The sequence below is a fragment of the Crotalus tigris genome, unplaced genomic scaffold, assembly GCF_016545835.1.
Source record: "Crotalus tigris isolate CLP2741 ecotype Arizona unplaced genomic scaffold, ASM1654583v1 scf7180000018413.2111637, whole genome shotgun sequence".
Classification (NCBI taxonomy): domain Eukaryota; kingdom Metazoa; phylum Chordata; class Lepidosauria; order Squamata; family Viperidae; genus Crotalus; species Crotalus tigris.
This window is the reverse complement of record NW_024096990.1, coordinates 666,474-930,000: the sequence shown is the minus strand read 5'-3', so window position 1 is coordinate 930,000 and position 263,527 is coordinate 666,474. Positions and strand designations below refer to the sequence as shown.

General features: G+C 45.3%; 6 protein-coding genes and 1 long non-coding RNA gene across 26 annotated transcripts in view; 2 read left to right on the top strand and 5 right to left on the bottom strand.

The window, feature by feature from the left end:
* Window positions 1-1,435, bottom strand: part of ATP1A3 (ATPase Na+/K+ transporting subunit alpha 3) — a 55,492-nt gene extending 54,057 nt beyond the window's left edge. The window contains exon 1 of the mRNA XM_039352173.1: window positions 1,415-1,435. Within this exon, the coding sequence (XP_039208107.1) occupies window positions 1,415-1,420 (6 nt within the window). The 5' untranslated portion in view covers window positions 1,421-1,435. The remainder of the gene's footprint in view (window positions 1-1,414) is intronic.
* Window positions 1,436-8,419: 6,984 nt separating this feature from the next.
* GRIK5 (glutamate ionotropic receptor kainate type subunit 5) lies at window positions 8,420-77,379 on the bottom strand. Of its 3 annotated transcripts, none has more exons than XM_039352169.1 (20): window positions 77,061-77,379; window positions 51,899-52,034; window positions 49,972-50,136; window positions 48,357-48,454; window positions 45,343-45,508; window positions 42,773-42,951; window positions 41,216-41,269; window positions 35,430-35,591; window positions 33,630-33,782; window positions 31,483-31,587; window positions 29,604-29,711; window positions 25,691-25,894; window positions 23,293-23,406; window positions 21,550-21,659; window positions 20,630-20,806; window positions 18,031-18,196; window positions 15,440-15,665; window positions 14,236-14,364; window positions 12,415-12,536; window positions 8,420-9,959 (listed from the first exon to the last, which is right to left on the bottom strand). In XM_039352169.1, exons 2-20 carry the CDS (start codon window positions 51,981-51,983, stop codon window positions 9,603-9,605), a joined length of 2,880 nt encoding a protein of 959 aa, XP_039208103.1. In that variant the 5' UTR covers window positions 51,984-52,034; window positions 77,061-77,379; the 3' UTR covers window positions 8,420-9,602. The 3 variants fall into 3 exon arrangements, with proteins under 3 accessions (XP_039208103.1, XP_039208105.1, XP_039208104.1); XM_039352171.1 differs by lacking the exon at window positions 77,061-77,379 and adding an exon at window positions 68,281-68,497; XM_039352170.1 differs by lacking the exon at window positions 77,061-77,379 and adding an exon at window positions 55,019-55,358.
* A 17,738-nt stretch (window positions 77,380-95,117) lies between these two features.
* LOC120311996 (zinc finger protein 574-like) lies at window positions 95,118-101,706 on the bottom strand. 4 transcript variants are annotated; one of them, XM_039352166.1, is made up of 3 exons: window positions 101,593-101,706; window positions 100,687-100,815; window positions 95,118-98,520 (listed from the first exon to the last, which is right to left on the bottom strand). In XM_039352166.1, exon 3 carries the CDS (start codon window positions 98,495-98,497, stop codon window positions 95,798-95,800), a length of 2,700 nt encoding a protein of 899 aa, XP_039208100.1. In that variant the 5' UTR covers window positions 98,498-98,520; window positions 100,687-100,815; window positions 101,593-101,706; the 3' UTR covers window positions 95,118-95,797. The 4 variants fall into 4 exon arrangements, with proteins under 4 accessions (XP_039208100.1, XP_039208098.1, XP_039208099.1 ...); XM_039352164.1 differs by having other exon boundaries at window positions 101,546-101,605; XM_039352165.1 differs by lacking the exon at window positions 101,593-101,706 and adding an exon at window positions 101,369-101,503.
* Window positions 101,707-109,228: 7,522 nt separating this feature from the next.
* Window positions 109,229-246,185, bottom strand: POU2F2 (POU class 2 homeobox 2). 11 transcript variants are annotated; one of them, XM_039352160.1, is made up of 18 exons: window positions 245,193-246,185; window positions 241,675-241,795; window positions 200,265-200,317; window positions 138,005-138,070; window positions 135,762-135,796; window positions 135,602-135,658; window positions 131,562-131,687; window positions 127,569-127,778; window positions 126,618-126,723; window positions 125,676-125,767; window positions 124,520-124,681; window positions 124,200-124,341; window positions 122,695-122,843; window positions 120,787-120,963; window positions 118,490-118,556; window positions 116,683-116,854; window positions 115,283-115,356; window positions 109,229-113,780 (listed from the first exon to the last, which is right to left on the bottom strand). In XM_039352160.1, exons 3-18 carry the CDS (start codon window positions 200,293-200,295, stop codon window positions 113,431-113,433), a joined length of 2,016 nt encoding a protein of 671 aa, XP_039208094.1. In that variant the 5' UTR covers window positions 200,296-200,317; window positions 241,675-241,795; window positions 245,193-246,185; the 3' UTR covers window positions 109,229-113,430. The 11 variants fall into 11 exon arrangements, with proteins under 11 accessions (XP_039208094.1, XP_039208091.1, XP_039208088.1 ...); XM_039352157.1 differs by lacking the exon at window positions 245,193-246,185 and adding an exon at window positions 188,330-188,438 and having other exon boundaries at window positions 241,675-241,714; XM_039352154.1 differs by lacking the exons at window positions 241,675-241,795; window positions 245,193-246,185 and adding exons at window positions 188,330-188,438; window positions 229,356-229,528.
* LOC120311995 lies at window positions 187,970-192,618 on the top strand. The gene is made up of 3 exons (XR_005557770.1): window positions 187,970-188,440; window positions 191,195-191,360; window positions 191,988-192,618. It is a non-coding gene; the product is annotated as an uncharacterized LOC120311995 (long non-coding RNA).
* Window positions 246,186-247,115: 930 nt separating the features above from the next.
* DEDD2 (death effector domain containing 2) lies at window positions 247,116-258,560 on the bottom strand. Of its 4 annotated transcripts, none has more exons than XM_039352151.1 (6): window positions 258,538-258,560; window positions 256,311-256,965; window positions 255,858-255,968; window positions 255,281-255,412; window positions 248,868-249,263; window positions 247,116-247,932 (listed from the first exon to the last, which is right to left on the bottom strand). In XM_039352151.1, the coding sequence occupies exons 2-5, from the start codon at window positions 256,783-256,785 to the stop codon at window positions 248,890-248,892; spliced, it is 1,092 nt and encodes a 363-aa protein (XP_039208085.1). In that variant the 5' UTR covers window positions 256,786-256,965; window positions 258,538-258,560; the 3' UTR covers window positions 247,116-247,932; window positions 248,868-248,889. The 4 variants fall into 4 exon arrangements, with proteins under 4 accessions (XP_039208085.1, XP_039208082.1, XP_039208083.1 ...); XM_039352148.1 differs by lacking the exon at window positions 258,538-258,560 and adding an exon at window positions 258,160-258,315; XM_039352149.1 differs by lacking the exon at window positions 258,538-258,560 and adding an exon at window positions 258,111-258,133.
* On the top strand, window positions 258,498-262,988 carry LOC120311990 (zinc finger protein 526-like). 2 transcript variants are annotated; one of them, XM_039352147.1, is made up of 2 exons: window positions 258,498-258,628; window positions 260,100-262,988. In XM_039352147.1, the coding sequence occupies exon 2, from the start codon at window positions 260,111-260,113 to the stop codon at window positions 262,688-262,690; it is 2,580 nt and encodes an 859-aa protein (XP_039208081.1). In that variant the 5' UTR covers window positions 258,498-258,628; window positions 260,100-260,110; the 3' UTR covers window positions 262,691-262,988. The 2 variants fall into 2 exon arrangements, with proteins under 2 accessions (XP_039208081.1, XP_039208080.1); XM_039352146.1 differs by lacking the exon at window positions 258,498-258,628 and adding an exon at window positions 258,710-259,028.
* The last annotated feature ends 539 nt before the right edge of the window (window positions 262,989-263,527 follow it).

The window sequence follows — 263,527 nt, the reverse complement described above, 5'->3', positions numbered from 1 at the left end:
ACCTCCAGAGGGAGGCAGTGACTTTCACCCCCTCACCCCCTTTCAGCTGCGTATCTCTGCACTGGCACATGCCCTGTTTACAACTGTCAATCATGCATCAAAGGTTGGTGGAGGGCCAGGGGCCCGGGAGCAGCTGTAACAAGTCTCCCCCTTTTGCTTCTCTTGCAGACATTCCACAGGCATGCAGGAAAGAACTTGCAGCAGCCTTTTCACCACCACCGACACCGCCATCCCCATCAGGTAAAAGAATGCTTTTCCCCCCCCCGTTCTCGTTTTATTAGAGATTTTTCCATCTCTTTCCTTTTCAGCTCTGCAGTGGGAAACAGCCGGTGATCCGGCTTATCCAAACGGTCCCTCCTTAAGCATGGAAGCCAGCTGGCTTTTCAGATGCCACTTAAGAGGAAAGGGGAGGAGAGGGGAGAAGAAGAAAGAAAGAAAGAAAGAAAGAAAGAAAGAAAGAAAGAAAGAAAGAAAGAAAGAAAGGAGAAAGAAGAGGAGAGAAGAGAAGAGAAGAGAAAGAGAGAAAAAGAATGAAGGAAGGAAGGAAGGAAGGAAGGAAGGAAAGAAAGAAAAAAAGAAAGGGAGAGGAGAGGAGAGAAGTGAAAGAGACAAAGAGAGAAGGAAGGAAGGAAGGAAGGAAAGAAAGAAAGAAAAGGAGGAGAGAAGAGAGAGAAGGAAAGAAAGAAAGAAGGAAAGAAAGAAAGAAAGAGAAAGAAAGGAAGGAAGGAAGGAAGGAGAAGAGAGGAGAGGAGAGAAAGAAGAGAAAGAGAGAAAGAAGGAAAGAAAGAAAGAAAAGAGGAGAGAAGAATAGAGAAAGAGGGAAAGAAAGAGAGGAGAGAAGAGAAGAAAAAGAAAGGAGAGAAAGAGAAAAGGAAAGGAGAGGATAAGGAAAGAGAGAAGGGAAAGGAGCAAAGAAGGACAGGAAGGAAGCAGAGGACAGGAGGCAAAAATAGGCAAGGCCCCTTCTCAGTCTCCCCTCTCCATCTGCCTGTCCCCCCCTCCCCAATATTCCCAATGGACTTCAACCACATTCTTTGATCTCCAACGGTTAGGATGCAAACACACGTGCGCACATACACCGCCCCCAAAGGGACCTTCCAGTGCACAGAACATCCTGGGAAAACATCTCTGTGGTCTCCATGTGTCCACACAAACTTGAGGACACACAACCTCTGCACTCTACTAAGTAACGTCCTTGGTTGATGGCCCGTTTCCCAAAACGTACCAAGGCAACGGATGGGTTCCCACCACATGTTGGAAGCGCAAACTCCCGTTGTGATCTAATCAAGCATCTTCAAAGAAATTGCCCAGGAGAGCAGAAACCCTCCTTGTGCAGCTACTCACTCTCCCGCCCTCATTAAATACAGGTAACACATTTAGGATAAGGACATGAAATATCGTAGGAGTACTTTACCTGCATTTTCGGCTAGGTTCTGCACCACAGCCTTGAGAGATAACTTAAGCCTACCGGAACAGCTTGAAAGAGCGAGGAATAGCATTTTATGTGAACTGGGTCACTACCACCTTAAGCGACAGTATGATTTATTGCTTCAGACATGGCATGTTCTGTAAGCATAACTGTTAACCCAGATTCAGGATGCTAAACCTAGCTGTTTATTGCAAGGAGATCTTCAAGTATTTAACTTGCTCTTAACTCTCTTTTTAATGTGTGCCTTTATTCATATGTGTGTTTGTTTTTAATGACGTCCTTGTAAACTGAAGTGAGATGAGCAGTGTGTCGAAATCTAGTAAATAAATACATAAAGGTGGGATATAAATGTAGAAAGTATAAGAAATAAACAAATTCTAATCACTTGTACCATCAGAAGCTGTTTTTGCGGCTCAGTAGTTAAAGGCATGGTACCATTTTGATCCTTTATAAAATTGTGTTGGAAGAAAAGTCTTCATCCTGGTTCATCCAAGCTGGGAATAAACACGGCCACTGCTTTGGGAAGAAGGTTGTAGTTTATTGGAGAGGAGAGCCAGACAGAAAGATGGTTCTGGCAGCAAGAGAAGTGAAAAAAAAAAAGGGGCTGAGCACATGTAGGAGGTGGGTTTTTATATTCTCTGGAGCATTTTGTTTGGAGTTACTTCCTGTTCCTGTTTTGAGGCTATTTCCTGTGTATGTATTCTGACCTGAGTTTGGGTGTGCCTTTTGGCCTTTGTGAGTTAATCCTATCCTGTCCTGTCCCAGGTGGGGTATGCAGAGTTTAGGTCTTTGTCTTCTTAATTTCCTAGCTCCCTGGATTTACATCTGCACCTCTATAGAGCTGGTTTCTCTTGGGGAAAGGAGACCTGGGGCTATTAAGAAAACTGGGCATACTTTCCTGCTTCTTTAAGATCCTTTGAGAAAATATATTTTTCTGCCCTTTTAATATTTCCTTCTCTGAGAGGCCGACTTCCCACAATTGAGTAGATCCATGTTTAGCAACACCAGCCGTAACACTGATAGGAACCTTTTTCCCAGGCAGTCAACAGGGCCACCATTTTAATTTCCCAGAATTCTTTTCGTGCAATGTTGCTCCGAGGCACTGCGAGAAATTCAAACAGCAGCGTCTCTTTTAGGAACGACTACTATACTTTTTTTTTTCCCCAAATGCCCTGGACCCCTTAAATATAGCTGATGGGGTGTGGGTGAAAAAGCTTCTGAATTTAGAAGCATCTATAAAACCTTAAACTGACCCTATTTTTTTTTTTCCTCTCCAGGTCCGATCAATTTATTTTGAGGAAATCAACGAATTGGTTTGACTTTCTTCTTCAAGTCACCTTGGCAACCCTCTTGGCGTTCCTTCAGTCTGTGGGCCACTTCTGCACAACGTATTTTGAGCTAAAGCCGGGCTCACAAAAGACCAAGGTTTCATTCGCATGACAATGTTTTGCCCAAATTAAATAACCAGGTTTTAGATGCAGACGGTGGCCTGGTTTATGCACTCTCCAATCCCCTATTAGCCTGATCTAGGTGTCCTTTGAACCCCAGATTAGTATAATTTGATTTGCAAAGGGCTGCTGGTACAGCGGATAATCTGTCCTCAGACTATCAGAGGTTTCTGTGATGCAAATTGAAGCCGAGCTCTTGCCAAAATGAGGTCAGGTTTTTGTTTTTGGTTTTTTTAAAAAAATGATAAAATGGAAAAAAGGATAGACTCGAACCAGAAAGATGAGAGAGGAGGAATATCCTGTATTGAAATCTGGAAAAATCTAAAGTTCAATGCAGTTGAACTAAATAGATGTGATTCAGGGTTTTTTAGGGGGGGGGGGGAATAATTGCTATTTTGCTTTAGTGAATCCATTTCATTTCAGGAAGACTCTGCCATCTGGTGTTACGACATGAGTACTGCAAGGCAGCTTTGGAAGTCTTGGCTGTATTTAAACTAGGTTAATTATTAATAATATTAATAATAATAATAATAATAGATAGGTAGACAAAATTCCAAATCCAGTCTGAACATCTGGCTGACTGTGCGATGATCCATAATAAAGTTGGAAGGGACCTTGGAGGTCAAATCTAGTCCAACCCCCTGCTCAGGCAGGAAATCCTATACCATTTCGGACAAATGGCTATCCAGTCTCTTCTTAAAAACTTCCAGTGTTGGAGCATTTACTGCTTCTGGAGGCAGGTTGTTCCACTGATTAATTGTTCTGACAGTCAGGAAGTTTCTCCTTAGTTCTAGGTTGCTTCTCTCCTTGATGAGTTTCCACCCATTGCTTCTTGTCCTGCCTTCAGGCGCTTTGGAGAATAGCTTGACTCCCTCTTCTTTGGGGCAGCCCCTGAGATATTGGAACACTGCTATCATGTCATCCCTCGTCCTTTAGACTAGTCACTAGACATACCCAATTCCAGCAACCGTTCCTTATATGTTTTAGCCTCCAGTCCTCACAGAAATGTTGAGCTCAATTGTGGCCATAAGTTGAGGACTTCTTCTATATGCCAATAAATGAAGCTGAATTGAGATTTGAACCAATGAACCTAAACTCAATGCAGCACGGCGAATCCATAAGGCTTTATTTGAAAATAAATATTTTAAAAGTGTGATTCAAGGCCTCCCTTTTTTCTTCAAAAGAAATGGAAGGCCGAAAAAAAAAAATGAAATGAAAAAGCAATTTTAAAAAACCCTGCTGGATTCATTTCTTTATACAGGACCAAATAATATATTTAGCTACGTCATGCCCTCCAAAGACAGCAGGGATGGGAAAATGTGCTCTTATCTTTTACAGAAGGATTCTTTAATTGCAGATCAACCTGCTTTAATAGCTGTGCCAATCAATAAGTGTCAATCCATAAAAATGTCCCTGTCGGTAGCGAAGAACATAAATGAGAACCAGCGAGCTGACTAAAATCAATGGCTTAAATGAAGGTTTTTCTCTTGACGGGTATCTTAGACAGAACGTCCTGTCTGAAAACGGCCATTTCCCCCCCTCCCTCATAACCATAATTTTGGACATCCTGCTAGGAGCATTACAGCGGTGTTCGTCAACCTGAGGAACTTGAAGATTCCCAGAATTCCCCAGCCAGCCATTGCAATTCCACTCTGAGAATTGAAGTCCACACAGCTTCAAGTTCCTGAGGTTGAGAAACACCGTGTTACAAGCTTGCGAAACCAACTGCAAATCTCATCAGCAGCCAGCTTTTCACATGCGCTTTTAACCTGGTTTATTCTGGGAGAGCGAGGTTAGCAATTTGCAGACAACTCACCAAACCCTGCCCAAATGCCACACTTCTCTTTGCCATCTGAAATTTCAGACTCATTCAAAGTTCTAGTCCAGTGGTTCTCAACCTTTTTAATGCCGCGACCCCCAACCGGTCGCAAGTCAAGGACTAAACCGGTCATAAGTCGAGGACTAAATCGGTTGTAAGTCGAGGACTAAACCGGTCGTAAGTCAGGACTTTCCCTGCCCGGGAGCGCCACGCATGCGTGGTGCCGCCCCCTGCGCCGGCCGAGGCATAGCTGGCAAGGGCAGAGACAGAGCAGGCCGACCACCGGCTGGGCCACCAGCTGGCCCAGCCCAAGGGAGGTAAGGCACCCGCCGGAAAAGGGGAAAAAAATGGCCGCCTTGCTTGGCAACCCCCGTGAAATAGTCGATCGACCCCAAATGGGGTCGCGACCCATAGGTTGAGAACCGCTGTTCTAGTCCATCTCTTCATAAAATGCATTTCTTGGGCAAGGGGGATGTTGAAATAACACCGCGTCAACTTATCCCTTTGAAGGGTGATGCCAGCAGTCTGTAACCGTCAAGTGACCTGAAGGGCTTTCTCCCTTTGGAAGCGCTGAGGATCATAAGGATGAAAATCAACAGCTAAGAATACAAGATCTGTCCTGTTGGATCAAGATTTGTCCTGTCCAGTTCCTTGTTGTCCATCGTTCTGTTTCTCCCAGGGGTCAAGATGCCTCTGAGTGTTGTGATTCCGTGCCAGCCTGTGCTCCCAACAGCTGAGTCTGAGGAATCTGAGGAGGCATTTGAAGGGTCATCAGGGGCAGAGGGAGGCTCTGATGAATTACAGGACTCACGGTTTGATGCAGAGCCTGGGCCCTCCAGTCGTGTTCCTGATGAAGCTCAGCTGTGTGAGGAGAATGAGTCAGACTCGGAGAACTCACACCTGATGGACATGCTAATTGATGCTCGCACACATTGTCAATTAGCGAGAGTAATCAGCAGCAGTCAATACGGCAACTCCAGGGTAAAAGGAGAAGGAACTGAAAGGCAACGCCTTGGGACTGCTGTATAAAAAGAGGAGGTGTGGGCGGTGCTGGTTGCTGAAGGCAACCATTTGCAAAGTACTTCTTGGGATCCTGGTCTGTTCGTCTTGCTTGTGACTACTCTTCTGTTTGCATCGTGTTTCCTGTGGACTATTTCCTTCATTTGGATTGAGTTTTGCTGTTTGTGTTTTGGACTATTTGGCAGGTTTGTCACCCATATTAAAAGAGGTTTGTTTTGTTTTAAAGTCTCCAGCCTATTTTATCAACAGGGATTTGGTCCTTGTGCCTTTAACAAGGACAGTTGTAGGCTGGGATAGAACACCGAGGTGCTCAGAAACAGAAGATACAGATACCACAAAAAGGGTCTCCGTGTTTGCCTCAGATCAGCTAAACATCATAGACCAGCTTTGCACAGCAAGCACCACTCGGCACAAAAGCACAGCGCAAGGGTCCCCGATCCCCAGGCTGCAGTCACTACCGGGCCGTGGCCTATGTGGAACTGGGCTGCGTAAGAGAAGGGCTGGTGCACATAGCTCAACTCGCATGAGCGCCAGTCATGCACATGCGCACACTCAACTTACAGCCGGGCTGCGTGGGCATGCACAAGCGCACCGGCCTGCTGCTCATGTGAGTTGTGTGTCGGCCAGTTGCTCAAGCAGCCCAGTTTCCCTCTCTCCTCCCCAGCCAGGCCACCAAGTGCTCAACTTGCAACCATTCAGAGTTACAGCATTGAAAAAAGGGAATTTACAACCTGTCCTCGCACTTATGACATTTGCTGCCTTCGCCATGCTCATGATCAAAATTGGGGCGCTTGGCATGTATTTAGGATGGCTGCAGCATCCCAAGTTCCATGTGACCACCATTTGTAGCCTTCCAGCTGGCTTCCAACAAGCATAATCAGTGGGGGAAGCCCGATTTGCTTAACAACCACATGATTCACAATTGCACTTAGCAATCACGGCAAAAAAGGTCATAAAATCGAGCGCCGCCCCCTGAACAGCTGCTTTGCTTAGCACCAGAAATTCTGGTGCCAATTGTGGATGTTAAGTCAAGGACAATCTGCATTGTGTCAACTTTGTGACGGCAATGAAACCTTCTCGCTTTCTTACCACCATTGGTATCTTTTGACAACTATCAGACACCAGAGTACACTTTTATATGTAGACCAGAGGTCCCCAACCTTTTGGGCACCAGGGACCGGTTCCGTGGAGAGAGGTTTTTCCATGGACCAGAGGGTGTGTGGTTTTGTGTGCTGCCTGCATCCCACAGGGGGGCTTTGTTTGTTTGTGCAGACCGGTTGCTGGAATGCTGCGGCCTGCTACCAGTCCACGGACCAGGGGTTGGATACCCCTGATCTAGGCTTCCAACATCCTTTGTGGCAAATTTACCACAAAAATCACTCTTGGTTTTCATACCATGACTGATACAGCTTCTGTGGAACTCCTCAGCTGGCTTGTTTGCTCAGGCTATCTCAGCCACTTCAGTCTGAGAAAGGACAAGGTGCATTCAAGGTTTTAATTAACAACCTTTAATTATAAACCTGACCTATGCTAGCTACTCATTCCAAGCTGGACAGGACCATCCTAAGGGATGATCATCAAGAGAGAAGAAATTATCTGGACAGTCTTGGACACGGGTAGACAACCTTGGCTCTTTTATGACTGGTGGACTTCAACTCCCAGAATTCCTGAGCCAGCCATGCTGAGGGGAAAGGGAGAGGTTTCCAAGCTGAGCCATGCTGACTCAGGAATTCTGGGAGTCGAAGTCCACGAGTCATAAAAGAGCCAAGGTTGCCTACCCCTGGCCTAACCTCATCCCTCAGGACAGGGGTGGGAACTATGGCAACTTTACTGAAGTCCACTGGCTGTGGACTTCAACTCCCAGAATTCCTGAGCCAGCCATGCTGAAGGGAAAGAGATAGGTTTCCAAACTGAGCCATGCTGGCTCAGGAATTCTGGGAGTTGAAGTCCACCAGTCATAAAAGAGCCAAGGTTGCCTACCCCTGGCCTTGGAGAAGGTCAACATAACATGGTCATCTCACCACTAATACTCACTTCCAGAGCAAATCGTTTTAGAAGATAGCCATCTAACATCAGGCACTCTGGGGGGAAAATATCTGGATAGATTTCGCTCCAAGTTCAGGTTGAGACTGGCAGTAAAGAGCTCAGAAGGGACAGCAGAGGAGCAGCATTTGGAAGTTCTCAGTATCTCAGCAACATCAATTTGGATTTGTGGAACAGCTGCTTCAGTGAAAGAAGACTAGTGGACCTGCTCACCACAAGGAAAGGTGGATGGTAGCAATCATGGTGTGGTGGTCCTCTCCTTGATCAGTTGCCATCCATTGCTTCTTGTCCTGCCTTCAGGTGCTTTGGAGAACAGGTTGATTGCCTCTTCTTTGAGGCAGCACCTGAGATGGGATATTTGGGACAATGTCCCAAGGTTGGATATAAAACTATCCCAACACATTGGGATACTTTTTAAAAAATCAGATCTACGCACCCACATAAAGCTTTCTCAACTTCTATTTGTTCTTGACGCCCTTCTTTTCAGGAATTCCTGTGTACTTAAGTAAAAAAAAAGAAAAAGCAACCTATGCAGTGATCTCTCTTTTTCTCCGTGTGTGCTTTGTGTGTGCGCATACACACCCGTGACTGCGCCATAAGCATAGGAAACTCTCACCAACACCACAAAAAAAAAAAAAAAACTCCTCGCCCATCACTCACTTAAAAGAACCAAGTATTTTCACATTTATTTGTCTTTTGGGGTTGTCACTAAAGTCTCCAGAATTTTTTTTGTTTGTTTTGTTTTGTTTTGTTTTGGCTTCTATAGAAATTTATCCCAAAGGGAAAAAAAAATTAAAAGAATGAAACAAAAATTAAAAAAAAAAAGACAGACAAGATATTGTGAGCACGCAGCTCCACAGACCCGCTCCCACACCCCACTTATCTTCCCTTTGGGGGAGGGAACATCCTTGTGTTGTTAATTTCTCCCTTTCCAAAGTTGATTTGTCGGTCACCTCTGCTCTTTAATTTCCACTGCTCCTTCAACCTCTTGGTTGTGGGATCTCCAGGTGGAACCCACTGGGTTTGCTGACTTCTCCCAAGGCAACTTCAGTGGATTCTGAGCGCAACCTTGGTGTCCAATGCTCTTTTTCTCCACACAACCACAAACCCTACTCATCTTAACTGAGGTTGGGAGTGACTTGGAGCTACCTGTGCTTTCTGGTGGGGTGGATGGGTGGGTGATTTCAGGAGTGGGAACCCTACCCCCCCCCTACCGTAGCTGGAGAGCATTACCGCCCAGCGTTCCTGATCCACAGGTTTCTTTGACCTCCAGTACAGCTGCTGAGCACATCCTCCAGAGGTTGATGGAACGGGGGTCCAGCACAAAGCTATCTTGAGAGCTTCTGGAGGGAGGCCAGAGGTCCAGAAAACATGGAGGACAACCTGGAGGAGAAAGCTCTTCTTGAAAAGTAGACAGTTTCGCGATCTCTTCTCCCCAAAGCATGACACTGCTCTTTTTCTTGTAGTGCCACCGTGGATCCATCCATCCAGAGGGTGAAATTTGGGTGACGGAGAGCAAGGGGGAGAAGGAGGAATGGACCAGGCATGATGAGTACCTCGTTCTCATGTAAGGAGGGCGGCACAAAAAAGGGACCCCTCCCTCCCCTGTATTTTGGAACGAGTAGGTGGGTTTCTTTCTCCGGGACGCTTGGAAGGAGAGCTGCAAACTTCCGCAGCCCCCAAGGGCGAGGGTCCCTGTGTGGGGCTCTGTGTGGGTCCTCCCAGTTTCGGGTCCCTCGTCCAGGGCATACGCATAGCGTACATCTCTAACTGGAGGCACCTCCGCCGATGAGCGAAGGCAAGGTCAACCAGGAGGGGGCCAAAAAGCAAGGGCAGGGAGCAGTCACTCCTGCTCGTTGAGTTCGCGGGCAACTCCCCTCCGTGGAGTGCCTTCTTCAGGCGGCGGGGGCCCCCGGGGTGGCGGGGGAGCTCCCCGAAGAGTCTGGATGCGCCGGCACTCGTGGCAAATGCGGACGTGGGTACAAGGCCTGGGGGGCTCTTCCAGCAGGCGCTGAGGGCCTGGTTCTGTCACTAAAGTCCCCGAATAGAGTTTGCCGTTGCTGAGGCGCATCTCCCGGACAGATCGCAGCGAAAGGCCCCCGCGGATGGGGTAGTGGCGCCGGCGCCGGCGGGAGCGAGTCGGCTTGCGGCAAGAAACCGCGTGACGTAGCTCCCTCAGCATCTCTTGACAAACGGAGATCTGCAGGAGGGGGAAAGGAGAACAGTCAGAATAACAGAGGATAACAGAGTCGGAAGGGACCTTGGAGGTCATATAGTCCAAACTCCTGTTCCAGCAGGAGATCCTATACCAGGGGTAGGCAACCTTGGCTCTTTTATGACTCGTGGACTTCAACTCCCAGAATTCCTGAGCCAGCCACGCTGAGGGGAAAGGGAGAGGTTTCCAAGCTGAGCCACGCTGGCTCAGGAATTCTGGGAGTTGAAGTCCACGAGTCATAAAAGAGCCAAGGTTGCCTATCCCTGCCCTATGCCATTCAGTCAGATGGAAAGTTCATGGGCTGGGAATTCTGGGCTACCATTCAAATTCTGCAAGAGTGCTGAGAAAGTGGTAGTTACAATCAGTCCGTGGAGTATTGGCTGTTGCAGCATCCCCACAGTCATGTGATTGTGATGTGGGCCCTCTGTGCCCGGTTCATGATTATGTTGCAGCAAACCGTGGTCACATAATCACAATTTCCTTGCCAGCTTCCCACAAGCAAAGTCATTGGGGAAGCCGTCGGGAAATCGGAAGCCCTGGAGACAGTTGCTCGATGACCTGTAAAGTTCTTGTTTAACAAGAGCAATTTGACACTGAGTGGTATAGTTATGTAGTGTCACATAATGATGGCAATTCCGGTCCCAATTGCCATTGTAAACTGAGCATCAGCTGTACAACAAAATACAGGCGCTCCTCACTTAACATCCACTCATTCAGTGACTGTTCAAACTTAACACCAGTGCTGAGCAAGTGATACTTACGTACAGCTGGGTCCTCATACCTATATTGTTTGCAGCATCCCCATGGTCACATAATCATCATTTGTGACCTTCTTGGTCAGCTTCCTTCAAGCAAAGCCAATAGGGAAGCTGGCAGGTCACAAACGGAGACTATGTGACATCCTCCCTTCACAACCGTTCAGGATTTGCTTAATGATAGCAATGGGAAGTGCCAGAACTTCTATCACTAACAATAAAAATTCCAGTCCCTATTCTTCTTCTTAAGATTGCCTGTACTCAAACTCGTGGCATTCGGGAAGGATCAGCAATGCTGCACCCATGGCAGAGATTGTGATCCCATTTTTCACAAATTGTTGGAACAACCCCCCCCCCCAAAAAACGGGTTCAACAAAATCACAGGTCTATATTGTGCAGGGCTGTCCCAAAGTTGCTTTTTCAACAGGCAACTGGACTTTCTTGATTTTTTTTTCTTTGAGGACGTTTTGCTTTTCATCCAAGAAACTTCTTCAAGTTCTGACTGAATGACTCTCAGGAGGAGCGCTAACAACCAGACGACTGCAAGGAATATAAATCTTTCCATTCTCTACCTTCAGTCAGAACTGAAGAAGCTTCCTGGATGAGAAGCGAAACGTCTTCAAGTCCAGTTGCCTTTTGAAAAAGCGCTTTGGGGGTTATGCCAGGTTATTAAATCCAGCCTTTCGTTTGCAACTGTTTCCTTCTTTGTCGGGGATACGCACCAACTCCTTTTACGCTTCTGCTTGTGGCTTGGCAAGATCTTAATTTTTTTTTATTTTTCCAAACTCTTCCCCATACATATACCATGATATTTATCAGATGTTAACATACATTCTTTTTATATTCATCTATAAGATACTTTTAATAAAATGAATACATACACATGACTTTTGGTGTTGCTCGCCCATTTCCCCTTTCACTGTATTCACACTCCTTCTTCTCTACCTTCTTTCTCCCTTTCTTCTCTTCCCTACTTCCCTCTTCTTCCTCTCCTCTTCTCTTTCCTTTACCACTCTCCTCCCCTTTCTCCCCACTTCTCCTCTTCTCCTCCAACCTTCCTACTTCCTTCTCCCCTCCTTCACTCTTTTCTCTCTCCTCTCCTTTCTTCCCTCTCATCTCTCTTCAGATACAATTCAGGGGTAATGTCCGAGCAACTCCTCTCTCCAAATTTCCCTATCTGTATTATATACAATAAGGTTAATTTACTCTTACATTAATACTTCTATTTATCTAACCATCTCGATATATATTTCTATAAACATTTATACAACCTCCAGTTATTCAATACTGTGTCGCGTGGGTCTCCCTCCTTATCTGCTCCTTCTTCTTCCATCTAAATTGATGTTAACTATCTTTAAACCGTATTCTCTTTCCAGCCAATCATAAAAAGTTCCCCAGATTTCATAGTAGTCTGACTCTGTCTTATCTTTAATTGTCATTGTTAGTCTATTCATTTCTGCACATTCCAGTATTTTCCCAATCACCTCTCCCTCTGGGGGGGCTTTCAGTGCTTTCCAATTTTGTGCAAACACAATCCTGGCTGGGCTTGGCAAGATCTTGTGGCTTAGCTCCTTCTCTGCTTCAGGCTGATTGTAAAGAAGCACGCAAGGCTTCCTTCATTTTCCTAGCCTCAGTTTTTGTCCCTTCCCTTCCCTCTCCCTGTGTCCCTCCCCAGCCTCACTCACCTCTTCGTGCTCCGCTGAGCGCCGTGTGGCCCACACAAATTCCATGACGGCCACAAAGACGGCAATGATGAGTCCACAGATCAGCACCACAAATATTCCTCCAATGTTCTCCATACCCAACCCTGGAGTAAAGAATGAGGTGTGAAGGATACGAGTTGTTAGGAGACACGTGGCAACGGATGCTTATGTCCCTCCGGTAGGAAGGAGGAGGAGTCCTTGACTTACAACCATTTGTTTAGTGATCATTCAAAGTTGCAATGGCACCGAGCAAAGGGACTTATGAGCAGTTCTCATTCTTTTTTTTTAGTTTTTGTTTACTAGTTTATAATATAAAATACAGAAATATACCAAAGTCAATAGTAGGAAAATAAGGGAGGAAAAAGGGAAGGGAAAAATGTGGAGCAAAGGGAAAAAAGAAAGAAAGGGCATTGATGTCCTTTCATCAAACATCAACTTTTTTACTTTTACATAATAATATAAACTAGCCATTTCTGTAACAACAAACCTATTAATCTGGGTAAACCCCAAAATCAACGTGTCGGTTTTTTGCCACCTCAAGCACAAAGTCCAGAAGGGGTTTCCAAGTAGAAGCAAAAGAAATTGCATTTTTTTTTTCTTTGATCCAAGTGGTCACTTTGGCTATGTCTAGTAAGTCCTAACACTTGCAACTATGGCAGCTTCCTCGCGGTCATGTGATTAAAATTTGGGTGCTTGGCAAGTGTTCTCGACAGTTCCTTGAGCAGTCTCTTGGGAAAATGCCAACTCAGCCAAACCATCAAACAGTAAATAACAAGTCTATTCAAGGAACTGTCAAGACCGCTCCCGCCAACATTAACAGGGCAAGACACCTGTACAAAAACAGAATGAAACCCCACTCCCTTCTAGCACTGATGGTGTTACCTAGTTGGGTAATGAAACGTCTGCAAGAAAACAACCAAGCTCTAGAGAGCACCAAGGACACCCAGTTTTGGATCAGTTTGATGAATAGATCTTCCTCCAAAAGATGCTGCTGTTTACATTCTGGGAAAACAAACCCTTTCCTTCACAGAACTACATTTCCCAGGGTTCTCTGCGGAGAAGGAGCAACTACCGTATTAAACTTCACCTTAGGTCTTTGATATCTCTTGGCAGTTCAAGCTTTTCCTGCCTGCACTCTACTGTATGGACACAAGAGGGCACTTTTCCCCAAACTTAACTTTTCGGGCACCAGGGACCGGTTCCATGGAGAGGTTTTTCCCAGGACTGGAGAGGCTGTGATTTCACATGCTCCCTGCATTCCGCGGATGACGCTTAGCTTGTTTGTGTGGGACCGGTTTGTGGCATGTTGCAGACCGGTGCCGGTCCATGGCCCAGGGGTTGGGGACCCCTGCCCTAGAAATCTACCACATTAAGTACAAGCAGTCCTTGGATCAAGAATGGCCAAATTATAGACAAGTGTTTTCACGAACTGCTGAAAACTGGCTGTGTATTAAAAAGGTCCACAAGAATCTTGCAGGGCTTCCGCAATTTTGTTCAGCTCAAGGAAGAACACGGTCCGCCATTTTGAGTAATAAGTGGCTCATTCACATGCTACAGATAAATTCACGTTCAAGACACATTTAGGGACAGGGCTTGTTCTTAATTCAGGGACCGCTTGTAACCCTCAGAGGGGTTCTGCTTAGCTTACAAGCCTAGATCGGGTGGACTAAATATGGCCACCCCCTGAGATTCTGACATGAAGGTCATCCGTTTGAAAAGATGAATCATCTATGGAGCGGTCGTTTGGTACTTAAGGGACCCCACCTCATAACATCCCACCCTTCCGATTTTCTACTTGTTAACCTTTGGCCCGATGGTCTTCCTCTTTTGGGCATTTGCTTCCTTCCCACCATTTGCGTTTCAGGATTTCCAACCGGTTGTTTTCCTGAAGCTGCAGAATAGCCAGGGTGAGCTCATCCCGGAATGGAGAACCTGCAGGAGGATAAGGAGGCAACTCTGAGACACCAATCAGTTTTTTTCTATCATCTCCTCCTCTTCCTCCTCCTTTCTCCTCCACTTCCCTCTTTCTCCTTCTCCTCCCCCTCTTCCCTCTTCCCACTCTTCCTTCTCCTCTACTTCTCTTTCTACTCCTCTTCCTCTTCTTCCTTCTCCTCATCCACTTCCCCTTCTCTTTGTTCTCCTCTTCCCTTTCTCTTCCTCCTCCTCTACTTCTTTCTACTCCTCTTCCTCTTCCTTCTCCTTATCCACTTCCCTTTCTTGGTCCTCCTCCTCTACTCCTCTTCCTTCTCCTTGTCCACTTCCCTTTCTCTTCCTCCTCCTCCTCTTCCCTTTCTACTTCTTCCTCTACTCCTCTTCCTCTTCCTTCTCCTCATCCACTTCCCTCTTTCTTTGTCCTTCTCTTCCCTTTCTCTTCCTCTTCTCCCTTTCTACTTCCTCCTCCTTTACTTCTTTCTACTTCTCTTCCTCTTCCTTCTCCTCATCCTTCCCTCTTTCTTTGTTCTCCTCCTCTTCCCCCTTTCTACTCTTCCTCCTCATCCATTTCCCTTTCTTTGTTCTCCTCTTCCCTTTCTCTTCTTCCTCCTCTACTTCTTTCTACTCTTCCTTCTCGTCCACTTTCCTTCCTTTTTCCTCCTCTTCTCTTTCTCTTCCTCTACTCTTCTTCCTTCTCTTTATCCACTTCCCTTTCTCTTCCTCCTCTTCCCCCTTTCTACTTCCTCCTCCATTCCTCTTCCTTCTCGTCCACTTCCCTCTTTCTCTTTGTCCTCCTACCTTTCTCTTCCTCTTCTCTCTTTCTACTTCTCTTTCTACTTCTCTTCCTTCTCCTCGTCCACTTCCCTCTTTCTCTTTGTCTTCCTCCTCTTCCCTTTCTCTTCTTGTCTTCCTCTTCCTTCTTCACTTTCTCCTCTTCCCTCTTTCTCCTCCTCTTCCCTCTCTTTCTCCTCTTCCTCCTCTTCTTCAATTCCTCCTCCTCCTTGTCCTCCCCTCCCCCTCCTCTTCTTCCTCCTCCTTCCTCCTCCTCCAAGCCAAGCCAGCTACTGTTGCTCACCCAGGGGCATCCCGATGCCGTAGCCCTTGGTATCTAGTAGCCCCCCAATCTGGGTAAGGTTACAGTTGAGCCTCCGGTGATATTCGTTCATCGTGCTCTCCAAAAGAAAGGCATATTTCGAATTCAGCACCCGAGCAATCCCCTCTTCTGTGCTCTTGACGAAGACACTCGGTTGCTTTGAGTGCATGTAGTTCCACATGCGCTGGTAAGTTTGATATCGGGAATTCTGATTGGGAAGAGGGAGGAGCAGAGCAAAAGGAGCTTTAATATGACAGATGGACCGTTTTCAGGCACCGGGTAGTAGAAAGATTTGCCCCTTTGTTACTTGTTCACGATCTGCGATTGCAAACTTTTTCCAAGGAACTTATAATAGAGGCATATATTTCTTCTCCTGCCTCTGGTTTATCTCCCCAGCAAATAGGCGTCCCTCAAAACGACGGGCAAATTGGTCTGTTTTTGCTTTGGCCTATCATTAGAATTATGAACCCTTATGTTGTAGCAGAGCCAGGAAAATAAGGCAGCTCTTAAGAAACTCTTTTTTAAAAAAAAAAAAACCAAAACACCCAAATTATACAAGCCAAGCTTTTCAAACATGGCAAGGCCAAGCCGGTCTCCTTTTTAAAAATAATGGTGGCCTTGCAGACTGCAGCAAGCTGGGCTTTTTGGATCAGGATAAAAAAGCAATTCTCAGAGATCTGTGCAAAGCAGATGTAGGTTTTCCCTTTTCTGTCATCAAGGCCTGCTACCTTGTCTGATGATTGATTTCCCTTCGCTAATGTCTCTCGGAGTAGAGACGGCTGCTGTTACTATGGATACAGGCTGCCAGAGGAAGGAAGGAAGGAAGGAAGGAAGGAAGGAAGGAAGGAAGGAAGGAAGGAAGGAAGGAAGGAAGGAAGGAAGGAAGGAAGGAAGGAAGGAGATCAAGGGGTGGGGAGGGGAGGAGAGGAGGGGAGGGCAGACAGGAGAGGAGAGGAAAGAAGAGAGAAGGGAAGGGAAGGGAAGGGATGGGAAGAGAAGAGATCCTAGTAGACTGACCAATAGACAGACTCAATCATTATTTCAACTGGGGAAGTGTGAGCTTCCTAGACCAAGCAAAATCCCAAAGCCACTAGGGAATTCCTGGAAACTCATCATTCAGACAAATCAGCCATTAACAGACACACAGAGATACACCACATTTGCACACCATTCGAAAGAGACAATAAAAAAAGCAAAAGATTAAAAGATTAGATGGGCAAATTTTTTTGGATATAATATAGAATTGGAGAAATCAGTGGAACAACCTGCCTCCAGAAGCAGTAAATGCTCCAACACTGGAAGTTTTTAAGAAGAGACTGGACAGCCATTTATCTGAAATGGTGTAGGGTTTCCTGCCTGAGCAGAGGGTTGGACTAGATGACCTCCAAGGTCCCTTCCAACTTTACTATTATTATTATTAAATGGGAAAAAATATGGGAAATAAACATAAAATTGACTATGTCAGCGGCATTCAAGGAAAACCAGTTGAAGATGTTTTACAGATGGCATCTTCCACCAGCAAAGCTTGCCAAGATGTTCCAGAACAATTCGCCAGCATGCTGGAAATGTAAAAAAGTACATGGAACATATTATCATTTATGGTGGACATGCCCAGTTGCGAAAAAATACTGGACTACAATAAGAAGATGGATCGAAGAAATAATAGACCAACCCATAGACTGGAAACCAGAAATCTTTTTGCTGTGTATTTTAAACAGAAAATATAGTAAAGAAATACAGTACTTAATTTTACATATAACAACGGCAGCAAGATTAGCATATGCACAGTTCTGAAAAAATGAGAATATACCATCAGAGGAAGAAGTGATAAGAAAAATCCTGGACTGTGCTGAGATGGACAAATTAACAAAAGAGATAAAAGAAAAGGAAGACACAGAGTATTATATAACATGGAACAAGTGGTATGACTGGTTGGAGACTAGAAATAATAGAGGAGAATAAATGTGGAAAGGTCAAAAGTGAAAATGTGTGTATAATAATGTATAATAATAATAATATGTATTACTCTTAGTATGAAGTACGGTATGAAGGAAGAAAAATGCAAATAAGAAACAACGTGGCAACAAGGACAAATATTCTAAAGAAGAATAAGGGGGGGAAATGTAAATAATAGAAGATTACCGTTATGAAATTGCCGTTAAAAAAAGGGGGAGGAGTATATACTGTGTGTGTATGTGTGTTTTGTTTTGTTTTGTTGGTTTAAAAATAAAAAAATTTAAAAAATCAAAGAAAGAAACAAAAAAGAACAGAACGCACCCACTCTAGAAGCCCACACCCAGCTAAGAAGGAGTTAACACCAGACAAACAATCAAGCAGAAAACAATGCCCTCATCAAAACACTACAGGGGTGTACAATGGTGGCCTTCAGAACTAATACGTGCGGACAATGGAGAACTATGAATCAACACCAGTTTTTCATTTCTTCAGGGAAACTATAAAAACTCCACTGTGCTCAACCACCTGGCAGCCTCCATCACCTAAGATCGCAGGGGTTTGGAGAAGAGAGCCTTCAGCAGCCCAGCTGTGCAAGGAAAAGAGAAAATGACACTCACCTGGAAAAAGGTCATGGTGGAACCAGCATGGATGGTGCCGTATTCGATGTTGGTTTGGTCAGCCAAGTCATCCGCCGATTCTATAGGCACCTCCATGCGCTGCACGGTGAGAAAGGCAGCAAGGTTGGCCGTGTAGGAAGAGATGATGATCAGAGTGAAGGCCCACCTTCGCAACAGCAACAAGGAAGCCCAGTTTGGTATTTTTTTTAGAGAGACAAGGACAAATCTCTACATTTCAACGTTCAACTTTTACTTACGGGCGCAAGTCTTGGCAAGACAACTCTTTCGATGTGTCTCCTAAGACGGCAGTTCTGAAAGCTTTCCAGCTTTGCAGACCAGTGGTGGTGGTGGAGGGGGAGGAGAAGAGATGGTTCTACCCAAGTAGCGGGTGAGTGTGCTCACATGCGCAGCTCCATTTGTGCCAACGGTGGGCGTGCGTGCCTACTGCTTGCACAAGTGGAGCTGTACATGCTGGCGTGCTCGTCCATCACTTGTGTGGACCAGTTTCAAATGGGCCACAGCTCAGGGGTTGGGGACTGATCCTAAGGCTTCCTGAGACAGTGAAAAAGGCACTCCTATACAGCTGCGTTTCTCAACCTTAGCAACTTGAAGCTATGTGGACTTCAACTCCCAGAATTCCCCAGCCAGCATGGGACCAAGTGATTCGCTCAATGACTACATGGTTTGCTTAACAACCAGTGGCTAGCTTTATGACCCTTGTAAAAACAGCAATTAAATCAGGTCGGGTCACATGTGACCTGATTAATGACTGCAATGACGTACAGTGGAAATTCTGGTGTCAACTGTGGTCATTAAGGAAGGGCTACCTGCATTGAAAAGAGCTAGAGATATAAAACAATAATAACTTCGTGGTGAAGCTGACACTTTCTTAAGCAGTACAGATAATCCTCGACGACACTGAAAAAAATGACTCATGACCGTTTTTCACACTTACGACCATTGCAGCCTCCCCATGATCAAAATTCAGACGCTTGGCAACTGACTCACATTTATGACGGTCACAGTGTCCCAGGATCATGTGACCCCCTTTTGCCAACTTCTGACAATCAAAGTCAATGGGGCAAGGCAGACTCCCTTAACAATTGTGTTCCTAACTTAACTGCAACGACTCATTTAACAACTGTGGCAAGAAAGGTCCTAAAATAGGGCAAAACTCACATAGCAAAATGTCTCGTTTAGCGACGGAAAGCTCGGGTTCAATTGTGGTCATAAGTCGAGGACTATCTGCAATCTGCTCTTAACTGACAAATCAAAGTTGGATGCCGTTAAAAACTTAATTATAAGTCAATAAATGTTACTAAGGTTTTTGAAGGAAAGACACGGCAACCTGGCACTCCAATAAAGAGGATTCATTATTTTTTTTTTTAAAAAAATATTGCCTATTGCATCAACATGTCAAAACCAATATGCCCTTAATGTACAATCCCACAGATGAAGTGTTGTTCTCAGCAATTAAAAATGTTCCCCACTGATTAATCAACTAAAGTTTTAGTGCCAATTAAGCCACCAATTAAGGATTGCAAAGCTCATTAGTATTCCTTTAAAAATGCTGAAATCTGTAGTGCTGGCATGACGTGTTTAAGAGGAGACTGTGTTCCAGAGTGGGGGGGGGGAAACAGCCACCACCATCCCCTAGACCTGGGGTGGGGAACCCTGGCTCTTTTAGGACTTGTGGACTTCAACTCCCAGAATTCCTGAGCCAGCCATGCTGAGGGGAAAGGGAGATGTTTCCATGCTGAGCCATGCTGGCTCAGGAATTCTGGGAGTTGAAGTCCACGAGTCATAAAAGAGCCAAGGTTGCCCACCCCTGTCCTAACCTCATCCCTCAGGACAGGGTGGGAACTATGGCAACTTTATGACTCGTGGACTTCAACTCCCAGAATTCCTGAGCCAGCCATGCTGAGGAAAAAGGGAGAGGTTTCCATGCTGAGCCATGCTGGCTCAGGAATTCTGAGAGTTGAAGTCCACAAGTCATAAAAGAGCCAAGGTTGCCTACCCCTGCACTACACATTAAATATTTCAAGGAAGGTGGCAGATAAAATGGTGATTTTTCCAAACCTGTTGCAAATTTGACACAGCTGGTCCTCCCCTTACAACAGTTTGTTTAGTGACTGCTCAGTTACAACGGTGCTGAAAAATGCGACTTATGACTGTTTTTTCACACTTACGACCGTTACAGTGTCCCCTAGGGTCACATGATCAAAATTCAGACGCTTGGCAACTGACTCTTATTGATGACAGTCACAGCGTCCCGGGGTCATGTGATCCCCTTTGGCGATTGTCTGACACGTAAAGTCAGCGTGGGAAGCCAGCTTCACTTCACAATTGTGTGACTGACTTAAACAACTTAAACAATGATTCGCTTAGCCAATGTGGCAAAAAAAAAAGAAAAGAAATGTCGTAAAATGGGGCCAAACTCCCTCAACAAATGTCTCACTTAGCAACAGAAAAGTTGGGCTCAACCATTGTCATGAGTCAAGGGCTATTTGTACCCCTTGCTGTCTTTTTTTGGCAGGTTGTGTTCTGCACAATTTCTCTCCTTCAGCCAGCTTGGTTGTTAAGTCGCACAACCGCTTACCAGACCCCGCTGACGCAACGGGTGGAAAGTGCTCGTGGCATGATTTCGGATCCTTGTTGCATGAAGCCCCCAACTGGGAACCAGAGGCTGTTGCCCAGCGTGTACTGGTTTTCCAGGATGTTGTTGTGACGCTCCCGGAGACAAGGATGAGGGTTGTACCATTCGTAAGGGCTCAGCCTGCGTAAGGAAGAAACACAGCAGACTTTTTTCCTTATTCATTTATTACATTTATACACCTTCCTTCTGCAAAATGGGTCTTCTAGCCTTGTTACTTTCAGCAGCCAGGTATGAAAGATCAGGTCCTCCCAAGGACAACTGACACTGATTTACAGGGTAGTCCTCGTCTTAGGTGCTGGCATGATGTGTTTATAAGAGGAGACTGTGTTCCAGAGAAGGGAAAAACAACTATCACATCCCCTAGACCAAGGGTGGGGAACCTTGGTTCTTTTATGACTCGTGGACTTCAACTCCCAGAATTCCTGAGCCAGCCATGCTGAGGGAAAAGGGAGAGGTTTCCACGCTGAGCTATGCTGGCTCAGGAATTCTGGGAGTTGAAGTCCACGAGTCATAAAAGAGCCAAGGTTGCCCACCCCTGTCCTAACCTCATCCCTCAGGACAGGGTGGGACCTATGACAACTGTATGACTCGTGGACTTCAACTCCCAGAATTCCTGAGCCAGCCATGCTGAGGAAAAAGAGAGAGGTTTCCATGCTGAGCCATGCTGGCTCAGGAATTCTGGGACTTGAAGTCCACGAGTCATAAAAGAGCCAAGGTTGCCTACCCCTGCCCTACACATTAAATATTTCAAGGAAGGTGGCAGATAAAACAATGGTGATTTTTCCAAACCTGTTGCAAATTCGATACAGCTGGTCCTCCACTTACAACAGTTTGTTTAGTGACCGTTCATAGGGAGTACTTACCGAGCAGCTAGAAAGAGGACACAACTGACTGCCAGATAGGCAAGAAGCATGAAAAGCCAAACAGCTGGGGAGAACGGGTCAAGGAAGGAGAAATACCCCGGTTTGCGTCCCTATTAAAAAAAAAAAAGGATTAGAAGTACACTAAAGTATTTCTGAATTTCCTAATAACAAGCATAGTTCCAAAGAGTGAATTGCATTAAATTAGTTTTTCCACAAACTTATCAACTTCTAGATGCGTGGATATGTCTCGCTCTCTGTGTCTGTGTCTGTATACCTCCAAATCATTCTTGACCCCTGTCAACTAAATAAGACAAGTCCTGTTTTGAGATTTGTTTTGGAAATGACTTGCAATTGCTTTCTTCCGCTGGCCCAAACTCACCCGGTTAACTTGGTGTCCAAGGCAGGACTAGAACTCCCCGCTGCAATGATTTTCTACTCCAGCGTCCTTAGTCCCTGCACCAAATTGGTTCTCTATGGGTGGACTTAAGTTTCAGAATTCCAGGCCTGACTGGGGAATTCTAGGAGTTGAGGTCCATACAGTTGGAAGACTCCAAGTTGAGGGACTTCCCACCTTAAATATAGCATTATGTTTAATACAGTGGTTCTCAACCTGTGGGTCGGGACCCCATTTGGGGTCAAACGACCATTTCACGGGGGTCGCCAAACAACGCAGTCCGCCATTTTTTCCCCTTTTCCTTAGCTGTGCTACTCCCTTTTATTCTATTGGCTTTTGAAAGCCAATAGAATAGACTCTCTTGAATAGAGTCTAATTCTATTGGATTTCAAAAGCCAATAGGAATTGTCCAGGCTGTCTCTGCCCTGCTGAGCCCGCCAAAAGTCCCATTCTGCAAACGGTGCTGCACCAGTTGAGTAGTCCTCGACTTACGACCAGTTGAGTAATCCTCGACTTACGACCGGGTGGGGGTCGCGGCGTTAAAAAGGTTGAGAACCACTGGTTTAATAGGTGCCATTTTGTCGCCACGTTTTGACTCAATGGAACTGACGTTAAGGCAGGGGTGTCAAACTCAATTTCATTGAGGGCCGCATCAGCATTGCGGTTGCCCTCAGGGGCTGGGTAGGTGTGGCCAGAATGGGTGCGGCCTACTGGGTGGGTGTGGATGGAGTGGGTGTGGCCTACTGGGTGGACATGGTCAGCTCTACATCGTTCGTGTCAAGGGTGCCTGTGGGGGCCTGGGCAGGAGTGGGACAGATCTGAGGGTTTCTGGCAGAAGGGGGTGGGACCGGGGCAAGTGCCAAAGCATGGTCCATTGGAGGAGCCTCACTGCCTGCTGAAACCTCTCCCCTGGAGCCAATCAAGCCAGATATGTGAAGTAGGCGAGGGCCATTTGCTGGCCACTTCCAGGCGATGGTGCATTTCTTCATTCCTCACAAAGGGTGACACCTCTCCATCATGCACCAGGGGGCTAGTTCCTCGCTGTTTCCAGATGGCCTTGTGGAGCTAAGACTGAATGTGTTTCAGCATAGATGGCCACCACAAAATTGTACATTGGCTCCTGGCTGGCCTGGGCCAGGGCCAAGGCAGTGGGGGCCATTCCCTCACTGTTTCCAGGATGGCTTCGCGGGCCACATGAAGCCACTTTGCGGGCCGCATCAGGCCCCCAGGCCTTGTGTTTGACATGTCTGCATTAAGGCGTGGAGTGAGTGATCCCCACAGCGCTCTTCCCGGTCGTCAGATAATCCCCCACTCTTCTTCCCCCCACTTGAAGGCGGAGTTGTACTTACCAGGTGTACACGGTACAAGATGCTGATTCCCAAGGTCATGAATGGCTTGGAGAAGTCAATGACCTTCTCCCGTTCGGCTGTGATGGTGAAGGCAGCCACCGCCAGATCGGCTTTCTGAAGGACAAAGCACAGGAAATGTTAATTGCCTCACAAGACACAGAGACGGTCTACATTAGTGGTTCTCAACCTTTTTAATGCCGCGACCCCCAACCGGTCGTAAGTTGAAGACTACTCAACCGGTCGTAAGTCGAGGACTACTCAACTGGTGCAGCACCGTTTGCAGAATGGGACTTTTGGCGGGCTCAGCAGGGCAGAGACAGCCTGGACAATTCCTATTTGCTTTTGAAAGCCAATAGAATTAGGCTCTATTCAAGAGAGTCTATTCTATTGGCTTTCAAAAGCCAATAGAATAAAAGGGAGTAGCACAGCTAAGGAAAAGGGGGGGAAAAATGGCGGACTGCGTTGTTTGGCGACCCCCGTGAAATGGTCGTTCGACCCCAAATGGGGTCCCGACCCACAGGTTGAGAACCACTGGTCTACATTTTCATTGGCTGGCTGGAACCCAAGCAAAGATGATAGGTAGTCCTCGATTTACGACAGTTCATTTAGTGACCATCCAAAGTTGCAACAGCCCTGAAAAAAACTGACTTACGACTTAGTTTTTCAGACTGACAACCGTTGCATCGTCCTCAGGGTCACGTGATCAAAATTCAGAGGCTTGGCAACTGACTCGTAGTTATGACGGCTGCAGTGTCTCGGGGGGGTCATGTGATCCCCTTTTGTGACCTCCCGGACTAACAAAATCAATGGGGAAGCTGGACTTACTTAACAACTCGCGTTACTAACTTAACAATGGCAGGGATTCACTTAACAATGGTGGCAAGAAAGGTCGAGAAATGGGACAAAGTCACTTAACAACTGCTTCACTTAGCAGCAGAAATGTTGGGCTCAACTGTGGTCGTAAATCGAGGACTGCCTGTATTCTTCAAAGGGATCGGGGGTCAATCGTGATGGACGACGTTTTTGCTGGAATCCACCATTTTGTGCTGTAAATGGACGTTTATGTCAAAAAAAAGGCCCCATAGTGAACAGTGGGCGCTTAACGACTGAGGCACTCACTTTACGATGCCATGTTTGCTTAATGACCATTTCAAAAAAAAAAAGGTCCTAAAATCAGGCATGTGATGACCTGCTTTAACAACCATGACTTAGAACTGGAATTGCAGTCGTAAGTCAAGAACTATCCATATCAATTAATACAGGTAGTCCTCAAATTATGACGACAATTAAGTCCAAAGTTTCTGTTGCTAAGCGAGACATTGGTTAAGCAAGTTTTCCCCCATTTTTATGACCTTTCTACCACAGTTCTTAAGTGAACCACTGCTATTGTTAAGTTAGTAACACGGTTATAAAGTGGTTTCCCCATTGACTTTTCTTGTCAGAAGGTTGTAAAAGAGGATCCTTGACCCCAGGACAACCGTCATAAATATGAATCAGTTGCCAAGCCTCTTGAATTTCGATCACGTGACCCTTGGGATTGCTGCAACAGTTGTAAGTGTGATAAACAGTCCTAAGTCGCTTTTTACAGTTGAGGTTTATCTGTAATTTGATTATTTTAACTGCACTGATCTGAAGCACCAGATCTTGCCTGCAGAAATCTCAAAAACCACTAGAAAAGTGACAGAGAGATGCAGTATATATATATATGTGTGTGTGTGTGTGTGTGTGTGTGTGTGTGTGTGTGTGTGTGTGTGTATGTATATATATCTTTGCTGCTTTCTTGTAGTTATCCAAATGAGTCCAGATCTGGTTCGCCTACTACTGAGTAATAGTGAGTCATTTTACAGACAGCCTTTCGGTGCAGGCTAAATGCACCCACAAACAAATGTTCAACCCATTCAGATCCTCGAAGCAGAGATGCCGTTTTTGTTACTCTCTTTTGTGGTAAGAGAAAAAGCAAAAAGCAAGCCGGCATCAGCTCTGCCAGAAGAAGCATCACGGAGAAAATATCCTAGCCAAGGTTGCTAGCAAATAGCTTTCTACCTACAGGGAGCTGTTATCAGATCTGTTTGCTTATTTATCGTTTTTCTGCTGCTGCACGAAGCTGACGTTTGTGAGGGATAGGGGGGGAAAGCACCATTAAGCCCACATTTTTCTGAAAAGACCAGAATTGAATAGCCATGCAGAACGGATAGATCCACTTAACTGCTGATGCACCAAAGTGGCATGCATTGATCTCCCCCATCCTTCATCCTTAGGAACCAGTAAGATTCTGGTTTCTAAAAGCAACCTGCTTTCCACATACAATGTTACAGTTAAGGACTATCTGGTTAGTGGAAATTTTTGTAGGGGAAAAAAACGAGGCTGGGGGTGAGTGGGCTTTTCCTAACAGCCCTACCCTGTTGATGAGTTCTCCCACCATGCCAGTCCAAGATCCATTAGGTTCAGGCGCCCCATAAAGTCCATCTTCCACCAGTTTGATCTGGAAACGGAACTTAAGGATGTCGGCAAGCTCGTGAAGCATGTCCACGCAGAAACCTTCGTACTGGGCGGCACCAGACAGTTCCTGGAAGTTTGCCCGACGCATCACGTATGGGTTTTCCTGTTAAGAATGAAACCCAGGATATATTATGAGGTAGCATGCACTGGCTGGGGAATTCTGGGAGTTGAAGTCCACAAGTCTTAAAGAGACCTTTGAGCTAGTAGATAACAGGCAACTGTCCTCAAGATCTTACATATTTTTGACAGGAGAACCTCAAACCCAAATCAACTTCCAGCTCAATATCCCAATAAAAGTCCAGGATTATTTTTTGTTTCTGAAAAGCTGTTTATTGAATAGATGACCTGGTTAAGGCGAGGTAAAACTAACTCTAAAGTCCCAAGGCATCAGACCATAGCATATAACAGTGGTGGCGAACCTATGGCACACGTGCCAGAGGCGGCACTTGGAGCCCTCTCTGTGGGCACACATGCCATTGCCCCAGCCTCGTCTCCCCCCATGCCCCCCTCCTTATCAGCAGCCCCCCTGGAGAAGAGTCGCCCCCGAGCGTGGCCCACGCGGAGCAGCACAGCCAAGGACATGGCAGCCAGGCAGCGTAGACAAGACTCTGCCCTCACGCCCCATCGCGTACAGTTGATGCTGCGGGATGCGGGCAGAGGGTGTGGCCGTCATGGCACTTCTGGGCTGCCTGGACGATCTGCGGCAGGTCCTGGAGGCGGTGAGTGGCCCTGCGGGCAGGTGTGGGGGGGGGCAAGGTAGGAGGTGGAGCAAGGGCAGGGCTAGTTTTTGGGCACTCGGTCTCTAAAAGGCTCGCCATCACTGGCATATAACAATGACTTTCTCAGCCAACCCGCCCCAGATGTCTATATAGCTCATGTAAACATCTTCTCTTTGTTATAGGAATCGTCTGTTATCTCCTTCACACCTGCTAGAACAGTGGTTCTCAACCTTTCTAATGCCGTGACCCCATAATACAGTTCCCCATGTTGTGGTGACCCCCAAGTGGGTGTGGCCACCAATAAGAGGGAGTAGGATAGCTAGGGAAAAGGGAAAAAATGGTGGACAGCGTGGTTTGGCGACCCCCGTGAAATGGTCGTTCGACCCCAAATGGGGTCCCGACCCACAGGTTGAGAACCACTGTGCTAGAATGTCCTTGAAAGGTTTCCATACTGCAGACTCTCTGCAAGCTTCCGTAGAACTGGAGAGGTTTCGTTTAACTAACCCATTCAAAAGCAACACCTCCCCCCTCCCTCACTCTAAATGGCAAAATGAACACAGAGAGGCACCCAGCTTCCCAATTTTCCCTCTTGACACATACATACAGTAATATTCCTCCTTCTTCCTATTTTTCCCCACAAAAACAACCCGTTGAGGTGGTTGGGTTGAGAGTAGGTGACTGGCCCAAAGTCACCCAGTTGGCTTTCATGGATAAGGCGACACTAGAACTCAGAGCCTGCTGCTGATTGGCCCAAAGTCCCCCAGCCACCTTTCATGTCTAAGGCAGGACTAGAGTTCACTATCTCCTGGTTTATAGCCCAGCACCTTAATCATTAGGCCAGGGGTAGGCAACCTTGGCTCTTTTATGACTCGTGGACTTCAACTCCCAGAATTCCTGAGCCAGCCATGCTGAGGGGAAAGGGAGAGGTTTCCATGCTGAGCCATGCTGGCTCAAGAATTCTGGGAGTTGAAGTCCACAAGTCATAAAAGAGCCAAGTTTGAAGACCCCTGGTTTAAATATTTAAATATTTTTCCTCACAGTCACGTGATCAAAATTCAGGCATTTGGGCAGGGGCAGGCAACCTCAGCTCTTTTATGATTCGTGGACTACAACTCCCAGAATTCCTGAGCCAGCCATGCTGAGGGGAAAGGGAGAGGTTTCTAATCTGAGCCATGCTGACTCAGGAATTCTAGGAGTTGAAGTCCACCAGTTATAAAAGAGCCAAGGTTGCCTACCCCTGGTCTAGACTTAGTGTTTCTCATCCTTGGCCACTTGACGATGGGAGGACTTCAACTCCCAGAATTCCTGAGCCAGCCATGCTGAGGGGAAAGGGAGAGGTTTCCAAGCTGAGCCATGCTGGCTCAGGAATTCTGGGAGTTGAAGTCCACCAGTTATAAAAGAGCCAAGGTTGCCTACCCTTGCACTAGGCCAAACTGATTCTCTGAAGCTATCTAATGAGAAGAGTTGCAGCAGACAGTGGATAGGGTTGCTATTCCTTTTTCCCAGGCCTACCCTCTTTCTCTTTCTCTATTTCTCTCTTTCCCTTCCCATTCATCAGCCTACTAGAGGAAGGAGCCATGTTCCCCCCCCCATAAATCTCTCCTGACCATTTACACAGCACTTCTGAATTAGTTCAAGAGCGCCTGATTCTCTGTCTCTATTCTGTCCTCAATATTCTGATGAATGTTTTAGAGGAATCGGCCGCACCCCTCCACATCATAACAACCCAACAATCTGCGCCTTTTGTTTCCCTGTGCCCATTCCTATGCAGAAGGACCCGCGCCTCTTTTGTGCATGAAAATCACAGTCACAATCACAGCTCTTCACTAATTTGCTTGATTCTTTTTTTTCCCCTCCTCAACTGAAGCATGTTTGTCATCAGTCCATTGTTGGGAAGCGCACGCCAGACATTAATTATTGTTTGCCCATCACAACCACCATCCCATTTTTAACCTAAGATGAGCCGGAAGAGTTTGACCGTTTCAAGCAGCAGTTTCAACTATTTCTTTGGAAGTGAAGAACTACTGCAAACTATTTGGAGGAATGAAGTATGTCACGATGTAAAAAAGATGTTGAGACTCTAGAGCAGTGGTTCTCAACCTGTGAGTCAGGACCCCATTTGGGGTCGAATGACCATTTCACGGTGGTCACCAAACAACACAGTCCGCCATTTTTTTCCCCCTTTTCCTTAGCTGTGCTACTCCCTTTTATTCTATTGGCTTTTGAAAGCCAATACAATAGATTCTCTTGAATAGAGTCTAATTCTATTGGCTTTCAAAAGCCAATAGGAATTGTCCAGGCTGTCTCTGCCCTGCTGAGCCCGCCAAAAGTCCCATTCTGCAAACGGTTCTGCACCAGTTGAGTAGTCCTTGACTTACGACCGGTTGAGTAGTCCTCGACTTACAACCGGTTGGGGGATCGCGGCATTAAAAAGGTTGAGAACCACTGCTCTAGGAAGAGTGCCGAGAAGAGCAACAAAGATGTTTAGGGGGCTGGAGGCGAAAACATAAACGAAGAACGGTTGCATGAATTGGGTATATCTAGTTTAATGAAAAGAAGGACCAGGGGTGACAGGATAGCAGCGTTCCAATATCTCAGGGGTTGCCATAAAGAAGAGGGGATCAATCTATTTTCCAAAGCAGGAGAGGAAGCAACAGATGGAAATTAATCAAGGAGAGAACTAAAAGAGAACAGACCATTTTTTTGCTGTGGGAGCCTCACTTTTCCACATGAAGAGTTAAACAAGCTAAAACTCTCTTGTGTTTACATCTCCAGGGGCTCAGTTATCTTTCGCATCCATGGCTGACTTTCACCGAGTCATCTACACCAGGGGTCCCCAACCCCCAGTCTGTGGACCAGTACTGGGCCGCAGCATGCCAGCAACCGGTCCACACAAACAAGCAAAGTCCCATCCGTGGGATGCAGGCAGCACACAAAAACACGCATCTTCCGGTCCGCAGAAAAACCTCTCTCCAAGGAACTGGTCCCTGGTGCCCAAAAGGTTGGGGAGCTTTGATCTACACAGCTATTTAAACCCTGCTTTTAAAAAGATGGAGAAATGTCACTAAAGAGTAAAGCAAGGAAGGCACTTACCAAGATGGTGGTGACCACCAGGGTCTTGTTGGCAAGGCTCTCTGAGGCATTGATATCCAACGTTGTGGCATTCATTGCAAGCGTTTTGTTCGAGTACCACACCCCAATCTGTCGAGACAGAAGCCAGGGTTATAGGTTCTTGCTAGATTTATCCTGCATACAGATAGTCTTGGACTTATGACCACAATCAAACCCAACATTGACTCTGACCCCGTTTTACAACCTTTCTTGCCATAGCTGTGGTCAGAAAGTGAATCACAGCAGTTAAGTATGTAACCCAGTTGCTAAATGAATCTAGCTTCTCCATTGACTTGGCTTGTCAGACGGTCACAAAAGGGGATCACGTGATCCCCAGGGACGCTGCAACCGTCATAAATCTGAGTCAGTTGCCAAGCCTCCGAATTTTGATCACCTGACCCTGGGGATGCTGCAACAGTCGTTAAGTATGAAAAATGATCACTGTCAGATCCCTAAATCCTTATTGTCTCCCTTTCATATATATATTCTTGTGCTTTGCTTTGGGGCCTGCCATTTAACTGGGGGGGGGAGGATATGTGCTTTCACTTGGGGTGACTTTCGCTTTCTGCTTTCTTCTTCCACCTCTATCCACTTGAGAAAGGAATGTGTCTCCCTTATCGGGGAGACGGTTACAGAGAAACGAAAGCTGGAGAAGACCTTGAGATGTTGAGACTCTAGAAAGAGTACAGAGAAGAGCAACAAAGATAATCAGGAGACTGGAGGCTAAAACATATAAGGAACAGTTGCTGGAATTGGGTATGTCTAGTTTAACAAAGAGAAGGATGAGGGGGGACATGATAGCAGTGTTCCAATATCTCAGGGGCTGCCCCAAAGAAGAGGGAGCCAAGCTATTCTCCAAGGCGCCTGAAGGCAGGATGAGAAGCAACGGATGGAAACTGATCAAGGAGAGAAGCAACCTAGAACTAAGGAGAAACTTCCTGACAGTTAGAACCATTGGAGCATTCACCGCTTCTGGAGGCAGGTTGTTAACCAATGGAACAACCTGCCTCCAGAAGCGGTGAATGCTCCAACACTGGAAGTTTTTAAGAAGAGACTGGACAGCCAATGGTATAGAGCAGTGATTCTCAACCTTTCTAATGCCGTGACCCCATAATACAGTTTCCCATGTTGTGGTGACCCCTAAGTGGGTGTGGCCACCAATAAGAGGGAGTAGGAAAAAGGAAAAAATGGTGGACAGCATGGTTTGGCGACCCCCGTGAAATGGTCATTCGACCCCAAATGGGGTCCCGACCCATAGGTTGAGAACCACTGGTATAGAGTCTCCTGCCTGAGCAGGGGATTGGACTAGATGACTTCCAAGGTCCCTTCCAACAACTACTACTACTACTACTACTACTACCAAGGTCCCTTCCAACAACTACTACTACTACTTATTATTATTATTATTGATCATCGCACAGTCAGCCAGATGTTTTTATTATTATTATTATTATTATTATTATTATTATTATTATTATTATTATTATGCGCGCCAACTGTGCCAGTTACCTGCTCATTGTGCCACCTGTGGATCGGCTGGATTACAAATGGACATTATGACTTTGGTGGGAGGAGGACTACTGCTAGCTTAACTACACTGTTTGCACGGGTTTTTCCCCAGATCTCGCCTTGACTTCCTTACTGTCACCGACCCCTAATAAAAGCTTCCTTTTGAGACAATGCCTGTTTCAAGAGTTTTGCTTTCTTGGGTAGTTAGCTGAGATGGTCCCTTACAATCACTTTGGTTAGTGCCGTTGTGACTTTAAACAGTCACAAAACAAATGGTTCTTAAGTCGAGGGCCACCTGTGATCTCCTTTGCAAAAACAAGAGCGCCCTAAGCTCAAGCTCTAATCGTCTTACCTCCCGGTGTCCGTGTCGACTTTTTTCCAGAATTCTCAGGGTATAATTAGTTCTTTGACCCTTGCTGTTGAATTCCACGTGTCCCGTCAGCCCGTCATACTCTACCTAGCCAGGGATGGAGAGACAGAGGAATGGGGTGCAAATCGAAGAAGACAGAGAGAAGAACACAGGAGAATGGGAGTGAGGCAGGGCCCAAACTGGTTCACAAGTTATAATTAGCTTGAGAAGGAAGAACTCCGGATCCTTTCATCTCCCAAATAAGGAAAGGGACTATCCCGTGTCCTAGGTAGGCAACCTTAGCTCTTTATGACTTGTGGACTTCAACTCCCAGGATTCCTGAGCCAGCCATGCTGAGGGGAAAGGGAGAGGTTTCCATGTTGAGCCATGCTGGCTCAGGAATTCTGGGAGTTGAAGTCCACGAGTCATAAAAGAGCCAAGGTTGCCTACCCCTGTCCTACCTCAGTGTTCTCCAGACATGGGCACTTTCAGACTTGTGGACTTCAACTCCCAGAATTCCTGAGCCAGCCATGCTGAAGGGAAAGGGAGAGGTTTCCATGTTGAGCCATGCTGGCTCAGGAATTCTGGGAGTTGAAGTCCACGAGTCATGAGGGGGCCATAGTTCCCCCATGCTGGCTCAGGAATTCTGGGAGTTGAAGTCCACGAGTCATGAAGGGGCCATAGTTCCCCCATGCTGGCTCAGGAATTCTGGGAGTTGAAGTCCACCCATCTCCAGTGGCCAAGGTTGAGAAATACAGGCCTAGCCCTAGGGGTAGGCATCCTTGGCTCTTTTGTGACTCATGGACTTCAACTCCCAGAATTCCTGAGCCAGCCATGCTGAGGGGAAAGGGAGAGGTTTCCAAGCTGAGCCATGCTGGCTCAGGAATTCTGGGAGTTGAAGTCCACGAGTCATAAAAGAGCCAAGGTTGCCTACCCCTGTCCTACCTCAGTGTTCTCCAGACATGGGCACTTTCAGACTTGTGGACTTCAACTCCCAGAATTCCTGAGCCAGCCATGCTGAAGGGAAAGGGAGAGGTTTCCATGTTGAGCCATGCTGGCTCAGGAATTCTGGGAGTTGAAGTCCACGAGTCATGAGGGGGCCATAGTTCCCCCATGCTGGCTCAGGAATTCTGGGAGTTGAAGTCCACGAGTCATGAGGGGGCCATAGTTCCCCCATGCTGGCTCAGGAATTCTGGGAGTTGAAGTCCACCCATCTCCAGTGGCCAAGGTTGAGAAATACAGGCCTAGCCCTAGGGGTAGGCATCCTTGGCTCTTTTGTGACTCATGGACTTCAATTCCCAGAATTCATGAGCCAGCCATGCTGAGGGGAAAGGGAGAGGTTTCCAAGCTGAGCCATGCTGGCTCAGGAATTCTGGGAGTTGAAGTCCACGAGTCATAAAAGAGCCAAGGTTGCCTACCCCTGTCCTACCTCAGTGTTCTCCAGACATGGGCACTTTCAGACTTGTGGACTTCAACTCCCAGAATTCCTCAGCCAGTCTACAAGTCTTCAAATGCCCACGTTCGGAGACCACTGACCTAGGACATGGGATAATCTGGCTGGCTGAGGAATTCTGGGAGTCGAAGTCCACAAGTCTTAAAGTGGCCATTTCCTAGCCAGTGATCTAGGAAATGTGACCTAGGAAATTCTCTGAGGAATGGGTGGTTGAAGATTTCTGGGAGATGAAGTCCACAAGTCTTAAAGTGGTCAAGTTTGGAGACCCCTGTCCTAAATTGTGCCACAGAAATGTGGTAATAAAATAGCCTTAGAGGGTTTTTTTTTCCCCCTTGCCAATACAACTGTATGGTCGCGTTTGGACAATATAGTTAACACAATCGGCAGCTAGATTCACCCAAAATGCTAAATTTGGATAGTTTTATCTCTGGTGATCGAATTGTGCACATCCACTCCGTTGAATAAATTTGCCATTCATTGTTGCAAGGGCAGAAAAGTCAGTGGCCAGATGTCTCTTAAGGGGACCTCCGAGCAATTGGCGTATTTGCTCCAGCTGAGAACATCTGACCTTTGTTTGGGCAAATCGAACAAGACAGCCATCAACGCTTACACAATCATGTCACATATTTCCATGGTTTGTTTTGCTTTTTCAAAAAGGGAGGAGGGAACTGTCGTTCTAGGAGCAGCAGGGTCTCACCATGCGCAGATAGTTCATCAAACTGGTTCCATGTTGCCAGATGTTAGCTGATGTGCAAGCCAGGGGCTTAACCCCAATCTCCTGGCTACGGTTCAATTCCCGCACGGCACTCACAACCACATGTACTGCGTCAAACATGAGGGCTGCTGATAACTGGAGGGGAACAAAAATAATTTGGCTGTTGCTAATTATGGCATTCGGCAGAGGGAGGGGCACAGACAGGGGCACTTCCTTGCTACCCTGTTCTTCCAAAGCTATTCTTGCTTTGACTACCACACTAAAACATCTGTGCAGCTGCAGAGGTGGGTTGGGTGAGTCAGATAGTAAGCGTGGATGTGCTCCACCAGGATGAAGTCAACCTGATCTTGAACAATTTCTCGAAGGCAACAGTGGAGGAGTGTTTATCCTGAAGCTCAGCTGAACAGAAATAATTTTAGTTGGAAGTAGTTAGGAATCTAGGCAGTTAAGCATCTATGCCTTCCTGGTTGACTTCAGCTGTGTTCTTCAACCCAACATCCTTTATTCCTCAACCCAATACTCCATCCTTCCTCAAGCCAACATCATTGTTCCTCAACTCAATAATCTATCTTTTCTCAACCCAACAATCCATTCTTCCTCAACCCAACATCCTTCCTTCAGATGTGCTGAGGAGAACTGAAGACCGTTGAAAAGACATAGATTCCTAACTACATAGATTCCTAACTTCACCTTTCTTCAACCCAACATTCTTCAGATGTTAAAACGGCCAGACATATTTCCAACTCAGAATTTCAGCCAATGTCAAAAATGAACACCCATCAAAGATATCTGAAAAGCATAAGGTGGGGAAGTCTCTTTCAATGAACAGCCGTGCAAATAAACCTTGCTTATTTACAATGTCATATTAATTTCCATCTTCAAGACAGCAGTCATTGTTTTAGCAGTTAAGAAGACTTTGCTTGTCTTTCTCTTCCCCTTAACGAGCTACAAATTATGACATATGATGGGCTGAGCAAAGCTAACTCTAACTTCGGATCAAGGCAAGTCAGAGACAACTTTTTTACAGGCTTTTTAATTGCTTGCCAAGTTTATTTAATAATATCAGAGGCTCGGTTGATTTCCATATAGGAAGAAATTGAAAACAGAGTTAGGGAAGGTTGAGGCTAAAGATCCTATTGTCCTTTCTGTAGAATTGAGGTTAGGCTCCCAAACAGACATTCCGAAAAGTGGGTTCTTGTTACCAGCAAATGACAATCGTTGACAAACCCATCACAGATCTGCAGACATTCCTTTCTAAAGCTTCTGAAGGTCATAATTCTCCAAAGAGAAGGATGATGGATATTCATTTACCCTCTCCAATCATGCCAAATATGTAGGAGTTTCCAAACTTGGCAACTTTTAAGACTTGTGGACTTCAACTCACAGAATTCCTCAACTGGTTGTTGAAGATAAGGAAGCTGAAGTCCACAAGTCTTAAAGTTGCCAAGTTGGAGACCCTCGATGTAGAGCAGGGATCCTCAAACTTGGCCACTTTAAGACTTGTGGACTTCAACTCCCAGGATTCCCCAGCCAGCCCTGCTGGCTGGGGAATTCTGGGAGCTGAAGTCCACAAATCTTAAAGTGGCCAAGTCTGAGGACCCCTGATGTAGAGGAACCCCAAAAGGTTATGATGACTGTCTGGTTGCTATTCTGTCGCGCCCTTTGTAAGAAGAGGTGCACCGTCTTTTCAAATCCCGCGGTCCTTATTTAGCTAGAAAATCTTTCCCACTCATGCACACGTATTGTCCTCTCTCCTTCCCCATGCTGGATTGTCACACTTACTGCCGGTCCTGGGTAAAGATTGAGTTCACAGTTCTCCCGCCATGACATGTTGAGGCTGCGGACAAATTCCAGGTAGAAAGGGTGGCTGGTGTTGAACATGGAGAAGCCCAGGACGTTGGAATGTTCATCCACGATTCCATCCAAGTGCAAGATTGGAAAGTCCTGGAAGGATTGTGAAAGTGTTAGTGGGTCCTTTCTCTTTAACATACATTCGAAAAGTCAACGGAGATCAGCCTGGAAAAATGCTATAAAAGAGGGAGACTTCAAAGGAATAGGAAAGAGAAACATGGAAGATGATGATAATAATAATAATAGTAGTAGTAGTAGTAGTAGTAGTAGTAAAGTTGGAAGGGACTTTGGAGGTCATCTAGTCCATCCCCCTGCTCAGGCAGGAAACCCTATACCATTTCGGACAAATGGCTGTCCAGTCTCTTCTTAAAAACTTCCAGTGTTGGAGCATTCACCGTTTCTGGAGGCAGGTTGTTCCACTGGTTAATTGTTCTAACTGTCAGAAAGATTCTCCTTAGTTCTAGGTTGCTTCTCTCCTCGGTTAGTTTCCACCCGTTGCTTCTTGTCCTGCCTTCAGGCACTTTGGAAAATAGCTTGACTCCCTCTTCTTTGGGGCAGCCCCTGAGATACTGGAACACTGCTATCATGTTCTCCCCTCGTCCTTCTCTTCATTGAACTAGACATACCCAATTCCAGCAGCCGTTCCTTATATGCTTTAGCCTCCAGTCCCTAATCATCTTTGTTGCTCTTCTCTGTACTCTTTCTAGAGTCTCAACATCTTTTTTACAGCGCGGTGACCAAAACTGGATGCAATATTTCAAATGTGGTCTTACCAAGGCATTGTAAAGTGGTATTAACACTTCATGTGATCTTGATTCTATCCCTCTGTTAATGCAGCCTAGCACTGAGTTGGCCTTTTTGGCAGCTGCAGCACACTGCTGGCTCATATTTAGGTGATTGTCCACTAGGACTCCGAGGTCCCTCTCACAGTTACTACTATTGAGCAAGGTACCCCCTATACTATATCTGTGCATTTGGTTTTTCTTGCCTAAATGTAGAAACTTGCTTTTTTCACCACTGAATTTCATTTTGTTAGACAGTGCCCAGTGTTCAAGTCTGTCCAGATCTTTCTGTATCTTAAGACTATCTTCTGGAGTGTTGGCTATTCCTGCCAGCTTGATGTTGTCTGCAAATTTGATGAGTTCCCCATCTATCCCCTCGTCCAAATCGTTGATAAAGATGTTGAAGAGCACTGGGCCTAGAACAGAGCCCTGGGGCACCCCACTACCCACTTCCCTCCATGTAGTTGCAGTTCCATTGAGGTCCAATTGCTGAGTACGGCTGGTCAGCCAGCTACGGATCCATCTGGTGGTGATGCTGTCTATCTCTAGATGACCTAGAGATCGGCGCTAAGATGCCATTACATGTAATCCTCGACTTAAACTCTTTGTTTAGAGACTGTTAAAAAAAAGTGAACACTGAAAAACATGGATTACGACTAGTCCTCACACATATGAGGACCACCGTTCCATGATCAAAATTCAGCTGCTTGGCAACTGCTATGTATGCACAACGGTTGCAGGATCCCAGGGTCATGTGATTGCCATTTGTGATCATCCCAGCTGACCTCTGAAAAGCAAAGTCAACGTGGGAAGCCAGATTCGCTTAATGCCTGCATGATTCACTTAACAACTATGGCAAAGAAGATTGTATGAACAGAACAGAACAGAAATTCTGATCCCAACGTAGCGGTATGTTTATTTCACAATCCCTGATTCGTTGGGATCGCTCCAGGAAGGAAGGAAGGAAGGAAGGATCACAAAGGCAAAATGATTGTAAAACAATCAAGCCAATAAAGCATCTGGCATCCCTCCAGGGTGAGAAGGCGATAAATTGCCTAAAATAAAGATAAATCAGTGTCCCCCCCTTACCTGAAAAACACATCCATCAGTGGCTAAGAAATTTGGTGAAGATGTAATCAGAACAAATGGAAGACTCTGATTTTATATTACCTCAATGGCATCCCGTCTTGATATCAAATTAAACTCATCTATGATTTATCACCTGGCAAGTGGAAGTGTCTCAGACCGACACATCCTGACCACATAGGCATTCGGGGGAATATAGGAACATTACTATAGGAACCATTCTACAAAACAGATGTTGAGAGTTTGGGAAAAAAATCAAAGAAGAGCAACTAAGATGACCAAAGGCCTGGAGACTAAAACATACAAAGAATGGCTGCGGGACTTGGGTTTGGCTAGTCCAGGGGTAGGCAACCTTGGCTCTTTTATGACTCGTGGACTTCAACTCCCAGAATTCCTGAGCCAGCATGGCTCAGCTTGGAAACCTCTCCCTTTCCCCTCAGCATGGCTGGCTCAGGAATTCTCGAAGTTGAAGTCCTTGAGTCATAAAAGAGCCAAGGTTGCCTACCCCTGGTCTAGGCCTGTATTTCTCAACCTTGGCTCTTTTATGACTCGTGGACTTCAACTCCCAGAATTCCTGAGCCAGCCGTGCTGAGGGGAAAGGGAGAGGTTTCCAAGCTGAGCCATGCTGGCTCAGGAATTCTGGGAGTTGAAGTCCACGAGTCATAAAAGAGCCAAGTTTGAAGACGCCTGGTTTAAATATTTAAATATTTTTCCTCACAGCCACGTGATCAAAATTCAGGCATTTGGGCAGGGGCAGGTAACCTTGGCCCCTTCATGACTTGTGGACTTCAACTCCCAGAATTCCTGAGCCAGCCATGTTGAGGGGAAAGGGAGAGGATGCTGGCTCAGGAATTCTGAGAGTTGAAGTCCACGAGTCATAAAAGAGCCCAGGTTGCCTACCCCTGGCCTAGTCTAAAGAAAAGAAGAAACAAGGGAGACACGATAGTAGTGTTCCGGTATTTGAGGGGCTGCCCAAAGGAGAGAGGGTCATGTTATATATATAAATGACATGCTTTCTCCAGACTTAAGGAGATATAAAACCCAAGATCCATTCCTTAAGTATGGGAGTAATTAAATTAGATATATATTTTATTTAACTGCAATTGGATTTAAATATAAGCCTAAGTTAAATCAGGCATAGCTTCTGTCACCCTCCCACACGTTTCTTCAACCTGCCCACCCATCTTTCTGGAGGGTGGGTGCCCCATCAGCGTAATAATCATTGTTGAACTGCCACGATGGGTCATATTTGCTGCCTGTTAATTTAATCCACACGAGGATGATGTCATCATAAAGCATTTGGAGGGATTAAAGCCTGACATCTCGGCGGCATCATTTTTAGCTTTGGCCCTCAAAGAGAAGCAGAGGGTCCAATCTGCTATAAAGACACTGCAAGGAAGGGACAGCGTGGTTTATTAATCTGTAACACTCATCCACTCATCAAAAAGCATTAACTGTCTTTCCGAACATAATATTAATCCAGTGTTTCTCAATCGTGACAACTTGATGATGTGTGGACTTCAACTCCCAGAATCCACACATCTTCAAGTTGTCAAGATTGAGAAACACATGGTAGACACATACATAAAGAGAGAGAGAGAGAGACATAAATTAATGCAACTGTATATAGTCATAAATGTAATTGAATTCTATTAACAGGCTATTGCTATCTTTTGATACAGATTTAAAAAGCCAAATCTCTACCCCTGAAATGTAACACATATGAGATAAATCTAAAAGATTACTTGGTCGTATTTTGGTTTTCAGGGGTTTTTTTTTAAGCTGACTTTGGAAAAGGCGCACAAATCTGAGATATCCAGGGGAGAAAAAGAATAAATACAGACTAGATAGATAGATAGATAGGTAGGTAGGTAGGTAGGTAGGTAGGTAGGTAGGTAGGTAGGTAGGTATAGAGAGAGATATATAATAGATATATAAATATAGATATAGATATAAATATAGATATAGATATATAAAAGGAATTTACATTTCTCTGTTTTGCTGATTAGATTGGAAATTAGGTTTTATTTAAATAAATTAGAGTTATTTAAGCAGTACAGCATCCCTCCTACACTGCATCTGTGTTTTGACCACACATTATAATTCAGGCTGGTTGTTCCAGTCTGCTTAACAGCCTTAGCTGCAAGCCGCCCGGAGCGTATACATTCTCCTCTGACACACTGCCCTGAAGCAATGAGTCTTGGAAACCTTTTAGAGTTGTCGTTTTGCAATGCTAAGTAGAGTCGCACAGCCCTTCAGATGCAATTCCCAAAGATGCTTAGGAACACACTGGGCACAAACAGAGCATCAGTCTGCAACTCCTTAAAGCAGCTGTGTCTTTTCCTGGGAAGAGTCTAGAAAAAGAGGCAGCTGCTTTAAGGAGTTGCTCGAAGGTACAACCTATATACTCTTGAAATTTAATATGGGCAACGCACTCTCTTAATATTGAGGAAGCAGTGAAAAATAAGCATCAATCAAGAATTTTTTTTTAAGAGACCCTACCCCATAGGAAGCAATCTGATATTGAAGTTTGAAGAGGGAAGACGTACTGCTATAGCTACCTAGCTTTTTTTTTTTTTTTTTACATTAAGCCAGTGTTAGCGTAAATCTTGGTAGCTTTAAGACGTGCAGACTACAGCTCCAGAATTCCCCAGCCAGCATACAGAATTTTGATATCTTAAAGTTGCCGTGATTGAGAAATTCTGCTCCAGATGGATTGGGGTAACAATTCCCAGCATTCTGGTTTGTTCATTGGACTGGCCAGGAATTGTGGGAGCTGTCACCTAAGTCAGTGTTTCTCAACCTTTAGCATCTTAAAGTTGCAGGCTGGCTGGGGAATTCTGGGAGTTGAAGTCCACATGTCTTAAAGCTGCCACGGTTGAGAAGCTTTGAACTAAGCAATGGAAGCTTTGCTAAACTATGGCAATTCTTAGCCACAGAATGAAAAAGGGCTGTTGTTGAACCTGGAATCAGGGCTAGTCTTAGCCAAATGTAAGAATCAGGGCTTTTTTCTCATAGAACGCCCAGAACGGAGTTCCAGCACCTTTTTTGGATGGATCCTTGTAGGGTAGGCAAAGTGGGCTTTATGATGTGTGTGAGTTCCGGCACCTTTTTTTTTTTTTTTTTGTTAGAAAAAAAGCAATGGTAAGAATAGTGTACTTAATAATGAGACCAAACCAGCCAGGACTCTTCTGCATAGAAACCATGAATCCTAGCTCTTTTGAGGAGTCAAAAATGTGATCATTATAGGATTGTATACCTATATACAATATAGATTTGCTATGGCAAATCTAGACAGCATGCTAAAAAGCAGAGACATCACCCTGCCAACAAAAGTGCGTATAGTCCAGGCCATGGTTTTCCCAGTTGCAATGTATGGCTGTGAAAGTTGGACCATAAGAAAGGCTGAGCGCCAAAGAATGGAGGCCTTTGAACTGTGGTGCTGGAGAAGACTCCTGCGAGTCCCTTGGACTGCAAGACAATCCAACTGGTCAGTCCTAGAAGAGATCAACCCCGACTGCTCTTTAGAAGGCCAGATCCTGAAGTGGAAACTCAAATACTTTGGCCACCTAATGAGAAGGAAGGACTCCCTGGAGAAGGGCCTGATGCTGGGAAAGATGGAGGGCAATAGAAGAAGGGGACGACAGAGAATGAGATGGCTGGATGGAGTCACTGAAGCAGGAGGCGTGAGCTTCAATGGACTCCAGAAGATGGTAGAGGACAGGAAGACCTGGAGGAACGTTGTCCATGGGGTCGCGATGGGTCGGACACGACTTCGCAGTTAACAACAACAACAAATACCCACAATAGAGATTCTGTTCACAAGCTCCGCTTGGTCAAGATACTAACCATGGTTGTCAGGATGTATTTGTAGAAGGCAGATGTCATCCCCAACTCTGAAGCCTGGAGAAAAAGGCAATGCGCCAGAATTAACAACGAGAACATCTCCATTGCTTGACAACATGCTAGGCTTTCTGAGGACACCAGAAAATGTGCTGAGAAATTTGATATGAATGATTAGTGGGTTCTAAAACCAGCCAGATCACAAACTGCTGGACTGGTGTGTCCTGACTTACACTCCGTTCCAGCTGTTTTAAACATAGCCAGGTGAATAAGAGTTTTATGCCCTTCAGGTGAATCTCAAATAGGTATAAAAATATTGAAACTTTGGTCCTACTAAGGTTTATACCAGGTGTGTCCAACCTGCGGCCCATGGGCCACATGCAATCCTGAAGAACTAATAATATAATAAAAATATTTAAAAATTTAGGAAGTGTGTTATCTATATGAGCCGAGGTGGCGCAGCAGTTAGAGTGCAGTACTGCAGACCACTTTAGCTGACTGTGTTCAGCAGATCAGCGGTTCAAATCTCACCGGCTCAAGGTTGACTCAGCCTTCCATCCTTCCGGGGTAGGTAAAATGAGGACCCAGATTGTTGGGGGCCATGTAAATATATATATACATTGCTTACTGGTGTACACCGCTTAGAGAGTGCTTGCACTTAAAGCGGTATATAAGTCTCATAAATAAATAAATAAATAAATAAATAAATAAATATACATTAACTATATTATATATTTTATATGCAGCCCAAGACAATTCCTCTTCACTCAGTGCAACCCAGGCAAGGCTGTAGACTTCAACTCCCAGAATTCCTGAGCCAGGGATTCTGGGAATTGAAGACCACCGGTCATAAAGGGGCCATAATTGCCCACCCCTGGTCTAGGGGTTAAGACAGTCGGCTAGAAACCAGGAGACTGTGAATTCTAGTCCTGCCTTAAGCATGAAAACTGGCTGGGTGACTTTGGCTCTATCACCTGGAAACTGTGAGTTCTAGTCCCGCCTTAGGAATGAGAGCCGCCTGGATGACTTTGGGCCAATTACCAGGAGACTGTGAATTCTAGTGCTGCCTTAAGCATGAAAAAAAAAACCCAGCTGGGTGATTTAGGGCCAGTCCCTCTATCTCTCTCAGTCCAACCCACCTCGTAGGATTGTTGTGGGGAAAATAGGTGGAGAAAAGAGAATTAGGTAAGTTTGACACCTTGAGTTAGTTATGAGGTAATGACCGTAAGATCGAAATCAACTAAATAAATATTCCAAGGGGGCTTCACAATCGCCCAATAACTTGGGGAGAAACAAGGAGAGATCTTCACCCATTCTTAATCAAGGTACGCAATTAGCCTTTGGGTTCATTATGACTTCCCAAAGGTACACAAAGCATGGTCAGGAGCCATGTCACCTTCCCAGGAGAGAGTCCTCGTAACACCAGGCACGTAATGCTGAGAGACTCAAGATCCATCGAATAGAACATTCCAGTGTAAATTAAGTTGCTTACTCCGCCCTTGATGGCCAAACTCCAAAACTTTTGTGTTCCTGCCCCAGTTCGGCCCTGGCATCCTCTCTCACCTTCTTCAGGATGAGGTAAGAGATGGAAGCATTGGCGTCGATAATAATGGTGGAGATTTTGTCGTCTCGGATCTCCTTCAGCAGCGGCGTGGGATCGTTGGTGTCATCCAACATCCGGATCGAAAGAGTTTCCTTGGAGATCAGGAACTGTCGCACTAATTCCTCCAGTCTCAATAGGCCTGATTGGCAAAAAAAAAAAGGAGGTTACGCCAACCTTGCCTACAAGCTAGACTTCAGCCTTGTGGTCTGGCTTCAAGGCTTGCCCACTTGACCCTGAGCACGTTCAGTCAGAACGTGAAAGCTTCTGCCACCAAAATAAACATTATTAGTAATAGTAATAGTAATAAAGTTGGAAGGGACCTTGGAGGTCATCTAGTCCAACCCCCTGCTCAGGCAGGAAACCCTACACCATTTCGGACAAATGGCTGTCCAGTCTCTTCTTAAAAACTTCCAGTGTTGGAGCATTTACTGCTTCTGGAGGCAGGCTGTTCCACTGATTAATTGTTCTCACTGTCAGGAAGTTTCTCCTTAGTTCTAGGTTGCTTCTCTCCTTGATTAGTTTCCACCCGTTGCTTCTTGTCCTGCCTTCAGGTGCTTCGGAAAATAGCTTAATTCCCTTTTCTTTATGGCAGCCCCTGAGATATTGGAACACTGCTATCCTGTCCCCCCTTGTCCTTCTCTTCGTTAAACTAGACATACCCAATTCTAGCAACCGTTCCTTATATGTTTTAGCCTCCAGTCCCCTAATCATCTTTGTTGCTCTTCTCTGTACTCTTTCTAGCGTCTCAACAATATCTCTTGAGTTTGTTCACTGAATCAAAGCTCTTTGACTTCTGCTTTTCGGAAGACTGTGAAGATCAAAACACGATGATGGCTTGATCTTCACAAGAGGGTTTCCTGGTGGCCCGTCTGCCCAACATCAACACTGAGGCAAGCAACATTGCTCTTTGAATCTACTCACCCCAGACGACCAGACGCAATACTAAATTGATTTTTGCATTTAACATGTCTGCTTTTTTTTTTCCTTCCCCCAAATCCAAAATTACAGCTACAGGGAGGTGTTGATAATTATCAGCAACCCAGCAGGCTGATTGGAGGGGTGCAATTTTCACTACTGCAGCCCTGAATAAAATTGCTCCAATTTTATCTGAAGGACTGGTATTATTAACACTATTCTCTCACTCTCCTGCCTGCTATAATTTTAATAGACATAATCTCTGCTCACCCCTACATCAGCAGCCATTGCTATTTGCACATTCTTAAAAAGTGGCTTGTTAATTTAGTTGCTTTGATTCTGAATGCAGATTTAACTACCTGTATCTCAAGCAGGTACTCTTCAGATTACAATTCCCATCAATCACAGAGGCCAAATTGGCTGGGGGTGCTAGCAACCATGACTGACTGACAGCTTTCCCTGTCTTATGCTAAGCCAAAACACAAAGGAAAAAGAGGATCTCATACAGTTAGCTTTCTGGGAACATACAAGCACTCCCATACTTAAAATCACTCCACATGAAAAGTCCCAAATCTGCATGCTTGTCTCAAATGAAGCTGAGGTGGTGCAGCAGTTAGAGTGCAGTACTGCAGGCCACTTTAGCTGACTGTGTTCAGCAGGTTCAAATCTCACCGGCTCAAGGTTGACTCAGCCTTCCATCCTTCCGAGGTAGGTAAAATGAGGACCCAGATTGTTAGGGGCAATGTAAATATATACATACATTGCTTACTGGTGTACACCGCTTAGAGAGTGCTTGCACTTAAAGCGGTATATAAGTCTCATAAATAAATAAATAAATGTACTCTCTGCTTTCTTCCTCTACCCTCCCTGCAATTTTTCCTCTACTGCCAGTACTGACTATATCCCAGTGATGGCGAACCTTTTAGAGTCCAAGTGTCCAAACTGCAACCCAAAACCCACTTATGCATCGTCGGGTGCCGGGTGGGTGTGGCCCATTGGGTGGGCGTGGCTGCAGTGATAATGGCAGACTGGGTGGGACTAAAAAGTTCAATCAATCAATTCCAACTTTGCGAGATCTTTTTTTTTCCCCGTGAGAAGTTAAAATTGACTGATTGATTGATTGAATCTTTTTTTTTTGCACATGGTGGCGGAGGCCTAAAGCGAAAAGGTTTTATAAAACCCAGCTGAAGGCCTAGGATCGGGGCAATAGCGCGCGTGCCCACAGAGAGGGCTCTGAGTGCTGCCTCTGGCAGCCATGCCATAGGTTCGCCACCACTGCTAGATCCAGTAGGCAGCAGAATCAGATTTTGTGCTAGCTTTGGGAAATAGACTATCCTTGTACTTGATCAGATGTTTTGTTTTCAGACCTCACGGGCTAGCCGAGATTATTCTGTCCACACCATGTGAAAGTAGGAGCTTCCTCCACCCACTGTGCAATACAGCCACTCATTGGAGTTTTTGGCAAGATTCTGTCAAAAGGACATGATGTTCAGGCAGATGTAAATCCTGGCTCCCTGGCTCCCATAAACCAAAGGTACATGGAGAACACTTCCCACCCCGTGCCAAGCACCCCCAAATCCTGTTCCTTGCCAAACAGCACAATTGTCTTCCTTACATTCAGCCTTGGCACAAATGAGGCTCGCTGAGGGATAGTTGAAGGACTTCAGAATGCAAGACACCGCCAGGCTGACATCCTCGTTGCTGGGGTAGAGGCTGACCGAAGCAAAGCGCAGGTATTGCAATTTGGGCGTTTCCTCAGGACCCACCTTAACATGGGGTATCTAGAGGGCAGAAGGAAGGACAGTAAGGCTTGACAATAAGGCTGCTCTCCTTGGGTGACTACAAAACCAGGGCAGGCAAGAACGCTTCAGCAGGTCAAAATTCTACAGAACTAAACCTGCCTAACGGTAACGATATGCAGTCCTCAACTGATCATGATTCTCTTTAGCGACCATTCAAAGTTGCAACAGGACTGGAAAAAGTGACGGGCGACAGGTCACGTGATCCAAATTCGAGCCCTTGGCAATTAGCACATATATATATTGACCACGGATGCAGCTTTCCCAGAGTTATTTGATTGCCATTTTGTGACCTTCCAAGCCGGATTCCGACATGCGAAGTCCACAGGAGAAGGCAGATTCACTTAATAGCCGCACGAGTCACTCAACAACTGTAATGTTTCGCTTAGCGACCGTGGCAAAAAAAAAGTGGCAAAATTGAGCGTGAATCGTTTGAACAACCATTTTGTTTAGCAACAGAAATTCGGTCCCAATTGTGGCCCAAAGTCCAGATTACCTGTACTGTATTTAAAAAATTCTTTCTAGTCCTGCAGCGGTTTTTAAAGCTGTGAGCAAAATTACGCAGTCATGAGGTCTAGAAACATCCATGCCATTTTCCAAAGAAAGGGAGGGAGGAAACTAGCATACTGGAGTTCTAAAAGCAGGAATTGGACGATCCAAGCCATTCCACTGCCTAAATCAGGGGTAGGCAACCTTGGCTCTTTTATGACTGGTGGACTTCAACTCCCAGAATTCCTGAGCCAGCCACGCTGAGGGGAAAGGGACAGGTTTCCAAGCTGAGCCATGCTGGCTTAGGAATTCTGGGAGTTGAAGTCCACGAGTCATGAGGGGGCCACAGTTCCCCCATGCTGGCTCAGGATTCTGGGAGTTGAAGTCCACGAGTCATGAGGGGTCCATAGTTCCCCCATGCTGACTCAGGAATTCTGGGAGTTGAAGTGCACGAGTCATGAGGGGTCCATAGTTCCCCCATGCTGACTCAGGAATTCTGGGAGTTGAAGTCCACGAGCCATGAGGGGGCCATAGTTCCCCCATGCTGACTCAGGAATTCTGGGAGTTGAAGTGCACGAGTCATGAGGGGGCCATAGTTCCCCCATGCTGGCTCAGGAATTCTGGGAGTTGAAGTCCACGAGTCATGAGGGGTCCATAGTTCCCTCATGCTGGCTCAGGAATTCTGGGAGTTGAAATCCACGAGTCATAAAAATACCAAGGTTGCCTACCCCTGGCCTAACTCTTTGCCTCTGGAGAGAAGCCAAACTTCACCTTTTAAGCAAATGCAAGTCTGGCCCTTTTGAGACTCCAGCGGATGTCCTGTACTATTACATACAGAAAGTCCTCAACTTATAACCATTCGTTTAGTGACTGTTCAAAGTTACAATGCAACTGAGTTACGACTGTTAGGACCTTTTATTGCACTTATGACCTTTGCAGCATCCCCATGGACATGGGATCAAAATTCATATCCTTGGCCTCTGATTCATATTTCTGACGGTTGCAGCGTCCCGGGGTCACATGATATATCTCCCTTTTGCGACCTTCCAACATGCAACATCAACAGGGAAGCCAGATTCACTTACCAACTGCAGTAGATTCACTTAACAAGGGTGGGAAGAAAGATCGTAAAACGGGGTAAAACTCACTTAACAACAGTCTAGATTAGCAAGAGAAATTTTCGGCTCAAAAATTTGGTCGTAACATCATCATCATCATCACCTTGGAGGTCATCTAGTCCAGGGCTTTTCAACCTTTTCACCCATTGTACCACTTTTAGGATATGGCAGCATCCGAGTACCACCAGTCGCCTAGCAAGGTGTCAAAAACTTGACCCCCCCCAAAAAAAGGAAAAAAAAGTGATAAAGTACAGGTAGTCCTCGATTTACAACCGTTCGCTTAGTGACTGTTCGAAGTTACAATGGCACTGAAAAAAGTGCCCCCCAAGACACAGCCGAGCAAGACACCTGCCTGCCTGCCCAGTGGCGCTCTTCCTCCAGTACGAGGTTTTCATTGTTGTGAGCATTTCTGTTGAGGATTGGCAGCGGGGGTGGGATGGGGGGTGTTTGGTTTTTATTCCCCCCGTCTGCTGGGTGGTTGCAGCAGGTTTTGGTCACTTCACATGACCCTGGGACACTGTGACTGTCATAAATATGAATCAGTTGCCAAACATCTGAATGTAAATCACAAGACCCTGGAGATGCTGCAATATTCCAGCTGATCGGCGCTTCTTCTGGGCTCAGCAGAAGCACCAGGATCAGTGCCGAGCTCCAGCTGGAGCCTGGCGCTGATCTTGGCGCTTCCACTGAGCCTTGACAGCCCCGAAGAAGCGCTGATCCTGGCACTTCCACTGAGCCCTGACAGCCCTGCAGCTCCAGCCGTCTCTCGCTCAGGCTTGTGCGGTGCTGTCACCGGTTCAGCTCATTCCCCTCCCCTGCTACTTTTCTAGGATGTTCGCGTACCACCTGCCAGGTGCCAATGTACCACAGGTGGTACCCGTACCACTGGTTGAAAAGCCCTGATCTAGTCCAACCCCCTGCTCAGGCAGGAAACCCTACACCATTTCAGACAAATGGTTGTCCAGTCTCTTCTTAAAAACTTCCAGTGTTGGAGCATCCACCACTTCTGGAGGCAGGTAGTTCCACTGGTTAATTGTTCCAACTGTCAAGAAGTTTCTCCTTAGTTCTAGGTTGCTTCTCGGTTGAGGACTACCTGTTACATGCTTTTCTGAAAGAAAGGTTAGAATCCAGTCCCATTTGGGGGGGGGGATAGAAAAGGGCGGTGCTATCATCAAAAGCTGCCAAAAATGTAAGGAATGGTGATGAGTTCTGGGTCCGCTCACCTCTTTTTCTCCACATATGTGGCTGACGATGGATGCAGAGGCCGGGCTGGACGCTGGTCCCAAAACGGAGACTACCCCTTTAGGCAGAATTTGACACACTGGGTGAAACAGAGAGGGTGGGAAGAAGGTTAGATGGGGGAAAAAAACCCACCCTTCTCATTGTACAGTCCAAGCTTGCCGTACTGAGCAACATTATCGCCTTTGTAAAGTTTCTATTGTACGGCTTTTCTTTTTTACTATCTGCCAGTCATTCCAGAAGCACAAAAGAGTAGAGTTCGGAAGCTGGTCTAGAAGAAATTAGTGGGTGAAAAAGTCCTTCTTCTAGTCTGGCTTAGCTGGCAGGCTCCAAAAAAAGCAAGACAGACAGAGTTACTTCTAAGCAATGTCCTTTATTGTTCTTCCCCTGCAGACCGAAACCTTGCCCACCTAAAGGAAGCTACTCGCAGCATTGAAGATAGGCTGTGAAAACTTGCTGCCTTGACTTGCTTCCTCTCAACCAAGTTATCTAAATCAGGGGTGTACGAACCTGGCGGCTTTAAAACCTGTGGACTTCAACTCCCAGAATTCTGGGAGTTGAAGTCCACAAGTCTTAAAGATGCCGAGGTTGAAGACCCCCGTTTTAAAATACTGAAAGAAGACAAATAATGAAGGAAAAATGCTGGCGGGAGAATTCTGGGAATTGAAGTTTTCAAGCTTCGACACCCCAATCTAAACTTCACTGTCTCTTGGTCCTCTGGACCAGTGGCCCTCAACCTTTTGAGCACCAGGGACTAGTTTCATGGAAGACAATTTTTCCACAGACTCACGGTGGGGAGGAGCGTAACCTAGATCCCACGTATATATAGTTTCATAATAGGATTTGCTCACCCACCGCTTTGCAGCCAGGTTACCAACAGGCCATGGACTGGAACCGGGACACAGCCCGGGGTTGGGAAACCCTGCTCTTGAATACAGCTCTCTCTTCTGGGACCACATTCTACCACAGTACCTCTGACCTTGCTCAAATGGCCTATACCAGGGGTCTTCAAACTTGACCCTTTTATGACTCGTGGACTTCCACTCCCAGAATTCCTCAGCCAGCATAGCTCAGCTTGAAACCTCTCCCTTTCCCCTCAGCGTGGCTGGCTCAGGAATTCTGGGAGTTGAAGTCCACCAGTCATAAAAGGGCCAAGTTTGAAGAGCCCTGGCCTATACTGACCATCCAAGGCTTGAAACCTTGACCTCAACTTTCAGAGGCTCTTTTAGGGAAGCTCCCTCAGGGCCACACCTCCTCATGGGGTGCTTTTGACATGGCTCCTTCTCAGGCCAAAAAATTGCTTGTAGGCCTTGTCGTGCAAATGGAGAACCCAGAAGTTCATCCCCTCACAAACCCCCGAGATAAGGATGCTGTTCTTAACAAGCAGGACTTTCCAAGTGACTTCAACACAACACACCGTTGCATCCTGATGTACAGTTAAGCCCACTTTGAGGGATGGATAGAGCCAGCTCAACATATCATAACTGATCGCTCCTTACAGTGGTCCCTCCTTAACTTCAAGGAGCTCCACCTTCTCGGTTTCCTGGTTTCAGGGGTTGAGAAGATTGTCCTTGCCCTGCTGGAGGGCACCCAACGTACTGGTGTCGGTGGTCTCGTACTGGCTGTCCCGCTGCAATTCGAAGATCTCCACCTCCACCCGGGCCTTGGCGGGCACTTCAATGATGCTGTTGATGTGTTCACGGGCCAAAGCTAAGGCGAGTCGCTCCCCACGTCCACACACTGTCTGGTCATCCAAAATGGCAGCTGGTCGTGAGACAGGAACCGATGACGGTTACAAAAAAAGAGAAAGGAAGGGAGGGAGGGAGGGAGGGAGGGAGGGAGGGAAGAAGGGAGGGAAGAAGGAAGGGAAGAAGGAAGGGAGGGAGGGAAGAAGGAAGGAAGGTAGTTTTGATCACTGTCAAATAAACTTTCTTTTGAACTATTCCCTGAGTGTAGACATTGTCTTTCTCAACCATCTCCACAAGATGACTGTCAACCTCTCCCCATGTACAGAGGGGACATCTCCCAGAATTCCTGGCCAGCACGATGAACAAGTAGGAATGGGTAGGAATTGTTGCCCCAATCCATTGAAAGCAGTGTTCCTCAAACATGGCAACTTTAAGATGACTGGACTTCAACTCCCAGGGGAAGGGAATGGGGAATTCTGGGAGTTGAAATCCAGACATCTTAAAGTGGCTAAAGTTGAAAAACACTGCTCTGGAGGACGTCAGAACACGTGTGGTCATAACACGACTGCTCTGATCTTCATCTTTCTTGTTTAATTTTCTTCTGCAGATTCTGGGATCCTTGTTCTTTGTCTACTCCATGATCTAACCTCAGCCCTGGACAAACACCGATGCCCTCTAGTTTGGAAGTAAAGCAGCTTCAACCTCTGCAGTTGCTTCCAAGGACCAGATCTGTACAAAACGCCCAAGTTCTGCCATTTTTCCTGGAGCCATCTGGCTGCAAAGATAACAAGGACTTCTAGAACCATAACTGACACCCCTTCTCCAGCCACTGTCATGCCCAAGGTCAAGCTAACTGAGACTCTGGCTTTCTGCCCAAAGCTTCAACCACCCTCCACGTTCTTGAAGTTCTCTTAGAACAACAGAATAACAGATGTCTATGGAGATTCTCAGTCTCCAGGTCATGGTTGTCCCCAAAGTGCTTTTTCAGGAGGCAACTGGACTTTCTTGTTTTTCTTTGAAGACGTTTCGCTTCTCATCCAAGAAGCTTCTTCAAGTTCTGACTGAATGACTCTCAGGAAGAGTGCTAATGACCAGATGACTGCAAGCTCTGACTGGATGGTGGGGAAGGGAAGGATTTATACTCCTTGCAGACAGCTGGTCATTTGCATTCTTTTGGAGAGTCGTTGAGGCCACTTGGAGGTTCCGCTGGTTTGAAAGAGTGAAAGAGGTCATTTATGTCAAAACTGAACAGCCCTCCCTCAACAGAGGGGGAGGGGTACGGCATCATCTATCTCCAGTCTACAACACAGTCCTTTCAGCAGTTCCAAGACGCCTCCACACCCATTTGCACCACTCAGGTGATCTTGAGGACACAGACAAACCTCCAAGTGGCCTCAACGACTCTCTAAAAGGATGCAAATGACCAGCTGTCTGCAAGGAGTATAAATCTTTCCATTCCCCACCATCTTGAGGACACAGACAAATCTCCAAGTGGCCTCAACGACTCTCATAAAAGAATGCAAATGACCAGCTGTCTGCAAGGAGTATAAATCTTTCCATTCCCCACCATCCAGTCGGAGCTGAAGAAGCTCACTGGATGAGAAGCGAAACGTCTTCAAAGAAAAACGAGAAAGTCCAGTTGCCTCTTGAAAGATCACCTTTGGGACAATAGAATAACAGAGTTGGAAGGGACCTTGGAGGTCTTCTAGTCCAACCCCCTGCTCAAGTAGAAGACCCTATCTAAACCATTTCAGACCTCCAGGGACGGAGCACCCAAAACTTCTGAAGGCAAGCCGTTCCACCGATTCACCATCCCATAGCAAAGGTCTTCTACTCACCCATGCGCAGAGAGGACAACAACTCCAGGCTCTGGTGGGTGAAGGCGAGTATCAGCAGCAGCAGCAGCGCGGGCAAAGCCGGCATCTTCTACTCCTCCTCATGGAGAAAGTTCGGCCGTGGCCTCTGCGCTGCCACCTGCAGGTAGGACAGAAAGATGCCCCCTTTGCATGAGTACCTGGAAGAGATCTCAGCAGACGAATGTCTGGCCAACGTCGCCCAGCTTTGGAAGCTAAGCAAGGCTGAGCTGATACTGAGAGGAGAGACCATCAGAAGGTCGCAGAACTCTAGGCTGGATTGCATCAAACCCCCCCCCCTTCTCTACAGGTAGCGTAGGAGATGAGCAGGCTGAACTCGAGGGAGGGAGGGGGGGTCAAACGCATCATAAGTCTCGAGTCCCTTCATGCTCACAAAAGTCCAGCCCGCCTTGAATTCTACTGACTCTTATCTACTTGCTTTGACCCTTAGTGGTTCGGGTTCTTGTAGAGAACTTAAGCTTGCAATAAAACTAGATAACTTCCTGACAGTGAGGACAATCACCCAGTGGAACAGCTTACCCCCAGAAATCGTGGGTGCTCCATCACTGGAAATTTTTAAGAAGAGACTGGACAATCACCTGTCTGAGATGGTATAGGTTCTCCTGCTTGAGCAGGGGGCTGGACTAGAAGACCTCCAAGGTCCCTTCCAGCTCTATTCCATTCCATTCCATTCTCCTATTCTATTCCTCTGGCTGAGGAATTCTGGGAGTTGAAATACACAAGTCATAAAAGGACCAAGTTTGAAGACCCCTGCTTTAGATGATTGTATACCTTGACTAGGGATGGAGGAAGGTCTCTCCTTGTTCTACAGGGAGATTGTGAGTAGGGAAAAGGTCTTTGACGTTTTCTTGGAAATAATGCTCAAGGCAGCCCTCCACCCTTCGCAGACTTGGCTACAGGAGAATTATGGGTGGTGTTTCCCCTCCCACCAGCATTTTTTCTTCCCAATTAACCCTCTTTCAAAGTGTTAGAGAACAAATAGATCAGGGAGGATCATAGATAGATAAAAGCGGAAGAACGAAAGAAAGCCCTTTTATGTTCAGATGTTTAAGAAAGGATGCTTTATTTGAAGATGAACAGGGACTAAGTCATCTGCCCATGGTGATAAACTTGATCTAGAGGTGACCTACAGTAAATATTTTGCTTGGTCCTTCCTGCAGGGTCTTCTGCCATGTGCTGCCCCCCCCCCCTCACTTATTTCTGCCACTATCACAAGAGCAGCCCCTGCCTGCCATTACGCTCTCGGCTACCTATCGGACACTCCCTGCCCTTCACTTCAGCGCATTCTCCCTTTAGCTGCCAATCCTCGTTGGTCTCCAGCAAAAAATAAATAGATAAATCAAAGTGGTCCCATGGTCAACAGCCAACTTTCCTAGCACAGTGCCTCCTACTGGCCAGTCCTTCCAGCATTTTCCCCTTCAGGCTTGAGGCATCTTTCCAACCGCGGATGCTGCAAAGGACCAGCAAACGCCCCACCCCCACCCCCGTCGCACATGACACCCGTCCTGCTTTGCGCTGAGTCAGCAACACTCCTTTGTCCTAGCACTGTGTGTGTTCACCTTGAGCATTAATTTTTTTGTTTTTCATCCATCCCCGGCAAACAGAAGGGAGCGGTGGGGGGGGAGGGGGGAAGATAACGGTTTCTGCCTCTTTGATCCCACGGTCCAGATGAGGCGGGGGAAGGACCAAAAGCTAAAATAAATAAATAAATAAAAGAGGTCCTGCAGTGTGAAACCTTACCTGGGAGGAGAAAAAAAAAAAATCCTACAGAGAAGTAGTTAGCCTAGCCCAGCAGTAGGCAACCTTGGCTCTTTTATGACTCGTGGACTTCAACTCCCAGAATTCCTGAGCCAGCATGGCTTAACATAGCAATCTCTCCCTTTCCCCTCAACACGGCTGGCTCAGGAATTCTGGGAGTTGAAGTCCACAAGACATAAAAGAGCCAACGTTGACTACCCCTGGCCTAGGCCTGTATTTCTCAACCTTGGCTCTTTTATGACTTGTGAACTTCAACTCCCAGAATTCCTGAGCCAGCCATGCTTAGGGGAAAGGGAGAGGTTTCCATGCTGAGTTATGCTGGCTCAGGAATTCTGGGAGCTGAAGTCCATGAGTCATAAAAGAGCCAAGGTTGCCTACCCCTGGCCTAGCCACAAAAGAACGAAAGGACGAAAACCTCAGCTAAACCACGTAGGGCCTTCATGATGCATGTTTCAAGGCATTGTGTCTCTGAATACAGGGGGTCCTTGACTTTATAACCGTTCGTTTAGTGCCCGTTTAGAGTTACAACGGCACTGAAAAAGGTGACTTAGGACCGTTTTTCACACTTACGACCGTGGCAGCGTCCCCACGATGACGCGATCAAAATTCGGCCGCTTGGCAATTGACTCATATTTATGATGGTTTATGCCAGGGGTCTTCAAATCTGGCCCTTTTATGACTTGTGGACTTCAACTCCCAGAATTCCTCAGCCAGCAAAGCTGGGCGTTGAAGTCCACAAGTCATAAAAGGGCCAAGTTTAAAGATCCCCCTCGTTTATGTAATGTCCTGGGATCACACGACCCTCTTTGGTGGCCTTCTGACAAGCAAAGTCAATGGGGAAGCCAGGTTCCCTTTAACTTAATTTAACCCCTGCAGTGATCCGCTTAACGACGGTGGCAAGAAACGCCGTAAAATGGGGCAGGACCCAGTGAGCCGCTGTCTCGCTTGGTAACAGACGTGGTCGTGAGTTGAGCACCGTCTACCTCAACTCTAGTTGAGGCTGAATTTGGATCGTGTGACCGTGGGGACACGGCAGTGGTCGTTAAGTGTGAAAAACGGTCGTAAGTCACTCGATGTAATTTTGAGAGGTCACTAAACAAACGTTTGTTAAGTCGAGGACCTGCTGGACTGGAGGCCAAGCACAGGGGGAAGAGAGCTCAGCCTGAAGGCCTCATTGCTGAGTTTCCTGAGGGAATCAGGCCGTTTGCTAATGTGGGGGGGGGGCATGACTGGACCCAGCGATCCAGAGAAATTGAGACTGTTTCCAAGGTGGCTTTTACACCACCGTTACAACCAGTGGGGGGGGGGGGTGGAGAAGCAGCACACCTCGACTTCTCTCTCCTCTGTGCAGTGCTGAAGGTTCAGGGGCAACGGCATGACACGGATCTGCAAACAAAGAGGATGTGCCTGACATTTGCACAGCCATCCTCGGCTATAAAGGTGAAGCGAGGATTTCTGGATTGGCCCTTTTCCCAGGACGACAAGCAGGCTGCAGAGGAGAAGGGAGATTAGAATTGGAAGCTGGGAGGAGGAAGGGGTGCTTCATCACTGGACGATTTTCAGAAGAGATCGGACTACCATTGGTCTGAAATGGTATAGGATTTCCTGCCTGAGCGGGGGTGGGGTTTGGACTAGAAGACCTCCAAGGTCCCTTCCAACTCTTGCGATTCTATTCCATTCCATTCCATTCTTCTACTTCATTCCATTATTCTATTCTATTCTATTCTATTCTGTTCTGTTCTAAATTCTATTCTATTCTATTTCTATTCTCTGTTCTATATTCTATTCTATTCTATTCTATCTCCTATCCTATTCTTCTACTTCATTCCATTATTCTATTCTATTCTGTTCTATATTCTATTTTCTATCCTATTTTTTATCCTATCTCCTATCCTATTCTTCTACTTCATTCCATTCTATTCTATTCTATATTCTATCCTATTCTATTTTCTATCCTATCTCCTATCCTATCCTATTCTTCTACTTCATTCCATTGTGTTGTGTTGTGTTGTGTTGTATTGTATTGTATTGTACTGTACTGTACTCTATTCTATTCTATTCTATTCTATTCTATTCTTTCCTACAGTTGAAGTTGGACTGACATCACAAATCAGTGGGTTTCTGAGTCTTTCTGCTGTCATATGGATTCGACAGCCCAGATTCTGCTAGCAGAATCTGTGATTCTTCTGTTGCAATTGCCAAAATTCTCTTTTCTCCACTGGGCTAAGGGGAAGAAGCAGGCAATGCCATTTGGGCCAGGAAAGTGGTCCCATCCATGCTGTGTTCCTAAAGGGCCCCTTCCTGCAATCTGTCCTTTACCTTTACTACGATTCAGGGATTGCAGAATAGCCTATATATTCGGATTATCAAGCGCCAGCTCCAATTTAAGGATTGTGTCTCCTAGCAGGCAGTTACGCTGTACAATAGATCCGTCCTCTGGAAATGCGCCTCCAAAATTAATTAAGAACTTCATTTCCACAATAGCCTCCAAACTGAATTCCAGAACCAACTTCCAGGAGTTTTCACACAGAGTCTTTTTTTTAAAAAAAATAATAACAATAATAAATGATTTCTTACATTTGCATGCTAGGTGAAAATGACTGCCTGGCGAAGCCCATAGCAGAGCTGGCATCGGGAGTTGGCACTGCTGGGCATATGCCAAGATGCGTTGCTCAGCAGGAGCCCACGATTAAATCTCTCCCCCCCCCATGGCATCCCTCAGCCCCACGGCTCTTCTGCTTTTTGATTTTGAGGCCTATCCACCTGGTCTCTTGAGTGAAGAAAAAAGTGGGGTGAAAGCCAATTTGGTCTAGCGGTAAAGTTAGAAAACAGGAGACTGTGAGTTCTAGTTCTTAAGCATGAAAGGCGGCTAATCTCTGAAAAGGCCCAACACATTTTTTTTTGTCCTTTGTGGGCCAAATTACAGCCCAGTTAAGTGATAAGCAGCAACCGTTTAAAATTTAGTGCCGCCTTAAGCGTGAAAGCCAATTGGGTGACTTTGGGGCCAATCACCAGGAGACGGTGAGTTCTATCCCGCCTTAAGCGTTTAAGCTGTCTGGATGACTTTGGGCCAATCACCAGGAGACGGTGAGTTCTAGACCTACCTTAGCCATGACAGATGGATGGGTGACTTTGGGACAGTTAGTTCTAATCTCACTGTAAGGACCCACCCCACTTTGCATCTTAAGAAGATAGAACTCTTAGAATAATTCTTCCAACAGGAATCCTTTATTAAGAGAAAATGGTTGCAGGCGTTCTAGACAGGACTTGGGGTCCAAGCTCTCCCATTCAAGGTTTTAAGGGGTTCCCCAGTAGTCCCACCCAATCACCCCCCTCTTCCAGCGACAGTTTCAGGCATCACAATCCCACCCCCTTTTCCTTTCTGCCGGCTGGATGGAGACTTCAGAGAAAACTACATGAAAACTTTGTTATGATAAGGCCTTTTGGTGCTATCCACATTCAATCCCTTTGAAGTTGTACCAAAGGAAGTGAGGGCCATAAAGCCCCTTTGTTCACCCCCTTCCCTTTCTTGTATGACAGATTCCAGAGAGGGCAGAAATGGGGTTTTCTATAATTGATAACTGGAGATGAAGTATAATTGGATTCTGACGTTCACCTTACGCATGGCGGGGTGAGTTGGAGGAGACTATTCACTAGGAGACTATGAATTCTAGTCCCCACCTTAGTCAATAAAGATGGCTGGGTGATTTGGGGCCAGTCCCTCTTTCTCAACCCACAGGGTTATTGTTGTAGGGAAAATATGAGGAGGAAGGAGATATTCATTTCCTTGAATTATTGATAAAAATAATAAAGGCGGGACTTTGAAAAAAAAATCTAAAAAAATCTAAGTGCATCCAACCAGCTACCCTAACAGCATTTGTAGATCTCCGAATAGCATTTGCAGAATGGCTTACTATAATATATCTACAGCTACCTTGGTGAATTATCCTCCCAAATTCCACCTACAACACTTCCTTCTGTCCCTAAAATGCTGAGCTCTGGTATCTATCCACAAGACAGGTCAGCAAAATCAAAATGGCAGCTGTTATTGCTTGACTGTAGCCTTAGACCTTGAGTTTCGTAGCCTTTAATTGTGGAATTTCAACCACTCAATTATGGCCATCCTCTTGACCAGGGGTAGGCAACCTTGGGTCTTTTATGACTCGTGGACTTCAACTCCCAGAATTCCTGAGCCAGCATAGCTCAGCTTGAAAACCTCTCCCTTTCCCCTCAGCATGGCTGGCTGAGGAATTCTGGGAGTTGAAGTCCACGAGTCATAAAAGAGCCAAGGTTGCCTACCCCTGGTCTAGGCCTAGGCCCCTTTCTGACTTGCGGACTTCAACTCCCAGAATTCCTGAGCCAGCATGGGGGAAACTTTGGCCTCTTCATGACTCGTGAACTTCAACTCCCAGAATTCCTGAGCTAACATGGCTGAGCTTGAAAACCTCTCCCTTTCCCCTCAGCATGGCTGGCTCAGGAATTCTGGGAGTTGAAGTCCGAGAGTCATAAAAGAGCCAAGGTTGCCTACTCCTGCGAGTCTTGACTGACACAAGTAGACATCCTGTGGTTGCCCTTGCCCTAAACATCTGAAAGCTAAGCCTTCAGAGAAGACCTGGGATATTACTGGTTGGTGGGGTCTCCCTGACCAAGAGTGAACATGTGCAGAGTGACTTTCTATCACTTCGTAGATGCCCCAAAATCTCAGAAGACAAGACATGGTTGCCAGGTGCCCCAGAGAGTCAGAGTGCATTGCCGGTCTTAGCATTATCCAGACCCAAAGCTTTAGACCAGGGAGTGCCCAACTATGGCAACTTTTAAGACTTCTGGACTTCAACTCCCAGAATTCTGAGAGCTGAAGTCCACAAGTCTTAAAGTTGCCAAGGTTGGACACCCTTGCTTTAGACCAGGGGTAGGCAACCTTGGCTCTTTTATGACTCGTGGACTTCAACTCCCAGAATTCCTGAGCCAGCCACGCTGAGGAGAAAGGGAGAGGTTTTCAATGGCGTTTCTTGCCACCGTCGTTAAGCGGATCACTGCAGGGGTTAAATTAAGTTAAAGGGAACCTGGCTTCCCCATTGACTTTGCTTGTCAGAAGGCCACCAAAGGGGGTCGTGTGATCCCAGGACATTGCATAAACCAGGGGGATCTTCAAACTTGGCCCTTTTATGACTTGTGGACTTCAACTCCCAGCTCTGCTGGCTGAGGAATTCTGGGAGTTGAAGTCCACAAGTCATAAAAGGGCCAGATTTGAAGACCCCTGGCATAAACCATCATAAATATGAGTCAATTGCCAAGCGGCCGAATTTTGATCACGTCATCGTGGGGACGCTGCCACGGTCGTAAGTGTGAAAAACGGTCCTAAGTCACCTTTTTCAGTGCCGTTGTAACTCTAAACGGGCACTAAACGAACGGTTATAAAGTCAAGGACCCCCTGTATTCAGAGACACGATGCCTTGAAACATGCATCGTGAAGGCCCTACGTGGTTTAGCTGAGGTTTTCGTCCTTTCGTTCTTTTGTGGCTAGGCCAGGGGTAGGCAACCTTGGCTCTTTCATGACCCAGAATTCCTGAGCCAGCATAACTCAGCATGGAAACCTCTCCCTTTCCCCTAAGCATGGCTGGCTCAGGAATTCTGGGAGTTGAAGTTCACAAATCATAAAAGAGCCAAGGTTGCCTACCCCTGTCCTAGAGGGAGCTGGGCTGTGTGGTTAGCATAAACCTAGCCCAGGGGTAGGCAACCTTGGCTCTTTTATGACTCGTGCACTTCAACTCCCAGAATTCCTGAGCCAGCCATTGTTGAGAGGAAAGGGAGAAGTTTCCATGCTGAGCCATGCTGGCTCAGGAATTCTGGGAGTTGAAGTCCACAAGTCATAAAAGAGTCAAGGTTGCCTACCCCTGCTTTAGACCAAGGCAATAAGGAGGAATTGCTGTCGGCAACTTCTCCAGTCTGGCTCAACTAATGAGGAAAACAGCATCTTGGCGCCACGTGACCACAGTTGCCAAGCAACAAGAAGCTGCTAACAAGGATGCCACGGTTGCTAGGCAAAGCCATCTGCAGTGTCACGGCCCTTCCCAACTGAGTTGCCTCTTTTCTCCTCTCAGGAGAGAGAGTTCCTCCAAAGAATGGCGCAAAGTTAGAGCAAGAGAGAAAGGTCAACTCTTCCCTTTCTCCTTGGCTTTCCCACCCCCCCCCGTGTCCCCCAAGGGGGGCTGGTGGGGAGTGATGGGGGAAAAGAACTTTAGGTGGGATTCTTTTGGTGGGATTCTGGACAGCCTCTTATCTGAAATGGTGCAGGTTCTCTTGCTTGAGCAGAGGGTTGGACCACATGACCTCCAAGGTCCCTTCCAATTCTGTTGTTCTTTTCTCTCCTCGGCCATCTTTTGCATTTCCGCATCTCACGCAAATACATCTTGAATATGGCCGCCTTTCTCCTCCCTGTCCTCCCTACGGACCACCCACATCTTTGGCTGATGCTGCCGGAAAGGAATCCAACTAGCCCACTGGAGAAATCTCATCCCGTTCCGAGAAATTTCAGAGTTGTGTTGTTGGGTACGTAACGCATGAATTTTAGTCCTTCGGCCTTCAAATTTGGCCCAAATTCTGTAAGTAGCTCTGGAGTCCCCCAGTTTGTTGGGAGTCAGAGGACCCCTGGATCCCCATTTGCACACTCAAGGGACCCCAGACTTCCTTCTGTGTTTGCAGTGTGACCCATGCAGGTCCTAACTCCTGGGACCATGAACAAGAATAACCTTGGTTTGAAAAGAAAAGCAATATTCCCTCTTTTCTAGCAACTAACTTACAGCTCAAAATTGATAAAGATAAAAGTCAGTTTGGTGTATTGGTTAAGGTCCTGGCCTATAAACTGGGAGACTGTGAAGTCTAGTCTCAATTTATGCATGAAAGCTAGCTGGGTGAGTTTGAACCTATCTCTGGGAGACTATGAGTTCTAATCCCACCTTAGGCATGAAAGCCTGTAGGGTGATTTGGGGCCAATCACCAACAGACTGTGAATTCTAGTCCCCGCCTTACATATGAAAGCCTAGTGGGTGATTTGGGGCCAATCACGAAAAAACCATGAGTTCTAGTCCCTTAGGCATAAAGGCAGCTGGAGGACTTTGCGCCAATCACCAGGCTACTATGAGTTGTAGTCCCACCTCAAATATGAAAGCTGATTGAGTGACTTTGGGCCAGTCACTCTCCTTCGCCCCATCCCACCCCACCAGGTTGTTGTTGTTGGGAAAAAGGAGACGAAAATAGTATCAGGTATGTTCGCCACCTTGAATTAGGTGCAATATATGGCTGTGAAAATTGGACCATAAGAAAGGCTGAGCGCCAAAGAATGGAGGCCTTTGAACTATGGTGCTGGAGAAGACTCCTGCGAGTCCCCTGGACTGCAAGGCGATCAAACCGGTCAGTCCTAGAGTAGATCAACCCCGACTGCTCTTTAGAAGGCCGGATCCTGAAGTTGAAACTCAAGTACTTTGGCCACCTAATGAGAAGGAAGGACTCACTGGAGAAGGGCCTAATGCTGGGAAAGATGGAGGGCAAGAGAAGAAGGGGACGACAGAGAAGGAGGTGGCTGGATGGAGTCCCTGAAGCAGTAGGCGTGAGCTTAAATGGACTCCAGAAGATGGTAGAGGACAGGAAGGCCTGGAGGAACGTTGTCCATGGGGTCATGATGGGTCAGACATGACTTTGCAACTAACAACAACAAAAATTCAAACAAACAAATAAATATAAACCAGCAAGGAAAGGGCAAAGATTTTGTGCAGGGAAAACCACAGACTCTTCTTTTATCCTACAGTGTTTGGTGAGCTCTCACCCTTGGTCCCCGTGATTTTTCTTATTTTTTTAGATTTTTTTTTTTTAAGTGATCAACCTATCCTCCCAGGAGCTTTTGAGATTGCAGGAGGACTGTGCAATTTTTCCTCTCCTTCTAAAGGTTCAGCAGCCTTCTGCATACACTGCCTCAGGCCAGCTTTTGCCTACAGCCTGGAAATTGGGGGCTCGGTTTTCAGGTGCTGCTTAACAGAATATTTAAATGCCAAGTTCTCCCTCATTGACTTGCATGAGTGTCATTCGTATTCACAGCGCATTTGAAAAAAAAGAGAATTTGCATCAAAGTTCAAAAAGCAAGAGACCCAGCCTAACGCTCTCCCCACACCCACATCATTCACACAGCTCCTGACAGGTTAACAACCTTGAAATGCTTTCTTAAGTACATGTAAACAAGGCTACCACAAAAAATAAAAATAAAAAAAGAATAAAAGGATTTATGGAGCAAGCCTAAATACTCTAACCTTCTAATTTCCGAATAATTCTGTCTGTATTTTGTTCTCAAAAAAGAACCTGAGAAATATACCTTTTGAACAGCTCTCTGGATCAAGCTATCATCGTTTTTTTTATATATTGTTGTGTCCGACCCATCGCAACTCTACCATCTTCTGGAGTCCATTTAAGCTCACGCCTGCTGCTTCAGTGACTCCATCCAGCCACCTCATTCTCTGTCGTCCCTTTCTTCTATTGCCCTCCATCTTTCCCAGCATTAGGCTCTATTAAACCAGCGACACAACTGGATGGTTTCATGCAGTAATGATAAGTTTAAGCGGTGTCTTATATGCCATGCTGGTTAAGTTCACGCAACACACTAAAGCAAAACAAAACCCAAATTCCAGATCAATGTTTTCAAATTTGATAGTTTGGTTTAGGTCAGGGGTAGGCAACCTTGGCTCTTTTAGGACTCGTGGACTTCAACTCCCAGAATTCCTGACCCAGCCATGCTGAGGGGAAAGGGAGAGGTTTCCATGTTGAGCCATGCTGGCTCAGGAATTCTGGGAGTTGAAGTCTACGAGTCATAAAAGAGCCAAACCTCAGTGTGTCTCTTCCAAGTCCTGGCTGGATTTGAGGGTCCTTATTCACAAGGGTGCCCCTAGTTCAGGGATATTTTATGACTCATGGACTTCAATTCCCAGAATTCCTGAGCCAACCATGCTGAGGGGAAAGGGAGAGGTTTCCATGCTGAGCCATGCTGGCTCAGGAATTCTGGGAGTTGAAGTCCACAAGTCATGAAGGGGCCATAGTTCCCCCTCGCTGGCTCAGGAATTCTGGGAGTTGAAGTCCACGAGTCCTAAGAGAGCCAAGGTCGCCTACCCCTGATTTAGCGGTTAAGGCACAATGCTAGAAACCAGGAAACTGTGAGTTCTAGTCCCCTTAGGCATGAAGCCTAAGGTCGTAAGTTGAGAACTATCTGTTATGTCCTACGAAGGTTCTCAAGATTTATCTACTTATCTATTTATTCATTTATGAGATTTGTGTGCCATCCATCTCGTCTCTAGGCGAGACTACAGGTGGTTCTCGACTTCAGCCACAATGGAGCTCAAAATTTCTCTCGCTAAGCGAGACCGTTGAGTTTTGCCCCATTTTAGGATCTTTCCTGCCACAGATATTAAGTGAACCACTGCAGTTGTTAAGACAGTAACACAGTTGTTAAGTGAATCTGGCTTCCCCCAGTTTTTTTTTTCCAGCAGGCCTGCTACATCTAGCAAAAATAAAATAAATAAACCAACAGGTGTTCTTTATACCAGCAGGACACTGGCAGTGATGAGTAAAATGTGACGATTTAACTCTTTACCTATCTACAGGTATTAAAATATGGAAGCATCCTGCTGAGGGAAAAGGGAAACAGCTCCATGGGGCATCAAAGAGACATTGTTGCAGCTGTATATTTGTGTGCTTCTGCCCGCCGTAGTGTTTTGAACACAATGCGGTGACACACAAGCAGTCTTCAACTTACAACCGGTTGCTTAGTGGCCGAAGTTGCAACGGGTCCTCAGAAAAGGATTTGCGACCCAGATTCAAGTTTCCGAACGGCGGTCCCCACCCCCTCCTGTCACATGACTGCATTTGGGCAACTTGGCCTGTATTTACAACCGTTTGCAGCATCTTACAGCCACATGACCACAATTTACAATGTTTTTGCCGAAAACCAGCATTTATTTCTGGTTTCTAGCAAAAAAAAAAAAAAAGCCCTATAGTGAACCTTGAGTCTGCTTAATAAAAGGATCATAAAATTGGACGTGGTCATGTGGTGATCTGCTTAATGACGGAAACTGTGGCCTCAGTTACGGTCGTTAAGTTGAAGGCTACCTGGAGAAATAAGGTTGGGGTGTGTAGTTTTAAGATTTTAATTAGAAACTAGAATACAGGTCGTCCTCAATTTACAACCGTTCATTTAGTGACCATTTGAAGTTACATCACTGGAAAAAGTAACTTTGGACTGTTACTCACACTTACGACCGTTGCGGCACCTCCAGGGTCCCATGATCAAAATTTGGATGCTTGACAACTGACTCATATTTATGACGGTCACCGTGTCCCGGGGTCATGTGATCCCCTTTTGCAAACTTCTGACAAGCAAAGTCCATGGGGGAGCCAGCTTCACTTAACAACCGGGTCACTAACTTAACTGCAGTGATTCACTTAACAGCCACGGCAGGACCACGGCAGGAAAGGTCGCAAAATGGGGCAACATTCATTTAACAACTGTCTCAGTTAGCAACCATTTTGGGCTCAGTTGTCGTCGTAAAGTCGAGGACGACCTGTATTATCCCACATTTTGCCTGCACGTTGAAAATATGAGATGCCCCCCCTCCGATGTTTGTCACAAGGCCAATCACAATTTCATCCATTATCTCCAACTTTCTGAAGAAACTTTTCCATGGCCCTCTAAAACAGTGGTTCTCAACCTGTGGGTCGGGACCTCATTTGGGGTCGAACAACCATTTCACGGGGGCCGCCAAACAACGCAGTCCGCCATTTTTTCCCCCCTTTTCCTTAACTGTGCTACTCCCTTTTATTCTATTGGCTTTTGAAAGCCAATAGAATAGACTCTCTTGAATAGAGTTTAATTCTATTGGCTTTCAAAAGCCAATAGGAATTGTCCAGGCTGTCTCTGCCCTGCTGAGCCCGCCAAAAGTCCCATTCTGCCAACGGTGCTGCACCAGTTGAGTAGTCCTCGACTTACGACCGGTTGAGTAGTCCTCGACTTACGACCGGTTGGGGGTCGCGGCATTAAAAAGGTTGAGAACCACTGCTCTAAAACAGCGCATAAAACACTGGATAATTCACTGTCCTCATGCAACCTTGTGAATCCATTGCTACTCTCCCTTTTAAGTATTCCAGGTTCGTGAAACAGAAGGACTCCACTAGGCTATATATGGAACAAAACTTAGCCATCTCCGCTTTTCGGCTCCAATTTACACATTCAGCAAACAGTGAAGATTTAAACTGCACCCTTGAAAGCGGCCTGAACTGCTGAACATTTATTTCTTTCTTGTATTTATTTATATGCGTCCTGCCTTTGTCATTTTTACAAATAACTCAAGGCGGTGAACATGCTCCTATTTTTTTTTTCCTGCTCTGTATCGATCCAACAGGGGCTTAGCGTGCCGTTCTGTTTTCTAATTGTCTCTTGCCCAAGAAATATTTGATATGCTGAAAGTGCCGTTAATATAGCTGAACACACACAGTCCTCCGCCTCTTTTCCCACAACAGCAACCTTGTGAGCTGAGCTGGACTGGGAGAAAGTGACTGGCCCAAAGTCATCCAGCCAGCTTCTCAGCCTAAGGCAGGACTAGAACTCCCAGTCTCCTGGAGACTGGCCAAAGTCATCGAGCTGGTTTTCATTCCTGAGGCGGAACTAGAACTCCCAGTCTCTTGGAGACTGGCCAGTCACACAGCAAGCCTCTGTGCCTAACACGGGACTAGAAATCCCAGTTTCTTGGTAATTGGTCCAAAGTCACCAAGCTGGTTTTCATTCCCAAGGCAGGACTAGAATTCGGTCGCCTAGTTTCTAGGCCAGACTCTTAAATCAATTAACATTCACCCATCTTTTTAAAAAAATGAATTCTGCCCATTTTAAAAAACAAAAACAAAAAAGCAAGTGTGTCAGATCAAAGGATTCCATTCAGTGTCCATAGGGGTCTTCTTCCCACACTCAACAGAGGCATAATCAAATTTGCCAAACCTCCCTCCTTCCACCCCTTTGCAAACTTTGGGAGAATGAAACGATGCAATTCGCACTCTAGGCTTTATTACCGGAAAAGAAAAATAACCCAGCCTACCTATGTGACGCACAAACACACCCAAAGCACACAGATTTAATTCAAGGCTTGCTCGCAGCTAATCAGAGATTTTCCATTCAGGACGGCTGTAACACAAGCAACAGTTCTCCGTTTCGGCAGGCAGTGAAAGCGAGCAAAAAAAAAAAAAAAAAAAATTAAAACTAAAGAAAGCAAGGAGCTGCTATTTAACATGAGTAGGTGGGAATGAATTAACATTCTCTGACATGTTTGTTTTCTATTTATAATACACTCTTTGTGGTGCGCCTCCTTGCCTCCGCCAAAACCTTTCTAGGTCTTTGTACTTATTTGACAGTCCGACCGTATTAACGGTTCAAATGCTTCCTGGGCAAAAGACAATTAGAAAACAGAACGGCACGCTAAGCCTCTGTGGAACGGATACAGGGCAGGAAAAAAAAATATGAGAATGAAAAGATAATGAAGCATAACAGACTCGCTTCCCTCTCCGTCCTACCCTTTTACTAATGCCCCGGGAGCCTAGAACAGTCCCTAGCTGCTCGATGTCTGGCAAGTGTCCCCCAAGGAGACCTTTTTCCAAAAGCCAAAACCAAAATAGCTGATTTGATCAAGAGACCTTCAGAAGCAGGGCAAAGGGTTCTTTAAATCTGTTTCTTCTTGTACAAGGAGCTGATGATGGAAGAGTTCCAGGCTCTAAAGCTGGGAACACGGTGAGGATGCCAGGAGAACCTCAAGAGGGGGCACTTCACGGAGGCCTTAACCAAGGCAGCAAATTCTGCTCGGGCCACAAAGAACACGAAACAGACTTTCTTGGGTTCACACTGGCAGGGTTGTTTTTTTTTTTTTTTTTTAAAGTTATGGTTTTTTTCATTGAAGAAATGTTTAACAAGATAAAAACAATGCAAGTTTTATAATAATAATCCTCTCTAGGAGCATTCGATCTTTTCCATTTAATAATAATAAATAATGATAATGATGATGGAAGGGACCTTGGAGGTCATCTAGTCCAACCCCTGCTCAGGCAGGAAACCTTATACCATTTCAGACAAATGGCTGTCCAGTCTCTTCTTAAAAACTTCCAGTGTTGGAGCATTCACCGCTTCTGGAGGCAAGTAGTACCACTGGTTAATAATAATAATAATAATAATAATAATAATAATAATAATAATAATAATAATAATAATAATAATAATAATAATAATAGGAGGAGGAGGAGGAGGAAGAAGAAAAGGAAGAAGAAGAAGACGAGGTAGTAGTAGTTGGAAGGGACCTTGGAAGTCATCTAGTCCAATCCCCTGCTCAGGCAGGAAACCCTATATCATTGGCTGTCCAGTCTCTTCTTAAAAACTTCCAGTGTTGGAGCATTCACCGCTTCTGGAGGCAGGTTGTTCCACTGGTTAATGGTTCTAACTGTCAGGAAGTTTCTCCTTAGTTCTAGGTTGCTTCTCTCCTTGATTCGTTTCCATCCGTTGCTTCTTGTCCTGCCTTCAGGCGCTTTGGAGAATAGCTTGACTGCTGCTTCTTCTTTGGGGCAACCCCTGAGATACTGGAACGCTGCTATCATGTCCCCCCTTGTCCTTCTCTTCGTTAAACTAGACATACCCAATTCCAGCAACCGTTCCTTATATGTTTTAGCCACCAGTCCCCTAATCATCTTTGTTGCTCTTCTCTGCACTCTTTCTAGAGTCTCAACCTCTTTTTTTACATCGTGGTGACCAAAACTGTTAGGAGGAAACAAAATAGGGAAGAATTGTGGATATGGACAGGAAAAAACAGGGATAGGATAAGGAGGAGGAGGAGGAGGAGGAGGAGGAGGAGGAGATCACTTAACGACTTCAGGAATCACTTTTAACAACTGAAGATTCACTTAATCACCATGGCCAAAGAGCATGCCTCACTTAACAACCGTTTGGCTTGGCAGTGGAAATTCTGATCCCAACTGGGGTATACATTGAGCATTACCTTTATTGCAGAACTTCAACCGTGTCTGTATTTGACAGCTGCAGAAGGAAAATGCCTATCATTTACCCTGATGCCCAGCCGTTTCAACTCCTGGACCAGCTGCTTGAGGATGAGTAAACTAACAATGATGTGTACCTCAGTTTTGCCACCCCATGGAGCAGCCATTGCTTGTCCTATTGGTTAGCAGCCTGGATTATTTCTCCTGTCTGTATATTAGGATGGAACTTGTAATACAGCCCTTTCTCCATAGGAATCCCCGATTAGCTGCAGGCAAAGCCTTACTAAGAGTTTAATGGGATCAAAGGACTCCTGGCTATAAAGCCTACAATACCAGCACAGGAAAGGTAGCTGAGATAATCAGCTTACCAAAATGCTGGTTTATGCCATCTGCCGTAGCCTTTTCCCGATCCAGCCCGTATCTTTCTTGAGCAACACAGACACATCAGACTAAACGAGTAGTAAAAACCGGTTAACGTCTGCTGAATGGGATCTGCGTCAACTTGGAGTTCACCAAGAATGAAGGTTTACCTCAGGATCGCTATTGCCAAGGCTGATCTTCCAAAGGTGCTTTTTCAACAGGCAAATGGACGTTCTTCGTTCTTTTTTTCCTTGACAAAGTTTCGCTTCTCCTCCAAGAAGCTTTTTCAGGTCTTCATTGCTTCAGAACTGAAGAAGCTCCCTGAACGAGAAGCGAAAGTTTTGTCAAGGAAAAAAACGAAGAATGTCCAGTTGCCTCTTGAAAAGCCATGACCTAAATCAGCGGTCCTCAACTTTAAAACTTGTGGCTGAGGAATTCTGGGAGTTGAAGTTCAAAAGTCTTCAAGTGGCCAAGGTTGAGGACCCCTGCTTTGGTGGCTGAGGAATTCTGGGAGTTGAAGTCCACAAGTCTTCAAGTGGCCAAGGTTGAGGACCCCTGCTTTGGTGGCTGAGGAATTCTGGGAGTTGAAGTCCACAAGTCTTCAAGTGGCCAAGGTTGAGGACCCCTGACCTAAATGAGTGAGAATCTCCACAGGCATTGCTGATCTCCTTCAATCCTATTCTATGGAATATTCTTCCCCCAGGTGGTCTCCCAAAAGAGGTTTAAACATGGTTCTGCGCCCTTGCGTGGGATGCCCAAAGGAGCACACCATCCTAAGTTGGGTTGATGCCATGAGAGCACTCCCCTCTGATTTTGTCATTTAATTTTTAACAGGGTTTAATTACAGCACTGATGATGTTACCTAGTTTGGCTAATGAAACGTCTGCAAAAAAACAAGCAAGCTCAGAGAACACCCAGGACCCCTCATTTCAACCCTCGGCTACAAATATTCTCCTTTATAGGTGTTTCATTATTATTGCCTATTGTACATGGATACCGGTACTTTTTAATTCTAAAATTTTAACTCTCACCTTTTAATTTTTATATATTACAGGTCGTCTTATAACAGTTCATTTGGTGACTGTTCAAAGTTACAACGGCACTGAAAAAAAGGGAGTTATGGCCGTTTTTCACACTCACGACCGTTGCAGCATCCCCGTGGTCACGTGATCAAAATTCAGATGCTTGGCAACTGACATGTACTTAGGACAGTTGCAGTGTCCTGCAGTGTCATGTGATCCCCTTTTGCGATCTTCTGACAAGCAACGTCAATGGGGGAAGCCAGTTTCACTTAACAACTATGTTATTAATTAAACTGCAGCCACTCACTTAACAGGGAAGGTTGTAGAATGGGACAAACCCACTTAAATGTTTCACTTAACTGAAGTTTTGGATTTAATTATGGTCGTCAAGTCGAGGACTGCCTGTATTTTGTTCGATGTTTTCCTGTACATCACCCTTCGAGGTAGATGGGCAATGTAGAAATGTGAAATTGAAATGAATAATTAAATACACATTCTCGCTGAAGAGCTGAGGATGTAGCAAGTCAGGTTAGTCAGGAAGTCTGCTCTTTTTAATAGCTCACCTTCTCCCGACACCCCTGAGCTAAAAAGATATTCGAGGTGAAGGGATCAATTTGTAGCTCAACCGTCCTACAGGCATAAACCTATTTCTGAATAGTGCCATGGGGGAAAATCCCAGACAATCTGGTTAACAGGAACAAACCAGCGATAAAGCAGAACAAACATTTACTCAGTGCTACACAAGACTAATACATTCTGATTGATGGTTGAGGTAGAATAAAAATATTGGGGAGAACATTTGGTACAGCTCATTATCCCTGAAGTCTTTCTTTTCTTAGTCCTTCCAACTACAAATGGACTTGCATGGACTGTTCAGATCACACCTGTCCACCATGAACTCAGTTCTGTCTTTGGATAATCCTGAGAGAGGGTAACACAGCCAAGTCAACTGACGGGACTTCAAAAAATGGGGGTTGGAACTAGGTTTCCTCCCATTTCTAACACAACACTCAAGATGGAGACCTGTAGCCTTCCAGAAATCACTCACCTTACAATTCCCAGGATCCCTCTTAGTCTGGTTCAGGGGTAGGCCACCTTGGCTCTTTTATGACTCATGGACTTCAACTCCTAGAATTCCTGAGCCAGCCATGCTGCGGGGAAAGGGAGAGGTTGCCAAGCTGAGCCATGTTGGCTCAGGAATTCTGGGAGTTGAAGTCCATGAGTCATAAAAGAGCCAAGGTTGCCTACCCCTGACCTAGAGGAACATATGAAAGCATAGTTAATGTTAATTAATGTAGACTTTATTAGTTTAGAGCAGGGTAGGCAACCTTGGCTCTTTTATGACTCGTGGACTTCAAGTCCCAGAATTCCTTAGCCAGCTATGCTGAGGGAAAAGGGAGAGGTTTCCAAGCTGAGCCACACTGGCTCAGGAATTCTGGGAGTTGAAGTCCACGAGTCATCAAAGAGCCAAGGTTGCCTACCCCTGGTCTAGTGATTAAGGAACCAGGCTCCAAGTGAGAGATTGTGAGTTCTAGTTCTACCTTTGTCATGAAAGCCAGCTGAGTGACTTTGGGCCAATCACCTGGAGATGGTGAGTTCGAGTCCCGCCTTAGGCATGAAAGACTTTGGTTTAATCAGGAGAGTGTAAGTTCTAGTTCTGCCTTAGCCATGAAAGTCAGCTGGGCGACTTTGGGCCAATCACCAGGAGATGGTGAGTTCTAGAGTTCCCACCTGTCTCACTTAGCAACAGAAACCTGGGGCTTCATTGTGGCTGTAAATCGAGGACTACCTGTACTTTACTTGGCCAAGTGTGATTAGATACACAAGGAATTTATCTCCTGTGCAAAAGCTTTCAATGTACATACAAAGCAACAGAATAATAATAATTATATGATACCAATAAGGGGGGGGGGGCAGTAGAGAAGATCAGAAGAATAAAAACAATACCACAACCACATGGATAGATATATTTAGACCTAGAACAATACTGGGAGGATTTGGTGTTCAGCAGAGTAAAACACCTGACTTGCCTCCTTTTAATATTTTTAATTATTTTTGCCTTTTTTAATATAAATCTGTAAGCCCTTTTGTAAGGGAGATTTGTATTTAATAAATAAAACGTTAAAGGAAACTTTTCCCCAAGTGCCTTGCTTCAACCTCTGAATAGACGTAAGTGCACTTCAGAGTAGAGAGCCCACCACACAAAAATTGAAAGTCCTAATTATTTCACTAAGTGCTTCCTTCAACACGCATCGCCACTTCCTTATAGTCACTGCTGTTTGTTTTCATCCACCCTTCTTGGCCTTCCACCATGGATTTTCTTTGAAATCACAGCCCACGTTGTCCTCTCCTAAAGTGCCGTGTAGGAGCTACTCCTTGCACAAAAGGAGAGTTTTCGCATCTTGCTGCAAACTACTCCAGCCTCAGTGGCTGAAGAAGGCAGCCATCTCTGGAGACGTGGTCCTACTTTTCTCAGAAGACGCGAATCTCTTGTCTTCTTGGCTAAGGCCCGGAGTTTGTTTCTGGGAAAAGGGTGGATTTCAGCCCCCCCCCCTCTCCCCCTCTCTCCTGGGTACAAAGACATCCAAGAGTCCCTTTGTGGATGCAACCCCGTGCAGGGACCAAAATCAAAATGGAAGAATGGCTACTTACTTTAACCCAGTGTTTCTCAACCTTGACAATTTTAAGGCGTGTGGACTTCAACTCTCAGAATTCCACAGCCAGCAATGCTGGCTGTGGAATTCTGGGAGTTGAAGTCCACACGCCTTAAAATTGTCAAGGTTGAGAAACACTGCTTTAACCAGCTTGGTCTCCCTCCCCAAATGGCGTGAACTTGGCTTTAAAATGAGCCTCTGAGCTAAATGACACTTCTTAGAAGTGTAGACGGATGGCCCTGTCGTCTCCTGTCAGCCAGACACACAGATCCCTCTTTTGCCTTCTACTTTTCAAGCCATGTCACCGCACAGACATTAAACAACAACAACACCAGGCAAACCAAAGGAATACAGCAATCTGCCCTTTCCCACTCCGGTTTCCCTCTCTCGGAGAGCCCCAGGACAGCTCTGACACCAAGGCCGCGCTCAATCTGCTCCAACTGTCACACCAATTTGGTTGCTGATTTGGATCGCTCCATGTCTTCTCCATGGAGCTGGGTGTCCTCCCCGGCGGGATAGAGAGAGACTAATCCAAGCTAGCAAGAACACAGCTATAACCTTTACCCCTTCATCTAACAGCTGGTGGCCCCAACAGCTGCTCAACTGGAGGCCCTGGGGTGCTGCCTTCAAAGGGAAAGGTGCACCGTTTGGCCTAGTGGTGAAGGCACCAGAATAGAAAATAGGCAACTGGGAGTTCTAGTCTCACCTTGGGCAGGAAGGCTGACTGAGGGGCTTGGGCCAATCACCAGGAAATGGACAGTTCCAGTACCACCTTAGTCATGAAAGCCGGCTGGGTGACTTTGGGCCAATCACCAGCAAATGGTGAGTTCTAGCCCCGCCTTAATCGTGAAAGCTGGCTGGGTGACTTTGGGCCAATCACCAGCAGACAGTGAGTTCTAGTCCCGCCTTAGTCATGAAAGCCGGCTGTGTGACTTTGGGCCAATCACCAGCAGACGGTGAGTTCTAGTCCCGCCTTAGTCATGAAAGCCGGCTGGGTGACTTTGGGCCAATCACCAGCAGATGGTGAATTCTAGTCCCTCCTTAGTCGTGAAAATCCACTGGGGACTTTGGGCCAATGACCAGCAGACAGTGAGTTCTAGTCCCGCCTTAGTCGTGAAAGCCGGCTGGGTGACTTTGGGCCAATCACCAGCAGATAGTGAATTCTAGTCCCTCCTTAGTCGTGAAAATCCACTGGGGACTTCGGGCCAATCACCAGCAGACGGTGAGTTCTAGTCCCGCCTTAGTCGTGAAAGCCAGCTGGGGGACTTCTCTCTTAGCCCAGCCCACCTCACAGGGTTGTTGTTGTGGGAAAACAGGAGGAGGAAGGCATGGTGGGTGTGTTCACCACCTTGAGTTACTTGCAAAAATAATAAATAAATAGATTCCTGATGAGAAGGGAGCTGTCCAGCCACAAACTGTAACAAGGCAATTAAACCAGGAAGAGGGGATGGTGTGGGATGGTGTGAGAAATACTAAATGCCGGGGAAAGCCTGATGGCAGCGGATCTGAAGGAAATGTAGCTCTTCGTTTCCACCCACTATGGAACCTTTAAATTACCCATCATTGTCGTTGGTCCAGTCACGGCCCTTAATTGGCTGTTTTACACCAGCTAAAAAAAGCCCGGCTTTGGTTAAGTGAAAGGGAAATTTGTTCCACAAAGAAAACAGGCGTGCAGAAACCCGGGGGGAAAAACACAACCATCTCCCAGACAAGAAAGAAGATCAGAAACTGCCGATCATAAAGCAAATGTAACAGATATTGCGATGGATGGTGGTGTCTTCCCCATGGAGGATTGGAAGAGAAGGAGACGGGCAAAAGCCACTGGTTCACTGCAAGAAAGTCACCCACCAGATCTGGCTAAGATCCAGAGAGAGATGGAATTAGGATGATAAGAGCAGAGCGATATCTGAGAGAAGGTAACAGGAAAATAAACTAGCATGGCTACTGCAAGAAAAGGTCCAGAGAAGGCAGGAAAAGATATCTTATCTAGTGATGCTGTAAATATTCACCGGTCAACGGAGGTGTACGTTTGGATGATGCCCTACAGATAACCAGATGTAGAATAGGACATGGCTCCTGCTGTGTTGTTTAGCCCTGCTGCAGGAGGGACATTCAGCCCGTTGTCCTAGGAGAAAACAGGGGATGGAAAAGCAGTAGCAGCAGCAAGCAGCTAAGATCCCCCCTTCCAGAAATTTAATTTTTAATACAAAGCCACAGCCCGGAGAATAGATCGCTTCAAGCAGACTTGTGGAGTTGTAAAGACCAGAGGTTCGCTTTTACAGGCATACTAAGATTGAGGGGGGGTGAGGAGGGGAGGGGAGGGCTTATCCTGACAGGCTTGGTCTTTATTTCCTAAGTCAGCTAGGGGAGAGATCCTGCTGAATTCAACAGGCAGGTCATGTGTTCAAAAGATCCCAGGAATTTGTACGCACACAATTCCGAGAGGGAGATGTAGCTGTCATTATTCTTTGGTGAGCAATTGAAGAGAGCAACAGGTTGCACTCCTAGCATTTGGAGAGAGAGTGGAAGAATGTGTGTGTGTGTGTGTGTGTGTGTGTGTGTGTGTGTGTGTGTGTGTGTCCCCTCTCTGGGGCAGGAAGAGGACTTGTAAAGCATCAATTCCAGGTTGTTTTTTTTTGTTGTTCAATCAGAAACGCGGGAAGCAAATGGAAAGGAGAAGAAAGACTTTTAGGCTTAAGAGAAAAAGAAGGAAGCAAAGAATAGGACAGGGGTGTCCAACCTTGGAGACGTTATGACCTGGGGACTTCAACTCCCAGAATGCCCCAGCCAGCATGGGTCCTGGGGATTAAAATCCACAAGTCTTAAAGTTACCCAGATTGGACACCTCTGGAATAAGGCAAAGGAACTGAGAACAGGAAATGTATCCCAACTTTATTTCTAGCCCTACTGATCTAAAAATGCTATTACTGTACTACTGTTAGTAAAGCAAGGGCAGGGTGGACCAGGGAACTCTGGGAGTTGACATCCACACATCTTGAAGTTGCTCAGCAGGAAAAACTCTACCTTATAATGTAGCCGTGAAGACCATCACAAATAACAGAATTTTCACCTAAGGAATATTGTTGGAAAGGACATAAGAAAGAGTCCTACTAAATCTGGATCTTTTTGGGTCCCTAAAGCCCCACTTTTTAAATTCAAAAATGCATCAACACTATGATTTTTGAAAAGTCTATAAGCAGAATGTCACACTTTGAGGATCCCCAATATACAGTTAGTATTAACTTTCCAAAAACGGTGTTTATTGGCTCCCAGTCACAAAGGGACACGCAGTTTGAGGGCTGGTAAAACTAAGCGTAGTCTATCTGGAAGGACCCAATGATTGCATCCCTTGTTTTTATTAAGCAAGCTAAGCTGGTGTCCATCCCTCCATCGTGAGTGAACACATGGGCATTTGTGGGAAGGGGCAAGTGACATTCTGTACATCACAACTTTACTGATCATGAATTCTGTAATTTCCATCGTTTGTGTGATGGTATCATAACACATGTGGTTAATACCGGTTCATGATTAAATACGTTCATGGAAGTAAATTCCCTGGCTTTATATAGGCAACGTGTGATTGAATCCTTCCCCTTTGATTAATTAACTTGAAACCCTCTCATTTAGATTGATTGGATAATCCTATTTTCTAATATTCTGCAAAAGAGAGAAAAACTTTTCTGTATCTACTTCCTTCCTGCATAATTGTACATATCTTTATCGTGTCTTTTCTTCCTTAAATAAGTGACAAATAATAACTTTTCTAAGCAAATAAAAATAAACATTGCTTCAACCCCTGAGCAACTCTCTGGTAGATTTGTTAACACGGAGACTTTTCTTCTGAAGTCTGTTTAATCACGATTTACCAAGTACACGATTTACCAAATAAACCAGAACCGTCTGGATTCAGAACAATACACTGTGGTTTAGAAACACGCAAATTGGACTCCTGCAATACACCAACCTCAGACAAGCGGCTGAAAGCCTCAATGGGATGTGAGAACTCATCCCCCAGAAAGATTCCCAAGAGGTACAAAAATAGATAAGGGAAGGGGGGGGAAATACACAGGCAACAATCAAGTGTGTGGAGAGCTATTGTCCTTTGCCAGGAAAAAAAAACCTTCCAGTGCTTTGGAACAAAAGTTTTGGAACAGTGAATTAGCTCTTTCCTGCTAAAGCTTTCCATATATATATATTAAGGACCGGACAAGGGAGGGGTGATCAAATAAATAGTAGAAGTGATCAGTAAAAGAACACCCTCTTTCCCCCCCTTCCCCAAAAAAACGCTGCTAAGCAATTTGTGCTGATTTGCTGAGAAAGAATAAGCAGAGCGGTGGTGGCAAAAAGTAAATTTTTGAGGAGGGGGGAGAGAGAGATCTGAAGAAGGGCTGCTCCAGCAAGGGGTCTATTCAGCACTAAACCTGAGGCCTATACGCCTAAATCCTGCCTTGCCTCACAACAGCCCTTTTCAAGCATCCCCCTCTGAACGTTCAGAGGACTGTAAGAGGTCTTGATATCCCCCATCTCAGTCGGGCTCTGCAACCTTTCCCACGACCAACCGAGGCAGGCCAGTCAGAGGATGGAGGAGGCCCAGTCGGGCGGGCGGGAGGACACGGAGGCCCCAAAAAAGGCCCTTGTAAGAGCTTAGGCCCACTGGAGAGAAGGGAACGACTCCTGGGCCTTCATGCTGGAGCCCGAAGGCCAGGTGATGCAAGGGGGGGGGATGTCCAAGGATGGAGAAGACCACGGAAGAAGGTCTCTTCCAAAGCCACAGCGAACCTGTCGCTCAAGGATAACCATTCATAGCTGCTTCCCTCCCCCCCCCCAGGGGCAGCTGGGCTGGCGAGATCAGGTGGGGATGGGGAAACTGAGGCACCGGTGGCACAAGAGGGTGAGCAGACCAAAAGGCATCGTGGGCCAGGCTGCCCTTCCACGCTGCATTTTTTTTTTCCTCCTTTTGCCTGCTGCCCACCCCTCCCTCCCCACCTGCTAGGGGGTTTCTTCCTCATCCAGAAAGGAGGAAGCTGCTTCTTAAATCTGCATTTCCCACCCCCACCCCACCCCAGGAGGAAGTCAACCCTCACTTCCTTTCTATCTCCATTTCCCCCCCCCCAACCCTAACAAGCAAAACCTCCCTCCGTTTTACGTGCACCTGTGTAGCTTTTCCATAAAATTCAATCAAATTCAAATCACACCGGAGAGGCTTCCACCGTCGCCTCCCACCCCCCCACCCCCCACTCCCCGGCAAGATAAAGCAAAGTATTTCAGACTTACGGAATCCGTGAACTGCGCCCCCCACCAGCCTCCTTCTCCTTGCGACTCCTGTCTTTGATGGGGGGGGGAACCGTCGGCGTCGGAGGGGAGGTGGGAGGGAAGCCCCCCCCTTTTCCTTCGCAGTTCGATTTGGAGGGGAAGGGAAAAGCCAACCGTTCCTCTTGCCTCTCGTCTTCTCGGGGGACCCCCCCCCCTTCCCCACGGTTTGGGGGGGTGGGTTTTTTTTTTAACTACGCTTTCTCTGGAAAAGAAAGCTCCCCCCCCCTCACAGCCAACACACTCAGTCTCGCGCGCTCCCGCGCGCTCACAACCCCACACACTCACACACAGGAGAAACCCCCCCGCCCGCCCGCCCGCCCGCCTCCGTGCAAATTCCTCTCCTCAATGGAGAATCCACGAAGAAGTCCCGGCTGGTTTCTCCATCTGGAAAACTCCCCGACGGCTGCAAGGCTTGTGGGGGGGGGGGAGAGAAAGGAAGGGGGGTTGTTGAAGGATGTCGTTGGACGAGGGGGGGGCTCGGAGCGGTGCCGGCGCCTTTCGGATCTTCCTTTCTCTCCCCCCCCCCCGGTGCCCGGACGTTTAGGGCCGAAGTGTGGGGCGCAAGCGAGTTCGAGGGGGGGCGGTCAGGCTAATGAGATGTCTCCGGAGTCAAAGGGCCAGCAGCCCCCTCCAGTCCAGGGAGGGGGGAGAACGGTCCGTAAAAAAGGAAACTCCCCACGTCCGACGCTCCAGGGTGCTGCATCGCCCCTTTTTCCTGGGGGGAGCCGGCAGGGCGCCCCCCCCTCCCCGCCGCCTCTCTCGCCTTCCCTCAATTCAAGGCGGTCGCCTGCCTTCCTTCCCCCCCCCCCTTCTCTCTCCTCCTGCTGGCGAGAGCAAATGTTGATCTTCTGCAAATTGGGTGGGAAGCGACGCAGCGCCCCCCCTCCCGGCCCTGCTCTCCCCCCCCCTCTCTCTCTCCCTCCTTCCTTCCTTCCTTCTCTCTTTTTTTTCCCTCCCTCCAGTCTTGGAAGCTCCGGCGGCTGTTCAACCCCGCGGCTCCCCACCACCGTCGGGCTCACCCGGGGAGCGGGTGGCGGGAAGGCGGGGAGGCGATCTGGGCTCCGGTCGCCCCTCCCCTGCCTGGTCCTACCCCCCCATCGCCCAGCCGGGCGGGGGAGGACGGAGGCTGCGAGGAGGGGGGGCCAAAACCGCCGCAGCCCGAGCGCCCCTCGCTTCCCCGCCGCCCCGCAACCATCCCCGGCCAGCTGCGCCCCCCCGGCAGAGAAGGGGCGCGCAGGTGGCGGGGGCCGAGGGAGGCTCCCTTGCCGGGTGTGAAGGGGGGGGAAGGAGGCCGCCTTGCAAGAGGCGTTGGCCGGCTTTTTTTTGCATCCGGCTCCCGCGGCGGGGCGGGGGCGAAGGGGGGAAGCGCGGCGGCGACGGCCTGAGGGGAGGGAAGGAGGGAAGGCGGGCGGGGAGAGGAGCGGAGCGCATTGGCATGCGCTGCGGTGCTTGGCCGGCGCGCACAGAATCCTGATGAGGAGGCGCCGCCGGCCCCCTCTGCAATCCGGAGTCACTCCGGCGGCACTTCCAGAGCGGCTGGCTTGCTTTGGGCCCAGCAAGCCACCTGTTGCTAGCCTTCCCCGCTGGGAAGGAAAGTTTGGCCCATTTCTAGGGAAAGAGCCGGCGGGGGGGGCGTGGAGGGGGGGTGTATGGAAGCGGAGCGTGCCTCTGAGCATGTGCAAAGCTTCCCAGCATGGCTTTGGAGGGAGAAGCGCTTGGGCAGGGCAGGTGGGAAATCTGCAAGATAAGGGGGTAGGAGAGAAAGGAATTAGGGTTTCTCTCTCTCTCTCTCTCTCTCTCTCTCTCTTACACACACACACACACTCACACACACACACACCAGGGCTGGGAAGGCGGTGGCCCCTCTAAAGACTGCTGGACTACAGCTCCCAGCACACACACACACACACACACACACACACACACACACACACACACACACACACCAGGGCTGGGAAGGCGGTGGCCCCTCTAAAGGCTGCTGGACTACAGCTCCCAGCAGCCCCAGGTGGTATGACCAAGGGTGAAGGATGCTGGGAAGTCTCCCTGGCCTGATGGTCGAAATTGGTGTTTTGTTTATTCTCTGTCCCACCAGCTTTAAGATGTGTGGACTTCAACTCCCAGAATTCCCCAGCCAGCTGTGCTGGCTGGGTGAATTCTGGGAGTTGAAGTCCACATATTTTAAAGTTGCTGTGGTTGTAAAATACTACTGTAAATGCACCTATATTTGTACTTGCCTCTCTCATCCTAATCCCATCCACCACCTCTGCTATAAGATGTTTGAGAATGGAGACATCTGTGGCCAAACAAAATATTTTCGTGTATTTTCTACCATGGTTTCTATGCCATACTCACCTACTCCATAGGCCCAAGGCAGGTTACACTAGAGAACAGTATTTACAAAGAAGCCCCACATAAGAAAACCTGCAGAAACCATAAACGCCGTCCAGCCCCCTAAATAAAATCCTTTTGCAGACTGGTGAAAAGAGTGTATAGCGAAAGCCTATCTTACTTCAGGAGATAAGAAGGGCCCTAGCCGAAAAGACTGAAATCCTGGTTCTTTATAAGCAGTGTTATGATCCTGGTTGCGTGCAACATAACAAGTGGAGAGACAATCCCTTCTCTTGGGCCAATGCTTGCTGAATATATAGGAGAAACAAAACCCAAACTGGAAATGGTCAGATTCAGTATGAAGTTTTTTAGCTGCTAGGTTACACCAATTATGCTAACTCAGTGGTCCAAATGTTGAAAGAAAGGTCCGGTCCAAGCCGGGAATAAACAAAATGGAGACTGTTTAAGAAAGAAGGTTCTGTTTATTGAATTGCCAGAAAGTTCAGTGACACAGCATGTTTCTGGGGTGGCTGACAAAATGGAGCTGGGAGTGGTGTGTTTTTATGCCTTCTTTGGCCTTTGTATTTGAGGCTCTTCCTGTTCCTGTGGCACGAACTTTGACCTGAGCTTGAGTGTGCCCTTTTGGTATTCTAATGGTGGTGGGTTAATCCTATTCTGTCCTAAAGGTCATGTCCTGCTTCTCTGGGGCTGGGGCTGAAGGCATTTTGCTTATGAATAATTGGACCCAGTCTTTCTGAATAGGATGATCAAATCTGCATTTCTGTAGAGCTGGCCTGCTCACTTTCTGCCTGGGGGAAACTTGAGCAGAAAAGCCTTTTAAGATATAATATTCTGCCTTTTTAATATCCCCCCCAAATATTTCCTTCTCTAGGAGGGTGGGTGGGTGCATGCTGACTTCCAATACAAATGAAGTGTGCAATTGAATATCTCCTTGGGGGGAGAAGTGGCAAATAGCCTGCTCCATCACCTTTATGCTCCAAGGCCTCTAAATGTACTATTAGGAGGAAAAAAAAAAACCATTCAATTTGGTGACTTTGGGCCCTGATCACAGCAGGCCTCTGCTTAAGCTTTCTGTGGGTCTGCTTTATAAATTACTACTTGACTAATCATAATGAGAGTGATCCAGATTACCTCTGAACCACCGATCACATCATGCATAGTCTAACTACACATTATGGGAGTTACCGGTTTAAACGGCAAGAGAAAGGGAATTAGGTAGAGGCAGCCAAAGACGAAACCAACCCAACTTTGTGGTTTTTATCATGAGGGCTTATACCTGGGGCCGCTTTGACAGTTTTAACCTGTTGCAATCCACCCTGAGGATGTTGAGTTGGGCAAGCTATAAAGACCTGTAAAATAATCTGGGACAGTTTGGTTATCATCCTTTGTGATCTTAGATCAGCCACTGGTGGACAGAACCTCGTCTTTCCTGGCTGGTTAAAGAGATAGGACAAGAAGCTGAGTCTATGCCAGGGGTCTCCAAACTTGGCAACTTGGAAGACTTCAATTCCCAGAATTCCTTAGACCAAAGGTCCCCAACCTTTTGGGCACCAGGGACCGGTTCCGTGGAGAGAGGTTATTTCTGCGGACCGGAGGGGGTGTGGTTTTGTGTGCTGCCTGCCTCTTGCGGATGGGGCTTTGCTTGTTTGTGCGGACTGGTTGCTGGCATGCTGCGGCCTAGTGCTGGTCCATGGACTGGGGGTTGGGGACCTCTGTCTTGCTAGACAGCATGTGGGGAATTCTGGGAGTTGAAGTCCACAAGTCTTCAAGTTGCCAAATTTGGACCCCTGGTCTACACCCTCCTGAAGGCCCATCCTGAAGTCTCTTCTTGTCTAGCTACCACCCTACATCTAATGTCTTCTTTCTGAGGACTATTTTGGGGGGAAATATGGTAATGTGATAATTAAAACGAGAGAAGCAGACTATCTGGACTTATTGTGATCAGGTTTCTGAACCAGTTCCAGGCTCTGTAACTCCGCTAGCCTCCTGGATGGTCTTTGATGGGACTTAGAAGGAATGTAGTCATCTGTATATTACTGGATCCTCTCTAGTGGCCTTCGATCTTTTCCAAATAATAATAATAATAATAATAATAATAATAATAATAATAATAATAATAAACTGCTCTGGGACTTCAGAATTCAAACAGACAAGCACCTGCAACATAACACCCCAGACTTAACAATTGTCGATAAGAAAGACAAAAAAGTCTGGATAGTGGACGTGGCAGTGCCTGGAGATAGCAGAATAGAAGAGAAAGAACTGGAGAAGATAACAAAATACAAAGACCTACAAATAGAAATAGAAAGACTGTGGCAAAAGCAAGCAAGGGTAGTACCAATAGTGATAGGCTCCTTAGGTGCCATCCCAAAACAACTGGAGCACCACTTGAACACCATTGGCATTGACAAATTCGCTATTAGTCAATTGCAAAAGGCGGCCTTACTAGGAACTGCTTCCATCCTGCGACGATATCTGTAATACCATCAAACATCCACATCTGCCTATCCCAGGTCCTGGGTAAGGACTCGATAGGTAGACAAAATGCCAAATCCAGTCTGAACATCTGGCTGACTGTGCGATGATCTAATAATAATAATAATAATGTTGGAAGGACCTTGGAGGTCATTTAGTCCAATCTCCTGCTCAGGCAGGAAACCCTATACCATTTCGGACAAATGGCTGTCCAGTCTCTTCTTAAAAACTTCCAGTGTTGGAGCATTCACCGCTTCTGGAGGCAGGTTGTTCCACTGGTTAATTGTTCTCACTGTCAGGAAGTTTCTCCTTAGTTCTAGGTTGCTTTTCTCCTAGAGTTTCCATCCGTTGCTTCTTGTCCTGCCTTCAGGCGCTTTGAAGAATAGCTTGACTCCCTCTTGTTTGTGGCAGCCCCTGAGATATTGGAACACTGCTATCATGTCCCCACTCGTCTTTCTCTTCGTTAAACTAGACCAGGGGTAGGCAACTGTGGCTCTTTTATGACTCGTGGACTTCAACTCCCAGAATTCCTGAGTTTCTCATATATTTTAGCCTCCAGTCCCCTAATCATCTTTGTTGTTCTTCTCTGTATGCTTTCTAGAGTCTCAACATCTTTTTTACATCGTGGTGTCCAAAACTGGATCCCTTATCTGTCATTCACAGCATCCTTCTGAGCCAGTTTTGAACACGGAGAGGAAATGGTGCTGAGTTACGTTGTTTCTGCTGTTTCCTGTGCGGACCAACCAAATCAGTGATTACCAGAAGAAAGAAGTCCGGTCCCTCCGGCATTGTTTTATGGAATGCTCCAAAGCTTGGTTTTCTTTTCCTCCTTAAGGTCTGGGTGAGACAACTGCCAGAGGTCATGCAGCAGTTCAGTGAAATTCATGATGCTATCCATCAAACTGTCTGGGCTGGAGAGATGCTGCCCACACAGCCTCAGCAAATCCTGAATGCCTGCTGAAAGTCCACCCATAAGAAATAAAATACAGAATATAGAATAAGAGAGTTGAAAGGCGCCTTGGAGGTCTTCTAGTCTAACCCCCTGCTCGGGCAGGAAACCCTATACCATTTCAGACAAAAGCCGTTCCATTGGTTAATTATTCTCACTGTCAGGAAGTTTCTCCTTAGTTCCAGGTTGCTTCTCTCCTTGATTAGTTTCCATCCGTTGCTTTTTGTCCTGCCTCTTCTTTATGGCACCCCCTTAGATATTGGAAGACTGCTATCATGCCACCCCTGGTCTTTTCATTGACATACCCAATTCCTGCAACCGTTCTTTATATGTTTTAGACTCCAGTCCCCTAATCATCTTTGTTGCTCTTTTCTGCTCTCTTTCTAGAACAGTGGTTCTCAACCTTTTTAATGCTGCGACCCCCCAACCGGTCGTAAGTCGAGGACTACTCAACTGGTGCAGCACCGTTTGCAGAATGGGACTTTTGGCGGGCTCAGCAGGGCAGAGACAGCCTGGACAATTCCTATTGGCTTTTGAAAGCCAATAGAATTAGACTCTATTCAAGAGAGTCTATTCTATTGGCTTTCAAAAGCCAATAGAATAAAAGGGAGTAGCACAGCTAAGGAAAAGGGGGAAAAAATGGCGGACTGCGTTGTTTGGCGACCCCCGTGAAATGGTCGTTCAACCCCAAATGGGGTCCCGACCCACAGGGTGAGAACCACTGTTCTAGAATCTCAACATCTTTTTTACATTGTGGCGACCAAAGCTGGATGCAGGATTCCAAGTGTGGTCTTACCAAGGCATTATAAAGTAGTATTAACACTTCAGGTGATCATCATCATCATCATCATCAAGTTGGAAGGGACCTTGGAGGTCATTGAGTGCAACCCCCTGCTCAGGCAGGAAACCCTATACCATTTCAGGCAAATGGCTGTCCAGTCTCTTCTTAAAAACTTCCAGTGTTGGAGCATTCACAGCTTCTGGAGGCAGGTTGTTCCATTGATTAATTGTTCCAACTGTCAGGAAGTTTCTCCTTAGTTCTGGGTTGCTTCTCTCCTTGATCAGTTTCCATCCGTTGCTTCTTGTTCCTCCTTCAGGCGCTTTGGAGAAGAGCTTGACTCCCTCTTCTTTGGGGCAGCCCCTGAGATATTGGAACACTGCTATCCTGTCCCCTCTCGTGCTTCATTAGACTAGACATCCCCTATTCCAGCAGCCTTTCCTTATATGCTTTAACCTCCAGTCCCCTAATCATCTTTGTTGCTCTTCTCTGTACTCTTTCTAGAGTCTCAGCCTCTTTTTGACATCGTGGCGACCAAAACTGGATGCAGGATTCCAAGTGAGGCCTTGCCAAGGCATTGTAAAGTGGTATTAATACTTGATTCTATTCACATGATCTTAATTCTATGGAAATGGGGTCCAAAGCAGGCACCCGTTTTCCTCATCTTTGTAACAACTTCCCTTCAAAGGCCAAATTGCCTTCGCCCCTCCCTGCCTCAGCTGCTGAAAACAGCTGTCCAGGAAGCCTTTGAGAGTTGTCTGCTTGACAGTTCTCGGTGCCAAGCATAAGTGTTATTATTTCTAATGCATAAAGTTATAGCTTGGTTGTATGGTAAGGTTGCTTTCGCCCTGGCGTCTAGACTCCTCGAGATGAAAGATAAATAAGTAAATCGGGGGACCCTCCCCAGAGCAATCCATGTCGAGAAGATGGAAGGTTTAATCATAAGTGCACTATTCAAACAATGACTAATAGAACAAATAGCATGACTCAAAGTAATTTGAAAAATCTTCCTCTTTCCTTTTTCAAGGCTTTTGTGCGCCCCAAGGGGAGCAGGTAAGGAAGTGGGTAAGTTCAAATATTAGCAAAACATGGCTTACGAGATTTCATTAGCCAGGTTGCTGAACAGGTAGGTGACAAATGAATGGATAGAAGAGTGTGTTTGTAGCTTAGGGTTGAGCTGTGGGCTCCTTGGTGCTCTCTGGGCTTCGTTGTTTTCTTGCAGACGTTTCGTTACCAAGCTAAATAACATCATCAGTGTGATGATGTTACCGAGTTTGGTATTGAAACGTCTACGGGAAAAGCACCAAGCCCAGAGAGCACCAAAAAGCCCACAACAAATGAATTGACACAATCACAGTGTTTCTTTAAAAAAAGCCCAGGCCAGGGGTAGGCAACTTTGGCTCTTTTATGACTCGTGGACTTCAACTCCCAGAATTCCTGAGCCAGCCATGCTGAGGGGAAAGGGAGAGGTTTCCAAGCTGAGCCATGCTGACTCAGGAATTCTGGGAGTTGAAGTCCCCAAGTCATGAGGGGGCCATAGTTCCCCCATGCTGGCTCAGGAATTCTGGGAGTTGAAGTCCACCCATCTCCGAGTGGCCAAGGTTGAGAAATACAGGCCTAGGCCAGGGGTGGGGAACCTTGGCTCTTTTATGACTCGTGGACTTCAATTCCCAGAATTGCTGAGCCAGCATGAGGGAAACTTTGGCCCCTTCATGACTCATGGACTTCAACTCCCAGAATTCCTGAGCCAGCATGGCTGAGCATGGAAACCTCTCTCTTTCCCCTCAGCATGGCTGGCTCAGGAATTCTGAGAGTTGAAGTCCACGAGCCATAAAAGAGTCAAGGTTGCCTACCCCCGGCCTAGGCGAACCAGTTGGGATATTTAAAATGTTTAGCTGAGATACGCAGAGCTAAGCTGTGCTTCCAGGAATGGCATTTTTATTTCAGCAGCAAACGGATAGATTTAGAGACAAGAGGCATTTCAGACAAGCAAGTGACAAAAAACTACACTGTAGTATAGTTTAGTCTGACCCTAGAGAAAAAACAGTTTTATTGTTGGCAGATGGGCAGATGATTACAGAGGAGTAAAAAACTGCCTGTTTGCTGTACTTTTATGAGGGAATTCTAAGGCTGGTAGGATACAAGATTTAATGCATGCAATGTTTTAATTGCACTTTCGTAAGTTCTTAAGTATATGCCCATTGTCAGAATGATGTACATCGAACTGAGAGCTTAAGAGAAGTGGACTGTATATAACTAGTGCTTTTCAAACTGGGCAAACTTTTATGATTGGTGGACTTATCTCGCCAGCATGGATGGACTTCAAGCTCTCAAAATTCTTTAAGCAGCCTGCTGGCTGGGGAATTCTGGGAGTTGAAGTTCATACATCTTAAAGCTGCTGAGGTTGAGAAACACTGATATAAATGAATAAATATGCAGAAATTTAATTCCTGTGGGGGGGGTTAAATATCATAGACCAGTGGTGGCGAACCTATGGCACGCGTGCCAGAGGTGGCACTCGGAGCCCTCTCTGTTGGCACGTGTGCCACCGCCACCAGCAGCAGGTCCATCAGGCTGCCCCCGCTGCACAGAGCAGGACCCCCACCAGCACAAAGGAGGCGAAGCGGCCGACTAGCAAGCTGGAGTAGAGGTGGTAGAGCAGAGGTCACCAACCATTGTCGACTGGTGGACTGGAAGAAAAGGGACGGGGAAGCATTTTACATGCGCGCATGCGTGCACGGGGCCGCGAGCACAGATGTGCTGCAAATGGGGCAGGGCTAGTTCCTGCATGATACTCACTAGCCCTGCCCCATTCTTACGTGGTGCAGCGCCTTGTATCTGCACCCTGCAGCGCAGCGGCGGCCATTTTTTGCACCTTGCAGCACGGGGGTCCATTTTTGTGCCCCCGGTTTTTGCGCGCCAGAGGCAGCACTCAGAGGTGCCTCCCTGTCCCCCCCCCAAGAGCACCACACTGCTGATGTGGCCCTGGCACTTTGTGATCAATAAGTGGGTTTGGGGTTGCGGTTTGGGCACTCGGTCTCTAAAAGGTTCGCCATCACTGTCATAGACCAACATCTTGCTTAGTTGTGTATCTGATGAGTCTTAGATAGGATGAAACCAGTCATATGGTGCCCGCTTGCTGATGCTCAATGTAAATATATGTGCGGTCATCCTCCGTATTTGCCCCTAAATGAGGCTCTTTAACAATGGTTAAGTGGAAGAGAGAAAAACTCTGAATTGTCACCCAGGGTTACAGCGTGTGAGCATTTGTCATTTAACAAACTTGGTTTATCTTCCCCCGAGTTTCAAATCTAATTAAATTCCACGGTCTATATAGCCCTTCTGATCAGCTTTGTGGTCCAGCAGGGAGAGAGTTTTACTTTTTTTATCTTTAAATCACCTTTTTAATAGAGTGCAATATGGCATCCTTCCAGGGAAGAGGCAAAGAACAGTACCCGTCCTGATTAAAATCGGTACCTATTTACCATCAAGGGGTTTACAGCTGGCGCAGTTAACCTGTGCCATTTCATTAGCATCATTAATCTAATAGCTAGCACAGAGGCAGAAGGTTGGGGAGACTAAAAAAAAAAAATCATCATCCTGTGTGGTGCCTTCAGATATACAAGCAACTTTCGTTATTGTACAGGTAATCCTCATCTTAACGACAATGGGGGCCAACATATCTGTGACTGAGCAAGGTGGTTTTGTCTGATTTTACCACCTTTTTTGGCATGGTTAAGTGAATGACACGGTCATTAAGCGAAACCACTTCCCCCATTGCTTGTCTGACCGAGACAGTCACAAATGAATTATATCAGGGGTGTTAAACTCAATTTCATTGGGGGCCGCATCAGCATTGTGGTTGCTCTCGGGGGGGGGGGGGGATGTGGCCAGAGTGGGTGCGGCCTACTGGGTGGGTGTGGATGGAGTAGGTGTGGCCTACTGGGTGGGTGTGGCCAGCTCTACATCGTTCGCGTCAAGGGTGCCTGTGGGGGCCTGGGCAGGAGTGGGACAGATCTGGGGGTCTCTGCCAGAAGAGGGTGGGACTGGGGCAAGCGCCAAGGCATGGTCCATTTCTTCATTCCTCACAAAGGGTGACCCCTCCCCAGCATGCACCCAGGGGGCGGGGCCGACGCGGCAGGGGCTGGTTCCTCGCTGTTTCTAGACGGCCTTGTGGAGCTAAGACTGAATGCGTTTCAGCATAGATGGCCACCACAAAATTGTACATTGGCTCCCAGCCAGCCTGGGCCAGGGCCAAGGCAGCAGGGGCCGTTCCCTCACTGTTTCCAGGATGGCTTTGCGGACCACATGAAACCACTTCGCGGGCCACATCCGGCCCCCGGGCCTTGTGTTTGACATGTCTGAATTACATGACCTCAGAATGCTACAGGTGTTGTTGAATACCTGCAGTTGCCAAGTGCTCTAACTCAGTGGCAGTTTTCTGCCCTTTTCAGGCAGGAAGTATCAAGAAAACTGAAGTTCAAATCCTAAAAGAGTTAGTAGAGACTTCCCCCAAACTTGCTTGTTGGACATGGCCCAACCAATTTCGCATCCTCAATTTTGCCTTTTGCAGCACTCTCTCTCTCCAAAGCCATCCAGCATGGCTACCATCCATGCCTATCCTGGACCTGAACAGAAGGAACAGCAGGAAAATCAACTTGCCTGCAAAAGGGGGGGAAAAAAAACCCCGAAATCAGAACATGTCATATTTAGAATTCTGCCTTTCATTGATCTGGGTAATTAAAGCCGGTTGCAGAAAGGTTGAAATCCATGTTGTACAACATTGCTGACATGTGCAAGCAGACGCCACCTGGGGATACTGCATTAAAGACCAGCGCTCTCTTTTTACTCTGAAGTCTTTCAACAGCCATTAATGCCAAATTATATAGAAACCCAAAGTCCTAGCGCAGTGATGGCGAACCTTTTAGAGACCAAGTGCCCAAACTGCAACCCAAAACCCACTTATTTATCGCAAAGTGCCAGGGCTGCATCAGTATTGTGGTGCCCTCAGAGGGGTGGGGGGGCATGGTCCACTGGGTGGGCATGGCTGCAGTGGTCACGGCAGACTGGGTGAGCATGGCATCCCCAGGGAGGGCAACGCCGCTTGCTCGCTTACTTCCTGCCCTGTCGCTTCCAAACGCCACATACTCGCTACTCTGGCGAACTCTGCTGGGGCAACGGCATGTGTGCCCACAGGTTCGCCACCACTGTCCTAGCGCTTTGAATAGGGATGTTTTATCCCCGCCTTCTTCCGATTTGCTTTTGTGATCGAAAATGATGAAATAAGGCTGCGAGACCTGCCCCCACCCCCCTTTTTCCTACCTCTCCTTTCTGCCATCCTTCCCCCACCCACCCCCACCCCGGCTTTCCCTTTGCAAACTTTTTTTCTCTGCCTTTTCCAGCTTCCCCTATTTGCATATTGGGAATCGTTGCATATTTGGGAGGTTTGCATATTTTCCCAAATGTGCAACATTTGGAAAAAAGTGCATATTTTACAGTTTTCCCAAATACTGCCTATTTGGAAAGAGTGCAGAGACGAGCAACTAAGATGATTAAAGGCCTGGAGACAAAAACACGTAGAACGGTTGCATGCAGGTATTGGGTATGGCCAGTCTAGAGAAAAGAAGGACCAGGGGTGACATGATAGCAGTATTTCAGTATTTGAGGGGCTGCCCCAAAGAAGAGGGGGGTCAACATTTAAATCATTTAAATATGAGCCAGTCGTGTGCTGCAGCTGCCAAAAAAGCCAATACAGTGCTAGGCTGCATTAACAGAGGGATAGAATCAAGATCACATGAAGTATTAACACCCACCTTACAATGCTTTGGTAAGGCCACACTTGGAATACTGCATCCAGTTTTGGTCACCACAATATAAAAAAGATGTTGAGACACTAGAAAGAATACAGAGAAGAACAACAAAGATGATCAGGGGACTGGAGGCTAAAGCATATGAGGAACGGTTGCTGGAATTGGGTATGTCTAGTTTAACGAAGAGAAGGACGAGTGGGGACATGATAGCAGTGTTCCAATATCTCAGGGGCTGCCCCAAAGAAGAGGGAGTCAAGCTATTCTCCAAGGCGCCTGAAGGCAGGACAAGAAGCAACGGATGGAAACTAACCAAAGAGAGAAGAAACCTAGAACTAAGGAGAAACTTTCTGACAGCTAGAACAATTAACCAGTGGAACAACCTGCCTCCAGAAGCGGTGAATGCTCCAACACTGGAAGTTTTTAAGAAGAAACTGGACAGCCATTTGTCCGAAATGGTATAGGGTTACCTGCCTGAGCAGGGGGTTGGACTAGATAACTTCCAAGGTCCCTTTCAGCTCTATTCTGAATTGAAACTGAAATTCCCATTGCTAAGCAAGGCAGTTGTTGCGCTGCACCCAACTTTTTTGCCATGCTTGTTAAGCAAATCACTGCAGTTGTTGTGAATTGCATGGTTATTAATTACAGACAGTCCTCGGCTTACAGCCATTCGTTTAGCGACCATTCAGAGTTACAGTGACACTGGAAAAAGTGACTTGTGGCTATGTGAAGAGCAGTCCTAAGTGCTATGCTTCACTGGGGAATTCTGGGAGTTGAAGTCCACACGTATTTAAAGTTGCCAAGGTTGAAAAACACTGGATTAGATTCCGCCCAAAGTGCTTTCAGCGCTAGTTTCTCTAAGTTACCAAGCATATTGCCTCATTTTGAGGAATAAAGAGTACTTCAGCTGGATGTTGATAAATCGCAGGTGGACCAAACATCTAAGAACCCGTTCCTCTCATGTTCTCAATTATGTGATCAAAAGGAAAACATCATGTACCGTCCGTGCGAGTGTAATTAATATACACACAGTCAAAAAAGAAAGCTGATGCATTAAAGAAAACTGTATGAAGAAAAAAGTAAAATACAAAGTCCTCAGAGAACAAAACAAAAATATTTTAAAAAGATTTTAAAGAAAACAACAAACTAAACAAAAGGGAAATTAATTATAAATGTTAAGTAGGGGAAAAAACTGTTTACAAATCAATTTAATCGTTGTTAAAAGGAAGTACTGTATCTTCAATTTTCAACGTAATTTAGCTTTAATTTAGACCATGCGTTGAGCCCAGAGCCGAGGTAGGCCACCTTGGCTCTTTTATGATTCATGGACTTCAACTCCCAGAATTCCTGAGCCAGCCATGCTGAGGGGAAAGGGAGACGTCTCCAAGCTGAGCCATGCTGGCTCAGGGATTCTGGGAGTTGAAGTCCCCAAGTCATGAGGGGGCCATAGTTCCCTCATGCTGGCTCAGGAATTCTGGGAATTGAAGTCCACGAGTCATAAAAGAGCCAAGGTTGCCTACCCCTGGCCCAGACCAAATGGAATCAGATTGTCCAGTTTTGTATCACATTTAGCACAAAAACCTATCTGAAGCCTCTTGAGAGCTGACAAATTTGGCGAAGCCAACTTTTCAAATATGGAACACCTGCATTCTGCCAGGAGACCATAAGTCCCCCTTTTCATGACACTTCAGTCTTGATATGACTAAAGTTTTTCATAGCCTTAAGGACTTTAAAGCGTCTCTGGAACAGTGTTATTTTTAATTAACTTCTTTTAATCCTTGACCAAAGGGTTAAAAGTTGAACAAGGGTGTTAAGAGCTGCTATCTTCCTTGAAGTTCTCCTACAGGCACTGAACATATTCATGGACAACTTTGCTTCTGTGTCTGTTTCTAAAGCCTGTCTAGCACTGATGAGATTACCTAGCTGGGTAATGAAATGTCTGCAAGAAAACAGACAATCTCAAAGCGCACCAAGGACCACTACAACATGTCTATTACTTTTATAAACTCAACTCGTCTATCATTCCAGCAAAGACAGCCTTCTTTGGGTGATGCCCTAACATCTGTCTTAAAATCTGACTTAATATTAGGATATACAGCATTGCTGAATTATTTATTTAATAGCCACCCATGGTAATTCTGGGCAGCATGCAACATTACAAAGAAACAATATAAAGACCTCAAAAAAACCCCACCCACCTCCCTCCATGGCAGCCACAAACACAATCACACAAGCCACTTGATCTGCTCTAAGGCCCACTGAGAAAACAATGCTTTGAGGGTCCATTATTGTTCTATTTAATTATATTGCTATTATGTACTCAGGTGTTGTGTATAAACTACCACAGCATCCTTTCAGAGGTGTAAGAATGGTCTAGGCACGCATGCACACCTGCCTTCATGTGTGTCTACATGAAACATATGTGCACATCCCTTTTTTTTTAAAAAAAAAAAAGCTTCTACATATTGGAGAGTATAGTCGTTCTTTCCAAGCTCAGTAACATCTGCTCCAAGGCATTCTTTCAAAAAACGTTAACGTGTTCCACTGAACTGGAAGATACACGGACAAGTGGAAATGTATAGAAGCATAAGCTTAGGGAGCAAACAGCAGGAATGAGAAAAACTACCAGAACAGAATCCTTCCAGGGGCTGTGACAAAATCAAAAGTATATCATCTCACACACACACACACACACACACACACACACACACACGAGCAATTGCTCTGCCACCCTGGGAGAACGGACTACTTGTTATATGCGAATCCAAAGGCAAATGTTATTTGATCCGATCCATATTGACCAGACTGCGCCTGTCTGGTGCCCTCAGCACCATGGCCAGCTCCTTAGCTGGCCAAGCTGAAGAGGAACTGGTTAAGACAGCGATGGCGAACCTTTTAGAGACCGAGTGCCCAAACTGCAACCCAAAACCCACTTATGCATCGTTGGGTGCCGGGTGAGTATGGCCCATTGGATGGGTGTGGCCCACTGAGTGGGCGTGGCTGCGGTGGTAACGGCAGACTGGGTGGGACTAAAAAGTTCAATCAATCAATTCCATTTTTTTTTCCGCAAGAAGTTGAAATTGACTGATTGATTGAACGGCAGCGGAGGACTAAAGCAAAAAGGTTTTATAAAACCCAGCTGAAGGCCTAGGACTGGGGCGACGGCACGTGTGGCCGCAGAGAGGGCTCTGAGTGCCACCTCTGGCACCCGTGCCATAGGTTCACCACCACTGGGTTAAGACCTCCTCCACCTTAGGGCATCCCATGACAAGCAGCTCTCTCTACTATTCTTGATCATGCAAGATTCAACGGTCCTTCTCCTCCCACCTACGTTCACCCCTCTTGTGTGTGTGGAAACAGATAAGAAGGGGCAAAAAAAAAAGGAAAAACAACCTGCTCCAAAAGCCAAATGTTCCAATATCTCAGGGGTTGCCACCAAGAAGGGGGGCTGAAGGCAGGACAAGAAGCAATGGATGGAAACTAATAAAAGGGAGAAGCAACCTGGAACTAAGGAGAAATGTCCTGACAGAAGAATTAGACTCAATGGAAGGACTTTCCTCCAAGAGTTTTGAATGCTCCAACACTGGACATTTCAAAGAAGAGATTGGACAACCATTTGTCTTGAACGTTAGGGTTAGGGTTGGACTGGAAGGCTAGATTAGAAAAGGGAAAATTTGAGAAGGGGAGAAACAACTCAAAGCCAGGGTTTAATTGACAGAAACCCCAACTGCTTTGCCATCTAGAACAATTCTCCTGAAAATATTGGGTTGTAAAGGAAACGGTTTCTAGCTGTATTGCCATTTCAGACTTTTACTTAGGCCTCTCAGGATCCATTTCACTGGCTCATCTTAAGGCAGGGCTGGGCAATTTTAATTTAAACTTTGTCTCTGTAACCCATTTCAATCAGCCCCCCCCCCCCGTCTTAAACCCCTTTTTTTAGGAATGGCCATGGCGTTAAAATTTCCAGTGGGACAAAAAGCACGGAGCGGTAATTATAGTTAAAATGAAGTGCACATATTCAAAGCTTCTGCCATTGGGAGAAGACACCTGCTTTTAATCTCCCCTGGGGTACTCGACTGACTAATATTGGAAGCAAGCTTGCTGGGCTAAATCATTTAATAAAAAAATTCAACCAGAGAATGATGGTCTACAGCCCCACCTAGTGGACGTTATGGCAAACTGCCCTCCTCCCCAAATGAATAAGGCAAGAAGGCCCTGCATTCACAACAGCAAAACTTTTCCCAGTCTTAAAAACAAAACAAAAAAAAACTTTCACAATAACTAGACATACCCTTTACACTTGCCACATCTCTTTACTTTCTGTCAAAGTCAAGACTTTCTGTTGAACAAATTAACACTTGAGATGATTCTACCAGGAAGATTGGTTCATTCAAAATTTTGTTGACATATGTTAGCGTTATCTTGAACTCTAAAAAGGTAACATTGAATCTATTATTTCCTTCCCAAAATTAATGACAGTGTTTGTTTGTTAACTCTCAAAAAGAAACATATTTAAGGCTTGAATGAGATCCCTGCAGCGGGAAATTGTTCATTTGATTCATCTCAACCTCCTGTTTCAATAAATGTTATAACAGGGACTATCTTTCGAGAGAAATTAAAAGACGCTTGCTCCTGGGGAGGAAAGCTATGGCAAATCTAGACAGCATACTAAAAAGCAGAGACATCACCCTTCCAACAAAAGTGCGTATAGTCCAGGCCATGGTTTTCCCAGTTGCAATGTATGGCTGTGAAAGTTGGACCATAAGAAAGGCTGAGCGTCAAAGAATTGAGGCCTTTGAACTATGGTGCTGGAGAAGACTCCTGCGAGTCCCTTGGACTGCAATGCGTTCAAACCGGTCAGTCCTAGAAGAGATCAACCCCGACTGCTCTTTAGAAGGCCAGATCCTGAAGTTGAAACTCAAATACTTTGGCCACCTAATGAGAAGGAAGGGCTCACTGGAGAAGGGCCTAATGCTGGGAAAGATTGAGGGCAATAGAAGAAGGGGACGACAGAGAATGAGATGGCTGGATGGAGTCACTGAAGCAGTAGGTGTGAACTTAAATGGACTCCAGAAGATGGTAGAGGACAGGAAGACCTGGAGGAACATTGTCCATGGGGTCGCGATGGGTCAGACACGACTTCGCAATTAACAACATCTTTCGAGAGTAAGATGGAGGAATAGGCTTTTTAAAATGCTATGTATTTAAAATAATGAACTACTTTCCAGTTAATCAGGCACACTTTCCTATTTAATGAAGCATTTCTCATCAAATCAGAGAAACGTATTGATCTGAGAAAATTTTGGCGATCCGTTAAGGCAGATGATTACCAAATTAACTCATAGGTTGGTGGTTCCTTTTTATATTCAACCTTATTTGTTCTTCATTACGACGTTTCACTCATGCTAGTTACAGGGGTAGGCAACCTCGGCTCTTTTATGACTCATGGACTTCAACTCCCAGAATTCCTGAGTCAGCATAGCTCAGCTTGGAAGCATCTCCCTTTCACCTCAGCATAACTGATTCAGGAATTCTGGGAGTTGAAGTCCATGAGTCATAAAAGAGCCGAGGTTGCCTACCCCTGCGCTAGTATCTTCTCAATCCCGAACGAGAAAAAAAAGTTATACAGCGCTCCGCTGAAAAAAAGAAACCACAACAACTTTAATTTCTATTTTATTTTAATATGAAATAACAAAATGCTCCCCCAGCTATGGGAACGAGCCCAGTTAGCAAGAAACAAAATAATTATAATAATCATTCGTATCATGGATCATGAAAGATATCTGAGAGAAGGAAGGGAACCAACAGCAAACGGGGAGAGAATCCAATAATGAACAGAGCAGACTTGGTCAAGAGGGGATTTACAATCCAGCTCAATCCCAAGCAGGAAGGGGATCAACAACAACAATACCCCCCCCCCAACACACAAAAAAATTAGCCTTAGAGGGATTCAACTGTGGAGAAGATTGCCGTGAGCATTGCTAGAGCCAAGGGTTGCCCAAATCGGAAGAGAAATTGTTCCATTCTGCTGGGGGGGGGGGGAAATGGCCCAATACCAATCAGGAGGGATGGGAAGCATCAGACCACAGGATGGCATGGAGTGCCCGGCCAACAGCACGGCTATCGGAGTGGGAAGTGAGTGGGACAAAGTGACACCCAGCTCATTTACAGAACGGGTGGAAAAATAAAGGATGCAATCACACTCCAGGAACGCAGAGAGCAGCAGAAGTACGGAGGAAAGGCGGAGGAGTCCTTTCGGCAAACACCAGAAGGGGGAGCCAAAGAGCAGCAGCTCAGGAGACCAGCTGCCCCTCCTCACCTCCCCCCCCAGCCCGACTCAAACACCCCCAATCTGGACGTTTTCCATCTGGATGTTCTCAAAGTGGACGCCTCCATCCGTTGGGTAGATCTCAATGGTCTCCACCACCGGGATGGTTTCCATAATGGTCACCGTGTTGCCGTAGACGGGCTCGCTCGAGACCACCGAGGCGGAGGGTGTTGCCGTCGCAGCCGCGGCGGCGGCAGCCGCGGCGGCAGCAACGGCCTCGGCCATGACTTCCTGCTCGTGCTGCAGGCGCTGCTGCTGATGCATTTTACGATGCTTCCAGAGGTTGGAGAAGGAGCGGTAGGCCTTTCCGCAGGCATCGCAGTGGTAGGGGCGCTCTCCCGTGTGGATGCGCTTGTGTTCGGCCAACCGCACCGCAATCGTAAAGGCCTTCCCGCACTCCTCACACTTGAAGGGCTTCTCCCCAGTGTGCAAGCGCCGATGATCCTTGAGGTGAGTGGACTGCCGGAAGGCCTTCCCGCAATCCGGGCAAGGGTAGGGACGCTCGCCGGTATGGATGCGGCGGTGGACCTGCAGGGACGTCTCCGTGCTGAACAATTTCTTGCAGTCGCTACATTCAAAGGCCTTCGGGCAGGCCGGGCGGCGGGGACGGGGCGGGGGCGGCTCCAGCACCGGCGGCTCCTCCTCCACCCCTTCAGGGATCTGGATGTCCCCGTGCAGCCGTTCGTGGGCTCTCAGTTGCACCGTGGAGCCCACCTTCTTGCCGCACACGGAGCACTCAAAGTGACGGCTCATCTTGCCACACTTGTGTTCCTTCAGCTGCTCGGCAGTGACAAAGGCAGCCCCGCAGCCCGAGGTGCAGCGATGCGGCTGCTGGCCCGTGTGACTCAGCTGGTGAACCTCCAGCAAGCGGCGAAGCAAGAAAGAGCGCCCACAGGTCTGGCACTTGTAGGGATACTCCCCGGTATGGTGATAGCGGTGCATGAGCAGGCGGTAAGGCCGGTGGAAGACGCTGCCGCATTCCTGGCATTTGTAAGGATAGTGGCGACTGTGGACCAAGAGGTGCTGCTGCAGGGTGGAGGATTGTGTGAAGCACTTTTGGCAGATGTCACAGCGGTAGGGACGCTCGCCCGTGTGTGTCAAACGGTGGCGCTGCAGATTGGCCGGGGAATTGAAGCTCTTGCCACACTCCTTGCAGTGGTACGGCCTCTCCCCAGTGTGCGTCAGGAGGTGGTTGCGCATGTGGGACTTCTTCTTGAACATCTTGCCGCACGTCAAGCATTTGTGGCGGCGCTCCATCTTGTGGGCAAAGCGCTGATGGCGCGACAGCTGGGTCTGCTTGGGAAAGGCCTTGCTACACATCTGACACTGAAACTCGTCAGACTTTTTCTCCTGGGCGCCGCTGCCCTCCATGGAGGCGCCGCTGCTGCCCACAGAACAAATGAGGGCCAGAGGGATAATTTCCTGCTTTTCTTCGGGTTGCTCTGGGGCTTCCGGAGGCTCTTCCTCCATGGGCTGATCGTCGGGAGGAGAGGAAGGCAATTCGTAGATCTGGGCCGAATTGGCACTGTGGGAGCGCCGATGATAGAGAAACTTGGTCATGTTGATGAAACTCTTGCCACAGGTGCAGCGGTACATGGGGTTTGGCGAATGGGTGCGCCGGTGGGACAGCAGCACCGCCTCGGTGCCGAAGCCCAAGCCACATTCCACGCAGAGGAAGCGCGACTCGCCACTGTGCTCCTCCCGATGTTTCTCGAGAGCAGCTGGAGACGGCAGCACCTTGCTACACAGTGGGCATTTGAAGGCACCCTGCCGGTGGCTCCTCATGTGCATCTGCAGCTTATGGGCTGAGGGAAGCAGCTGGTCACACTCAGTGCACAAATACTCCTTGACGGCCTGCTTCACTTTACGGGGCGGCTGCTCTCCAGGGTTGTTTTTAAGTTCGTAACTGTGATCCGTGGCTGTGACGCTAGTCTGGATTTGTGCCGGCACAGCACCGTTTTGTACGGCCATTAAACTTGGCGGCAACAACTCCTTTGGCTCCGCTCTAGCAGGCACCTCCCTAATTTGTGTCCCTGGGGTTGGCTGTATCTCTTGATGCGAGGCCTGGTGCTCAAGGAAGTCTGTGGTGGACTGGAACAGCTGCAAACACTCGCCACACTCGTAGAGCAATAACTGCACAGTTCCACAGGAATCTCCCCCTTCCTCTGGCTTACGGTAGGAATGCTCCAGATTTACAAGGGCCTGACTCTGAGGAGGAGGTGGTGGTGGTGGTTGAGGAGGAGGAGGGGGAGGAGGAGCAGCTACTGCAGGTTCTGGTGCCTTGCGGTGGCTCTGACGGTGGGCAAGCCACACATCCTGACTGGTAAACAGGGCTTTGCATTCTATGCATTCATAGTGGATCTGACTGGAGCTCAGAGGTTTGACCAAAGGTTCAGGTTCGTGAGTAACCATCTTCAAGTGCATCTCCTGATGTTCAAGCAACTGACTTGGAGACATGAGAATCTGTCCACACTCCAAACATTGGTACTGGCTTTCCTGCACAGTCACTGTTTGATAGAGACCAGCCTCGCCACTTGTCATCAAGCCAGCTTCTGCCAACCCAACTACTTCATACTGCTGCTCCTGGGAGCACATGTGATTCTGCTGATGCACCAAAGCATCCTCTAAGGAGCTAAACTGCTGGTTGCACTCCGAGCAGACATAGCGATGCTCTACATACAACAGAGCTTCTTCCGCTGATTCAGCCATCACGAAAGATGGCTCCCAATGTACTGGGAAGAGAGAAAGAGAGGGAAAAAAAAATTAGGGAGCTGATTGGTTGATTGGAACATCTGGTTGATTGATGAGAACAAACACTGAAGTTATTTTAAAAAAGAACCATTTTGTAATGCAAGTACTTTCAAATCCATGGGTGGCAGAAAACTACGCAGAAGCATTCTTTTCAGACAGAATTGCAAACTGCTGTGATATGTGAATTTATCCTTTTTAAACAAGAAATAAACCTTTCTCGTTCAATTAAAAACCAAGATTTTTTGAACTAGCAACATCTGTCTCCTATATTAGAAGTCTTACTTCTATTCATTATTGCTTCAGGATATGAAAAATTAAATATTGAAGATGTCACTTTCTTGTAACACTTTCTTGTTACATTATAGAAAATGTAACAATGCAATTAAGAAAAAAGAACATTATTTGATTCCTGTTCAGGTTGAGTTCTCCAATATTATCTACTGAGACTGACACACACATTCTCTCTCTCATTAAACATATTATTGTTCCTTAGTTTGGGGTTCTCCCACAATATTTATTTGACTCCTACAGCTGCCCATCTCAATAAGTAACTCTGGGTAATGTACATCATGAAGCATAAAGCAAGCAAAACAGTACAAAGTAAATATTTATGGCACTAAGTAAAAATCAATCTGCATGCCAATCCGATTTCAGGATTACACTAAATTATTCAGGATGATAAAACTCACGGAGGGATTGCAAAAAGGTCCAAGAGAATATGTCTAAATTGGCAAATGAATTGAAATAAGCTCCATTTAAATCAAGGATCTTCAAACGTGGCCTTTTTATGACTTGTGGACTTCAACTCCCAGAATTCCTCAGCCAGGCACGCTGTCTGAGGAATTCTGGGAGTTGAAGTCCACAAGTCATAAAAGGGCCACGTTTGAAGACCCCTGATTTAAATGGACCACAAAGTTCTTGTCTCCCCTCTTTTGCCTGAAGACACAAAGTTTTCACCAGCTTCAGAAAATCATAATTTCATACACTAAAGAGACCTTTTAAATTATCTAGCCCAGGGGTAGGCCACTTTGGCTCTTTTATGACTCGTGGACTTCAACTCCCAGAATTCCTCAGCCAGCCATGCTGAGGGGAAAGGGAGAGGTTTCAATGCTGAGCCATGTTGGCTCAGGAATTCTGGGAGTTGAAGTCCACGAGTCATGAGGGGGCCATAGTTCCCCCATGCTGGCTCAGGAATTCTGGGAGTTGAAGTCCACGAGTCATAAAAGAGCCAAGGTTGCCTACCCCTGGTCTAGTGGTTAAGGAACCAGGCTAGAAGGTGAGAGATTGTGAGTTCTACCCTTGATCTAGCCCAGTGGTTCTCAACCTTTTTAATGCCGCGACCCCCAACCGGTCATAAGTCGAGGACTACTCAACTGGTCATAAGTCGAGGACTACTCAACTGGTGCAGCACCGTTTGCAGACTGGGACTTTTGGCGGGCTCGGCAGGGCAGAGACAGCCTGGACAATCCCTATTGGCTTTTGAAAGCCAATAGAATTAGACTCTATTCAAGAAAGTCTATTCTATTGACTTTCAAAAGCCAATAGAATAAAAGGGAGTAGCACAGCTAAGGAAAAGGGGGGGGGGGGAAATGGCGGACTGCGTTGTTTGGCGACCCCTGTGAAATGGTCGTTCGACCCCAAATGGGGTCCCGACCCACAGGTTGAGAACCACTGATCTAGCCCAATCTCCTGATCCATGCAGGAAGTTATTAAATCAGTCCCCATTTGACAGCTGCTAACCAGGAGGTTCCTAGAACTGCTCTAGATTAACTTTCCTACTTCTTAACACTTCTTACAACACAGAAATGATCTCTAATACTCAGCCAGAATCTAATTTCAACCCCTTGGTCTTTCTCCTATTCTTATTTTCTTGGACATGGCATCCTTTACAAATATTTGTTCACGACTATCTCATCTCCCCTTACTGTAGTAGTTTCTTCCCACTAAACTAATCCAATTCTTTTTAATGTCGGCTTCCAAATCCTTATCGACTTAAGAGCAATTATCTGCCACACACACACACACACACACACACACACACTCCTTCAACCTCTCTCTGTCCTTTCAAAGAACAAGGCCCAGGCTGCTTGCACAATGCTCCAATGTGGTCTAAGCAATATCGTTTTATCTAGTTTCTCTCACATTACCTTCCAGGCCTCAGTTCAAGGCCCTTCTTAAGACCCTAAGAAACTCATCCAGTCTGGCCTCTGTCAGGAGCAACATGCGGCAAGTTTTCGGAGCAGGAGGTCTTTTTCTGAAAGCTTGAGTTTAAAAGACTACAAAGAAGATAGCAGAGAAGGTTGCAGATCAATTTCATCCACCCTTCTGACCCTGCAGATCAATTTCACCCACCCTTCTGACCCACCCTTCAGAGTCAAGGAGTCCCACTCCTCCTTCAAGCCCTCCATTGTTAAGCTACAGGAGGAAGCAGAAGTCCTAGCTCAGGCGTCCCCTTCACCCCCACTGTTCCATCTCACTTTGTCAGACAGACAGACAGACACACACACACCAGATCCTATACACTGGGGGTTCACTCATTTCTGGCAGGGCAATTCCAGGGATCGGAAGCCACATGCTCAGATGCAACCCACCCCCCACCCCCACCCCGCCCCCCTGCCCTGGGGCCTGTCGCCCCCCCTCCCCAATACACAGCCTTTTGCCTACTAGGGGCACGTGCCCTTTTCCCTCTGCCCACTTTCACCGCCCCCCCCCAACGAAGGTCTGCCCCTCCCATGCGCCAGGAGGGCCCCCCCCCTCCCACAGCCTTGCAAGTTGGGAGGGGGGGGAAGAACATCTACCCTCCCCCCATTATCTCTCATATCCTCTCACGTTGTGCGCTCCGAGCTCCCCTCCCCCACCCCGGCGGGGGAGGGGGGGTGGCGGCCCGTCTGTTCCGCCGCTCTCCCCCCCCCCAGGGTGGGGAGGGCTCCCGCCGCCCTCTTGTCTCCCTCCCCCTTAGCTCCCCCCTGCACTAGGGGCGCTCTCCCCCGGTCCTCCTCCCCTCACCTTTTTTTCCTCCCTTCTGTCCCCCACAGCCCAACCTTCTCTCTCACCCTCCTGGTCGAGCAAACCGTCTCTCTATTGGATGACAGGGCGCAGCGAATCGGGAGGCGGCTTATTCCACCGCCATCCAATCGGCGGCCCCCTTGGAGCGCGGCGCGCGAGCCCTTGCCCGAAGCCGTCGGGATTCGCATAGGGCAACGTCATAATGACGTCGCGCCGCGGCTCGAGCCAGGCGGCTCCCTTCCCCTTGAGAAGGGGGGCGGGGCGAAAAGGAAAAGCGAGGGAAGAACCGGTCGGCTGGACTGTACCAATAGTGAACAGACGGGGAGGGGCGTAAAAAGGGGGGGAAAGAGAGTGGCAGTTGGACGGAACCAAAGTGCTGGGCGGGCGTGAAGGCTCTCCTCAGACCTCCTCATGCGTCAAATAATAATGTTTTATTATTAATGATGAACTTTTTTTTTACCCGTGTCAGAAGCATCACAATTTAAATAAGGCATACTATGTGACATAAAACTTAAAATGTAAAATATAAGATCGAAATATATAGAAGTTAAAACAGATTTTGAATTTTGAACTAATGAACAGCTCCATCTGCCTGGGGAATTCTGGGAGTTGAAGTCCACAAGTTGCCCAGCTTGGAGGAAAAGAAGAAAAATCCCATAAAGACGACCTCTGGGCAGATGTTGTCCCCTTAGGTTCACCAGCTGCAGATCTGAACTTGGAGAAAAAGGAAGGGAGATCAATTTCTGTTAAGAGGATCTTTGGAAAGAGGATCTCCCTTTCTGTTAGGCAATCTCTGAATTTAGACAAAGGGGAGAAGGAAAGGAAAAAACATTCCTCTGCAATATTTTTGTTTCCCAGGCTGGTTACTCAATCACCCAAGTGAGATCTTGATAGGCTTCATGAGAGAGATGTTGAAGCAACCCAAAGAGGAAAGAAAAATGAAATGAAAAAAGAAGATGAAGGGAGAAAGAAAGCTCTGAAAAAAATAAAAGAGGAAGATGGAGGGAAAGTGAGCAAAAGGACTGCTTAGAGACGGAAAAATTGGAAAGGCAGATCCGAAGATCTGACCTGGTGGAAAAACACCATGAGGTTGTCCTGCTAATTGCAGGTTCAGGTCTTCTAAGCCAGTGTTTCTCAACCTTGACAATTTTAAGGCATGTGGACTTCAACTCCCAGAATTCCACAGCCAGCATTGCTGGCTGTGGAATTCTGGGAGTTGAAGTCCACATGCCTTAAAATTGTCAAGGTTGAGAAACACTGTGACCTAAGCTAAGGCAGAGAAAGAGATACTTAACAGTTGTTTCTTGCCATTCAACTAGGATGTATTGATATATATCTTAACTTTATTTGCCATCCGTCTTGTTTCAAAGCGACTCTGGGCAATCAGATACTAGATTCATTCCCCTACCTCTCAATAGTCTTGGGATTTGGGTGCACTGTCGTGGCCACCAGCCTTTTTTAACCCCAATCTTGTGGCTACCTCTAGCTGAGTCAGCGAGAAAACAAGTTTCTTCCATTTTCAAACTTATGGAAAGTTTGCAGCTTAGCTATTAAAATCTTCTTTCTTTTGATCCAATCTATTCATCTACATTTTTGTTCTTTTTTCCAGAGTAGGAATAGTCAATCCTTTGTTGTTGATATTTTTAAAAAAATATTCTCACTTCTGTATAAATATTAAAGACACAAGTATTTTGTGATTTTGGATCAGGTGACTCTAATTAGGAGACTGACATTTGTCATTACAAATATTACGTAGTATTAAAATAGTAATGTGGAACAGAAGTTGGATTTATAAACGCACTTTCTTATCAGTTTGTTAACTGTCTTACTCCTGGTATGCATGCTCCAACTTGTCCTCCTGACGCCGTGGTCTACCACATCATCACATTACTGTGACTCTGCTGCTAAGTACACACATTCCACTTACAAATCTCCATTAGCAAGCCAGCATAGCACTTCAGAAACCATAGGAAACATCCATTTCAGACACAGCAACCTTGTTTCTATGCTCTCATTATATGCTTCATACCACAGCCGGTGCAATGACATTTCCCGTGCATTTCTCCCACGGTGGTGGATTGTTTGACTGGAGAATTTATCTATCACGCACCCTATTTCCCAGCTTATTCCCAGAAAAACAGTAACAGCAAGATATGCTGCTGCGATGTTGCAGCAGGCTGAGAATTTGTTGGCTGAATAGATGATGCTTGTCTACCACGGTCCTCACCAGCTTCTCTAGCGCCTTGGCCTCCTGATACAACCCAATCCTTTAATCCTCTATTGGTGAGAACCGTCTACAAAAAAAGCACATCGAGTGTGGAGGATTTATGAATAACTTGCAAATTACATGTACCGGGGTGTGACGGTGTTGATTCCCTCCAAAATCCATTTTTCTCTTCAAGTGCTTTTATGATGAACTTTGTACTCGATCATCTGTTCCACTTTGCATACCGATCCAAAATGGGTGTCTCCCTGTTCACATCTCAACCAGATCCTAAATGCATCATTCAGGACATACTTGGTGGCAGGGCAGGAGATGAAATAGGGACTGATTGCCTGTACTTAACCAGGAACCGTTTACAATCTTTCTGGTTCTGCAGACCGGTGGTGGCACCATGAGGGGGGAGATGGTTTTGTGCACGTGTGTGCTGCTTGCACAAATGCAGCTTAGTGCACTCACTTTTGCGGCCTGGTTCCCAAGGGGCTGAGACCTGGCATCAGGCTGTGGACCAGGGCTTGGGGACCCCTAGTTTACATCCTGTTTGCCTCCAGGGCACAAGAAGACAAAATAGTAACAGGTTCTCCATATGAGCCTCCAGGAGTGTTTGTTTCAAATTACCCCCCAACCTGACTGCAGCCTCTAAAGCAATGTCACCTGATCACTGTCCATCTGGTAGGGTGCAGGAGTCCTTTTTGATAATTGGAACTTCCAGACACTGCCAAGTATTACTTAACTGAAACTGAAGAAAGTGAATTGGCAGAAATGATAGGAAACTGTGTGTTTGTTAGCAGGCCCTGCTTCTGAAGCAAGGCAGTTGCACACCAAAGGCCTTGTGTGCAGAAACACTTGGGGGAAAATGCAACCGGGTTGCTTTTACACCCAGTTGCAGGTAGAATTAAAAACGACTACGTACAGGATTTAAAGTCGTTATCCTGTTATCTTCTAATGCTGCTCCGCAGAGGGTAGATCCCTTTTTTAATGTTTACTCATCTGCAAGCACAGCTCAGCAAAGGTTCTCTGCAATTAAGTTTCCCCTTGCAGGTTGTTCCTGTTTCATTGCTCTTCTGTTCAGCTTGTTGAGGGATTAGTGGTGATTTGCCACTTAATTACAGGGCTTCTGTTCTCCACAAAGGGGGGAGATGGCAGCTTTAATTACTTGTTTCTTTTATTTTTGTCCTCTTTATTTTATAATGAAAAACTGTCTTTTCACAAAAGAGAGGAGGGAGAATTAAAGGAAGCCAGTTATTAATCCCCAACCCTCAGCAGGAAAGAGAAATTGACTTAATTGATAAACAATGAATCGCTAATGTCTACCTAAGCAATAAAACAAGAAGAAACTTAAAACGAAACACAAACTAATCCCTGGTATGGCTTCAATTCATACTACAAAGGCCGAGGCTGTACTTGGAGTTTTCTGTAAAGATACACATTTAAAAAAAAAATGCAGAAAGCTTCCAAAATACTGCCATATAAAGATTTAGCAAAGTCACTAACTGGGTTTTCCTTTAAAAAGGCAAGTGACCAAAAAGATGGTAGGTCAGGAATAAAGTGTTTTTTATACGAAAGCCTTTGTTATGCCTCAAAGGTCAGGAAACCACTGAATCTGCAGCTAGAGTTAAACATGGGATTGAAAAGATGATTGTTCAGCAGAATTTTTCCTATGAGAGAAAAAATGTCTATACTGTATAAAAATCTCTGCCTTAATTTTGTACGAATCCACTTGTACTCTTGCGTAAGGCACATTTTAAAAAGCTGTTAATAACGGCTGGCGTGCACGTGATTTCACCTCACATATATAATGACTTTGAGTCAACTTTGACTCCTGGCAACTGGTTTTGTTGGCAAGGTTTTTTGGAAATGGTTAGCCATTGCCTCTTTCCTAGGACTCAGAGAGGGCGACTGGCTGAAGGTCACCCAGCTGGTGTTTGCCTAAGACAGGACTAGAACTCAAGAGTCTCCTGATTTCTAGCCGGATCCCTTTAACTCCTACAGCAGTGGTTCTCAACCTTTTTAATGCCACGACCCCCAACCGATTGTAAGTCGAGGACTACTCAACTGGTGCAGCACCGTTTGCAGAATGGGACTTTTGGCGGGCTCAGCAGGGCAGAGACAGCCTGGACAATTCCTATTGGCTTTTGAAAGCCAATAGAAGTAGACTCTATTCAAGAGAGTCTATTCTATTGGCTTGCAAAAGCCAATAGAATAAAAGGGAGTAGCACAGCTAAGGAAAAGGGGGGAAAAAATGGCGGACTGCGTTGTTTGGCGACCCCCGTGAAATGGTCATTCAACCCCAAATGGGGTCCTGACCCACAGGTTGAGAACCACTGTCCTACAGCAAACTGGCTCTTATTTTATACTCCCAGTTCTTTAAACTAATTGTATGGCTAATGGGAACTGTCTACAATATACATATAAAACCCAGCCACCACAATTTGAGTTTCCAGAAACCAGGATATGTAATTTATGAACAATGCTTTAGAACTGGGTAAGCTGGTGAACCACAGAACCTGTTTAGAGAGTCATGCAGAACAGTTAAAATGATACAGTAATCTTTGTATGCTTGTTAACTTTTGAATTTGTCCTACACCGACATGGCATTATATGCCAACTTGGAAACTTGACCTGGGTATAGAATTTGATGGACATTTAGAGAAATAATTAGGCCTGTTTTTACGTGTAAAAGGACACATTTTCAAAGCTTGGTCCCTTCAGATCCAATCTGAAATATCTGGAACAATAATCCCAGAATGCAGACAATAAGTTTATTTCTGTTTTCTTTTGTTGGTAACAGTGATCCTTCTAAAATTTTAAATTCTTTCTGGGCACTTCTACAAAGCCACAGTTGTTATATCCTAAATGCTGTGGGCCCCTCTGCTAAAGTCCACCATCATCTCATTACAGCTGTTGCCAAGAACTCAGAATAGCCCCAAAGCCCAGGTACCCAATAGAGCAGTGGTTCTCAACCTTTTATTTATTTATTTATTTTTAAATTTTATAAACCGCCCCACTCCCGCAGGACTCTGGGCGGCTGACAATAAAAACACCATAAAACATGACAAAACAAACAGTACAATAACAGTCATCCAGGGGTCAGATTTTATAAACTCTTCCTAATGTCGCGACCCTTTAATACAGTGACTCATGTTGTGGTGACCCCCAACCATAAAATTATTTTCGTTGCTACTTCATAACTGTAATTTTGCTACTGTTATGAATCGTAATGTAAATATCTGATCTGCAGGATGTATTTTCATTGTTACAAATTGAACACAATTAAAGCATCATATGTAATTATATATTGTGAAATATTTATTTCTAATTAACAAATAAATGAAATTTTGTCTTGAAGCATGGTGTAGCATGGGCAACAGTCTTAATATAACAACAGTAAACTACATTGCTACATTTTGCGACAGTATGCGTAAAAAACCAACGTCAGTGCGAAGGTTGAGATTGCTTCTTTCTCACCAGATCAGAAATTCTCGGGGCAGTCTTTGCAATACGTGTTTTCCAATGGTCTTAGGCGACCCCTGTGAAAGGGTCGTTCGACCCCCAAAGGGGTCGTGACCCACAGGTTGAGAACCGCTGCAATAGAGGAATGCCTTCCATCCTTCAGTTCTACTTCCTATCCTCCGTTGGTTTGCCAGCAGAAAAGGAAACAAAATTCCCGCAAAGTGTGAGGGGTAAAGCTGGCAAATGGCTTAATGGAGGGATCCCCAACCCCTGTGGACTGGTACCGGGCCGCAGCATGCCAGCAATCGGTCCACACAAACAAGCAAAGCCGTGGGATGCAGGCAGCACACAAAACCACACATCTCCAGTCCATGGAAAAAGCTTTCTCCATGGAACTGGTCCCTGGTGCCCCAAAGGTTGGGGACCTTTGGCTTAATGCAAACATTCAGGTAGAGCAGCATAGGCCCAGAGAATGTCAGAAGTCAACGATGGGAAGATTGGCAGCCTTTCCCTCCCCCCCCCAACTCTTTTGATCTTTTAGAATAGGGATCCAGAAGAGTTTTGGACCAGTGACCACATTTCGAATGTTGAGACATTATAAGCACGATCGTTCTCATAAAAAAGATCTGTCACAGTGGAAGTGGTAAATCACAATATACAGGTAGCCCTCAACTTACAACCATTCATTTAGCAACTAGGACAGCACTGAAGAAGGGAAATACCTAGTCCTCGTATTTGCAACCATTACAGCATCCCTGTAGTCACATGATCAAAATTTGGGCCCTTGGCAACCGGCATGGATTTGCAACAGTTGCAGCATCCAGGGATCATGTGATCAACATTTGTGAACTTCACAGCCCACTTCTGAGAAGCAAAGACAGATTCATTTAATGACTGTGTGCTTTGAGTAATAATGGTTTGCTTAATGACCATAGCAAAAAAGGTCATGAAATCGGGCACAATTTCCTTAACAATCACCTTGCTTAGCAACGGTCTTAACTATGGTTGTAAGTCAAGGACTACCTGTACCCTTATATTAGAAGGCAAATGAAGCAATCAACAGTAGATCACCTTATCTTCCAGTGACATCTTTGGGGCCTAACTGGGTGGTGAAGACTTATCAGCGGGCAGAACAGTGTTTTCAGGTGCCAGGTTGCTGATCCACAATTTTTTTCCTTTCATCCTGTGGTCTGCAGCTCTGTGCCACAAGTGAGTCACCATAACAGATTTTCAACTACATTTCAACTCGTCTTTGGTTGCAAGATTTTTATTTTGTTTTTGTTTTTAATTTTTAAAAAAGACAGGGAAAAAAAAAACACAAAACCACGACAGAACCAAATGAAAGAACAAATTAAAAAAGCACTCAGAATATTTGTTACATTATCATCATCATCATCATCATCATTTTTTTTTCAAGTCACTTCTAAGCCCCACAGTTACAAATAAATTAACAAGACAGGATCAGACCCCGGAAGATTAAAAAATTTAAAAAAGAAAATGAATACTAGGAACTAACTACCTTTGGCAAAGTTATCACACGATTTTCCCACTGCTCCCAGGTCGGCTACAGCCACAGGCCAGTCCTGTTGGGGTGGTGTCGGCAAGAAACTGGGTTCTAGTGCAGCATCCTTCACGCAAAGGCCAGCCCATTTGATCCACTCCTCTAGGGCTATCAAACTGACCGACCCTCCTGGGCGTATAAACGATATTCCCTTTTTTCACATAACCTCAATACCGGTCAGAGTTGATAGAAAGCAACCTGGAGAAGCCAGTTCATGGAAGGCAGAGGACACCCCCCCATTAGACCTGAACCTGGTCACAGTCAAGGTTTCTACAGGAGATTCGTGTCCGACGAGAAATAAAAGCCCAGCTTCAATTTTCTTTGATACAAAAATGCTCTTGCATCACAGCTGAATTCCAGCTATCCTCCAATTTAACCCTGATGTACAAAGTGCCAGTTACATCGGGGGAGCCAGGCCCACGGAGCAATGTCCAGCCCCTAGTGTGTCTTTTTTTTTTCCCCCCACGTCTTTGTGGATGCAGTCTTCAGTCCTTAGCATGGTTCCATCATCCTAACCACGTTGTCCTTTTCCAGGTTGATAGATGAAGCAGAACCCTAGAAGCTCACCTGAATAGATCAGATTTCATTGGACCTGGGCTGTCCTGCCGATTTCCCCCCCCCCCCGATGGGGTGAGGGGATGCTGCGCCTGATCCCCACCGCCCCAAACAGACCTGTACGGCACACACCCTTAATAAAGCTTTTCTATTTGGTTTATCATTAAAGTATATGAGGTATATGGCGGGCTATCTCCAAAGAGCCTTGTGGTGGATGTCTTGGCACTGTAAGGAGAGGGAGGGGGTGGCTAGCCTGTCTCCCTCCCTTGTGCCCCCCCCCAACCCTGGGTCAGGCACTGGCACGGAGGCGTGTGAGCAAATATTTGGTTTGACAGCTTTGGTTTTACTTTACTTCCTTCCTCAGTTCTAAAATTCCTAGGAGTGGGCAGCTCGGCAAAGAGATGCAGCTATTTTTTAAGCATCTTCTTTAAAAAAAAAAAAAAAAAAAAAAACCAGCCAGTGGAAGTAGTACGTGGATTAGAGAGGCCTAGTTGGTTATGGACTTCACACTATCGTGCCGCATAAAATCATCGGCCAAATTAGAAGTAAAGATCAGGCAGTCTTGCTTTGGATCAACCATCCCTATACCAAAATAAGTTTTACGTTTTATGTCTTATATATAATCACCAATTTGGGAGGGGAGATAGTGACGTCCCCGTGATTTACATTTCTCTCCCATATCTCCTTTCCTAAAGCTAACGCCAGACAATCTTAAATAAGAGTGCCATCACTGCTACAACGTGCTTGTGTCTATTTTTTTCTGTCCCACTCTGGTCAAACATTTGGCTGGTTTTTGAAGGCAAAAAAAGGGGAGCAATTAAGCAGCTACCCCCTTTTTGAACCTTTTTCATCTTTCTGAAAAAGCTGATGCTCCTCGTCTCCAGGTTGACAGCAACCTAACTTACTTCCCAACATCCTTACTTGCCCTATACATCTTGACGGTTTTCCCTCCACGCCATTCAACCACCACTCAGCTCCATGCATGGAGATAGGGTCATTTTTGGTCTAGAATCAATTCTTTTAAAAAAAAAAAAAAAAAAAACAAACACATTTTGGTTTTTGGTATTTTTTTGTTGTTTTTTGTTTCGTTTTTTTCCCTTTTTATCTTTTTTTTTGGTTGCAAACCTTTTAAGCGTTTGTTTTTTTTTTTTTGTCTTTTTTCTTCATACAGTAAGAAGCGATAAAGCGGAACATAGACTTTTCTCTATTAAAAAAAAATAGATACCCCCCAAAAAAAGTAAAAATGAAAAGAAATATAACAAAGATCACTAAAACAGTTACATTCCACCTAGAAACACGTTCAGTAGCACGAGAGAGAGAGAGAGAAAGAGAGAGAAAATGAGAGAAATATTTCTCTCCAGTTTTTTTTTCCCCAGATGTCCACCATTATACCGTAACTGAAATCTTTAAAAGGGCTGAATAAATACTTGGCAGTTCTCTCTCACTCACGCACAAAATGGGATGAAAACTTCTTTTTTTTTCAAGTCAATCTTTTAAACTAGGTGTTTCCTGGTTTGTTTGTTTTTTGTTGTTTCGTTGTTGTTGATTGGTTTCTGTTTTGGAAAGTTTCACAGTATTTTTTTTTTCTTTTCTTATCTCAAACCCACCTGAACGTTATAGCACGGCAAAAGCAGGAGATAAAATGAGGTTGAGGGTTTTTGTTTCTGTCCTTTAAGAAAGGTTCAAAGTCCTCTATTTTGTTGTTTGCTTGTTTTTCTTTTTTTTTAACGCTGTCCTTTTGTTTGGTTTTTGATTTCTACCGGATTGCAGTTATGCCATGGCTAACTTCCTTCTCTGCAACAGCAAAACTTTGGTTCGCAGGAGTTGAAAATAAAAGACAAAACATTCAAAGAGCTCCCAAAACATCAATTAACCCACCCAACGTATTAAAAAAAAGAAAACCAAAACCCAGACCATCCAGTTAAAATGAAAACGAAGAAGACCAAGAAAAGAAACGTACAAAAAAAAGTTTAAAAACAATAAAATAAAATAAAATTAAAAAGTGTTTTGAGAAGCCATTTTTAAAGCTTTCCAGACTTCTGGGAGAAAGTTACAGGATCTTCTGATCTTGCCCTCCCCTTCAGTTGATTTGGTTTACTTATTTGTCTCTTTGACATTTATAAAATCCTGGCTTCTCAACACAACTTTCCATGAGGTATTTTTTTTTTTTTTTTTTTTTTTAGGACAGAGAAAGACGGTTGAGCCATTTTGTCTTAACCAGAGAAAAGTAAAGATCTCCCCTTTATTCCCATTTTCATCCTTTCTTCTTTATTTAAAAGTTTCTTGTGGTTATTTATTTTAGCTTCCTTTGTTCGTTTGGTTGGTTCTTTTTGGTTAAAAGTTTCTCTCTCGCCTCCGAGTCTCTGTGATACCCACTTTCTGAGAGGATATATTTTTTTTAATCTCTCTTCTGTCTTTGCTTTTATTTATATTCCCCAGTGGTCTTCATTTTTGTTGTTTTCTGTAGTGATGTCTACCAATTTTTGGTTTTTTTTTTTCTGAAAAATGTAAAGAATGCTGAAATTCCCATTTTTTTGTGTTTTGGTTTTTGTCAGGCACTGGTATATGAGTATTTTTTTTTTCGGAACACAGCTATAAAAATAATAATAGTAATAATAAAAATAAAAAAACCACACATCCTGTTTTCAGAAAAATAACCCCTGATACTAACCCCAGGCAAAACCAATTTAAAAAAAAAATTTTTTAGCTAAGCTCAATAGAAAATTAAAGCTGGCAAAGAAAAGATTCAAGCTGATAGAAAAAAAGTACGGATTTAGTGCTGCCTATTCTTAAAAAGGTGAAGACTCAGACTTTCAATAATGCTTCTTATCCTGCAAAAAGTACTTATATTATACACCCTCTGAGAAATCCAGTTAATATTAATAAAGTAATTCCAGCTGGATGTAATTCCTTCATCCTTATTGTCGGAATGGGAGAGTTTTTGAGAGAGACAGAAACGAGCATTGCAAATATCCGGGTTTTGATGCACCAAATGTTTGCAATGCATCCATATCTCAGGAGGGTCTTCAACATAGAAATTTTGTTCCTCACCTCCTTCTTGCTTTAAGCCCCAGAGAACTAATATAGATATTGGCTGGCAAGTAATCTGAATTTTGTGATCACAAACTGCTTCAGTGGAGCCTATCCCATGGCTGATTAATCAAATAGTCTCTTTGCAAGCAAGAAGCAGCAGAAATAACTTCAGAAAAACTCATTGCAGGACATCAGTCAAGACACCAGCTTCCATAGTGGGAACCAGGTGTCTGATTTTCATTATTGCCTTTGAAAACCCTAGTCTTCATTCCTTATAAGAATCGCCATATATGTATAAAGCTTTGTATTTGTTTCATTTTAAAAAAGAGAGAGCAAAAAAAGCAGAAACATTTGTTAACCATTTAAAAAATAAAAGAACATATTTATAGGAAGATCCTAAAATTAAATCAATCCGTTCTTTTCCTGTCCAACCCTTTCTGGATCCAAGGAAAAGGGAAAGAATAAATAAGAATAAATAAAAGCATTTTGAAAGACATTCGACCAGACACTGAAGATAGAAAAGTTTGTAAAAAGCTTTGGGTGAAGCTAGAACTGGTGATTTTTGGTGTGAGATTTGTATTCCCCTTAAGGATTTTTTAAAGGTTCTTTTAAAAGTATTTTTTTTTTCTTTTTCTTTTTTTACAAAAAAAAATTATCCCCATTTATTGGTTTCCTTTCTAATACTGTCCAGGAAACGAGCAGATGAAAGAAAAAAAAGATAAGTCGTTAAAAGGAATCAAACAGATCATCGACTGTCACCTTTTGCAGAGGGGAAAAACAAATGAATGCCAAAGGTTTGGGGAATTTTTTTTTTTTTTTTGGTTTCTTCCTTTCCCCCCCCCCCTTTTTGCTTTGCTTGTTTGCTTTAGGTTATTATTATTTTTGGGTTGTTTTTCTTCTCGTTTGGCTGTTGCTGACATTTCTTTGTTTGGTTTTGGTGGTTTTGGTTTGCTTGGGTTTTGGGGTTTTTTGTTTTTTTTTTGGTTTCATGTGTCGGTTTGTACGTCCACTCCTGGCTACCCCCGCCATGTCAGAAAAGGCAGCGTGGATGCTCCTGAGTCCTCACTCCATCTTGGCATCCGATTCGGTGGATCCAGGACCAACTTGCCCCATTGTCTGCGCCATGTCAGTGGAGGAGCTGCATGAGGAACAAGAAGAGGAGGAGGAGGAAGAGGAGGAGGAGGAAGTCAGGGTAGGGGACTTGCTAGGCATAGAAGCAGCCATGGCAGCAGCTGCTGACACCAGCCCCACGCCTCCGGGAGCAGCACTCAGCAAAGGCAGGCCCGCGTGGTTGAGGAAGAGCGGCGAGGTCACGATGCTCTGGCTTCCAGTTGTGCCTGCAGTGGTACCCAAAACCAAGTTACCACTGGCATCAAGGCTGGTAATTGGCAGGCTTCCACCAGTGGCCAGGGCTACACAAAGAGAGAGAGAAAAAAACATTGATTAGGCCACATCTGCAATGGCTTCCCGCCCTTGGCCTTGGGATCAATATAGAATTGGTCCAAAGGAGAGAGAGAGTGCCAACACTGCCCTCTTGAAGGATAATCTGACAGGAAACCGTTCTTATCTTTGCGCAAAATATTTTAGAGGCTTCCTCTTTGGGGATTCTTCTCTCGTGTCAAAAAAGACAGGTAGAATTGAAATGGCACTGCCTGGTCCCTCCCACAGCTCTGTCGTTTCTTTCCCCCAACGGAAAAGACACACGGTGCGGGAAGACAGGTTGCACAATCAGTGATTAGCATATATGATGTGAAGGATGCATGTCATGGAGTGTGAAGCCTTCTGCTATGTGGAAATTCAAGATGGAATGGAGAAAGACCTCAATGAGATGAATGAGGAGAGGTTGTGAGGGACTCCACTGACTGGCTGCATGCTCACACACCTGTACTACACACTTGCACACCAGCTCCCAAACAATCATTAGATCAGACCAAGTTGTAGGTTAGAGGCATAATTCAGTAAGAACACCCTTGAAAGAAGAAACGGTGTGCTTTCTCTTTATCTCACTGGGTTAGACAATTTCTATCTGCACAGTCCCAAAAGATCTGCAAAAGATCTTAGATGAAGCAAATTATCTAAGTCAGGATTCAGACCAAAGTCCTGGCTGAAAAGAACCCAGATAATTAGCTTTACCACACCAGGGGTGAGGGGGTTAGAAATGTCATTGATTGTTCTTGTGGATGATAAGAGTCAACAATCTGTTTGGTCAAATATCATATAAGGACTTCCACAGAATCTCATGTTTAATTCCAGGTGGAGATCTACAATTGAGATCATCCCTATTATTTGTTCATTTGATTTAAGAGCCGCCAGATTCCAAAACAACTCTGGTGGTTTACAATTATAATAGGAAAAAAAATTAAAAAGAACCGATGGGGTTTGGATAAACCACACATGTTGAGGATACCTTACTTTAAATTGATGGATGATCTTCCCTGTTGGCTTCTTATATAAGGTAGAAGTTAAATATGAGTAGTATTGCCGACTGGCTGAGGAATTCTGGAAACTGGAAGTCCACAGGTATTAACGGACACCCCTGAAATACATCCTGGCCAAATATCTCCTCCACTAGCTCTGGAAAAGCTGGTGTTCCCAAAGGAACAAGCTCATGACTTGGACACACTCCTGAATTTACAGCTTCATTCTACACATAGTAAACGCCTTATACATAATCAGTTACAATCTCTTCAACCGTGGGGCAACCACAGTTATTTTATCCTCACACACACACACACACAAGCAAGCATCTCCCAAGCTTCGTCAGACAAGCAGCAATCCACGGATGTTGTGCGCCCGACATGCGGCCTCTACAACCTCGCACCCGTTCCTTCGCACAGTTTTTCTCTCACGCCAGCCAGTCCGTGGAGTGAATGGCAGCCACAACATCAAGGGTTTCCATCTTTCTTTCACAAACCTTGTATGGTGGCCAGTGGGTTGGTGGCCATTAGCGCTGAGTTTAACCCTGCATTCACCCCTAGCACTGTGCTTCTGCAATCAAACCAAAGGCAGCAAGTTAAAGCGGGGGCTTCGGGGGGGGGCAAAGATGATCACACTCTTGTCACCCCCATACCCGTTTTTCCTCTGCAGTGTGTCCAGGAATGTATCAGTAGAATCCAACTTACAATACAGATTTTATAGCTTATCCTCTAGAGCACGGATGTCAAACTCGCCGCGTCACGTGACGTGTCACGATGTATTGTGACTTTTTTCGCATTGCCGGAGCTGGGGTGGGTGCGTCCTCCACATGATGCAACTGGCCAGCGGGCCGGCAGTTTGACACCCCTGCTCTATGGCCTCTCTGACTTGTGGACTTCAACTCCCATGGCTGGCTCAGGAACTCTGGGAGTTGAAGTCCACGAGTCATAAAAGGGCCGTAGTTCCCCACCCCTGCTCTAGAAGAAGAAGGAGTCAAGCTACTCTCCAAAGCACCTGAAGGCAGGACAAGAAGCCACGGATGGAAACTAACCAAGGAGAGAAGCAACCTAGAACAGTGATGGCGAAACTTTTAGAGACCGAGTGCCCAAACTTCAACCCAAAACGCACTTATGTATTGCCGGGTGCCAGGTGAGCGTGGCCCGCCAGGTGGGCATGGCTACAGTGGTCATGGCAGATGGGTGGGCGTGGCCAGAGTGGGTGTGGCCAACTCGATGTTGCTCCTGGGGAGGGATGCCAGTGGGGACTCGGCAGGGTTGGGGGAGATCCAGGGGTCTCTGGCGGGTGAGGTGGTGGGCAGGAGGTTGGTTCTGCGGGTTGAGGCAAGAGAGGGCGGGGGTGCCCTTGTCGCAGGACAAGGTGAGGCAGGGGTCGGGGCAGCTCTGCCTGACACCATCGGCCCCCGCACACAAAGGCCAGCAAGGACACGGATGCTGGGATGCATCCGGCCACATGGGACCTCAGCAAGTTAGCGGGTGACTGGTTGAAGAGGACGGATGCCATCTCCGGGGCATGGCACGCGTGCCCACAGAGAGGGCTCCAAGGGCTGCCTCTAGCCCGCGTGCCATAGGTTTGCCACCACTGACCTAGAACTAAGGAGAAACTTCCTGACAGTTAGAACAATTAACCAGTGGAACAACCTGCCTCCAGAAGCGGTGAATGCTCCAACACTGGAAGTGTTTAAGAAGAGACTGGACAGCCATTTGTCTGAACTGGTGTAGGGTTTCCTGCCTGAGCAGGGGGTTGGACTAGATGACCTCCAAGGTCCCTTCCATCTCTGTCCTTCAGTCAACGGGGTGTTAAAGAAGCTCCGCCGAGGATCCCAGTCCAACCTCTGAAGGAACTCAACCCTTTAAAAGCTTTCCCAGTCTTGCCACTTACCCTGTACTGGGATTCAGGGCTTGCAAGCTGAGAGCTGGATGGCTGCTGCTCTGAGGGCTGGGATTTGTGCTGTTGCTCGGGGGTGGCGTGACCGAGTTGAGGGTGGTGCCCCCTGCTCCGACCGCTGTCCGACTGGGGGTTAGGGAGCAGACTGTTGGGGACAAGGTAGTAACTGTCCCAAAATAAGAACAGGAAGTTAGAATGAGAGCTTCGTGCAGAGAGCCCCAAGAAGTGAGGTATTTTGTCTTCAGAGGTAGTCCTTGACGTACGGCCACAATGGAGCCCAATATTTCCGTTGCTAAGCAAGACAATGGTCCAGTGAGTTATGTCCCTTTTACGACCTTCCTTGGCACGGGGGCTAACAAAGGACCACCGTGGGGTTCACCTAGGTCGGGGTAGGCAACCTCGGCTCTTTTGTGACTCGTGGACTTCAACTCCCAGAATTCCTGAGCCAACCATGCTGAGGGAAAAGGGAGAGGTTTCCAAGCTGAGCCATGCTGGCTCAGGAATTCTGGGAGTTGAAGTCCATGAGTCATAAAAGAGCCAAGTTTGAAGACCCCTGGTTTAAATATTTAAATATTTTTCCTCATAGTCACATGATCAAAATTCAGGCATTTGGGCAGGGGTAGGCAACCTTGGCTCTTTTATGACTTGTGGACTTCAACTCCCAGAATTCCTGAGCCAGCCATGCTGAGGGGAAAGGGAGAGGTTGCCAAGCTGAGCCAGGTTGGCTCAGGAATTCTGGGAGTTGAAGTCCATGAGTCATGAGGGGGCCATAGTTCCCCCATGCTGGCTCAGGAATTCTGGGAGTTGAAATCCACGAGTCATAAAAGAGCCGAGGTTGCCTACCCCTGGCCTAGGGCAACCTGACCCCAAACAAACTTAAGTACCACACTATCCAGTTCTTGCTTCACTGAAAGAGTTAATTAAGACAAACATCACTCACTCAGATCTGTCACAAAAGGGACAAATTTGAAGACCCCTGACCTAGTGGGATATACGAGATTCGACCTTTTCCCCCCCTCCCTTTTAATCCACAAAACCGCAACCCTGTGAGATTTGTACTTCAAAGAAGGACGGGATTCACACCCTGCCTAAGTTTAATATGCAACTTGCAAACGAAATGGTCCAGTTTGCAAAATACGGTAGGTGAAATCAAGTCCCAGCAAAGGGATTGTGGTTAGAGCAGAATTTCTCCCCTTGGAGATACGTAGATTTTGCTTTCCCAGAATTCCCTGAGCAGACTAGACACTGCTGAGAATTCTGGGAGTTGAGGTCGACACGTCTGGAGTTGTCAACCTCTCTTTCCCTCTCTCTTCTATTTTCCTCTCCTCATCCAAATATCTGGATATATTATGGCCACCGTGGAGCCCAATATTTCCGTTGCTAAGACAGACAGTGGTTCAGTGAGTTATGTCCCTTTTACGACCTTCCTCGGCATGGGGGTTAACAACTGCATCCCGGCAGTTGTTGCCGGTAACACAGCTGTTAAATGTTCTCACTGGCTTTGTGAGTAGGTTGCCAAAGGTGATCCCATGACCCCAAAAGACTGCAAGCAAGTGCATCCCCCGCCCCCTGGCTTCAGGCATCCAATATGCTCAACCTCTGCTTTTGTCTTCTTAACAGTCCAGAGTCCCAACTATCTCAAAAACCCCTTTGTGGGTCAAAGATCAGGATGCTCTTATATTCCTCTGTTGAATGACATCAATTTTGCACAGTCCCAACGTTCCACCCCAGTAAACTATTCTAAAGGGAAATAAAAGAAAGGAAAATAAGGTTCCTCCTCCAAAAAGGGGGGACTGTGTACCTGTTGTGCTCAGACTACTGGAAGCCTGGGAGAGAGGCAAACTCGTGCCGCTGCCTGTGCTGGTCACCTGAGGAACAGAAATACATAGAGACAAGGATTTGTCACTGGCATAATGGATAGACACATGTAACGGTAAGCAAGCTTTCCCTCGTGCACCACCAGGGGGCAGGAATGGTTTTTCCAAAAGTGCTCTTTAGGACTTGTTGAATGGAGGAAATAGCATCAGCCATAGTGTGGAGAGCACGTTGATGACAACCAATTGTATCTCTGAACCCCTGGCTGGCCAAGAGATGCTGGCAAGCCTTGTCCTAGGCCAGGGCTAGGCCACTTTGACTCATTTATGTCTCGTGGACTTCAACTCCCAGAGTTCCTGAGCCAGCATGGGGGAAACTATGGCTCCTTCATGACTGGTGGACTTCAACTCCCAGAATTCCTGAGCCAGCATAGCTCAGCGTGGCTGGCTCAGGAATTCTGGGAGTTGAAGTCCAGAGTCATAAAAGAGCCAGGGTTGCCTACCCCTGCCCTATACCGTTCCAGACAAGTGGCTGTCCAGTCTCTTCTTAAAAGCCTCCAGTGATGGAGCACCCACAACTTTTGGAGGCAAGTTGTCCCACTGCTTAATTGTTCTGTCAGGAAATTTCTCCTCAGTGCTAGGTTGCTTCTAGAACGAAGGAGAAATTTCCTAATGGTGAGAGCAATAGACCAATGGACTAGCTCAGGGGTAGGCGACCTTGGCTCTTTTATGACTGGTGGACTTCAACTCCCAGAATTCCTGAGCTAGCATGGCTCAGCATGGAAACCTCTCCCTTTTCCCTCAGCGTGGCTGGCTCAGGAATTCTGGGAGTTGAAGTCCACGATCATAAAAGAGCCAAGGTTGCCTAACCCTGTCCCAGGGCCTGGAGGCTGTTGGGAGTCTGGATGGGGAGGCACATTTGGCTTAACCTCTACTTCAGTAGCTGTAGGTTCATGGACCAGTCAGTACTGAGGATTTTCCAAGCTTAGTTCTCCGTTGGGTTGTATTTCCCCAGATGGAACTGACATGCGGTTTGGGGGTTTACCTGCACTGGTTTACCTGCTCAGGGTTGAACGTTATAGGTCTATAACTTGAAGGTGCTTCTGACACGAATAAAGAATCTGCACTGATAGGTCCTGCCAGAGCTTTTTTTCCTCATAAAATGCCCAGAACAGAGTTCCAGCACCTTTTCTGGATGGAACCTTGTAGGTAGGCAAGGCAGGTTGTATGACGTGTGTGAGTTCCGGCACCTTTTTTTTTTTTTAGAACAAAAGCACTGGGTCCTGCTTTATGACCCCGTAGTCCCTAATTGGGGTAGAGTCGGGATGACTGGATGGAGTTGAACATTTACTGGCCAGATGCCCTTCCTGACACCTACGCAGAGTTCACAGCAAATAATTTTTCCTTTTCACCTTAGGAGAGAAATAACTACCTACCGTAGGATTGAAATTTCTAGCCTTCCGAGTAGGAGGCAAGCGTCTTCATCAGTAGACCACCAGCTGCTCATTCAGAGTGTGTGTGTGTGTGTGTGTGTGTGTGTGTGTGTGTGTGTGTGTGTGTGTGTAAAGTATGTGCAGTATATACACCAGATAGATAGATCAGGGGTGTCAAACTTGCAATGTCACGTGACATGTCTCAACGTATCACGACTTTTTTACATTGCTGGCAATGGGGTGGGTACAGTTTTGGCATGACGCATCTGGTCCGCAGGCCAGCAGTTTGACACCCCTAGCATAGACGGACGGACAGGTGGACAGACAGATAGATGATAGATAGATAAGATAGATGATAGATAAGATAGATGATAGATAGATAGATATAGATAGATAGATAAGATAGAAACAGATTAGATACATAGATTAGATACATAGATAGATAGGATATAGATAGATACATAGATAAGAGATAGGTATCTATCTATCTATAGATAGATAGCTAGTTAGATATATTAGATAAGATAGATAGATAGCTAGATAAACAGACAGACAGACAGATTCTGAATAAGCGGCATGGTGATCTAGTGATGCAGATGCTCACCTCCCACTTGTTTTCTATTCCCAAACCCCTTTTGGGGTGTGTGTGTGTGTGTGTGTGTGTGTGTGTAGGGCTGTAGAAGAAGGCAAAGAAAAGGGTACGGGAAGTACAAAATGAGAAGACAGCAGGTAAAAATCACGTAAGACGTGTTGCTGAAGGGACTTTTGAAAATGTCAGCATCCCATGGGAAAGCCACAAGACGGGTCAACTGAGGCAGGCTGTCAGGTAGGAGGGAAACGTGGGAATTCACCATGAGAGGGCTGTAGCCAGCAGGCTTGCTCTGGGCAGGCAATATGGGAGCAGAGCTGCAAGGGTTGATCCGTTTCTCTTTCTGGCGGCGGTTGCAGAACCAGACACGAATCACCTCCTTCTCCATGTTCAGCTGTTCGGCAATAAGTAGGATCTCCTCTGAGGTAGGCTTCTGGTTCTGTCAGGGGAGATAGAAGGGTAAGGGCAACATCCGGTTGTGGGGAGAAGTGAATAGCAAGCAGCAGGACAGGGAACTATTCCTTTAGGGTCTGAGAAATGGATAAAACGGATTGTATAGCCGCCCATATTACCTGCATTACCAGTTGGTTACAGGTCATTCTCGAGTTAGGGCAACAATGGAGCCCAAAGTCACTAAGCAAGACACTTGTTAAGTAAGGGTAACCCCATTTCATGACCTCATTTAGTGCCACAATTATTAAGTGAATCACTGCAGCTGTTAAGTGAGTGGTTGTTAAGCAAATCGGACTTCCCCATTGGCTTTGTTCGTCAGATGGTTGCAAAGGGGGATCGCATGACTCCGGGACACTGGAACCGTCATAAATATGAGGCTCTGGGACACTGCGACTGTCATCAATAGGAGACTTCGGGACACTGCAACCATCATAAATATGAGACTCCGGGACACTGTGACCATCATAAATAGGAGACTCCGGGACACTGCGACTATCATAAATAGGAGACTTCGGGACACTGCGACCGTCATAAATAGGAGACTTTGGGACACTGCAACCGTCATAAATAGGAGACTTCGGGACACTGCGACTGTCATAAATAGGAGACTCCGGGGCACTGCGACCATCATAAATAGGAGACTTCGGGACACTGCAACCGTCATAAATAGGAGACTCCGGGACACTGCAACCATCATAAATATGAGACTCCGGGACAGTGCGACAGTCATAAATAGGAGACTTCGGGACACTGCGACCGTCATAAATAGGAGACTCCGGGGCACTGCGACCGTCATAAATAGGAGACTTCGGGACACTGCGACCGTCATAAATAGGAGACTCCGGGGCACTGCGACCGTCATAAATAGGAGACTTCGAGACACTGCGACCATCATAAATATGAAACTCCTGGACACTGCGGCCGTCATAAATAGGAGACTCCGGGACACTGTGACCGCCATAAATAGGAGCCAGTTGCTAAACCTCTGAATTTTGATCATGTGACTACGGGGATACTGCAACAGTGGTAAGTGTGCAAAACGGTCATGTCACTTTTTTCCCACCACAGTTGTAATTTCGAACAGTCATTGAACGAGTGGTTGTAAACCGAGGACTACCTGCATAATATAGGCAACCATATAAACGTTCTAAATAAATGCAGGTAGTCCTCAACTTATGACCTCAATGGACCCCAACATTTCTGTTGCTAAGCAAGATGTGGGTTAAGGGAATTTTGCCCCATTTTTATGACCTTTCTCACCACGGTTGTTAAGCGAATCGCTTGCTAAGTTAACAACAAGACTGTTAAAGTGAGACTGGCTTCTTCCCCGTTGACTTTACTGGTCAGAAGGTCACAAAACTGGATCAAATGACCCTGGGGATGTTGCAACCATCATAAATATGAAGCAGTTGCCAGGCGTCCCAATTTTAAGCACGTGACCCCGGGGATGCTGCAACGGTCGCAAGTGTGAAAAACGGTCATCAGTCCCTTTAGTGACTTTGAATGGTCACTAAACGAACTGCTGTTAAATCGAGGACCACCTGTACAGGAACGCAATTTTAAATGGCCCACGTCAAGTGGAAGCATTAAAAGAAAGCCGCACGGGTGACAACTTTACTTAAGTTTCTTCTCCGCTGCACGGGCGCAGCGTCTATTGATTTGAAGAGGGAAGGGATGAGGGAAGGGTTAGGGCTGCCCTGGAGGGGATGGTTTTTACCGCTAGAAAGCTTTTTTCCAATGCAAAGCGGACATTGGTCTCAATGCTGGTCCGTTTCTTACGACGTCGGCCTGGCAGCCCGTCAAAACCCAGGTTGGGGCTGCTCAGCTGGTTGGGGCTGGGAAGCGTGGAGTCCACCGACATTGTCTCTGCAACATGTTGAGGACAAACATTTATGCACCTCCTGAGTAACACTCTATGACTCGACCCCCCCCTCTTTCCATCGCTCTCTTTTCAACTGCCTACTTTCCCCCACCTTCCTCCCTTTTCTCTCCCACCTAATTGTAGCTATGTCTGTACGACTGCATCCTTTGTTGATGGAGCAAACAGGAACGGAGTTTCTCACTGGAAGGTCATAAGCTCCTTATAGGGCCATACACCCCACCGCTCAGACCTGTTTGTTTCGTGCTACCCCATCTTCCTTTCTGTCACCCTCAGACCACGAAGGCTGTTGCTTGGCCCCTACATCAGGCTAAACTATGGTTTCTGAATGAGCTACAACTCGCTGGCTTCACGCGGCATGGTAAGCTTGTTTACATGGGCCACCAACGGCAGGAAAGCCCAAACTACAAAAAATAAAATAAAAATGCAATAACAGAGTAACAAGAGTTGGAAGGGACCTTGGAGGTCATCTAGTCCAACCCCCTGCTCAAGCAGGAGACCCTATACCAGGGGTAGGCAACCTTGGCTCTTTTATGACTCGTGGACTTCAACTCCCAGAATTCCTGAGCCAGCATGAGGAACTATGGCCCCCTCATGACTGGTGGACTTCAACTCCCAGAATTCCTCAGCCAGCATGGCTCAGCTTGGAAACCTCTCCCTTTCCCCTCAGCATGGCTGGCTCAGGAATTCTGGGAGTTGAAGTCACAAGTCATAAAACAGCCAGGGTTGCCTACCCCTGCCCTACACCATTTCAGACAGGTGGCTGTCCAGTCTCTTCTTAAAATCCTCCAGTGATGGAGCACCCACAACCTCTGCAGGCAAGCCGTTCCATTGGTTGATAGTTCTTACTATCAGGACATTTCTCTTTGGTTCTAGATTGTTTCTCTCCTTCATTGGTTTCCAACCATTATTTCTTGTCTTGCCTTCTGGTGCTTTGGAAAATGGGTTGACCCCTTCTTCTTTGCGGCAGCCCCTTCGATATTGGAACAATACTATCATGTCTCCCCTAGTCCTTCTTTTCACTAGATTAGACATATCCAATTCCTGCCATGATTCTTGGCATGTTTTAGCCCCCAGCCCCCCAATCATCTTTGTTGCTCTTCTCTGACCTCTTTCCAGATCCTCAACGTCTTTTTTTATACTGTGGTGACCCAAACTGGAGCAATAGTTTATGTGTGAATGCAGCTGGGTCTTCCCTGTTATCTTCATTGCAACTTTCAGAATAACCTCTTTGACCAAACTCTTTTTTCTTCTCTGGCATTAACAAACCTCCCTTGTCCCACTCTCAGGCGGGTCATCCCGAGTGGAGCTCAGCTTTATCATACTCCACCGTTTTTCCTTACCAGCGTCATTCAGCCATTTCTCCAGAAGAGGTTTGAGTTTGCACATGTTCTTGAAGCTGAGGTTCAGTGCCTCAAAGCGCGAGATGGTCGTTTGGCTGAAGTCATTCCCATAAAGCTTCCCCATAGCCAACCCCACGTCACCCTAGGAAGGATGGAGGGAAGAAAAGGGAGAGAAGCAATTATTGAGAGAATGCCAAGGCTGTGTGCATGCCACAATTCCCTGCAAATCTATTTCCACTCCACACATAGCTCTTCTCCTTTCATGAGGCAGAGCTACATCTTACTCTTCCTCAACCGAGCCAAGCATTCCGAGCATGTACCTGTGTGAAGCCCAACTTGATGCGCCGTTGTTTGAAGGTGCGGGCGAACTGTTCCAGCTCCTCCAGGTCGCTGGGCTCCTCGGGGTGCGAAGGGGTCTCCAGGCATTTGGGTGGCTGTGAGTGAGTGAGGTGGGACTCGGGGAGGCCAGGCCGAGTCACTTGCTGGCGAAGAGGAAGAAATTTAAAAAAAAATGGGAATCTAAGAGACCCAGAAGGACCAAACACAAGTCCAGGCAGACTGTACTACCAAACTCAAGTGGAAAAATAAACGCACTAACTGATTATTATAACTGATGGGGACTGCAGCCAAGAAATTAAAAGATGCTTGCTCCTGGGGAGGAAAGCTAAGGCAAATGAGACAGCATACTAAAAAGCAGAGACATCACCTGCCAACAAAAGTACCTATAGTCAAGGCCATGGTCTTCCCAGTTGCAATGTATGGCTGTGAAAGTTGGACCATAAGAAAGGCTGAGCTTTCAACTGAGGCCTTTGAACTCTGGTGCTGGAGAAGACTCCTGCGAGTCCCCTGGATTGCAAGGCGATCAAACCGGTCAGTTCTAGAGGAGATCAACCCTGACTGCTCTTTAGAAGGCCAGATCCTGAAGTTGAAATTCAAATACTTTGGCCACCTAATGAGAAGGAAGGACGCGCTGGAGAAGGGCCTAATGCTGGGAAAGATGGAGGGCAAGAGAAGAAGGGGACGACAGAGAAGGAGGTGGCTGGATGGAGTCCCTGAAGCAGGAGGCATGAGCTTAAAGGGACTCCAGAAGATGGTAGAGGACAGAAAGGCCTGGAGGAACGTTGTCCATGGGGTCGCGATGGGTCAGACACAACTTCTAACAACAACAAACTGATTATTTAATAGCCTATGCGATGCCTGGGCTAAGACGGGAGGCGCTTCCCTCCCTTCGTGAGCTCCAAAAGCCGTTTACTTCTTTCAGTCTTTGGCGGGTTAGGAATGGACATTATTTGCTCACTGAGATTCCGGGCTTAAATGCTTGCCACTAATTTAATCCTGGAGAACATGAACCAGCATGATCATCTAAGCAGAACAAAAAGAGGGCAAAACAAAATATTTGCATGGTGTTTATTTCCTTCTTTACCTCGGCAAGCGTTTTACACAGAGAAGCCTGTTTCTCTTTCCTTCCTTGCTCACCTGTGCTGGGAGTCCTGCACGAGGCTGGTTCGACAGGAGGCTCCCTGGATTTTGCTGAGGTAGCTGAAATAAATTTGGTGTCGGAAGCAGCCCTGTGGGGAAGTGAGGGAGGAAAAGACTCGGTTTAATCTCCGAAAAGGCCCAACATGTTTTTTTTTGTCCTTTGTGGGCCAAATTACAGCCCAGTTAAGTGATGAGCAGCCACCGCTTAAAATTTAGTGCCGCCTTAAGTGTGAAAGCCAATTGGGTGACTTTGGGGCCAATCACCAGGAGACGGTGAGTTCTAGTCCCGCCTTAGGCATGAAAGGGTGACTTTAGGGCCAATCACCATGAGACGGTGAGTTCTAGTCCCGCCTTAGGCATGAAAGCTGATAGGGTGACTTTGGGGCCAATCACCAGGAGACGGTGAGTTCTAGTCCCGCCTTAGGCATGAAAGCTAATAGGGTGACTTTGGGGCCAATCACCAGGAGACGGTGAGTTCTAGTCCCGCCTTAGGCCTGAAAGTTGACAGGGTGACTTTGGGGCCAATCACTAGGGGACAGTGAGTTCTAGTCCCACCATAGGCATGAAAGCCGATTGGGTGACTTTGGGGCCAATCACCAGGAAACAGTGAGTTCTAATCCCGCCTTAGGCATGAAAGTTGACAGGGTGACTTTGGGGCCAATCACCAGGAGACGGTGAGTTCTAGTCCCCCTTTAGCCATCAAAGTTGGGTGACTTTGGGGCCAATCACCAAGAGATGGTGAGTTCTAGTCTCGCCTTAGGCATGAAAGTTGACAGGGTGACTTTGAAGCAATCACTCTCTCTTAGCCCAGCCCACCTCACAGGGTTGTTAGGATGTGGAAAACAGGAAGAGGTAGTAGGTATGTCTGCCACCTCAAGTTATTTATTAAAATAGCAAAGGAGGGATGATTTTTTTTTTAAAAAAAGATTATCTTCTCACCTTGCTGTCCCTGCTGGGCCTGTGGCAGCAGGAACTGTGCAGGGGGCTGCAGGGGGTGCCCTGGGACAAGGACTAACTGCTGGAGCTGCAGCAGCTGCTGGATATCCTAGAAGAGAAATAACCGGGAGGAGAAATAGGGCGGAAACATCTCCACCACAACGCAGAGATATCCTATTTCAGGGGTAGGCAACCTTGGCTCTTTTATGACTCGTAGACTTTAACTCCCAGAATTCCTGAGCCAGCCATGCTGAGGGGAAAGGGAGAGGTTTCCAAGCTGAGCCATGCTGGCTCAGGAATTCTGGGAGTTGAAGTCCACCAGTCATAAGGGGGGCAAAGTTTCCCTCATGCTGGCTCAGGAATTGTGGGAGTTGAAGTCCATGAGTCATAAAGCGACCTAGGCCTAGGCCAGAGGTAGGCAACCTTGGCTCTTTTATGACCCATGGACTTCAACTTCCACAATTCCTAAGCCAGCATGGGTGAAACTATGGCCCCTCCATGACTCGTGGACTTCAACTCCCAGAATTCCTGACCCAGCATGGCTCAGCATGGAATCCTCTCCCTTTCCCCTCAGCATGGCTGACTCAGGGATTCTGAGAGTTGAAGTCCACGAGTCATAAAAGAGCCAAGGTTGCCTGCCCCTGCCCTATTTTCAAGGCGGTTGAACTTCCGGAGAGATTCCTGAGAATTATACTTGCCCTGAGACCACCAAGCACTTTTCTCCCCTGGAACCTTGGCTCCCGGGAGCTTCCCAGAAGGGAGGTGATGACCAGGGGACCCGTTTCAATGGAGACAGTGCAACGGCCGGCCCTGTCTCAGGCCATCCCATCGGAGAAGCAGTTTTCCCTCTGAAACATCCCTCCTTCCCTTCCAAGGGCAGGTGACCGGGCGATGGAGAGAAGCTCTTGTGGCTGGCCCTGCGCGAAGCTCCCTGCTTCGTGCCCAAGCCCTTACCTGTGCCGTGAGCTGGATGGGTTGGGACAAGGCCAGCTGGGGCGTCTGGGGCTGGCTCTGTGGTGCTGGCAGTTCAGCCCCAGGTTGCTGAGAGGAGGAGGAGGCAGCGGCGGCGGCGGCAGCATTAGACTGCTGCACGGCAGCTGCCAAAAGCTGTGCTTGCGCCTGCTGCAGGAGCAGCTGCTGTTGGGCGGGCATCAGGGCAGTGAGCTGTACGAGAGAGGGGGCAGCAGGGCGGGCAGCAAGCAGGAGGCAAAGAGACAGGGAGGGAGGGAAGGAAGGAGGGAAAAAAGGAAGGAAGGAAAAAGAAAAGGAAAGAAGGAAGGAAGGAAGGAAGGAAGGAAGGAAGGAAGGGAAGGAAGGAAGGAAGGAGAGAGAGAAAAGGGAAGGGAGGAAGGGTCAGAGACAAGGAAGGAAGGAAGGGAAGGAAGGGTCAGAAGAAGGAAGGAAGGAAGGAAGGAAGGAAGGAAGGAAGGAAGGAAGGAAGGAAGGAGAGAAAAAGGGAAGGGAGGAAGGAAGGGTCAGAGAGAAGGAAGGAAAGAGAGAAAAAGGAAGGAAGGAAGGAAGGAAGGAAGGAAGGAGAGAAAAAGGGAAGGGAGGAAGGAAGGGTCAGAGAAGGAAGGAAGGAAGGAGAGAAAAAGGAAGGAAGGAGAGAAAAAGGAAGGAAGGAAGGAAGGAAGGGTCAGAAGAAGGAAGGAAGGAAGGAAGGAAGGAAGGAAGGAAGGAAGGAAGGAGAGAAAAAGGGAAGGGAGGAAGGAAGGGTCAGAGAGAAGGAAGGAAGGAAGGAGAGAAAAAGGAAGGAAGGAAGGAAGGAAGGAAGGAAAGAAAAAGGGAAGGGAGGAAGGAAGGGTCAGAGAAGGAAGGGAGGAAGGAAGAGTCAGAAAGAAGGAAGGAAGGAAGGAAGGAAGGAGAGAAAAAGGGAAGGGAGGAAGGAAGGGTCAGAGAGAAGGAAGGAAGGAGAGAAAAAGGAAGGAAGGAAGGAGAGAAAAAGGGAAGGGAGGAAGGAAGGGTCAGAGAAGGAAGGAAGGAAGGAAGGAGAGAAAAAGGAAGGAAGGAGAGAAGAAGGAAGGAAGGAAGGAAGGGTCAGAAGAAGGGAGGAAGGAAGGAAGGAAGGAAGGAAGGAAGGAAGGAAGGAAGGAAGGAGAGAAAAAGGGAAGGGAGGAAGGAAGGGTCAGAGAGAAGGAAGGAAGGAAGGAGAGAAAAAGGAAGGAAGGAAGGAAGGAAGGAAGGAAGGAAGGAAGGAAGGAAGGAAGGAAGGAAGGAAAGAAAAAGGGAAGGGAGGAAGGAAGGGTCAGAGAAGGAAGGGAGGAAGGAAGAGTCAGAAAGAAGGAAGGAAGGAAGGAAGGAAGGAAGGAAGGAAGGAAGGAAGGAAGGAAAGAAAAAGGGAAGGGAGGAAGGAAGGGTCAGAGAAGGAAGGGAGGAAGGAAGAGTCAGAAAGAAGGAAGGAAGGAAGGAAGGAAGGAAGGAAGGAAGGAAGGAAGGAAGGAAGGAAGGAAGGAAGGAAGGAAGGAGCAAGTTAGTCAACTACATTCCCTGCTCTCAGCAAAAAGCCAGAAACCTTCTCAGATAGACAGCCAGGCAGTTCTGCTTTGGACAGAGACAAAGCTCACGCACAACACGGGGAGAAGAGGGGTGTGTTGCTCATTGTCACGCGTGGAAGTTCAAGCAAAGGTGTACCTGTCGGATTCCTCCTTGTCCACCGGAAAAGGCACAGGAGGGATGGGGAGGGTTGCTAATAAGAGGGAAGCATCAGCCAGGTTTCACTAGGCAGGGTGGAATTGTATCTCTTTCTCCAGCGGCCTCGGGGTCAGAGGCTGAGTTAGCTCCATCTGCTTCCCCAGCCTCCATCCATCCCACGAGAGCACGACTGAAGAGAACGGGGAGGGCTCCAAAACGACCCATCTCTCCCCCTTCCTTGTGTAGGTCAGACAACCTCTCCCAGTGCGATATAGATCAGGCATTTGGGGATTACAAGCAGTCCTTGACTTACAGCCATTTGTTAGGATGCAACACTGCAGGCTACCTCTGTTGAGTCCCGGCTGCCGGCAGTTCGGCAGTTCGATTCTCACCAGCTCAAGGTGGACTCAGCCTTCCATCCTTCTGAGGTGGGTCAAATGAGGACCCAGAATGTTGGGGGGCAACAGGCTGACTCTGTAAACCGCTTAGAGAAGGCTGTAGAGCACTGTGAAGCGGTATATAAGTCTAAGGCAGTGGTTCTCAACCTGTGGGTCGGGACCCCACTTGGGGTCGAACGACCATTTCACGGGGGTCGCCAAACAACGCAGTCCGCCATTTTCCCCCCCTTTTCCTTAGCTGTGCTACTCCCTTTTATTCTATTGGCTTTTGAAAGCCAATAGAATAGACTCTCTTGAATAGAGTCTAATTCTATTGGCTTTCAAAAGCCAATAGGAATTGTCCAGGCTGTCTCTGCCCTGCTGAGCCCGCCAAAAGTCCCATTCTGCAAACGGTGCTGCACCAGTTGAGTAGTCCTCGACTTACGACCGGTTGAGTAGTCCTTGACTTACGACCGGTTGGGGGTCGCAGCATTAAAAAGGTTGAGAACCACTGGTCTAAGGACTATTGCTCTTTGTTTCGTGACCAGTTACAACGGCACTGAAAAAAGGTGATTCAGAGGATCATTTTTCACACTTATGACTGTTGCAGCATCCCCCCAGTCTCGTGATCACAAAATTCAGACGCTTGGCCACTGGCTCGTATTTTTGACGGTTGCAGTGTCCCGGGATCACGTGATCCCCTTTTGTGACCTTCTGACAAGAAAAGCCAACGGCAAAAGCCAAATTCAACTAACATCCGTTTTACTAACCTACCAACTTGCAGCGATCCACTTAACCGCTGTGGCAAGAAAAGTGGGGCAAAACTCACTGAACAAATGTCTCACTTCATAACAGCAATTGCGGGAACAATTGTGGCTGTAAGTCGAGGATATTGTATAAAGGTCTATTTAAGTAATGTCTAGATCAGGGCTTTTCAACCTTTTCACCCATTGTACCACTTTTAGGATATGGCAACATCCAAGTACCACCAGCTGCCTAACAAGGTGTCAAAAACTTGATGACCCCCCCCCCAAAAAAGGAAAAAAAGTGATAAAGTACAGGTAGTCCTTGACTTACAACAGTTCGCTTAGTGACTGTTCGAAGTTACAATGGCACTGAAAAAAGTGCCTCCCAAGACACAGCCGAGCAAGACACCTGCCTGCCCGCCTGGCAGCGCTCTTCCTCCTGTCTGAGGCTTTCATTGTTGTGAGCATTTCTGTTGAGGATTAGCAGCAGGGATGGGGTGGGGGGTTGTTTGGTTTTTATTCCCCCCCATCTACTGGGTGGTTGCAGCAGGTTTTGGCCATTTCACATGACCCTAGGACACTGTGACCGTCATAAATATGAATCAGTTGCCAAGCATCTGAATGTAAATCACAAGACCCTGGAGAGGCTGCAACATTCCAGCTGATCGGTGCTTCTTCTTCTGGGCTCAGCAGAAGAGCCAGGATCAGTGCTGCTTTCCAGTTGATTGGTGCTTCTTCAGGGCTCAGCAGAAGCACCAGGATCAGCGCCGAGCTCCAGTTGGAGCCAGGCGCTGATCCTGGCGCTTCCACTGAGCCCTGAGAGCCCTGCAGGTCCAGCCGTCTCTCGCTCAGGCTTGTGCGGTGCTGCCACCGGTTCAGCTCATTCCCCTCCCCTGCTACCACTTTTCTAGGATGGTCGCTTACCACCTGCCAAGTGCCAATGTACCACAGGTGGTACCCGTACCACTGGTTGAAAAGCCCTGGTCTAGATAACCATAAACTATTGAAGTATACTCAGCATGGACATTCTCCTTTTAGGAGAAACGGCTGGTTGCACGTATGGTATGATCTAAGCCTACAGTCAATGTTTGAACTTGCCAGCGTGGATTGCAGCCTCCACTTTCCTCAACCTTTGATACTCGGGGCAGAAATAATTCGAGAGGTTTCAGTATTGTTCTGCCTGCTGCACTTACCCCAGCAAGTTGGCTGCCCGCTAACATGAGCTGAGCCTGGGGTAGGTGCGGCTGCTGAGCTTGGGGGGCTGGGGCTGGGGCTGACACTGGAGCCGGAGGCATTTCTGCAGAGTCTTCAGCTTTGATCTGGAAGGGAATAATAATAATCTTGAGTTCGACGATCCATTAATTATTAATTAATTAATTAATTATTCTTTATCGAATTGTTGAGTTCCCATCACCAGACTGCGAATCTACCTGTAGATTACCCATATAGAGTAATAGTTAATAGGCCACCTTGCATGCAATTATAAAATATCGGGAGCACCGCTTGAACCCCCTCGGCATTGACACAATACACCATCGGTCAATTGCAAAAGGCAGCTGACCTCCTGCCGCAATGACTTTAAACACCCTCAGTCATCCACATCTGCCTATCCCATGTCCTTGGGAAGGACTTGATAGGCAGATAAAAATGCCAAATCCAGTCTAAACATCTGGCTGGCCGCGGGACCAACCATAATATAGACAGTCCTTGACTTACAACAGTTACAATGGCACTGGAAATAGTGACACGACCGTTTTCACACTTACGACCATTGCAGCCTCCCCCATGATCATGGGATTAAAATTCGGATGCCTGGCAACTGACTCCTATTTATGATGGTTGCCATGTCCCGAGGTCACATCCTCACATTTGAGGACCTTGTGACAAGCAAAGTCAACGGGGGAGCCAGATTCACTTAACAACTGTGTTGCTAACTTAACAACTGCAGTGATTCACTTAACAACTATGGCAAGAAAGCTCATAAAATGGGACAAAAATTGCTTCACAAATGTTGCACTTAGCAACATAAATCTGGCGCTCAGCTGTGGTTGTAAAGCCAAGGACTACCTATAAAGGCAACTTTGCTTTCCAACTCCGCATAAACATACATCTTTCTGACCCTACTGTTTTCTTCCTGGGCCCAAGCTCCATTATTAGAAGGACAGATGGCTCTTTTTTTGTATTTTTTTTTTTTAAAAAACCCTCATCTGAAGTGAATAGTTATGTCTCAGTCTAGAACCCAGGCTCAAGAAAGGAAATGGGGTAACTGTTAGAAGGATCTTGCACTGGATCAGGGGTAGGCAACCTTGGCTCTTGTAGGACTGGTGGACTTCAACTCCCAGAATTCCTGAGCCAGCCGTGCTGAGGGGAAAGGGAGAGGTTATGCTGAGCCATGCTGGCTCAGGAATTCTGGGAGTTGAAGTCCACGAGTCATAAAAGAGCCAAGGTTGCCTACCCCTGGCTTAGCGTGACATGACGTTACCCGGTCGGATCATGAGACATCTGCAAACAAACCACCAAGCTCAGAGAGCACCAAGGACCCCATAGTCCTCCTCCCCTTTTCCTCCTCCATTCTGCAAACCCAACTCTATTATTTATTTATTTATTTATTTATTTATTTATTTATTAATTAATTAATTAATTAATTATGTATTTAAGACATGGAAGGTACATCTGAGTCTAGTACAGGGGTAGGCAACCGTGGCTCTTTTCTGACTCGTGGATTTCAACTCCCAGAATTCCTGAGCCAGCAAGGGGGAAACTTTGGCCCCTTCATGACTCATGGACTTCAACTCCCAGAATTCCTGAGCCAGCATGGCTCAGCTTGGAAACCTCTCCCTTTCCCCTCAGCATGGCTGGCTCAGGAATTCTGGGAGTTGAAATCCGCCAGTCATAAAAGAGCCAAGGTTGCCTACCACTAATCTAGGTCTATCTATCTATCTATCTATCTATCTATCTATCTATCTATCTATCTATCTATCTATCTATTTATCTATCTATCTATCTATCTATCATCTAGGCCAGGGGCAGGTAACCTTGGCTTTTTTATGACTCGTGGACTTCAACTCCCAGAATTCCTGAGCCAGCATGGCTCAGCTTGGAAATCTCTCCCTTTCCCCTCAGCGTGGCTGGCTCAGGAATTCTGGGAGTTAAAGTCCACCAGTCATAAAAGAGCCAAGGTGGCCTACCCCCGCACTGGATGGATTCAGCCCTCTGTCCCAGCTTGGCGAAAAAAGAGGGCGATTCAGCGTAGACTCTGAATTTCAGCCAAAATCCTGTGCCCTTCAACTTGAGGAATTCCAAGCAAGGGGATCCAAACCCTCCAACTTAAATCTCTGCAACCCTGCGGAAATGTAGTAGGGGGGTTCTTTGTAGGGAGGAGAAACAACACAGTACACTACATTCACATGCCGCCCACTGACCAGTGCAAGATGATTTATCGTTACTCGGCTTCCTGTTTTGCTGCCAGGGTTGGGGCACAGGGAATTCCCCCCTTAAACCAAACCTTGATTCACAGGTTCCTATCAAGCTGATAACAAAAGCACAGCGCCCTTCCCATTGGGGTCTTTCTTTGTTAGCGTGATTTTTGACCTACAATGTCCAGCTCTGGCCTTTGTTGGGAGGGGGAGTTTCAGGATTTCCAAGGGAGCAGCCTAAAGGGCCAGACCAGAATTATTTGCAACATTGCAGAAAATGCAACTTTTAAAATTACGTTAAGAGCTGAGCTGTTGAAGTTATCTAATTCTATGTCACAAAAAAAAAGAGAGAAAAAAAAGGGAACAGATTGTGGTTTGGACAATATGCAAATTTTTTCTGTGCAATCAGTTTAATCAAAATGCAAGTGATTAATCCAGTTAAACACACACACACACACACACACACACACACACACACACACACACACACACACAGATTATAGTTTTGTCATAGCATCATTCAAGCAAACTTCAAAGGTTTTTGTCTCATTTCAAAGCTTAACAGACCCTAGACAGGCAATTTAAAAACTGGAGTGATGAATTATGGGCTATGACCTCCCTTTTCATCATACCTCCAAGACTTTACAAGATTATGTATATAATCATTGACAAATACGATGTTTGTTCATAAAGGTGTTTCTTTCATAAACACTTAGTGCACAGTTACAGTTTTAAAGCATTAGCCTAGACTAGGGGTAGGCAACCTGGGCTCTTTTATGACTGGTGGACTTCAACTCCCACAGCCAGCTATGCTGAGGAGAAAGGGAGAGGTTTCCATGCTGAGCCATGTTGGCTCAGGAATTCTGGGAGTTGAAGTCCACCAATCATAAAAGAGCCAAGGTTGCCCACCCCTGTCCTAACCTCATCCCTCAGAACAGGGTGGGAACTATGGCAACTTTATGACTCATGGACTTCAACTCCCAGAATTCCCGAGCCAGCCGTGCTGAGGGGAAAGGGAGAGGTTTCCATGCTGAGGCAAGATGGCTCAAGAATTCTGGGAGCTGAAGTCCACAAGTCATAAAAGAGCCAAGGTTGCCTACCCCTGTCCTAGACGAGAGCTTCTCAACCATGGCAACTTGAAGATGGGTGGACTTCAACTCCCAGAATTCCCCAGAACAAAAGGTGAACACTCCTATTATCTCGTCCCCAAGAATCCACCATTTTCCTTGTTCCTGGACTGAAGTTAAAGCCCACCTCAACACAGCTTCTGACCCCAAGTCAGTCCAAATGCCAGATGCCTTCTGAGAAGAAATGACATCACTTAGGTCAGGGTAGGCAACCTTGGCTCTTTTATGACTGGTGGACTTCAACTCCCAGAATTCCCGAGCCAGCCGTGCTGAGGGGAAAGGGAGAGGTTTCCATGCTGAGGCAAGATGGCTCAAGAATTCTGGGAGCTGAAGTCCACGAATCATAAAAGGGCCAAGGTTGCCCACCCCTGTCCTAGAGGGAGCTGGGCTGTGTGGTTAGCATAAACCTAGACCAGGGGTAGGCAACCTTGGCTCTTTTATGACTCGTGGACTTCAACTCCCAGAATTCCTGAGCCAGCATGGGGGAACTATGGCCCCCTCATGACTCGTGGACTTCAACTCCCAGGATTCCTGAGCCAGCATGGCTCAGCTTGGAAACCTCTCCCTTTCCCCTCAGCACGGCTGGCTCGGGAATTCTGGGAGTTGAAGTCCACGAGTCATAAAAGAGCCAAGGTGGCCTACCCTTCACCTAGTGGATCTGCAGGTAGGCAGAGAAAAGATGGGACTTACCTTGGTGCCCGTGATGGTTGGGGATGGGGAGAACGGGGAAGATTTGCTCTGCTGAGTCTAGATGGAAGAACACGATGCAACATCAGCACGGACAATCTGTGGCCCACCTCAAGATAGAAATACTTCCTTAATCCCACTGCTTCTGCCCAAATGTTCTCACCTGATGGTTTGTGTCAGGTCCATTTCTTTCTGTATCTAGAAGCAAAAAAAAGTTAAATTCATCACACGGGGTCCATACTAAAATAGGGACCCTCAAGAATCCACAGCCTGATCTGAACAATCTCCCCCCCCGTCTCCCAATCTCCATTAAGAGATCCTCAGAAGCTGATCCATTTGTTTCTTTCTCACGTCTCTTTATAGATCCTGCGCCTCCCTCTGCTGCTTACGGTGACTGGCAGAATTCCATTTTTGGTGAAGATGTTTCTGCAACAGTGCAGCGTTATATCAATGTGTGAAATTGGGACTGCCCAAGGGAGCAGAACTGCCTTATTTACTTCAATCAGAATAGAGCTGGAAGGGACCTTGGAGGTCATTTAGTCCAACCCCCCTGCTGAGGCAGGAGACCCTATCCCATTTCAGACAAGTAGCTGTCCAGTCTCTTCTTAAAAACCTCCAGTGATGGAGCATTCACAACGTCAGAAGGCCAGCTGTTTCACTGATTAATTGTCCTCCCTGTCGGGAAGTTTCTCCTTAATTCCAGGTTGTTTCTCTCCTTGATGAGTTTCCGTCCATTGTTTCTTGTCCTGCCTTCAGGTACTTTGGAAAATAGGCTGGCCCCTCCTCTTCTTTGTGGCAAGCCCCTCATTTTATTATTTTTTTATTTTATTTATTTGGTGATGGTGGCCCAGAGGAAGATTTTTCATCACTGCTTCAACGGCTGAAGGGGCACCCAAACCAATGAAAAACAATTAGTTGGTTGGCTTGTTTTTAACCATTTAAGTCGTATCCGACTCTTGGTGGCTTTATAGGCATGTGCTCTCCATGCTACCCTGTCAAGAATAGCTTCTTTCTTTTTAAAAGGAGGGTAAAATTTACCCCACAATTGTTTTTGCTAGGTATTGTTACCGATTGTGATACTAAGGAGGTTATATTGCTGTTAAATTTAATTACAGCCGCAAGGTTGTTAGTAGGGCAATATTGGAAGAAGGAATCTTTGCCTACTTTGCAAGAGTGGTTTTCTAAAGTATCCTATCTAGCGGAAATGGCAAAGATTTCGGCTTTTTTAAAGGATCAATCGCAAGAGAAGTTCTTTGTGGTATGGGAAAAATGGATAGATTTTATACAACATAAGTTGGATATAAAAAAATATTATTTAGTTTTTCAATAGCTTATATATAAATTTTAATATTTTATAGACTGTATTATTTTTTCTTTTTCTTTATATTTTTTATTATTATTTCACTTTCTTATATTTCTTTTCTTCTTTCTTTCTCTTTATTCTTTTTCTTTTTAAGTATTTTTTTTCTTTAATATTTATGTTTTTTATATATATATATATATTGTTGTTAATTATTTTATTAGTTGTTTAAGTAATGTATCTAGACTTATCTATGGTTTATACTTTTTTTTTTAAGAATTCAAGAAACTTTAATTAAGCCTATATTCAGCTCTGGGAAGCCTGAGGGAGGGAGTGGGAGGGTTGGGGTGGGTTGGGGAGGGTTGTTTTTTTTTCTTGTAAAAATTTTAAAAATTTTCAATAAAAAAAAAAAGAATAGCTTCTTTCAATTGTTGGAGGTTCAACTTTGCACCAGGTTTGACGTTATCAAGCCAGCATGTTCTTTGCTTGCCCTTTCTTCGGAATAACAATATTTTATACTAAACATTGCCTGTTGCTTCTACTTGGTCCATTCTCCTTTGCTTAGTTCCTTATCTTTCCCAGAATAGTAACTCTTAATAGCTTTTTTTTCCCCCACTGCTTTGGTTTTCAGTGCGCAGGAAGAGTCCTCCTCCCATTCTTCATTGCTTTCTCTTGTTCCCCTTCGTCCACTGCTTTGGATACAAATTCTGATTCATGGCCAAACCTGGCTAATGCAATACTGTAGCACTGAGTTGTCTCAGGAGTATATTAACACTATTTATTAGGCCTGATGGCTCCTTTATATCTTGAAGATGACTGGGAAAAAATTATGTATATATATAAAAAAAGCCAATTTCTTGGTTCAAGAGTGACTTTTCTATTAAGGTTCTCCCACAGAAGACGGGAGTGTGACCCTCCAGGAATTTTCTTTATCTATTCGTTCACTTGCATGCTGTATTTTTAATACCTTCTTAAATTTAAAAGGAGAAAGAAAATAAATGAGCTTCAAAGAGGCCACCGCTGCAGCAACTGAAGGGAGAGGTCCGTTCTCATTTCAACCAGGCTCTGCAAGATACATTCTTAGCCTTCCCATCAAATCAACTTACCTGTGTGGTCTTCTTGCAGCTCCAGGCGCATCTTTTCCAGTTCCAAGGGCTTAGACATTCTTACTTCTGTGAGAAAAAACGGAAGGGACAAAAAATGGAAAGGACAACGCAGATGAGTGTTGAACCAGACCAGGGTTAGGCAACCTTGGCTCTTTTATGACTCGTGGACTTCAATTCCCAGAATTCCTGAGCCAGCATGGCAACCATGCTCCCAGCATGGCTCAGGAATTCTGGGAATTGAAGTCCACGAGTCATAAAAGAGCCAAGGTGGCCTACCCCTGCTCTATACCGTTCCAGACAAGTGGCTGTCCAGTCTCTTCTTAAAAGCCTCCAGTGATGGAGCACCCACAACTTTTGGAGGCAAGTTGTCCCACTGCTTAACTGTTCTGTCAGGAAATTTCTCCTCAGTGCTAGGTTGCTTTCCTAATGGTGAGAGCAATAGACCAATGGACTAGCTCAGGGGTAGGCAACCTTGGCTCTTTTATGACTCGTGGACCTCAACTCCCAGAATTCCTGAGCCAGCATGGGGGAACTATGGCCCCTTCATGACTCATGGACTTCAACTCCCAGAATTCCTGAGCCAGCACGGCTCAGCTTGGAAACCTCTCCCTTTCCCCTCAGCATGGCTGGCTCAGGAATTCTGGGAGTTGAAGTTCATCAGTCATAAAAGAGCCAAGGTTGCCTACCCCTGAACCAGACTATAAAGGCAGTGCCAACAGAGACCTATCTACAGGTAGTCTTCGACTTACAACAGTTCATTTAGTGACCGGTCATTTAGCTACAATGGGACTGGAAAAAAGAGATTTATAACCACTTTTCACACTTGTGGCCATTGCAGCATCCCCACAGTCACGTGATCAAAATTCAGAGGCTTGGCAACTGACTCGTATTTACGACCGTTGCCATGTCCCAGGGTTATGTGATCCCCTGTTGTGACCTTGTGACAAGCAAAGTCAATGGGGAAGCCAGAGTCACTGAACAACTCTGTGACTAACTTAACAACTGGAGCGATTCACTTAACAACAGTGGCAAGAAAGGTCGTGAAATGGGGCAAAATTTACTTAACAAGTAATCTCACTTAGCAACAGAAATTTTGGGGTCGTAAGTCAAGGGTTACCTGTACTGACCCATAGTGCTTTGCATCCTTCTCTAAGTGGTTTACAGAGTCAGCAAATTGCCCCCCAACAATCTGGGTCCTCATTTTACCAACCTCGGAAGGATGGAAGGCTGAGTCGACCCTGAGCCGGTCAGGATCGAGCTGCTGTCAGTGGGCAGAGTCAGCCTGTAATACTGCATTCTAACCACTGCACCACCATGCCTGTATTGTGTGCCAAATCTATGTAACAGGACTCGCATCAAACCAACAAATGGAAAACTAAGAAATGGAGAGAAGCCAACACTGATGCATTTAAAAAGAAAGAAATGAAACAGAACGTCAGGTTCTCCCATTTGTGCATTTTAATGTGACACTGCAGAATTCAAACCGTATAAAATCCGAAAATAAATGCCTCATATGTCAAATTATTCTAACATCCCATAACTTTGAAACTTCCCAAACTATTGTTTGAGTTCTCAGTGTTTTAATCTTTGTAAGCTGCCTAGAGTCACTGGTGTGAGATGGGTAGCTATATTAAAAAAAAAAAAGTAGGAAGATTATTGCCTGCATATTTTTTTTCTAAATCTCCTCCGAGAAATAAAATGGTTTAATCTTGGTTTTCTTTTAATGAAAACTGTAATTCAGCAAAGCAGCTGGAAAAAATCCCTGAGAGATCTAGGCTACACTGTATATTCCTGCTTGGAACAAAGGAGACCCTCACCTAAACCCCAACCTTTTGCTGAGCCTGTTGCAACAGATATTTAAAAGATTAAATGTTCTAAAACATTTGGGCAAATGAATGGATGGATAAATAGGAAAAAGGAACAAACAGAAATGAAGGTTTATTTTGCAAGGGCTCAACAGAAATTTGGAAGCCCACCATAGATTTTGTTGTCATGCAGCAATTATCTAAATTATTGCAGATCACTTAGGGTACCTGTAACTTTGTGAAGAATTTGTTAATCTTTCTTTCTTTCTCTTTCTTTCTTTCTTTCTTTCTTTCTTTCTTTCTTTCTTTCTTTCTTTCTTTCTTTTTCTTTCTTTCTTTCTTTTCTTTCTTTTTTTCTTCCTTCCTTCCTTCCCTCCCACCTTTCTTTCTTTCTTTCTTTCTTTCTTTCTTTCTTTCTTTCTTTCTTTCTTTCTTTCTTTCTTCCTTCCCTCCCTCCTTCCCTCTTTTCTTTTTCTTCCTTCCTTCCCTTCTTCCTTCACACAGTTCTTTCTTTCTTTCTTTCTTTCTTTCTTTCTTTCTTTCTTTCTTTTTCTTTCATTTTTCTTTTTCTTTCCCTCCCTCCTTCCCTCCTTCCTTCACACCTTTCTTTCCTTCCTTCCTTCCTTCCTTCCTTCCTTCCTTCCTTCCTTCCTTCCTTTTACTTACTTACTTACTTACTTATTCATTCAATATCTAAATATCTCCTCCATGGTGGGCAGATAACAATGCAATAAAATATACAAAACTTCCATAAATAAAATAACATCCGGTGGCTTCCGAAGTCACCTAAATCAAAAGATGCTCAAACCAAATAATTCTCAGTTGCTTGTGACATGCAAGCAGGGACTGGGAGCATCCACAGCTTTGGCAGGAGAGTACCCTTAACACTGGAAGGCTTGTTCTCTGGTTCACACCCCACAGATTTTGTAAAGAAGGGGAACCCCTCAAACAGACCCTCTCCATATATCAGGACTAAGTGGGCACATTCTATTCTAGAAAGCACTGCCTGCTATCTTCCTAGGACAACTTCTGTTTTCAGGAACCTGGGGTTGTGCGATAAGGGTCACAACCACTGACTTTAACAGAGGATTAAGACAGCCCCGGAGAAGGCAAGTTATGTCACTGCCTATTAGCTTTGTCAAATGGCACCAAGATTATTGATGGAGAGGAAACACAAGAATGAGGCTATTGCTTCAAGTTTTACTTGGTGTTTTTCCGTGAGATATCTGGTTTCTTAATCCAGAGAACTTTGGCCCTGATATATCTTTGTTTTTTCCAGAGCAGCGGTCTCCAAACTCGGCAACTGTAAGACTTGTGGACTTCAACTCTCAGAAGCTGGCTGAGGAATTCTGAGAGTTGAAGTCCACTTGTCTTACAGTTGCCGAGTTTGGAGATCCTTGTTCTAAAACATCTTCTCCCATTATACTCTATGTTGAGAAAACTAACCTGACAGGTTGCTTCCATAGTTGAGAACCAGGTTTATTCCCCTTCTCAGGCAGGGAATTTGTACCAAATAAGCCTCTTTTTACACCAAGTTTGCTCGTCTCAGTGGGTAGAGATAAAAGCCCCTGTCGTGGACTTCAGGGATTCCCCTTCAAGGAATTATGCTAGCTGGTTGTTGACATTATTCCTACTGCCGATCCTTTCATCCGATAAAGTAAGACGATGGTCTCTGGCAGCAGATGCTGGAGGTGGCCAACTCTGCTTATCCAGCAACTTGGATTTCTTGGCCGTTCTTCACTTTTAGATATTAATACACTGCGTGCAAAATAACCCGCTGTAGCCTAATCTCAGCTATGCATTGTAATAGAGTAGGATTGGAAAAGGACACCGTTCTACCAGTAGAATCCACCAAGATCCATTAGAGGCAAAAGAATCTACAGGTTAGTATTGTGACGTCATCATCAGCCAAGATAATTCACTCTTTCCATCAAAGATGTTCTACCATTTCATAGGTTCATAACCACTTTTTTAAACTTAGCGCTATGGAGAAGGGAGGGAGGGAGGGAAGGAGGGAAGGAGCTAGGGAGGAAGGAGGGAAGGAAGCGAGGGAAGGAAGGATAGTGAAGGAGGGAGGGAGGAAGGGAGGGAAGAAGGATAGTTAGGGAGGAACGGAGGAAGGGAAGGAGAGAGGGAGTGAGGAAGGAATAAGGGAAGGAGCGAGAGAGGGAAGGGAAGGAGCGAGGGAGGGAGGAAGAAGGGAAGGATGGAGGGAGGGGAAGGAGCGAGGGAGGGAGGGAAGAGGAAGCGAGGGAAGGAAGGATAGTGAGGGAAGAAAGGAAGGAGAGAGGGAGTGAGGAAAGAAGAAGGGAAGGAGGGAGGGAAGGAGCGAGGAAGGAAGGAAGGAGGAAGCGAGGGAAGGAAGGATAGTGAGGGACGAAGGGAAGGAGAGAGGGAGTGAGGAAGGAAGAAGGGAAGGAGGGAGGGAAGGAGCGAGGGAGGAAGGAAGGAGGAAGCGAGGGAAGGAAGGATAGTGAGGGACGAAGGGAAGGAGGGAGGGAGGGAAGAAGGATAGTGAGGGAGGAATGGAGGAAGGGAAGGAGAGGGAGTGTGGAAGGAAGAAGGGAAGGAGGGAGGGAGGGAGGGAGGGAGGGAGGAAGGAAGGAAGGAAGGAAGGAAGGAAGGAAGGAAGGAAGGAAGGAAGGAAGGAAGGAAGGTCACTTGTTCAGTGTGATAAATGCTTCTCTGTGTTTTGCCCTTCATTCAACGTCAGTCAGAATCCCACTTGGTCCATAAGCAAACACTGACAGCTATCACTTTTTAAAAAATTGGACATCAGAGCAGGAGCTCAACCAGTGTCACACCTGATTTTACCTTCATATAATGAGAACGGTAAGTCCAACCGATTTAGCCAAACATGCACCTATTAAAAACACAGCAGGAAAGAACGAACCAATTCTTTTCAGCCTCTCCCATTACATTTCTTCCATCTACTTCGTACCAAAAAGGCATCTTTAGGAGACCATGCCATTCCTCCTCTCCACCCCGCCCCCCCCCACCCTCTACCGGTACTAGTTTTTAGGTTATACCATGCCAAAAAAAAAAAAAAAAGCAAAATATTTTCATAACTTGCAGCTAAAGGTTGAGCTTTGTGACGAAAGGTTGTTAGATAAAGCTATTCTTATCCGGAGCCCACTCCGCCCTGAGTACAGGTAGTCTTCGCTTTACAACAGTTCTTTTAGTGACTGCTCAAACTACAGCGGCGCCGGAAAAAGTCATTTATGACCATTTTTCACGCTTACGGCTGTCATAGCGTCCCCGTGGTCACATGATCGAAATTCAGGCGCTTGGCAACCGACTCATACTTATGACAGTCCCAGGGTCCCGGGGTCATGTGATCCCCTTTTGTGACTTTCTGACGAAGTCAATGAGAAAGCCCGATTTACTTAACAACCTTCTTACTATACCTTAACAGCTGCACCGATTCACTTAACAACGGTGGCCAGAAAGGTCGTAAAACGGGGCAAAGCTCACTTAAGAACGGTCTTGCTTAACAATGGACATTTTGGGCACCATCGTGGCCGTTAAGTTAAGGACTACCTGTATTCTAAGATATTCAGATTTGTTCCTTTTCCAGTCTGGTTTTCCATTTCACTTCTCTTCGGAAAGCTAGCAGCTGATATGTGGGACATTTCTGCTCTTCTCCCTATCACAGTGTTTCCCAAACTTGACAATTTTAAGGCATGTGGACTTCAACTCCCAGAATTCGACAGCCAGCAATGCTGGCTGTGGAATTCTGGGAGTTGAAGTCCACATGCCTTAAAATTGTCAAGTTTGGGAAACACTGCCCTATCAAAATCCTACCTCGATTCCCCAGGTGACCCCATTTTTTTAATGTAATCCGGCCAATCTGGCACCGTAGTTCCCAAAGCTTTTTGATATATATCTTTTTTTTGCGCAAAGTTGATGCCATTCTGACTAAATTAGAGTTGGCCATTGGGAGAAATGAATCCCCCTAGTACAGATATGTCAAACACAAGGGCCGGGGGCCGGATGCGGCCCGCGAAGTGGTTTCATGTGGCCCGTGAAGCCATCCTGGAAACAGTGAGGGAACGGCCCCCGCTGCCTTGGCTCTGGCCCAGGCCAGCCGGGAGCCAATGTAGAATTTTGTGGTGACCATCTCTGCTGAAACGCATTCAGTCTTAGCTCCACAAGGCTGTCTGGAAACAGCGAGGAACCAGCCCCTGCCGTGTCGGCCCCGCCCCCTGGGTGCATGCTGGGGCAGTGTCACCCTTTGTGAGGAATGAAGAAATGGACCATGCCTTGGCGCTTGCCCCGGTCCCCCCCCTTCTGCCAGAGACCCTCAGATCTGTCCCACTCCTGCCCAGGCTCCCACAGGCACCCTTGACGTGAACGATGTAGAGCTGGCCATGCCCACCCAGTAGGCCACACCCACTCCATCCACGCCCACCCAGTAGGCCACACCCACCCTGGCCACACACATCCCCCCCCCCGAGGGCAACCGCAATGCTGATGTGACCCTCAATGAAATTGAGTTTGACACCCCTGCCCTAGTAAATGAACTTCAGCAACACAAGGAATTATGTCTGCTATCTTTTTCACTGACACCAACGGAGAGGTAGCAAACCGAGGGCCTTTTTCCTGCTCTAGTGAAGGTGAAAGTTCATACCCAGTTTCCTTCTCTCAAGCCCACACAAAAGACACAGTGTACGTAACGCTGGGCAAATGGCATTCTCATATATCCACCACAATCTGCACAGCTGGCATTTATTGCTGCAAGCGTTTTGTAATACGGGAGCGATCATAGGTACGATAACAGCTGGTGAAAAAGAAAAAACCCCAGAAATGACAATCTATAATCTGTGATCAAAGATAATGGAGAGGCTTTATGCACATAAGAATCAGATTGGATTTTGAGACTGAATAAAAGCTGAACGGGAGGTTTTTATGAGAGAGATGAAAATACCGCTTAGGTGTGAATATTGTTTAGTGCACAGTCAAAATAGAATGGAGCCTGTTTTCAAGTTAAATTCCTCTTTTCATCGGCAGTGCCCTCGACTATTAATTTTTTTCAGAGCTGAAAGAAATCCAAGCGTGACTCTCAGGATCATTTGGGACAAAAGCGCCCAGCAGTGGATTTTCTTAAGCAAATTTTCATCTGGAACCGTGTGTTTGTTCATTTGTCTCTAACAAAATTTCTGAAACATGTAGCTATTCAACAGGCGGAAGCTTTTCTTGATACGTAGAAAACTAATGGAGAACTAATTCTTGATTCTTGATTGGAGAACACTGATAGCAGTGTCCCAATATCGCAGGGGCTGCCCCAAAGAACAGGGGGTCAACCTGTTCTCCAAAAAACCTGAAGACAGGACAAGAAGCCATGGATGGACACTAATCAAGGAGAGAAGCAACCTAGAATTAAGGACGAATTTCCTGACAGTGAGAACAATTAATCAGTGGAACAACCTGCCTTCAGAAGCGCTCCAACAATGGAGGTTTTTTAAAGAAGAGATTGGACAAAGATTTGCCTGAAATGGTATAGGGTCTCCTGCTTGAGCAGAGGGGTGGGCTAGAAGACCTCCAAGGTCCCTTCCAACTCTCTTATTCTTTTATTCTGCTACAGCTGCTCCCTGCTCTTTCAGCAGGACCTAACAGTGCAGATTCTTTATTCGTGTCGAAAGCACCTTCAAATGATGTTATTCTGTTAACTATGGCTCAGTATTAGAATGCTGCATTTAGGATGCGCCTGAATCTTTTGTTCATTTTTCACTGGAGTCTGCAATACAGCACTATTAAAAGTCAATGTACTAAATTTAAAAAAAACAGAAATGCAGCAAAAGTTAACGCCGGCTGTATGTTTTCCCCTTGCATTCTGGAATTCCCATAGCATAGTTCAACCTCGGTCTTTCTGGATTAAAAAACAACAACACACAAAACAGCTCATTGTTTCATTAGAAGGATGTTGATTGGATTGAGGAAGGTCAGCAGCCATTGCTTTTAGTTAAAAATGAATGTCATTTTTTTTTTGTGCTATGGTTGCCCAGATTGTGGATTTCCTTCCTATGTTATTATTTCTCACACTTTTATCCCTTCACTATGAGCATGATTTGCATTTTCATGTGTTGTAAGCCACCTTGTGAGGATCTTTCCGCTAAAGAAGGACCCCACATCATTTAAATAAGCAAATGGTAGGTTTAGGGTTCAGAAGTATAGGTGGTCCTTGACTTATAACAGTTCAAAGTTACAACGGCACCAAAAAAAGTGACTTACGGCCATTTGTCACACTTACGACAATTGCAGCATCACCACAGTCACGTGATCAAAACTTGTTCGTATTTACGACCGTTGCAGTGTCCTGGCGTTCTATGATTACCTTTTGTGAACTTCTGACAAGCAAAGTCAATGGGGAGAGGCCAGATTCAACACTAACGTGTTGAATAACTTGTTACTAACTTAACACCTGCAGTGATTCGCTTTACAACTGTGGCAAGGAAGGTCGTAAAACGGGGCAAAAGCCATTTAACAAATGTCTCCCTTAACAACAGAAGTTTTGGCCTCAACTGTTAAATCCAGGACTCTCTCTAATTCGGATCGGCTGCTTTTACTACGTCGTTTCTGCTCTGCTCCTGAGCCTTTGGCAGCAACCGGTCGGGCATCGACAGGCATCGACAAGCATCGACCAAGTGAAATTTCCTCCATTCTTTAAAAATGTCCAGATGGGGAAAAAGCTTCCACTGTTTCAGATGTCTGAAAATCAAGCGGGTGTCCCAAATCACGAGCAGAGGGGGGAAAAGAGAGTGGCAACTTCTGTGATGACGTCCAGAGTTCCTGGAGACATTTAGTATTGTGTCGACTGGGTTCGGATTATTCTTGGTGGAATACACCATACGTTGGAAAACCTGTAATCTGGTGGGTTTTTCTTTTTAAGGGGGGGGGAGTTTTCAGAAAATACAGGAAGTGCTGGCCAGTTTGTTATTCCTGCCCCCCCCCTCCAAACTGCTGGCCACTCTTTGTCGGCTTTCACTTCTGCTTCCCTTTCACATTTTTAGATAGTTTAAAAAAAGCCTGCAATTTACTGAAACTCAAACTAAAAACAGAAGCCCCAAAACCAGCCCCCCCCCACCGCCTTGACAGCTCCGGGCACAGCTCCTCCTTCCCTTCCTCTTCACTGCCCGTCCTAGTTCCCCTGCCTTGCTTTCTATCGCTGCCCAATTAACAGAAAAAGCTGGGAATAAACACCCTGGAGTGGCCTGTGGAAAAAGGAGGTAGGTCTCATCTACTTTCCCAAAAAAACTCCACTCTTTGCCTGCCTCCCCAAATATACATTGCGCACCAGGAAAAGCCTACTAAAATGATTTATCTTCCAAACGGCAAACTCTGCCTTCTGCTTAGCAGGCTGATTGCTCTGCAAAACACCACACACGGTTTTCGTACGAGGCAGCTTGCCTGAAGACCAACATCTGACTTGCATCGATATGCCTTTAACAAACTTCGACATCTGCAGAGATCAGCAAAACTTCACAGCAAGGAAAGGAACCATGATTGTGTACGGAAACGAACGCTCTTTAAAGCACAGGGACGGCAGCTGGTTTACAAACTGGTCAAACCCTTTGGCAGTGCTCCTCATTGGACTACCCTTTTCCAACCAGAGATCCAGTGGATTTCAATAGGAATCCAGTAGATACAGCTCGCCCTCTGCTATGTGGGTAAGCTTTCCTCTTGGCTTTATCTCTAGCGGATCTTGAGGGTAAAGTTGCTCCATTCTTCCCAAGTCCTCTCCTCCGAAGGCATTACTGCGTGGTGCAATTTCCCTTAAGATCCACTTCCTATCCCTGTTCCCACCCCTCCCCTCCCCACGATCTTAAGTTGACTAGCATTCTCCCCTCTCTCCCTTCAGGATGGGAGCCAGTCAAAATTTGCCGGGGGCGCTCCCTTATTTATTTGTCTGTAGATCGGGGTTTGTTTCAATGAGCCTTGAAGCTTAAGACAGAGCAATCACGAGCCCAACCACATTTTAGCCGATATATATACACGTTACACAGATCCTGTGTCGTGCCGATCCTTTGAACTCAACTAAGGGGGCCCTGAGCTTTGGACACAGTGGGAGGAGGAGCAGCCAGAATAGGCAACACTGCTTTGGTCCTATAACACACCCCTGCCTTTCGCCAGCCCATCCTATATTCAGCTTTTTATTGGCATCAAAGAAATCTCCAGAAGAAGCTGGCAATGCATGAGTGAGAGGGGAAGGAGGGAGGGAGGGAGAGGATGGAGATGCCTCCAAGTTGCAGTACCACCCCTTATCGCTTACCTGTTGCCCACAGGCCCAAGTTCACCATGGCGATAATTCTTCGGATGTGGAAGAGACAGCCCCAAAGGGCCCTGCCTGCCAGTGACGGAGGATACTTGTTCCAGAGAGGAAAAAGCAGGTGGCAGGAGAAGGAAGGGCCTCTAAAGCTAGGGGCAGGTCTGGGGAGTCCCCGGGCACTTGAGAAGCAAGAACAGTGAATGTGGCAGGAAGCAGCTGGGAGGAAGAAGACATGGCAGGGTGTGTGTGTGTGTGTGTGTGTGTGTGTGTGTGTAGGGGGGGAGCAAAGAACACTGCAAGGACTGCCACACATATACATACATACATACGTATATATATATATATATATACGTGTGTAATTGCTATGGTACCCACAGGTGCTCATGATTCCGTCTGCTGTGTCCAAAGCTCAGTTAGTTGAGTTCAAAGGATCGGCATCACCCAGGTTCTATAGAAGGCTAAAATGTGGTTGGGCATTTCACGGTTCAGTGAATGCTCTTAGCATGTTGTGAACAATAGGTAGTCCTCAACTTACAAGCATTCATTTAGCAACCATCTGAAGTTACAACAAGTCCTTGGACTCATAACCACTGTGGCATCCCCATGATCAAAATTCAGGCCCCTGGCAACGGACATGTATTTATGACAATTGCAGCATGCGTTCACCTTCCAAGAGGGCTTCTGAGAAGCAAAGTCAACGGGGGAAGGCGTGTTCGCTTAATGACATGATCTTTTTGTGTGTGTGCCAAAAAAAAGGTTGCCAAATCAGGAACAACTCGCTTAACAACCCACTTTCTTAGCAGTGGAAATGGTGGTCCCAATAACCTAGACCAGGGGTAGGCAACCTTGGCTCTTTTATGACTCGTGGACTTCAACTCCCAGAATTCCTGAGCCAGCATGGGGGAACTATGGACCCCTCATGATTCGTGGACTTCAACTCCCAGAATTCCTGAGCCAGCATGGCTCAGCATGGAAACCTCTCCCTTTCCCCTCAGCATGGCTGGCTCAGGAATTCTGGGAGTTGTAGTCCACGAGTCATAAAAGAGCCGAGGTTGCCTGCTCCTGGCCTAGCCTAGCACGCACACCTTGATCTGTTTGACCCTGGCTTAGTGTGCTGTGCAAACCCAGCTGGTGTAGTATATAAATCAGTTTTATGGCTCGGCTTACGTGGGTCCAGTCACTGTGGCTTATTCAACAACCCTCACGACTTAGCATGGTGCATGAACCCAACCACTGTCGCCTCAGACTCTGTATTAGCAGTCCTAGTAACTCCATCCCCATCACTTATACAGAAACCTGCTCATGAATATCTTCCTTGCAGGGAACCACACAACTCATAGCATAGGACCCAAAATGGATCCAGCTCTGTTAGATCTAAAATATTTATAGTACATAGAAGAGAATGGTTCACCTATCTTTGTATCTGGGGCAATTTCAGCGCAGGAAATCTGAAAGATCAAGTTGGAAGAATCTAGCTGGGCTGGAGAAAAGCTCTCTGTTCGTGGTCCGTGGAACATTTTATTACTTCATACACGTTCGGGTTGATCTCCAGTATCTAAAACATGGTTTGGAGTGAAGTTCCGCTAAGTCGGCCCAGTCTTTACCATCTGTAAGACGGCCACTGAGAACAGCTGTATGTTAGCGATTAGACTTGCGTTTTTGTCCACTCAACACTTGGGGGAAGCAGAACGCCACAAATTCTCCAACTCACCTGTGGCCAAATAATCCACCACAATCAAGAGACAGCAACACCATGCTAGTAGCAGCAGACGTATCATTATGTCTAGTCTCAACATCAGACATGGTATTCACTAATTTTTACTCCTGATCTCCCTCTACTACATGTAGGAACAGACATGTTTTTAGTTGGGAGCATTCGGTTGTCCTGTTCAGAAGGAACCCACAAAAAGCACAAAAAGCCTACCTGGGAAACAACCACATTGCAGATGTAACCCAATTCAGAGGGTATCTATGGAGGTTTTCATGGTTGTCCCAAAGATGTTTTTTCAAATGGTGACTGGATTTCTTTGTTTTTTGTTTTTTTTTATTCCTTGAAGACATTTCACTGTTCATCCAAGAAGCTTCTTCAATTCTCTGAAAAAGCTGCTTGGATGAGAAGCGAAACATCTTCAAGGGAAAAAAAACACACAAAGAAATCCAGTTGCCGTTTGAAAAAGCACCTTTGGGACAATTCAGAGGTGCATCTGAAGGGCACCACAAGGCCAAGTCCACTAGCTTGTGCACACCCATTGTCACATCTCAGTCTGGCACATATAGTAGTGGATTTATACAAAGCTGAATTTTCTACTGAAGTTGGCAACTGGGGGCTCACAAGCACAGCTGCTCACATCCAGGCAGATCTGCTTTCTATGCCCACAGCATTCAGACGAAGGGACTTTTAACCACACTCACACCTGGCAACATCTTTCCTGCTGTGTCCCTGTGATGTTGCCATGCTGTTGTCCCCAACCCAGTTTTAAGTTGTCCTTAGCAGTAGCAGTGTTGTTTTTCTTCTCTTCCAACATTAGTCAAGGGCAGCCTCAAGGTGTCTGAAATCTGTGAGGCTTTATGTCCCATTAACCTGAAAGGAAGCCAAGTGACTGATGTGCCTGGCTACAGAGGCGACAGATGCAGGATGGGGATCTGCAATGGAAACCTCAAATTGTATTATGCTATAATTTTCTGCTGACTCAAGAGTGGATGGAGAGCAGTTTAACTCAGTAACAGGGAAATTGACCAAGCTACCGAATCAGTAATAATCCATCTTGCATAAAACATATGTTGTCCCGAGGAAAACAATGCGTGGTCCCATCTCCCAATGCCCACGTCTTCCTGTTTAAAGATTTAAAGCTTGCAAACTTGGGAAGGAACTCTTATTGGTCTTCTCATGAGATAGCTTCCTATGTTTATATATTTCAGTTTAATCACCCCAGTCCACTATCTGTGAAATTGGAATTATATCATTCTTCAAAAATGTCTCTGGTCCTTGTAGGCCTGTAAAATTGGTCGCTGCTGATCTCTACAGGAGAAAAACAGAAAGACAGGAAGGAAGGAAGGAAGGAAGGAAGGAAGGAAGGAAGGAAGGAAGGAAGGAAGGAAGGAAGGGAGGGAGGGAGGGAAAAAAGAAAAGAAAAGAAAAGAGAGAGAGAGAGAGAGAAAGAAAGAAAGAAAGAAAGAAAGAAAGAAAGAAAGAAAGAAAGAAAGAAAGAAAGAAAGAAAGAAAGAAAGAAAGAAAGCCAAACCAAACCAAACCAAACCAAACCAAACCAAACCAATTTTGGCTGTAGCAGTCCAATTTTAAAATACTTACCTGGAAACAAATCCTTCTAAGATTAATGTCTTAATCAGATGTCTAGGATTGCAGTATAAGCCACTGATGGCCACCTAGCTCTATTTTGAGAGAGCAATCTAGGATCTAATAGTTGAACTCTTCCAACGCTTATTTTAAAACTTTGCTGTGAAGACAGACCCCATGCCAAAATCAGCCTTGCTGCTTTTCTAGCGGCAGACTAAAAATAAATCTCAGCCAAAGTTTTTGGGACTCTTGTGCAATGACCCAACATCCCTAAAGTGCACAGAAAGCTGCTTGAGTTGACTATCCAAGTTACAGAGCAAGGGAATTAGACACGGAGCGGTTTGGGAAAGTGATCTCAGCCGCGTCTTCCTCTGATCTACGGTTTGGCTTCATCGGCCTTGCGGTGACGCCTTCTCCGTGTGCGTCTCCCCGGATCTTCCCTTCACTATTCGGAACTGCTGGCCGCTCAAAATATGTCTTTCTGTTCGGTGTTTGACTGGTGACTTAGCTACAGGTTGGAAGCGCTGTGTGAGGCATAGAGCAGAGCTGTGTCTTGGGCGAAAGGGGGGGGGATTCATTAAACAACTGGCCATGTTTCCTCCCCGCCCTCCCCAGTGCTGTATATGAGGAACCTGTGGCTAGAATAGCAATAGGCCTACAGGTCAGTAGTAAGGTCCAAGAGGCAGGCACCCTGCCCAGCCCGTCTCCCTGTTCCCATTGCTGGCTGAGGCAGGCGGTAATGAGAGGAGACGGCCGGTGTCGCGGGCGCTCCCCCGGGGCTGTGGTTATTGTATGTGACGCGCCGGCTCCATCGCGCTGCTCATATTTCTCCCCCGATCAATACTTTTGACTCCCTACAAGACAATAATCGCTTGTCCGCGGCCGCCAGTCGATCAAATACATTATTAGAGTGCGCTCCCAGGGGACCAAGGAGCAGGGTGGGCAAGAGAGGGAAAGGGGGGGGGAGGCAGAGAAAATGTTGGGGGGGGGCAGCATGGCAGGACAAGTTTGAAAAGAGGCGGAAGGGGGGGGGGGACAAAGTACAGAATCTTTGTGTCTTCCCTTGCCTATAAGGAGAAATGAGTTTTTTCCAATACAGTCCACAAGGACTTACCATGACTGCACCTCTCATTTAAACCGGTGCACAAGTTCCTTAAGTTTTGCTCCAGGTGTTGAAACATCTGGCCCTCCTTAAAAGTGCTCCTGGATTTCACCTAAGGAGCCAGGCCCAAACTTCAAAATTCACGCCTCGCTAAGTGGCAAACTAGGAGCGCACGGAAGCTTGCTGAGAAATTCTGCTCAGCGCTTTGGGATTTTTGTAATTTCCCCAATATATGTCTATGAAAAAGGTCTTCTGCAGTCACGACAGAAGCCTAAGACTGAACATCAGGCTTGGCAGATGCTATATTTTTTCTATCCTGCTCTATGGAGTAGAGAGTTGGTCTCTGACAGAAGGCCACCTGAAGAGACTAGAAGCATTCGAAATGTGGATTTACAGGCGGCAGTTACGCATAAGCTGGGTTGACAAGATCAGAAATGAGGAGGTGATAAGCCGCCTGGGAAAGCCAAGGGAAATCATCAAAACAATTAAAAAAACGAAAATTAGAATATTTCGGACATGTGATGCGACACCCAGAAAAATATGGCATATTCCATTTAATCCTCCAGGGAAAGATTGAAGGCAAACAAGGTCCAGGCAGAAGAAGAACATTGTGGCTTCAAAATCTAAGGGGCTGGTTTGGACAAAACTCAGCAGCACTTTTTCGTGCGGCTGCTGATAAAAACATGATCGCCAACGTCCGATAACGGATATGGCACAAGAAGAAGTCTATATATGTCTATGTCTCAAGTCATCCAGGTCATGATTGACCCACAGGTGCTCTTTCAAAAGGCAGATGGACTTTACCTTGTTTTTTCTCGGAAGACATTTCACTTCTCCAAGCTTCAGAACTGAAGAAGCTTCTGGGATCACAGTGAAACATCTTCAAGGAAAAACAAAGGAAGTCCAGTTAGTTGCCTTTTGAAAGAGCACCTTTGGGTTTCCCCCATATATTTCATTCTAAGGCAGGAGTGGGGAACTATGGACCTGTTGTGACCTGTGGACTCCATGCTGGCTTGGGAATTCTGGGAATGGATGTCCACAGGTCATCACGGGGCCATAGTTCCCCACTCCCCCACTCTAAGTCAAGATGTCAAGATCTGCTCCAGGTAAGGTCGTTGTTCAATTTTTGCTTCGGATCCATAGCAGGCTTCTTCGCTCCTCTTGATGCCATTTTCTGCTTCCACTGAGCGTTAAGCACAATTCGGCGTGCCACCCAAACTGAGATTGTGATTAATCTTAACGAGGCTCGGCTGAAAGTCACCGGTTTCACCAAGCGTGGTTGAAAAGTCGTTGTTTCCACGATTCTTAATTAAGATGGACATCGTTTGTCAGCTTCTGACCACATGGTTAAATGTGAAAGGCGTGTGACCGTTTCCCGACGCATCTTTGCGGCTCTGCCAGAGACGAAACGAAGGGCAGGGATGCCTAAGGAGACTCTCACCCATCCAGGTCACGGATGTCCCAAAGATACTTTTTCAAAAGGCAACTGGACCTTATTTTTCCTTGAAGATGTTTCGCTTCTTATCCAAGAAGCTTCTTCTGTTTTGAACTGAAGCTTCAAAACTGAGGAAGCTTCTTGGATGAGAAACAAAACATCTTCAAGAAAAAACAAAGTCCAGTTGCCTTTTGAAAAAGCACCTTTGAGAAGGGCAGGATTCCAAGATTCAATGTGGTTTAGTCTTTCCCCAAAACCAGTAATGGCGAACCTTTTGGAGACCGAGTGCCCAAACTGCAACCCAAAACCCACTTATGTATCGTCGGGTGCCAGGTGGGCGTGGCCCATTGGCTGGGCGTGGCTGAATGGTAACGGCAGACTGGGTGGGACTAAAAAGTTCAATCAATCAATTCCAACTTTGCAAGATCTTTTTTTCCCCCGCGAGAAGTTGAAATTGACTGATTGATTGAACCTTTTTTTTTTTTTTGCACACAGCAGCGGAGGCCTAAAGCGAAAAGGTTATATAAAACCCAGCTGAAGGCCTAGGACTGGGGCGACGGCGTGCGTGCCCACAGAGAGGGCTCTGAGTGCCGCCTCTGGCACCCGTGCCATAGGTTCGCCACCACTGCCCTAAACCTTTAAACGATGCTTTAGCTTGCCTGAATGTGGCCTAATCCTAATTTTAAAAGGCAGGACAAGCAGCAACAGATGGAAACTCATCAAGGAGAGAAGCAACCTGGAACTAAGGAGAAATTTCCTGACAGTGAGAACAATTAACCAGTGGAACAACCTGCCTCCAGCAGCAGTGAATGCTCCAACACTGTAAGTTTTTAAGAAGAGACTGGACAGCCATTTGTCTGAAATGGTATAGTGTTTCCTGCCTGAGCAGGGGGTTGGACTAGAAGACCTCCAAGGTCCCTTCCAACTTGATTATTATTATTAACTCTCCCTTCCCCAATCCCCAACCCCTTGTCTTCCTAGCCATATGTCAACAGGAAGCTACTAATGCAAGTTAGGCAATCTTCTTATTAGTCTTAAGACGGTCCTCTTTTTATACCTATGTAACCAGTTCATCGTCACACTAAGTTTTTGTGGCTCAAGTCTGCCCACAGTTTTGTTGACAGATTTATTTTGTGACAGAACATCAGAGGCTGTGAAAAAAAAAAAGGTCACTTTTAAGCATGTGCAGAGCATAGCACTGAACCCGTAAACAACCTCACTAGGCTCTGAGATGGAGTCAGAGGCAAAGTAATCATCCCTAAAGGGAGGAAAGGGGGGGGAATACGCATCCCGCTGTAGATTTAAGGGTTATCAACATGAAAAAGAAAACTCTGGGCATTTTTGAAGGGTTGTGCCTCACAACGGGCACTTGGCAAATGGGTTCTCTCCTGCATGAGAAGTTGACCCTTGACTAAAGGCAGTATAGGGGTGTCCATGCTTGGCAAGTTTAAGACCAGTGGACTTCAACCGCATGGCTGGCTGAGGAATTCTGGGAGTTGAAGTCCAAAAGTCTTAAACTTGCCGAGCTTAGTCACCCCTGGGGTAGACCATTCTGACTCCATCACAGGGGTCATCAGTGAATGGCCAGACCCTGGAAATGTGAGGAAAAAAAGCCCAAAGGCTGATAAGTATTTCATTCTTTTAGGAGTAGCATGCAAAACCCCTTTTGGCCAACTAACTTTAGAAGTCTCTGCCGTTGGGAGTTTCTTCAAGAACGATTCCTGCACGAAGCTGCAAGTTGGATGTCACAGCCTAAGTCAGTGGTGGCGAACCTATGGCACGGGTACCAGTGGTGGCACTCAGAGCCCTCTCTGTGGGCACGCGTGCCGTTGCCCCAGTCCTAGGCCTTCAGCTGGGTTTTATAAAACCTTTTCGCGTTAGGCCTCCGCTGCCGTGTGCAAAAAAAAAAAAAAAAATTCAATCAATTTCAACTTCTCGCGGAAAAAAAAAAGATTTTGCAAAGTTGAAATTGATTGATTGAACTTTGTAGTCCCACCCAGTCTGCTGTTACCACCGCAGCCATGCCCACCCAATTGGCCATGCCCACCCAATGGGCCACACCCAGCCAATGGGCCACACCCACCCTGCACTCGATGATGCATAAGTGGGTTTGGGGTTGCAGTTTGGGCACTCAGTCTCTAAAAGGTTCGCCATCACTGGCCTAAGTGTCTTCTTCCAAACTTACGATTCCATGATTCTCACCCAAATCCGCTTTTCCAAAGAGCTGCACTGTAGCTCCTTACTTTTTAAAGGAAAAAAGGAACGATCCTCTCAGGGCTGAAATAAGTTAGTCTCTTGACCAGATTGGAGGGAAGCTAAAAGTTTAACACTCTTTTAGAAGACCCCCCCCCATATCATCCCCCCCACCCCTTCTCACCTAAGCCGCTAGTCCATAAGCAAGGGAGCTCTTCTCAGAGTCCTCTACTCATTGTAAAGTTATAAAGTCACCCTGCCTGGGTGAGACTTTCACCGAATCTATACCAATGTCGATAGCTCACTGGCTGATTTTGCCTTTGCCTGCAGAGGTTATTTATGTATGTATTTATTAAATTTCTACACCACCCATCTCTCATCAAAGTGGCTCTAGAATAATAATGCAAGCTCAGGGCCTTGGCATTTCTACTCAAAGCCACTGTGAATAAAAGGGTGGGAGATTCATGTTAAAAATAAGATGAAATGAAAGAAAAAAAAAAACAGAGAACCCAAGCAGCAAAACAAAAGCTACTCTGCACAGGGGGTGGAAGGGGAGTCTTCAGCTTCCAAATGAGCTTTGTACTGTTGCAATCCTATTTTGCTGTCTGTGTTTGGCAGCTGAACCAATTTATTCTCACTCAGCTACAAAGCTGGTTTTCTATTAGAAACTCTGGTGATCGGGGAATCCCATTGGTAGGAATTCTTGCTTAACCTTCCTCCTGGTTCCTAGTTTCTCTCTCTTCTCACAGAACCACGGAATTATCGAGTTGGAAAGAACCACAAAGGTCTACTAGTCCAGGGCTTTTCACCCATTGTACCACTTTTAGGATATGGCAATATCCGAATACCACCAGTCACCCAGCAAATTGTCAAAAACTTGATGATTCCCCCCCCCCCAAAAAAGGAAAAAAGTGATAAAGTGCAGGTAGTTCTCGACTTACAACAGTTCACTTAGTAACTGTTCAAAGTTACAACGGCACTGGAAAAAGTGCCCCCCCCCAAGCCACAGCCGAGCAAGACACCTGCCTGCCTGCCCGGTGACGCTCTTCCTCCTGTCGGAGGTTTCCATTGTTGTGAGCATTTCTGTTGAGGATTGGCAGTGGGAGTGGGGTGGGGGGGTGTTTGGTTTTTATTCCCCCCGTCTGCTGGGTGGTTGCAGCAGGTTTTGGTCCCTTCACATGACCCTGGGACACTGTGACCGTCATAAATATGAATCAGTTGCCAAGCATCTGAATGTAAATCACAAGACCCTGGAGATGCTGCAACATTCCAGCTGATTGGCGCTTCTTCAGGGCTCAACAGAAGCACCAGGATCAGTGCTGCTTTCCAGCTGGAGCCTGGCGCTGATTCTGGCGCTTCCGCTGAGCCCTGACAGCCCTGCAGCTCCAGCCATCTCTCACTCAGGCTTGTGTGGTGCTGCCACCGGTTCAGCCCATTCCCCTCCCCCGCTACCACTTTTCTAGGATGGTTGCGTACCACCTGCCAGGTGCCAATGTACCACAGGTGGTACCTGTACCACTGGTTGAAAAGCCCTGCACTAGTCAACTCTCTACCTCATGCAAGAGAAGCATTTCCACTCACCATGAGACATGACTGCCCAACCTCTCCTTAAAAACCTCAATTTAGAAACAGTATTGCAGTGTTGAGCAGATTTTACTATCGGGATGCTTTACCTGGTATTCAAATGAAGTCTAGGGAGCTGCAATTGATACCTGTTATTCACGGTGCTCATTTCTGAGGCCATGAAAAACAGTTCATGGCCATGTCTGTGGAGATTCTCGGTCATCCAGGTCACGGTTGTCCCAAAGGTGCTTTTTCAAGAGACAACTGAACTTTCTTGTTTTTCTTTGAAGACGTTTCATTTCTCATCCAAGAAGCTTCTTCAGCTACGAGCATTCAGAGCTGAAGGAACTTCTTGGATGAGAAGCAAAATGTCTTTAAAGAAAAAAACAACAACAAGAAAGTCCAGTTGCCTCTTGATAACGCACCCTTGGGACAACAGTTCATGACCATCTTCCCTGGAGCCATCCCTTTAGATGTATTTCAACATGACTTTTATGTTTCCGTTTCTGCTGAATCTATGTGTCCGATTGAAGATCCCAAGGTCTTTCAGCTTGTCCCCATATAGTGCATGCCCTAAAGTACTTTGAGTCATCTTTGTGGCACGATTCTTAATGCTCTCCAATTCGTCAATATTCTTCTGGAAATGGAGTCTGCAGATATCTAAAAGATTCAGCTGGTTACACGCCCCTCTTTATGGTACCCCGTATTAAATCACAGGAAAATTTATCTCATTCAGGACATACACTTTTCCCAGCCCAAAGCCCTCCAGATGGGACAGATGGTAATGCGCGTCATCTTCAACCACAAATGGAAATAGTGATACTAATTTCCAGGCCTTTGTAGTATGAAGATGACTAGCCTCAACTCCACGATGGCTGGAAGCACTCCCCAGATTCTTAAACGTGACTTTTTTGCCAGCCCCACCATGGAGACACTGCTGGAGACTGAATATGGGATCCTTGCATCTACAGCAGGGGTCCCCAACCCCGGGCCGTGGCCTATTTGAAATTGAGACGTGTGAGTGGCTGGCCGGAGCACACACGTGCACACAGCTCAATCTGTGTGAGCGGCAGTCCAGAGGGAACTTGCACATGCGTGTAGAGCCTGCTACTCATGCACATTGAGCTGCATATGTGCGCGGCAGCCCGCTGCTTTCACGGCCCTGTTTTCCCCTCCCCCCCCAAGCTGGGCTGCCAAGCCGCAAAAGCTGGGGACAGTTGAGCTATAGCATTAGCCAAAATTAACCAGGTAAACCACTGCACCTGGATCCACAAAGTTTCCTTAGCTATTTTGATTTCCCTTCATGCCAACTTATAGAATCTTTTTACAACGGGGTGTTATCGTTCACCACTCCCTCAGGTGGCTACATGAGAATCTGGGCAGAACCTTCCCGGGTCAGATGAGGGAGATGCTCCACCCTATCATTTGTTCCCATGGTGACCAAAGTAGTAAGAATCTGCAAGGACCTACGGCCAGTGGACTCATCGAGGGACATTTTGCACTGATCCAGGAAGTAGATCTGGCCATCCTGATTAGCCAATGACAATCACTTTATTGCCCGTGAATATTCTATTTCTCTTTTATTTAAAGCCTCAGAAGCTAGCAGTTCTCACCAACGTATTTCTATGAGATTCTACAGGTTAACTCTGTGGCTGTATGTTGTGAAAACAAGTGCCTTTGTCTATCCTGAACCTTTCACTATTCAATTTCCGCTGAGGAGTCTGTTATGAGAGGAGAAAAGGTAAACACATTCCTTTTTCCCCACACTATGCAAAATTTGTATAAGCTTCTATTATGATCCCTCTTCTGTTTTTAAGATATTATCAAATGTCTCCAGAGTAGAATTTTTCTAGCCTCCTGTTTATTTTTGAGGCTCTTTTCTCCATATTTTTTTTTTTTTTCTGGTTGTTTCAGGGGCAGAAATACTAGAAACTGCAATTCCAGCAGATTTGGGGGGGGGAGGATGTCAACTTTTTTGTTGTTAGTTGTGAAGTTGTATCCAACCCACCGTGACCCCATGGACAACGTTCCTCCAGATCTTCCTGTCCTCTACCATCTTCTGGGGTCCATTTAAGCTCACCTCTATTGCTTCAGTGACTCCATCCAGCCACCTCCTTCTCTGTCGTCCCCTTCTTCTCTTGCCCTCCATCTTTCCCAGCATTAGGCCCTTCTCCAGTGAGTCCTTCCTTCTCATTAGGTGGCCAAAGTATTTGAATTTTAACTTCAGGATCTGGCCTTCTAAAGGGAAGTCGGGGTTGATCTCTTCTAGGATTGACCAGTTTGAACACCTTGCAGTCCAAGAGACTTGCAGGAGTCTTCTCCAGCACCAGAGTTCAAAGGCCTCAATTCTTTATCTTTGGCCTCTGCATTCTTGTCACAGGAATATCTGCATTTGAGCACATACATTAAGAATGCAGAAAAATTGCCTGAGTAGGTAACACCAAAAACTATTTAGCCTGGAAGAATTTCCACTGACAATAAGGGCAGGACTGGTAAGCCTTACAGACAGGAGATGACAGCCTGGAGACAACATTATTTTCTGGCCCTTAGGCACAAATCATGAATAACAATAATATCAAATGGCATTGATGACAGGATATGATCCATATGGAGCCATAGGATCCAATATCTAAGGGGCTGCCACAAGGAAGAGGGAGTTAAGCTGTTCTCCAAAGCACCTGAAGGCAGGACAAGAAGCAACGGATGGAAACTAACCAAGGAGAGAAGCAACCTAGCACTAAGGAGAAATTTCCTGATAGTGAGAACAATTAATCAGTGGAACTACTTGCCTCCAGAAGTTGTGAATGCTCCAACACTGGAGGTTTTTAAGAAGAGATTGGACAGCCATTTGCCTGAAACAGTATAAGGCACAGGGTTGGACTAGAAGATCTCCAAAGTTCCTTCCAACTCTCTTATTCTGTTATTCTGATGTAGTACCAAAGATAGAATGCCAACTGTTTTGAGGTGTAATGACTGAGTGACCAAGCCACACTACAATCAAGCAGGTAGGAGCACCAAGTTGGTCGGTTTTAGATGCAGCGCAGCGAAGACAAGAGTCTCTGCCCAAAAGCTTTAGAGAGAAAAGGAAATCAAAAGGGTTTGCTATGGGGATTATGCAACAGCAAAGATGAAGAGATAATTAACCTGGAAGAAAGTAGTCAGGAAAAGAGAAGGTTAAGAGGTTCATGGAAGATCTTATGAGAGGAGATGCTGAAGAGGATGTGGAAAATCAAATCGCAGAGATGTAACTATTTCAAAAGGGAGACATGGTTATCGTGATGAGAAAAGAGAAAATAACTGGCCATTAGGAGTATTTCAGCTAGAATTGTGGGCCTATCAACAAGTTCTTGGCCTGTTAAAGAGGAGTGATGGGAGAAATACATCTTCACGTTTTTTTTTTCACAAATTGTAATATTTTCATAAATGGTAATATTTCAATAGACTTGATGTTGTGTGGTGCACTGCAGCTGTGTTGTGTCCTGCTGTTTGAGGATGAGGGAACTGCAACGCAAACTTCAGGAGTGCATCAGCTTCAGGACAACTGATGCAAGCTTTCCATGTCAGGGTACAGATGAATATTTAAAAAAATATTATTTTGGCAATAAACCAGCAGCGATGATTCCAGCTGCACACCTAGGCAACAGATCTTGGAGCCTGCTCAGTTGCAAAGCCACACGATTGACCCACTCATTTGTGCAGGACATAAAACTAATCTCAACTACAGTTAGTGATTAATTTCAGCCAGTTAAAAAAATGGGCCAGGAATGCTGCATAGAAATGCCCATAGTTCTGTAGATGCTCCACAAATCAAAAAGCAGATTTCTAGACCTTATTGCAACCAGGATAAATTTGAAAGGACTTGTAGAACTTGAAGAGTCTTACCATCAAGCTCATCAGGATTTTCAGGGCTCAAGAGACAAAGCAAACAAGGTAGGAAATATATCCATCTTGATATTACACCTTGAGTGAGTACACCTTATGCAAAATGCTTCATTTTGCACACACAGGTGTGGTTTTGTTGTTGTTGTTTTTTTGCATTTGCATTCACATTAGTTCCCCACTTTTTCCCACACACGTTTGGCATACACATACACGCTCGTACGTCATAGTGTTTATACAGGCTGCCCTCCACTTACGACCACAATTTCTATTGCTGAGCGAGACAGTTAAGTGAATTTCGCCCCGTTTTACGACCTTTCTTGCCACCGCTGTTAAGTGAATCCCTTGGTTGTTAAACGAATCGGGCTTCCCCTCTTGACTTTGCTTGTCAGAAGGTCACAAAAAGGGGATCACATGACCCCAGGACATTGCAACGGTCCTAAATAGGAACCCAGTGGCCAAGCGTCCGAATTTTGATCACACGACCCTGGGAGTGCTGCAACGGCCGAAAGCATGAAAAGTGGTCATAAGTCACTTTTTTTCAGTGCTGTTGTTAACTTCGAATAAATCCCTAAAGTCAGTGATGGCGAACCTTATAGAGACCAAGTGCCGCAACCGCAACCCAAAACCTACTTATTTATCACAAAGTGCCAGGGCCACATCAGCATTGTGATGCCCTCGGGGGGGCATTGGGGCATGGCCCACTGGGTGGGCATGGCTGCGGTTGTCACGGCAGACTGGTTGTGCGTGGCTGGGGTGGGCCACCTCGATGTTGCTCATAGGGGGGGATGCCTATGGGGGCCGGGCTGGGTTGGGGGATATTCAGGGGGTCTCTGGCAGGTGGGGCAGTGGGCAGGAGGCCCAGCATAGATGGGGGAAGGCACGCAATCCTAGCTGGGACTGGGGGGGCATGGCGCCGATGGGGATCCAGCTTTCCCTACTCGGGGTGGCCTTTGGCTTGCTGGGTTTGGGCCTGCTCTACCACCTCTACTTGAGTTTGCTAACTGTCCGCTTTGCCTCCTTTGTGCCTGGTGGGGCTGCCACTCTGGGAGGCAGCGGTGGCCTGATGTATCTGCGCAAGCTGCTAGCAGCAGCGGCTTGCGTGCCTACAGAGAGGGCTCTGAGTGCCACTTCTGGCACACGTGCCATAGGTTCACCACCTCTGCCCTAAGTGAATGGCTGTAAGTCGAGGACAACCTGCATGCACATAAGTTATCTTTTTATACCCATGTTAGCCTCTTCTTATTGTAAGAAACACAAATGGTCTTCCTTATATCCTGCCTTGCATATGCCCGTAACAGTGATGGCGAACCTTTTAGAGACCGAGTGCCCAAACTGCAACCCAAAACCCACTTATGCACTGTCGAGTGCCGGGTGGGCGTGGCCCATTGGGTGGGCGTGGCCCATTGGGTGGGCGTGGCCCAGTGGGTGGGCGTGGCTGCAGACTGGGTGGGACTAAAATAACGGCAGACTGGGTGGGACTAAAAAGTTCTATCAATCAATTCCAACTTTGCAAGATCTTTTTTTTCCCCGCGAGAAGTTGAAATTGACTGATTGAACCTTTTTTTTTTTTTTTTTGCACACGGCGGCGGAGGCCTAAAGCGAAAAGGTTTTATAAAACCCAGCTGAAGGCCTAGGACTGGGGCGATGGCGCGCGTGCCCACAGAGAGGGCTCTGAGTGCCGCCTCTGGCACCCGTGCCATAGGTTCGCCACCACTGGCCTGTAACATCTGGGAGACGCCTGTATTGTGTCAAGCAATCCTCCTCAAATTAATTTCGGGTTCCTTCACATGCTCTGGATTGCAAGGTGATTTCTCCTCCAACAACTCCAGCTTCATTACACGGAGGGACCACGATGCATGAAAACCCAGAGCAGGTTTTTGAAAAGGAGTTTAACTAAGTGGAGAAAAGCTCATTTGTGTTTGAGGCTTTCTTTGGCTTCTCCCCGAGTCTCTCCCGTTCTTCTCTTTGTAAAAATGCCTTTGATCCTTTCTCTCCTTTTTGCAATATTTTTATATAGTAACGAAAGAGCAAAGAAAGAAAAGGGTTCATCAAGTTGCCATGTGTGTATAAATGACATTTATTAGATTTTTTTTTTTAATCTCCCTCCGCGCGCTCTTTCCGTTTGCACCTTGTCAATAATTATAAAGAACATGTCTTTTTTTTTTTCCCAGGGTCTCTGAAATGCTCTGTTTATTTTAAAACTGGAGGAATAACACTGACTCCTCGGAGAGACAAATTCTAAGGCTATGTTTGTATGGGGGGGGGAGTTATGTGATGACAGTGAAACAGAGATAATTTGACATTAATCAGAATCCAGAATTGGCACTCTTGTTTCGGTGCTCGGCTCAGTAATAAAGATCGAGTCTAAACGTGGTCTAAGTGTTTTTCCCCTTTCCAAAGAATAAACCGCAGCCCGTTCTTCCTCCAAAATTGCTTGGATCAGAGGGGCCTCCAACTCAACCTATCGGTACCCAGTTCTAGAAATGCCCAAAGTGAATACATGACAGTGACTCGTTCCTTGTGAGACACCCCTAAAAATCTCACCCATGAAGACACAATGGATTGGGAAGATTGGGGGCTCAACACCTACAATGAATTCCATTTTACAAAAAGAATCTTAAGATGTAACAATCCCATGTTTTCCCGATATTATATTCAGAACACTGAGTTGTTTGTCAATGCCGTACCTATTCACACAAATCCTCAATAGCTTCTTTACCTTTTTTAAGGGGAGGAAAGTATTTTTCCTCATTGTGATGTGTTTTTAAAATGTGGTGGAAAAGTACCATCAGGCAAATGTTTTTTGTAAGTAGAGAAATGGGGTGCGTGCGTGCATGTGTGTGTGTGTGTGTGTGAGAGAGAGAGAGAGAGAGAGAGCAATCTACAACATTTGTGTTCGTAGGGCGTGAACAAAAATAATTTTTGTACCTTCTCTCTCGTGGTAAAGTAACAATGTGATTTGACGACGTGTCGGTGGGACGGTGTCTGTGGAGCTGGGAGAGTGCCAGACACAGACATGGTCTTTGTGTGCAAAAGAATAATTGCCAAGTAAAAAAAAAATGTTTTGACAATGTCATCGGCACCGCTGCAAATGAAGGAAGGAACTCAAAAGGGCCACCTGTTTACAATACATTCGTGGGAGAATGAATGAACGAATGGGGTATGGAATTGGGGGAGCGTACATCACCGAGAAGGCAGGTGTCAGAATTTAACCAGACATCATGTTGAATGAAGAAAAAGAGGCACGGAATCCTATGGATAATTTTTTTTACGACATTATTTTCACGGTTGACATTTGGTTTTTTTACCAATGTTGAGACAAATTATAAACCTCGCAAAGTCAGTCAATAAAGATGCAGAATTCTCACAAAAAATGCGGTGTGAAAGGAGAAGCGTGTTTCAGAGTCAATTCACACAAATGCTTTCCAGCTCAAAGGTGAGGTGGCACGCCAACCCCCTGTTCCTCTGTAAGGATGTAAATTTCCTGAATTATTTGAAGACCGTATTGTTATCTCATTAAAACAATCCATGCTGAGAACTTTTCTGAAGATGGAGAAAAAGGTGCGCTGACGATACAATACTTATCCTGTCTTTTCATTTCTGTCTAAGCTTAATCACAACCCAAATGAGCTGTAAATAGTTGCCTCTCCACACAGTGTCTACCACGGATTGTAAAAAGGACACTACGGGACACAAGCTCTTGTCTCCACATGGACGATACTTGAGCGTTTCCCTTTTCTTCTCAAATCCCAAACTTGCTTTTACAAAACCTCCATTTTTACTGTCTTCCAACATTTATTTATTTTTTTTTATTTCCAGTCCTCACAAAGCTTCGGCACTTGATGCTCTTTTTTTTTTTTTTAACCCAGATCTGGAAGCCCGGCGCAATCTACCCCTGAAACTCTAGGCACAGATTCAGCACCATAAATCTTCAGTCAAGTTACATATTCATTCTCACACAGGGCAGGATTAGTACTGGAAAACACTCCATCATATCATCATGCATGGTGGGTTCAGAGAACATCTCTGCATCTTCTAACGCCCGCCTTCAGGTTAATTTTACAATGAATTATTTCCTGGCTTTATACCTGCAGTCTCCAGACTTGATTAGGACCATATAGGATCTGAATCACTGAAACAGTCTCTCTCTCTCTCTCTCTCTCTCTCTCTCTCTCTCTCTCTCTCTCTCTCTCTCTCTCTCTCTCTCTCTCTCTTTATCTCTCTCTCTCTCCTATCTATCTATCTATCTATCTATATCTCCCCCCCCCCTGTAGTTGTGTGGGCAACTGCATGTCCCAACCTCCACTACTCTGCTATTGCTCTGCTCGGAAGTAAGGAAGGATGCTTAATATGCTCTAAGGAGGCAACTAATTTACCTTAAGGGCTCTGGAGCGGCCCCCCAACGATAAGGGGAATTTCAGAAACACAGGAAGGGCAGGTGGGGAGGGGCTCACCTTAGAGTGAACAATGCTTCCACTCAACGAACGGGGGGGGGGGCATGGATAAGGACAGGGGAGAAAGAGAAATACAGAGGGGGGACCCAGGAATTCTCAGTGAGATATTATTTGGGAAGGATAAAACTGAAGCCAGGATGATAAATAGGATTAATATAATGGGGCGTGGGGAGTCGGCCCCCCGAGCCGCAGCATCCCTTTCCATCCCCCAGCGGCTGTGCTTTCTGGGGGGGGGGCATCCGTCAGCCCAAGCGCCTGACAATGAAAATGGTTTCAAGCCACGGCTGCCCGATCGATACTGTGCGGGGGGAGAGAGAGGGGGGCTGCTAGCTACGGCAGGGCCAGGCCTCTCGTTCACTTGCTGGCTCTCTCTCTCTCTCTCTCTCTCTCTCTCTCTCTCGCCCTCCCCCCCCCACACCTTTCCACCCAGCGAATTCTCCCTTCTCCTCGCTTCAGACGCATTTCATTTTCTTTCCTATTCCATTCCCTGGTTCCTGCGTTGCAGCAGACTTGGGGGGGGGGGTTGCTTGGAATGGGGGGAGGTGACATACCCACCCTGTCTGGTCGGTCTCTCTCTCTCTCTCTCTCTCTCTCTTTCTCTCTCTGTGTCACAATTTCGCAGTTCTCAGCATGCCTTGCCAAAGCTATAATAGTAATAATAATTTTTTAAAAGCAATAACAGCAACAAAACCTGGGGGAACAGCTGGGTTTCTTTCCTTTCACCAAACTCCCCCCCCTCGCCCCCAGCCCCATTAAATTAAAGCACACGGTAGAGAACCAAGAGATAACTCCCCAAACCTTCCTCGCTAGCCTTTATAGCCACGGACAAAGAAATCAGTAACCGCCACCACCGGACAGGTACAGGAACCCGGCCAAGGTCACCAAAATGCCTACGACGGACGGGTGGGGGAAACTGCACCCCGATTCTTTCTCCTCCTTGCTTCTCCCATCCCCAGCTTTCATCCAACCCGGAGATGCAGAGTTGTCGCCCTCACCCCAATGCCCGCTGGCTCCCCAAATCGGCAGTGCCCTTCCGCAGGAGAAACCTCTGCTCCTTCCGGGCATGCAACGGGCATCACCATCCCCAAGCAACCAGGGTGTGGAGAACAGCCGTGGTTCGGGTTTGCTCCTCTTGGGGAGCCATTTAGGCCGAGCGAGGCCATTGCTTAAATGCATTCAGTTGTGTTAAAGGGCAGCAGACGGTGATTGTTTAATTTATAATGGCACTGTAACCCCAGGGAAGGAAGGGGTGCGATCAGAATGCCGAACCCGAGGCACCAAAATATCTCAGCAACTACACTACAAGGTTACTTAATCAGGCTGGAGCAGCTGCAGGGAAGAAGATGGAGGCTTCGGAATGCAGGCAGTCCCCCCGACTTACAACAGTGTGCTTAGGGACCGTCTGAAGTTGCAACGGCACGACTTAGGATCGTTTTTCACACTTACGACTGTCGCAGCATCCCCCGGGGGTCACATAATCAAAAGCCAGGTGCTTGGCAACTGATTCGTATTTACGACGAATCTCAGTAAGTCCTGAGATCCCTTTTTGCGACCTTCTGACCACCAAAGTCAGTGGGGTAGCCGGGTTCACAACCATGTTACTAACTTAACAACTGCGGCGATTCACTTAACAACGGTGGAAAGAAAGGTGATAAAATGGGGCAAAACTCACTTAGCAACTGTCTCACGTAGCAGCAGAAATTCTGGGCCTCAATGGCGATCGTTAAGGCGAGGACTACCTGTATTCGGGATGGGGAGAAGTGGCCCCCCCAGAGGCAACTTGAGATGGACACATTCCACTTTGTGAAGCTCCAGCATCCAGCATCACCAAGATCCAGTCCACCCATCCATTTCCCCAACAACCTGTTGCTTCTGGCCTCTTCTGCGCTCTTCCTGAATATTGGCTTTATCTCATCGAAGGATTTCGACGGCCCCAATTCCAGCCAATCCACTTTCCTCCCAACTCAACCTCACGTCCCAAAGTTCCCTGAAAGATCCCCCTCCATGGACCGCAGATATGTTTCCCCAGCTCTTCCTGGATTGTTTTCATTACTGTCCAATTAGTGTACAAGAAATCATCCCCATCATCTTAGATTTATATTCTACACCTGTCCCTCAGGAGAGCTCAAGGCAACATTCCCCCCCCCCGCTCCAGTTTTCACCCCAGAACAGCCCCGTAAAGGAGGTTGGGGTGTGGAAGGACTGGCGCAACGTCACCCAGTTTGACTTCACAGCTGAGATTTTAACTGGCATTTGTCCATTTCTGCTCTGAGACCCTCATCACAACACCGCACTGGCACGTGGAACTGTTACAGGTGGTCCTCGACATACGACTGCAGTTGAGCCCCAAATTTCTCTTGCTACGGGAGACATTTGCTAAAGTGAGTTTTGCCCTTGCCCCAATTGTTAGGTGAATCTCTGCAGTTGATAGCACGGTTGTGAAGTGAAACTTGGCTTGTCGGAAGGTTGCAAAAGGTGATCACATGACCCAAGAATACCGCAACTGTCATAAATACAAGTCAGTCGCCTAGCGTCTGAATTTTGATGACATGACCAGGGGGACGCTGCAATGGTCGTAAGTGTGGGAAATGGTCATCGTCCCTTTTTTTTAGTGCCCTTGTAATTTCAAATGGTCACTAAACAAACACTTGTAATAACTGTTGTATTGGTGAGGTGAGCAGCCGTATAAATCAGGATAAATAAATAAAGTTATTCATACTTTCCCTGGGATTTATGTTGACTAGATGACCTCCAAGGTCCCTTCCAAGTTTACTACTACTACTACTACTACTATTACTATTATTATTATTATTATTATTATTATTATTATTATTATTATTATTATTATTATTATTATTAAAGCTTCCTCCTTCTTTTCTCTTATTCAGGATTCAAAGCAAGATCATGCCAATAATCGCATCACAATGCCTTAATTGCATCGCCCACCCAGAGTTACCCTGGGGCGCCCAATAAATTTTATAAACAAATTAAATAAGTTAAGAATTAGAAGGAATGGCACCTCGTGGAGCAACAACGACTCATTGTTTTAAAAATCGAATTATATTTTTTTCACCTTCTCAGTTGCCTATCACTTACTTGTGACAGGATAGGGCAGTGGTGGCGAACCTATGGCACGGGTGCCAGAGGCGGCACTCAGAGCCCTCTCTATGGGCACGTGCGCCATCGCCCCAGTCCTAGGCCTTCAGCTGGGTTTTATAAAACCTTTTCGCTTTAGGCCTCCGCCGCCATGTACAAAAAAAAAAGGTTCAATCAATCAGTCAATTTCAACTTCTCCCGGGGAAAAAAAAAATCTTGCAAAGTTAGAATTGATTGATTGAACTTTTTAGTCCCACCCAGTCTGCTGTTATCACCGCAGCCACACCCACCCAATTGGCAACACCCAGCCAATGGGCCACCACCCACCCGGCACCCGACGAGGCATAAGTGGGTTTTGGGTTGCAGTTTGGGCACTCGGTCTCTAAAAGGTTCGCCATCACTGGGATAGGGGGTTACCTAAGGCAGTTTATGGCCCCTGGGGAGTGTGGGAAGCAAGATGTCACCCAACTCATGATGTCATTGTGCACATTTATCATATCGTTATTTAATTCGTGTCATTTGTGCAATGGCGTCATGATAAGTACGAGGTCATGATGGCGTTTCTCGGTCATCTATAGTGGTGGGAAACAGAAGAGTATAAACATACTCGGGAAAAATGGGTCACAGAGCCCTCGCTACCACCTGTTGGCTCCTTTCAACTAGGGAACACCCCACAGGAGTTTTCAGGCACAGCATTATGGAAATCAATAAAAGCTATTCAAGACTACACTTTTTGCGCTTACATTTTATTTAGGCTGGGCTTGGCTGAGAGAAGCGGCTGGGAAGTTAGGGGCCACGGTTCAAGTGTCCGTTGTCTTCTCTCTGCCAGTAGCCCCCCAATTTTGCTACCTTGTCAGGATTAAAACATACGGACTGGAACGTCTAACACTTGCCTCTCTCTTCTCAATAGTAGCACTTGTCTTCAGGCGTTCTCAAGGAGACCCTGGCTGGGTTCTGACAACCCACTTTAAATTTTGCTTAACTTAACAAAGCACATTTGCTGACTGTGTTCCCTACCCAGGCACTACCCAAATCACGAAACCATGTTATGGTTGAATGTGACAGCCCGATTCTACAGCAGTCTGTAGAATGGATGGCTTCCCACCACATGCTGAACACAAATGACTCAGCCTCATTTTAGCCTCATCTAGCATTTGTATAAGCGCAGCCGGTTTGGCGTGGCAGGAAAAATGCATTTATTCCCCATCTGGCTAGGGCTTTCAACTCACTTTGGAGAACCACGGACAAGATTGGAAAGCTCCAAGTATCCAGGGTGCTTGTGAGGGCGACTTTCTGGGTTGGAAACCAATCCAGTGGTCCTCTCAAGCTGCTTGCAATTCCTACTCCCCCTTCATACAATTTGCCCAATTGCCAGACCTGTCCATCAGGCCTGCATCGGCTGCTAGGAGTCACGCTGTGAGGTGAGGATGCTGTACCCTCAGGGGGTCAAGAGTAGGGCGGGGGGGGGGGTCATAGTAACACCTCCTCCTATAATCAAGGGGGTTAGCCTATGTCTCCCCACCTCTGCCAGGAGACCCTCATGTCTCTATGTTGTGAGCAAAGGAAGAAATCCTTACTTTCAGGAAGTCAACAAGGATGAAGTTCAGACAGAACCTCTGGATATACAGTGATTTGTTTCTCCTGGGCCTTCAAGTCAGGGCTGATCCCTGGATTAGTCCCTTAGTTTCTTGGCAAAAAATTAGTGGTTTGCCCTTGCCTCCTTCCTACCGCCAAGAGAGAAGGATGGCTCCAGGTCACCCAACAAATCTTTGTGCCTAAGACTGGACTAAAACACATGGTCTCTCAGTTGCCAGCTTGGTACTTTAACTACTTCACCAGACTGGCTTTCTCTGGATATATTGGCACCGCAAAAACCGAGAGAAGTTAAGCATCACAGGGAAGAGGTCTCAAACATTCTTTGTTGTGTTTTCTTTATGCCTTATCACTCCTTTTTATTTGCTTTTAGCGTTTCACTCTTTCGTATTTATATTCTTCATTTTGAATCATCTGCTTGAAGAGTGTAAAGCAACTACATGCTTAGAATAAAGCTTTTTTTTTCCCAACAAGGACAAACCAGTTCTGAATATAATACAACAGATCATCATCTCCCAAGTGTCAAAAATCACCAGAAAGAGGTAGATGAATTTAGAATTTCCAGTACTACCTGCTTTGTAGGTCAAAATCATTCAGTTCAAGTGTTCTTTAATTATAAGGCGTTTGAATGCTAATTCTCATGTCCTTGTCATTCGTACCATGATAAGACATTCAGTTTCAACGTAACCGTGATCCATTTATTACAAAACAAACACGTCAACTTTAATAGGATTTGTCTGGAACAGGTGTAGTTTTATGACAGAATATGCCTCCCTATGTTATTAAACTATAAAACTGAAGCTGAGGGGAATTCTTCTCATTTGGACCAAGGGAGAGTGAATTCAGTACTCTGGGCTGGTCTTAAAAGTTGTCATTTCTACCTGAAATGACAGGTGGAAATCACCTGACTGTAGACCAGCGGTGTCAAACTGCCAGTCGCGGGCCGGATGCTTCATGGCGAAACCGCGTCCACCCCATTGCTGGCAATGGAAAAAAAAGTCGCAATACATCGCGACACGTCACGTGACGTTGCAAGTTTGACACCCCTACTGTAGATTATGAAACTCTCCTTAACATTTATCTCTGACTTCAATCAAACTTTGACTGCAATCTTTATACATACAGGTGTTGCACCAGAGCAAAAGGAGGGCCTCACCGATTATCCACCATGAAGTTAAAGCCTACTTCTCCACAGCTTCTCTATCCCATCTTGTCCAAACCCATCTGAATGCCAGGTGCCTTTAGAACAGTGTTTCTCAACCTTGACAATTTTAAGGCATGTGGACTTCAACTCCCAGAATTCCACAGCCAGCATTGCTGGCTGTGGAATTCTGGGAGTTGAAGTCCACATGCCTTAAAATTGTCAAGGTTGAGAAACACTGCTTTAGAACAATACTTCTCAGCCTTGGCAACCTTAAGCTGTGTGGACTTCAGCTCCCAGAATTCCCCAGCCAGCCAGAATTCTAGGAGTTGAAGTCCACACATCTTAAAATGGCCAAAGGTTGAGAAACGTTGCTTTGGAGAGACTAATAAAATGGAAGTTGTGATGAGGACAGAAGAAGCTTTCCGAAAAGAACACTATTTGCTTCCTATCCCAAATTCTCTCGTGGCAGCTTTTTCTATAACTAGCAAGGGAGCTGCACCCCCATCACCCTGCTGGAAGTCGGTCTCCACTGAATTGCTGGTAATTAAAATCCTGTTAAACCTCATTAAGGAGCTTCACTTCCGACCTCATTAAATAATGAGGAGAGAGAGGGACTAAAATGTGGTTGCTTGCCAAACCGTGGCCTGATCGCTCACTTTACATTTTCTTTCTCTCTTCCCCCTCTCCCTTTCCTCTCTTTGTCCTGCACTTAGGAAAAGGATGAGATGCAATTTTCCAAAAACTCTCTCCGGGTTCAGTTTGGCTGTTTGCTTTTTAAAAATAAAAATCTGTAAGCCAGCCCTTGGACCAACACACAGTTTATACAACCATATTCTTTTTTGTAAAATAGATGCTTATAATCACCAGACAGGAAAAAAGAGGTTTCTGTGGACACAGAGTTATTGGGGATGATCAGCACAGACAAGTCTAAATCTACATCTCAGTTCCTGAGAATCAGAACTGCAGCAGCCTGAGGATGGGAGGGAAAGAGAGAAAATTTTGCCGGTCGTGAACATTCAAAGTAGGAAACCACTGCTGGCTTGTGGCAAATCCTCCAGTCATCTTTTACTCTGTTCCCAGCTAAAATATTTCTTTCGTTTCTGGATGGAATCATCTGGAAGGGTTCCTGAACTCCTGGATGGAGAGATTCGCCAAGAAAGGTTCCTGAGCTCCATAATTCTGCATACAGGTAGTCCTTGACTTACAACCACAACTGAGCCCAAGATTTCTCTCGTTAGGCAAGTTCTGTTGTTAAGTGAGTTTTGCCCCATTTTAGGACCTCTTTTTCCACAATTGGTAAGCGAATCCCTGCAGTTAAGTGAGTCAGGCAGTCATGAAGCCAGTTTGGCTTCCCCTATTGACTTTGCATGTCGGAAGCTGGCTAAGTGACAAATGGTGGTCCAATGGCCCCAGGACAGGGCAACTGTCGTGAATACATGCCAGGTGCCAAGAGCTTGAATTTCAATCACGTGTCCATGGGGATGCTGCAATGGACGTAAGTCACTTTTTTCAGTGTTGTTGTAATTTTGAATGGTCAGTAAACAAATGGCGGTTGAGAACTATCTATAAGGGCCTCCAATCTCTCACCACATCAGTTTAGAACAGTGTTTCCCAAACTTGACAATTTTAAGGCATGTGGACTTCAACTCCCAGAATTCCACAGCCAGTGTTGTTGTTGCTGGCTGTGGAATTCTGGGAGTTGAAGTCCACATGCCTTAAAATTGTCAAGTTTGGGAAACACTGGTTTAGAAGGATTCGCTTACTATGGGAAATGACACGTGTGTCATTTCCTTCGTTTTCACAGCCCAATGTTCTCCGCTAGGATAGGCAAACCGAAATCCAAAGATGTAGCCATCTGCAGACATTTCCTTCCCTGCCCCTTCGCCTACACCAGGGGTTCCCATTTTAAGACTTGTGAATTTCAACTCCCAGAATTCCCCAGCCAGCCATGCATGGCTGGCTGGGGAATTCTGGGAGTTGAAGTCCACAAGTCTTAAAGTGGCCAAGTTTGAGGACCCCTGGCCTACACCAACGTTTCTCAACTTTAAGACATGTGGACTTCAACTCCCAACGTTCTCAGCATGCTAGCTAGGGAATTCTGGGAGTTGGAAGTCCACTCGTCTTAAAGAGATGAAGGTTGAGAAATACTGGCCTATACAAGAGACAATGGCTCTTCGAACATCGCTTAATTGCTTCAGCTACTAAGTGAACCAGGCACACAGGAGGCTTTAACATACTCAAATAATGTTGGTATGCTACCTTTCAAGCTTCTAATCTTTTCCTTCCGAAGAATTATGGTCTAAGCCAGTGTTTCCCAAACTTGACAATTTTAAGGCATGTGGACTTCAACTCCCAGAATTCCACAGCCAGTGTTGTTGTAATTTTGAATGGTCAGTAAACAAATGGCGGTTGAGAACTATCTATAAGGGCCTCCAATCTCTCGCCACATCAGTTTAGAACAGTGTTTCCCAAACTTGACAATTTTAAGGCATGTGGACTTCAACTCCCAGAATTCCACAGCCAATTCTGGGAGTTGACGTCCACAAGTCTTAAAGTTGCCAGGGTTGGATATCCCTGGTTTCTCCCATCCAATCCTCGATAACAACCTATTAGGGAACTTAGCTTGAGATTGGCTCAAAGTCAACCAGGGTGATTTTCTGAGTGAGTAGGAGTTGATAGCCATGTTTTCCCATGCAAAGAAATAAACAAGCAAAGCCCTCACAAAAACAACCATTAATATAACACACTTTCTATTTCTGCAGTTTTCAAAACGAAGATTGTTTCATTTTTCTTTCTTTTAATGATCTGGCACTATTAATGACACAGACATTTAACAAAATGTAATGAATCTCAAGTCCAGCTTCCCTGCAATGACCCCGGCCTGATTTACTGCAGAGTGGAACAGACTAAAAAAGGCAATTTACTTGGACTGGATGCCGCAGAAATGTTGAGGGGCCACAACCACATCTTTTGTCTTTTTGTTCTTTTATCCAGAGCAGGGTTTCCTCCAGCAGATGCTGACCAAGTTATCAATTCCCAAATCCCTAACTAGCCTGACTCTTGGTATCGGATGCATCTGCAGGCACCAGATTGGAGAAATCTGTGTCATTTTTTTTCTTGGCTCAGGGTGTCAGCAATCCATTGCTCCATGTTCTTCAATCATTAGGTTTCCATTGCATTCACACTCAGATAAATCCAAATGGGGTGGAGGACGGGGGGGGGGAGAACGGGACAAGCAGTTACATATAAGAATGGGAGACGTTTTAATTATTCAGCCACAAAGCCTTCCAACTTTAGGGAAGGCCAGCTAGAGACATTTTGTGCCTCCAGCATACCCAGAATTTCCATATTCTCCTGAGCCTTCTCCATGGTTGGCTTTCTAGTTGGGAAATGCAATTTTTAAAAAAAATACCCATTTAAACAGCATTTAAAATCAACGTGTGTTCCTTGGACGTTGTTTGTCACCAAGTAGCATTTTATGTTTTTTTTTAGTTGCATATTTATGCGATTTTACACTGAGTTGTTTTAGGTTTTTTGTAAGCTGCCTTGAGGGTCTACTTTGATGGAAAGGCCCAGGGTATGTTTTAAATGAATAAAAAAAAAACCTAAATAAATCCTTGCTGTTTCAATTTAACAGGTCAGATAGAAAATCTCAAGGGTTTTTTTTTTCCTTCCACACTTGTACATATCCCTCCACCACAGCTTGTGAAAAATACTTCCCTTCTCTCTCTGGCTACAGCTTCTTCCCTCCATCGCCTCATCGTCCTTTGTCCTTCCCACCTAAGCTATTTTTTTTTAACGTCTCTGAATACAGATGTATATTTGGAGAAGATTTAGAGAGGCTTTGCAACCGAGTTTAAAATTGATAAGCTGAGTTCACAAACATTTTTTTTTTGTCTTAACATACAGTATTTTATGAACCAATAAAGTTACTTTGATATTCTATACTCTGCAAAATCAGGGGGAAAAAATCATCAGGAATAAGCAGGTTGACTGAACTCAACCACTGAAAGATTTCACCTTGGCAAATACCTGGCATTTAAACTACATTTGCTGAAATAAAAAGGGCCACTTTTGTAAGAGAGTTAAAAGTTGTCTTGCGTCTTTATTGCCAGTCTTGGGGGATCAGTTGGGCATATGTGTGGGTAGATGGAGAAAGGTGGGCTAAATATTCCCATATTTAGAGGGAACTGATGAAGAGTAAAACCTGTCAATATGTCTATTTCGCTCTGAAAATATATTTCCGCTCTACACTATTCTAGATAACGCATTCATAACTTTCATAACATGTAGGGTCCAGTCTGCAATCTTTTGTGTGCTTACTTAAGAATCTTTTCTATTCCACTGGTCAAACTTTATTTTGAGGATTTGGCTGAAAGTTACTATGGAGATTCCACACCATTAAAAATAGTCTTTTTTGCTTGAGTGCGAGTAGCCACCTGTTTGCACCACTGCATGTCTGGCGTCACAACCTGAATTCTTCTCCAAAATGACCTGTTCCCATTTGATTACAACACCAAGCAGTTACAAACGTTGGTATAGCTAACATTGCTGTTATTCACTATTTAGGCGGGATGGTCAAGAAACAAAGCACTTCACAATTTTAATCCTGGCCACACTCATGCCACTGCTTGTGAAATGGGTTACTCTCCACATGTTAATGGAGATCCTCAGTCATCCAGGTCCTAGTTATCCCAAAGATGTTTTTTCAGGAGGCAACTGGACTTGACTTTCTTGTTTTTCTTCGAAGACGTTTCGCTTTTCATCCAAGAAGCTTCTTTAGCTCTTGGAAGCTTCTCGGATGAGAAGCGAAACGTCTTCAAAGAAAAACAGGAAAGTTCAGTTGCCTCATGAAAAAAGCATCTTTGGGATCTCCACAGATTATGGAAAGTGCTTTGGAAGTGGTGACAAATGATATATGAAGAGGGGACTTGCACACGTTCCCCTTGCTTTGAAGCTCCTTGGAGCAAGAACAAGATGTCATCTCTAATAAAAGTCATTTCCTAACCCTAACTGTGGATGTGGAGTGGAAAGGCATCACTTTTGGTCACATCAGGAGCAATGGAAGAGGCAGTCAGTTGCCCCTAAGAGGGGCCTCTTCAGTTTGATAGATAAATAAATAAATAAACATTGTCCCTCAGGAAGGAGAAAACAAACCAGGAAGGAGAAAACAAACCAGCATCACCGCTCAGCCAAGAAACAAGCAATGAAGCTAGAAGAGGACTATGCTCCTCTCCTCCTTCCCTTCTCCATCTTCCCTCTTTCCTCAACGTATGACGACAACGAGCCCAAAATTTCTGTTGTTAAGGGAGACATTTGTGAAGTAAGCTTTGTCCCATTTGACGACCTTTCCTGACACAGTTGTTAAGTGAATCACTGCAGGTGTTAAATTAGTAACCCAGTTATTCCTCCTGAAACCGGCTTCCCCATTGACTTTGTTTATTGGAAGGTCGCAAAAGCGGATCACGCTGACCCCAGCACACTGCGACCGTCATAAATCTGAGCCAGTTGCCCAGCATCTGAATCTTTATCAGGTGATCATGGGTGTGAAAAAGGTCATAAGTCATTCTTTTCAGCACCGCTGTAACTTCGAAAGGTCACTAAATGAACTGTGGTAAGTTGAGGACTACCTGTATTGTGTCCCTTAGGTGACACAATACAGGGATGATCTCAGGCTTCACTATTTATATTCCACTTAGCAAATTTGACCTGCTCTTAAAGAGCTGTATAATAGTATAACAGTAACCAAACAAATATTGTTATATTTGTCCTTGTGCTTTTCCTGGACATTTGGGATATTTCATGATTTTTTTTCTTCTTCTTCTCTTTTTACTGTCTTTTATATTTCATATTTATAACATGACCCAACCAGGATACCATGCAGGTGCTAAATTTAAATAAACAAAGAAATAAATAAACGGAAGCTAGAACAAAGCTAGCACGCAGGAGCAAAGACAATTGTGGAAATTAAGCTTGCTTGATTCATTTAACAACTGCAGGGACTTGCTTAAACTGTGGCAATAAAGATTATAAAATCTGGTACAAGTCACTTAACAGCTGCCTTGCGCAGCAGCAGAAATTCTGGTCCCAATTGTGGATGTAAGTCGAGGACTACCAATTTTCATCTGTTCCTAACCTCTTACTGGTGGCAAACTGGGAAGGCAATATTCAGCCATCAGAAAGCCATTAAAAAGGGATGTGGGCAACCATTTCCTTTTTCTTGCATTGTATCCTTAGTAGGTGCTACTAGTATGTAAGACCTTCCTCCAGAGATACACAGCATTAACCATGGGGCATTCTTCCCCACCACAGCTTCCAGTCTCTGATCTGAGACCTAATTCCTTGGCTCAAGGAAGCATTTAGAGACATTTTGAAAACTGTAAACTATGTTCCTCAGCCAGGCAGCCCACCTTCATGGTCCCCTGCAAATTCCACAGAAGAATTATTTTGCTAATGCCTTCCTCTAAGGCAGTGGTTCTCAACCTTTTTAATGCCGCGACCCCCAACCGGTCGTAAGTCGACTACTCAACCGGTCGTAAGTCAAGGACTACTCAACTGGTGCAGCACCGTTTGCAGAATGGGACTTTTGGTGGGCTCAGCAGGGCAGAGACAGCCTGGACAATTCCTATTGGCTTTTGAAAGCCAATAGAATTAGACTCTATTCAAGAGAGTCTATTCTATTGGCTTTCAAAAGCCAATAGAATAAAAGGGAGTAGCACAGCTAAGGAAAAGGGGGAAAAAATAGCGGACTGCGTTGTTTGGCGACCCCCGTGAAATGGTCGTTCGACCCCAAATGGGGTCCCGACCCACAGGTTGAGAACCACTGCTCTAAGGCCAAAACACCCCTTTAGAGATAGTTTTTCTACCTGCTTTTTCTCACTTGGGCTGGTTTCATGTGTGCCATTGTTTTCTTTAACATATACCTCAGTGAAAGTTTTCGCTATTCTGGTTGTGCCTATTAAAATAAATATCGGTGGAGATTCACGGTCATCCAGGTTGTCCCAAAAGTGCTTTTTCAAAAGGCAACTGGACTTTCTTTGTTTTTCCTTGAAGACGTTTCACTTCTAATCCAAGAAGCTTCTTCAGTTCTGACTGAATGGTGGAAAATGGAAGGATTTACATTCCTTGTGGTCATCTGGTCGCTAGCACTCTTTCTGAGAATCGTTGAGTCAGAACTGAAGAAGCCTCTTGGATGAGAAGTGAAACGTCTTCAAGGAAAAGCAAAGAAAGTCCAGTTGCCTTTTGTAAAAGCATCTTTGGGACCACCTGGATGACCGTGAATATCCACAGAGATTTATTCTAATAGGCACAACCAGAATAGTTGTCACAGACTCAAAATCATGCATATGGTGTCTGATGCAAGGAGGGCTGGATGAAAATGCAGAACAAGAGAGTACCATGCTTGCTTGCAACGAGAAAAACTTAAAAGGGTGTATGAACAGATAGTGTTATCATCAAGGCTGGATTAGATGCAATCTACAAACTATTACTTATAACGCCAGCAACTTAAAGGAACACTCACTATATAATTTGTACCTCTGCATACACAAAAACAGCTCCAATGTAAAGTCTGTACGTATGGTTCCCTAACTACCCACCATCACACCTTTGATTTAAGATATTATCCTTACGTTTTGCTTATAAAACAGAAAAGCTAGGTTTATACCAAATGCCCAACTCAATACTTGGGTTAAACATAACTGGACTGTTCATACATTCTGAGAATAAATCATACTAATGTGATGGCTTGATTCACATCACATCATTATATGCTGATCTGCTAGCTATCCAATCCCATTTTAGCCAACTGATACAGCCAGGCTTGGCCACAAGAAATAGCACACAAAGATAGCAACTTGTAGATGCATGCTAACTCAAGTCAGCCCATTCAGCCAATCTGTTACTATGCAGGCACTCGGCAAGCTTTGGATCTTAGCTTGGCCTTGACACTCAGTCTTTTGGGAGGTTCTGACGAAGTGGCTCTGCCTCCATTCCCGGTGGGGAGCTCTGACAATACCTGTATTGAACTGGTACAGAATGAATCCCACTGCTAATGTTACGTGTTTTTAAATTAATTGTGGAGCATTTTTATAAGTTGGTACGTTGGTTTTTAACTTGTTTTTTACTTGGTGTGAGCCTATCCCAATTGCTTAGGTGAGGTGGGTGGCTATACAAATCAAATAAATAATTTTCTATAGTCATTCAGAAGAATTCCTATTCCGAAGACAGGGCTATAGGCATTCTGCATGAAAATTGTAGTGCCCATCCTGAAAGATGCAATGGATGAATAACATTCACTGGAACCAATAGGGATCTTACACCCCAGGATGATTTGCAAATATTTGTGTGCCGGGAGTGAGTTTGCATTTTTCTTTCTGATAAGTTTTCAGCACCTGTCTCGATCAACTAGTTAGGACATTTCTACAGCATTGCAGCCTTTGTTATGTGGGTGCACCCAGATGTTCTTGAAATACAGCTGCCGTCATCCACAGCCAGCACAGAATCATAGAGAAGACATTGGCAATATTTTGGGGGGGGGGCTTTTTATCCCACCTTTATCATTTTTATACCTAATTCAAGGCAATGAACATGCCTGAAACTCTTTCCTCTTCCAATTTTACCCACCAGAACAACTCTGTGAGGTGAGTTGGACTGAGAGAGAGTGAATGGCTCAGAGGCTGGCTTTGAAGGCTGAGGCAGAACTAGAACTCACTGTCTCCTGGTGGTTGGCTCAAAGTCACTCAGTCAGCTTTCATGCCTAAAAATAGGATAAGAACTCACAGTCTCCTGATTTCTAGCCTTCAACATTAAAACCAACATTTAGCTCACTAATTCTAACCTCTAGCTCAGCAAAGGAATCCAGATGCTGGTATAGGCCTTGGGTGATGGAAACTGTAGTTTACACCCACCTGGAAGCTCCTTGGGGCTTTCTAGAGAAGAAATAGTTCGTATTTAACGGCTTCTTACCACTGGTTTGTATAAGCCAGGGGTAGGCAACCTTGGCTCTTTTATGACTGGTGGACTTCAACTCCCAGAATTCCTGAGCCAGTCACGCAAACTATTGAGGGGGAAGAAAGACTACTACAGCTGTCATTCTTCCAAATTCTCCTAACATGTACACCCACAACTTGCTGTTTGGAGTAAATGTTTGTCAGTGTAGACATCTGCTCCTGTATGGGATCAGAAAATACAGGCCAGCTAATTTATGTTGGCTATTCTGATTGCCGAAGCATTTTTTCCTCTCAGGATGTGGGGCCTAGACCAAGAGTGGGCAACCTTGGCTCTTTTATGACTCGTGGACTTCAACTCCCAGAATTCCTGAGCCAGCCTGGCTCAGCTTGGAAACCTCTCCCTTTCCCCTCAGCATGGCTGACTCGGGAATTCTGGGAGTTGAAGTCCACGAGTCATGAAGGGGCCATAGTTCCTCCATGCTGGCTCAGGAATTCCGGGAGTTGAAGTCCACGAGTCATAAAAGAGCCAAGGTTGCCTACCCCTGGTATAAGCAAAAACAAATGGCCTGTAAACCTGAGGCAGTTTCATTAAACACCTTCCTGAAGTAGGTCACTGTTATCCTTTTACCTATTGCTGAGGGGGGGGGGGAAACGGGACAGCAGACAGCCGACAGGTAAGTAGCTTATCCCGCTTTAGCTAGCCATGAATATGGGCAATCAGGTATAACATGGAATGATGGGTTGATCTCAAACTCAACACACTCCTCAAGATCCTTTCCTCCCCGCCAGCCTCTCCTTTCATACTCGGGAGCCTTGAGACAATTCTGTTTGGCCACTGTTCACATCAGGAAAGCAGCCATTTTACCTTTGCTAACCCAAATGAACCCACTTGGTGTTTAATTGCGAGGGGGAAGAGGACATGTTTTTTTTAAAAAAAAAAAATACAGAGGGTAAATCTGGAGTCTTAAAACTCCAAAGGAGGACCAAAATCAGACAGCAGAAAAGTGCAGGGTTAGCTAGGTGGGAAAGGCAGATACTGAGATCAAAAAGGATTCCTTGCGCTGAGAAAGTTGTGTAGTCAGCAAAACTGAAGGCAGTGGGGAGGATTTGAAGGGAAGGCAGAAGAACCAACAAGCATTTGCTCTTGGGAATTTCACAACAGTTGCTGCCTCATAGCTTCCATCTTCCCTCGGTTAATTGGCAACTCTCATACAAAATTCTCAACCTTGCCTACTCAAGGGCTCGGTGTAAATCCTGGGAACTCTGAAAAAGGGGATATCCAGGAAGCTTTGATTCCTATCAGGACTCTGCTAGAACTAGGCAGGAGAAAAAGCAACGGATGGGAACTAATCAAGGAGAGAAGCCACCCAGAACTAAGGAGAAATTTCCTGACAGTGAGAACAATTACTCGGTGGACGCCAGAAGATGCGGGTGCTCCAACACTGGAGGTTTTCAAGAAGAGACTGGACAATCATTTTGTCTAAAATGGTATGGGATTTCCTGCCCGAGCAGGAGGTTAGACTAGAAGGCCTCTATGGTCCCTTCCAACTCTGTTGTTCTTTTATTCTCTAGTGGGGAACAGTCGGCCATCATGCACGAGGTGTTTTGGGAAGCGAAGCATGATAAAGAAAGGAGCAGGATATGAAATGGACAGGTGGGGAAAGAAAGAAGGCAATAAGGGAGGTAGACAGAAAAACACAGGGTAGGAAGGCATTACAGGAGGAGGAGGAATAACATAGGCCAGAAGGACTAAATACTTCAAGCTAAGAGTCAAAAGTGTCCGAAGTGCCTGCTTGGTATGTCTGGGGAGGATCAGAGGCAACCCTTTGTCGGCACTGGCTTACATCCTGGGCCACTGACATCTGGACCACATCAATGGTGGCAAAAAAGGGGCATCATCCATAGGGATGGAGGAAGCTGGAGCCAGAGACGGAAAGAGGCGAGCCAAGGGTTGAAGGTTGTAGAGACTTGGAAAAAGCTGCCTCGGTAAGAGAAGATTTTCTACCCTGCCCTCATTCCCCTGCTACACACACACACACACACACACACACACACACACACACACACACACACCAGCTTCAGCACTGACCCCCTCTCTGCACCATTACCAAGGCCAGTCCCTTGGGAAGACTGCCCTCCTCCCCTTTCCTCCCCCCAATCCTGCTGACCCTGGCGCGTGGCTGTGCCCGGAGGCTCGGCTGGAACAAAGGGCCCAGAGCTTGGCCAATCAGGGTGTGCAGCTCTCCTGCCGCTGACCTTTTTATGATTATTATTTAAGGGAAAAAAGCAGAGGCAACTGGAAAGGAGAAGGGGGGGAGGAGGAGGAGGCAAGAGGCGGCAGGGGAGGAGGGGGAAGAGCTTTGCGAAGGAGAACTGGCCTCTCGGGCAGCCACTTTATGGAAATACCCCTACATGGCTCACGGTCGGCCCAAAGTCCCTACCCGGCCTCTTGGGAGTCCGTGTTGCCCGGAATCAACCGGGCCGTGACCCAACAGGAGCACACTCATGTGTGCAGTGGCCGTAAGAAAGCCCCTGGAGGTCTCCTCACTCAGAGAGGTTGGAAGGGACGAATACATTGGTCCCCAGCTGCGCTAGCAAGAATGAAGTGATCCCCAGATTTTTCATCCAGGACTGTTCCTGGATCTCTATAAAGGACCGCCACCATCTTACACTGAGGCCAACTGGTCAATTCCAGCAACATTTCATTTCTGGAGCAAAGCTAGAGAACCCTTAGGAATGATCCTCTCTGTTTCTTCATCCTCAGAAGCCCAACAATACCATTATTAAAATGTAGCCATTCTTCTTTGTTTTCCGAAGCCAACTTACATAGCTATGTCCCCTGACCAAACTAGGTGTCCTCCACATACTAACCAAATCCTTTCTTTTTAATTCCGTTGCTTGGACATCCAGCCCTACCCCTACCATACCATATCAAAGATTGCACCAATAGTAACTCACACTTGCAAGGTGTGCACGCACAGAGGTACAGAATATTTCTGTGCTAACAGCTTGTGGATCTGAGACAGCAGAGCACTCTCATCGTCCTAGCAACAGCTTTCTTGGCCAAGTTGTAGGTAAAAAATATGCACGGGGGAGAGACCATGGCTTTCCAGTGGTGTGATTGGCCTATCAAGGTACGAAATTATAATTCAATGAACCCGTCTCGTGGTTTAAGACACTTCTGGGTTCAATTCACACAACGCTTCTGGTTAAGTTCATTGGGGTTGTAAAGTTTGCGGAAATGTACCCAAGGTCAGCTTTGGGCAACAAACCGGTGGGTCAATTCTTGTCGCAACCAAATAGATCAACATTTGGTTGAAGAGCCAGTTTGGTCTAGTGGTTAAGGCAACAGGCTTGAAACTAGGAGATGGTGAATTCTAATCCCACCTTAGGCATGAAACCTGCCTGGGTGACTTTGGGCCAGTCCCTCTCTCTCAAACCATGACATCAGGCTCCAGTGACAAGCCTGTCAGTCGATTCCTATAGCAACCAAACAGATCAACACTTGGTTGATCAGAAAAAAGCACTTGCACGAAAATGCTAGGAAGAAAGAGAAAGATTTCGGGAGATATTACTATAAAAAACAGACCATCGTTAAACTATAATGTGTTTCATTTCTTTGCGCGCCGAACATGGTGGCTGCGTTCTCCTCACCCAGATCTAGGACTTAGTGTGTTGTGTAAACTCAGCATCACAACTGTCCCCTGAGCATTCATATGTGAATTCAGGAAGTATAAAGCATCCCACTGTTTGATCATGTGGCAGTCATACCATGGAAATGGTGGTGCGAAGAAGCAAATGTTATCACCATGTCTTTGAACTGGTCAGCTGGCTTTGGTGTACTTTATAGCTTTTAAGTACCAGGAGCGTCTCATAAAGCATTGTGTAGAATATAAAGTTTATATTTCATTACAAAATAGCATAGCAAAACCCCAAGCAAGGCGTGTTCACCCAATTTCTCTCTGAGTTTGGAAATTTGTCCTTCAAATTCAGAAAGGTTTAATGCTTGTAAAAGACTCAGCGCGTTATTAGCAAATATATTACTTGCTAGTGTCAACTGAGTAGAAAGGAATTCAAAATATAACTTATGTTCAGAATTTTTTTTCCCCAGATAGAGGCATGTTTTGATTTTAATCAGTCCTCAAAGCAAAGTAAACAAGATTTCCAATGCAAAGCTGTGGAACCCAAATCAAAGTTTAGTCAAATGAAAAATGTAGAAGTGAAATTCAAATTTAAATCTCAACAGCTGCCAATAGGCATGGTTACTCAAATCGAAAACTGTGCATTTAGGGAGCATTTTAGAGGCACAGTCTGATGAAGGTCTATAGAAGGTGGTCTTTTAAATTTTTATCCTTTTGCAATGGACACAGGGATTGTTTTATTTTCCATTGGAATACCTTCATTCTTCTCGCACTCTCATATTTTGGCCATTTAATGTACAAAGACAGATACTAAAAATGATTTGAAGTGCAGGTTTGTCTAACTTAAAAGCTTTCTACCTTATCCTATTAGTAAACCAGGCAATAAAAGCATTATCCAATTATGAACCCCTGAAGTTTTAAAATACAGCATCGAAAAGGACATTTTAGTATGTGGATTTTTAAACCTATCAACTGTTGTTTCTTTTTTTAAAAAATACTATGGATTTTCATTCAAATTAAAGATAAGGGGAAAGAAAAACAAATCCTCCTTTAATAACACTTTTAAAAGGATGGGGGGGAGAAACCACATATGAATCACAGCATAAAGCAACTATGCAACATTGGAAAAGACACAATTTTATGAGGTATCAGTGACAAAGATCCCTGTAAATATACACACACCAGTGAGTGCACACATACGCGCACACCCACACACAGCAACACAAGAGAGGACAGAGTGATATATATCCCCAGTCTCAGCGCATCTGGTTGGCCATTTGGACCTGAGTTTCAGACCGATTTCTCCAAATATGTTCCCAAAACCAAAAGACTATCTGGTCCTCCTCACATTTTGAGAATCTCAATTGCCCTCTTGATTGGGATTTATCCTTTGCCTTCTGCGTGTAATGTGAACAATGATCCCCAAAATAAAAAAGAATCCACAAACCCAAAGTCACAGTCATCTTATGCCTCTCCTCATCTCCCCCTTGCTCCTGTATAAAGAACACCCAGGTTTCCTACACCTCATTACAACAACTTCAGAGCTTGATTGGGTTTTGGGATATCCCATTTCCAGCCCTACCTAAGAAAGCACCAAGGACACAGACCTTCATACATGTGCAGGTATACACACACACATTTACTACTCTGTCCAGGGAGAGAGAGAGAGAGAGAGAGAGAGAGAGAGAGAGAGAGAGAGAGAGAGAGAGAGGATGTGGGGGTGGAGGGGGGGGGCAGTTACTACAGGCTGGAAAATCGATTTCTGCTTCTGAACAAGCTTCACTTCCCAGACCTCCAGGTTCATTAGCACGGACTGGGCTTGACACCAATACAATTTCCACACCAAGCTGGCTGCAGCAGTGCTGGGGGAGGGGTGCACACAGATGGCCAGCTCTGCAGCCACTTCTCTGAACCCCCCCACCCTGCCAGCCTACGAGGAGGAGGAGGAGGAGGAGGAGGAGGAGGAGGAGGAGGAGGAGGAGGAGGAGGAGGAGGAAGAATGTGTCAAGAGCAGATTCTGCAATCGCCTCTTGGTTTTTATTTGCCCAGATCACATCCCAGCCTGCCTTTGCACTTTCTTAGGGTTCTTTCCCGGCTCACCCACGGATGTCCCACTGCCTGTATTTCTGACCCTTCCCCATTCCTAGCAACTCCTAAATCTCATCTGTCCAATCTATGAGGAAAGATGACTCTCCCAGGATCAGCTGGGTAATAGTAGAAGCATCCGTTATCCAAACGCCTGGTTCTCCTCTTAACTTTGGGAAGCAGGAGATAAAAAAGAGGCCGACAATGAATGCCAGTTCCGGCATGCTGCATCCATCCGGGCCCCATCCAATCTACCACCTCATAATCTTAAGAGCCAGAAGATACATTTTCCCCAAGGTCACTTAAAAATGTCTTTCATAGATCCAAGGGACTCCAGCTCCCAAATAAATCAGCCCTGTTGCTTTTTGCTCTAACCACTAGTCCCCAACAACTCTCCTCCCCTGCAGGGTCAGCCTCACCAACCCACTCTGCTTATCTTTTGACTTCAGTAATGTTTAATTAAACATCTGTTTAATAACCACCCAGATCTCTATGAATGATGGGGGGGGGAGGAGGAGGAGGTGGTGGTGGTGGTGGTGAGCATAAGGTTTTGAAGCAGCTAAACAAAAGGAAGCAGAGCAACTTCCTACCAAGTGTGGAGATTAAACCCCCAGATTGGCGGCTGAATGCTTGAAAACTGGGGAGAGCAGGAAGCCCAGAAAACGGTCTGCAATTTGGAGAGGGGACAATAATGGTTTTGTTTTTTTTCCTTAAAGCCCAAGCCAGCAGGCATATTTATTGCTCCCACCTAGAAAACTCCATGGAGACTAAGAACAGAGCTTCGTTCACAAGTCTAGAATTCCCTTCGAAGTGGCTAGAGGAGGGCTCTGTGAGAATCATTAACATGGAAAGAACTTGCTCAGGTTTAAACAGGAACAGGTAAACTAAACATGATTAAACAGAGGGGGGGGGAGAGATGGGGCACCACTGACAACTTAAAACAGAAATTACTGGATCAGAGTAACTGCAGGATGGAGGTTGCACCTGAAATTCCAACCAGGTATTGGGGGGGGGAGGGATTTTGATGTGCTGAGACAGATGAGCATTGGGGGGGGGGCTTGGGGTTTCTGCTAGGATCTCACAAGTGTCTCCTCTCTACGGCTCACCTCTGCCCCCCCCAATTCCCCCTGGTCCCGGAAAATTCTCCCCCTCCTCCAAATTTCCAACCCCCCCCTCCCGATCCCCCAGCAGTCAAAACCTTGGTTTGTTTCCAACCTCGCAGTTGGGGGGGGGGGATGCGGGAAGCGCTTTTAAGGAGAAGGAAACCGCCGCGATTGCACTTCTAAGGCTGCTCTGCTGCTGGGACCGCGACGGCTGGGGCGGGGGAGGGACAGGAGCCAGCCGGTTCTCCCGCCCCCCCTCCCTCCCTCCCCGCCAGCCAGAGAAGGGCTTCCCTCCCCAGCCCCGCGTTTGCCCGGGCCTCTTCCGACCGGCGTCCGCGCCGTCGGCGCCTTCGGCCGTCGGCTGGCTCTTCGCCTCTTCCCGCTGCTGTTGCCGCCGCCGCTACCATCCACCCCCTCTGCCCCCCACCCCCTCCGTCTATCGACCGCAGGATGCCGGCGCCGGAGGTTCGATACGGAGCAGTGACACTCCGGATCAATACCGCCTGAATAAAAACCCGCTCGCCCCTCGCCACTTTCTGCTTTCCCCTCCTTTCCTCTCTCGTCTCCTCTTCGGCGGCCGGGCAGGAAGAGTTGGGGGGGGGCGCCTTTCGCTGCCCTGGGCTGGCCTTCGCAAGCCGGGCCGGGGGTCCCGCGCCCTCTTTGGGGGCTCCCCTTCCCTCTCTCGCCCGGCTTCCTTCCTCTCGCTTGCCTCCTTACCGTTTGCAGAGCGCAGGGCGAGCGGCGATTTGAGGCGCCATCCGTGCTCCGGGCCGGCGGATCTTTGGAAGACCAAGGGGACCGGCAGCGGGATGAACATTGCGAGGACCTGTGAGTGACACTCCGCATAACCCCACGGAGGGAAAAAAAATAATATAAAGATAGATGGAGAGAGAGAGAGAGAGAGAGAGAGAGAGAGATAAGGATGGGGGGGGGGCAGGCGAGCGGCAAAGGGAGCCGGGCGCGGGGTGGGGGAGACACACGCCGGACGGGGGACGCTCTCCCGAGAGTGACAACCGGCGCGGGGAGGTGGGGGGTGGGGGGGGGGGTAGGAGAGGGGGTGGGAACGGGACAGAGCTCGCCCTTCTCTCCCTCCAGCAACGCTCCGCTTTCGGCGCTTACACACGTGCGTGCACGGGTCTGGAGCCAGACAAGTGTGTTATGTGTGTGTGCGTGCGTGCGTGTCCGCTTGGTAAGGGCCGCGCGGGGTTTGGTCACTCGACCAGGACCGGGACCGTGCGGATCATTTTAAGGCTTTTGCAACAAAACAAAACAAAACAAAACAAAAAGAGAGGGGGGGCAAAGGAAAGGGAGGTGGAAAGCATGCATGCGTGCGCGAATGTGAAACGCCGATCGCGCCCCCCCGCCGCCACAATGCCTGTGAATGCGTGTTTGTCTTGCCCCCGTTCAGAGAACACTGCCCCCCCCCTTAGCCTGGTCCGAATTTCTCCTCTCTCCTCTCCGCCTGGCCCCCTCCCATCACTCGCCGCCCGCGATTCCCACTTTATTGTCTTCTCCGTTATCTCGCGCGCGCTTCTTCCCCCCCCTCGCCCCCTCCCTCTCGCCTTCCAACCACCCCGCTTTGACAGATGACATCCAAGCAAGCGACTTGCCGTCCCTCTCAGTCTCCCCCCCCCCACGGGGTCCTCCGCTTCCAATATACACCCCCCCCCTTTTTCTTTCTTTCTTTCTTCACTCTTTGCACAAGTACAGCCCTTACCCAGACAAAAGCAATTACTCCTGAGGTGTAAAGCTTACTGTGGGTGTAGAAAAAAAAGAGGAGGGGAAGCAGAAGAATTGGGGAAAGAGAGAATTACAGGGGGGGGGTGGAACCCGCCACCCTTCTCCCAGCAAATAATCTTTTCTTTTGCCTGCCCTTCCGGCTTCAAAAATTAACACCAACCCGCGCGCCCCCGCGCGCGCACACACACCCACACACACCTGACACCTTCTTGCGGGTCAAACTCCGCTTTGGTGGCGCTAAAAATAAAGCTGCCTTAATCGCCGCGGACTTTCTCCTCCGGCTTCCTTAAATTAACGTGTCACCTCCAACACCCCCCACCCCACCCCACCCCCGCCGCCGCCAATAGCGGCTCTTTCCAGGTTTATTATTACGGGAGAGATTTACACGGATAATCACTGCAAAGCACCGCGATAATAAAGGGGTGACCTTCCAGTTTCCCCCCCCCTCCCTCCCCAGCCCCCAGGATACATAATTAGGCGGGGTGGGATGGGGGGCGGTTGCAAGCCATAATTCTTCCCCGCCACCGGCTTCCACCCGGCCGGCCTGGCTTTTCTCCCACTTTCGTTGCAGAGTTCACGCCGCCTTCGCCTCTCCCGGAACGGCCCCGTCGTTTGCCCCGGCTTGTTTCTCTGGAGGAGAGAAAGCGAGGCCGGGCGACTCCTCCAGGATCCAGGACAAGCTCTCCGTTCGCCGCGCCGTCCGGTTCGTCCGCGCCCAGGCAAGGCCTCGTCGCCCCACCTCGCCCTCCACCCCCCCCCCAGGAAGGACACCCGGGGCAGAGGCGGCCGTGCCCTCCTACCCTCCCTTCGGCCCCCTTCGGGGTCAAGGGAGGCCAGGAGCGGCTCCACACCGGCCGGAGGGCCTCGGTCGCTTCCCTCGAAGCGGCCACCAAGGACGGAGGCTTCGTGTCTCCTGGATCCGGCCACTCGGTTCTTGGGCCCGAACCGCCGCCGACTTATTCCGACTCGTGCCGAGAGCCTCTTTCTGTTTTTCACGATTTGGGAGAGGGAAGCAGGACCCCTCGCCTCCTCCGTCCCCGACTCCTCCTCGCCTCCTTCCGCTCCCCAATCCTTTCGGCGCTAAGCCCACCGGGTTTGAACGGGAACATGGAGGGCTCGGGGCCCATGCCGCCTCCCCCCAAACCTAAGGCTGCTCATCATTGCCCCCTCTGCAAAGATCCTAATATTTCCGTCTTCCTCGTCTTCCTCGCTTCTCCCGTTTATTCCACCAGACAAAAGGTGAACCTTACTCTAGTTTTGCAACTCCTGATCGGCAGCCTATTGCCAACCCGGGGCCCAAAGGCAATGGAAACCCGCCAAAGCTATGTCTGCGCCCCATGGGAGCTCCCCTTTTGCGCACCCTTTGACACCCACTCCTCTTTCTTCTCTTCCCCCCCCCCCAATCCTGGAAAGTAGACTTAAGGAGGCTTAAGGCAGTCATACAGTGAGTGGGGTAGGGAAGGCAGAAAGAATGCCGGGCCCAATATATAAAGAGGAAGAGTGAGGGTCGGTGGGTGGATGGACAGGAAATGGGATGGAAATATATTACTGACAGGGAGAAGGAGAGAGGGTGTATATATATTGTGAGATATAGAAAGAGATCAGATTGATGGTGGGGCAAATAGATGAATATGTATAGGGCAGAGGGGGGGGAAAGAGGGTTTCGCCAGTGAAAAGAGAGGAGAGAAAAGAGCAGAAAGAGGAGGCGGGCAATTACTTGATTCAGGACCACCCGATGGAGGTCAAAAATTAACTGCCGGTAGCCTTAAAGTATGTGGTGGGTGTCTTGGGAGGGTTAATATGTTTCTTCTCTCTTTCCCCCCTCCTCTCCCCTGTGCCTAGGTCACACAGGACACACCTACACAATCCCAACCCATTGTAAGAGATGTTCCCCTTATATTATAACAAAAGCCAAAACGAATTTGCCTTTGACTTCATCGGAAGAAGAAGCCAGGGGAAAGAGAGGCTGTAGTTGTGTTCCATTCCGGCTTCCAGGGAGAAAAGAAAGGTCTGTACACGCTAATAATAAATCACTGCTGGAAAGAGGAGCTGAGTTATCACAAATCTGCCACCTACCCTACAAAAAAAAAAGGGGGGGGGGGGAAAGAACCGTACAAAGCAGGGTCACCTAATAAGAAGTGTGCTGTTTTCACCAGGGCCACTTCAACCAGTGAAAGTGCCACGGCCCATACGTGTGATTTAAATGTATCTTGAGAATTGTGTTGTCCCACTTCCTAAACCTAGATTAACAAGATTCAAAATGCTTCTCCCCAGACGAGGGTGGCCTGTGGAAAAAAATGCTTTTCTCTCTGATCTCCAGAGACCTTCCCCCTTTTCCCTTTCAGCCCAAGACAAACGAAATACTCTGTTTTTAAAAATTACGGTGGATGTGTATTTGTTTTCAGTCCCCACCCATTTTGTACTAGCAGTGTAGTTGCACAGGCACAATAGGGGAGCACAAATTGAACAGGGGTGTTTTTATTATGCAGCCTGCCCCAAATCCCCGAGATCAGAAGGGGAGAGACAGTAAAAGTAACTGTTCAAAATAACTGCTTTCCAATATAATGGCTGCCCAAAGTATTTACTATTACCTTTATGTATTCTTTCAATTTATACTCCTTTTTTTTCTCTACAGCCAGTATTCAAGCATGGGAGAAGATAAAATCGGAGCTGGAAAGGAAGATGGCATGGAATAATGGATAAAAAGAGGGGTTTTTAAAATATATATAATATAGCCTGACGTTCAATGAGTTTCTTTAGCTGAGCTCAAAGCCAGTGGGATTTTCAACAATTTTTTTTTTTCACATACGCTGGTCCTCCTTCATGCTATATTACAAACTGGTTTTAAAATTGTTTCAAAACTAGGGCCTGCTTGATAACATTTTGCTAAAGTCCTTTTCAGTGAAAGCACCCATTCATGCTGTTCTCTGGGTCTTCATTCTTCTCCAGAGAACATAGAGAGGTGTGCATGTGTGTATGTGCTAATTAACCCAGCTTTCTAGCTGCAGTTCAAAGACAGTTGAGTGCAAAACGGTTTTCCACACAATTAAAAGATGTAGATAATAACTACAGACACTCCATGGCACATCCTGTTTCTTAGAAGATGAAAGAAGAGGGACTAACCATACGTGGTTGTTGGGCTTGACAGAATGTTTCCTGCTACCCAGAATTGTATGGGCAGTCTAAATTCCTAGATGCTTGCATCCAACTAAAAGATGGATACAAACCCGTTTTTTTTTTTTGATAGGGAATTTAAAAAAAAAAAACAACGATCTAATTATCTAATTATTAGCAACAAAGATGATTAAGGGACTAGAGGCTAAAACATATAAGGAACAGTTGCTAGAATTGGGTATGCCTAGTTTAATGAAAAGAAGGACTAGGGGTGACATGATAACAGTCTTCCAATATCTCAGGGGCTGCCCCAAAGAAGAGGGAGTCAAGCTATTTTCCAAAGCACCTGAAGGCAGGACAAGAAGCAACGGATGGAAACTAATCAAGGACACAAGCAACCTAGAACTAAGGAGAAATTTCCTAACAGTGAGAACAATTAATAAGTGGAAGGACTCCCCTTCAGAAGTTGTGGGTGCTCCAACACTGGAAGTTTTTAAGAAGAGACTGGACAGCCATTTGTCTGAAATGGTATAGTGTTTCCTGCCTGAGCAGGGGGTTGGACTAGATGACCTCCAAGGTCCCTTCCTGCTCTGTTATTCTATTATCCATAGATCTTTCTTACTAAACTAAAGCCATCACATCCGCTGTTACCTGAATCGTTTAAATCAGAACTAGTAGCATCAGACAAAAAAAATGATCACAGAACATGTGTATAGATGAGTTGAAATATTAAAAACCATCCTGTAAAATGGATACTTGAGAAAGCATTCTTGTTGTTTTTGCCCATCCAAGGCCTCTACAGTTCTAAATAATATACTAACTTTTATTTAGAATTTTTTTCTCCCTTCACTGAGAATTAAAGGTTGGGAAATATGCAACATCCCTCCCATTGCTGACTGATTATCTCTTTGCCTTTTAAACAACTATTAGAATAAAAAAGATGCAGTCTCAACTCTCTTCCTACACAAACTTAATCTATGCTTAATAGCAACCTAACCCCACTCCAAAACTTTGGAAGTTTAAAGAGCTATGTAACTCAATAGCGTATAACATCAATGAGGATTTGATTCCCCCACCCCTCGCCCATAAAATGATCTAATAATCTAACTGGATGTTTTGTGGACTCTCTAAAAAAGATGCTAAAAAATCAGGAATGATCCTTATCACGATTCTTAATTCTAGAGCAGTGGTTCTCAACCTGTGGGTCGGGACCCCATTTGGGGTCGAACGACCATTTCACGGGGGTCGCCAAACAATGCAGTCTGCCATTTTTCCCCCCTTTTCCTTAGCTGTGCTACTCCCTTTTATTCTATTGGCTTTTGAAAGCCAATAGAATAGACTCTCTTGAATAGAGTCTAATTCTATTGGCTTTCAAAGCCAATAGGAATTGTCCAGGCTGTCTCTGCCCTGCTGAGCCCGCCAAAAGTCCCATTCTGCAAATGGTGCTGCACCAGTTGAGTAGTCCTCGACTTACGACCAGTTGAGTAGTCCTCGACTTATGACCGGTTGGAGGTCGCGGCATTAAAAGGTTGAGAACCACTGTTCTAGAGCCTTGCTAAAATACTGCAGGTTTTTGTGTGTTTTTTTTAAAATGCTGTTTACTAATTTCCCAGCAGTTACAGAGAAAAACCTTAACAGAGCCTTGAAAGGAAGAGGTAATCCTTTTTTTTTTAAAGAGATAAATTTAATCAGAATGGCTCTTCTCTTCCAGAAAGTAAAATAAAATTAAAAGGGCATTGAGGCAACAAAGAGAGAAGAATGGAAGATGGACCTGCTTTGTTGATACAGAATACTCACTAGGGTGTCATCACTGAATGTAGGAGGGGGAAAAAAAATCATCATTTTTTTCCTTTCTTTTTTTTTTCTTTTTAGGGTACAAGTGGGGAGGTATTTAAAAAGCTTTCGATAATATCCTCAGTGCACTTTTCTTATCCAAAGATATTTTTTAAAAAAAAAAAAATAACAATTGCTGCAAAAGGACAATAGTGAAGGTGCCAAAGGAAGCACTGCCTGTATAACATAGAAGCGAAACATCTGGGCTAAACCTTCAACATGTGGCAGGGTCTCTGTGTTTTACTTTATTCCTGTCATGGGTATTGATGTCAGCAGCAGGCTTTGGGGACAATCCTTTCTACTTTTAGCAAAGACATCATCCTAAATCTTCACACTTTTTCCTCCAGAGGCCAATAAAACTGGGCAGAGGGCTGGTGTGCAAGGAAACCCCACTCGGTAATCTATGTCACTTTCCGAAAACTGTACGGTCTGTTGCTTCATGCATGCAAACTATTCAATAAAGGCAATTCTGGATTTTTTTAAACGTGGAACAGGATAATGCTTTTATTTGAAAGAACCAGGGAATCAGGGCCCCCACTAAATGAAACAGATACTCTGTAGGAATCGGATGCACAAATATGTTTTATCCAATTATTCTGACTCTGGATTAGAGGCCAATAAAGGAGGCCAAGGCCATATCCCTTGCCACTTCAAAGAAACTCTGTATTGTAAAGGTTTGGTTGGATAGACAAAGTTCTGTTCTCAATCCTTGCTCTTCCATTTGAATTACAGGCAACATTACAAACCTGAGCAAAATAATTGGATGGTGGTCATGAGGCGATGGGGTTGTTTATATGGCACTTTTTATAATCTCTGGCCACCAAGCAAGGATGGAAGAAAGTGTACACACAACAAAAATGCCAGCAAGCACAACCAATCCCATCAAGTTTCTGCTCAGTTTTGAGAGAGTCTTGACTTCTACAGGATACCAAAGGAACCACTGTCCAGACACAGCTGGAATTCCTAGCTCCCTCACACATCTTTCAATCACATTATTTAGCACTGTAGCTTCTTCACACGTTAAACTAATCTGAGAAGATTAACTATGGTAATACCTGATTTACAGACCCCATCCTTTCTTTAAGCATCCACAGAGAAACACTAGCATCAAGCATTTAAGTGTTGGCAAACCAAACACCCAAGGTTTCTTATCGTCCATTGGGGGTGCCTATGGATCTAACCAACCACATAGAGTCTACTGTTGAAGCAGGTCCCAACATGCCAGTCAAAGCTATCATGTTTCTCCAATCTCCCAGCTTCCTTCCACACATTTATTTGTTAAAATTCGTATTTTAAACTGCCGCCTGGAGTTCAAGATGATGACAATAGCACTGTCTCCTCCAATTTTTTCCCTGCACATCCATTCTAAGAATTGGCTGAAAGAAGAAGGTTCAGGCAGGCAATGAGTTTCCAGAACAGGGTGAGCCAAAACTTAGGTACCCTTGTGGCTAGCCCAAAACTTAACCCACCTCACTACTCTTGTGGATTCTTGTTCACTATTTCTGGCTTGGAAATAGTAGGGTGGTTCTGAAGAAAGGGCAAAAGAGAATTTCAGGAGAGCAGTCAATCTGTGAAGAGTAACAATGGCTTTTGTCTAGACTGGTAATATATGCTTTCCAGAACGCATGCTCTAAAATGTAAGGATTCATCCCTGATGCTCAAGCCACCTTGTAAGGTAATCAAAGTCATCATCTGCTGAAAAAGCCTCTCTTTCTCCTTCCTTCTCTCTCTCTCTCTCTCTCTCTCTCTTTCTCCTTCCTTCTCTCTCTCTCCCCCTCTCCCTTTCTCCTTCTCTCTCTCTCTCTCTCTCTCCCTCTTTCTCCTTCCTTCTCTCTCTCTCCCCCTCTCCCTTTCTCCTTCCTCTCTCTCTCTCTCCCTCTTTCTCCTTCTCTCTCCCTCTCCCTTTCTCCTACCTTCTCTTTCTCCTTCCTTCTCTCTCTCTCCCCCTCTCCCTTTCTCCTTCCTCTCTCTCTCCCTCTTTCTCCTTCCTTCTCTCTCCTTCTCTCCCTTTCTCCTTCCTTGTCTTTCTCCTTCCTTTTCTCTCTCTCCCCCTCCCTTTCTCTTTCCTCTCTCTCTCCCTCTCCCTCTTTCTCCTTCCTTCTTTCTCTTCCTCTTTCTCCTTCCTTCTCTCTCTCCCTCTCCCTCTTTTTCCTTCCTTCTCTCTCTCTTCCTCTCCTTCTCTCCTTCCTTCTCTCTCTCTCTCTCTCTGTCTCTCTCATAGCGATGGCTCTTGCTTACAATCAAACCAGATATGACCTCAGAGTTCTATTAATACTACTCCCAACATCTTTCAGTCTCTTTTTCCTTTTTTTTTTTTTTTTTTTTGCCCACTAAGAGCCACAGGTAGATTTAGTAGAACTAAGGTTTGGGCAGCAGACTTAACCGCCCTGATAATGCTGATTCCAGACTGCAAATCACATATCGAGATAGCAGCTGCTGTTAGCTGCCAAGGAGAAAACATTCATCTGGGTTGCGCCTATATATTTTCCTCTGTATAGCTAACAGCAGTTATGGATTAGGGAAGGAAGAAAGGATTAAACAGCCTTCCTCACTAGGGCAGCTGTCCTCAGAAGAGAATTTCCACAGGAGATTCGATTGAGTTCAACCTTCCTCAACCTGTTGCTTTCTGCAGACATTAAGCATGTTAAGGGACAATGGGGAGTTGTAACCCAGCAGATCTGGAGGGCACTACCAGGTTATACAAGGCTGATTTTGAGCTCCGCGACATATTTACTGTTTGGAGCTGCCAGCAGAAAGTGTTATGTAGAGAAGCTATAGCAGACATGAAAAAGAATTCCAAAATCCTTGCATTTTTATTCCATTAAGAATGCCTTCTATCTTTTCAGCTGGCATTGTTTTTTTTTTTTTTTAAATATTTCCCTCACACAATATTTCCCTCACACACTTTGAACTTGTCTAGTCTTTAGTTTTATGCAGTTTAACCATTAGGGCTTCCTCCGTACAGGGGGTCTCCAAATTTGGCAACTGTTAAGACTTGTGGACTTCAACTCCCAGAATTCCACAGCCAGCCATGCTGAATGGGGAATTCTGGGAGTTGAAGTCCACAAGTCTTAAAGTGGCCAGGTTTAGAGACTCCTGCTCTGTAACGTCTTGGGAGTCCTGCTTTGATGGGACTATTGAATATTATGTCTTTATTTTGTGCCTGCAGCATGCAAAAACCTACAGCATCCATATCAGTGGTTCTCAACCTGTGGGTCAGGACCCCATTTGGGGTCGAACGACCATTTCACGGGGGTCACCAAACAAGGCTGTCCGCCATTTTTTTCCCCTTTTCTTTGGCCACGCCCCTGGCACCCGGTGATGTATAAGCGGTTGGGGGTCACCACAATATGGGGAACTGTATTATGGGGTCACGGCATTAGAAAGGTTGAGAACCACTGATCCATATGAAGGATGGTAAAGGATCATTGGTGCACCCCGGGCTTAAGAGTGCTTCTAGAAGGGCATCAGTTAGTGCTACTGATGACAAGGAGGGGATAATAAGAAAACTTGAAAGATGAGATAGGAGAACACAGGACAGACAGAACTGAAAGGAGGCTCAGGGCTTTTTCTCACGATCATGTTAAGGTTTATTCCTCTGGGGCAGGGGTAGGCCACCTTGGCTCTTTTATGACTCGTGGACTTCAACTCCCAGAATTCCTGAGCCAGCATGGGGGATCTATGGCTCCCTCATGATTCGTGGACTTCAACTCCCAGAATTCCTGAGCCAGCATGGCTCAGCTTGGAAACTTCTCCCTTTCCCTTCAGCATAGCTGGCTCAGAAATTCTGGGAGTTGAAGTCCACGAGTCATAAAAGAGCCAAGGTAGCCTACCCCTGCTCTGGGGCAATGTTTTCCACCTTGGCAAATTTAAGATATGTGGACTTCAACTCCCAGAATTCCCCCGCCAGCATGAGCAGTCCAATTTTTCAGGGAAAAAGCGGTTGAAGAATATCTACATTCTTCACTGCCTGGCTCAAATTCACTTCCCCTCTATCCTACGAGAACCTCTCTTGGTAGTCCTCGAGTTACGACAATAATTGGGACCAGAATTTCTGTTGCTCATTAAACCGGTTGTTAAGTAAGCCCTAGCTGTTTTTACAATCTTTTTTTGTTTGTTTGTTTTGTTTGCCACGGCTATTAAGCAAATCACTGTAGTTGTGAAGTGAATCGTGGTCTTTAAGCGAATCCAGCTTCCCCTGTTGACTTTGCCTGTTGGAAGCCAGCTGAGAAGATTGCAAATGGCGATTGCAGGCCCCTGGGACGCAGCAGCCCTGGTGAATGCATGCTGGTTGCCAAGCGACCAAATTTTAATCACGTAATGGTGGGGATGCTGCAAGGATCACCAGTACGAAGACCTGTCATAAGTCGTCGTGGCTTCAAAGAGCTGCTATAAGAATGGTCGTAAGGTGAGGACTACCTGATCTATTTGGAGCTGGGATGATGGCATCTGACTCAGGGAACAGCATGGAGTGACGGAGTAGGTCAAAAAAGGATTATACATTCCATAAACTCCTAGGTCAGGGGTGGGCCACCTTGGCTCTTTTATGACTCGTGGACTTCAATTCCCAGAATTCCTGAGCCAGCCACGCTGAGGGGAAAGGGAGAGCTTTCCATGCTGAGCCATGCTGGCTCAGGAATTCTGGGAGTTGAAGTCCACGAGTCATAAAAGAGCCAAGGTTGCCTACCCCTGGCCTAGGTCATTTTTCTCCAACCTGAAACTGTCTAAATCAGTGGTTCTCAACCTGTGGGTCGGGACCCCATTTGGGGTCGAGCGACCATTTCACAGGGGTCGCCAAACAACGCAGTCCGCCATTTTTTTCCCCTTTTCCTTAGCTGTACTACTCCCTTTGATTCTATTGGCTTTTGAAAGCCAATAGAATAGACTCTCTTGAATAGAGTCTAATTCTATTGGCTTTCAAAAGCCAATAGGAATTGTCCAGGCTGTCTCTGCCCTGCTGAGCCCACCAAAAGACCCATTCTGCAAACGGTGCTGCACCAGTTGAGTAGTCCTCGACTTACGACCGGTTGAGTAGTCCTCAACTTACAATCGGTTGGGGGTCGTGGCATTAAAAAGGTTGAGAACCACTGGTCTAAATCGATTTGATTACAGGGATCAATACCCTCAAGCAAATATAATGGCCACGCTGATGGGGGAGGGTGAGACTTGTAGCCAGAGGTGTGCAACTGCAGGTGTAGTCCAGAAAGTCAAAAAGGGCAGCTGCCCCAGTGGAATCAAAACTTTATCTGTTTTCATGTGCATCACGGATAGATATAAAGTTGACCGTATCCTGTGAGAAAAATCCAGTTTTAGCCCAAAAGATCTCTAGAGGGCTTCAGTTGGAGAGAAATGCTTCTCTCCATAGAATGCTTCTCTGCCCCAAGTTATTTCTGTCCATCAATTTTCCCAGGAAAGCCATTACAGGTAGTCCTCGGCTTACGACCACAACTGAGTCGAAAATTCATATTGCTAAATGAGACGTTTCTTAAGTGTATTTTGCCCCATTTTACAACCTTCCTTGCCACCGTTGTTAAGGGAATCACTGCAGTTGTTAAGTTAGTGACACGGTTGTTAAGTGGATCTGGCTTCTCCCATGGACTTTGCTTGTCGGAAAGTCACACAGAGTGATCACATGACCCCAGGATGCTGCAACCATCATAAATATGAGTCAGTTGCCAGGTGTCTGAATTTTGATCGTGGTTATGCAGCAACAGTCGTGTGAGGAACAGTCATGTCCCTTTTTTCAGTGCTGTTGTAACTTTGAGCGGATACTCAATGAACTGGTGTAAGTCGAGGACTACCTGTATTAGATTTCTGCATATATCTGTAAGAGAAGTGTAATAAAAATGTGGGTTTTTTCTTGTTGTTTTTTTATAGCAGGTGTTTCCTCTATTTTTTTTCTTTAGGAGGGGAATTCAGCCGGTTCCCCACTGGCCCCAGAAACAGACTTCAGAGAATCACTGACCTTTGAGGCAGAAGTAGCAGCTGTAGTACATTCACTCCAGTCCAGTCCAGCACCTAAAGAGAGAAAAACTCTGTGTTAGGAAAATGAGCACGTTGTGGGTAAGAAAGCCACTGGAGATGACACACTGGTGCCCACTGAAAAAGTGGCACTCCAAAGTGCAACATCTGTGCATGCACTGCAGCAACTACAGGCAGCCCTCGACTTGTGACCGCAACTGAGACCGACATTACTAACTGAGATATTTGTTAAGTAAGTTTTGCCTCACTTTACGCCCTTTCTTGCCACAGCTGTTAAGCGCGTCACTGCAGTTGTTAAGTTAGTGACACGGTTAATAAGTGAAACTGGCTTCCCCATTGATTTTGCTTGTCAGAAGGTTCCCAAAGGGGATCACGTAACTCCGGGACATTGCAAATATCATAAATATGAGTCAGCTGCCAAGCCTTTGAATTTTGATCACGTGACCATCGGGATGGCTGCAACGGTCGTGCGTGTGAAAAACGGTTGTAAGTCCCTTTTTTCAGTGCCGTTCGAACGGTCACTAAACGAACTGTTGTAAGTTGAGGACTACCTGTATGCATGCCGATATAGATAGAGCTATACATAGCTAAACATGCCCGGTATCACAAAAATGGATACAAAGGGCCTCTGTTTTTTTGAAGTCAGGGCTATTCTCAGAAATAAATATTTCAACCCTAAAAAAAGCCAGGGAAATTTGTCAAGACCAGTCTTGGAAAAGGATAAGGAGAAATATATCTTCCTCTATCTTTTTTCTCTCTTTTCTTTTTTGGCAGTCCCCACAGCAAATATTTCAAAGTACTCCTGTGAAAAAAGGAAGAGAGAGGCTGTTGTGTGAATAAAAGTGGTTTTCGGTTTTGCCACGGACCAGCAGAAGAATTCACAAGCGCACTTGTGACTCCCCCACACATACACACATCCATTATTCCAAAATACACCTTGCCTTTCGGCTTCAGTGACTTAGGCCAAAATCTTTCCTTTCCACCTGTAGCCCTTTTCTGCCCACTCATCTTTCCGCACTCCTGATTCTCAGCCCCCCTTTAGAATCGACCTAACCCACCCACCCCTGCCCCTTGCCCCCGCCCTCCCCATCCCACCCCTGGCGATGGCGCACACCCACAGTTGTTCCTGCTAATCAGCCGATGTCATCTGCGGAGTGAAGTCTTTGCTTAAAGAGATTTAGGGCAGGAATCAATAGGAAATTTAAAAATCAATGCGGTTAGTATGAGAAAATCAATGCCGTTTAATCGGCCTGCCGATCCCCAGTCACAACAATTAGAAGGCTGGGATGTTCTACATCCTGTTACACAGCCATTAGCGTCAATATTTGTGTAAGTGATGGCAGGGGGTGGGGGGTGGGAGGGATAAGGGGAACCCCAGACTTGCGCTAGAGAACTTAAAAGCTGGAGGAAGCGTGTATTTGGGGGACAGAGGGAGAAACTCTTACATCTTCGATCTCCTTGGAGAGGAAGCTATGCAGGTTTTTCTCTGTCTTCCTCTGCAGAGTTATTAAGATTGTCTTTTTTCTGAGCGCCCTTCTGGGGCCACAATGGAATAAAATCTAGGATTCTGGGTCAATCAAAAGCCTGGCTTCCTGGGCAGGAAAAAAACCATTTTGCAAAAGGGATGCTTGACTCTGTTCTCCGGGCAAAGGGCCCTGGGAATTAAATGGGGGAGAAGGGCTGACTTTGGGAAAAGCTAAACAGCCGGGCGGGCGTTGCTTAGGACAGCATTTTGAAACAAATGGATGGGCAGAATGCATTTGCTGTAGCAACAGATGCCCTGGTGCTTTCTTAGGATTCATTCTCAGGAGCAGCTGGGATTGAAGGAGAAGCAAAGAGTTGAGAGCCACTCCAGGAAAACAGGAGGATATGAAATGTTGAGGGGAGTCAGCGGTTACAGTAGAGCCCTGGCAAGTGGAACTGATGGGAGGGTTTTCCCTGTCTTAATGCAGCTCAAAGTCCCATAAAGCAGGGGTCTGCAACCTTGCTTTAAGACTTGTGGATGTCAACTCCCAGAATTCCCCAGCCAGCATGACTTTAAAGTTTAACGTCTTAAAGTTGCTAAGGACCAGGTAGGAGATGCCTGAAAACGTAGAAGAGGCCTAAGATTAAGTATTAGAGATGGGGTCTCCTCAAAGGGAGACAATCAGGGTGCCCCTTCAATCAGGGTGGCAAAGCTTTTGATGGCTGAACATCATGCTTAAAATCTGGGAGGGAGACACAACAGGAACTGCCATGATGCAAATTGAGAAAAGCTGGCATTTGACCTAGCCTTGGGGAAATGTTTTTGAAGTATTTCTTGAGGTTTTGAAGCACCTTAGGCGATTGTAAGCCAGATGCTGGTTTGCCTTGCCTTAAAGTGGTGACCAGTTATTTTTAGTAGGAGCAATCAGAGGCAACCTGGGGGGGGGGCTGCAAAGGAAGGGTTTGAGGTCTCCAGGACCATATAAACTGGGCCCTGTCTAACAAAATGAAATTCAGTATAAGGTTTTACGTTTAGGCAAGAAAAACCAAAATGCACAAATATAGAATAGGTGGTACCTGGCTCAACAGTAATAACTGTGAGAGGGACCTTGGACTCCTAGCGGACAATCATTTAAATATGAGCCAGCAGCTGCCAAAAAGCCAATGCAATCCTGGGCTGCATTAACAGAGAGACAGAATCAAGATCATGTGAAGTGTTAGTACTACTTTATAATGCCTTGGTAAAATCACACTTGGAATACTGCATCCAGTTTTGATCGCCACAATATAATAAAGACGTTGAGAAAGAGTGCAGAGAAGAGCAATGGGGATGATCGGGGGACTGGAGGCTAGGACATATGAGGAACAATTGCAGGAATTGAGTATGCCTAGTTTAATGAAAAGGGCTAAGGGTGACAGGATAGCAGCGTTCCAATGTCTAAGGGGCTGCACAAAGAAGAAGGGGTCAATCTATTCTCCAAAGAGAAGGCAGGACAAGAAGCAACGGATGGAAACTAATCAAGGAGAGAAGCAACCTAGAACTAAAGAGAAATTTCCTGACAGTTAGAACAATTAATCAGTGGAACGACTTGCCTCCAGAAGTTGTGGGTGCTTCATCACTGGAGGTGTTTAAGAAGAGATTGGACAGCCATTTGTCTGAAATGTCTGCCTGAGCAGGGGGTTGGCCTAGAAGACCTCCAAGATCCCTTCCAACTCTGTTATTCTGTTATATTATCCCGGGCCTTATTTGGGAAGGAGATCAAAGAGGCTCAACTTAAGCTCGTCAACTTTAAGTTGAGCAGGGGGTTGGACTAGATGACCTCCAAGGTCCCTTCCAACATATTTGTTGTTGTTGTTGTTATTATCATCATCATACAGGCAGTGCAGCTCCAGAGTGGCCCACTTCAAAACTGGGTCTCAAACTGAGGTTGCAAGTGGATCAGACGCTGCTCTTTCGGCCCTTTCGGAGGAGGCAACTGTGGCCTAATGGCTAGAGCAAGGGACGATGCACTGGATATTTTATATATATAAAAGAAAGTCCTTTGGCTACAAAGGCAAACCTTGACTCCTCCCAGACTGGCTTCTAAGTGTGGGGTTGACTAGAAATGGTTCGGACAGGAAGGCTTGCTGCGAGGCGTTGACGGAGCACCCGTTCCCCGGAGCCAGATCAATGTGTCAGTGCGGGGGTCACTGGGAATCCCCCCCCCCAATCAATGTGCTGGTGTTTCTAGGCTGTGGTCGCCTAGATTAGCGTAGTAGAGAGTTGACAGGGGCACTAATCAGGCTGTCAATAACCTTGACCCTGGACAATTAACTTATCGACAAGAACAGGGCAATGGGAAATACATGGGCTGTGGGTTAGCAGGGATAGGAAAAGACCCACGTGCAGTCTATGAAAAATAGGGAACACCTGCTCGTTGCCAGTTGGTTCTTCAGGGCCAAAGGCCCCCAAACTGGAGACCCCGGGTAAACTGGTTTGTCTTAATAGCCCACCTCTAATCATCCTTGTTTTAAAAAGGTTCACAACTGCAACACTATTTTCTATCCCAAAGCTAGGCAGTCCAAATGATTGTTTTTCAACCATTGGCCATTCCTGCCTCAGTGAAAATTGGGAGCTGGAATCCTGAGATCTAGAAACATCTGTTTGTTTGTTTTTAATGCAACCTGGCATTTTGAGTCTTTTTGCAGTCTGCCATGTCTACAAAAGAGGATCTGGGGGAAGGTCAGTTGTCAGGCATCAGTTTGGTCTGGAGAATTCACAGTTTTAGCCCCACAGAGGTTAAGTCTCCACCAGAACGAAGTCCTAACACCAGATTTTGTTTTGGAAATAGTTTTCATTCCCACAGAGCGGTGGTCCTCAATCTCGGCAAGTTTATAGTGTGTGGGCTTCAACTCCACACGCCTTAAAAATTGCCAAAGTTGAGAAACACTGTCATAGAGCTACAACCAAGAAAATATAGGACAGCAAAGATGGGGGCATGGATCCAGCTTTCTGAGTGAGCAACTTTCTTACTCTGTTCAATATAAAGTGACTTAAGAACATTAGAAAGAGATCAAGCTATGTGAGGATTACAAGGGACTAAAGGGAAGTTTAGGGACTGCGATCTTATTTATACTTCAAGTTTAAAGTTGTAACTTAAATCTGGCTTTAAGTGAGGTATCACTACCAGCACTGAAAACTAGCCTCACAGGTAGCAATCGTGCCTCCTGAATGCCTTTGCTTTTAGAACAAATTTTCAAGTTTAAGTCCACATCTGTGCCAGATGTATGGCAGATAGCAATTGAGTCTGAAAAAAGTACACTTTTGCAATTTACAAAAATCTTTACTACATACTCAGTTCCAAAGTAATTTACCGACAGAAGAGAATATTTGTAACTCAGGGTTGAACTGTGGGTGCTTGGTGCTTTCTGAGCTTGGTGGTTTTCTTGCAGATGTTTCATGACCAAACTAGGTAACATCATCAGTGCGGCCCTCCCAGGATCATGTGATTGCCATTTACCACCTTCTTAGCTGGCTTCTGACAAGCAAAGTCCACGGAGGATGCCAGATTTGCTTAACGACTTTGTGACTCACTTAACAAATGCAGTGTTTCATTTAAGAACCGTGGCAAAAAAAAAAAAGATTGCAAAATCGAGAGTAATTTACTTTACAACCGTCTTACTTAGTAACACAAATTCTGGTCCCAGCTGTGGTTGTAAGTTGAGGCTACTTGTAATGGGGACTCATAAATGTCCCGCCCACTCAAGCAATGAATATAAAGAATAAGGCATCACACTAAGTGTGGGGGGGGGGCTAAAGAAGCCACACAAAACTTCAAACCTATTCAGTAATATTGATGCCTCTAAAAATAAGAGGCTGATTCTCCTTTTTTCTTTTCTGCAGCAAAGATACAGACTGCAGAAACCTCAATCGGTAGGCCATTCTGTCACAAATTATTTCATGAGATTCAAGGATTGTGAAGTCGCGGCATGTGCAGAAAAAAGGGGCGGAGCTCTGGTCACATGACTGTGGCCGCCATCCTGACTTTTTCAACCTCCCTCTAGGCCTCACCGCTAAGTCAACGGCATTCAGCCGCAACTACGTTTTTACACCTACCGTAGCAAAGCCTCTCTTTCAACTCCAAGCCGGTTTTCCCCCCCTCCCCTTTTCCTTTCATGAGCATGGATGCATGGATAAGATAGAGCAGAGACGGCATCAATGCTGAGCCATTTGATCGTGTTTAATTAATTCGGTGCTTTGTGTACTTCCAGGCATGATCCACAATTGCATATTGCTGGATTGGACGGAGACTATATTGCAAGTATTGGTTGGAGTGTCCATATGGCTGGTAATGTATAGGGTACGGTGGGGGTCATGTTTGCCCTGGATCCCATTGTGTTGCCACTCCTCCTCCACCCTCACCTTTTATGACCCCATAAATATGAATTCGAAACCATCGTGGTAAAGGTCACAAGGGCAGGCAAGGAATAATGGCTAAGAGACATGATTGGTGAGAGGAGCTTAATATTTCCATTGGCCACAAAATATGCCAAGGACTAAAAATGAGCAAGAGAGAAAGAGAGGAAAAAAAAACACAACAGAATCATGTCTGGGACAAACCAGCGAGAAACAGAACAATATAGCACATATCCCCAAAGTCATACATCTGAGGCGATGCAGACAAACCGGCACCCGTAGACCAAGGTAGGAAATTCATCCACGCTATAAAACGTGCAGTAAAGGAGAATTACATCTCTTGATGCATTCGAAGTAAGTAACAGTATTTATGTTAATGATTCTGCTCCAGTGGTTTTTAATTCGTTTCCCTGGGTCTGGAGACATCAATAATTATGGCTTTTTTTTTCAGGATTGAAAATGGTCAAAGAGGCAGCGTATCTCATCATGGTCACTGGACAGGCAGGTTTGGGGTGAGTTTATTCAAACCTGCCAGGCCTGTTCTTCCAGAAAAGAAAATATACAAGTTGCCTCTCTCTCTCTCTCTCTCTCTCTCTCTCTTTTTTTTTTTTCAAACTACTCTTCCAGTCGGAATAAAGGAACATATAAATTGTCTTCCAGTTTTAAGGGACCAAATTAAAAAAGAGAAAGCAGAAGAGGTCAAGGTCCATGGAGATTCTCAGTCACCCAGGTTACGATTGTCCCAAAAGTGCTTTTTTCAAAAGGCAATTGGACTTGCTTTTTCCTTGAAGACGTTTTGCTTCTCGTCCCAGAAGCTTCCTCAGGTTCTCAGATGAGAAGCGGAACGTCTTCAAGGGGAGGAAAAGTCCAGTTGCCTTTTGACTGCAAATAGAATTTGCATTGTCAAATGCACTGAAGTCAAATTGTAGTGGATAGAGGAAAGCCCCAGATTAGGCCAAGACCTACTCATGTGCCGAGGATCCAAGGAGAAGACTCCTTGAAATCTGGCTTGTGGGCTTCTCGAGGCGTTCTCATGGGTCGTTTTTGGAAAGAGGATGGTGAATAAGATGAAGATTTAGCCTGATATAGGAAGATTGCAGAGTCCTATAAAAGCATGCCTGGGTGTCTCATTTTCAAGAACAGTTGAGAGTGTTTTGTTGCTGGGTAAAATAACCTTCACGTCCGCAGATATACCTTCCAGTATGCTGTCTTATTTTAAAAGCAGCGTGCCTGCCCATTTGAAATGTATTTTACATTCACATGTACTCCCAAGGGTTTTGAGCAAAATAACAGCCCATTGGGTTGTAGGTGTAGCTTGTCCAGAAATATCTGCCAACCGTCAGGAAGCAAGGAAAGTGCGCGCTTGCTGGGCGCTGTGCTCAAATGTACACCTCTGTTAATGTTTGCAAACTTGAATACCTGCACACAGGGATGCTACTGATGTGCATAATATCTCATTGTGTATGGCAGCTATTTGCCAATGTCTTTTTCGGCAGAAGGAGGAACACGACTCATTCTGAAACTAACAAGAGACCAAACAAGGGTCAAAGGAAGAGAAACTGTTCTACTGTATACCCAGGCAGGACACGCACACATCCGTAAAGAAAAAAAGAAATAAAAATCTACAGTATAACCTTAACTTCTTCTCTCTTCCCTTGCTTTCAAACTGCTGGATCAGAATAAATGTGGATGGGAAACTGAACAACTGTATAGCCCAACATCCTCAGTCAGGAATTGCTGAATCTGTGAAAATCTGCTCCAGAAATCTAGTTAGCAGGCTCAGTTATAGCCCAATGCTTTATTCTAGGAAAGGACAATGGGAGGGGAGGCATAGATAGTGGGAAGCTACAAATCAGGACTTTGCAATTGTGCACTTGGGATAGGACCAAAATATGCAAATCTAGGCCTCCTGCAATCCAGGGACCTTCATGATCATGGTGGAATTTGCCACACATCCCTGCTCCTCCTTTTTAAAAATTCCAGACAAAACAAACAAATACATACGCATGCACACAAACTGTAGCAACAAAGTTGGCTCTAAAATAGATTTTATAGTGCTGTGTGTGGATGAGAGAAGATTATTTACAATGAAGGGATGGATAGACAAATGGATGGGAGGGAGGGAGGAGAGGGAGGATGGGGAGAAAGAAGGAAGGAAGGAGAGAGGGAGGAAGAAAGGAAGGGAGGGAGGGAGGGAGGGAGGGAGGGAGGAAGGAAGGAAGGAAGGAAGGAAGGAAGGAAGGAAGGAAGGAAGGAAGGAAGGAAGGAAGGAAGGAAGGAAGGAAGGAAGGAAACTAAATTAAACATCAGGTCCAATTTGATAAGCACTGATCTATTTTCTTTCTTATTAAACCCCCATGGGTTTCAAGCTAGTTTTTCTGCAAGGGAATTTTCTATCAGGGCAGTAGAATAAAGCCTAATTATGAAATAAAACTAATTAATCACTGCAAACCACAAGGCTGGCCCAGCGGGGCATTAAAGAGCTGGCTTTTCTTCTTTTCCTCAGGGCACAGAAATTATTTGCTGCGAATGAATTATTTAATGACGTGGTGTTTATTATGTATTATTGATCAGAAAGGACGGTTATCGTTGCCAAGATAGCCTAAGCTCCTATCTATTCACTGGTCTAATAAGGCATTATTTCTCCCATTAGAGCAGCTAAAAATCTGCAGTTCTCATCGGAACTGCTCAGGCTTTGCACTCTCAAGTTTCGCTCCCAACTGATTCAATTGGAGGTTGAACCTTAAATCACCAGTGCAGCCATCCACATTCCTTGTTTTATATCTTCGATTTATTTAAAACATGTATATGCATCCTTCTGAAAACACGGACAGCTGACATTTCAAAAAATAAAAATAAAATGCTATGTTGCACCTGCACAGAAGATTGAGAGCTTGCAACATCTGAATCTTGGGGTAGCAGGCTGACTGAATCTATCAGATTGTTAATGCCTGTCCAGTCTCACAATTCAAATTAATCTGTGCCCCTTGTGGGCCCAGTGCCTTCTTTGATAGTCTGCCCTGTGCAAAAGGCTCTTAATCAAGTACACATAATCCTCAACTTACAATTGTTCGTTTAGTGACCGTTTGAAGTTACAACGGCACTGAAAGAAGTGATTTATGACTGTTTTTCACACTTACAACCGTTGCATCATCCCCATGGTCATGTGATCAAAATTCGGACACTTGGCCACGGGCATGTATTTATGCCGGTTGCAGTGTCCCAGGATCATGTGATCGCCTTTTGCAACTTTCCAACAAAGTCAATGGGGAAGCCAAGATTCACTTAACAACCGTGTCACTAATTTAACTCCAAAACGATTCACTTAACAACTGTGGGGGGAAAAGTCATAAAATGGAGCAAAGCCCATTTAACAATTGTATTGTTTAGCAATCGAAATTTGGGGCTCAGTTGTGGTTCTAAGTCAAGGACTACTTGGTTCAACTCTGGCATGAAGGATTCCTTTCTCAAGACCTCTGTGGAAGTGGAAGCTCTCCCACTTCCACAGTCATGGGTGGCCCAACAAAAGTTAGTCAATGTAAAATCTTATTCTTGGCTCAAAATCTCATCTAAAGCATTACAATCTCAAATGTTATTACCACCATTTCACTGAACTAAAAGCAAAACCTTTACTTCAGAGCATCCCATTTGCTGAACTTTAGCCAATAAATCCCCAAACTGGACTTTCTTGGTTTTTTTCTTGGAAAATGTTTTGCTTCTCATCCAAGAAGCTTCTTCAGTTCAGTTCAGAACTAAAGAGGCTTCTTGGAAGAGAAATGTTCTCAAGGTAAAAAAACAAAGGAAGTCCAGTTGCCTTTTGGAAAAACACCTTTGCGACAATTATGACCAGGACGATTGAGAATCTGCATTGACATTTTGGCAATAAAGCTCCACTGAACTGAAGAATCCCACTGAACATATATTCATTATTTTTTTTGCTTCTTGTTGACTCCATTTCTGTATCCAAGTGCAGCAAAAAATTTCCCAGCATCCCTCACTTTTGCAAAGCCCCAACTGATAGGGAAAAAAAGAGACGTACTGTACAGGTAGTCCTTGACTTACGACCTCAATAAAGCCCAAAATTTCTGTTGCTAAGCAAATCAGTTGTTTTGCCCCATATTATTGCCACAGTCACTAAGTGAATCACTGCAGTTGTTAAGTTAGTAATACTGTTGCTAAATGAAGCTGGCTTTCCCATTTACTCAAAAAGTGTTCACATGACTCTGGAGACACTGCAACGGTCATAAATGTGAGTCGATTGCCAAGCGTCTGAATTTTGATCACGTGACCATGGGGGATGCTCAACGGTCATCACTGCGAAGAACAGTCGTAAGTCACTTTTTCCAGTGCTGTTGCAACTTCAAACGGTCACTAAATGAACTGTTGTAAGTCGGGGACTACTTGTGCTTTGCCCCCACCCCACCCACCCACCCTCCTCCATGAATGCAACACGTTTGTCAGTCTGCCAACTTCTTTCTCGGTCTTCCCTTTCTGCCTTGAAACAGGAGCTATTTGTTCAGAGATTAAGCAGGACAGATTCACGATAGACCAAAAGACAGAGCTTCTTCGCAAAGGATGTAATTAACTTAGGGAAACCACTAGCACAAGATATGGTGATGGCCACTAATTTAGACAGCTTTGAAAGGAATTGGGGATGGGGGGCTTTGTAAACAAATTCAGCAAGGACAAGCCTATTATTCGTTCTTACTGCTGCTGAGCAGCACACACAACGTACTTCTCAAAACCAACCTCAGAAGACAACAGGGAGAGAAGCCATTGACTTGAAACTGCTCTTTCGAGCTTTCCACACGGGTCTCTCTCGCTGCATTTGGGCTGGATAGAGACCTGTTCCAAAAAGGCCTTGGCTCCTATCCGTAGGCCGCGGGAGGTTTCTTGACCCCAGGACACTGCAACCGTCATAAATAGGCGCTGGTTGCCAAACATCTGAATTCTGAACATGTGAACATGGGGATGCTGTAATTGTTGTAAGTGTGAAAAACGCTTGTAAGTCGCTTTTTTCAGTGCCCCGTTGTAGCTCCAAACAGTCACTTAACAAATTGTTTTAAGTCAAGATCTACCTGTATAATATTTTGCCAATGCAAAGCTTTTATACAACCGTGCTAAAGCTGAGTATCCAGTCAGCAAAACTGCAAGTATTTGATGGTTTTTGACAGCCCAAACAAACCAGGCAGTCAGCTGTTCATAGGGCACCCCCCAACCACCTCCCAATGTGGAAAGTAACAGGTCAAGATCAATCCTGCTGTTTGGGGGACTGATTACCTGCTAGTACAAATCTCACTGAAGAATCTTCTAATTTTCCAAGAAAGAAGACTTGCATCTGTGACCCTTTTGCTAATTTTAAGAGAGGCGGAGAAAAAAATAATATTTTACCCTTACAAACCCCTGTAGGAATCTTGTCCCAGCTACAGGTCTAGGAAGCACCTGGTCAGGAAAGTCTACAAAGGGACCACCTCAGAGTATGGGGTCTTCCTGGATCTGCAGCCCAAAGCACCATGAATATTATTTTGTTGATTGGCCAACCAAACCAACATTCGTCCCTATCAGAGCTAGCCGGTTTGGTAAACTTCGAATCAGACTTTCCTTGAAATTGTGTTCCGTTAGTCTCCTAGAAGATTGTTGGCCTCAACAAGGAGAGCTAGAAAATGAGAGACTTCCTTTCTGATGGTAGATTTACCATCTCTATATGGAGAGAGGTTTATTTCTTTTAATAGCTGGAAGGCCTGATAATGCTGTCCTAAGGGACATACCGAAAGATCAATATTACTATTTATCATTTCTACACTACCTTTTGCAGTATGGTGTCCTGGAGCCAGTTCTTAGCAGTTTTGAATTCTGAAATAATTGTTCTAGAATTCCAGTGACTTCCTGACAATTTAAAATTGGACCTCTCTGTATCAAAATATTACAAAACAAGAACTGGGGAAGGGGTACACCCAGAGATAAGATAGAGATAACCTTTATTGTCATTTTTTTTTTACTGTGGGCACAACGGCACACATCAAAAATGAAATTTAGTTGCCCGCTCTCAAAGTGAACACATACTTGATACACACCTTACATACTATATACAACGTATGTATAGACCCACACCCCTACATATACATAACAAATAAATATTAAACACTGTCCATCTAATGCAGTGGTTCTCAACCTTTTTAATGCTGCGACCCCCAACCGGTCGTAAGTCGAGGACTACTCAACCGGTCGTAAGTCGAGGACTACTCAACTGGTGCAGCACCGTTTGCAGAATGGGACTTTTGGCGGGCTCAGCAGGGCAGAGACAGCCTGGACAATTCCTATTGGCTTTTGAAAGCCAATAGAATTAGACTCTATTCAAGAGAGTCTATTCTATTGGCTTTCAAAAGCCAATAGAATAAAAGGGAGTAGCACAGCTAAGGAAAAGGGGGAAAAAATGGCGGACTGCGTTGTTTGGCGACCCCCGTGAAATGGTCGTTCAACCCCAAATGGGGTCCCGACCCGCAGGTTGAGAACCAGTGCTCTAATGTTTAGCAAACACAGTTGCCTATATGTCCTCCGGAAGAGCTGCTTCTGTCCTAGAGAGCTACGTGGAAAGATTCAACGTTTGAAAAGAACCCAAATTTCCTATCTTGTTAGAAAATATGAAGGAGATGTAGGAATTAGAAGCCACCATGTTTCCACTGAAAACAGTAGAAAAGCAGCATGAGAATATTAGAGTGATGGTTTCTGCCCATCCCACCAGATCTGGTATGGTGGGCATGTTCTGGATCACCTCTGTGAAACACTGTCACTTGGAGGGACCCAGGAAGTACACCCACCAAGATTCAGACAGACCCAATCCTGTTGACCTTCCACAAACTCCTCAAAGACCTGGTTTTCCCCCAGGTTGAGAAACACTGTTCTAATCAACCTACTCATGCCCCCAAAAGTTTAAATTTATCACTGAAAGGTAGCTTCGTTTAACCAACCCGTTAGCGAGAGAGAGCTTAGATGTGAGGCAGGCTAAAAGAGAACAGCGTCAACTTACAGAAATTGCCAGTTAGATTCTCACTATTCCTATGCCTAAATGCAGGCAAGTGTACAATTTTCACGTCTGAAGCCATCTCAAAAGCTCATTTCCATTTTGCTCTTCTTATTTTAAATAACCACACTTACCCCCAAGAGACCACATTCCATGAAATTGTGTAGAGTTCTCTCCTCTCCTTGGACGCCATGAAACAAGTTATATTCTGCTGACGTCTGTTGTAGAGAACTCCTTTCTCTTTTATAAAGAGCATGTCCTCTCCCTCTCCTTTTATTATATACGTTACAAGTGCTGAAGCTAGTTTAACAGTAATACTCTTTGTCTACAAAAACCTACAGTTATGACGGGGACCAGCAGTCTCTGCAATATCCTGATTCAACACTCTCCACAGCAGCATGAAACCTCTCATGAATAATTACATTTGCCCATGGTTGCAAGCTTCCTAGAGGATCCACATATACTTGCAGAAGCCAGAGGTTTACCATGCAAGGACACATCCACCCCCAGCCAGAAATATGGGAAACAGAATATCAGAAATGCAGAGTTGGAAGGGATCTTGGGGGTCTTCTAGTATAGGGCTTTCCAACCTTTTCACCCATTGTACCACTTTTAGGCTATCGCAACATCCGAGTACCACCAGGCGCCTAGCAAGGTGTCAAAAACTTGATGACCAAAAAAAAAAAAAGTGATAAAGTTACAGGTAGTCGTCGACTTACAACAGTTCCCTTAGTGACTGTTCGAAATTATAATGGCACTGAAAAAAGTGCCCCCCAAGCCACAGCTGAGCAAGACACCTGCCTGCCCGCCCAGCCGCACTCTTCCTCCTGTCCGAGGTTTTCATTGTTGTGAGCATTTCTGTTGAGGATTGGCAGCAGGAGTGGGGTGGGGGGTGTTTGGTTTTTATTCCCCCCCCCCCGTCTGCTGGGTGGCTGCAGTAGGTTTTGGTCACTTCACATGACCCTGGGACACTGGGACCGTCATAAATATGAATCAGTTGCCAAGCATCTGAATGTAAATCACAAGACCCTGGAGATGCTGCAACATTCCAGCTGATCGGCACTTCTTCTGGGCTCAGCAGGAGCGCCAGGATTAGTGCCGAGCTCCAGCTAGAGCCTGGCGCCGATCTTGGCGCTTCCACTGAGCTCTGACAGTCCTGAAGAAGCGTCGATCAGCTGGAAAGCAGCACTGATCCTGGCGCTTCCACTGAGCCCTGACAGCCCTGCAGCTCCAGCCGTCTCTCGCTCAGGCTTGTGCGGTGCTGCCACAGGTTCAGCTCATTCCCCTCCGCCACTACCACTTTTCTAGGATGGTTGCGTACCACCTGCCAGGTGCCAATGTACCACAGGTGGTACCCGTACCACTGCTTGGAAAGCCCTGTTCTAGTCCATTCCCTGCTCAAGCAGGAAACCCTATACCATTTCAGATAAATGTCAGTCCAATCTCTTCTTAAAAACCTCCAATGCTGGAGCACCCACAACTTCTGGAGACAAGCCATTCCACTGATTATTTGTTTTCATTTTCAGGAAGTTTTTCCTTGGTTCTAGGTTGCTTCTCTCCTTGATTAGTTTTCATCCATGGCTTCTTTTCCTGCCTTCAGGTGCTTTAGAGAATAGGTTGAGCCCTTCTTCTTTGTGACAGGCCCTCCAATACTGGAACATGCTGATACATCATTAGAAAGTCTAGTCCTTTTCTAGTCTAGGAAAGCAGAGACTGGATAAATTCTCCTACTTAGTTAGTTGTTCCAATTTTTCTCAAATGCTCTCCACTGTTTCTGGTTCTGAAACCCTATTACAAAAGTGTTTGCTATCTTGCCTTCTGTGAACCTTTTCAGTGCTGTACCAGCTTTAAATACACATCGCCAAGGTAATCCACACACACCATTCCATGCATATGTTCAGTTCTGTGTATGTTATATAATGTGATATTTATTTAATATGAACCACATGTCCCTCATATATTAAACTGAGCATTTCTGTTTTATAAACAAGGGACTTAACAATGCATTTGTTTCAGACACCCCTGCAGGGCAAGCAACTACACCAGTGTTTCTCAACCTTGACAATTTTAAGGCATGTGGCCTTCAACTCCCAGAATTCCACAGCCAGCATTGCTGGCTGTGGAATTCTGGGAGTTAAAGTCCACATGCCTTAAAATTGTCAAGATTGAGAAACACTGAACTACACAATCAAAGAATACAGTGTGCCATGGAGAAAGGCCATCCACCATGGCCATAAGGTGGTCGTTACCCTGAGCCACAGCTAAGCATAAAAAGCTGCAGTGAGTCTGAAGTTGCAGCTGTAAGAAAGTCTGTGCTTCCTATTAGGGGATTAACCCCAGCATGTTGCACTGTCTGAGCCAATACTACTTTTATTGATAACAACTTAACTATGGGATGGTTCAAAACAAGCTGACTTCAAATCGTGTTTGATTAGCTACAGTTTTCACTTCAGATGATTTAATCAACAAAACTTCCAAACTCCACCCAGCAAGGAACAACTGGAGATCACCTCAGCTCAAAACTTGCAGCAGCTCCACCAGATTACAGCCAATGGCTGTCTTTACCCTCGGACTCTGGGTTTTCTGTGTTCGCACAGCTCCCTCTGCCACAAACCAGCCAACTCATTTTTCAACCTAACATATTTTGTGACATCAGCCAATAAACAATAAAGCAGTGGTTCTCAACCTGTGGGTCGGGACCCCATTTGGGGTCGAACGACCATTTCACGGGGGTCGCCAAACAAGGCTGTCCGCCATTTTTTCCCCCTTTTCTTTGGCCACGCCCCTGGCACACGGTGATGTATAAGTGGTTGGGGGGTCACCACAACATGGGGAACTGTATTATGGGGTCGCGGCATTAGAAAGGTTGAGAACCACTGCAATAAAGGAAGCAAAAGGTTTGTAACAGTGCAAAACTGGGGGAAAAATGCATGCCACTGAAATCAAAGGTGTCCCTATATTTCAAAAGACTATCTATTGCCCCCAACCTTTTGGGCACCAGGGACCAGTTCCACGGAGAGAGGTTTTTCTGTGGACCAGAGGGGGTGTGGCTTCACGTACGGACTGCATCCCGTGGATGGGGCTTCGCTTGTTTGGCGGCCCGGTTTCTGGCTTGCCAGGGCCCGGTGCCAATCCACAGCCTGAGGGTTGGGGACCCCAGGTCTATGGATGCTTCCACGTGAGCACTCTTAATGTGTTACAGTCCAAAGGCACCATATCTCCAGGACATTCCAATTACGCAAAGCGGTCTAACCTTAGTCACTCTACGAGAGCTGGGGAATTCTGAGAGTTGAAGTCCACACATCTTAGAAAACAGCCAAGGTTGAGAAACAGCAGCGTAGAGATTCTACATTTCGCCACCCCAAAAGCAGCTAGGAAGTAATCCGGAATTGTCTTTATTTTTGCCAAACTGAAATGCTGAGAATGAGGAGTAGAAATCCCAGCCACACGGAGGGCTGCTGTACATCCTGCAGCAAACACAAACACTCCGATGGATGAGGGAGGGAGGGAGGGAGGGAGGGGAAGGAAGGAAGGAAGGAAGGAAGGGAGGGAGGGAGGGAGGGAGGGAGGGAGGGATTTTGCATGCAAACTGCTCTTGTGCTATAGAAAGGGGCAACTGACCAAATTCCTGTTCTTTTTGTCTGGGCAGCTGGGCAGCCTTCAGGCGAGCTGGCTCTTTCCAGAGTCTGAAGCTCAGATGCCAATGAAAAGTAGGAAAGAGTTCCATCGAAGGGAAAGCAGAACCACAACCTCCCTCCCAAACAAACTACATCACAGCGGAGCCAGGCAGAGATAAAGCAGCTCAGTTCTCCTGGTGTTGCTGAAGCAGCGAGCCTGGAGCTGCTTTCAGAGACCTCTCTCTTGAAAAGGTCCTTAGTTAAAAGGACTGCCATGGAAGCCAGTCCAATGGCAATCCCCTCATAATTGAGGAGATGCAAGGATACAACATGCCACCTATATGGGTTTCTCTGGATTGCCTTTCTCCCTTGAAGCAAACACCAAAAGCAAATTCTCTTTCGTCAAGCCTAAAATCCAAGGCAAGAGAAACACCTCTGGGAAAGTCCTTGTTCCCCCTTAACTTGAACTCAGCTCCCAAAGACTACATAGATGCTTCCAATATAGTTTCTGGGCTGCAATACATACGTGATTAGTCACTGCTTATATCCTTCATTTGTTTTTTTTTTTGTTTTTTTAAAAATAACCCAGTCCGCAACTCTTAAGATTTCTGGGTGGTCTCCCATCCAACCATTCTCCATCATGATGTAAACTAAAATCAAGTTTAAAGTGTCTTCAGGAAGCAGTGAATAAATACATGCACTGGTTCATCCTTTTCTTCTCCACAATTTATTTTTAGTTTTTGTCTAGCCTACATTCTCTGGTGGCCCCTCTCTCACACATATTGACCCTCAGGCTTGACCCCCAGACAAGGCCTGCCAAGTGCTGCCACCTGCTGCAGGTATTGGTTATAAAGTACGAAGATTTTTTTTTTCTTTTCCAGTTCATGCAAATTACAGGCTTTTTCCCCCTTTGCTCCAGCAAACAACCAACAACCAGAGCCAAAAGAAAACTCTATTTTATCAGCTATATAAAATTGCAGAAATTCAAGAGGTACAGGTGGTCCTAAACTTATAACCACAAACGAGACCAGAATTTTCACTGCTAAGCAAGGTGAGGGTTAAGTGAGTCGCGCCCAATTTTATGACTGTTTTTTTGCCACCGTGAAGCAAATCGCTGCAGTTGTTAAGTGAATCGTGCGGTTGTTAAGTGAATCCAGCTGTTCCCTATAGACTATGCTTATAGGAAGCCAGCAGGGAAGGTCGCAAATAGCAATCACGGGAGGCTGCAACAGTCGTAAATAAATGCTGGTTGCCAAGCATCGGAACTTTGATCACATAACCATGGGCATGATGGTCATAAGGGTGAGGATTGGTCATAAGTCAATTTTTTTCAATGCAGCTGTTACTTCGAACAATTAGCTAAACTAATGATTGTAAGTCAATCATTGGAAATTGACCATGCTGAGTTTTTCCTTGTTAGGAGATTGGACAACCATTTGTCTGAAATGGGGTAAGGTTTCTTGTCTGAGCAGGGGCTAGCAGACCCCCAAAGTCCCTTCCAACTCTGCTATTCTGCCATTGCTCCTTTGTCACACGATAAACAAATAGCCATCATGTCCTGAATTAAACCATTTTTTAGAAAAAAAAAATAACTAAAAGCCCAGGGTAAGCTTGTCACAAAAACAGGAATCAGCCAAGCCATTTGTTCTGTCTGTATAAGGTAGAGGCATTATCCATTTACCATGGATTCTATACGCCAGGCTGCTGCTGCTGCTACTGCTATAACACATTGTCTTATCTCTTGTTCTACCTTGCCCATATTCCTCTGATGAAGCTTTACATTCCCACAACCCATCTCAACAGCAAAGAAGTTCGAGCTTTCTGTTTATACTCTTTCCCACATACCCTCTCTGCTTCACTCTATCTTTTCTGTGGGGTTGTTTCCTGAAAATAAGGGGTATATGCTTTATAGACAAAGAAACTGTAAGATCTGAAAACAAGGAACAATCCTTTAACGTACAATGTGCTCCTTAAACAAGATGCTAAGAAGAAGAATAAGTTTATATAGAGATTAAGAATGATGTATTAATTATATGTATTAAGAGGAACAAATTGTTAGGAATATTTATTCTGGAATGTCACGTTATGTCCATTTTTGTTTTAACTGTATTACAAATAAAAAACTTAAAAAAAAACAAACAATATGCTAATGGGGAACTTTGCTAAACTCAAATTACACTGGGGGGGGGGTCTTCCAAGACACCCTTCATTACAAATGAACTAACGGGGATTTACAGACATTCCTGATTCAACATTCAAATTCTCCAAAAATGATTTAAAAATGGGTTGTTCAGTCTTAAACAGACCAGGAGGAGGGAGAGGAGAGGAGAAAGAATTATACATTTCATTATTTGATTACTCGACTAAGAGCACAAAATGAAAATAAAATGTACCAACAGATTATTGACTGGACTGAAAACGCTGGGAACATATTTACCTATGATAGCTTTCTCCCTCTTTTTCGGTCCCAAGACAATGGTTTTCTCTTGCTTTGGAACACGTTGAAAAAGCAATAGAGAACAAAACTGCTTTTCATAATTCTTAGAAACTTTAATTAGGAAGCCCTTTCTGAAACAGTTGCATGTTCAAAATACCTGAAAATATTTAATGACTGCTAACAAGCATTTGAGCAAATCCACACTCATAATCAGGTTGTTTAAAAAAGAAATGAAACAGGTTTTTCATCTCTTTCAACAATCAAGTTTGGGCTAAATCAAGTTCTAGTCCATTTGCAAAGTTAGCAATCCCTTCAAAATAATGCTAATTTAGTCCAGATTTATTGGCCTGTAAAGATTTGAGTGAAAAAATATAGTACTCTTTTACTGCCCCAACTATCAAAAGGAATATGGAAAAACGCTCTTCTTATTCCAAAACAATAATGTAAGCTCTAATTCCGAATATTTTAAATTATGTATATTAAAAATCTTCAATATCAAATGCAAGATTCCAAAGAGTTATAATTTCTTGTCTCTTTTTTGAAAAAAAAAAATAGTGGTTTTCCCCCTCTCCAATCTGGTCTATGTATTAAAAATCTTTTTACAAATTAATAAAAGAAATAGAGGGGAAGGGAAAGGATCCACAACAAAATCATCATGCCTTTTTAACTGCTTCTTTAATAATCAGACATATCTTAAATGTGGATATGGAACTTAGGACACGGAATTATTCAGTAGAAAAACCAGAAACGCTTGATAGAATATTATTAATAGCAGCATACTATATGTGGCTTATTTCAACCAAATATAATTTTCAATGAGCAGATTTCAAAAGCTTTAAAACAAAGTATATTTTATAATTCATCAAAACGTTGCAAAATCAGAAGATACTACCTTAGGTAGTGGCCTATAGATTTTTCCGAAGATAAAAAGAACATTTTTCTGGCTCTGTCTTCTTAAAAATATAAGCCTGGAGTCAGGCTTGCTGTTGACAATATTAAAAATAGGGATGGGAAAAATGTCAAGAGATGGGATATGTTTTGGAACAGTTTCTGCTACAGTTCACTAGGGAATCCAGACCATCAAAGCTGGGTGTATTGATAATTATATGATGATAGCTAAGTTAAGTAGCATATACAAACTAGCATTATGGGAAAGAAACAATAACATTTATGATAAATCAAGAAAAAACTAAATTGAGATGCCTGGATTTAATCTATTCTACTTTTTAAAACTAAGATATAAACTAATTGTCAAAATTCTTATTTAATTTCCCTATCAACATGGATACATTTCACTTGAAATAATGTCACTGGATCAAAGTAACATAATCTATGAATACCTACCTGGCCACTTTTATGTCTAGTCCAGAAGATGGTTTGAAGACAAGTGAGACAAGCAACCGTAAACCCTTCGTAAGTGTGCTCACAATGGAGTATCCAGGTGCGATTCGCAGAGGACCCATCCTGTTCTCATTCCCTCAGAAGCAAACGGGAAACTAGACAGAGATATGGATCAGCCTGCACTGCACACATGTATGGTGATTAGGCCGAAATGGTAAAAATTATAGCATCTTTATCTCAGAAACCTTACTACCCAAACCAAAAATCAAAGAAGGTAACCGAAATTGTTTGAGCGGTCTGGATTAAAGATAACTGGGTAATGCCAAAACATAGGTGTTTGTGTGAATTTGTGTGTGTGTGTGAATATACACACACATACACACACAAATATCATACACACACAAACACCATACACACACAGAGCGCAGAACTGTTTGTTTCTTTCAGTGGATTCCATTAATGTGCATTGTCGTTCAGAACATGGAGGCCATTTCACTCTTACAAGATGAGGTGGCTGTGGCCGTCTTCACAGGCTGTGGGGAAATTTAACATCCTGATTGTTGCCTGCCCAGCATGGTGAAGAAAGGAGTGACTGTGCTTTCTCTGAAGTGTACCAGACTGTTAGGCTGCAGGATTATTGTAACTAGAGAAGTGATATTTACCTCTGCAAAGGAGAATGCAAAGTCCCAAAGTTCATATGCCTAGAATTTGTCTAAAAACCTCCTTATATTAATATAAAAGGTCTTTGTCCATCCAAATTTCACACCAGCTGCTCTCCTACAAAAACACTACTGCTGAATTTGATTTCATCCATTAGTCTAATTCTCACTACCTCTATCCCGTTCTCAGATCACCTTGATATTTTCTTCGTTTTGGGGTGTATTATCCAAACCCCAGGACACTTCTCCTAAAACATTCTGGCTCGTTTCTGGGAAATAATGTTTTAATTCCTCTGTTCAGAATGGTATGAAAAATGATCGATGATGATTTTTAAGTACAACTGCTGAAGCAAATTTTAATTGGGAAATTTATTGGAAGGCAAGATATGTATATCTGGATGTGCTGTTCATAGAAGCATCTGGTCCCAAATTTCAATGGTTGACTTTAAACAAAAAATAGAAACCTTAGTCTCCTTCTGCATCTGGATTATAACAGAAAGCTAATATTTACAAATAAATTTGAATCAGGCCAAGAGGATAGGAAATGTTTGAGCCCTAGATAAATCTTAATTATAGTACCTTTAATGAATAATTACAGTATTTGGCAGTAGAGGGGCTTAAAATGATATGGCATGCAGCTTTTCCATATAGATACATCTCTTTTAAAAACCAATCATCTGTTATCTGTATATTTTTAAACAAAGCTGTGACAATTACGTATTTACAAGCTTGTGCAACTGCTACAATTATTTCAAAAGTATATTTTAAAGAAGGGGAGTGAGGATTAGCTGAGCCAATGTAAGAGACCTTGTTCTCCCTATTGCTTCGTGTCAATTGCATCTTCAAGTATTATTTAGAACAAGGCTACTTGATTATGGCCTGTGCTTAATTTGGCTGTAATGAGGAACGACAAACTGAGCAAAAATGAGAGGGGAGGAACAGGGAGATACTAGAATTTGGTAGGCGACTGAAAGCAATTAATTTTATAATTTGTCTGTCTCTGAAAATGACTATGCAAATCTATGCAAAAATATTCAAAAACAGGTATTTCTGGCCTAGCACTTCATTCTGGCTAGAGTGCTTTTTAAAATCTGCAGCCAGTGGGGCCCGAACGGCTGTTTTATAATACAGTAGTCCTTTTACACGGCGTAAGTGCTTTGAAGTGTTCTTGGTGTAATGGAGAATGAAGGATGTGGTGTAGTGATGTATATTATTTATAGGTTTATACATCGATCCTTTTCTATTTATTGAACTGTGTTCTAGAGACAGATACTGAATATTATTGACACAAGTTAAATGAATTCATCAATTGATTCTGCTATTGACAGACCTATTTACAGATACTCAAAACAAAACATACTTTCAAATGAGAATTTCTCTCTATTATCACCGAAACTCTGATCTTTTGTATAGCTGTGCCAATCTGAAGCAAAACACCTGTTATAGGTACCTATCCTAAAATCTATAAAATAATATTGATAAGAAGAGACAGGCTTTGTAAAGAAAAATTCAGACGGCATTGTGTGTGTGTGTGTGTGTGTGTACATATATAGTAGTAATGGAGTTCAAAAAGATTCTGCTTAATATTTTAAAATGGGGATGTTCTGTAACTTTTAATTACTGTGTACAAATCAATCCTCTGTTTGTAGGCAAAGCGTCTTCATGTATTTGCAAGCATAGTTATCTTTTATTAACTACATTTCAAAACCTTTTAAATCAGGAAAGATTTATAATTATCCTTATGGGTTTGCCATTTATACTTTGACAGTACATGTGAAAAATAAGTCAGAGTATTAATTAAATTGATTAGCTCCCATTCAACATGCATTTATAAATGGATCTCTTAGCCAGTTCGAATAGCACAAGAGATAAATTGTACAGATAACAACAGATTCTTGTTAATTGTTACTGGGGGGAGGGTGCCTTTTTCTTTAAAGATGCTTAGCTTCTTTTGTACGGCTTCCCTTCTGTACTTTGATAGAAGAGAATCTGTAATTTCAATTCTTTCTTTTAAAAACATCCATCCACCCATTCAGGAGATTCAAGAGGAACGGAGAAATGATTTTAATTCACCTTTCACTGCTTTTTCTGGCCTTTCCATTTCTACTTGAGTTTGAGATGCTCAAACCGGCAATGAAGCAGGCCTTCTAACAATTCCCCACCCCACCCCAGATAAAAAATATAGTAAAGGTGTGCTTGAGGATGTAGTGGAAAGCATCTAATTCCCTATGAAACTGACACCAAAGTAGGACAAGGCAGGAGGGGAAGATGGCGTGTTTGATGGCTGAGGGTATGACTGCTTTCTCTTCCTTCCCCCCCCCTCCCCAGGTGACATTCAGGGAATAAATGACCTGGACTCTTTGTCGGGTGAGATGGAGCTGGCGGTCAGTTTCTTGACCAGGAAATGGCTGCTTTAGCCGTAGCACTGGAGAACTGTGGCTCACAATTCTCCACTCAAGCAAAATTCCTTATGACTGGTGTAGGGTTCACTGCCTCCTACAAAGCTTAAATCAGCGTCTCTCTCTCTCTCTCTCTCTCTTTCTTCTGATTCCCTACATGAAAAATGCTGTTTTGTTTTGTGTTCATTTTCATTTTTAAGAATTGCTGTACTGTCACATTTCATATTCTGGGTTTCAAGAAAGAGGAAGAAAAGATGATGCTTTCCCTTCCAATGGAAATATCACTTCTGGTGGGGAGGGCAGACTTCAGGGGGGAAAGGTTGTTTAGACAAAAAAACGGCTAACACACTGAGACAGAAAGGAATAGAATTTGGAGGGGATCTATCGAAGAGTCTCGAAAGGGAAAAGAGAAGTGAAAATAGGCACTGAAGGACACCAATGTCTGGGAAGAAGAGAAGAGAGGAAAACTGAAAAAGAATACAATGAGCGTGGAAAGAAAGTAGCAAAGCATATTAGAGGGCACTAAAGGGGAGGTGTCCGAATGCAAGAAAAAGGCTTTAAAAAAAAATACAACATTTGATCAGGAAAAAAACAGTACACAGTTTGAAGAGAGTGTAACGATGCCATGGTAAAGAGAGAAAGAGAATCAAAATATGTGAGCGGATCCTTAGACATCCTAACGGTGAGCTGGTCATTGTTGGAGCCAAACTGAATACACTTCCTCAGATAAAAAAAAAAGTGAGCTGCTGCTCAGTAAACAGCAAGAAGCTTTAGAGTGATATATAACCAAGGTTGAAATGTCGGGGAAGGGAGCATAAATGAGGGACAGAAAAGCAAGTTGCCTGGAGAAATGGCAGGCCCGCTCCATCAAGCTTCACTGCTAGGCCATGCCAGTAGGGGGAGCTGTAGAGGAAGATCAGGGGCAGAGTCCCTGCAGTCGTGAAAGAGTTACTGAGAGGTAAAGACACAAGTGCGCACATTCACACACACACACACTCACACACTCACACACACCAGGCATCAATAAAAAAGGTCACTGCAGAGAAATGAGGTCTCACTTGACAACAACGGAAGCACACCCAACAAAGACGCACACATACACAAGCAATCACATCTACCCACCCATTGACAGAATACACAGTGGGAACTGTGTCAGATGTATAGGCGCTGGCTCATAAAGAGGAGGAGGAGGAGGAGAAGGGAGGGAGGGAGGGAAATGCACTAGAGAAACATTTAATTCATAGTAGGCTGAGGTGCGCCAAACATCTATGTATTAAGGCAAGAAGATCACCATAATGTACAGGCACTAGTTTCACTTTATGTATTCATGTGATGCGATATTATATACCTCTTAATAAGCCTCAGCCACTATGTCATAGATAGAATGAGTGGATTCTAATACATAATGAGGAATTCTTACACAGTATGAGAAACCAAAGGGGAATCCTCACTGGCTCAACAGAAACTACAGCGAGCAACCACAACAAAATTTCTGTGGTTAAGTGAGGCATTTGTTAAGTGGGTTTTGCCCCCATTTTATCACCTTTCCTGCCACAGTTGTTAAGTGAATCATTGCAATTGATAAGTGATGCGGTTATTAAGTGAATCTGGCTTCCCTAGGGATTTTGCTTGTCCAAAGGTTGCAAAAGGCGATCACATGACACAGCAACGGTCGTAAGTATGAACCAGTTGCCAAGCATCTGAATTTTGATCACATGGTCGTGGGGCTGTGTCAAAGGTCGTAAGTGTGGGAAATGGCCGTGAGTTGCTTTTTTCAGTGCCGTTGTAACTTTGAACAGTCACTAAATCAACTGTAAGTCAAGGACTACCTATACGAATTCCAACCCTCCCAAAATGAGAAATCCTATCAATTTTTACACAAATACACCACTGCCATCAAAAGGACCACCGGTGACAATATACGATAATCACTCCACAATAATTTTTCCACAAGATGAAAAAGGACTTTTGCATATACAGAGGAAATGTTTCAAGAGTGGGTCTCTTCTAGCAAGGAATCTGTTGTAGGAAACCCAAATTTGAAATCGCCTTCAGCACCAGAACTTCAGCGCAACGTTCTGCAGCCTTTCAGTTATAAAGATCCATCCCACAGAGAAGGAGACAGGAAAAAGGACAACTGTTCTGGAGAAGAATTTGTGAGTCTTTGTGAAGAAAAGGACCTGCTCAATTACATTAACACTTAACTCAAGGCCACAGCATGTTTACCCCTTAATATGTTTTAATCATCCTTTAATATATACTCAGTGTGCATATGCAAGAGAACGTAATGCAAACCACTGCCTCTTAACTCACATTACTATAGGCCGAGTCAAAGTGATAAAATGCAGCTTTTGTTTTTTACTCTTTTGTCAATGTTTGTACAAGAAATGAGGATTCTGTTTCATGTCAGGGGATGTTAGCTCTTCCAAATTAATTAACCCAGAGTATTTGGGTTGAACATTCAGGCAATGAAAGAGTACCACAGATGGTTTGTTTTAACCGCAGTTTGCTGAATAAGCTATAATACTTTTGTTTACACTCAATGCTAAACCATCAACCACACTTTGCTAGTCACAATGCTGGGTTCATACATGTCAAGCCATAATGCTGGATTCCTACAAGCCAAATTCATGAAGGCTTAGATATAGTATCTGAATCCAGCTGTTACACAATGACCATTCCTACCTCTGTATGGACACCAAAACAGAGACCAGAAATATTTAAAAATTACTATGGAATAAAAGATGCACAGTCTTCTGATGTATTCATACTGGTTCACTTAACTTTGAAGGGAAGGAAAGACATTAATGGCAATTTAATCCATACCATACCAGGAAAGATAGCCTGTGATAGTAAGCTGTACTCTGGGGAGGGGGGTCAGTTTGCACTCCTGGAGGGAGAGCCTCAAATGATCTTGATCAGGATATTTAACCTAGCAGGATCAATTTTATAGGGGTCTACAAATTCACAGAAACTCTTCACTATAGGTAGTCCCCGTCTTACGACAGTTCATTTAGAGACTGTTCAAAGTTACAACGGCACTGAAAAAAGTGACTTATGATCGTTTTTTCACAGTTACAACTTTTGTAGCATCCCCATGATTGTGAATTCAGATGCTTGGCAACAGGCTTGTACTTATGACTATTGCTGTGCCCCAAGGTCATGTGATAACCTTTTGCGGCCTTCTGACAGACAGGTCAATAGGGAAGCTAGATTCATTTAACAACCCGGTTACTAACTTATCAACTGCAGTGATTCACTTAACAATCGTGGCAAGAAAGATTATAAAATGGGGCAAAACTCACTTAACAAATGTCTCATTTAACCACAGAAATTTTGGGCTCAACTGTAGTCATTAAGCCGAGAACTACCTGTACATGCCCATTCCTTCTCCTACACACCGCATACCCAGACCTACACACAATTCAGGTTCAGTAATTTCCTCTTGTTCCCCTGGCTTAGAAATACTCCCAGTCCTAACTGTCCTTCATGCATTTATTTCCCAGGCACTGCATACAAAGAGTCTTGTAACTCCCTTCACCAACAATGCAGCGGTAACACTGCAATTTAGCAGCCAGGAGTTAAAAAATGTAATGTCTGAAATTAGTACATTTCCCAAGCGAGAAGGGAGCGCAAGTCAGTGTCAAGAAGTCTCGCACGCTCCCCATCAGAAGGGGCCATGTGTCAAGACCCTCCTCTTGAGGGTTTCTTCAGCAGGGGTCTTCGTAGCACAGGCACAGGGATTCAATTTCCCCATGGCAACCTCCCGTAAGTGCCCACACGTGACACCACCGCCACCAGGTATAAGCACCCCTCTGTCTCAAGGCCTGGAAATCATTGCTATGAACTCCAAGTAACTAAGGAGAACTTTAGAAATGCAAATCTGCCTTGGCGGTTCAGAGAGTTTGAGGCAGAGGAAGCAGCAGCCAAACGGGCCGTCCAGCCAAAACTCTCTCTCCAGCATGCAAGAAGTAATATTTCAAGGATTGCAAAACTGCAGCTCTTGAGTTGCAGGAACTGGGGTGGGGGTGGGGGGGATAGAATCTGGATCAGGGGGCCAGGAAAGCTGACACTAACAACCCATCGTAAGAGGCAGCCTCTTCCTTCCTTTTGGGGGGAAGAGGGGTTAAATCCTGTTCCCCTATTACCACTTAATATACCCTATATTCTGGTTTTCTCCATTCACTCGCCTCTAATCTGCCAGATATTTCAGTCCCAGTGTAATGTCTCTCCCCCCCCCACATCTCTTTCGTCCTGGAGCTTCTGATAGCTACCAACCCTCTTTAACCTTCTTCCCTGGTTATTCTCCTTTGCCATATCATTTGCTCTCAGGATCACCTCTATCCACCTCATACTTAAATACGGGTTCCCTTCTCTACACCCCACTGCCCCACCACTTCCAGGCCCAGTCAGGATCTGACCTCTTCACCCATCCTTACACCCCTCCATCTCTCCTATCCTCCCCTCCTGACAATACCTCCTGCTCCTAACAATAGCTGCCATAGGCTACTAATAATTATTAATAACATTCATCCTTTCCTCCCTCTCCTCTTCTTCACTCACACCCCCCCCTTCCGCGGACAAAAGAGGAGTCCACTTCTCCTTGTATTTATCTGCTTCCCCTCCCTTCTTCGGCCATTGCACCTCCCCCCCTTTATTTTTTTTCTTACCCGCACCCCCCCCCCCATACACACACTTCAGATCTCCTGACAGCCCAAAGCTTTCCAGCTTCCTTTTTTCCTCTTAGGCAACTTGAGTTTTATTAAGAGACGAAAATCATATAGCCTCAGTCCCGTCCAACCGTCGCCCCTTGTATTAAAGCCAGCACCCACCATTCACAGGGCACACGCGAAGGAGGGGGGGGCTATCCTAATATTGCAACAGCACATATTTACCGAGCATTAATTGCCCGCTTTTCAAAATCGCAAACGCCGGAGATACGAACGCCCTGTCTCCTTGGGTCTCGTCCCCTTCCAAATCCCCTCCCTTCTTTCTTCCATCGCCAGAGTATCAGAAAGCCGAACTGCCGCTGCCGAGAGCGGAAAAGACATTTACAGAAAATCCGCTAAACCTCTTCCTCCGTCTTCCGATTTTATTTCATTTTTTTATCCATGCAACACTTCTTTACCAAAAGCTTTAAAAAGAGCAACGACCTTTTGCTAAATGCACAAAGCCATTTGTAAAAGGAAATAACAGAAAGCAAACACATTGCCTTTTTTTTTGTAACCATTGCAAAAAAAAAACCACCACCCCTTTTGCAAGGAATAAAAATGTCTTTTAAAACCACGCCAGCATCGTTTCTGCCTTTTGCTTTTTTAAAAAAAATGCATTGTTTTATATCTATTTATATGTATGTATCGTCCGTTATTATTTTCCCCGTTTGCATTTTTTGGGGTGCCTTTTCTTAAAGGTTGAGCCACGGACACCACCATCTAAAAAAAAAATAATAATAAAAAAATGCCAGCGAGAGAGGAAAAAAAGAAAGCTCTTGGAAGGAACAATTGCAGCTGCCGGTTTGAGAGACGAAGAGAAAGGAATAGACTGCCGTGTCTCTCTGCGTGTGTGTGCAACAGACCAGCTGCTGCATTAAGCATTTTGCAATCAATAAAGAGCGGGTGAGATTTATGCAAAGTGCAGATATTAATATGCAAAGTTTTAAAGATTTTTAAATGGGAGAGAGAGGGAAGGAGACGGAAAGGAGGAGGCGGGGTGGGGGGGATTGCATAGAGACTGCACCTACCTCTGCTTCCATCGGTGGGCGCAAGCTGACTCCTCCATGCGCGCATGGGGGCAGCCCAGATACACAGGGACTGAGGGGGGAAGCAGCAGCAATAGCAGAAGCGGCGGCGGCGGCGGCGGCAGCACTCAGAGCGCGAGCCCAGGCGCGCGCCGGATTCCCTCCATCAATTCCCCCCTCCCCTCCCCATTCCCGGCGACGGTTGCCCGGGCAACGAGAAAGATGCAGCAGCATCAGCACCAGGATAAAAGATGGTCAGGGCAGCAACAGCAGATGGGGATGGAGAGGGGGCGCGCCTGAAAAGGAGCCCTTATCGAAGCCGGGGGTGGGGGTGGGGTTGGGGGGGAGTTGGAAATGAGGGATAGGGAGGGAAGAAATAAGGGATCCTCCGTATTTTAAAAAATTCCACGGGAGGGGGAAGAGTTCCAGAACAGGAAAAGGGAAAGAGGAAAGAATGGAAAGAGGAAAGAAGAAAATATCTAGACAGTTCCAATCCGGAGGTGTTGGTAGGAAAAATGGGGGGAAGGGTCAGTTCAAGAAGTGGGGGCAGTTAAACGTTTGAAGTCTTTAGAAATAGGTAATGAAGGGAAATAGCAAAATTTGGCATAGGGGAAAAGCACTTCCCAGCTTAGGATACGGCGATATCCTAAGATATGGTATAAGAGAATATGAAAAAGGTTCCAGGATTTGACTGGATATGAAACTTCTGTAAATTTGGGGAGCTGTAGGGAAAAGTTCACCCCGAATTTAAAACTGGGTGCATTAAATAGAAGTTGTGGAGAGAAGTTTATAGGGCGACCAATTAATTATTAGATTTAATTAAATTTATGCTTGCATAATTCAGGATCCTGGAATTGCAAAATGTATGAATATGCAAATAATGTACAACCTGTATAACTAAACCTTTAAAAATATTCATTGGCTGGTACATTATACTTTACTCCTTTTTTTGCAATGTTGTACTTTCATTGATTATGCATAAAATTTTAAAGGTCCTATTAATAACCAATTGTTTTCCTTCCATAATTGGCTTTCACTTATTTAAGCCCATCTCTTGGAAGTGAAAAGTATGCTACAGTATGTTTCCTCATCCAAGGGACCATGGAAAAAAATCTGCCAGTTACCGGTATGAACATAACACTGCAACATACTGCAAAGATTAAATCAAAATCTAAATGTCCTATATTGTGCATATTGGTGATTTTAATATAATTACTATTCAAAGGAGTTGAAGCAATACTTATATGGAAACTAAGCACATTAAAACAAATACTTTTTAAAAATCTATTTAGTATTATTGTGTTCAGTTATTATATGCAAAAATATACACATGATTAGAATTTTTAGTAAAAACTGCTGAGAAAGCTAGGCTATTCCATTATTCTAAATAATAGGGAGCAGATATTACAAGTATTATGTAAATTGTGGTAAAAGATTGTGTGCATATTCAGATTTAACACTAATTTACAAAATAATGTTCTATCTGGGACTGCTAGGTACAAAGCAAAATATTAGTAATATTTCTGTATATTATTCAGAATATTATTCACATATCCTACACCAAAATAATTAAAGAGGTTTGCATGCAAAGTATGCTAAACAACAGGGCTACAATTGTCTTAGCCAAAAAGCTGTATTTATCGTCTTTTTATGAACAGCAAGGAAATCTTATGTAAAAAACATAATTTAAATATGAAAAATAATTAATTATATTTAATGCATATTTAAGAATCATAATATTATTTGGAGATCATTAGAATTATTTTATATACCAGAAAAATATAGTGTACTGCATATGAACTGTTCTTGAAATGTAATGCACCAAAATGATGACATTCTGCATATCACCTAAAACTAAAATCATATACAAAATAATGTGTGCTGATTAAGAATGCTAAATATTTTTAATACAGTCTCTAAATAAAATAAAAGTCTGTTTTGTTAAATAAAGCATTCAGTAGCATTACTTGCTACCAATTAAAGGGAGATATTAACCACATAAAAATAAAAATGTAAATAGTTAATATTCAGAAAAAAATAGTAAAATAAATATAAATGGCAAATAAAATTAGATTTCTTTTTCAAATAATGTGTTTTCACATCAAGGCTTAATATCCAAAATTATTTCATTTAAAATTTATAAAAGGTAAATTGTTGATATATAAGAGAACCAAATGCTGTAAGTTTCTACGAGCTATTTATTAAAATAAGTATTATCTGGGTTGATGAATATCTCTTTAGATATTAAAATCAATTATAATTTTTACATAGAGTGAATATAGAAAATTAACAACCAAACCATTGAGTGTGTATAAATTAAACATGCCATTGAGAAATGTAACTTTTGCAAGCAACTTGCAATAAACAAAACTGATGTTTAAATATTTTTCATTAGATGCATTGCAATGTTTTAATTTCTTTGATTTAATCAGATAGAAATGTTAAATCTAGTACTGCTTAAATAGACTTGATTTGTAATATGGATGTTTAAAAAATATATAAGAAATAATCTATGAATCTATGCAAAATAATATTCAGCCCATTAGTATTTTAGGTTCTATATACTAAGAAAGCAGAAAAATAGAAGAAATGTATCCAGTATTTAAAATTATTGCGTTAAATGGAAATTAACCTTCATTTAATGCTCTAAATATCAACGAAATACAAATTTGGAAAAGCAGTTTTTATTTTCCAAATACATTTAGGTAGCTGAATATTATAGCTGAAATGTGATATAGGGATTTTACTAATTTTCAGAAACAGAATTATACAATTTCCTTCTCTGATGTTATATATTTATAATGTAAAATTATTGTAAAAGCATTTTTAAAAATAGAAGAGATAGTTGTAGCTTGATTACAAATGTATGCTATATAAAAACACTGAAAATCCTCAAACATTTGGTGCAGAATTAAGAATTAAACTTGTAGAACATCATATGAATGATACAGTCATGCCACATTTGTCTGAATGCCGAATTTTTAGAATTTCAGGTAACTAATTTGTTAATTTTCTATGAAAAGTGTATGCTACAGTGTTGCTATTTAATGCTATTGAAGTGGCATTTAATTCTCCTTAGTTAAATAGTTAAAGTAAATAACTACAAACAATATTTGTAGATGCATTTGGATGAATTCAATGGGGTATTCCGTTGTTTGCCGTAACATTTTTATAGAACATATAACTGTCTAGCTTCTGAAATTACTCAGATCATATTCTAACAACAAAAAAATATAAGAAAAATTCTTGAAATATTACAGTACATATTGGTCATTAGCTATGCATAAGAGTCTCAATATCTTGCCTTCAGAATTAATGCTGCATTGCCTGAGTTTTAAAAACAAACATTTGACTCATACATTTTTCAGTAACTTGAAATTTTTGTTACTTTATGCAGTCCTTATTTTTATACATCATTTCAGTATATCATACATGCCGAAAGAATATCGAAATGTTCTGTGCAATTATTAAACTTGTCTAAAATTCACATTCAGGATCAAAAGAACCCCAGACATCTATTTGTGCAATATGGAAAATGAAGGTGGTTACAATGAAGCATTTTAGAAGCAGGGAAAAAAAAACGAGGAACTGTTGCATTTAGCACCAAGGTAATTATTTCTTTAAATGTTTGACTTCTTTCTTTAGCCCACAGTGCTGTAATTGGTGATTATAAGGTCTGTGAATGCTAAGAATTGAGGATTACAGACACTGTATCAAATGTGTTTTACTGTTAGGTTGAATGCCAGTGAGCGAAGGACAACATGGGGATTTTTTTTCCTTATTGTTGCTCGATGGAAAAAAAATACTGATTTTATTAGTTTCCAAGTGAGGAAGGAAGCAAATCATGTACCAAAGTCAGAATCACAATCCTGGAAGCAACATCAAGAAAGAGGCACCCAATTTTATTGTACAATAAGCATCAACAATCACAAATCTCCCCTCCAAACCTTTTAACTTGGAAATCAAACTGGATTAATTTAATTATTTTGAGATCTAAAGCTCCATGGTTACAACATAGACAGACACAGGCATATCCCAATCCCTCAGTCTGGCTGGCATACCCAATCCACGGCTGACATGTTTTGGTGCTTTGCATGACATTTCAGTTCATGTGTTTGATCATAAAGATTCAGTATATGTTACCATAGAAGGCCGGATCGTGTAGAGCATGTACACTTATTCTGTACACTTATCACATCTTAAAAGAATGTCATTTGGAACATCGCACTTGATGTGTATACTTTTTTAAATTAACTTTTTGCAGGAACATTGCATTTTCTAGCTGGCCACATCACAAACACATCCAGCAGTTCTTTAAAAGCTCTAGGAAAATCTAACAACCAACCCCTCTAATTTATATATTTCACACAAAGCCTAGTTATTGCTGTGCTGACAGGCTCACATATCTCGTGAACAAACGTTAAAAGGGAGGAGGTAGGTAGGAAATAACAGAAAATTATGTCTTTTCGTGGACCAATTGCACCAAACAAGAGAAAAACTTAATGAAAAACCAGCAATAGGCAGGCTACAAGATAGAAGTCTGAATGCAAAAAAGAGTGGTGTACATCCTCCTAGCAAAAGATAATTACTTCCTTTTGATTAAATTCATAGTTTCCTTGAACTTAGAGCTGAGCTTTGGGTGAAACACCAGCCACAGGGACTTACAAGGGGAAGCTGTAAAAGTTGGAAGCTTGGACAGGAGATAAGATCACTGGAAATCCCACACCATTCCAGGATGGCTGCACCAAATAACGTGGAAAAATAATATTAATTTACAAGCATTAAAATACTAATTGCCATTGTGTGTGCATATACATAGGTATAATCATAAAAATGTAGTTAACCCATAACTGGGTTAGAGATTTGCTGTTTATTTGTTTAAATATTTTCTGAAAAAAAAATAATTAAGTAGATTTTTATTGCTAATTAGCATTCTACAACTTTTGCTCTCCAGCCTGAATGGCCTTTTGATAGCCCAGAAATAGACAGGTTTGGATAGGCTGATTTTTTTTTCTCCTTATTTCCATAGCCTTTCCTTGCTCAATAACTAACTCGACTGGATAGTCCCTTCCAGAACATTCCGCCTGTGGTAGGCCCAAATTCAACCATCAAAATGGCTTTCTAAGAAAGCCAAATCTCTCTCTCTGCTTCCTCTACCTCTGGAGAACTTGAGGTACCTTTTAAGGAGATAAACTGGTCTCCAGCACTACCAGTTGCTGCAAACCTCAGCATGGTTTCCTTTTCCTGCTCTACCACCATTTCACAAGGATGCAGGACAGGAACGCATGAATTAAGATCAAGATAAGCTTGCTGTTGAAACCGGCAAGCAATTTCTATCAAGGCCAGTGGCGCCCTCTTGCCAAAAGATTTGGGAATGCCAGGTTCCAAATTAATTCCCTGAAAACGTGCAGATGTTTCACGCTTGGCCATACAATGGAAGTGTCCTGGGTCTTTCTGGTCCAGCCCAAAATGTAAAGGACTGAAGCTCAGTGCAAAGTATTTGAATAGAGGGGAAGGGGAAAATGAAGGCTGGGGTAGAAAAAGAGAGGAAGGCACAGAATAGGTAAGTTTGCAAAACCACAAAAGGACTTGCAAGATATAAGAATATATGAAAGGCAAGAGGTATACATGTATATAAAGTATATTTCTTTTTTCATTGGCTGCTTGCTAGGAACTGAGCTCTATGGAGTAAGCAAGTCAGGACAAACTTACAATAGTTTGTTTAGTGGTTGTTCAAAGTTACAACGACACTGAAAAAAAATGACTTATGAACGTTTCTCACACTTACAACTGTTGCAGTATCTCCGTGGTCATGTGATCAAAATTCAGATTTGTGACTATTTGAAGTTACAACGGCACTGAAAAACATGACTTATGGCTGTTTTTCACACTTATGACTATTGCAGCATCCCCATGGGCATGTTATGAAAATTTGGATGCTTGGGAACTGGCCTGTGTTTATGATGGTTGCAGCAGTGTCCAGGGTCATGTGATCGCCTTTTGCAAGCTTCTGACAAGCAAAGTCAATTGGGAAGCCATTCACTTAACAGACTAGACTAGACTAGACTAAGGAATAAGGAATAACAATAGAATGGAATGGAATGGAATGGAATAGAATAGAATAGAATAGAATAGAATAGAATAGAATAGAATAGAATAGAATAGAATAGAATAGAATAGAATAGAATAGAATAGAATAATGGGATGGGATGGGATGGGATGGGATGGGATGGGATGGAATAGAATAGAATAGAATAATGGGGTGGAATAGAATAGAATAGAATAGAATAGAATAGAATAGAATAGAATAGAATAGAATAGAATAGAATAGAATAATGGGATGGGATGGGATGGAATAGAATAGAATAGAATAGAATAGAATAGAATAGAATAGAATAGAATAGAATAGAATAGAATAGAATAATGGGATGGAATAGAATAGAATAGAATAGAATAGAATAGAATAGAATAGAATAGAATAGAATAGAATAGAATAGAATAATGGAATGGAATAGAATAGAATAGAATAGAATAGAATAGAATAGAATAGAATAGAATAGAATAGAATAGAATAGAATAGAATATTCTTCATTGGCCAAGTATGACTGGACACACTAGAAATTTGTTTCTGGTGCATAAACTCTCAGTATACATACAAGCAACCAAGTGATAAAAACATAAATCATAAGATACAATCATAACAACCAACAAATAATAGTCATAAATTAACAACTGTAATGTTTCATTTAAGAACGGTGACAAAGAAGGTCATAAAATCAGGCATGATGTACTTAAGAACTGTCTTGCTTAGCAACTTAAATTTGAGCTCAGTTGGAGTCGTAAGTTGAGGACTATCTGTACTGTTATGGAAGGCATAGTCAAAAGGAGAACGAACAAGGGAAGGAAAGACATGCCCAAATAGTACTGTGGCTCTGACCCAAATTGGAGGAGAGGGAAAATAAATGTTTTAAGCACAGATTAAGCAGCAGCCATGTATCTCGCATTAGCTCAGGGAAGATTTCATATGTGAATAAGCCTTTGAAGTAATTCAAACTGTTAACCAGGTTAAATGTTAAAGCTCTGGGGTTTAAAAGAAAAAGAAAAAACGACAGAGGAAGATTCTTCTTTTGGCATGGGTAAGCTGTAAATGTGGTAGCCTGTAGATTAACAGCATCTAAAGATAAGCTTAGGGAAAAAAAGGATTTCTTAGGAAGGAACCAATAATTTCCTCTTCAAAATCAATGAAAGAGACTGTTCTGTGCACCCTTGCTGCAGAACCAGCCCCAGACGACTTATTTACAAATTACATGCAAAAGGCCAAGCACGGGGGAGCTTTCTCACCTCCAAGCCATTAAACAGGAGGAAATGAAGTGCTTTGTAAAAATTTCGGCTTTTCTGTAAACCAGGCACACTTCACCATTGCCAGAGCTACTAGGTTCTTTCACAAAGATTCCTTTGTGAAGTCAGTTGTTGAAAGAAACAAGGAGTAGGAGCTCCTTGGAGCGAGAAGCAGTAAACAGGCAATGCTGTATTCTTAATAGAGTTGGAAGGGATCTTGTAGGTCATCTAGTCTACACCACCACCACCACCCCGCTCAAGCAGGAGACACTATACTATTTCGGACAAGTGGCTGTCCAGTCTTTTCTTGAAAGTTTCCAGTGATGAAGCACCCACAACTTCTGAAGGCAACTTCTGTTCCATTGGTTGATTGTTCTCACTGTCAGAAAATTTCTCCTCATTTCTAGGTTGAATCTCTCCTTGATCAGTTTTCGTCCATTGTTCCTTGTCTGGCCTTCAGGTGCTTTGGACAATAGGTTGACCCCCCTCCTCTCTGTGACAGACCATCAAATATTGGAATATTGGACAGCCCCTCAAATGTCATGTCAACCCTGATCCTTAATAATAATAATAATAGTAAAGTTGGAAGGGACCTTGGAGGTCATCTAGTCCAACCCCCTGCTCAGGCAGGAAACCCTACACCATTTTGGACAAATGGCTGTCCAGTCTCTTCTTAAAAACTTCCAGTGTTGGAGCATTTACTGTTTCTGGAGGCAGGCTGTTCCACTGATTAATTGTTCTCACTGTCAGGAAGTTTCTCCTTAGTTCTAGGTTGCTTCTCTCCTTGGTTAGTTTCTATCTGTTGCTTCTTGTCCTGCCTTCAGGTGCTTTGGAAAATAGCTTAATTCCCTCTTCTTTATGGCAGCCCCTGAGATATTGGAACACTGCTATCATGTCCCCCCTTGTCCTTCTCTTCGTTAAACTAGACAGACCCAATTCCAGCAACCGTTCCTTATATGTTTTAGCCTCCAGTCCCCTAATCATCTTTATTGCTCTTCTCTGTACTCTTTCTAGAGTCTCAACATCTTTTTTACATCGTGGTGACCAAAACTGGATGCAGTATTCCAAGTGTGGCCTTACCAAGGCTTTGAAGAGTGGTATTAATACTTCACGTGATCTTGATTCTATCCCTCTGTTAATGCAGCCTAGCACTGTGTTGGCCTTTTTGGCAGCGGCAGCACACTGCTGGCTCATATTTAGGTGATTGTCCACTAGGACTCCGAGGTCCCTCTCACAGTTACTACTATTGAGCATGGTGCCACCTATGCTGTACTTGTGCATTTGGTTTTTCTTGCTTAAATGTAGAACCTTGCTTTTTTCACCATTGAATTTCATTTTGTTAGTTAGTGCCCAGTGTTCAATCCTTCTCTTCACTAAATTAGCCATGCCCAATTCTTGCAACCGTTCTTCATATGTTTTAGCCTCCAGTCTCCTAATCATCTTTGTTGCTCTTCTCTGCACTCTTTCTAGAGTGTCAACATCTTTTTTATAGTGTGGTGACCAAAACTGGATGCTGTATTGTAGGAATGCTCACGCACTCAGTTATGTTAGTATAATAATTTGCTTCTAAATTTATAATTATGCTCTAAAATAGCTTTCCCCAGCTTGGAAAACTTCAGGAGGCCAAATTGGTTGGGGCTTATAGCTAAATAATCCAGAGGTAAGCAGATTTAGAATTTGGATAGTGTGGTGTAGGCACATTCACAAAATGGCTGACATGGGAAACTAGCCCAAACGGGCAACACCAGTCACAAAACACCTATAAGTAGTCCTTTATTTGCAATCACAATTGGAACTAAAATTTCTGTTGCTAAGCAAAGCAGTTGTTAATGTTGTTGTGCCTGATTTTATGACCTTTTTCGCCATGATTGTTAACCGAATCACTGCAATTGTTAATGACTCGTGGAGTTGATAAGCAAATCTGGTTCCCCTCCCCCCCATCATTAACTTTAGTTATCAGAAGCTACCTCGGAAGTTTGCAAATGGTGGTCACATGACCCTGGGACCTTTGAATATGAATTATTAATTTAATTTGCATTCTTCCTTGATCAATTTGGGAATAACTGAATAGTGACTTTCCGACAGAATATAGGGTGCAATGATGAGATTGCAACAGAATGGCAGGTGCATTCAAAGAAATACACAGTATTTATCAGTGATACTGTAATCAGTCTAGGAAAGGCACTCAATACGCAGGACTTTTTTCAAAAGGAAAGAGACTGAATATAGACAGGGATTTGGGTACAAGTCAGTCACAGGGTAGTGGAGCCATCTAGTGGCCACTTTGACAATTAGCTCAACGTCAAGGGGATTTGGTAGTTAATGAAGGAAATGCAGTAAAAATTCTTTCTGTCCCAGTGAAGCACACCTACTTCATGATATTTTCAATAGCAAGTATACATTTTAATCTCCCAGGTCTTTTGCTGCTTATTCAGTTTAACATGAACAATTGTGCTGTTATTTTTAAATTAAATTGCAATAGTCTGTTTTCTGATTTTTTTTATTTGTACTACATGATTGTTTATTTGTAGACTGTATTTTTAAGTTGAGGTTCTACAGTACTTTATTTCGTTTTTTAAAGCATGTTTAAAATGCTTTGTAAACCGCTGCAGGAAAGTCTGTTTTGATGGTATACATTTTTTAAAAAATAAAATATTACCGCCACTATTGCCATAACTTGGAGTAGAATTAAAACCAGAGACATGTGGGCTTCCAGTTTTGTGCAGTAGTGCAGCAGCTGAAGGATCGTGGGGCTCCACACCCTACGTCCAATTTTTTTCTGTTTGGTGACCCTAAATGGGCCTAAACTGATCTCAGGGAGGCGACAAAGAAGGAGGGGTGCCCCGCTGACTGTGGAGAGATGGCGGTCGATCCGGTCGTCCAGAGAAAAACCCCCAGAAACAGAAGAAAGTCTAGTTTCACTCCAGAGTCTAGCCCAAGCTACAAGCAGCCAAAGCCCAAAAGCACTAATTTAAGCTTGATCATAAACAACGTGGAATTGGGTAAAAATATTGATTCTCTCTCTTCTACTTGATAATTGATTTCCTGGGAAAAAAAAAAGCCCAAGAAGCAAAAATCCTCCAAAAATGAGAAGGGGGACTTTTGCTCCACCCTCCCACAGATGGAAGCGGCGAATTAAACTTTTATGGGGGACAGAAATACATTGAAATGAAATGAATATAAGACTTAAATCTGGATAAGTTTGAAATTGGTGGAGTGGTAAGATTTTCTTTTTCAAAAAATTATTGATGAAAACAGAAGAAAGTAATTGTTTGTTTTGAAAACTGAAAATGAACTGGTGCTGACATCTAGTGGTGAATGAAAATATACAATTGTAATTGCTCTGATACAGGAATTGGCAGAAAGCCCAGAAAAAGATAACCTGTTTTTGTGACCTTCAGTGTTTTAACTAAACATAGAACAGCTTCAACAAAGAAAAGAAAACATGTTGGGCTATCTACAAAGCGAGAACCATAAACCTGAGGGGAAAAAAACTGATCTTCCTGGATTATAAATACTTATTGAATTGTGGCTCTAAAGCTGTTTGCAGAGAAAGGAAAACTTTGATTTTTGGCTATCATGGAACATCAGATATCTGTAGAAAGAACATATAAAGAAAAAACAAATACTTTCCAGGGGGAAATGTATGCTATGTTGCAACTAATACAAATGACAATGACTTCAAACCACAAGGAAATTTAAAACAACTTTCTTTATATTTATATTTTATATTTATATTTTTGAAAATATAAATGAACACATCTTCAATTTAACCTCACAAAAAAACTCTCAGAAAATAAAAAAGAGAGCGATCAAATAAAGCAGACAACTGAACATAAACCAGAGGAAAGAGATTTAAAAATGGAACCCAACAATGGAAGGAATTATGACTTAGCCCAGGCAGAAAAAACTTGTTGGAAATATCATACATGGAAAAGATAACCTACACTTTAAGATTGCAAAATAAGTCTGAGGACAAGAAAAAAGATTTGACAAAAAGGATTATAGAGCTGTCAGGAGAACTACGAGAACTTGAGAGACAAAAAATGATAAGAGAAATTAAGAGAAAGAGAAAGAAAAAGATTTTCAGTGAATACGAAGGGGCAAAACATTCCTATAAAAACATTACCTATAAGTCAGTCATACGCACACAGAGAAAGTTATTTTATTTTATTTTGCTTCATGACCAGAAGGCAGCCCTTCCCTATGGTCACCCCAATGTTTTGGAACCCCCTCATGCCACCTTCCCCGAAGTACATCCAGCCCCTTTGTTACTGAACTTTTTGCAAGAACAATAATACTTAGGCAAACTTTTTTAGTTCAGTGGCAATTGGGCTGTCCCTATTTCTTCTTTTATATTTTTTATGTCTGCATTTGTATGTGTGTGGAAAGGTGTCTTACTTGGTATTAGGGGCTTGATGAAGTGTTATTATATTTCAGCTGCTTTTGTTTCTACCCAAGTCTGGAAGAAAGAAAGAGAGAGAGAGAGAGAGAGAGAGAGAGGGAGGGAGGGAGGGAGGGAGGGAGGGAGGGAGGGAGGGAGAGAGAGAGAAGGAAGGAAGGAAGGAAGGAAGGAAGGAAGGAAGGCTTTCTTAAACTAAAATTTACTTTCCAAAGCTTTTCATTAGAGAAACAAAGAAGCGAGGCAATTAAAATTGCCACGCTGAAATAGAAATTCCATCAAACAGAAGGATGTATTCAGCCTCTCTTTTTTTTTTTTCTAACTTTGGATAAGTCTACCTAATATGACAGACTTAACTGAAACAACCTAGAGGAATGAAGCCACGCGTGATATAGCACAATATGGCACAGTATTTATATTTAATATGCACATAACAAGATCATTTTTCCCCACACAACCACAAGACCAAACAAAAGAGACCAATTATGTTTGAACTCAGTATATGGTGCAAAATCTATTCCCCCCCTTTTTTTCCTAACCATACAATAGTAAAAAAAGGAAGCCTTGTTCTCAATTACTTACCAAAGCAAAGCGGATGCACCCCATAATTTTACATCCAGGAGCTAACAAAAAGACTGGTGATCTGGGGAAAAATTGTCCTAGTGCTATGTTTCTTCACATTCTTTCACTTGTATTTTCAGTTCTGCAGAATTTAAGAAAACAAATGAATGTAGGAATTGCAATGGAAATGGCCTAAGATTTGTAATGGCTAGAATCTTGCATGAGGCAGCAGTATTATTATTTTTTTTTAATCTTGCTTTTCAACGAAAATGGTTACATCATTATTATTACAGGTATTCTTGACTTATAAACCATTCATTGAAGGTTTTTAAGAAGAGATTGGACAGCCCTAGCCAGAATGGTTTAGGGCAGTGGTTTTCAACCTGTGGGTCGGGACCCCATTTGGGGTCGAACGACCATTTCACGGGGGTCGCCAAACAATGCAGTCCGCCATTTTTTTTCCCCTTTTCCTTAGCTGTGCTACTCCCTTTTATTCTATTGGCTTTTGAAAGCCAATAAATAGACTCTCTTGAATAGAGTCTAATTCTATTGGCTTTCAAAAGCCAATGGGAATTGTCCAGGCTGTCTCTGCCCTGCTGAGCCCGCCAAAAGTCCCATTCTGCAAACGGTGCTGCACCAGTTGAGTAGTCCTCGACTTACGACCGATTGGGGGTTGCGGCATTAAAAAGGTTGAGAACCACTGGTTTAGGGTCTCTTGCTCAAACGGGGTTGAACTAGAAAACCTCCAAAGCCCTTTCCAACTCTATTATTCTGTATTATTTAGTGACCATTCAAACATACAATGGTATGGAAACAAGTGACTTACAACCAGTCCTCAAAGTTACAACCACTGTAGCATCCCCACATTTACCCAATCAAAATTCAGGCCTTTGGCAATTGGTATGTATCTACGACAGTTGCAGCATTCCAGGGTCATTTCCAACTGGCTTCTGACAAGCAAAGTCAGTGGGGAACCTGGATTTGCTTAACGACAGCATTACTCGTTTAACAACTACAGTGATTCACTTAACAGCTGTGGCAAAAGAAGTTGTAAAATCGGGCACAACTCATTTGACAAAGGAAATTCTGGTGCTTATGTGGTCATAAGTTCAGGACTACCTGTTTATTATTATTAAAATACGAGTCCTTCCTGCTGGGCTTGCAATTCTAAAAGATGTCTCCATTAAAAAGAAAGAAAAGAGTGGGGGACACAAACTCCAGCCTCACCCCTTAAATTTGCAGGAGTAGTTTAAATAGTAAAAGCCAGTTTGGTTTAGAAAGTGGAAGACAGTGGGTTCAAGTCCTGTCTTAGGCATGAAAGCCACTGGGTGACTTTGGGCCAGTCGCTCTTCAGTCCAACCCACCTCACAGGATCGTTGTTGTGAGGAAACAGGAGGAAGGTGTGTTGGATATGCCATAAAAAATAAAATAATAATAAAATGCTCAATAGTAGTAACTGTGAGAGGGACCTCGGACTCCTAGTGGGCAATCCCTTAAATAGGAGCCAGCCGTGTGCTGCAGCTGCCAAAAAGGCCAACGCAGTGCTGGGCTGCATTAACAGAGGGATAGAATCAAGATCACGTGAAGTGTTAATACCACTTTACAAGGCCTTGGTAAGGCCACACCTGGAATACTGCATCCAGTTTTGGTCACCACGATGTAAAAAAGATGCTGAGACTCTAGAAAGAGTACAGAGAAGAGCAACAAAGATGATTAGGGGACTGAAGGCTAAAGCATATAAGGAAAGGCTGCTGGAATTGGGTATGTCTAGTCCAGTGTTTCTCAACCTTGACAATTTTAATGCATGTGGACTTCAACTCCCAGAATTCCACAGCCAGCAATGCTGGCTGTAGAATTCTGGGAGTTGAAGTCTACATGCCTTAAAATTGTCAAGGTTGAGAAACACTGGTCTAGTCTAACGAAGAGAAGGATGAGGGGGGACAGGATAGCAGTGTTCCAATATCTCAGGGGCTGCCCCAAAGAAGAGGGAGTCAAGCGATTCTCCAAGGCACCTGAAGGCAGGACAAGAAGCAACGGGTGGAAACTGATCAAGGAGAGAAGCAACCCAGAACTAAGGAGAAAGTTCCTGAAAGTGAGAACAATTAACCAGTGGAACAACCTGCCTCCAGAAGCTGTGAATGCTCCAACACTGGAGGTTTTTAAGAAGAGACTGGATAGGTTTCCTGCCTGAGCAGGGGGTTAGACTAGATGACCCCCAAGGTCCCTTCCAACTTTATTATTATTATTATCAAAATAATAATACAATAAAAATAATATAAAATAATAAAATAAAATAATAAAATAAAATAATAAAACAATAAAATTAAAATAAAATAATAAAATAAAATAATAAAACAATAAAATAAAAATAAAATAATAAAATAAAATAATAAAACAATAAAATAAAAATAAAATAATAAAATAAAATAATAAAATAATAAAAAATAAATATAAATAAAAGAAAAACCTGAAAGAAAAACCACATGGATATTATATTCTCCTCCTTTTCCTCCTCCTCCTCCTCCAAGATTTTTCCCGCCTTTTTTCCATACACAACTCAAGGCAGCGAACATACCTCCTAATCCTTCCTTCTCTTTTTTCCCTCACAACAACTACCCTGCGAGGTGGGTTGGGGGCTAAGAAGAGACCAGCCCAAACTCCCCCAGCCAGTTTTTCATGCCTAAATACAGGACTAGAACTCTCTTTTTTTTTTTTTTTTTTTTTTGAGGGCAATGGAACCCTCTGGAAATGTTAACAGCCATCGATGCCTCCACCGCCATCACAAAATGGTTGCCTGAGGGGAAAAAAACCAGCTGAACCCAAACAACCATTTCACAGACCGGCATTATCAGTGAAGCTTAAAAAGTGGGTAATTTGCCTACGAGCCTTGAAGAAGAGGCAGCCGCCATGTCCCAAAACATGTTGCGGAATAACATTTCGCCTCCCTCAGGACCACCTCCCTGAATTTCCCTGGATGCTGCTTCACCCCCTTCCTCCTTTTTTGCACTGTCCTCCCAGAGTGCTGCTCTGTAACGTTATCTATCAGATTTTTATGCTGCCTTCTTTTTTTTTCATACATGATTCAGGGCAACGAATGTGCTTCCTACCCTTTCCTCCTCTTTTCCGCACAACAGCCTTGTGAGGCTGGTTGGGCTGAGACAGAACGAGTGGTCACCCAGTGGCCTTCCATGCCTAAGGGAGGATTAAAACTCAGAACTTCCTGGTTCTCCCCCCATCCTCCAAACTCTCATAAACCAGCCCTGCCAGCCCTCTGAGGTAGACTTGGCTGAGGATAAGACTCCACCATGGCTACTGCTGGAGTTGTTATAGTTGTTTCTGGAGGGGGCGATTAACAAGCTTTGAAAACCTGATAGAGATCCTCTCTCTCTCATTTTATACCTCATTCTCCCTTTTTATTGTTGCCAGCCACCTAGAGTAGCCCCACGTCGAGATAGGCAGCAAAATAAATTCAACAAATAAAAATGAATACATGATATTAAAGAGATTCAAGGCAGGGCAATCTTGACTCTTTTCCTCACCTGTCTATCCAGATGAAGGGGATTATTAGCATAATGGCTGTTGAATTTTTTTTTTCCCAAAGGCCACAATCTCTGTATTCCTTCTCAGTGCTGCCTCCAAACCTTCCTAGTAGGTGGCCATCATGGGAGTTGTAGTCCAATAGCAAAGCCATGTGGTAGGCTGGCCTGTTTGTGCAGGGTGGGCTAAAAGAGGCATTATTGCTCACCATGGATAATGCCAAGGGAAGCCAATCAGCCCTTGAATTTTATTTTTATTTTGCCTTTATTATTTTTATAAACGACTCAAGATGGGGAACATAACAATACTCCTTCCTCCTCCCATTTTCTCCACCAAAACAACCCTGTGAGGTTGGGCTGAGAGAATGATTGGCCCAATCACCAGCCACCTTTCACACCTAAGGCGAAACTAGAACTCACCTGTCTCTTGGTGATTGGTCCAAGGTCACCCAGCAGCATTCATGTCCAAGGAAGGACTAGAATTCACAGCCTCCTGGTTTCTAGGCCAGCACTTTCACACATTAAACTGGCTCTGAACGTGGTGTTCATAAGGGCGGAAAACAAATTCAGTACCTTGACTCAGTCATCACACTTAATTCATGGTTTGCTTTGCTTAATCCTGCTTTAAGCAAACGACTCTGGGTTGGGTTCATAATTGCATTACTAAATTAGGGGAAATCACATGTGCCATCAACTAGAGTTGCATAATCTGAACTTTTGGCCGCAGGTATGGCTTTGATTATCCTGTAAATATCCACCTTCTCTACTCTTGTTCAGATACATTCTCCCTTCAGACATCAGACAATCCTATTGGCTTTCCATAAAGCTAGTTATGTGCCTGGGTTCCTCAGTGTGTTAAAGCCCCGTTTCTGGGCTATATTAACATCTACAGCAGTGGTTCTCAACCTTTTTAATGTCGTGACCCCCAACCGTCGTAAGTCGAGGACTACTCAACTGGTGCAGCACCGTTTGTAGAATGGGACTTTTGGCAGGCTTAGCAGGGCGAGACAGCCTGGACAATTCCTATTGGCTTTTGAAAGCCAATAGAATTAGACTCTATTTAAGAAAGTCTATTCTATTGGCTTTCAAAAGCCAATAGAATAAAAGGGAGTAGCACAGCTAAGGAAAAGGGGGGAAAAAATGGCACTGTGTTGTTTGGCGACCCCCGTGAAATGGTCGTTCGACCCCAAATGGGGTCCCGACCCACAGGTTGAGAACCACTGATCTACAGCGATAGTTTCACTCAGTGACTATTTATCTATTTATTTTGTATTGTTTTAAGGGTTTTGTTTTTATGATGTACACCACCCAGTCATTTGTTCAGACAGCAGCTAGAGAAAGCAAATAAATACATCTGTAAAGGTTTGGCACAAAAACTGTATTTGCCAACACCTTTGTGTGGCTTGAAGTATTGTATTGAGGATGTAGTGTTATGTGTCAAGATGCTTCCGGACGCCCACCATTTCATTTCCAACCCTCACCATCTCTGACGTTAATGTATTTCATTTATTGAGGGTACAACCTAAAATCAAGGGGAAAGACATGGAGCACCTGCTACTTTGGATCATGCCTTTCCATTACTCAGGTTCCTATTAAAAGACTTTTACTCCAGTTCTCACAGGAATGTTTAGGCCTATCTTCTCTGACCAGCAAATATTCAGCAGCATCTTTTAACATACCCTAATCCAGTGTTTCTCAACCTTGACAATTTTAAGGCATGTGGACTTCAACTCCCAGAATTCCACAGCCAGCATTGCTGGCTGTGGAATGCTGGGAGTTGAAGTCCACATGCCTTAAAATTGTCAAGGTTGAGAAACACTGCGAAATCCCTTTTAGAACACCTGAACAATTACAGCAATGTAGGTTTGAAAGGCTGGACTTTATATCAGCAGGCCAGCTCTGTTCTTGTTAGGAATTAAAGGCAGCTGCAAATTATCTTCTTTATTAACATTGTCACTTGCAAATACAATACATTAAGAATTTTGTCCAAAAATGTTTTTTTGTTTTTGGGTAAAAAAAAAAATACAGTTTTTAAATTACATATTTCTGGTCTTCCAACTGCAATTTAGCAGCTTCCTTAACCCAGAAATACAATCTAAACCTTTTTTATATTTTTAAAGTATTATTTATAGTATATACAACCAACCACAGAATTGGAAAGTGTCCTTAGAAAAGTGACTTAAGCTTCCACCCTTATGACCAACCCTCGCAACATGGGGCTAGGTTGTATTTTTTTTCATAAAAGGGAAGAAATCCACCCCAGCACCACCTTTGACAGTGTGGAAGGTTCTTCTTCCAAGAAAAAGTAGTTAAAGCAGCCTGCACTGCTGCCATCTTTTGACAAAGTGTACCTGCTACTTTGCAAAATTACTCTCCAGTGCTGCAAGAGCACACACAAAAATGACAAGTACAGGTAGCAAGCATGACACACACAAGTCAGGCTGAAAGAGTGTCAAGGCCCTTCAATGCTTCATTAGCAGATAAAATTATCCCTCACAAAGATTTTCCAAATGAGAGGAATCCAGGCTGAATTATTGCCTTTGTTCGTATTCTGCTACATCTAATGTCCATCAAAATCATTCTTGGCTTGTTCCTTCAATGCTTCTGTGGCACAATTGATTCCTGGGAATCCCGTCGCTGCCAAGATCCAGCCCTGTCGCATGATGGAATGATTTACTAAAGTCTTTTTTTTTTTCCCTGAAGTCTATATCCAACAATAATCAAGTAGTAAAAATGAAGTACCCTGTGAAAAAAGAGATGATTAAAGCAGAGATCTAACTTGGTATCTAGCTTTTTCTCAAGCAGTGCTCCACTGTATTTCTTTGGGGGACAGTCTTTAAGCATCAGATTACCTCATGACATCTTTGGGATCTAGTTATGCTCTTGTCTATTTTTCTAGTGCCATTTATTTTTATTTTGTATTACAGGTAGCCCTTGACGTATGAATATAATTGGGAGCACAATTTTTATTGCTAAGCAAGTCGTTAAGTGAGTTGTGCCCAATTTTATGACCTTTTTTGTTAAGCAAATCATGCAGTCGTTAAGCAAATCCAGCTTTCCCCATTGACTTTGCTTGCAAGAAGCCCCCTGGGTGGGTCACAAATAGCGATCACATGACCTCAAACGATTCAACTGTCGTAAATACGTACTAGTTGTCAAGCGCTCAAATTTTGATCATGTGACCACGGCGATGCTGTGGTAAGTGGGAGGATGCTGTGGTAAGTTGTAAGTCACTTTTTTTTCCAGTGCCATTGTTACTTTGAACAGCTGCTAAATAAATAGTTGTAAAGTCAAGGGCTACCTGTATATATTCTAAACAGAAATGCTTCAATAAATTACCTATTGGGTATTTCCACCAGACAGGAAAGTGTGCATTGCCTACATCTTCAGCAGTATGTCATGAGGCTACCTTGTTCTGGGAAACTGAAGGCCGTAACATCAAGACAAAAACGACATGACATTATGGTTCTGTGTAATTTTTTTTTTTAAAAAAACAGCTTCATTTATTAGTTAGGCTCTTTGCAGAGAAAGGCCAGCCCAATTTTCTAAAGCACTGAGTGTCTCTGTTGCTCTCCTCATCTGTAGAGCTGATTCAATGGAGTTAAGTCAACGTCTGAAAAAGGAGAGCTCCCTACTAATTCCAACATACTGCCACCTGCTACTTTGGAAGGAACATACCTACGTTACCTAGCCGTTGCCGTTACCACACCTGGGAACTAACATTTTCCAGTAACAAACGCCGGCCCTCCTCGTAATCATCCTCGTCCACGTTGACTAGCAGACGAATAGCTTCCTGGCCCACAGCTTCTTTCAGAGAGTCTGTGATGAAGACGCCCTTCAACGCCTCGAGCAGCGAGCCGTTCATATAGTCGCTCCAAAAGGCATCCAGGTAGGACAGCTCTGAGAACTTGATGTCACAGATGATGGAGCCCAGGTCGCGGGATTTCAGGATAGTGTTCGACTGCCCAAACACATCAAACTGACGCTCCAAGTGGTTCTGCTTATTGGACGTCACATTCTGACGCAAGACAGGCTCATGCTCACAATATTCTGCCCGAACACGAAGCCGGATGTCTGAGAGGAACACACGAAAGAAAGAGAAGGAGGGGGAAGAAAGAAAAAAGAGGGCCATTAGAGCTGTCGGTCACAAACAGAGCAAGAAGACAAACACACAGTCATGCAGCGGTATTCTAGGGTCAGGCTTTCAATAGTCCTGAGCATAAAGACCAACCAAGCTGAAGCACAAGCCCATTCAGGGTTCCCCCAAAATTCAGGGATCTGAAGGAGTCAGGCTCAGCAAGGGGCATTTCCACTAATTTTTAGGTGTTCTTTTGGCACAAAGTTAGAGCTGAACTTCATTTATATTTTATCCATTAGCGACCTGTAATACCTCCCTATTCTCAAATTAAATAGGAATACGCATTCAGCCTCAATTCCTACCCAGAGGAGCAAAAGAACAAATCCCTTAGTGTAGCATATCCTCCACCATTTCCATCTATGCCTGCTATCGGCCATCAGCATGTGTCCTAATACGATGTACATAGTTTTCAGTCAATGGAAGTCATCACTTTAAGTTAATTTATATGTCTAAAACAACTTGAACTAATGGGATGTAAGGCAAGATCAACCTGATCTATTGGCTGATTTGAAGGGTCTGAACTCAAACAAGTAGTTGTTCTGCATAAAGCCTTGCTATTTATATTCTGAACATAGTGACATGCTGCTAGACAGGTTTACTACTGAGGTGCAGGTGCCTCAACAATTAGCAAAGTTCAGCTCTAACTATGGACTGTGGAAGCAAAAGAACAGGTCTGTTTTGTTCAGTCACCCCCAATATTGTCAGCATTGTAGCTGAACGTGTTAAAAAGGTTCAAAAGGGAGGGATAAATGGAACGAATACAGAGTAAGATACGTTTAAGAAAAACGAGGCAGGTGGTGCATTACATACGCTCAACAAGGCCGTCAGCTTTAATTTCTCTGTGTCTTGTGGTCATCACCTGTAGAAGCATTAACTCAGAGTGCAGTCACAGCCCTTTCCCAGTAATTTTGCACGACGGCCTGGAGCCCACACCCACCCACACCATCAAGCTACAAGAAGCTTTTCAACAACTGGGAGCCCTCAAGCAGCAGGACCTTCAGAATCCTTCTCTTCCCCAGATGGGCAACAGCAAAGCTGTGCAACAAACTGCATTCAACAGTGGCCCATAGCATTAATTGGTTTTTTAATCCAATGGCAGACAGCCAGCAAGCAGCAAAATTTAAACACATGTAAGACCTGCATGAGTTTCTATTGGAAACAGCTCCTTTCTACCCACATTTACGATCATTACGTATCAAAAAATTCTAGTCCATACACTCAACACCCACTTGGACTTTAGCTGCTGGGCCACTGGAAACCATTTTAGGGTTCCATATACAGGCTCCCACCCAATTGCTGACTAGATACATGTTAAGTTGAAATCTCCCTTTGCACTGTACAGCTTAAAATACAGACTTTTTGCATCCATGATTCGGCACATGATTTCATCTGAACAGTTCACCCAGTTTCTAATATCAACAACGTTCTGGAGTACTTCATGAGGCAGCTGTCAGAGTTGGCGTTAACATACTGGCAATCCTTGAATCACAGTTACAATGCACTTGAATGGTTTTAGCCTCTTTTTTTTCCCCAGGATACGATGAGAATTAGACCGTATGAAAGAATCCCAGCTTTTTATTTCCAAACGGGCAGGAAGCATATCAGATTGCAGGCCCTGGCTATGTGGGGGAAAGTCTTCTGTATAAATGACTCCTAGACTGTGGGAATTAGTTCAACCATTTTCCACAGCCAGCAGTAATGCAAGCTCTGAACAGCTGCACTGAATTAAACACTAAACTCACGGGCAAAACCACCAGCTGAGGCAGCACAAACACTACCACACCCCACCCACCCACCCACCCACCCCATCATTTCCAGGCCCCGGTCCCAGTGAAATAATCCCACTGTGGTTATTATGTAGAAGTAAAGACAAACTTGAAAAACGTGTCTCTGAGCCAGATACTGCACAGGCTTCTGCCAATGTCTTTTCCCAAGTTTGAGCCACAGTAGCAAGAATGAAGGAAAAGCCTCCAGGTCCATTATCACTCAAGTAGGATGGTTTCAGAGAAGGAGGCCTGTCACCTCAGTATCCATGCAACCCCATTAGCGTGTGTTCAACACTATTAAAAAGATTACAAACCAAGATCAGATGACCCAACAAGAACCAGAGACCTTTAAATTCTCAGTTTCCTAGACATGTTGGGACCTACAGATCCTGAATCAGATATCATCTTTTATTTTATTTTATTTATAATAAATTAATAATAATGTATATATTTATGCTTCCCCCTCCCCAAAACAAAAATTAGATATTTACAGGCCAACAAAAACCATTACAGACAATGAAACCACACAGACAGAGGCCTCCACTGCGCAGAAGGCCACACGTCCCAAAGTCCAAGGCTGTGTCCCTCACAGCTTGTATAAGAGTGCTGCAGGGTCCAGTTGCAGGTTCGCTTCTAACATAGAAGAAGCGCTGAAGAGGCAGGTGAAATAATCAAGTGGGCCACGTTTAGTTTTTGCTTTAAAACTTGTTTGGGTATTTTTACCAGTGTCTGGTACTTGGCCCGCTTGCCTGGGCCAATACTTAATGCTTTTCCAGGGATGGATTTCAACTGTGGACCGAGAGAAACATGGTTCAAGACTTTTAGCACATGGTAACATCAAGAAATCATTCTGAGATTCAATATTGTAAAAGAACACAACAAATGGCGTAAAGAACGTAAGCTAACTTCTGACCTGGACTGCTGCAAATACCAGACTGAATACAGGTGTTTCTCTACAAGGTCATCATTAACAGGTAGTCCTCAACTTGCAACCACAAATGGGGGCGGGGCAGAATTTCTGCCGTTAAGCAAGGTGGTTAAGTTGAGTTGTGCCCAGCTTTACAACCTCTTTGCCATGGTTGTTAAGTCAATCACTGAACTTGTTAAAAGAATCACACAATTGTTAAGCAAGTCCAGCTTCCCCCATTGACCTTGCTTATTGGAAGCCAGCTGGAAGGTTGCAAAGGGTGATCACATGATCCTTGGATGCCATAACTGTCATAAATATGTGCTAGTTGCCAAGGGCCTGAATTTTGATCATGTGACCATGGCAATGTCTGCTGCAACCGCTTGACACTTGTTAAGTGCAGGGACTGATTTTAAGACACTTTTTCAGTGTTGTTGTAATCTCAGTCACTAAGCAAATGATTGTAAGTTGAGGATTACCTGTGGGTTTGTTTTTTTTTATTATTGAGGACCAGGTGACATACAAACCATTATCATTATATTTACTGGAACTGGGAAATACTATCTAGTGACAATGGTGAATGATTTCAGGAATATTAACAATTATAAATGCATATACCAGTAATAAATGTTGGCTAACCAAAAGGAACTGCCCAAGCAAACTGATGTGAAGAATTTAAGGGCATATTTCCACCCCAATCAAACAGATTTAAAAAAAGGAGCCCCCAAGAATCCCATACCGTTTATAATGGTCTGAGATCTGCAGCAGTAATTATATGCAAAATTAAGATCAATTGATAGGGAGGCTTTCAATGGATTGACATATCAAAGAATGGCAACTCCCAAAGGGCAAATCCCTCACAACTGTACTATCCCAGATCAGGGGTGAGCAACTATATGCTCTATGGACTTCAGCTCCCAGAATTCCTGAACCAGCCTGGCTGACTCAGGTATTCTGGGAACTGAAGTCCACAGTGGCCCAGTTACCATAGTTGCTCACCTTTGCATCAGACCCTGCTGGAGGTTTGGGGCACAAGGTCCCCACTGTGCCAGTCTGGAGCAGCTCTACCCAGTATCATAAGCCCCGGAGCTGACCGTGCAGCCCTGTCCCCTTTGGGCATTCAAAACAGTCAACATGCCTTTAATGAAGTGGCTGTTTGAGAGGCTGGCATGCAGGCTGGGTAACCTATGGTTTTTTTTCTAGAAATAGTTAACTCAGCAGACATCATAAAATACAAATTTGCTTTTCACAAAGTACTGGTGGAAATTCGGGTGCATGGATTCATTTACCTTTGCGAGACCATTCTGTGAGGAGAGTGCACAAGTGAGACAGAGTCTCTTTATCATCAACTTTTGCTTAGTAACCTGGAATTTAAATGGTGGATTGAGAAAGAATTGGCAGAAATCAAGCAGCAACAAAAAAAAAAGTTCATTCGGGAGTTTGCATGGATTTTTCTTCATTACGGTATTGCTCTTGCAAACTGAGATAGCCTACAGTACTATAGCACACTAGAAAGGAAAATGGGTATTAAGACTCCCAGGTTTAGATTTGCAACTCAGAAAGGTAATAAAATAGCAGAGCTCATTTCAGAAGCAGCTGCCTGGATAACATGAATCTTAAAAATTTCTGCCCCAGTGAAGCAAGGTAAAGTTACAAAAGAATACAGGCAACAGTCTAGGTGTTGAATGGAGCTTACAGTTTGATCCTTGCACCTACCCAGCAGAAGCCTTAGCTGCACCTTGAAGTTGCAGTTTTGACACTCATTGTATTATTTTTGAACATTCTTCATTAGAACCCGTGGCCTGTAAATTGGTCAGATGGTAAGACAAGTGTTTTTGTGCATTCGCTTTTGTTTCATTTGCACTGCACTGACACAAACACAACAGCACAAGAGAGTTCTGCAGGGATCATCTGCCAGCACCTTGGCTGAGTGAGGGTGCTACAAACTATGCAGGTGGAACACACTTCCAGATAAGGAAACTGTAATGGTCCACTTGCAGATTTCACAGTTTCCTTATGCAGAGTCCTCAGCTAATAAGACATATAGTATCTGAAATAGCCTTAAATTATTCAAAGGAGTAAAATATGCTGGTCTTAGAGACAGGCACTTATGCAGAGCTGGAAACCAAGCCAAAAATCTGAAGGGCATTTTTTTTTTGTGCAGTTTTAGTTTATGATTTAGATATGTATTGCTGATTTCAGCAAAGTATAATTGAACAGATGACTACTACCAACCAAGGCAGCAGGATAAACTTCTTAAAAAACCAGGCAGCATCAACAGAGCTATTCAATAATAGCTTAAATCAAGTGTTGTGTTCAATGTAGTCTCCAATCAAAATAGTATGGCCCCATCACTCATGAGTTTTATTACTACCATCCCCCAGAGAGTGATCCTGTGGTATGTATGAACTCCTTGCAAGAATGATTATTTTCCTGATGGCTTAGCACGGAAAAAATTAGCTTCAAAAAAAATCTTAGTTTATCCTCAAGTTTTTAATTGTTATCTAAATGTAAAAAAGGCCCTTTAAATTTTTCCATTCTGAGCCCAGAAGTCTCTCATTTGGCATTAATGCTTCCACCAGAATTTGATGCGTTTTTCATCTGAAATTATTAAACAAAAGTGGAACCAGATTATTTTGTACTTCTCCAGCTCAACACAGAGATCATCATCAGAGTCATTAAGATACTCTCTTCAAGACCAGCATATGAAACACTTCAGTGTACTGGAATAAATCTCCCCAAAGCTGATGTTATGGATATCCAAGTTGGAAGGCATTCATAAAATTTGTTGTTACACAAGATGCCCAAGGAAATTTTGTATGAAGCTGGGGTATAAATTTGATTGCTTTGATAGTAATGAAAAAATAGTTGTTCATCACCAAATTACACAGGGAACTGAAGACCAATTCTGTGAAGCAGGTTGGAGGCTTCCCACCCTCTCTCAAAGTGTGTGTGGGGGGGCAAAACTCCCATTCTCGCTTAGTGGAACCAAGTCTTAACATCAGGTTTAAACTCCACTTAATATTGTAAGCCAAACGTCAGGCTATCTACACAAGACAGCCTCTGTAATTCAGCTACTGCATCTTTTTTTTCCTTCCCCCAACCAGCTCTACTCCCTTGTGATTCTCATCAAAGAGAGAAATAGAATGAATGACCCTTAATAGAAACCAAAGTTGCTAATGTGTTTTAGAATGGTTTCATGGGTTTTCAAAAAAAAAAAAAAAAAAAATCCAGATCAAGTGCATCCCAAGAACACAGCGCATGCTAGGCAGACACCTACCACAAGTCACTTTGGTGGGAGCTGGAATCTCCTGCTTTGGAGCAGAAGCCGCTTTAGCTCCCCGCCGTCTACAAAGAGGAGTAGCCTTAGATCGACCTCTGCTTACTCGCTTCCTTTTGCTTGAATTGGAGCCTAAAGAAAGAGGAGGGGGGGAATGATACAAGCTATTACTGGTGCTCCCCATTAGCTTAGTAATGAATAGAAGAGAATCTCTGTAGCTCAGGATTGAACTGTGAAGTCCTTGGCGCTCTCCGAGTTTGGTTGTTTGCTTGCAGATGTTTCATTAGGTAGGTAACATCAGTGCTAGCAAGCGTGGGGCTTGCTAGAAATAAATCTCATGTTACACAAATCTGCCATTCTAAATCCAGAATTCAAGGATCTCAAATACTGGATAGCAATTGCTGATAATTTATCTGAAAAATGTTAATTTAAAATGGATCTTTTATTAGGCCCAGGACTATGTTGCTTGGTATTAATACCCTGACTTTTATAAAAGCTCAGCCTCTGTAATCAATACAGTTAAGACAAATCAGAACAAAGAATATTATTCTCTTTTCAAATTGTGCAATTCACACACCTGTCTCCCACTGATCATGTCTAGGCTCTGAAGAGGCTGAATTCAGACAGTTGTCCATTTGTTGGTCTGCTGACAGAACAGATGGTCCATAGGTGTATCTCTCAGGAGAAACTAAAATTAAAAGAGTTTTGAAAGTTATACTACCGTTAAGTAGGCAGCACTTCAAATGGAAGAGTTCTGCAAGGAAACACCACCAGTTGGTCAGATCAGCTTGAATAGCAGAACATTAGTTCTGCTAATGTTCTTAGAGTCACAATATTCAAAATAATATATGCAAAAAATTATTCAGTATCTGAAAATTGTCATAACTATTCACCCTCTTTTAACATTTATCCTACTATTAAGTAAAACTGCTAAAGTAGGGCTAAATATCCACTAAGAAAAGAAACTGTTACTTTGTGAGATTCCGTCAACAATGAAATGTTACGTTTTTCTATTGTTCCAATCCAGTACCTGTACGCTGCCTTTTCAGGGTAACATATGGTAACAGATCATGCCTTGTTAGCACCCTCAGGAGCTGTAAAAGCCGCACAAAGTTGGTTTCATCACATTTGCCTCTCCTCTCCAGCTCCAGGAGAAGTTGGACACCATTCTTTGGATGCCATTTCTCTGCAACTGCCTCAAGGTTGCCATCGTTCCTGCCCAAATTACACTGACACTGGTTTTTCCTCTTCCAGTTTTCTAATGCTGGTGAGGTAAGCTCAGAATCACCTTCTTCTGCTGCCACCACAGTCCAAAGGGCAGGATCCAATGGATGAGTCCAGGGCTGTGTCTCATCCAGAAGGAATGAGAGCACTTCCACATCATTCTCTGTGAGCTGAGAACCAATTATTTCAAACATCTGATGCAGGGAAATCATCCCATAGTATTCAAGGCATTCTTCCTCTTCCCAAATGTGGGCAAAAAGTTGCCTTCTCATGTCAGCCATGTAAAAACACGAATCCTAGGAAGTTTAAAGACTACAAGCTAGGACTGAATGGATATGCTGCACTCTGAAAGCAGATGGAAAAAGATGAGTCTCTTGTCAAGTTAAATTAAGAAAATACAGAAACTGATCTGGAGCCTTGAAGGAAGAGCCTTTCAGATTTCAGTTTCACCACACAAGTATCTGCAAAAGAGAAATGGGAGTTACTGGATCAGATCAAATCTTCCATTGTTGCCCCAATTAAGAGAACAATAACCATACAGATCGACATCATTAATACTGCAAGCCTATTATGTGTGAGTACACTTGCACGCACCTGCCTTGAGAGTCAAGTGTTGATTATTTGGACAAGCCCTTTCCGTTTTCTTAGTAACTATTCCCCCCCCCCCCAGGAAGTGGTTTGCCATTAACTCTTTCCTAGGACAGAGAGAGTGACTAACACAAAGACACCCAGCTGTCTTGCTGCCTCAGGCAAGACAAGAACTCAGTAGTCTCGTCGCTTCTATCCTGGCGCCTTTAACCACTACAAACTGGCTTCTAACAAAGCTAAAGGGGGAGGGGGGAGAGAAGCAGGCCGGAGAGGCTAACTCTGCTCCCGATTCCGCAGCAAAAGCCAGCGACGAACCTTTTCTCGACTCGTCCTACGGACCCGCAAAATGCTGTTTCATGGCCGACCAGGCGCTTTTCCGACGGTCTTGCAAGGCACGGACGCACCACACGAGGGCGGCCGCGAGCCTTCCCTGCCCCTCCTTCCCCCCTCCTCCCCTCCCGCCCCCGCCGCTCGTCACAAGGACCAGCAGAAGCATCCGAGGTGGGGACGAATCCCGCGCCGGGGCTGAACCCCGCTTGGCGCAGCGCCGCCTCTCGCTCCCCAGCGGCGCAGGCCGAACCCCCCCCTTCCCTTCCCTTCCCCTCCCCTCCCCCAGGCCGAAAACCCCGCCCCTGCAGGGACAGGGAGCCCCGCCCGCAAAAGGGGAGGAGCGGCGGTCGTCTTCCCGTCGGAGGCCCCGCCCCCATGGCTCCTTTCACCTGTTTGGACATCCCTCCCCCACTTCCTCGACCCAGACAAGCCCTTCCCCCCCCGCTGTTTCCCCCCCCCTCTCGTGCCCCCCCTCCGACGGCAGGTTTTGACATTTCGCTCCTCTCCATTTCTTCCTTTTATTCCCCGCGCAGCCACCCCCGGGCCTTTTTTTTTTTTCCTGGCAGGAGGCCACCCCCTCCATCGCCTCTCCCTCAAATACACCTCATAACTACCGCCTTCTCCCTGCCTTCTTCTTTCTGGGCGCCCACAGCTCCCTCCTCTTGAGATCCCGGTGTCAATTTCCCACCTTTTCCCGACCGTCCCTACTTGGGCACGAATTAAAATAGGCCCCTCACCGGATCTCCCGCCGCCACAGCCGCCACCGTCGCCGTTTCGCTCTTTCTGGCACCTTCGGCTCCTCTGCGCCTGCGCTCCCCGCGCGGAGGCACCTGACCGCGCACGCGCTTTGAGGCTGTTTGTGTCTCCCCTGGCTCCAGCTCGGCGTAGAGGTGGCCGCTCCTGCGCATGCGCCCGGCCGTCCCTTGGTGGACGAAGCGATGTCTGCGGCTGCGTCTTGTTTCCCCGTTCACGTGGCAGCTCGCTCCTGTCCCCGTGACCCACGTGCGGGGCGGGGTTAGTCGTTCAACAACAGCGGCTACCGCCGCCGCCACCCTCCCGATCGGAGTCGGCCTTACCGCGCCGTAATTTGGGGGAATCAAAAGCGAGCCACTGACCTGAGGCGAAAAAGGCAACACCGCCGTCTTTATGCCCTAACGGCGACGCAGTGTTTACGTAAAGTGGCGTCAAGGAAACGGCGCTGACTGCGTAAGCGGGCGCTACGCAAAGGCACACAAAAGGCGGAGGGGGAGGGGAGGGCCGAAGCGCAGGTCTTTATCCCCGTGACGGGGCGGGGCTAACGAGCGGCCAGGCCCGCCCATCTCCCCTCAGGCTGCGTTGCTGATTGGCCGGGCCTCTCAAGCTTCCTTCTCCCTTCTCTCCGGAAGGAGGGGCTGGGACGTCACAAAAAATCCTGCGCGCCGACCCGCCTTTCCAGTATCGAGGTCTCTGATTGGCTCCCTTGGGGGTGAGGGGGAGGCAATGAGAGGGCGCGGTGCACCCTAGGCCGAGCGGGGCCTGCGTGACGGGGGAGCGGCAAAGAGAGGCCGGGCGGACGCCGGCTGGTGGCGGCGGTGGCCGCGGCGGCGGGTTCGGCCCAGCGAGCCGGGTGAGTGCGGCGCCCCTACCCATCGCCGGTGGCTTCCTTCCCCCGGAGCCCAACCGCGCTCCCTCCAACCGGCGGGATCAGCGAGCCCGTCTGGCCAGCCTGCGCCCCTGTCAGGCTCGCCTCTCTCGGGCGGAGTTCGCCTTCGAACCGCACACCGAAGGCCGGTGGTGCTTCAGGCCCTCCCGCAAGCCCGCACCAGAGGATGGCTGGGCACGACCCTAGCGCCGGTCTGTCCTGTGGGGGACGCCGGGAGGAAAGAGGCTGTGGAGGGAAGCTCCTTGGGCCGTGGAAGCGCTGGAAATGGCCTCCTCAGGGACGCCGTTCTCTGCCCGAGATGCTGGTTGCAGATCGTTTCCTGTTAGTTAGTTTCCATGGAGGTTCCACCTCTGCGAAGAGCTCAGGGTGGCATACGTGGCCCTCTTCATCATCCTCCCCTCCCCCAGCAGAGGGGATTTCAGTAATAATAATAATAATAATAGCAATTGACTAATACTAGGAACTGCTTCGCAGGATGGAAGCAGTTCCTAGTATTAGTCAATTGCCAAAGGCGGCCTTCCTAGGAACTGCTTCCATCCTGCGAGGATACCTGTAATACCATCAAACATCCACATCTGCCTATCCCAGGTCCTGGGTAAGGACTCGATAGGTAGACAAAATGCCAAATCCAGTCTGAACATCTGGCTGACTGTGCGATGATCCATAATAATAATAACCACCTAAAGCAGTGTTTCTCAATCTTGACAATTTTAAGGCATGTGGACTTCAACTCCCAGAATTCCACAGCCAGCAATGCTGGCTGTGGAATTCTGGGAGTTGAAGTCCACATGCCTTAAAATTGTCAAGGTTGAGAAACACTGACCTAAAGTGTCTCCCTCAGGTTCCTTTTACACAGTGATACCATTTTCTAGTAAATCCCGTCCCATTCCTGTTTTTGAGGTTGGAAATGCCATTCCTTTGTGGGTTAATGTGTTCTTCCTGTGATTGTTTTTTTTTAAAAAAATGTTTTTGCAGTGTTGCTTGCCTTAAGGTTTCTTTCTTCCTCTCTACAATCTCCCTCACCCTTTCCCACAGGTGTAATCATAATGGCAGAGGACTCGGCTCCGTCTTTGTTTTTCCAGCATCAGTACATGTGTTCGGAGTGTGGGGTTCTCTACAACACTTTGGAGGGGGTGCTGCTCCACCACCAGAGCCATTTAGGGGAGTCCTGTGAGACGGCAGCCACGGCCACTGTTGCTGATGCAGAATCCCAACAAGACAGCCGCTATCAGTGCCTGGAGTGTGGGTGTGTCTTGTGGTCACCCGATGAACTGTTAGCGCACCAAGAAGTGCATCCCAGGGAAGTACCAACCCGCCCTTCATCTCTCCCAGCCACCACTGGACAGATCCGCTACCAATGCAATGAATGTAATGAACTTTTTCCTTCGACGAGCCTCTGGCTAGCTCACCGCCGGACACACCAGAAACAGGAGGCTTCAGCCAACTTGTCGCCATCAATTTTACCTTCTCATCTGCCTCCCTCCCCTCCCTCTGCCTCCCAACTATCCAATCCTCAGCCTCCCCAGATCTCTTGCCCCCCAACCTTGCAGGAACTACATCCACCATCACCACAGTCGGTCCCCCCCATGCATCCTTATGAATGCTCAGAGTGCGCCTGTCTTTTCTTAACACCAGAAGAGCTGCTGGAGCATCAGGGCGAACATTTCACTGAAATCGAGAAAGAGAGTGGGGAGCCAGCTGAGGTGGCGACACAGGAGGCGTCCAGCCCCTACATGTCGCCAATGCCAGGCTCTGAGGAGACAACAGCAGTGCCTCCCCCTGCTCAAGTTTTCTGTTGTACCGAGTGCAAGCAGGCTTTGGGTACAATGGAGGCGCTGCAAAAGCACCAACAGGAACATGTGGGGAGCAGTGAGGAATTCCTATGTGGGGAATGCCAGCGTGGCTTCACAACAGCCAAGCGGTTATTGGCTCACCAGCGGGTGCACGTGGATGGCACCTACGAGTGTCCAAATTGCAACAAGATCTTCAAAAAGGCAGCCTCTCTTGAACAACACATGCGCATCCATAAAGGCGAAGCGCTCTACCTCTGCGTGGACTGCGGACTGGGCTTCTCCACCGAGATGACCTTAATTATGCACCGCAAAAATCACACTGCCAACCCCTTGCACCGCTGTCATTGCGGCAAGACTTTCAGCAACATGACCAAGTTTCTTTACCATCGGCGCACACACGCCGGCAAGAGCGGGGTCCCGGCCACACGGGGGGCCGGAGGAGACCCTGCATCCGGCCAGCCTACTGAGCAAATGCCCGGTGAGGGGGAAGCCCTTGTGAATGGCTCAGCCCCTTCCTCGCTTTCATCGGGGAACTCGGCTGAGGTCTCCAGCGGCGGGTTCCTGTGCCCTCAGTGTGGAAAGGCGTTCTCCACCCATATCCGGATGGTACGGCACAAGCGAGTCGTGCACGTGCTGGAGCGGAAGCACAAGTGTCCCACGTGTGGCAAAAAGTTCAAGAAGCTGGTGCACGTGCGCAACCACCTGCGGACGCATACGGGGGAGAGGCCCTTTCAGTGTTCCGAATGCGGCAAGACATTTGTTTCCCAGGCTAACTTGGCCCGGCACCACGTAACCCACACGGGAGAACGGCCTTACCAGTGCCAGGTCTGCGACAAGCGCTTCACTCAGTCCTCTAACCTTCGCCAGCACCGCCTTTTGCACATGGCTCCTAATGGAGACGGGTCCCACTCGTGTGACGACTGTGGGGCCGCCTTTCTCCGAGCCCGTCAATTAGCCTTGCATCGAATGGTACACAAAGGGTGCTTGCCTTTCCCTTGTCCGGACTGTGACAAATCCTTTTCACGCCATCGTCTCCTTGAACTGCACCGGCTTAGCCACTCGGGCCACGAACCTCACAGCTGCCCAGACTGCGGTGCTCTGTTTGTGGTGGCCTCCAAGCTGCAGGAGCACCGCTGTGCCAGGCCGCACGAGCAGGGGAGCCCCCAGCAGTCGTACCTCTGCACGTCGTGTGGCAAGTACATGGGATCGTTGGCCAAGCTGACCTTACACCAGTTGGTTCATTCGGGGCAGCGTCCGTACAACTGCCCGCTCTGTGGGAAAGCCTTCACCACCCCTAGCGGGCTGAGCCGACATCAACAGCGCCATGCTGGCCTGCGCCCTCACAAGTGCCCTACCTGCAGCAAGACGTTTGTGGCAGCCTCCGGGCTGCAGCTGCACCAGCGCACACACACCGGCGAGCGCCCGTTCCTCTGCCCAGATTGCGGCAAAGCTTTCCGGCAGGCCACCCACCTCCGTGAACACAGACGCCTGCACACCGGGGAGCGGCCCTACCGCTGTCCAGAATGTGGCAAGGCCTTTGTGCAGTCCATGCACCTGGCTGAGCACAGACGGATCCACACCGGGGAGCGCCCGCACCCTTGTCCCCTCTGCTCCAAGACTTTCAAGACCGTCTCTAACTTGCGTAGCCACCGCAAGACGCACACGGCGCTGGCTGCCGGCCAAGATGCGCTGCAGTCTCCTGAATCCCTCGTAGCTTCCAGCCAGCCCACCCAAACAATCATGTGCACCAAGTTTGGGGAGACAATCGCGATCATTGAGAGTGCAGAGCCGCTCCCCATGATGGAGACCATAGAGATCTATCTAGAGATGTGAATTTCCCAGAAATACAGAAGCCGTGCGAGGGAGGGAGGGATTTCCCATCTTTTCCCGTACTTAGAATTGCAAGGGCGGCGTCCCATGTTTTTGCCACGGTGCAGAGGTTTTAATCATCTTCAACTGTTCTGTGCACAAAGGCCGAACATGCCAGCAGGAAGCAGAACTCCATGCATCCTTCAGCAGGCTTCTCCTAGCACCAACACTTCCTCTTCAGCCTGTTTAGTTTCGTGGGGAGGCCTAAGCTGCAATTTATGGACCTCATTTTGCCATTTCCTCTGGGCAGTCCCTTTTTTGTCTTGGGGTGGGTGGGTGGGATTGCAGTTGGGCCACTCATCTTGACCACAACCAGGTGTTTATTGTAAATTAAAAGAGATGTGTTATATTCCATAAGGTCTCCCCGTTTCATTATCGGAGATTCTAAGGAATGGCTTGATACAGTATCCAGGACAGTCTGTCCTATAGTTTGTCAATTATCTCCTTGCTCTTGGGGGAAAAAATGTTACCCGCTATTGTGTCAAAGTTGTAACTTTGTGATACAATAATATTGTTACACCTTAAGGCAAAAGAAAGGGGATACTTTTGTGCTTTGATAGTTTGACACAGTTTTTATTATGCCTGCAGTCCTAGCAGAACAAGCCGCGTTAATTAAAACTCTCCCATCTGAGCAACAAGTACAGGATTTCTGCTTTAATATGTAACTCCTAGTTGGAGGCCAATTCCATTTTTTTTTTAATTGGAAAAACTCTGTACCAGCTTTAGGTGATTGGCGTACGACGACTGACGAACGTGCACGTTTTAAAACTCAAGAATTTTTATGACGACTTTCCAGTCCCA

Coding starts and splice junctions, on each gene's coding strand:
- GRIK5 (XM_039352169.1), bottom strand. CDS start 51,983: ATGCCGGCTTTGCCCGCGCTGCTGCTGCTGCTGATACTCGCCTTCACC. Junction 20,807..21,549: donor GTCCTCTTTCTAGCTGCTCG/GTAAGTACTCCC, acceptor TTCCTTACGCAG/GCTGAGCCCTTACGAATGGT. Junction 14,365..15,439: donor CGGCATCGGGATGCCCCTGG/GTGAGCAACAGT, acceptor ATCCTCCTGCAG/GTTCTCCATTCCGGGATGAG.
- LOC120311996 (XM_039352166.1), bottom strand. CDS start 98,497: ATGGCTGAATCAGCGGAAGAAGCTCTGTTGTATGTAGAGCATCGCTAT.
- POU2F2 (XM_039352153.1), bottom strand. CDS start 148,460: ATGAGCACCTGTGGGTACCATAGCAATTACACACGTATATATATATAT. Junction 125,768..126,617: donor GGCCCAGCAGGGACAGCAAG/GTGAGAAGATAA, acceptor ACTTCCCCACAG/GGCTGCTTCCGACACCAAAT. Junction 120,964..122,694: donor TGGAAAAAAGCTTTCTAGCG/GTAAAAACCATC, acceptor CTCCCCTGACAG/AACCAGAAGCCTACCTCAGA.
- DEDD2 (XM_039352151.1), bottom strand. CDS start 256,785: ATGGCTGACATGAGAAGGCAACTTTTTGCCCACATTTGGGAAGAGGAA. Junction 255,969..256,310: donor CCTGAAAAGGCAGCGTACAG/GTACTGGATTGG, acceptor TTTTAATTTTAG/TTTCTCCTGAGAGATACACC. Junction 249,264..255,280: donor TCCCACCAAAGTGACTTGTG/GTAGGTGTCTGC, acceptor TGTTCCTCTCAG/ACATCCGGCTTCGTGTTCGG.
- LOC120311990 (XM_039352147.1), top strand. CDS start 260,111: ATGGCAGAGGACTCGGCTCCGTCTTTGTTTTTCCAGCATCAGTACATG.